The sequence below is a fragment of the Hydractinia symbiolongicarpus genome, chromosome 2 (assembly GCF_029227915.1).
Source record: "Hydractinia symbiolongicarpus strain clone_291-10 chromosome 2, HSymV2.1, whole genome shotgun sequence".
Classification (NCBI taxonomy): domain Eukaryota; kingdom Metazoa; phylum Cnidaria; class Hydrozoa; order Anthoathecata; family Hydractiniidae; genus Hydractinia; species Hydractinia symbiolongicarpus.
In genome coordinates this window covers 30,720,927-31,009,284 of record NC_079876.1, presented here as the reverse complement: position 1 = coordinate 31,009,284, position 288,358 = coordinate 30,720,927, and the positions used below count along the sequence as shown (strand labels likewise).

The following is a 288,358-nucleotide window of genomic DNA, read 5'->3' as shown; positions in this document are numbered from 1 at the left end:
CTGTTATCAACGAGTGACCTGTTAAAACAAAAATAAACAAAGTAAACAAAGAGCCAAAAATTGTTTTTTGTTTTAAATAATATATATAAAATTATGAGAATGTTAGAAAAAAAGAAAGAAAAGAAAATAAGAATCAAATAGCAGACTATGAACAGAAAAATTAGCAAAAATGGGAATTAGAAAAAACTTGAGTTTAGGATTCAGACTTCACAACATTAGAAATCAGAGAAACAATAGCGTATCTCCGAGACACCCTGTAACGTATAGGATCAAGCTAAGGTAAGTTGCCAAAATCGAATTTGAAAAATAGGATTCTAAATTCACAAAGCCTTGGGTTACAGGGTATCTCAGCAAAAAATTAATCAAGCTAAGGTAATAGACCTAGAACTCACTTTGTTTCAAAAACTTTTTAAAATTTATCATACTCTTTTCTTCCCTGATATTAGAGGGGAGACTATTAAAAACTAAAGTTCCTTGATAATACGTAAGCTTCCGACCAGCTTCCGTCTTGATGATAGGTAAGACTAATTTAGATCTATTTCCTCTGGTGTTAATCGAATGGCTAACCAATTTGTAATTGCTGTCAACAGTAATATCGTTAACGGCTTTGAACACATCAATTGCTACTTTCCGTTTTCTTTGAGTGACGAATGTTGACCAATTCTTGCGGGTTTTGATGATGTGCTTAGCTCTTCTCAGCAAGGACTCAAATTTTCCAATCCATGTTTTATTCATTCCACCAAATATGTCGTAGCAGTAAGAGAACAGTGGATGGATCATTGAGTTAAAGATTGTTTCAGCAACATTTGGAGAAATTTTGTAACGTATTTTATATAAAAGTTTGATGCGTGAGATTATACGCTTGTATGTTTTTTTTAAGGTGATGGTTCATGTTAAGGTAAGTATCCAGTTGAATCCCAAGGTATTCGTAATAATCTCGTTGGTTTATATCATTTTGATCGATCACAATATTGACAGAGGCTTGTGTTTTTCGGGACGCAAAGACGACAAATTCTGTTTTGCCCTTTTTTGGATTAAGAATTAGGCAATTTTCCTTCATCCAATCGTGAATGATATTTGCATCCAAATTTATCTAGTTATGTTTAGTTGACGTTGTGCAGTTCGGCAAGCAACAACCGCTGAACAGTGTCAGTCGATATTGCATTTCTCAAAATGAAAGTCGGATTATTTCAGTTGCCTCCTACTTATTAAGCGTTGACTTAAGTAAACGGGATTTACGGTATATGTTGTATTTTGATGATTCTCTGCATCCCTAAGTGTTATTAAAGACTTTTATGCAACTGGCCTTTCCACCGGTCATCTGGTCTGACTAGGCTTGCGTGGGAATAAGTGCTTGTTTGTTTGCGCAGTGAACTTCGTCCCCTAAAAATGCCCAAATTTTAAAAGTTTTGGTCGAACAGTTTTTAGACACAAAATTTACCCAAGCATATGGTGGCAATTAGTTCTTGTAACACATTTCGAATTGGGTGGTGTAATCCACGTCTTTTCACAAGTAAACACGGAAGTGACTCAGACTGTCAGTAGTACGATCGTAGTTGTTCTGTACAGTAAACCATGTGTACACCGTACATCTTTCACATATCAAAGTACTCTAAATGTTTAAGCTCGTCTAACTGAAACAACGCCAAATGGTACTTCATTTTTGCCTTTAAGGTATTCTACTCAGAAACTGCCTTGTATTTGTACGGCAATCCATTTCCTGGAAGATTATCCAGTTGTTTTGTTTAACCCACACACGCGACCTTTTAATGGCTGCTTAAATTCGCACACGTTAGTTAGCTGGTTGGGAATTGAACCGCAAATGGTAATTTTACCTATATAATGATCGGTTGACAATGGGAACGGGTGCAACTATAGCATCTTTGCCCAACATTTGTATACCTCATCAAGCGACGAGATTTTTTTTTTTCAGGGAACTACCTTATGGCCTAATTCTTTGTTTATATTAAATATTTAAAACAAATACCATGCTTCATTTTAATCAATATGGTAAAATTACCATATTCCTTAGCATTTCGTTTTATTTAGTTGGTTTTACTAGACAATTTACCTACATTATCTTGAAAAGTAATATAATTTCTTTTCAGTGTAGAACAGGCCTTACAGTATTAACCCCGGTGTCATGTTGTCACGTTTTTTAAGCAAAAGGGCGGATTTTTCAGAAATTCAATCACACGTCGATTAGCATTCAAGTATTCAAGCACCCTGTTAGTGTCGATAATTCGAAATTGTCCTTAAGTGGAAATATCTTTTCTTCAATAAATTATTAATTAACTAACTTGAAACCGGTGTCACCGTAAAAACATACTCCCCTGAAATTTTACTCCCCAGTAATAATTTATTAGGAAATAAGTAGTCCCCAGTACTTATTTCCCGGGATATTGTTACTCCCGGGAGTATCTATTTACCATAAAGTTATTACTCCCTGCAGGAAGTTTTTACTCTCCTATTTTAATAAATAAAAGATGACCATTATTATGGTGTTTAGAAAAAGAATTTATTAAGAAAACTTACACCGGACTACCGAAAGAGTTAAAAATCCGGTGGGGTGGGTCTGGCTTCACTTTTTCAGTGGGGCCGTTAAAATCTCTATAAAAGCATTTATAAAAAGCAAGAGTTGTTTAAAGAAATGACAATACAAAAAGCTTTCAGAATCAAATGATTTTAATTGTTTCTTATAAATGGTTGGTATATATACAGCTGAACTTGACTTTAGAATAATCTTCTCAAGATCATTTGATAATCTATTTTTCTCACGATAGCCACAACCTTACAACGAAAAACTGTAATAAGATGAATAGGAAATAAATTAAACAAATACAACAAATCAAGAGAGAAAATATTTTTCGGAGCTTGAAATCTCATAAAATCTGGAAAACATGAACTGCTTGAGCTTCAAAACTTATAAATGAAATAAATAATAGAAAAATTGAAAAACAAACTTTTGACCTTGAGCTTAAGAACTTACTGGATAGAGTAAATAATAATATTTTGTTGTATATAATATCAACGTTTGAGTTTAAAAAATGTATCAAACAAAGTAAAAATAACTGGAGCTTGACACTCTAGAAAAACATAGAAAAGGAACTGCTTGAGATTAGAGAATCGATAAAACAAAGTATAAAAATTATGAATAAAAAGAAATTTAGTTTTTACTGGAAAGAAACTACTTCTTCATTCATAAAAGAGTGATTTCAAGGGAGTAATAATTTCCGTGTGGGAGCAATAATTTCCTGGAAAATTACCACTCCAGGAAATTATTGCTGGGGGAGTAATTTTTTTGGGGGGAGTAATTATTTACGGTTACACTGGTTTCTATATTGTTAAAACATCGCAATGCTGAAAATTAGCCAGAGAAACAAGAGATGACATTAAGTCAAGCGCCAATGTAGACTAGTTTCATAATGTAAAATTTTATTATAATGATGAAGATATTTTTGATATTTGTTGCGCGGAACGATTACCAGACCTTTACCGAAAGAGGATTACAATCTTTTCTTAAAATGCTTGAAAGATAAGAAAAAAATGACGATGAAAATCGGCAACGATGCGAGAGTAAGCGTGTTTATCGCCTTCTCAAATCTTACTGACGTCCACTGCAAAAGAGAAAGGATTCAATCTCAGGACAAGAAGAAACCAAAGTGTGTTATACACTGTTAATAAAATTTTTTATCTTGCCAAGTACGATTCCTTTTTTTCAGGTGTCCTTAATTAGAAATTCCATGTCGCTAATTGGAAACGAGATACCTTTTTAAATACCTTCAATTAAGTTAATGTCATTATTTGGAGATTTCATGTTGGAAATGTTTTTCCCATTTAGGTATTTTGCGGTTATCGGACCTAAACAATCTGAGGTTTCTGTCATCATCAAACATTACCACAGCAAGTTCAAAGGTGAAAACAGAGTAAAAAATTTCGAAAGATTACGAGCTGTATATACTGAAATATCATGTCATCGCATTCAAGCATGGATATAACAACGAGTGACAATTCAAACTTAAGCCGAAATTTACGCACAAAGACGAGATGGTCCCTGTCAATGCAGAAGCACCAATGAAGAGATTGCAAGTTGAACTAGTAGGAATTGCTGCATCGAAATCCCGTTTCAATGGTAGAACCTTTTCAAATGTTCTAGCACTATGGATGTCTTTTCCCGATTTTTCTTCCAATCACATTTAACATATCTTTCGTTTGTTTGGCATGCAAATCATGTACAAACAGAGGTCCTCTTGTTTTCTTTTGTGATTTATTTTAAAAATTTGTGTTCTAACTTAATATTTAAGAATCTGACCGTCATTTCGAATCTTAATTTACGTGAGGTTGACAAATCATTTGCAGCTGAAGACTAGTATATTAATTTTGCAACGCACATAAAATCAACAGTTTTCTGAATTTTCATGCAGAATTGATGTAGTTTTGAATAATCTCTGCATCAGTATGTTTTTGGATTCCTCTATATTTTTAGAAATATATAGTTGTTATACTCACTTGTTGTTTACATGAAACAACATTTTATTTTGTTTATTTTTTAGTAGGTGTATTTTGATGTAAATATTTCTCATCTGACACAATAATAATAAAATAAATCAACACAGGTATGGAAACCAGGTCAAACCTTTTTAAACATTTGAGCACACTGAAAACAATACTGCGAACTGACATGCCTACCGAGATCTTGGGTAAGCATGATCGAGATCTCGGTAAGCGAGTAATGCATTTTCCCATATGAACAGAAGTTTCCTTGGTAGGCGAGATAAATTTATGTTGATTCGGCAAAAAAATTTTAAAATAAACAATAGGAACTTAATATTTGGTATTTTCTCACCCAAGGAAAAGTTCTTTCGCCCATGCCATATGAACAGCCCATTAACTAGTTTCTACCATCTGTATGAAGCAAAATATGCTCAAAGATTTACTAAAATTTAGCATGATAAATTTATGAGTCATGAGTGAGTCAAAAATAGAAGAAGGTCGAAGAATTACAGGGATGTTCTGCCAATAAGTGCCTATATTACTGCATGAAGGTTGGATGTTATCCAAAGAACCTGCAGGCTATCTCACTTACAGCGCCCCCCCCCTCCTTGACCCCAAAGTATAGCCGTTCTTCGTGTTTTAGGACTGTAAAAATGTGTTGGATGCCACCAGGGGGCTTACAGTGTCCCCTAGACCCCTAACTGTTTTGGCAACTACCTTTGTTCCTTGATTGTCACTAAAATCTTAAAATCTCAAAATCTCCCACTAAGCCTAAACCACTCCCACTTTGGAAATTGTAGCGCCGCCCTGTGTTATGCTCCACTTTATAATACCTGCCCCACTTTGTAATAAATTTTGCCCCACTTTGTAATTTTGGAACTGCTCCACTTAGAAGGGGATCGTGCACTATGAATTCAGAACTAAGCACACTGAAAGGTGACTCAAATTGGAAGTTATTAAAAGTTATAAAGTGAAAATATGCTTGCGGGTACATTATACTTGCGTAATACTCAACCAAACTTAAATTTAGCTCGTAAGCTGCGCTCATTAAAAAACACCCAACGCTAAGGTCCTTCCAAGATGCATCATGTCCCTCACTGACCGTCAAGTCTGCCAATCGCTTTCGCTACTTCTGTTTTCAAACAAAATGTTTCTAGAAACTTTATTTTTTTAAAAGTAAAGACAACACTAATCCCAAGTCTCGATACCAAATTTAGGTGCATCTCGTGTACTTTAATGTGTGAAATGTTTTCGAGAAGAAATTGCTAATAATCGACATCTCATTCACGAAATTAACTTCCTCCAAAAATAATATATTTTTGTGTGTTTTTTATCATATTCTTGAGTTTTTTCGTGATAAGCGGTTTTTTTAAAAAATTTACAGAATCCTAATTTGGCAAAACTAAGTTCTGCAAAAAAAACTTTTCGCATAAAATTCGTTCGCAACAAAATTGTTCTCGTTAATCCAGGTATTTGGTGCTGTTTGGTAGCGAAAAAATTTATCACTTTCTTTTAAAATAACAAAACCCTTCAGATCAAGAAGTTTAAAAAGCCCTTATTGATTTCCGTCGGCGCTACGCGGGGCGGAATCTTTAAAATCACCTAATGGAAGATAGATAGATATCTAGAGACAGCACAGAGCCTGGACGCTCTTAAGTTTTGTCCAGGCTAAAATCTCAAAAAAATTACAAATTTTTAAAAGGCAATGAAGATGCTGTATTTTAATCTATGTCAATTTAATGACCAATATGAACAGAGATTGTGTACTCTTCGTGTGGCCAGAACATTTTGTGTACTGTCATGACTAAAAGTGCTTACATTTTGTTGGTCGCCCTCTTGCCACTTGTTGGTCTCTGATTTGGTTTTATTGATGTAGCTGGGAACCTATGCACATTTTTTAAAATCGTGTATTTTGTCAGGTTAGAATTATTTTAGATGTAAGTAAAAAAGGTGTGCTAGATAGCTATCCCATTTTTTGGTGCTGACATACCCCTTTTTATAGTCGTGAAATTACTTATATACTCACTATCGTATAATAACTTCGTATAGAGCCAGATAGCTAGCTAGCTACATAAAATATTTCTTTGATTAGAGTTTCTATTTTCCTAAAGAGCAGCAACGAAAAACATTTGTCCTGCTTTGTGTATTTTTTTTTATTACTGGACACCTGACTCACCTGACGCCTGTTCTTATGGGGGAAAAAGGGCGCTAAAAAAAATTCTAAACAACACTTTGTGGGACCACTTCTGTCAGATAAAAAGGCATATTCGCACAGGATTTTTTTTAGATTTTTTGCAGAAAAGTTGCGGAAACATGACAAAAGTTTATTGTTGCAGCACCGAACAGTCAGGGTGAACTGATGATTAACCTGTAACAATATTTATATTTAGCTGATGCAAGATAATTAGACGCTACGCATATTATAATTAGCCGTTAAAGGCTTCTTTGTGTTCTTACCAGCTAACTGCGTCTTTTCCATGCTTTTTCTTGAAATCAGAATAGTTTTGTTCTTTAATAATGCTCATTTTGAGCTACGCAGACTCAATTGTGCTCCGCGCTCTACCAGACAACTCCCTGCAACATTCAACAGCCCACATAGTGTGCCATCTCCCCTATTTCCTTCACATGGTGGGTTAAGCTAGGGCTATGGTACTATTAACTCGCCCATTTTAAATTGCTGCCAAGGGGAATCGAACCCCATTCTTTCGCACAGAGTACCAAAGTTATAACCACTAAGCCACTATGCCATTGAAAACAGCTAACTATTCTGTGACTGGCTAATTATTAGTTCTCCTTGAGTGCCTAATTTTCTTGAAAATTTTTCTTGAAATAAGCGTAAGTATCACAAATATTTTTCTAGGATTTCTAAGAAAAGACTTGATTTTTAAAAATCTCACGAAAAGGACCATCAATTTATCAAATTCGCAAGTTTATTGTGTGTTTACCCTTTTTTGTTTCAACTTGTTAAATTCAATTCATCAATTTAAAATTTCAGAAGTAATTTTAAAAAAATTCAACTAATCAGACTCTCTGAAAAGAAACTCAAACCTGAGAATTCGAATCAAAAAAGGATAACAAACAATTAAATTTGTAGAATTCAAAAAATCAATTTCGATAAAATAAATTCTGTATTGTCCACAGGTTTCAAAATCATGGATCGCCTGCTTAATACGTTACTTGTTTAACAAAAATATCACAAACCAACTTGATTAAATTTATATACATATATTTATATATAAATATACCTTGTGCATCACATGGCATTGATTTGTATCTTTTTAATAAATTTCCTTTTTCAAATTAAAGAGGCAAAGTGAGATAAAAGAGGCAATAATTAAACAACCTGGTGATAATTCAGTTTATGGCAAAATTGTATTCTTGTTTCTCATTTTTAAAACTTTTTCAGATCAGCTCTTATCAAACCATGCACCATTAGCGTTTAAATTCTGAAGGCCCAAATACTGAAATATCTAAATGCTAATAGATATTTATTGCTGAATTAATTAACAATAAACTACTCCCTTCATTCAAATGGAGTTCGTTCAAAAGTTATTATATTCGAATCGTCAAGTTTATACATAACAAGATTTGTATTCTGAAATTTTCAGAATTTCCTGATCAGTGTTAAAAGTATCCAGGTAAAATATTAACTGTTATTTTACCAGTCCATAAGACCCGTGGAAGAATCCGCTCAGGCAGAATATTAGGTTGTTTTGTAGATTTTGCTAACGTCAGCAGTCCATACATAAAAAAGTTGGCGAAATGTAGTTTATCTGTTGCCTTTAATGCGTGCAGATTGAAACAGTGATAAAATAAGTGTTCGCAAACGCATAAGGAGATAAAGTGTTTTAAAATTTTAAAATTTTGGTGACGTCAGTAAAGTCCTCTAAAGTACAAATAAAAAATTTCTATAGAAGTTTCACAAAATCCACTTAGGCAGGATTACATTGGAAAAGATAATCGTAACTTGTATTTTGATGACGTCTGCCAGGACCCGTCAATACACATTTTTTTCCTAAAATTTGTTTACACGTTGCTTCCAATGTGTAGAACTTGAAACGCTTATCAAAATAATATAAAGTATCACGTACAACACCAACAATGATAATGTAGTCAGAAATGACACATCTCAAATATTTACATCCTATATAGTGATTACGTTTGATTACGTTGAAAACCTTTAATATTTTAATCAAAAGTGTCAAAAACATCAAATTTATATCTGGAAAATCCTTTATTCGGTTACACACTATCCTGTTCCCAAAAAATATACACAAAATGTAAAAATTATAAAACCGGTTAAGAACACAAAATGTTTTTCTTAGTATGATGAACTGTAGTGCCCTTTACCAACCATTTTAAACGTGAATGTCAAAAAGAATAAGGAGTAAATTTTGAATGAACAAAGATATTATTTTTGGAATATATACGGTCCGTTCTCACAAAAGGTTACACAAAATGCAAAACAGATTGGTTTTTAAAGAGCATATCCAAATCAAAGAAAATCAGTTCATTTAGCATATCCTATATTGCCATTGCCCATAAATACTCCACATAAAGGTTATGAAACACATCAAATTATAGAAAAGTCAGGCATTTCATACAATATAAAAAACAAAAAAGTTTTAGTCAGAACAATTAGTAATTTTTTCAGTATCAACAAACACAGTTATTACTACAATTTTAAAATTCTTAGCAAAAACGTGAATTTGTTCTTTCAGTATATATATTTCCCACAAAAGTATACACAATTTTAAAAAACAACAGTTTGCAACATAAACAAAAGCACGAACATCCATACCATCACACTTAAATTGCCAATAATGTCTACAACCCCCTGTAAAAATAACCTGGCATTTTACATGTAGGTTGACAAAAAGATACGTCAGAAACAAAACAATAAAAAATAACTTAACACACACGCTTTAAATTCTGAAGAAAATTATTCCACTTATCATATTGGTTGGGTCCCCTTGTTAAGTTTACAGGAAATGTGAAAAAAATTATACTCTTAAAAGAATACATCCTACTTTACTATCCTGCAAAAGTTCAAGTCTTTGAAATATTATATAGGTAGCTATAGCTAACTTATTACATCATAATTCGTGCTCATAAAGGTAGCTAGCTATAGATAATGAAAAAAGACGAAAAACGACGTAAGTCATAGGTTAGAGCTAACCATGGGGATGAAAAGTAGGACTTAAAGGCTAATATCAGTCAGCTATCAGTAGTTAAGACAACCAGTTAAATATACTAAAACTGGGAACACTTAGCTAAAACTAAAACTATTTATGCTTAGTAATAAAAGTTTTCCGTATGTTAGTCAGCCAACAGCTTTATGTAGCATTTTGAATTTTAGGACAAATACATTAGTTACGCGCCAGGGCACACATTAATTATGCAACAAAATGTCAACAAATATGGCTACTTTAAGAATTTGAGGCTTTCGGGCGGGTTACTTTTGCTGAAAAAAGGGAGCCTGCTTGCTCCAGCGACATAAAAACCAAACGTCTAAAAATATCAAAGTTCTTACTATCTGTAAATTCAAATCAACTCCAAACTCTAGCCTTTATTTTCTTCTTCTAACTTTCTTTACTTCTAGCTTCACTTCTCACTTCCAACTTAACATTTCTACTTCTTCACTAGAACTTTTTCCCTTTTGAATATGCTTTTTTAATATGCTCTTTTCACTTATGTCAAGACGAAAGGACGTTTTTTTTTGTTGTTTTTTTTCGGTGTCGAGTGACACCATTTTTGTAAAGAAAGCCGTTAAATTTACTTCAGCAATTTATTTTGCTTTTCTGTTAGATACATTACTGGACAAGTATTAACATAGTAACACAAAGATTATTCAGTTTGCTTAATCTAGGCCGGAGAGACGCTTCGTCCTATAGATGACGGCCTAGCGATCCAACGTGTCAACCCCAGAAAGGTTATCACTTGAAACAGGGACATATAAAGTGCGTGGGTTCGAATTCTACTATGTTTAAGAATTTAATTAACGTTTCGTGGTAGCATAACCAATCATCCTTCTTTTTGTATTATTTTGTCAACACCTTAACAATACTAGTAACGATAAGAACAACAGAAGTTTGAGGTTAACGGGGATTAAAACAACTAAACTCTATTGAAAATACTATTCCTTACACCAAAATAATCAATCCATATTATACAAGACAAGTGTAAATTATCTTTTGCTTTTCAACCCGAAAAGCAATCAGTATATGTTATATGTTCATTCATCAGTTTCATCTCCATATGGTCCATATCCTCTGGAAATTCCTTTTCCAGTTGCAACATTTCCACGTATGCCAAGACCAGATCGGAACCCGACTACACCGTGTCTTCTAGCATTTTTGCCAACAAAACCTCGTCTTCCAAGACCTGATCCAATAATTCCTCGGCCTCCAGCCAATCCGTATCCTCCGTATCCTTTTCCTCCGACTAAACCACGTCCACCGAGTCCTATACCTGCGAGGCCTGATCCAATAAGAACATTGCGTCCTCCTAATCGCCGTCCTCCAATAATTCCAACCCTTCCTAATTTACCAATACCGGAACCAACAACGACTCTGTTGCCACCTCGGATAACAACCTTACCTAATCCGCCTAATCCTCCCAAGACGCGTCCTCCAATGATTCCACTGCCCCGTCTAATTCCAGAACGAACACGTCGGTGACCAGAATATCCATAACCACTGCGGCCATATGATCCGTATACGCTTGGATCACTTTCTTCATCTTCTTTGTCTTCTGTCATGTCGTCGCTCTCATCCCAATATGGGCCGTATTTAATAGAAAATCCTTTTCCAGTTCCAATAGATCCCCTAATTCCAAGACCGGATCGGCCTCTAACTAAACCACGCCCTCCAACAATGCCCCCAATGCGAGACCTTCCTCCAACTAAACCTCGTCCTCCAAGAACTGATCCAATGTTTCCTCGGCCTCCAGCCAATCCATATCCTCCGTATCCTTTTCCTCCGACTAAACCACGTCTACCGAGTCCTATACCTGCGAGGCCTGATCCAATAAGAACATTGCGTCCTCCTAATCGCCTTCCTCCAATGATTCCAACCCTTCCTAATTTACCAATACCGGAACCAACAACAACTCTGTTGCCACCTCGGATACCAACCTTACCTAATCCGCCTAATCCTCCCAAGAGCCGTCCTCCAATGATTTCACTGCCTCGTCTAATTCCATAAAGGACACGTCGGTGACCAGAATATCCATAATTACTGCGGCCATATGATCCGTATACGCTTGGATCACTTTCCTCATCTTCATCTTCCTCGTCTTCATCATTTGTCATTTCGTCGCTTTCATCAATTTGTGACTCCTCGTCTTGATCCATAAAATCGTCCACTAAAAGTGAAATCCCTTTGTGTAAATGTTGTGTCCTGACATTTTATTTCTACCATGGCTCTCACGTTATTACACTTCTATGTAAGCTGAAAACCATACCTGAATCAGCAAAATCTTCTGTTTCTTCCACTTCATTTGCTAATGTTAAAAAAGGTAAATAATTAAACATAATAAAAGTAGGTTCTTGAAAAAAATCTTTTGCAAAATTGTGACTTGAGTATTTTTATGACTTATAATTTTAAATTTTGCAACAGGAATTTGGTTTCATTTCCGAGTTTCGTTTCAAACTTGCAAAGAATTCTCGGGTTAAAAGAGTGGTAAAATAAGCTATAAAAAACATACCAAATGTCGTTCCCAGCACAAAACACAACAGTAAAATGACAATCTTCATTTTGGGTTACCTGAAATGTAATGGTGTATTTATGTTAAATTTTACAGGCACTTTTTTACCTTTAATTCATTTCTTATAAATCTACGCTGACTGCAAGTGTTTGCGTGTCTATAATGGGTAAGTTTGGTTGATTAATTTTCATTATTCTGTTGTTGTTGTTAACATTCAAAGCTATTCTCGCGTTAATGAAATTACTCAGAATGACTTTTTTCCCAGTAAGCGATGTTTCTTGGTTCATTAAGATGCCTTTCTTTTGTTTTCTAGTATCTACAAGTGGATTTTTCCACAGGATATAAGCTAGTTTAGCTATGAGTACTATTGTTTTGGCAATAGTAGAAGTTATTTTAAATTAAATGTATAGAGATATATGGAATACTCTCTGCCTACCTTTTTTAAACAATATCTGAATCAGCTTTTCTTTCCTTCTTCGCACTTAAATCAAAATTGATTTGTGCAAAATGTTGTAACTTTGCATTTTTTATACTTTTTTCGACCAACCACAAAGCATGTTCAACGCTTGAAGTGATGCAACAAAGTATGGTGATGACAGGAACTGTTATTATGTGTCTGGTGAGTACAGCGTGGTTGGTCAGCTAAAGTAACCATGACTTTTAAGAAATATTGGTCGTGATGGAGTTTAAAATGTTTTTTTTTAAAAATGAGGCCTTGCATTTGGTCATTATTGTGTTGTTTATTATTGTTGCTTTTCTCTTTTGTTCTTCTTTTTATTTTATTTGTTAAAATCGTTTAACCTAGTTTATCAGAAAGCCCTAAAATCCCTATAAAAATATTTTGTGGCAACTATCTAAATTTTAGCCTCGTCTTCTTGGTCCCATTTATAGCACTTTCGACTTCCTTTTTTCTTTTCTTAATGTTTCTTTCCACTTCGAACATATTCTTAAATTTTAATTAAACATTTTACGTTTTTTTCTACATACATGTTTAGTGTATTGATAATTTGGAAACGCTAGGTGCAAAAGACAATGGAAATAAAATTCATATTCTTCTCTTTTTGAGTTTGATAATTTTAGGTGGAACCATACTAGGAATTCAAATAAATTATACCTGCGTTTTCTTTAATACTGAATAAGTATATTTTTTAATAAAAAAAAATCAAGTTACATCAAGACACTCAAGACACATGTACTTTGTTATGATATATAGCTGCAGAATATTGGACGGTTTCGTAATTGTGATGCTTAACTGATGGGAGCCAAATGCAAATAATAATACTAGGAGGGGGAGGGATAGTCTTAAAGGGGTGTTTTATTTATTTGTCATGCTGAAGTCAGCACAACAATATTTTAAACAATTCAAACAAAACATGATATTCTTAAAGCAAGTGCGCTCTTTACATTACATTAACTTTTTTATATCAGACAAAATATTTAACGATAAGTTAATAATTTTCAATATTGAAGACTCAAGTAAGTAATTATTTAGTGGTTTTGATTTTGACAAGAAAATGATTAAAAAACCCGTCAACATGCTACACATACGGTATCACAATCTCGGTTAAACAATAAGTTCCATTATAAATTCCTTTGCAAAATATGGGAGCTAAACTGCATATTTTTTTATACATATGTTAAATAAATTCTGTTCATTCCCTTGTGCTAAAACTGGATATTATCGATTAAGGTAATTCCTTCATATTTCTATGCATTTCAGAGAAAATGACTAGGTTCATTATATCACAACTGTTCAACTGTTAACATAAAAAAAACTCAGAAATAACAAGCCTAGTTATGTTTTAGCTTGAATGATAAACACAGTTGACGCTTGAAATTTTGAGCCGTGAGGGGACCGTCAAAAAGGTTGATGTATGAAAATTTTGAGATACAGAATATTTAAGAGAATATTTGAGATATCGGCTTTTAAAGTTTGAGATAGCAAAATACCCGTACTTGTTTACGAAAGTTTACGTTTTTGATTATATTGTTTAGCCGAAAACGAGTAACAGCCAACGTTGTTACCACGAGCTTTCGCCTGGTAGCCATTTTTAAAATCAAGAGGATTTCAAAATCCCCAATTGTAATAATTTGAAAGTCTCTTTTATGTATCAATGAATGATTGTTTGAAAAATAAATCAAAAGTTTGAGATAACGTGATAAAATAAGCTAAAGGGACCGGCAAAATAGTTCGACAAAGCGAAAGTTCGACATAACAGAGTTGGAGACATATCTTGTAATTTTGCCTACAGGAGATTACAATGACTAAAGGGACCGAAAAAAAGGTTTTTTAGCGAAAGTTTCAGATAACTGTTATTCGAGATATCGAGCGTTGACAGTGTATGTACTGTCTTTCCTTCAATGTCTTTTATGTTGCATCAGTTCTTAGTAATTAATCACTTTAACGGCATGTTTCTAAACAACAATAGTTAGCACAATATTATTACCAAATGATTACTAGAGTAACATGCTGGATTTTTTTTACTAAGGAAAACTGAAAGCCCATGTTTACTGTTTTTTTATTATAATGTTGTTTAAAACTCTGCAAAGGGTAAACATATAGCTATTTTCTGGCATAAAGGAAAATATCAAACATCATACATTGCCTTTTCTATTTTCTTGCTTTTTCGTTCCCAAATTTAATGTTGCATGTTCTCTATAATTCTTTAAACAAGTAACACAAATTATTTTTTTTCAATCCTGGATCTTTTCTAACGAATCATGTTGTCAACTCCAGCTAAACACTAAGGTGTGTATGTATCAATCCCATGCATGTACATTTCATCTTTATTATCCCGGTCTTTCCATATTCTTATTGTTTATGCTACGTTTGTGTTTTATTTTGCTGTCCATGGCTGGTACGATATTTGATTCATCTAGTCATGCTGATGAAGCCTGATATTGGCAGAAACAGCAAGAGTTTATAAACCTTGAAATGTATTCACAATTGTCTTTTTTGTAGTTAATCCCTGTTAATCTCTGTTGTTGTTTTTGATTGATAAACAATTTAAGTTCTACATGTTAGCACAGTTTTTGTGACATTAGTGCTATTATCTATCCGAAATATGAGGTATAACACTATAAGACAGAGAGTTGTTTCGTAGAAAAAGTATTCTTAGGAGATATTCTTATAGCTTAGTATTTCTTTTCGTTAATTTTAATGATAACTAGATGAATCGGAAGACAATTTCGACAACGATTTTTGTACCCACAAAGCTTGAAATAGCGAAAGTTTACAACTTCGAATAATATATAGAATTTTTTAAACGTTTTTTTAAACTAAAGTATATTCTGCTTTAAAAGAAGGGTCTATCACACAAATTCGACGAAGTGATGCGAGGTTTCGGATTTACCGTAGGGTGATATTTGAGTCTGTATGTAGCTAGCTATGTTACTCTATATTCTCTGGGGATTTGTCTGTTTACATTTATTGCAAATATTTATGCTGCTATAAGGGTTAAAGTTATACTGTGCTGTTTAAAGCCCGTAGTGAAGGCTTTTTGACCAAAACAGTTTATATTGTATTAGAAGTACAAGATTCTATCGATGAGGGCCTATATGGAATGACAAAAAAAAAGGTCTGCGTTTAATTGGTCCTAAGCCCACTTTCTTTTGTTTGCAACTATAGAATGGTTGTTTTTGAGAATCTGGTATATATTCTCGTCAGTTGTAATAATCGAAAAGATTTCGAATTATAAAGTTGCTAATAAGTTAGCTGACAAAAACCAAAATAACTCCAAATATTATACCTATCCCAATTTTAAAGGCATCGCTCAATATTTCTTTTTGTATAATACTTTTATGAGCTCACGTTATTTATCTGCGGGAAGTTTGTGGTAAGAGACAAACATTGTTGTTCATACTTTCTCGTTTCTTTCTTAATGCGTTTACACAAGATAATGCTGTATGTTGTTAAATAAGCCACACGTCCGGTCACTTATTAATGAAGTAGTTCTCACCATGACTGTGCAAAAATTTGTTTTAATGTTTAATCTAAATGCTTTTTTCTTAGGCTACGTGACAGGGTAATTGACGGAGTAATTGACAGGGTAATTGACAGTGTATTTTAACAGGGTAATTGACCATTTGACAGTTATTGAATTGATTGCCAAAAGAGGAAAAGCAAGAAAACCGATTCTACATTCGTGAACAATTCATATTGTTACAATCTCGCGATTGGAAAAATTAGAATATACCCATATCGCTCATAAGGAACTCTACTGTGGACCTAGTGTTCCAAGCTGTTTAAAAAATCACCTCTATATTAATAGAAAAGTTGCGTAAAGGTTGTCAAAGTCACATGCTTTTAAAGATTACGAAAAACCTTCTTACCTAAAATTCTTACCTAAAACTTGGATCAATTTTCATTTGGTTCAAAACTGGCATAAATTGAAATTTTTTATAAATAAATATAAAAAACACATGTCAAGAAATAATTTGCTGCTCATATCTAATATTTCAAGTATTAAAGTTGCTCAGTAATCTTTCAAATTTTAGTACAGTTAATATAAAATAGTTGCTAGTTTGTTTTTTGAAAAGTACTGCAACTATTCAAAACATTTTGATCGTTATGAAACGCAGAGCACACCAAAAAAAACTGACATTAAAAAGGGGGTGTTACCAATAACTATCATTACCGAAAGTTTAGTCATATCAAATGACAAGTTGCGTATGATTTCCGTACGTATATTGCAAGGAGATGGCGAAACAACTTGATACACACTGCTTTCATAGGTCGTAGTTATGTTAAAGGTCGACTTTTATGAAACGAAAACCTAACAAGAAAACGTTTTATACTTAGTTTTTGTATTTTCCACTGCTGACGAAATGATTTCTTGTTCATAGTAAAAAATTAATTACACATGTTTTTTGGTGCTGTCTTATACTATGTTGAGGATTTAAATACCCGACTGTTTCACTCTTTGTTATCAGTAGTGCAATTGTGCGAAACCGCTTTATACCTATAAATAAACATATTAGTAATTTAGTTGCAACCATACCTTTACCGCAAACTACATGATGTAAGAGCTCCACAAGTTTTTATCAGCTTTCTTATAATTTGTTGTCTGACTGAGAGAAAATAAACATATGAAAATTTCTTGCTTCATACAACACTGTGACTAACGCTATTGCCTTATATTTCAAACAAATGAGAACAAAAACAAACAAAAAATTCGTTCTTCAAAGGGCTTTAAATCAATCGTGACAGAAAGAGAGAAATACTGGGTAAGTTGTCTAGAAATCTGTATATCTTTTCAAAAAAACCTGGGATATTCGAATGTTTTGTTTTCTTTTTGTACATGTATTTATAAAATGGATACAATGAAAGTTAAATCAAACGTTTTCTTTCTTTATCACAACCTGGTTTTTACAACCTTATAACAATTAAATCCTCAGAAAATAATCCTGCTTTCTTCAAACCCAAACAAATAGCTATCATTTGTTTCCTCTATACGGTCAGCGTATCGACCTTGCAAGCTTGGTATATACTTGGGCAACCTTTCTCGGTACAGACGTATTAACATGGCATTCTGAAAAAAACTTAAATTGCATATGTTGAAAAATAATCTAGAAAATTTTGCAAATTCCTCAATGCAAATCCTGTTATGTAAAAGTCAATGAACATTTCAATTAATAACTTCCGAACAAGTTTAATCAACAACGCAGTGAGAATATATTAGTGTTTAGAATCCGTCAAAATACAATTAAACCATTATCACTCAGCATGTAGGGTTTTAAATCTTACTCTCTTGGTCAAGATTTTTTGGAAATGCTGATGGTGGCTGCTTTGATCACAGCTGATCTGAAAAAGAAAAAATCCTCATAAAATAAGAAATATGAATATAGTTTTAGCACAAGCGTTAAACTGGTGATTAAACTATTTGAAGTGGGTGTCAATTTAAAAAAGGCATTCGTTACCACACAGACAAATCAATATGACATTTGATGCACAAAGGCATATAAAAGGTAAATTCCCTTCATTATTTTCATCAACTCATATATACATAATTATTTTATCACTAAGAGCAAAGGAAAGCAAGTTAGTGGAGGCAGAGCCTTCTTCGTACTGGGAGAATTACTATACTTGCTAGCTATAATGCCCTTATCCAGGTTTGATCACTTATATCTCATTTAACAGCTAACATATTAAATAATGACATAATAACAGTGCGTTGACTTAAACCATAGCATCAATTTAGCCAGACTACACTTTCTCAGGCCCATTTCGTTAAAGTAAAAAAGTGAAAGAGCACTGCTAAACAGAAAGACATTGATTTAAAATTACTTTGGTGTGTTTTTAGACCTGTCTGATGGAATTAGCATAACAAGTAATTTTGCATTAACTATACTTTTCAAGTTTCAGAATTTATGTATTTTAAAACAGAAAACGTTTTTTTAAGAATATGAATAATTGCCACAAAGTAATAGGTAAACAATTCGTTTACAAAAAGAGTGATTTAAAAAAGAAAGTGATCTAAGAAGTTAAGTAGGGTAGCTATCTTGTTAGTTCCTAAGGGTACAAAATATACATTTCATGAATGCTTCCGAGGCGAGAAAGTGTCTTGAATTTTATTCAAAATGTTGTCCAAACTTACAGGCTGTTTGCAGCTAATCAAAACCCTTTGAAAACTTTTAAACCAAGCTGAAGGGTGCTCCTATTCTCCAAGAACTGACTTAAGTTGGCTAATCACAACCCAAAATTTTTTGCTTTTCTTATTTTTTAGTAAATAACCGGCTAGCCACCCAGCAGTGCAAGCTAAATGTGGCACACATTTTTCAGTTTGTGGCAGCAAAAATAGTTCTCACCTGAGAAATCACAGTGATCAAACTACACTATAAACAGACACGTGCCTCCTGTTGTTTTTTATAGCTAAAACCATAATGAAAGGAAATAAATAAACGTAAGCTTTTTCTATACCAGTGATACGAAAGCTTCGGAATATCGAATGCTCCTGAGGTGTGAAGTCAACGTCTTTCTGAGCATCGTCATACAGACGTCGGATATCGCTGATGTAGTCCTTCTCTGACTTCAACTTTGTCATGTAGTGTAGACCGTGTCAGGGCTTTGCTTAGTCCGTCATACAAGACCATGAATTATCTCATAAAGCCATCGTAGACACGTTTCATGACCCTTTGTCATCTCTTGTCTTTCAAACACATCCATGGCTACGGGTGTAGGCAGTATCGTCCCAGGCTTGACTGTCTTTCTTGACCCTGCTTCGTCTTGGTATCCTTTCATGCCACGGCTTTTAGCTATCTCACGTAATTTTCGAACGATTCTCGTGTTCATTTTTATTATAGATTTATGCATTGGACTTTTTATCCCTATAAACAAATCTAAAACATCCCTGTAGTCTTATCACACAAATTCGACGTCGTTTTGCTTGTTGCTAATTGTTGCGATGACTGTTGATATTAAAAATGCAGTGGATTTAAAATTATTAACATTTCTTGCTGTTTTTCTGGTGGATTTGGATTTCCTGTAAGTTCAGTTTTGATTCTTTATATATCTAGCTACCTCATCAATTCTCTAGCGAAGTTGTTTGTTTAAATCAATAGCAGTCATTGTGGTTGCTATGAGGTTAAAAGTTAAACCGTGTTGCATAAAGCTCGTAGTGAAGGCTTTTTAGCCAATAAGCGCAGCGAATTTTCCGTATAAACCGCTTGAAAATAGCTATCAGTTAATAAAAATGTATATAAATCTGTAGTTTTTATTGATTCAATTATATTGTATGTAATTTACCTATGGTTTAAAGCTACAGGTTATTCGCAATGATAATTTTAAAATGTCTGGTTATTTAAAGGTATACAGATCATATGGCCGCATTGGTTATGGATAATCTGGTCACCGACGTGTTTGTTCTGGAATAAGACAAGGCAGTGAAACCATTGCTGGAGATGCCTTGGGAGGATTAGGCGGATTAGGTAAGGTTGGTACTCGGGGTGCAGCACAGTCGCTGCTGGTTCCGGTATTGGTAAATTAGGTAGGGTTGGAATCATTGGAGGACAACGATTAGGAGAGGGCAATGTTCTCATTGGATCAGGTCTCGCGGGTATGAGACTCGGTAGATGTGGCTTAGTCGGAGGAAAAGGATACGGAGGATATAAATTGATTGGAGGCCAAGGAATTATTGTATCAGGTCTTGGAGGACGAGGTTTAGTTGGCAAAAATGTTCTTGTTGTTGGTGGTCTTGGAAGACACGGTATAGTCAGAGTCAGATCTGGTCTTGGTATACGTGGATCTATTACAACTGGAAAGGGAATTTCTAGAGGAAATGGACCATATGGAGATGAAGTTGATGAATGAACATATAACATATACTGAATGCTTTTCGGGTTGAAAAGTAATAGATAATTTACACTTGTCTTGTATAATATGGATTGATTATTTTGATGTAAGGAATAGTATTTTCAATAGAGTTTAGTTGTTTTAATCTCCGTTGACCTCGAACTTCCGTTATTCTTATCGTTACTAGTATTGTTAAGGTGTTGACAAAATAATACAAAAAGAAGGATGATTGGTTATGCTACCACGAAACGTTAATTAAATTCTTAGACATAGTGGAATTCAACACCACGCACTTCATATGTCCCTGTTTCAAGTGATAACCTTTGAAAAAACTGAAAAAAGCATATTAAAAAAGCATATTTAAAATGAAAAAAGTTCAAATCAAGTAAAAATGTTAAGTTGGAAGTGAGAAATGAAGCTAGAAGTAAAGAAAGTTTGAAGTACAAAGTAAAGGCTAGAGTTTGAAGTCGATTTGAAATCAGAAATAGTAAGAACTTTGATATTTTTAGACGTTTGTTTTTTATGTCGCTGGAGCAAGCAGGCTCCCTTTTTTTAACAAAAGCCACCCGCCCAAAAGCCTCAAATTCTTAAAGTAGCCATATTTGTTGACATTTTGTTGCATAATTAATGTGTGCCCTGACGCGTAACTAATGTATTTGTCCTAAAATTGAAAATTTACATTGCTATTGTTTCTCTTTATATGTGTTTTACTAAGCATAAATAGCTAGCTTTAGTTTTAGCTAAATGCTTTAAGTTTAAGTATATTTAACTGGCTGTCTTAGCTACTGTTTGCTAGCAATGGTAGCCTCAAGATCCTACTTTTCCCATCCCCCATCATGGCTAGCTCTAACCTATGATGACTCTTTTTTTAATTATCTATAGCTAGCTACCTTACTTTCCAAACTTTTCTTCAAACAAAATCTTTCAAAGACTTGAACTTTTGCAGGATAGTAAAGTAGGATGTATTCTTTTAAGAGTATAATTATTTTCTCATTTCCTGTAAACTTAACAAGGGAACCCAACCAATATGACAAGTGGAATAATTTTTTTCAGAATTTAAAGCGTGTGTTAAGTTATTTTTTTATTGTTTTGTTTCTGACGTATCCTGTTAAACTTTTGTCAGCCTACATGTAAAATGCCAGGTTATTTTTACAGGGGGTGGTAGACATTATTGCCAATTTAAGTGTGTTTATGACTTTGTTTTAATTCATGAGAGGATGGGATGGTTGTTCGTGTTTTTGTTTATGTTGCAAACTGCTGTTTTTTTTTAAATTTTGTGTAAAAAAAAGTCCACATTCAATATATATACTGAAAGAACAAATTCACGTTTCTGTTAAGAATTTTAAAATTGTAGTAATTACTGCGTTTGTTGATACTGAAAAAATTACTAATTGTTCTGACTAAAACTTTTTTGTTTTTTATATTGTATGAAATGCCTGATTTTTCTATATTTTGATGTGTTTCATAACCTTTATGTGGAAGATTTATAGGCAATGGCAATATAGGATATGCTAAATGAACTGATTTTCTTTGATTTGGATATGCTCCTTAAAAACCAATATGTTTTACATTTTGTGTAAACTTTTGTGAGGGCGGACCGTATATATTCTAAAAATAATATATTTGTTCATTCAAAATTTACTCCTTATTCTTTTTTGACATTCACGTTTAAAATGGTTGGTAAAGGTCACTACAGATCATCATACTAAGAAAAACATTTTGTGATCTTAACCAGTTACATAATTTTTACATTTTGTGTATATTTTTGGGGAACAGGATAGTATGTAACCGAATAAATGATTTTCCAGATAAAAATTTGATGTTTTTGACACTTTTGATTAAAATATTAAAGGTTTTCAACGTAATCAAACGTAATCACTTTATAAGATGTAAATATTTGAGATGTGTCATTTCTGACTTTATTATATGATTCTATACATTATTTTGGTCAGCGTTTCAAGCTCTACACATTATAAGCAACGTGTAAACAAATTTTAGAAAAAAAAATGTGTATTGACGGGTCCTGGCAGACGTCATCAAAATACAAGTTACGATTCTCTTTGCCAATGTACTCCTGCCTAAGTAGATTTTACGGTGGAAATTTCTAAAGAAATTTTTATTTGTACTTTAGAGGACTTTTTTGACGTCAGCAAAATTTTAAAATTTTAAAACACTTTATCTCCTTATGCGTTTGCGAACACTTATTTTATCACCGTTTCAATCTGCACGCATTACAGGCAACAGATAAACTACATTTCGCCAATTTTTTTAAGTATGGACTGCTGACGTTAGCAAAATCTACAAAACAACCTAATCTTCTGCCTGAGCGGGTTTTTCCACGGGTCTTATCGACTAGTAAAATAACAGTTAAAAATTTAACTGGATATTTTTAAAACTGATCAGGAAATTCTGGAAATTTCAGAATACAAATCTTGTTATGTATAAACTTGACGATTCTCTGTTATCCTGCCTAAGTTAATTTTTCCACGGGCCTTATCGACTAGTCTTTATATATATTTATATATCTTCATATATATAAAAAAGTATATATGTAATAGTGCATGGGGCATTTCACTGTATATTTCCATAAATTCGATATGATCCACAAAGTTGCTAAAAGGATAGATAATACCCAATTTTTATACCTAGTGAATCGTGTATCTGATACCTTATAAAAGCAGAAATTACGATGAGAGAATGCATTGCCCTAGAGGAAATAATAGGCTTAACACATTCAGATTGCAGGAATTTAAATTTCGTATCTTTAGGATTTATTTTTTTTCAAAAATAATCATAAAAGTGTTCAATGCAATTGTTGGGAAAATACAAAGGGGATTCTTATTTTCATAAAGAACAGAAAATAAATAGTCGGAAATATCTCAAATATTTAATGACTGTTTGAACTTTTTATATAGTTTTAGGGGTCCCCCAAGAATTCTGATTCCCATCACCAAAATTACTGATAGCATAGTCTTGGTGGTTCTTGTTGGTCCGGATTACGAGTTTTTTGTGTTGAAGTTAGAAAAAATGGACGAAACCCTGAGGGTGGAGTATGGTACAAATCTGAATTGAGACAAAAACTTTAAAAAAAAACACCCTTAATGTACCTGGGAAGTAGAAACTCCCTAATCGTAAGCATTGTGTTCCAACGCATTTCCTTTGAAGTCGTACTTGATGAAACCGGTATCGAAGCAAAGTCCGACTGTGGAGTAACGCATATTCAACTACTGTCTTTCGGAAACATTTTGCCATTGAACCCGATAATGTAGTTAACATCTCCCTCGCTGCCTTTACACAATACAATTGGCAAAGGAACAGGAACTCTGTAGGAAAGATAGAATTACCTTTCGCCTTTCTTGCCGGGAAGATGAAACCGGATACGTGTAGGCTCTTGGAGGGATAATCCTCTGAAAGTTGGCCGCTGTTAAATATTTCGCCGGCATGTAACAGAGCAAGAACTTATCATACTCCAATACGACAAGAGTTCACAGATTGTTTTATAAACGTATGCTAGCCGTGGTGAAGTGTGAGGTTAGATATATAGAAAACTGGGAGGAACATTTAAGGACAAATAAATTGCTATTTTTATGATAACGAATGTAACAACTTTACCTGTACCCAAGCGGTAATAAATATGAAGCCGAAAGAAGAAGAAATTTTTCTCTTTTGTTTTCTTTTGAGTTTGCCTACGGATTTGATCATATCTCATAAGTTAAACCGAGTCATTTGAGAAAAGGCTATCCGCTGGTGAAAAGTGATGCCTAGAATAACTGGGTTCGGTGACTGCAGCAAATTCACATGATATTCGAAAAAAGGTCTATCACCTTCTTTTTTAGTAAATGCGTAACTCTTTTTCGCACTCAAGAAGGCTATCGACCTCCATATTACCAAATAACTAAGCTCTTTTTTCAGAGCCGACGATTTTTGTAAAATTGATGGTATTGACTGAACATTGCCTTGCTAAGTAATCACTGCAGAAGGAAATGCCCGAGACACGATGGGACTTTCACATGCTTGTACAATGCAACATGGTCTATTGTATGAGCGTGAAAAAAGCCCCTTGTGTCGCCCTAGCTTAAAGTTTTTAGAATCTTACAGCAGTAAAGTAGAAACATCAAATAACGCTGGAGAGCACAATGAAGAATTTAAAAAACGCTGTTGAATGACAGTCGGTGGGTTCGCCTACACCCTTACAGCATTAAGTGCGGAAATCTCCATGTGTTCGGGTATAAAAAGATTAAAAGGCATCTGGATTTTATATTCTATGAGGTGACTAGCCTGACTAACTTGGAGGTAAATTGTTTCTAGAAGAGACGACAAAGGTGGATCTAGAGTGTTTAAAGCTCTTTTGTAAGCCAAAGAGACCTGGAAATTTCTGCTGAAATAGACAAAGGCTAATAGATAATGTGTGGACCGATCATTTGACCTCTGGCAAATGGGTTGACCGACTGAGCTACCAATTGCCATCATAAGCATAATATAGGCATTGCACCACAGAAACTTCAGTAAATAATTTTTAGAATAAAGTATGTTACCTAAAGTCGTTCTTAGAAGTAATTTAAAACGGCAAAGCGGTAAATAAGAATTCATCAGTTTATAAATAAACATTAAACGCTTCTGTGCAATCATATATAGTACGACCTGGCTATAGCGGACCCAAACGGGTCCTACAACGTTTCCGCTATAAGCAGGTGTCAATTATATGAATGTTCAGACTTTGTGAAGAAAATAAATAGATGTAATCCGAGTATTCTATATCCGAACCTTTTCTCCTTTATCCGGTATGTTAGTTTCCAGCTCTTTAACAATCCATTCGGGGCTGTGAAGCCAGCAAACCTTTCTTTGTTAAGCCTCCTTTTAATCTCTATAGCTTCTTCTTGAAAAAGGACAAGGCAAGATACACATTTTCACTCGTTCACTTTAACCATTTGTACAAAACTTCATTGATGACGTGGCACGCCAATGACGACGCTTTGTAAAAAGGCCTTCGAAAAACTGAAAGTCCTGTCGCAAGTTAGTACCATTCTTCAAAATTTTGCATTTCCATTTAAGTCTTTTTAGCTGATGCTTTGAAAGAAGCATGGCTAATCAAACGTTTATTGCCAACAAATGTATGTTAAAAACAAAGTCACAAAGCAAAACCTGATTTCAAAGTTAAAAGCTATAAATTCAAAAATCAAATAAGCCTTTGATAGAAATTAAATGCTGCGGACGATGCTTGCTGTGATAGGAGAGGTTTAAATCAAAACAAATTAGATTTGTACATGCACTGACAGCTAGTAAAAAGATAAATATCTCTTTCGACATTCTATTACTACTCGAGAAACATTTCACAGTTTTCAATACAGTTCTTACAGCAGGGGCTATTATGCATTTGAAAGACATATGGAATACACTTGTCGGGTGATTTGTCGATCTGTTAACAGGATGAAATCAATGATTTCATCCTATTAAAATTTAGTCTTTGGTGATTGCCTTTCGAAAGAGGTGGTTGCACATGTCCTGCTTTATTGGAGTTAATTATCATTTAAATTTCTTAAATTTCAAAATCATTGTATTAGTGTTGGTGTCACAGGTAAGAGGGTTAACGGAGTAGCTGGTGTCGGTCTTGAGATACCTGTAAATTACTTGTTTCAAGGAGACAGTAAAGTCATAGAAAAAAAATTGATAAATTTGATTGATTTATTGATGTGAAAGTAGGCCAATGTGTCATATAAATTCAAGTAATTTATTTTTCATGTTTTATAATTTTCTCGAAAACATGATGTATCCTGTATAGAGAAGTGATTTTCAAAGGAAATTTTCACATGGTTCCGAACATTTGTGTCAGTTAAAAGAAGTAGCCGTTGTCCGCTATGTAGATGTTCTTTATGGGAGTTTGAGCATGATTCAACCGGTTCTAAAAAACGTGGTGGCTATAACAAGGTGTCCGCTACAGCCAGGTTGCACTTTATTATACATCATGCGTTTAACCCTATTTTTACCGGAATAAGTTGGAATATTGGCCTAGCACATGTTTTTTAGACCTTAATTGACTCATTTCAATCAAGGCAATCATTTAAGATACTATATGCTGCATATTTTATCCATTCATAAACAAACCGCATAGCGATAATTGACTCGAAACTTCTCATTACTTCCCTAGTCAACTAAGAACATATTTCTGAATACTGAAAAACTTACCAAAAATGTTTAAAGATAATTAACTCCTAATATATACGGAGGTGTGGCACTGGAGGGCTAAAATATGCTGATATCAGCAGCAAAAATCTGAAAATCACAAGGCAGAGCCACATTTTTTAAAAATTACCCAGAGTTCCTCGACGTTGTCCATCATATCGGCTAGCGCTGTGACTTGTGATCGAGACGAGGTTGAAAGCTAAGGAATCGTGGCTTGGAATTGAAGACATGCAAATAAATGCCATGAGTAGTGCAAGGGGAAGAAGCGGCAGTCTTAAGTATTTTTTTTCATTGGATTTACAAGAATTTGAGGTACCCCACAATGAGAAGTAAAGAACAGAAACGCCTTTCTGATGTCTGATGATGAGGGATGGTCACATCTTGAAAATATTTACTTTGTGATTTAGGCTACCTAGCTAGTACCATGCCAGCACGCCAGGGGCACATTTGTTATTAAATAATTAAGTGATAAAGTACAAGAGCTAAATTTATTATTTTTATGTAGCTAGCTAATTAAAAGATTTTTCAGGTTCAGGTTCCAGGTTGGTTTGCCGTCTGATAGAAAAAATGTGTTTACATAAAAGAAAGTGAAAAAAAAAATGTCAACAACTTTCGCGTACAATTCATCAAACCAAAACATATCACACGAAGGTGTTTGCATTACAGCCTTTAGAACGTTTTACAGTAACAAATATATCGCGAAGATAATATTTTACGCCGTTATTATGGCCTTAATATTATCTGTAAATTCTATTTTAATCCGAGCATTGTTAAAGAAGAAACGCACGAGGATTGATGTTTATTATTTAATTCTTAGTGTATAAGATCTTTTTGTTGGCTTGTTAAGCGTGCCAGCCGATATTATTATTCATATTGGATTAAGTGTGGAGACTCTATGTCTAATATCGTCGTATTTAATTATTTTTTTGGTCTTTCCTTATTCGTTTTCAGCTCTAATGACAATGATTATATCCACGGATAGATGTGTCCTGGTTACAAATCCAAATTTTCATTCTAAATTTGGTCAACGTTTTGTGACGTACTTTATTCCATTTGCATTCGTTTTGTCTGCAACAATTAGTTTTCTTAATGGTCCCTATGACGACAAGAATAAAAACAAGCTTGTAAAAAGCGCTGAAGAAAATGATTTTAAAAATAATTGGACAATCGTTCCTTTAGTGGTAATTGCATGTGAATTAGTAATAACTATTTTAGTGACTGCGTCTCAAATTTATCTGTTTTTTTACATTACAAAACGGCTATCAAAAATAAAAACAATCGCCAGTCTGAGGTTGACTACGATAAAAGAATGTCTTTAGCTGTTGCAATCATGTTTGCTTGTAGTATTGCATGCAACTTACCACACACGATAATATATTGTCTGTTCATCATCACAAAACACGATTTTAAAACTCATTTATACACGACCAGTTTATTGCAGTGGGCTAATATGACAATATTTTAATTTGTTTCTTAAACACTCTGATTATATTAGGAAGAAGCACGAAATTGAGGAAAACATGTTTGAGATAATCATTCACGAAAAGCGTATAACAAATGAAGATGGCTTTGCCATGGTGTGGTTTCATCTTTACCACTTCACCATGATTTTATCAAAGCACACAACAATTCAACATCTGCTGCTGTACTTTAAGAGCGTTTTTCATCTTGTGGTAAAGAATTCCACCTCATTTTGGCAAAAAAATATTGAATTTTGTCTTGATAAATAAATAATGGGTGTTTAGTTCGTGTATTGTATGTTTTGTAAACGTCAATAAAAACTGGTGTAAATAGAGACGGTAACTCCACTGGCAGTAGGTGTTATATGTCAATAATCCAAACTCTATTTCACTAGCAAGATGGCGAGCCCTGGCTAATAGCTAAGAGGATGCAAGATCCTTGGTTTATCTATCTACAATCATGTTCATAATACTTTTGGAAAAACTACTCAACCCCTCCCGCCTCCTCCCCCCACTCTTCAGTGTTGGTTTGAGGTCTTTCCCAGAGTCACTGGTAGTATTTTTGGGCACAAATCAACACAAAATCAACACTAACTGTATGGGGAGAGGGGGCAAACTCTGAAAAAAGCCTCAAAAGCCGTTTTTCCAATAATTTATGAACATGATTGTAGTTCGGTAAAGTGCATATACGACAAATGTTTCTCGATGGTATCGTGTATATCGGATTAAAAAATTGACAATAAAATACGTATCCATGTATTACCATGGACTTAGGGGTGGCCTCGCGTTGCGGCGTAGGAAAGACGTTAAATAGAATTCCAACCCTACTGCGAACGCCAGCCTAACTTTAGATCCAGGACCGGTCCATCCTTAGGTGGGACGGCTCGTATGTAAAGGTAGTTCTCCAACTCCATGATATCGATGGCATAGGTTCCATAAACTAAATAAACTAAATTCTTTGCGTAGAAAATATACATTTCATTCAATACTAAATTTCTTTGTGGAAATAAAACTTTGTAGTAGCAATCTAATATACCCCTAGTTTCTCTCTAAAATGAATAGACCACAAACATGAGTAGGCAGCTATATTTCAAAGCAGCTAACCATGTTATCCTAGGGTAAAATATTGACCTGTCGAAATGTAGAAGAAGGAAGTTTGCTGACATGACCTTTAATGCATTTTTGCTAGAAACAATAATGGAATGTTTGCTGTGTAGCGGCAAAAACAGTAAAGAAGCATCGACTTGCTGGCCCAGAATAAGCATGGAATTTCGCTCTCAATAATAAGGCAGGTAAGGTTTTTGACTTCTACAAAATCGCAAAGTCACAATCACATTTAATCGAAAAATATCAGACAATACATGTTCTTCAGTCACCACTACCTAGCTGCATCTAAGTATGATGGATTTAAAATGAACTATATCCTGACAAAACAACAGTTCAATCTTGCTTGTGCTGCATTTCCTTCTTTGTCGGATTTAACACAGTCCCTGAAGACTTTCGAACAAAATAACCTTGACCTCAAAGCAATGCACTGCTAGTTAAAAAATAAAAATATAATTTTATAACGTGATTCCACGGGAACAAACACAGAGCAAGACTCAACTTCAACATAAAAATAAATAACAACATACCAAACCGAAAAAAAACTTTAAAAGAATAGGAATAAAAATAAAGATAGCTATAGCTGGTTGCGTTAAAATCTGCGTTTTTAACTAGCTTTTAACTAACACTTATAATTGTTTTGTTTAAGATTTATACATGGCTAGAAAGCGTCATGTTATACTCACCTTAACATGTGCAAACACACAGGAACTAAATAATCCTATAGGAGACAAAGTACTCAGAAGAAAAAAGGATCAAAAGGAGACGTACAAATTTTAAACCTTCACTTCCAAACCTAGATGACCTTCGTAGGGGTAGCATGTTTCCTACTTTGGCATTTTCAGGCCGTGAAGCACTTGGATTGGTCACTAGTGAAAATGGAACCTCGCAATTGGTCTTTTATGCGTAAGCGATCCAAACAAAGCCGGTAAAAACGGGGTCTGCCGTAGATCTGAATTTTCCGTATGCTACTTGCGACGTCATGTTGCACGGAGACAGACAGACGACGGCTATTATTATAGAGACTAGCCGGGTAAAACCGGCGTCGAACCGGCGGATTAAGCCATAAGTCAAGGTGTGATCCTGCATTGGACACTCTGTGGAGCGCTTAATAATAACCGCAAACTGTGCCACATGATCAGGTGAACCGCTTCAGTACAGGTATACAGTGTGTTGTAAATTAAGTGAAGAGCATGCACCGTTTTACTTTCGCAACTGTAACATATTTTTTATAAAACAACTTTCCGCAACAATAGCTGAAATAAAAGCAGAGCTTACAAACCGTTGTTACTCCATAATTGGTCAATGTTATCTTATTTTGCTGGATAAGTTTTTGTAAAAGTTAAAAAATTTATCGTGACACCGGGCTGAGCGCTTACTACATTTAAACGGTGTTGTACAGGCGTATAGGGATAATACACTTTTGAAAAAAACTTTCTTGCAGGCTCTTTATGAATAAAAACACAAGAAACAGTCCATTGCAAACACAGAGCTGAGCGGTTAGACCAGGTAAACTGTCGTGCACATTCGTACAGGCGTGATTCCAAAAAAATTCAAATTAATTGTCACAGTGGACTGCCCATTTATTACAGGTAAACCATGTTGCACATGCGCATAGGCGTTGCAGCTTTTTCAAAAAACAGTCCATTGTTAACAGTGGGAAAAGCGCTTAGCACAATTAAATAAAGTTGAACAGGCGTATAAGCGTAATATATACCCTTTTCCAAAAAAACTTCACTGCAACTTCGGTTCAAATAAAAACACAAGGAAAAGCCCGTCAGTTACCCGGCCAGCTACAACTATCGCTCAGCCATTTTATTTCAAAAAAAAGTTTTCAGGAAAATAATAAAAGATGTAACTACCTAGCTAACTGCATTTAGCATAAGAATTATTGCTTGAGAGTCTTGTTGTAACCAAACTGCATCTTATACTTTCACTTTTTAAGGAGCTAGCTAAATAGCCACAGCCTCAACATAAAAATAAATGTTGGCTACGATAAAAAGCTCTTATGCCAAACAGAATAACAATAAGTTAGGTTCTAGCTAAGCTAGCTAACCTTCAAAATCTTCGTTCCTACCCAAACATCCTAAAACTGGTGCGTTCAAGATCTTTATGTGGCTAAGAAACGTGACAATGTATATATCCTAACATTGAAAACAAACAGAAAACAAAATATTACAAAAATATAAAGCTTTCAGAGGATGAAAAAGTCAAACGAACCTTATAACTTGACCATACACGACCATTTTTAAAATCAAAATGGCCTTCGTTCATTCAGCCGCGAAAATCTTGGATTGTTTTTTTAAGAATCAAAATGGCCTTTGTTCATTCAGCTGCGAAAATATATTGAATTGTTTTTTAAGAGAAAGTATTGGATTCTTTCTGGTCGCGAAAATCTTGGATTGTAGTATACTACGCGCGAGCAAACAAAGTCGGCAAAAATATATCGCATTTGGTATTGGTGCGCATTATAAAAATTTCATGTTTCCGCCACGGGACACGGCTTTCGCGAATACATAGACAAAATACGGCTATTATGAAAGAGATTATTTTCAAAATTTGAATATTTTCTAAGCATTTGTTGTTTTTCTCTTACTATCCAGTTTCCCGAAAAATTTTGGGCGTGGAATATTTAGATGTAAAGTATAAGATATGCTTAGCTAATCACGTTGAAAATATTTTTGTGCTAATGATAAGATAATATTTATAGTATTTAATAAAAATGAATAAACAGAAGTGGTATCATTTATTGTTTTCATATCTTCTCAAATAACAATATAACGTTTTTTAATGCTCTTATTAAACAACATTTTTAACAGTTGTTAAAACCAAGAACTTCTAAAGCTAAATAAGAATAAAAAAGTGTTTTTTTATTCATAAAGTTGTTCATGCAATCTGTGATCTTAATAACTGTTATATGACTATCATTTTAATGGTGCAAAATTTTCTCCATTTTGACGTAACATAATGGAGATAACAATTAGGAACTCCGATATCTTGAAGTTAAATAATTACGATCAACATGGCACTGTTGTGGAACTTAATGTTATTGATATGTTCCAGCCACCACGCTACACTGGGTACCGATATTAGTTTATATGTGACGGCAACAAGCATATGGTGACATCTGATGAATTAAAAGAATCGTTACTTGAAACATTAAAGGTGTTTCCTGATTTAACACGAAGTCTGATTTATGCAGATGAAGGTTGCTTCCTGAAGTATACTAACAAAGGTATCAAATTTGAGACCGCTGTGGCTACTTTTCAGCACCATAACGCCATTGATAAGATAGATTTAAAATGCTAGATGTTACTTCCCAGCCGCTTTTTCACGACGAAATGACTGTTCTTGACTCTGAGGACGATTTTCTATTATGGGTAACAGTAATAGAATTAATTGACGAGTCGATTATGTTATCAGTTTGCTATCATCATGCTTTATGCGATGTTCATGGTGGATGTTGGTTCATGCTTGCGTGGGCATCGTTATTCAAATATGGTAACATTGGTAAATACACGAATAACACAGACAGTTCTTTGCTACATGGGGATGGAAGAAAAAGTATATACGCACATCGAGCTCTTAATTTAACCCCTGACACCAGTTTTCCTGAAATGGTCAAAATAGCGGTTGTGAAAAATGATCTGGTCATAAAACGGAACACATTGAATTTGTTGAAAGAAAATCTTTTTGCAAATATTGCCAATCAAAAGATTGACTAACTCACCAGTACTTGTGTTATGATTGCGATATTTTGGAGAGCTTTTGTGAGAGTAAAGCAGTTGAAAGTTGAAGAAGAGACTGGTTTCGGCATGGACATAGAATGTCGTGATATGCTTGGCTTTACCCAAAGTTATTTCGACAACTGCGTGTTCCCTCTTGGAATCTCCCTTACAGTGGAGAAACTAATGACAATTCCTTTGGCTGATGTTCCTGGCAAAATTCGAGTTATGACAAAATCGGTAGATAAAAAATATTTAAATTCAATTTTGAATAAAATGGAAAGTACTGGCAATAATCGAAATGTGTCAAGTGGTATCAATACCGTGGGGAATGATTTCTCTTTATTATCCTGGTCTAAGTTTCGGCTTCCAGATATTGATTTTGGATGTGGTAAACCTACCAATTTTAAAAAATTGTTCGGCGCTTATTCACGCTTTCACGTTTGGAAAAGTGTAGATAAGAAGGGGTTCGTTGTCCGTGTCTCTTTAAAAGATGACCAACTGAAATCGTTCTTAGCTGATGAAGAAGTCCAATTGTTGTTGTAGTACTTGCTGCTAACAAGTGAAAGTAATACTTAGACTTGATTATACAAATAATAACTGAATCATGTGATAATTTACCACTAACTATATCTTTTTTATACTACATCGTCCCATAAAGAAGACATCAGTAAACACAATATGTAAAATATAACTTTAACGGTTACCACTGATGTGTTCGTTTTTGAATGCCTTTTGAATGTACCAGAAAACGTGATCATCAAAAACACAAATTACACTATATATTATTGATAAAATTGAGTAAAACGTATGTCACAAACAAGGACGGGCCAATTTATAATCATGTTTCAAGTGTACGTTTAACTTCGATCTGACCTGAAATTAGCTCTTGTAGAACCTGTACACGACAAATTAATTAGTAATTTCTGCTTCACGACATCCGTCGAATTGACGTTTATTGCACGCTTTTCCATTTGTTTTTCACCCCCAAATTCTATGATGATAACAAAATGAACACATCTCGAACATTTTACTAGTGATTCTACAGACAGGGGTAATTCGCAAATGGTTTCAGTGCCGTAGTGCGCTGGGTGGCTAACAACCCCGTTTTGAAGTACTACAATACAAATTCGCCGTTAAATAACGTTAAATTGATGTATCAGGATATGTTTCAATCTGCTATTAGTTATATCAAAAACTTTATTAGCTGCTGTACATCTTTAATATGGGAGCATCGATTTTGTCCTTTTTATTGATCTATGTAGGGTAAAAATTCATAATGAAGAAATACTGTGCCTTTTTTATTACGATCCGTGGGCTTTTATTAGCAAACGCTGCTCTATCTTGTGTTTTTTAAATGCGTTTTTATGGATGCTATGGAAAACCAAGCTACTATTTGCAACAATGATCTGAAAATATAAAAGACTAAGGCATATAAGAGACGTAAAACATGGAGAGGCAATATTGTTCCACTCTCCTTGATGATTCTCTCTGATCCAGCTTTTTTATAAACAAAAGTATACACAAACGTATATACTTATAACTAAGTATGAACAATAAAAAAATGCTGTTGGAATGTCACAAGAGACTTAAAAAAGTTGTGGCTATAAACTTCACATTTTTTAATGACAGTAAAGATTAAAATACAAACTATACATCAACAACCGTATCAGAAAGTTATCCGATTTTTCTAAAAGGGCTTTCCTAAAACGCAAGTTCAAAGCTAGGGCGACACGAGATACGTCTTCACGCGCGTGTAATGGAACATGGTGCATTGCATGCGCCCGGAAATGTTGCACGTATAGCCACCGCAAAAACTAACGAAAAATCTCTGCAAAGAAGAACAAGGAACTTTTGCAGTAAATAGCGAAAGCTATGGCACAGAAGGAAGTTGTGCTTGCAGAAAAAGAAGAAGAAGAAAGTGGTTGAGTAACAGAGAAATGTATGGAACATTTCACTGTATGTTTCAAGAAGTTCGACATGATCCACATAAAAGGATGGACAATACTCAATTTGTATACCTAGTAAAACGTTTATCGGATGCCTTGTAAAACAAGAAACTGCGATGAGAAAATGCATTGCTCTAGAGGAAATGATAAGTTTAACACTGCGTTATTTAGCCACTGGAGAGACATTTAGACCGCTGTAACTTCAATGTCGTATTCTCAGAAAAGCAATTTCAGAAATAATCATGAGAATGTGCAATGCAATTGTTAAGAAAATGCAAAGGGAATTGTTATCTACAATAAGAGCTGAAACGAAATGGAAAAAAATATCTCAAAAGTTTTATTAGTGTTTGAACATTTTAAATAGTTCTGGGGCTCTTAATGATAAATGTAAGGTTATGCAGCTTCCAAGAATTCTGGGTCCCATTACTGAAAGTACAGAGGTACTCATACCATAGTCTTGATGGGTCTTGTTGATCCGTAATACGAGTTTCTTTACGTTGAAGCTAGGGATAATGGACGAAACGCTGGCGGTGGAGTATGGTACGAATCTAAACTGAGAGAAGCCCTTAATTTGCCTGGAAAGCAGAAACTCCCTAATCGTAAGTATTGTGATCGATTTGTTATTACTGGTGACAATGCATTTCTTTTGAAGCCTTTTCTTTTAGAAAATTCTCATGTGTGCGGGTGCAAAAAGATTAAATGGCAAATGGATTTTATATTTTATGAGGTTAGCCTTACGAAAATTAAGGTAAATTGTTTCCATAAAGGACAACAAAGGTGGATCTAGAGTTTTTAAGCTCTCCTGTGAGCAATAGAGACCTGGAAAGTTCTGTCAAACTAGACAACTGAATTGATTTGTTCTCTTGCAAATGGGTCGAGCGCTTGACCGACTGAGCTACCAATCACCATCATAACCATAGAGACATTATACATAAGTCCGGAACACAGAAGATTCAGTAAATGATCTTTAGAATAAAATATGTTACGTCGTTCTTAGATATAATTTGAAACAGCAAAGTGGTAAATAAAAATTCATCAGTTTATAGATAAACATTAAATGTTCTGTGCCATCATCCACAGTCCAATCTGGTTATAGCGGACCCAAGCGGGTCCTAAAAGGTGTTTGTTATAACCAGGTGTCCGTTATGTAAAGATTTAGACTTTTTTGCAGAAAAGACATAGATGTTATCCGAATATTCTATAACCGAAACATTTTCGAACAACCTTTTCTACCTCTCCCGTATGTTCGTTATCAGCTCACTAACCATTTATTTGGGGCTGTAAAACCAGCAAACTCTTCTTTGTCCAGCCTTTCTTTTTACCTTAGCAGCTTCTTCTTGAAGAAGAGGCTCAGCAAGATACACGTGCACTTTCACCATTTGCACAAAACTTCATTGATGCCGTTGTACTTTCCATGACGACGCTTTTTTTAAATGCCTTTGGAAAACTCAATGTCCTGTTGCTAGTTAGTACCGTTCTTCAAAATGTCAGAAATTACCGTTTTTCTTATTGAAAAGCTAACTACCGGCGACTCATCTCAGGATACACCTTCGTGTTAGAATGGCGACATTTTCGTCAAGATTCAGCATTTCCTTTTATGTGCGGCATACTGGTGGTGGTTTGAGAGTAGCATGGATAACCAAACGTTTATTGTGAACAAATGCATGGGGTTAACAATTTCAAAGTTGAAAGTTTTAAAAACGTTTGAAATTAAAATTCTAAAATCAAATACCCGTTCGATAGAAGTTAGATGCTGCGGACGATCCTTGCTGTGATAGAAGAGATTTAAATCAAAAGAAATTAGATATTTTTACTTGCAATGACTGGTGGAAGAATATGATAAATATCGCTTTCGACATTCCATTACAAATTGTACTTGAGAAACGTTTAACAGTTTTCAAGTACAGTTCTTACAGCAGGGGAAGCATATAGAGACATATGGAATGCACTTGTAGGCGATAATTCGTTTATCTGTGAACAGGATAAAAGCACTGACAACGATAAATTTGCTATTACAGTAGTCTTCGATGATTGCCTTTTGAAAAAGATGGTTGCACAATTCCTGCTATATTGGAGTTAATTACCAATTAAATTTCTGAAAATTCCAAATCATTATATTAATGTTGCTGTAAGAGGCAAGAGGGTGAACGGAGGACCTGTTTTATGGACACATTAAAGTCATGGAATGATTTAAAAAAACCATTGATAAACTTGATCGATGCATTGATGTTAAAGAAGGAAAATGTGTTACATAAATACAAGTCATTTGTTTTTTATGTTTTATAATTTCCCTGAAAATTTAATGTGTCCACTATAGAGAGGTGATTTTCAAAGGAAATGTTCACATGGTGCCGAAAATTTGTCTCCGCTATACCAAGAAGTCGTTATAAACTGTCCGCAATGAAAAGAAGTTTTTCTATGAGACTTTGAGAATAACCCAAAGTTCTAATTTGGCTGGTTCTTAATCTCCGTAAATCACCGGTGCGGCTTAGAGTTTCGGAAACATGTGCGGGGTCAAGTCAATGTTACTTTCGTTGCTACAGTGCCATCTAAACCACTGCAGTCATCCAATATCAGCATTATTAAGACGATAGATACTCAAAGATATAACGAAGTTGGTGCTCTTAAGAAAAAACATCATTATAAGAAAAGACATCATGTAAAAAGGTACAGAACAAATAACTACACTAAATGTTAAGGTCTGAGTCCTTTTTATCTTGAAATATCTAAGACTAGTAGGATATTACATAATGTTTTTTTGTACACAATAGAAAACATAAAAGACTAGCTTCAAGGGAGATTTGAGTCGCATCGCACGTGACTGCATGTAACCGAATCATGTTAACTACTAGATCTTTAATAATTAAAATTTTAATAAAAGCTTCCTCCAAAATAAAAGTAAGTTGACATCTGCAAAAATTATTGCTGACAATATTTGAGGCATGACTGTAATTGTTATGAGACTATATCATTTCACTAAGTTTTTTTGCTTTAGACGCCAGCAAAATGGTAGTTATTTTTGTAGGGCATTTTTTCACTTCCCCAACACGACCTACCCTACCCAACCCCTCCTGCGCTTGTCTACTCGCCCATCTTACTCCATGTATATTGGGGTTAATGCTGTTACGTTTTATGTGCAACTTTTTTAAAAAATTGTTTTTTCGTCACATGATGTTTACTAGCTATTCTAAGGAAGAAGCGTGTATAATATACAATTCACTTCGCAATATCAATTTCTTGTCCCAGAGAAGATTTGTGATCGATTTGTCACATGTTTTTAGAATTAAACCCATATACATATATTAAAGAGGTCATACGCAAAACATTTGATCCAGGTGCATTGAAAATATTCCTTTGTAACATTCAGTTTCATCAACTACGTGCGTTAAATTCCTTATTTATTGCCCGGGTGTTATTTTCTGATAGATAGGTTTGGTAACTTAGATTAAATTAATTCAATGTCCCGTTGCTAGTTGCATAAAAAACTTTTTAGATTTGTCCGTCCTATTGACAAATTATAATATTTTGATTTATAAATTGCCAAAAGAATTCATAACAAATATTTTAAACGTGCCAATAACAGAATGCAAATAAAAAATGGTTATGATTTAAAATCTTAACACATTACAAAAAAGTTCTGGTTGGATTGTCGTCTGGTAGAAGAAAGGTATTTACATGAGTGAAAAAAAAATGTCAAATACTTTTGCGTACAATTTATCAAACCAAAACATATCACACGAAGATGCTTGCGTCTCAGCCATTGGTGCGTTTTACAGTAATAAATATATCGCGAAAGTAGTATCCTATGCCGTTGTTATGATGTTAATATTATCTTTAAATTCTATTTTAATCCGAGCTTTGCTAAAAGAGAAATGCACGAGGATTGATATTTATTTTTTAATTCTTAGTGTATCAGATCTTTTTGTTGGCTTGTTAAGTGTGCCAGCCGAGATTATTATTTATATTGGATTAAGTGTGGAGACTCTATGTCTAATATCGCCGTATTTAATTACTTTTATGGTCTTTCCTTATTCGTTTTCAGCTCTAATGACAATGATTATATCCACGGATAGATGTGTCCTGGTTACAAATCCAAATTTTCATTCTAAATTTGGTCAACGTTTTTTGACGTACTTTATTCCATTTGCATTCGTTTTGTCGGCAACAATTAGTTTTCTTAGTGGTTTCTTTGACGATAAGAATAAAAACAAGCTTGTAAAAAGCTCCGACGAAATTAATTTTAGAAATAATTAAACAATCCTCCCTTTAGTGCTAATTGCATTTGAATCAGTAATAACTATTTTAGTGACTACATCTCAAATTTATCTGGTTTGGTACGTTACAAAACGGTTAACAAAAATGAAAACCAATCGCCACTCTCAGGTTGACTACAATAAAGGAATGTCTTTAACTGTTGCAATCATGTTTGCCTGTATCATCACATGCAACGTACCTCACGCGGTATTATATTCTCTGTTCATTATCAGAAAACACGATTTTAAAGCTCATTTATACACGACCAGTTTAGTCCATTGGGCTGACATGATAGTATATTCAAATTGTTTCTTGAACGCTCTGATTATATTAGGAAGAAGCACGAAATTGAGGAAAAGATGTTTGAGATAATCGATCACGAGAAGCGTATAACAAATGAAGATGGCTATGCGATGGTTTGGTTGCATCTTTAAGTAAACTCCCTTTTCCACATCACCATAGTGATATCAAAGTACACAAAAAAATTCATCATCTGCTGCCGTACTTTAAAAAAGTGTTTCGTCTTGTAGTAATGGATTCTACTTTATTACACATTATAAATAAATAATGGTGTTTAGTTCGTGTATTGTATGTTTTGTAAACATCAATAAAAACGGGGGTTAATGGTGACGTTAACTTCACCAGCAGTAAGTGCTTTCAATAATCCAAACCCTATTTTACTAGCAAGATGCCGAGCCCTGGATAATAACTAATATGATGCAAAATCCTTGGTTTATTTATCTAGCTCGGTAAAGTACATAAACGGCAAGTTTTTCTTGATAGTAGTGAGTTTAAGCAATGAAGCTTTATCGAGAGGTGGTGATAAGAAAACAATTGATTTCTTAATACATAATTAATTAGGCACGGACGAAACCCCATCTTATATCGTCTAAATATAAATTGGCGTTAGAAATGTCGTTTCTTACTGCCACTTGTAAATATGAATAATTTGAAGCATGAAATAACATGAAACTTCCAAATAAGTGGTTTCATTTTAAGAAAAACCCTGGCGAACAGAAAAATAAATAAAGTAATGTCTAAAAAGTCATGGCAAAACTGGAACATTGAGCAGGATGTTATGCTTTACAGAGAAGTTTTGGTGATTCATCCTTACCAGTTTTCGAAAGGTTCGAAAAGAAATTGCGAGTAGTTGGGCAAAAATTACGGTGACTCTTAATACAAGAGAAGGTTTTGTGGTTACTGTGAAAGCAGTACGATACCACTTCAACTACTTGATAATTAAACAAAAACTCAAAAGAGCGCAGAAGAGAAGGCCGCTGGAATAGATGTCGGGGAAAAGGAAATAGATGTTCTTCTTAATGAAATTTTAAACGATTTGGAAATTTGTAAAGAACTATCAAACTCTCAAAGCGAAGCAAAAAGTTTAGCAAATTTGGAGGAAAAAGAAAAGGCAGAAGATATACGAAAATTTGCAATGGAGACGTGCAGTGTCTCCAAAAAAAAGAAAGGACGAAAATGACGATGGTATGACATCACCACGCAAAAAAAGACGTTCAGGAACGGATACAATGAAATTTCTCACTGAAAAAATTGAACTAGCGAGGGAGCAGCATGCAGAAGAACTGAAATTTGGAAAGAAAGAAGTGCTAATTAAACAGCAAGAAGTGAAGAATTCTAAAAACACAACAAACTCATTCTTACAAGATATGCAGATGCAAGTGCAAATGCAATTGCAACAGCAGGAAAATGAATCAGCAGTTTTAAATGCAACGACAACAAAAAGTAACAACAAACACAAATGTTTGCAGCTTTGATTGAAAATATAAATAAATAACTTTATATTATTTAGAAATATTATGTTATTTGGAAATAACTTTTCGTCACTTTATATACCATTTGTATCAATCAGCAAAAAATGCAACTTTAAAATTTACATAAAGGAGTCTTCTAATAATGGTGGTTCACAATTCAAAAAGTAGATGTCGTATTCCCATGCAAGCAGGTTTAAGCACTTTTCAGCAAAGCACATATGAGGTACATCTTTCCTATAGCACTTAAATTAATTTTAAAGGTTTTTCTTAAATTCCATGAACGCCCACCATCTCGTTATATCACTAAAAAGGCATTCAACGGCCAATCTTACTTGACTCATAGATTTATTAATTGCTGTTTGTGGAGGTGTTATTCTATCTCCTTTGTATGCCGGATCTCCAGAGTTAGTTATCATTTCACATTCTAAGTAAGCTGTAGTCATGACGTTTCCCCTAAAGAAACCATATATAGTTCCAATCATCCCATTAGGTAAAATACGCTTTGAAACTCAAGTGCATGCACTTGTGACCATTACATACAATCCTTTGGTTTACCTTAGATCTCTATATTTGGCAAACAGTACCGCCAAAAAAGCCGACCCAATTATCCAAAGCGGTCCCTTTTATTTCCAGGCAATATTCCTCTGGTTTATTGGGAGATAGAAATGGAAGATTAAAATCTTCAAATAGCTAAAGCGGGTATACTATATTCATAATCTCGTTCGAAGAAAATGCTATAATCGGGAACTGCTCAACCAAATCGAGTAATAAAATCAGAATATCTGCATGGGTAAGCGCTTTAAAAAAATGCACAATGCTTCTATCCTACTTACTGACAGACGGTTGTATGTCTGTAATATGTCGGGTAATTGTATCATTTTTTTAAAAACCTGAATTCTGTTTTAGCATCTGTCAAATCTTCGAACCTTGCATAAGTCCAATAGGTACAGTTATTTCGGGAGTAATTGATGAAATATAAAATTTGGAATTCCACGTCGTCGATTAAATTGTCATCGTAAGCTAACAAAAGATGATCTCTGGTATCTCTTAACCCAACCATTTTGTTTTTTCTTCCTTTATTATCGAGTAATTTTGTAGAAATAAAGCTTCTATAAATAATTAATCAGCAAAACGTCTCTTTTGATTCAGCGAAATTCTAATGTTTTTAAAATTGAAGGCGGTAAGGATCATGCGATCACTTTGTATTACAGCCACCTCATATAACGCACCATTGCTTAAACTCGCTTATCGTGTATGCCGGGGTAAATTACGAATCCGAGTATTACAATAGTCCGTCTTTAGGTAAGACGACTTGTATATAAAGGTAACTTGATGAAATTTCCTTTGCATTTCAGTTTTCCGATTGCAAGATATCAATTGCATACGTTCCATAAACGTCATTCTTTGCAGAGTTGCGAAGTTCGTCGAAAGGGTTGAGATATCTTCTGATTTTGGGTATACTTCACTCCATTTGGAAACAAGAGATACCACTCTTATTGGTACAATAAATGTATGAAAGAGATAAAACATTGCACTCTAACATACTAGCAAAACGATGACTCGCTATCGTTGTCATCATATATCATCACAACATCGACTGGGAAGAAATATGTGCTCCTTGCCGCAACGCATACATTGCAGGCATAATTGAAGATGGCCAAAAGGAAAACTAGGACTGTACAAATTATATGATTTTACAAAACGTGGCACAAACATAATTGAATAAATACATGGGCCGCTTTACAACTTTAACCAAATCAAGACACAGTGCGTGTTTAGCTACATTTTGTATGTCAAGAGTACATTCTGCCACAATTTTTGTCTTAAACAAGGGTCTAGATTCACTTCATTTAAGCTTGGTGTGGACTTCTCATATCAACTTATAAAGCCCTACATGGCGCGTCGGTATACATTCAAGCTTACCAACCAAGTGAATAGAACAATTAAGCGCGTTATTGGTGATCCAACACTACCCCCAAAAAAGCTTCAATGAGAATATTGGACCATTGCTCTGTTCTTTATGCATCGAACGAATCAATTGTGATGCTTTTACACAACGATCATGTCATATTTCAAGCTATTTTTTGTTTTACCAAAAAGGAACGCGGCTTACGTGTAAAGCACTGTAAGTTCAGCACTGTGTATTCTGTATATGACACTGCATATGTTTGCACAGATCATTACATCTACATATGTCACCTTTGAACACTTTTGGTAAGTTTTTCAATATTGGGAAATATGTTTTTAGTTTACTAGAGGAATTAATAAGACGTTTCAAAGTAATTATATGCGGTTTGTTTTAAAATGGATAGAATGCAGCAAACATTATTTTAAATAATTTAATTTAAAAAGCATGTGCTAAGTTTAGAGACAATATTCCAATTGATAGCAGTGAAAATACAGCTAAGGGCATGATTTAAATAAAGTCGAACCTGGCTGTAACGGACACCTTGTTATTGCGATCAATTTTTCCAGGTGCAGTCCGAATCATGGTCAAAGTCTCATAGAAAAACCTCTAAATGGCGAACACATCATTTTTTGAGGAGATTATAAATCATAAAAAGTAAATTATTGTAATTATGTGACACATTTTCTTGCTTTCACATCAATGCATCGGTCATCTTTATTAATGGCTTTTTGAAGCCATTCTTCAACTTTACTGTCTCCATGAAACGGGTTATTCACAGGTATCTCAAGGCCAAGACCAGCTCCTCCGGTAACCTCCTGCCTGTGACAGCAACTCTAATACAACGATTTGGAAATTGAGGAAATTTAAATGATAATTATCTCCAATAAAGCAGGATATGTTCAACCACCTTCGAAAGGCAATCATCAAAGACTGTTGCAACTGCAAATTTATCGTGCTCATTGCTTTCATCCTAATCACAGATGAACGAATCATCATTGACAGGTGGATTTTATATGTCTTTATATGCGTGATAACCCCTGTTGTAAGAACTATACTTGAAAACTGTGAAACTTTTCTTGAGTGGAGTTGGTAACGGAATTTTGTAAGAGATATTTATCGTCTTTTAGTAGTTGTCATTGCATGCAAAAATCGAATTTGTTTTTTTTTTAAACTCTCGTATCACAGCAAGCATCCTCCGCAACATTTAATTTCTATCAAACGTTTATTTGATTTTAAATTATAATTTCGAACGCTTTTATAGCTTTGAAATTGTTTACAGTAGGTTTTGCTCTGTGACTTTGTTTTTCACATACATTTGTTGACAATAAACGTTTGGCTAGTCAAGCTACTGTTAAAGCACCAGTTATATACTGAACTTAAAAGGAAATGCTGAATCTTGAAGAAAATGTCGCCATTCTAACACAAAGGAGTATCCTAAGATGTGTTGCCGGCAGTTTAGCTTTTCTTAGTGGTTTTTTTAATGGTGAAATTGCACGAGTGCAAATGTTTATCTTGCCGGATCCCTTCTTAAAAAAGAAGTATGGAGATATGAAAAGTATAAGAAAAGTTTGCTGGCTTCACATCCCTGAAAGGCTGGCTAAAAACCTAGAATCGAACATACAGCGTAAGGAAGAATAAGATCAGATGTAGAATACTCAGATTACATCTATGTCTTTTCTCTGAAAATGGCTGGACCTTCATATAACGAACACTTGGTTATAGTGGACACTTTTTCGGGGACCTGTTTGTGTCCTCTATAGTTATGTTAGAATGTACGTGATTGCACAGAAACAATTAATGTTTATTTATAAACTGATGAATTCTTATTTACAGCTTTGCTGTTTCAAATTATTTCTAAGAACGACTTTAGGTAACATATTTTGTTCTAAAAATTGTTTACTGAAGTTTCTGTGTTCCAGACTTGTGTACAATGCCCCTATTATGCTTATGATGGGGATTGGTAGCTTAGTTGGTAAAGCCCTTGACCTATTTTCAAGAGGTCAAATGGTCGATCCACAAATTAGGCCGTTTTCTAGTTGGCCAGAAATTTCCAGGTATCTTTGGCTCACAGAAGAGTGAGGCTAACCTCATAAGATATAAAACCAATCTGCATTTTAATCTTTTTTTACCCAAACACATGGGGATTTCCGCACTTAATGCTGAAAAAGTGTAGGCGAACTCTCCGACTGTCAGTCTACAGCATCTTTTAGATTCTTCATAGTGCTCTGTTATTTAATGTTTTTATTTTACGGCTGTATGAGTCTAAAAACAAAACGCTTGGGCGACACGAGGAACGTTTTTACGTGCATGCAGTAAGACATGTTGCATTGTACGAGCATGTGAAAGTCACATGTTCTCCCAGGCATTGTTTCTTCATTGACTAGTTTGCAATGCAATGTTCAGTCAACGCCATCAAGTTCCCAAAACACATTGCCTCTGGAAAAAAGAGATCAGTTATTTAGTAGTATGGTGGCTGATAGTCTTCTTGAGTGCGACCCATAGTTTGGCCGTTACTAAAAAAGGTGATGGACCTTTTTTAAATATCAACAACGGCAGGTTCTCTCCCCTTCCTCTCATCTTAACTACAAAGTTCCAACTCATCGCATACCTCATGGAGGCTCATGTGTGAATTTGTTGCAGTCAACCAAAGCAGTTGTTCAATGAAGTACTTTCCACTAGCGGATAGCCCTTTTTCGACTGACTCGATGTAAACTACAAGAGGTGATCAATGCGCAGGCAATCTCAAAAGGAAAAAAAACTAGGAAAAATTATTATTCTTACAGTGTCATATTTATTATCGTTTGGTTACATGTAAAGTAGTTACATTAGTATATAAATTATCATAAAAAAGTAACAATTTACTTTTCCTTAAATGTTCCTCCCAGTTTTCTATATACCTACCCCTGCACACCACTGCTAGCTTACGTTTATAAAACAATCTGTGACCTATTCTCGTATTGCAGTAGCATAATTGGATGGTCTGTTACCTGCCGGCGAAATACTTAACGGCACCCAATTTTCTTATATCAGGTTTCCAGATTCATCTTCTTGGTCATGATTAAAGTGTATTTTTCCTCTACAGAGAATTTCATTAATGGAACCGATGCAATTGATATCTTGGACTTGGAAAACTGAAATGCAAAGGCATTATCATCACGGTACTTTTACATGCGAGCCGTCCTACCTAAAGACGGAATAGCCACGTGTCTAAAGTTAGGCTGGCGTTCAATGTTGGGTTAATACGCCCAATTTAATACCCGACTTCGTGTTTGTAGCCGCCATGTTTCACGCTATTTTTTAATCCGACATACACAATACTATTGAGGAACATTGTTGTATATGTATTTTACGGAACTAGATAGCCAAGGACTTTGCATCCTATTAGTTATTAGCCAGGGCTCGGCATCTTGCTAGTAAAATAGGGTTTGGATTATTAAAAATACTTACTGCTGGTGGAGTTAACGTTACCACTAACCCCCGTTTTTATTGATGTTTACAAAACATACAATACACGAACTAAACACCATTATTTATTTATCATGTCTAAATTTTATTATATTTTTTACAAAAATAATGTGCAATCCTTTACTACAAGATGAAACACATTCTTAAAGTACGGCAGCAGATGTTGAATTGTTTTGTGTTTTAATATCACCATGGTGGTTTGGTAAGCGGTATTTACTTAAAGATGCAAACGCTTCACGTGATTGGCAAATTGGATGTTGATTTGACTTGTTTATACTATACTTGCTTCTTTTGCAATATGTTAAAAAATATTGGTGCACTTTTCATTGGACTGGATTATGTGAAACATCGTTTCCTCAATTTCGTACTTCTTCCTAATATAATCAGAGCGTTTAAGAAACAACTTGAATATATTGTCATATTAGCCCAGTGCAATAAACTGGTCGTGTATAAATGTGTTTTCAAATCGTGTTTTCTGATAATGAACAAACAATATGTTATCGTGTGAGGTACGTTGCATGCAATACTACAAGCAAACATGATTGCAACAGTTAAAGACATTCTTTTATTGTAGTCAACTTCAGACTGGCGATTGTTTTTCATTTTTGATAGCCGGTTTGTAACGTAACAAACTAGATAAATTTGAGACGCAGTCACTAAAATAGTTATTACTAATTCACATGCAATTACCACTAAAGGAACGATTGTCCAATTATTTTTAAAATCATTTTCTTCAGCGCTTTTTACAAGCTTGTTTTTATTCTTGTCGTCAAAAGGACCATTAAGAAAACTAATTGTTGCAGAAAAAACGAATGCAAATGGAATAAAGTACGTCAGAAAACGTTGACCAAATTTAGAATGAAAATTTGGATTTGTAACCAGGACACATCTATCCGTGGATATAATCATTGTCATTGCAGATGAAAACGAATAAGGAAAGACCATAAAAGTATTAAAATACGGCGATATTAGACATAGAGTCTCCACACTTAATCCAATATGAATAATAATCTCGGCTGGTACACTTAACAAGCCAACAAAAAGATCTGATACACTAAGAATTAAAAAATAAACATCAATCCTCGTGCGTTTCTTCTTTAACAAAGCTCGGATTAAAATAGAATTTACAGATAATATTAAGGCCATAATAACGGCGTAAAATATTATCTTCGCGATATCTTTGTTACTGTAAAACGCCCCAAAGGCTGTAATGCAAACATCTTCGTGTGATATGTTTTGGTTTGATGAATTGTACGCGAAAGTTGTTGACATTTTTTTTTTCACTTTCTTTTATGTAAACACATTTTTCTATCAGACGGCAAACCAACCCGGAATTTTCATGTAATGTCTAAAAATTTTAAATCATAAAAATCTTTTAAATTTTCAATGGCATTCTTTTATTAACATATTTGAAACGTTTGTTATGGATTTTTTTTAAAATTTATAAATCAAAATATTATAATTTGTGAATAGATTTGTTGTCAGTCAACCTCGTCCCCAGGGCATCTTGTATCTTTTCTGACCCCGGGACGGCGATACGAACATGGCCCTGGAGGAGGCTGGTCCGATATGAAACCTGATTGGCGCGGATATGTCAAATAATTATTGCGTCATACAAAACATTTTGGCGAGGCGGCGAGTCTGTGACCAACAGGAGGAAGCTGTTCGTTTTAAAATGGCGGAGGTGTATCAGCAGTATCAAGTTTTTTTTAAAGTGAAAAATTTAATAAAAAGCATTACTAAGCAATGAGAGTATAAAATAAGACATCATAAAGTAATACTGCTTACATGACAATATTTCAATAGCTGGGAATGTTTAATAAAGCTAGAAAAGTTGTTAGCTAGCACACTATACCTAACACACTATCAAGGTAAGAACAAAAGAAAGAAACTCAATTTGTTTCCAAGTGGCCAGGTTTGATTTGCAGCTTTTTGCAAAGACTGACGTTGCATAAAATTGCCGCCCATGTCCTTTATAGACAAAATAATTTTGCACAAAATATCGAAAATGTTTTTTTTTTACAAAATATATATACATTACGTTTTAAATTATATCAGGTTGTTATTAGTGGGCATGTTTTATTACCTTATATGCTTTGGTTACTATAAAAGATATAAAAAGCCAATAGGTTAACCGTCGGAGCCATTTTATCATTGAATGCACATTTATCCGGCCTAATTTAAGAAAATTCAAATTGCAAAAGCTTCAGTAAAAAAATAAAGTTATTGACTTGAAACTTGTTAAGGAGTACCTTTAAACCTATCTGATAAAATATAAAATTACACCAGGCATGAAAAATTTAAAAAGCCATTTTGAGGAAGAGAAAAAGGTAGGAAGATTTTCTTAAACTGATTCTTGCTAGGCCTTTTTTAACACGCTATGAAGAAATTTCAGAAAATCGAACTCAATCAAATTTTATTGAGCGCTCAATTAGGCATATGGTTAAATCCAGGATGTATTGAAGATGGTGGTAGATATTTAACAGCTAACCTCAGAAATGTCAGATAAGATTCAACCTAAAATTATGCTAGTAAACAAAAAATTTAGTTGCAAGGAATGTCTCTTTGCTGACATCTTTTTGTGATAGGATGCTCTTATGAGAATACTGAATTAATCTTCACGGTTAGCTAGTTTGGCATTTTAAATATTTTCCAAGCAGAATGATAACAATAAATAGATGTATATATCAATAAAAATCGATTTTTGAACAGCAGCAGAATTTTGATGAGCTCTAAAAAGTGCGAATTTATGAAACTAATTTTGGTCCAAAATCCCCAAAATAATTTCCTCAAAAAATTATTCCCGAAACATTTTTTTCTCAAGGTAGCAATACTTTGCTGTTCGTAAAGTCGTATATCAATTCTTTCTAAACTATTAAGGCAGTGATACATTAAATCGAGAAAACAGATCACACGCAGACTTGTCGTTCTCGATTTTCAAACCAGCATAATGCTTTTGATAAAATTTTTGAATTATTTATGTTTTAAACAGAAAAAAACCTTGTTTTTGTATAAATTAGATGCAAATTAAGTGTATATACAAAATAAATGTGAGCTTGCTGAGTAAAAAATAAAAAAGCTGCAAGGCGTTTTAAAACATGTCATTAAGAAAAGAAAAAGCAGAATTTATCAGTAATGGGTGGCTTTTTGGAAATGTTAAGGCCACAAATGTAAAAGAAAAAAATACTTCTAAAGTAAATACTCTTCTGAAGCCTTTTTCACCCAATATAACTGCAAGCAGTGAGTCCACCATAGTTGAATTCAGTTTCAGCTAAGTATTGTTTAAATACAGCAAAATCTTTGTCATCATATAAAAGCAGTAATGCAGACACAGATATGAACTCACGGTAAATGAGAATTCTAAAGTTCAGCCAAAATGAATAAAAAATGTAAATGTTAATATGAGGTTAAATTTCTCCCTAGCTACTTTCAGTCAGGCACCTAGAATGATACGAACATTTGAAAATTATGTAGCCATATTTGCACCTTAGAGAACCAACGAAGTGCTATGTTCAGATGGGCAAATCATTTACTAATTTCCAAGTTTCCCCTAGCTACAAGTTTTGCAACCCAGTGCTTGCTAGTCAACCAATTCAGTGAAATACACATAACTAAATTGCTTGAATTTCTTCAAGTAAACAGCAGCCTAAATAACATTATTGTATATTTATACATTTACACAAAACAATCAAGGGCAATATGCGAGAAGTTTGTGTGTTGCGATGAGAGGAATCAAAACAAACTCGCCGCACGCATCTGTGACGTAAAAGGCCGATCTCGCTTAGCTCTGCAAGGTTATATTAAAACTTTGGTACATTGAGACAAATCTCATTAAATATTACACACAGAAATACTGTGTATTGGAGGGTCACGTGACGAGGCCTCCTCCAGGGCCATGTTCGTATCGCCGTCCCGGGGTCAGAAAAGATACAAGATGCCCTGGGGACGAGGTTGGTTGTCAGTGTTACAGCTGACAAATCTGAAAAAGTTTTTTTATGCAACTAGCAACGGGAGATTAAATTAAGCTTATAGGAAATAAATGGAAATTATCGCACGTATTTGATGAAATTAAATGATACAAAGGAGTGTTTTCAATGCATCTGGATCAAATGTTTTGTGTCTGATCTCTTTGATAAATATATAAATTTAATTCTAAAAACAAGTGACAAATCTTTTCCGAAAAAAAGTTAAGAGTGCGAATTAAATTGTATATGTTACACGTTTCTTACTTGGAATTGCCAGTAAACATCATTTGACGAAAAAACAATTTTTAAAGAAAGCAGCACATAAAACGCAACGCCAATAACCCCAATCTTGTTGGAGTAAGAGGGGCGGGGGGGGGGGGGGCAGGCGCAAAAATGGTTGGGTCGGGTTGTTGAGGAACTTGGCAAAATACCCTACGAAGATAACTAGTATTGTGTGGTGTCTGAAACAGAAAATTTGGTACAACTGATATAGTCACATAACACATAACAATTAAAATATTTTTTAAAGCCTTAGAATGCACAACCGTTCCCTTTGAGGTTTTTGCGCACTAGCTACAGGCAAAAGGACTATCCAAATCGGAAAACTAAGCCCGGACTATCCTATTATTCTCTCTAATACTCTGACTTGTTTGTTGTTTGGAATTAGTGATGTGTTCTAATGTGTTACATTGTCATAAAGCACTGTAATGTTGATGATGGTGATATTATTAGTTAATGATACAATAAAAAAGCGGCTTCACATGTTTCGACTCATCGGTATATTTCGCATGGCTGTCTACTAGACTGTTTAAATAATAGTCAGAAGAATAATGTCTCCAAACAGAAAGCAAAGAATATTTGCAGCTGTGTAATTGCAAACATTTTCACCTTCATCGAAAATGAAGAAGCTGATGAACAAGCTGTTGTATGACAAATCAGATATTGATGAGTTGTACTGACATGGTATTTAAATACTTTCTTACTTAACAATATGCTAATAATACATATATAACATAAAAAACTACTTCTTTTGGTTATTCAGTTACTGCAGATGTTTCAGATGTTCCAGATAAATTTGACGAACTAGAAAGGCTGGTAATGAAAATGACACACAGATGGAAAGGGACAGTATTGATCTAACAGCAACATTGGCAAAACCAATTCAGCTGTGACGATTAACAAGAAATTGTTTGGTCTCAAGGATTGATAGGACTCTTGATCTTTAAATTACAAGGGCATCATCATTCCTAAAAGTTAATTGACATTATCGTCAATTGTGAAAGATGAAATTTACTATGAAATTTCCTAATCAGCCGCCAACTAAAAACAGCGGCCGCCGTAATAGAGATGATGTTTTTACTGACTCGCAGGGTGTTAAAAGCAATAAATCTGAGGAAATTACAGATGCTCTTAAGCTGTTCATTGCTAACAGTATTGTTCTTAGTGACACTAATCGCAAGATAAATAAACTTTTTGTAAATTTTAACGAGTAATTTGATCGAAGAAAATATCCTTATTTCAAAGCAAGCAATGTTATTGAAATAAAAGCTTTCACGGGTTTGTTTACACGCAGGACAATGTACAAATTAAAAACCCGTAGCAGTTTTTGAATTACAAGGTCATAATCATTTCTGAAAGTGAATAGACTACCAGCAACAATGTCACAAAACTGGTTTTATTTCCACTTGAGGTATATGTAATTTGACAATGACAGTACAGAAGAAAGATGAAATCTGGAACGCTTTGCAGCCATTCAAGAATTCTATGAAGAAATTCAACTAGAAATTGTTGTTTTGTCCTTAAGATTATCCTTTATCACAACCAGAAAATTATGGACCGCTATTCAAATCCATGAATGTTACGAGGTATCCACTTACATTTATTTCTTCTCTTTATGTGGTAAATTGTTACTGGAACGAGAACATGGTAAAGCATTGGTTAAGCGAGTACAGTTGCGATGTTCGTTGAAAGACATAGTGCGTTTTTAGCTACATTTTGGATATGTTAAGAGTACATTCCTCCACAATCTTTGTCTTCAGCAAGGTTCTAGATTCATTTCATTTAAGCTCGGTGTAAACTTCTCATATCAACTTTTATTTAATGTCATATCAACTTATAAAGCTATATATGGCACTTCAGCATACATCCAAGCTCACCAACCAAGTGAATGGAAAAATTGAGCTCGTTATTGGTGACCCACCACTAACCCAAAAAAAGCAACAATAAGAATGTTGGACCAGCAATAGAGAACATAACAGGCTGCTGTTTTTTATGCATCAAATGAATCAAGTGTGATGATTTTACACAACCGTCATGCCATATTTCAAGCAATCGTTTGTTATACAAAAAAATAAGGGCAGTTTACGTGAAAAGAACATTTAGTTCAGCACTGTGTATACTGTATATGACACTCTTTATGTTTGCACGGATTATTACATCTATATTATGTCAGTTTCAAGCATGTTTTGTAACTTTTTTAGTATTGGGAAATATGTTCTTAGTTTAGTAGAGAAAATAATGAGAATTTTCAAGGCAATTATCGCTATGCGGTTTGTTTTCAAATGGATAGAATGTGCAGCAAACATTATTTTAAATAATTTATTTGGTTGAAATGAGTCAATTAAGGTCTAAAATGATTTTCCAAGTTTAGAGTCAATATTCCAATTTATGCTGGTAAAAATATGGTTAAGCATGATGTAAAGTAAAGTCCAGCCTAGCTGTAACGGACACCTTGTTGTAGCGGCCAATTTTTCGGGGAGATTATAAAGCATAAAAAATAAATTGCTTGTATTTATGTGACACATAACATTTGCGTACTTTCACATCAATTGCTTTTTTAAACCATTCTGTGACTTTACTGTCTCCATGAAACGGGTAATCCACAAGTATTTTAAGACCGAGACCAGCTCCTCAGTTTACCGTCTTGCCTGTGACACCCACGCCAATGCAATGATTTGGAAATTTTAGAAATTTAAATGATAATTAACTCCAATAAAGCAGGACATGTGCAACCACCTCTTTCGAAAGGCAATCACCAAAGACTAAATTTTAATAGGATGACAGGTGGATTCTGTATGTCTTTTATATGCGTGATAGCCCCTGCTGTAAGAGTTGTATTGAAAACTGTGAAATGTTTCTCGAGTAGTAATAGAATGTCGAAAGAGATATTTATCTTTTTACTAGTTGTCAGTGCATGTACAAATCTAATTTGTTCTGATTTAAACCTCTCCTATCAAAGCAAGCATCGTCCGAAACATTTAATTTCTATCGAACACTTATTTGATTTTTAAATTCATAGCTTTTAACTTTGAAATCAGGTTTTGCTCTGTGACTTTGTTTTTAACATACATTTGTTGGCAATAAACGTTTGATTAGCCATGCTTCTTTCAAAGCACCAGTTAAATAGACTTAAATGGAAATGCTGAATTATGAAGAATGGTACTAACTTGCGAAAGGACTTTGAGTTTTTCAAAGCACTTTTCACAAAGCGCTGTCATTGGCGTACCATGTCATCAATGAGGTTTTGTACAAATGGCTAAAGTGAACGAGTGAAATATGGTTATAGCGGACACGTTTTAGGACCCGTTTGGGTCCGCTATAGTCAGGTCGTACTGTATATGATTGCACAGAAGCGTTTAATGTTTATTTATAAACTGATGAATTCTTATTTACCGCTTTGCCGTTCCAAATTAATTCTAAGAACATATTTTATTCTAAAAAACATTTACTGAACTTTCTGTGGTACAGCCTTGTGTACCATGCCTATATTATGCTTATGATGGCAATTGGTAGCTCAATCGGTAAAGCGCTCGACCCATTTGCCAGAGGTCAAATGATCGGTCTATACATTAGGCCATTGTCTATTTCAGTAGAAATTTCCAGGTCTCTTTGGCTCACTGAAGTGCTTTAAACACACTAGATCCACCTTTGTCGTCCCTTCTAGAAACAATTTACCTCGAAGAGTTAGTGAGGCTAACCTCATAAAGTATAAAATTCATCTGCCTTTTAATCTTTTTATACCCAAACACATGGAAATTTCCGCACTTAATGCTGTAAGGGTGTAGGCGAACCAACTGTCATTCAACAGTAATTTTTAAGTTCTTCATTCTGATCTCCAGCGTTTTTTGATGTTTCTACTTTACTGCTGTACGATTCTAAAAAATTGAACATGTTGCATTGTACGAGCATGTGAAAGTCCCATTGTGTCCCAGGCATAGGTTTCTTCACTGACTAGTTGGCAAGGCTATGTTTAGTCAAAGTCATCAAGTTCACAAAACCCGTCGTCTCTGGAGAGAATAGATTAGTTATTTAGTAATATGGTGGCCGATGGTCTTTGTAAGTGCGTCCTAAAAGTTTGGCCGTTACTAGAAAGGTGGTAAACCTTTTTTAAATATTAACAACGGCAGATTCTTCCTCCTTTTTCTCATCTTAACTACAAAGTTCCAACTCAACGCATACCTCATGAAGGCTCATATGTGAAATTGTTGCAGTCAATCAGAGCAATTTCCACCAGCGGATAGCCCTTTCTCGAATGACTCGGTTTAAACTACGGGCTGTGTTCAATGCAGTAGGCAATCTCAAAAGAAAAAAACTAAGAAAAGCTATTATTCTTACAATTCTTACAGTTTAATATTTATTATTGTTTGGATACATGTAAAATTGTTACATTAGTATAACAATCAATTTGTCCTTAAATTTTCCTCCCAGTTTTCTATATATCCGCCCCTGCACACCACTGCTAGCTTACGTTGCTTTTGTTTATAAAACAATCTGTGAACTCTTGCTGTATCGCAGTAGCATAATTGGATGGTCTGTTACCTGCAAACGAACGGCAGCCAACTTTCCGAAGGTCATCCATCCAAGAGCCTTATCACGTTCCCAGATTCATCTTTTTGGTCATTATTGAAGTCTACATTTCTTTTAAAAAGAATTTCGTTTATGGTACCTATACGATTGATATCTTGTAATTGGAAAACTGAAATGCAAAGGTAATTTCATCAAGTTACCCTTATGTACAGGTCGTCCTACCTAAAGACGGACTAGTCCCGTGTCTAAAGTTAGGTCGGAGTTCGCTGTTGGGTTAGAACTTTTATTTAATGCCATTCCTGCGCCGTAACACCCGACCACCCATTAGCTCATTTTAATACCCGGCTTCGTGTTTTGGCGCCATGTTTCACACTATCCGACTTACTCGATACTATCGAGAAACATTTTTCGTATATGTATTTTGCCAAACTAGATGACCCAAGGATTTTATTCTATTAGTTATTAGCCAGGGCTCGGCATCTTGCTAGTAAGATAGGGTTTGGATTATTAAAAACACATACTTCTGGTGGAGGTAAGGCCACTATTAACACCAGTTTTTATTGATGTTTACAAAACATGCAATACACGAACTAAACGGCATTATTTATTTATAATGTCCAAGTTTTAATATTTTTTTTGCCAAAATAAAGTGGACTCCTTTAACACAAGATGAAACACGTTATTAAAGTTAAGCAGTTGATGTTGAATTGATTCGTGCTTTGATATCAACATGGTGATTTGGTCACTAGTAGCTAGCTGCGTCTAAGTATGAAGAATCTAAAATGGAGCATATTCTCCGCTAACAACAATTCAATCTTGCTTGAACTGTCTTTTCCTTCTTTGCCAGGAATTAACAATGTTCCTTTCGGACAAAATAACCTTAACCTGAAAGCAAGCAATGCATCAATAGTCAATAAATAAAATAAAAGTTTCAACAACGTAAATCCACGAGAACAAAAACAGAGCAAGCTTCGTGTTATAAATGCAGGAATAAGCTAATATTTCTTGCGACGACGAAAAGTTGAAGCAAACTCACAGTTCTTTGCTTTGAATGAATAACTTAATATTGCTTATACCGTAATTCCTCTTTTTAGCCTCCCCCCCCTCCCCCCGGGGGGAGGGGTATTGCATTTTGGAGGTTTTAAACGGGTGGGCTTAATAGAAGGGGGGCTAAATTAAGGGAGGGGGCTAAATAATAATGGAATTTTAAACACAATCTCTATTTTTCAAATTAATACATAATGTTAACTTCATCTGTTTCATAATCATATGGCAAAATTGGAAGATGGGCTTGTAGTGGCTGGAACATACACAGCCTGTTGTGAAAAAAAAGATATTTTGCAAAACGAAACTTAGGGAGAAAAAATTAAAACTGCAGCATATTCATATCGTTGTATATGACGTTAAATCAACGAATAATATCGAATTTCTTTGACTACTTTTACTTTTTTATTTTATTTTTAATTTTTAATTTTTTCATTTTTTGGGGGGATGGGCTTAATAAAGGGAGGGGATAAATAACTTTTTTAGTCCCTGGAGGGGGAGCGCTTATTAGAAGGGGGGCTAAATAAAAGGAGGGGGCTAAAAAGAGGAATTAGGGTAACTTCTTTTTTGTTCACATCTCCATATTAATAATAGGTTCATACTGACCTCTTTGTTCACTTTTGAATTCACAGTCTAACACTTTTGACAATACAGGAAATCTTTGGAGCATATTTTCGAAGAGTTCATGACATAGCAAAGTTGTATTGAAATTTGAAGTTTTCAATCGAAATAATTTTTAAGAAACACCCTGATTTTGTTTATCCACTCTCCAAAATCCGCCTCTGTCCCGTATATCGTTCAGTGTCTGCGATTTGTCACAGTCAACTTTGCACGCATGTAAGATTAAAAAAGCCTTCTTGTTGCAATTGGCACACTGTCTACCATAAGTTCAGTTATGTATTGTAAACTTTTTAGTTCGTTTCAGTAAATCGGTAAACATTTTCAGAAAGAGATGCCACATTTTTTTAGTTCCTGAAAGATGAAGTAAAATAGGATTATCAACTGTGGAAATAAAATGTTTCTTAAAGTTTCATCTTCAGATTTAAGTTGTAGATTAAAGTATTGGTAGATATCTCCTAGTAAGACTTTAAAAGCAATAAACATCCTCAAAATTACCATAATAATTTCTATCAGTGGCTTTATTGTGTTCCAAAGTTTAAAGGGGCTACGGAACGGCTGTTGGTTTTTGACTTTAGTGACTTACACAAAAGTTGAGCTGGAGGCGGCGAAAATCTAAAATGGCTATTTTTCCAGCATGTATGTAATTTACAGACTCCAACATATAGAATTTTTATCTTCTCCAGCCTTGGTCATGTTTTCATCCAGAATGAGTCTTGCTGAAATATTTCTTTGTAATATACTTTTCGGAAAAAAATATTGAACCAGCGAGCAAAGTTCACTGGTTTGTTTGCCGGATTTTTAATACGTGCTCGGGATGTACGGAATGTGAGCATCTTAACTGGTTCGTAGCCCCTTTAAATTTATCAGTTGAAAGTTTAAACCGTTCCTCTGAAAATATACACCTAGCTAATTCAGTCAAAGATCTGTATCCGAAAAACACATCTCAGAATTTTTTTGGTACGGACATGGAAGAGCTAGAACTTAACATTCCAATCTCTACTTAGATGAAGTTGTGATTTAAAAACCTTCTGGTCCTGTGTTAAATTCCAAATTTTTTTCCAATAAATCACCATCAATCAACTCAAATAAATAATCTAGGTCATCTCCAGCAAAGTAATGTTTTCCTATTTCCCGCCATTATTAAATCCCGCGTAGTATGGATGGGTGGTCTCATAAAAGCTAAGAGTAGATTGCGTAAACAATGTCGGTGGTCGCTGCCTTTTTCTTTTCTTACTTATGACTATGGTTTGACAATGAAATTATTGTCTGAAAGAGGGTAAACTGGCAGCAGAGGCGAAAGGTAGGCCGGCGACAAAATTTTGAAGTAAAAGACCACAAATAATTTTTGGATTTCAGACCTTCTAAAATGGTCTTATATTTCTATATTTTAGGGGCTTTTCCATATTAAATTATAGAAATGGCACAGAAATACTTTAATATTTGCAAATAACCGTGACTTTTTGAATTCAACAAAAAATTTGCAATCGCCGGCTTTGTGCAGTGCTATGGAAGGTACCAAACAGTTTGTACCAATATTGATATGATATGATGAGGTATGTACGTATAAGTCTTATGAGTGTTCATGTTAGAAATTATTTGTTATATGAATTTTTCACAATAGCCGATCTTTGTATCAGCTATCTTTTTTTTTTGCCGATACTTTCCTTAAAATAAAATTTTTTTATTTAAAAATTTTTTGTTGAACTAAAAACCTCTTCACTTCAAAGTGACGCCATGTCTCCTGTACATGAATTGATTTTTTTTAAATAACTCATATTTTTATACTTTGAACTGTTATTTTTTCTATACACTTTAAAAAGAATGAAAAACTAATTTTCTTCTCTGTTTAGCGTTTGTGAATTTTTACGTTATTTTACTTTCGCCGCAGATTTAATGATTCACCAACTTACTCAATGCATCTTTTTTTAATATTTAAAATTTGAAACGTTAAGGCAGTAACTTTTTATAGAAATTTTATAAATAATGCATCCTAAAGTGTCGTAGCAAATTATTCTGTGTCTTTAAATCATTTATGTCAAATAAAAAGTTGCAGATAAATTTGTTAGATTTGACGAGGTAAAATTAAAGAAAAAAAATTAAATTTTGCTTCCATATTCCGAACAAAGGAGGAAAACATACAGATATATCGCATATGATTAAGAATGTTCGGCAGAGTGTTTAATTTCAAACTTTAAAAAGTAAGTTATGTTATTAAATTACTTAAAAAGTTTTGTACAGAGTAAGACACTGTACGTTTAAGATTAAACGGGATAAAGTTTTGTCAACGAATCTATCGATGAGACACGTTTCAAAGTGACTTTGTTTCGTTTGATATGTATTATCAATGGACTAAAAAATCTCCTATGACGTCATAATTCAGGAGCAACAAATTCTGTTAGTTGAATTCGTCTTAAAGAATAATAAAAGGGATTGACAAAAATAAAAGCTTAGTTTAAAATTAACGAAATGTTTAAAACTATCCGTGATACTAGACCCTACGGTCTATTTCCTAAAACAAAATTTCCTGGGAAAGAAGTTGATTTGCTTCCTGCCACTTTTCAAAAGCGCGTTCTAAACGGCTAGAGGTTAGAAAACCAGAGTGTATATTGATTTGGTAGTGTGAAGTAGGCGGCCAAGAGACGTACCTATCAATAGTCCTAATTATACCACTTCAATATATGATAAAAATAATATGTAGACCGTAAATGAAATTACATTTGCACGTAAGAACTGAATTTACAAAGCATAATCCTAAGGCCAAGGTATGATTCAATGGCCAGGATATAGTCTGGAAATTTCATGGATGATTCTCATCCAGAATTTTCCTGAACAGCAGGTTTTTATGTTTTTCTACCCATCCGAAATTGTATTTGTTAGCTTCTCATTAATGTACTATTCTCACATTATCTGAAGAATGGTCTGTAAATAAACAGACCACCAAATAACACAAGATGCAAGAAATTTACACTTTACAACCAAACACTCCAACCATATAGACGTCTAGGTAACTTGTTTATGGATAATTATTTCTGTATGATAAATTTACTATTACTGTGGGAAGTTTATCATTTCTTGAACATGATAGTTTAGTAGGCGACGTTTCGGGAGATCCTTCTCCCATCATCGGGCAAAGTAAAATGATGTTGAACATGTATTTATATAATTGTAGAGGATCGAAATTCATAAAAATTAACCAATCAGAAACGACCTGATAATTACAGTTAATTACGGTAATTAACATTTTCGGACCAAGATGTAGGTACCTACTTCTTCTGTAGGGCTGGTAACCAAATCTCAGGAAGTTGATACGAGATGCTGTTTATGTGTTTGTTACATTCTACACTGTTGATGGTTTCTTTAATCTTCCTGGCCGTTGTTCTGGATTCTCTGTCAATGATTTTCTTCTCATCCCAATTAAACTGATGACTTCTGCTCCAGTTGTGGTCCGCAATTTCGTTTTTCTTCACATCTCCATTTCTCACTGCGCGCATATGTTCTTAAACTTGTTGCTTAAACTTTCTTTTTGCTTCGCCTATATACACTGCATCACAATCTTTACACAAGATTTCGTAAACAACATTGCTTTGTTCTTCCAGGATTATTTTGTCTTTTGGTTTAGACAAAGTGCTTCTTAGGGTGTCTTTAGAGTTAAGAATGCATTTGATCTTGTGTTGATTTAAAACTCGGCGAAGGATCTCGCTGGTACCTGGTACGAAGGGTAGGAATGCTGATGCGATAAATTCCTCTGATGTTTCCTTGTTGTCTCCGTTGCATCTTCTCTTCATTTTATTTTCTACTTGCGTGATGACTTCATGACTGTATCCATTTGCGATTAATGCATTTCTTACACGTCGAATTTCTTCTTTCCTCTCCTGTTTGTCACTGACTACGCTGTTGGCACGATTCATTAATGAAGATATGACACTTTCTTTGCAAGATTTCTGATCGTTTGATTCGAAGTTAAGGTACTGGTCAGTGTGTGTTGGTTTACAATACACTGAAACTGAAATCCATTTCAGTTTGCCATGCTAATTTCACAGATTTTACATGTTGCAAAAATTCTGATAGTGTTACTTCTAAGAAAGTAAAATAAAAACGTAAAGCTATATTTTATACACACATAAAAGCTAGCTATATTATAACACAAATTTATGTTCATAAAAAGTATTTAGCAATATTGGAAGAAAGAAAAACATTGAGAATAAAACTAGACAAACATGTTGGTTAAAGACAACAGAACTGGATCCTCTTCCAACTGTTATATGTCAGTCTTGTATCACATTTATCGAGAATTTAGTTTCTGAAAATAGAATAAAATTCAGCTACGACAAAATGTGTTTGTCAAACGTGGCATACACAAGGAAAATCAACATATTTAAAAGGAGAATAATAAAATCTAGAAAGCAATTATTATTAGTTGAAGTTCTAAGAGATACAAAAATTATTGCTATCAATGTGTTCTCTTTAAGTGTATATGCCTGCATGAAAACAAAAATTAGACACAAAGACAAAAGTTGAAAAAGTTGCAGAAAAACTAAAAAGAACTAAATGGACAGCACAGAAAATTGAAACTATAAAACTGAAAATGTATAATAACCTTGATAGGAACATCATTATAAAAACAAGATTATCCAATGCATTCATTGTGTGACTCCTGGAAATAACTGTTGTATTTGCAAAGTAACCTAACGTCCAAGCGGAGCAGATTTGTAACGCTGGAGAGGACGCGTCTCACAACAACCATGTTTCAACAAACGTCACCATCTAAGCACTTTCGTACCAAAATGATTGTTTTCTTCTAGATGATGTTTTCGGTAGATGGAGGTGATAATCTGCTCTATTCTTGTGGTCGGATTCACGTCATAATACTGGTTAAACCAATCACGGGCCAGTATTCACATTACACAGCCATTATGAAATGGTGTACAAATGCCGTAATCGTAATGTTTTTGTGATAAAACCTTCATAAATACAATACTGGATTTTTCAAGGAATTCTTTTTTTTTTAGTCAAATCTTTAATATGTTTTAGATATACACTGCTTAATTTTTGTCATTTTCCAACATTTAAACGCCGTTTTAATTGTAAATTCTGTCTAATTAAGGTTGCTACTGTGAAGGTTTGACCGTGAAAAGTCCACTTTGTACCCCAATCGGAGAGCAACGCATTCTGACCGCAAGAATATACACATTGTTCCAATGATCTCATTTTGGACAACTGTGTTCTTGTGAGGTGCAGCTTTACCATGTTTGTATATATACGTCAATATTGGAAGGATTGGAAATACGTAGATTTCGAATAGCTGCAACCTGGGAGAAATAAGAACAAGTTTTACCATTATATAAATGCATTTTTTTTTGTATGATGCATCAAATTCATTATTTAGAGTCCAAGTTTTGTTGAGCATGTATCCAATGTAATAGGTGTGTCCATGTAAAATATGCTATCTATCTAAGTGTTATTAACGATTTCTGTAGCTACCATTCTCCGGGGAGAACACGCGGATGAGCTGCAATTCTCTATGAAGTTCCCGAACGCATCACCTCTATTTTCAACTTAACGTTAACGGAGTTAACTGGAATAGATAAAGAGGATTCTGGATGGTCAAATAAAATCTTAACTTTTCCTTTGCTTTCCTTCCACTGAATCACTACTTCCAAGCAAGCTCTCATCTGATTCAACTTTCCCATGTTCCAAGTTTAATACAGCAGCGGAAAAAACAACAACGATCATTTACAAAGGAAGCTTAGAAGTGATGGCCAAAACAATATTCTTTTTATTTTTAACTGGGAAGAGATCAGCAAGTAAATAAAACATTGATAATTTTCCAAATACATAGGCAAAACTGCCTTTAACAAAGCGACAAAATATATGATTTGCGTTGTTTTCAGGCAATATTAAAAACCATGTACTTGCTTTAAAACAACAATATGTACTTTAGAGCCACCTCCACAACTACTTAGTCTTCACAGTGCAGTCTTCACTAAAAAGTTCCATTTTTAAGGATAACGATAAAATCCAGACCGTGATAATTAAATTGAATCTCGCTTACCAAGGACTAGGAAGTAAAAAATTCTGGATAAACAAGACACGAGTGCATTAATTAAAAATCTGCGAAAATTAAAGATTTTTGACCAGCCTCCACCAGGGCCATGCTTGTCTCGCCGTCCGATATGCAAAAAGAGACAACATGTCCTGGGATCGAGGTTGTCTGAGATATTGTCTATCAGTTGGTAACCACGCAGTTGGTACCAAATTTCTATGGCAATGCAACATACAAAACGATGAAAGTTAGCCGGTGTTTTGTTAAATGTCTGACTGATCTGTAAAGTGTTGATTTACTGCGAGGATGTTTGTGCCGTCTTTTCTGTAGCCAGGAGACAGACAGACATAAAGCCACTCAAAAAACGAATTTTCTGTGGTCCTCATGATCATTGTCAGTGAAAGCATTTTCACTCACCGGAGCAAACATAATTTAATCTGCTACCATTTAGGAAGTAAGATGTGGTCACTCTGCCTTTGTGCTCATTGAGTTATTTTAATTCGGGTTTGCTCTGAGAAATTGTTTATGATTATTGGTTGAATTATGCAAAAAGGAAATCTGAATTGTGTGGAGCTTGAAACGCTGATAAAAATAATGTATAGGATCGCGCGGTATTGATCAGCTGTTGAAGAGGTGTATAAGTTTTAAAAAATTTTCACACCAATGTACAAAAAAAATTTTTAGCAATCATTGTATAGAGCTTAATACGCTGATGAAGAAAGTGTATGGGATCATGCCTTTTTAACAAACAGTTACAGAGATATTTTTATGGTAACGTTTTCCCCTTTTTTTGAAACAGGCGGGTTGAGGTTTAGGAAATTGATCCTATTTTGGTCTCAGGAGGCCCCTAGTTACGAACGCAGTTATTGAAGCCTTAAACTTGAAAACGCAATGCAATGGCTTTACTATTCTTATTTAATAATTTGACGTTAGTCTAAATGCGTGCCGTAACGTTTAGGCATTTTACAAATAGGACATACTTTTTGGGCAACTTCAAAATGAACGCATACACTATTCCTGTCACACACATTTCGTATTATTACATAAGACTAGTCGATACAGGCCGTTAAAAATCCACTTAGGCAGAATATCAATGAAAAAGAACCGTCATTTGAATTTGATGATCATGAGGATCATGTGCTTTTAAAGAAGGTTAAGGAAATATAAAGGTTCAAACATTTTGCTGATTTCAGCCAAGTGCCCCTGATCTACAAAAAAATTTTATATTCATTTCCTTAGTCGTAAACGCTGATTAAAAAACGTTATATATGTAGATGAGACAGACACACTCTTCGTATATTTAAAAGAAATAATGGTATAGCTGACTAACTCGCCATGTATGAATAGATCAATAAGTTATAATTTTGCAGAACTTTACTTAATGTTAAATTAACGGCATGCCATACATAAGTAGCAAGCTAATCAGATAGTCAGAAAATACATTTTGTTGGAAAAACATGTCGCTAGTTAGCCACTTTTAAATTTATTTATAAATTTGGTTCTAGAAAATCCACAAAGGTAGATAAATATTAGACAATGAATTTGTATTTTTTTTAAAAAAATTAGACTTTAACAGCGGCCCATAAATTAACCCCGACAACATTTCACATCTGAATAATAATATAAAATATTTCTTTATTCAAAAGTGATATGTTTATTAAAAAAGGTGAGGGAAACGCCGACTTGCTCTTCATTTCTGTGAGTTAACTGAGCTGCGGTAGAGTCTTTGCTCTTTTTCCTTGATATGACGGCTTCAGGTAAGACGAGAACAACACTGGGCATGGGAATGAGGATCGTTAATCACGTCTCAAGTACAAGAATATAACTAATGTAAGCAATAAATTTAGCGCCTAATTTATTTTATAGTTCAATTCGCCGTCGAATTTGCCGTTCAATTCGCTTCGTGAACCCCCCCCCCCCCCCCCCTTAAGGAGTTTCAATCCATTATTTTAGAACATTTATTTTCGAGCTTGATTTACTACTTATCAGTGACCTCAAGTCTCTTCAAATTTGTTTTTTTTAAACAGCAACACTTTTTTAAAAGACCTAGCTACACTAACCACAAGGTAACCATAGAAAACATGGCAGCTTAGCTATGGCTTTGATTACATGGGAGTGAGAAAAAAATTGGTTATTCTTTATGGTAACGAAATTGATTCTGAAATACTCAATAAATTTTTAATCTCACTTTCCTTCGTTATCCCTCAGTTGTTAGGTTGTTCATCAAAATGATGATTTTAAGTTCCGCCTTTATGAAAAGAATTTTGTATGTAAATAATGCAGTTGCTTTGTGAAGAACTGTAATATTTTTATTTTCATGAATTTTTCATAAAAAGGTTAGAATCCGTGTTACTGTGCATATCACTGGATTTAAATTTCCTCTCCCGCGGTTAAAATCTTATGCCAAAAATGTTTTTTCAGCAGAAGTGTACACCGTGTCGGTCATATTTTGTCTTTAAACAATTATTTTTCTAGTAATTTTTCTTCTGAAAAAAAACCAACAAAATCAAAAAACGAAGAATGTTAAAGTTTTTAAAATTGGTGAAAGTTTTATTTCCATAAAAATCATGAGTTCTAAAATTTAATTTTAGAAAACATTTTAGATAAAATTGAAATTTCAAAAATTTTGATAGGCCAATTTCCCGATTTTTTTAAGGATTGTGTTAAAATGTAACGAGAAGAATTCTATTCTTCTCGCATCTTGATCGAAATGTTATATTTGTATAATCTTCTTAATAAAAACCTTTCTTTAAAATCAATTACAATTCTTATTCCTCTTTTTACTTAGATAATGGGTGAAAAAAGATTGGGCAACTTAACATTTTCCTTTCGCAACGCAATGCGCAACTCATCTGTAACTTCTCCAAAAGAAGACATCATCACGGTTAGTCCTGAAAATCCAAATAAAAAAATTATCGCAGACGAAAATAATTTGCAAAATTTGTTCACTCGCGCTAGAAGTACTGAACACATAGAACGACTTGGCAACGAAACAGAAAACCAAATCAAGTATAGCACGGAGCCGATGCAAGATGACGTCAGCGAACACTTGTTCGTTAACCACATAGGTTTATATTGGGATGAACAGAGAATCAATTCTTCACAAGAGACACTTCTGCTTGACACTATCAGCAATAAAAGTCACGAAGAAGTAAATACATTTAATTCAAGACATAGGAATGACGAGACACGCCCAGCTAACCTGAATGCGAAATCCCTTGCTGGTTTAACTTTTAATGAATCTCAGAACGGAGGAGAGCGTACGGCATGGATGCCAAAACACCACTCCGTAGAAGAGTTTCAGAATGAGCCAAGAAGACGTAAAAGTGAGGGCTGGATCCCAAAAAGCGCTGCAGCCAAAGCATATTTGTCTAAAAATAGTTTTGATATTCGAAGCATGTCGAATATAAGCAAAGAACAACAAAGGGAAGATCAGTTCTTAGGTCAGTATGGTTCTGAAAGATTTCCCAAAAATCAAACGAACGTTGACAAAGGTGATATCATGGTTATTGATGATTGGATGAATACAAAGATTGAAAATAATAATTTCAACAAAAATCCTATTCAAGATGAATCAATTGAGAATGACAAAATGGAGGTTTTACCTTGGGATCCATTGGAAGGAAAAAGTCATCAAATTTTAACTAACTCGAGCTATGATGCTTTAATATTTAATGAGAAAGATATTGTAGAAGAACATTCGGAGAGAGTTATAAATATTTCTAACTCTGAGGTAGATGATATATTATCGTTTGATGTCCGTAGTGAAAAAGAATTTAAATTAAAGAATAAACACCCAAAGCACTTTCAAAAAAAATCGCAGTCGGAGTATTTTAATATGAGTCAAAATTGTGAAAATGGTTTGGCCAATGAAAGAGAAAATCGAACGAATTCATGGCTTGAATACAATCACCAGTTAGCTGTTTCATCTCCAATTGAAACGAAAATAAAAAAATTAAATATGAACGAAAATAGGCTTATTCATACAACACAACTATATGGCAACAACATAAAGAAGCAAAAACACGAGAAAGAAACATTACAGAAAAAGATTTTAATCAAAAACAACAAAGTTTTAGCTGATATGAATTCAATTGAAACTGATCCTATATTTGAGCATAATATTAAGAAAATCAGCTCGATGGATTATAGTGCGTATGATGATGGCTACGGTAGTGGTAGTAATCGTACCAATCACAGCAGTGCTAGCGAGACACCAACCACAAATAGATCCAACAATGATCTTATCATATCTTTGACAGATCAAGTTAACTTTACCAGTCAAGATAGCGGTGATAATAACGGCTACGCTAAAATTACACGATCGTTATCAAACTTACATGAATTACTAAACGAAGAAGATGAAAGAGAAACCCAAAGAAGAAGTAGTCGTGAGGAAGAAAATGAAAAACGAAACGGTATACATAATAAACTAGAGAATATATTGAAAGCCAAAGCAAAGACACTGGAACGCTCAAAAAATCCTCACCAGGCTACAACTCAATATAAGTTTCCTGATCCGTTATTAGCTGAACGAACAAAATCGTTACCAAATGGTTTAAATACCCAAAATTATAACTACACTTCATCAAATACTTACGACAATGTGGATGAAGAGTCATTCCGTGCTCATTCTAAACAAGCTGATGCTTCTTACCATCAAGGAAGGAGCTCTTCTATAGAACAATCAGAGACACCTTCATCACGCTATGGACAACGTCATTTGTCACTGATTAAAGGAGACTCCATCCATGTTGAGAAAAAAGAAACACTTTTAAACGAGCTCAGAAGCACAATAAAAAGTAGATCTCCTCGTCCAGATGATCGGATGGAAATGGAAAGTTTTAATTTGACAAATTACGATAAGGGAACTCAGGGTTCAGATTATGCATTCCGAAATCAATCTCTCTTAGGAGAATCTAATGAATCTAACTCGTGGGACCAAGCACCGGATACAGAAAATTTATTTGAAATGTTTCCGTTACAACCCTCGCCTACCCGGCACATAACTTTAGGAGATGATCCCTTTAGCACTTTAAATAATATGTCAGCGGATAGTCAGGCACAGTCGCCAGAGATTTATACCGACCAGCGCCCGATCAATAAATCTGAAGTGATGGCAATGCTAAAATCGCATCTTAAAGACAAGACTGGCTTAGATAGTCTAAAACGAGAAGAAAAATCATACAGAATGATACGTCCAAAAATGAAATCCTTTTCCTTTACTTCACTTGATGCAGATGTGGAGAATAAGCCGTCCGTTTCTGAATTACCAACAACCAATTTAGAGTCAAATCAGCGCAGATTGAGTTTGGAGAGTGTGAACACAGAATATGGTTTATCTACTTCAATTGGAAGCGATAACCCTTCAAATCGGATTGGAGCATCACACGCGCATCGACTAAGTTTGACAGAGTCGGAATTGGAAGGTGTCAGGACCTACCCACACAAGGTAGCTAACCCAACAAACAAGGATTTACCATCATTTCATGACGACAAAAATGGCAGAAATGAATTTAAATCAAAGGAGCCAATCATAGCAAAACAGAACGCCTCGACATCCAATCAGCAGGTAACTAAGGATGTTGCATCAGTGGAAACAATAGTACTGTCACGTACTCCTGCAAATCCTGTTCAAATATTTTCAGATCATGAGACACTGGAACAGGTCCCAAAACAATCGCCGATAAACACTCAATCAGTAAAAAGCAGACATTTTAATGGTAGTTATGAAGAAATGAAGAGGAGCAATTCATTTAATGAGGCCAATGTGAATGTTGATGTATCAAACAGAAGACAGCAGCAGCAGCAACAGCCACAAAAAGAAGAAGACACAAGAACGTTCTATACAAGGAAAGAGGTACCTGCAACTCAAGTCAACGATAATAAGAACAATGCAATAACACATTATTATTTACCAGAACATAACCAAGAGAGAGTGATAAAACCAAGTGAATATCAAGTCCATAAGTTTTCTGACAGAACAAAATACCAAAGTCCTCAATCCCAGCAAACACAAAGAAACCACATGTCCGTGACCTTGGACACGTCAAATATCAAGGACTTTAAAACGTCAAATTTACATAACAAAAGGCAGTCACCAAGGAAGCAAAAAGCAAAACAAATCAAGAACCACATAGAAGTTGCACCTGTTGAACAAAATGTCGTCAGTAACGAACTTAATGGTGAGCAACTTGAAGCAATGGATGTTGAAGTGAAAGATTACACGTTGGAGGGTACAAATGCCATACCAGAATATTTGCCTAAAACGCCAAACGAAAAATGGGCTGACCAGACTTACACACATACCAACGTTGGCAAGATAAACATTCCATCTAGCTTCTTACCCAACGATAGTGTTATTTTCTCGACCTCAAGTACCACTCCAAGCATATCTCCCAGACCAAGTACTCCAAAAAAATCAAGAAAGGTTAGCTCTTCAAGCAACAAACAAGAATTGTCCAGACCAAGCACACCATCCAAGATAGGAAGTAAGTTAAGGATGTTATTCTCACCAAGCTCTAAAAGAAAACTACAAAAACGTGATTCAAACGAGACTTTATCCACGCAACTTTTTGCTTCACCAAGAAGCGACGAAGACATTACGCGACGCAAAAACATTAACGTGACGTCATGGAGTTATGATGACGTCATCTCGATAAATGGTAGCAATCATTTTGATGAAGATGACGATAGCATAGATGTTGATTTCATAACGAATGATGAATGGCTAACTAGTCAGACTAAGAATATAAACAATGAATACAACCACTCAGCCAATCCAAATTCTGCAACTCGAAATGGCTCGGCGCCTAAAATTAAAGCACCCCTGTTACCAAACTCCCACAACACAAAACATTCGTTAAAAAACAATACCAAATATGGTATCGGTAAAATTGTTGTTCCGGATGTGTTTTCCAGTAATGAAGGTAATAATATGACGCCTTTAACATTCAACACAAGATATGTCCGGGCGCCGCCTAAACAAAAACAGGAGGAAGAAAAAGAGACGGTGATTGATTTGGAAAAGAATGAAATTGCTTTTAACAGTTTGGATATACGAAGCATTGGATACAAAGCTGGTCGCAGACTAAAACACCAATATCAACCAGCTGTTTCAAATCATATATCCAAATAAGGTTTATTTGTTTCCTTATAAGGTTTAATAGCTTTTAAATAACGCTTAATTTCCAATCAGGAACAATACAATGACTGGCCATAATTTTTTGTCCGACCATCGTGAACTCCGCCATTTTGGATGTCACCAACCTGGGTTGTAGTGTCTAGAATTCAGTAAAACATTGTGAGAAAAATTACAATCGATTTGTTAGAAAACCAGAATTTAAATAAACAAACATTAACATATAATTACTAAACATTTTCAAAAATAATTTTTATATTTTTCTCAATAATCATCATAATCAGGGTATGATGCGGAGAAAATTCCTGAAAGGAACTGTATTATAACACATGTATATTATATATAAGTGGCTGTTGATATATTTTATAGTTAGCAAGTAGACGAATTGTTTTTATTCAAGGACAACATTTTTTTGTGCCATAATAAACGAATTTTTTTTGCTTGGAAAGTTCCAATTTTAACTAACTCTAAATTTTATCAATCTTCTCACAACAACCACCGGACATGCTAATAGTTGTTATACAAAAGTTTAATTTAGTTTGCGGTTTGACATAATAACTTTGACCTCCAGGGTTGTGTTTAGTGGTTAAAATAGGACTTTTTATCAGAGTGGTATGATTTGTAAATTTTTGTAGTTTTTATTTCACTGTCAGTATAAGAGAAAATGCACATACATATTCTGTTCTTCTATATAACGGTACCTTTGGAAAAAGTCTGGGAAGCCAGAAAAATTCCATTGATAAACTCAGTAAGGTCAAATGTGATAGGCTTTTTTTGGCAAGTCTCTTTTGACGTTATAAACTGATAGCCATTTTCAACTGGTTTATACGTGAAATTCGCTGCGCTGATTGGCTAAAAAGACTTCACATTACGGGCTTTATACAGCACCGTAAAACGTTTAACATCATAGCAACTTCAGCAGAGGATTGGTAACATAGCCAGCTAAATACAGACTCAAATATCTACTTACAGTAATCCACAACCTCGCATAAGTCCGCCAGAAAAACATCAAGGAATGTATATAACTTTAAATTCACTGCGTCTTTAATCTCGACATTTATCGCAACATAGTTAATCAATGACCAGGGGCGGCGCCACTAGGGGGCCAGGGGGCTTCAGTCCCCCCACTTTTTTGCTAAGTAATAATATTTTATTTTCTGTCAATAAGTGTTTCTATCACTGCATGATAATTGATGTTATCCAACCAGAGAACCTGCAGGCTATTTCACTAAATAATGCGATCTACATGTTTTAGGACTCTAAAAATGCTTTGGATTCCAGACCCCACCAGGGGGGGGGGGGCTTACACCACACCCCAGAGCCTCGCTGTATCAGCATCTCGCTTCGCTCGCTCGTTGATTGTCACTAAAATCTCAAAATCTCCATCTATGGCTAAGCCCACCCCTCCCCCCCCCTTAAACACACACACACACACACATTTTGAAAATTGTGGCGCCGCCCCTGATAACAAGCAAAAAAGCATCAAATTTGTGTAATAGACTTCTGACGAAGAATAAATTTTAGTCCAAAAAACGTATAAAAAAAATCCATATATAGATATGCGGATGTTGTTTTTTCTTTGTATGTGAAAAATTAATGCAATAAAATTAAAAACCAAACGTTTTCTTTCTTTATCAAAGCCTGATTTTTACGACCTTGTCATAAGTAAATCTTTAGAGATTCTGTTTTTACAAACCCAAACAAAAGCTATAGCTATCAGTTAATAAAGACAATATAAACTGTTTTATCCATCTTTTCCGAGATATACTACCCCCACTTTTGACCTGGAGTAATATTTCTTGGTGTAGATAGTCAAAACTGTTTACATTGTATTATTGTTAACCGTCTGGATTTCATAAGTGGGTAATACGGGTTTTTGGCCATTCTAATTGGCTAGGTGCTCTTGACGACGGGCCGATATGAATTGGGTCTCAGAGGCTTTCACAAAAGTACTGGTAATAGCGCTTAAAGAAGATTATGATCACTGAGAAGAAAAACAACATCTAAAATCACCCTAATTTTCACATTGGACTTCTAATTATATCTGAAGGTGACAGGAAAGCTTTCTATGTGTATTTGGTATCCATAATTTATTTGATATAAGCACTTACCTTGCTATGAAATCAAACTTTCCTTTTTTGAACTACATTTTTCTAAGTTTTGCACAAAAACAAACAAGATTATTCAACATAAAGTTAGTAAAAAACAACAACAACTTTGAATCTTTTTAAATTACCTTTTTAAAGCTAGTAATCACTATTTGTGTTGTCTTCGTTTACTTGTCAAAATAATTTCAATTTTACTGATATGTAATATATAACCTTAACTTATTGTACCGTGAAAAAGAATACTAAAAATATTAAAAGATGTTGTTATTTTGAGAAGATAACAACAAAATAGTAGCATATTTATCATAAAAAAGTATGAATCCGTAGACAGGTTGTCTATATAGTGGTAAAGTCTGTATTTAACCTTTCGTGTGGTCTGTTTATTACACACTGTTTTTCAGCATCTAATAAGCTGGAGAGCATCATCAATGACGGTGTAACGATTTCAAACAATCTGTTTAATAATAGCCGTCGTCTGTCTGTCTGTGTGTCCGCGAAAGCCGTGTCCCGTAACGGAAACACGAAATTTTTAAAATGCGCACCAATACAAAATGCGATATATTTTTATCCACTTTGTTGCGACGGGTAAATTTAAAGGACGCGACGAGCGACCCCGTGGATTTTTCCCGTATATATATTTCCGTATTTGGATAATACCCGTATACGTCTGTCCTCACGCAAAATGGTACCGCCAGTAGCAAGACGCACGCAATGCGGTATAAAAAGGACGGGCGAACCCGTGGATTTTCCACGGGCTAACGACTAGTAAAATTCCAATTTAACGTCAGCCGATTATGTTGAACTTTGAACTGTCATACCATAAGACGAATTCCCAGATGTAGTTACCTGTGCATTGCACGAAGACGTTTATTCACGATTTTTTTTCACGAGTTATATTTTATATAAATTTAGACTTTTTTTTATCATCTTCTTATATCAGTCGGAAGTCAAATTCAAGTTTTCAAGTTTCCACCTCATTCAAATTGTGCCTCATTTTTTTAACTCCATTTCTTAACTCAAATTCTTCACTTTTTTAACCCAATTTCTCAACTTCGCGCATACTTGTAGCAAACTTCGCGCATACTTGTAGCAAGCTAGTAATTATTTATGCTCTCTATTCAACTTGTGATAATTTATGCAGTTCGTGCTCAGGATCTTTTTTAATCAACTAAATTATGTAATGTATCTTTTTTAGTTCGAATATATTTAACTGCTGCAAGCACAAAGCAAATTGGTGCATTTTCTCTTCCCTCGACTGATCTGGATCTGCCATAATCTTTCAGACAGAGATCTTACTTTACCCGTTTTGTTGCAGATTTTTTCCTTTGAAAAAGTAGGTCCCAAAGTTAGATTCGACAAAAATGTAATTCAAAATGTAATTCTTTCTTTAATCTTGTGCTCGAATTTAAGGACTTTAGAAACAACTTATGTTCGTGATATTGTTTGTAAGAAGGTGAAAAAAAAAGTACTCGGTTTGAGGGGGGACAAAAATGTTCCTTTTTGCAGTTTAGTTCTGATGAGGTAATGTGCTTTCGCATGTTCTTTTATCTCCAGTAATCTGAAATTAATTTCATCTAAACTCAATATCTCATTTTGACATAATAATAAAGAATTTTTTTTTTTTTTTAATTAAACCTTTTGTTTCGCAGATTAGAACTGGAGAACGCTGAAGACCGAAGACTGAAGGAATGTAGTTTCAATGATAAAAACATTCAGGACTATTTTTTTACTCTTTGAGTATCAAAAAAGATATTTTAATGCAGACTTGTGAACTTAAAATGTTGCTTTTCAAAACACTCTGTTTTAACATAAAATTTCGGCATCCATTTTATTTGGTGCTTCACCTTTTTCAAATTTTTCTTTAACTTTTTATCCACTTTAAGCAAGTCACGGTGACCAAGGATTGTTACATATCTATAATACTTTATTGCTGAAAACTTTGTTCAAGCAAAGTTGGCTAAAACTGCCAAGCCCCTCACTGGCATAAAAATTGTTGATAAAAAAAGACGAAAAAAATGTTAGTTATAAACCCTAATTTTACTCGCCTAATACCAATCACGGGCAACAGCTTGCAAAGAAGCACCGTTTTTAGCACATAAAAGCGACTCATTTGTAACGATTTGAAGACACCTAGATACATTGTAATTTAATGTGACTTTCAGTTTAACGCAAAGTTTGTCGGCCATACATAATGGTTGGTATACTATACCAGAAATGCATTTTAAAAACATTTAAATTGAAACCACTTAAAAGAGGAACATTTTTTTGCATAAATTACAATCTTAACCTGACCTAAATGTAAAGCATGTTTCTTAATTAGGCAGGTAATTACCTTTACAAATAGAGCCTTTGAGAATAGGTTTGATATCACTTTGATAATCAGAGGAGCATTTGAAATCTTATCTACGTGGTTAGGATTTAATTACCGACTTTTGAACTCTCGCTTGATATGTTTCCTAATTAATTAACTCCTTGGTTTGGTCTAAATGTTTTGCTGAGACAAATCTGGTTTTAAATACAAGGCCGGCAATAACAAACCGTGAAAAGTTGGAGCATAAAAATGTTGTTATTAACACTTTCCAACAATTAAGCTTAAAATTTTTATTCAGCAAGAAATGGGAGGAGAGTAACTGACCCGCTTATTAAATTACCAAAGTATTTTTATTCCACTATTTGTTAAATATTAATTTTAATATTTTTTGTGTCCTGATGGTTGAGTCCCGAAATTAAACTTGCAATATTTTTAAAATTTCAGGAAAATGAAAAAATTCTTACAAAAAGGTTTAATAATATAATAAAAATTTATTCCGATTATAAAAATTTTGGTCATGTTACCAAATTATAATTAAAAAAAAGATTCTGTAATTCAGAGATCCGCGTTACATCAACAGAGTGAAAGCTTAAAGTTTAACAGTAAATATTGGCCCTCCCACACGAAAGAGGAACATTTTTTGTAATCATCATTTCGTAATTTTTGTTCTAATCACTCAAGCAATACTTTATAATTGTTAATTTACGTCATTTGAATAGCCTTCGTAATCATCTCACTTATTTAAGCACCTTTAAGCTTATTATTTTTCTCAACCGCTGTCTTAATTACCGAAAAGCTGCTACGATAATCAGTTTCGGTATACAGTATAAAAGCAATAAAATTGTTTGAAACATATCTCAACACACGGCTTACTTGTTACGTAAGTTATTTTTCATTAATTCTTTCTATGACACTGAAGTTAAGGAATGGTTTATGTGGATGTATACTTCAAAACAAAGTATTTTTATGCGATTTTCTAAAATATTAACTCTTTGTGTTTTAATATTTCTTTTCAAAATTTTTTACAGAATGAAGATACGGGCCATTATCGTGTTGGGTGCATGTCTAATTCTCACTGGTATGTATTCCAATTATTAAAAGCAAATCTTTAATACGTTTCTAGGAGTTGAAATTTGTGTGTAAGATTTCTAGAATTTTAATGTTTAGTGCTCAAAACGTTTTCTTGACATTTCCATTGATTTTCGATTAAATTTAGAGTGGCACCATTCTGGGGTCAATCTGTAAGAGATTCCAATAGCAGTCGAACGTATATCTAGTCAAACACTCTAAAAATAGATATTTATAAAAACCATGAACAAGTTTCCGCAGGATCGGGCAAGAATCTGTATGTAAAAGGATAGGAAGAATAAAAAGTGTCTTTTGATGGAAAATTAACCACTCGTTTTAGTTCACTACTGGATAATTCCACCCTTTTAAAGCTTCATGTAAAAATAGGACGACGCAAAAAGAAGAAAGAAGCTAAATAGTGCAATGATATTGCAGATTCCGTATTGCGTGTGACTAGTGATCATGATAAAATATATAACTAACTAGTTCTTAACCCGTGAAAAATATATAACTAATTAGCTGTTGACCTATAAAAAATGTATTATTAACCAGTTGTTGGACTGTAAAAAATATATAACTAAAAAATATATGACTAATTAGTTGTTGGACCGTGAAAAATATATGACTAATTAGTTGTTGGACCGTGAAAAATATATGACTAATTAGTTGTTGGACCGTGAAAAATATATGACTAATTAGTTGTTGGACCGTGAAAAATATATAACTAACTAGTTGTTGAACCGTGGAAAATTCACGGGAGATATTGCGTGTATTATCGGTATGATTTTTTCGAAATACAGCTGCATTTATCCACACACAAACACACACACGACACGGTCATTACGATAAAGATCTTTTTTGTTTAGCAACATGTTTGGAAAGAACAGAAGATAAGAATGATGTGAAAAGTACATCAGGTAGGAAGTCACGTGAGTCTTGTGATAATGTTTATAGACTTCTGTTAAGTTACTTTTCGCATGCCAGTGTCTTAGTTGTATGGTTATATAAATATATACTTATATGGGTCTGTAAAAAATAGTTTTAAATTTTTCAACAAAATATGGTCATTTTAAAGTACTTTGTTTCAAAACTAAAGTCAAATTCTTAATAATTTCTAAAATTTATAGATTTGAACGAAATTGATGAAGATGAAGATGTCATGGAACAAAACAAAGATACCACAGACGATGAAAACGCGATAGAAGAAGATGAGAACACTGACAGCATGGATAATGAAGATGGTAATGATGAAGTTGATAATGATGTTGATGTTGATGTTGATGAAGTTAGCATGAACGATCCTATACGAAAAAGAAGAAGATCGCCTAGACGCTTGGACGGAAGAAAAGTTTTTGCATATTACAAAAAACGATACTATCGACCAAAAAATGCAGGTTTGTAAATTGTTCTTGCAGATCTGTGATAATAATACAAGGTAAAGCTCGAGGGCTACCCTGGTTGGCCAAAACAAAGGACTTCTAGAAACGTAGCTTTTTTGCTGTTTGCGATGATATAAGATAAATGCTTTTTTCATTCCGCTGATTTCACCTGGGCTTCAAGCTCTATGATAAAGTGGGCCTTATTACACTCCATTTACACTGGGATTTGCAGTATTAAGTATGTTCGTTTTGAGAGGTGACATATAAGTGGGGGTGGGGAAATGGGGTGAATTGACCGCTTGTCAAAACACCTTTAAATGGCTCAGAAAAATCGGAATTGAAAGGAGGTTCCTTTCTTTGAGAAAGCTTATGTTTTTGTTAATAGAAATGAACGATCCTATACGAAAAAGGAGAAGATCGCCTAGACGCTTGGACGGAAGAAAAGTTTTTGCATATTACAAAAAACGATACTATCGACCAAAAAATGCAGGTTTGTAAATTGTTCTTGCAGATCTGTGATAATAATACAAGGTAAACCTCGAGGGCTACCCTGGTTGGCCAAAACAAAGGACTTCTAGAAACGTAGCTTTTTTGCTGTTTGCGATGATATAAGATAAATGCTTTTTTCATTCCGCTGATTTCACCTGGGCTTCAAGCTCTATGATAAAGTGGGCCTCATTACACTCCATTTACACTGGGATTTGCAGTATCAAGTATGTTCGTTTTGAGAGGTGACATATAAGTGGGGATGGGGAAATGGGGTGAATTGACCGCTTGTCAAAACACCTTTAAATGGCTCAGAAAAATCGGAATTGAAAGGAGGTTCCTTTCTTTGAGAAAACTTATGTTTTTGTTAATAGAAATGAACGATCCTATACGAAAAAGGAGAAGATCGCCTAGACGCTTGAACGGAAGAAAAGTTTTTGCATATTACAAAAAACGATACTATCGACCAAAAAATGCAGGTTTGTAAATTGTTCTTGCAGATCTGTGATAATAATACAAGGTAAAGCTCGAGGGCTACCCTGGTTGGCCAAAACAAAGGACTTCTAGAAACGTTGCATTCTATGTATTATAAAGCTTTTTTGTTGTTTGCGATGATATAAGATAAATGCTTTTTTCATTCCACTGATTTCACCTGGGCTTCAAGCTCTATGATCATAGCTGGAAGAACGCCTCATCACACTCCATTTATACTGTACTTGCAGTACTAAGTATACTGGTGTTAAGAGGTGACATATAAGTGGGGATGGGGATATGGGGGGAATTGATCGCTTGGCAAATAACCTTTGAATGGCCCCGAAAAATCGGAATTGAAAGGAGGTTCCTTTATTTGAGAAAACTTATGTTTTTGTTAACAGAAATAAACGATCCTATACGAAAAAGAAGAAGATCACCTAGACGTTTGGATAGGAGAAAGGTTTGGAGATATTACAAGAAACGGTATTATCGACCACAAAATGCAGGTTTGTAAATTTAGTCTTTTTTTATATCAGTATATTGTGTTCTCGTTGTGTTAAATTTTCCTTTCTTACGTAGAAACAACGGAGTAATACTGCAAAATCGATACGATACATCAAGCACAAACGATAAAATTAATATCGAGTACGATTGTTATTTAATTTGACCCAATTTATTACTTAACCTTCGCACAGTTTTCATAATTTTAACACCATACACATTTTTTAGCATACCATGTCTGAGAATGACAAAACATAATTTGATGCTCAGTTTCATTGCTGGATTTTCGAAATTTTTAAACAGAATCGTGTAATTTTTCCAAAAATAATTATTCTTCTTTTCATTCTTTTCCATATTTTTTCAAAATATTAAATTGTTTTTTTGTAGCTATAATTTTTAAGCATTTTTCATTCATAGAATATTTACATTAAAAGGGCTGTTTTGATTCGTCCATCCCGTGTGAACACTTTTCCGTCCTTCGCAAACAAAAAAGAAGGAACCTCGCCCCCTTACTCAGGAGACAGATTGATGTAAAAAAATAACAAGTCCTGGGGACAAAGTTGCAAACTCGTCCGTGTAGCACGTTTATAACGTATTAAGTCTCTTCTGCTTCACGGCAATATCGTCCCCGGTGTCTCTTGTCTTAGCGACCTCATTCCCAATGACTCTCTTCAAAAATGAGAAATGGGGTTTGAAGTCCAGTGAAGATTCATGAAGCAGCACAATTTTTTCTAAATACTCCCGTGTTACAAAACAGAACACTTTTCACTACCAGGAGGTTTATAAATCCCTTTAGAAACTTTCTATCCGACGTTTAACTTGTTTTTTATCTATGTAATGGCGGTAAAATTCGGAACAAAAATTTCTTACGGACTTTTTCACCGGCTTGTTCTAACTAATCAAGCACTGCATCAAAAAATAAAAGGATGCAAAGTTTAGATATTTTCAATTCACATTTTTGATGGAATTGCTTCGCAAAGAAAACAAGAAGCCCTGGGGGCTCTAAGAATTTCCACTCGCTACCAAAACATTAGATGACAACTTGCTAATTCGTTGTGTTATCGTGCCAAACATTCGAAGAGTTTTGGTACATGAAGCTCTGAAGATAAAGCACACAAGTGACAATATATCTTACAACAAACGCAAACAAAACGAAACGTGTCATAATAAACTCACATTTTAAAAGAAATTGCTAACAAAAAATACAGCCTAAAAATCAAAAATTTTGATGTGACCATCATGTTCAGCATACTTTTTTGTTAACTGTGCCAAATTTTGTCGAAAATAAAGTAGTTTTAATTTTTGGACCAATTTTGACGGAAATAGACATTCAGGTGACAAAAATCAAAATTATAATGTCACCATTATGTTCAGCATACTTTTTTGTTAACTGTGCCAAATTTTTTCGAAAACAAATACCAATTTGGCCTGAAACGTCACTAAAATGACTTCCCAGTACTTAGGGAGCTTGGGTACGAAGTTTAAATCTGTGACGTTGCAATTGACCATTTGGCACAGGGTTAGTCAGTCAGTTATACCAATACTATCCTCCTCTCAGAGGAACGTGAAATCCCAGGGTCGATTTTTTCACAAAAAATGCTCCGAAAGAAAAAAACGACGGTTTTAAAGAATTTCCTACGCCTTCGGACGCGGAAATTCAATAAAGTTAAAGGAAAAAAAATTAGTCCATTGCAATAGCACTTGTTTTAGAAAACAGAAATACTTTTCTATATTAATAGTAACTGTGTTCTTTCTGTTTGTCGACGAGAAGCGGGTCGTACAAACCAAGCACGAAATCTTTAAAGGTACTGTCCGATTAAAAAACAATATCTTTTCTTTTGTTTTATTAAGTATCAAAAATAACGAAGATTGCACTCTTAAACAACAAAAATTTATCCAATACTTAGCACCATCGTTTGTTTGTTTTAATCTTGCTGCACTCTAGCCTACCATCTTCACGAACTTTCGAACGCGGCAAAAGGACTGGGTCAATTCATTTTTCAGCACATTTTTGCTTGTGACGTAGTTACCTGGCTTCTTATTAGGCGAACCCCCCCGACTTGCGCATCGAACGACTAAATGTTTATTTATAATTTTTTTCCTTTGTTTAAAAAAGTTCTTCATGAAGATAGCAATGAATGAAAATAATTCGCAGGTTCTAGGATTTCAATTCGAGCCGGAAAGAACAGCGAATGATGAGCTAGTTCCGACTTTTCAAGACGTAGACGAACATAATATTGGAAACCTTGTTGCTTCTACTCCTAAATGTGAGAGGATGCCCTCTGAAGTGTAGAATGTTTTTGCTGTCACGAGACAGACTCTCAGTCTTTTTCAGGAATATTTGAGTAGGTGTGCGATGATTCGCACGTGTAAATCAAGTAACGCGTGCGATGTAAAACGCACGTGCAAAGAATGTTACGCCTGCGATACGGGCTCCGAGGTTATTTTTGTTGCGCATTCATTTTGCGGTAGAAAAGTGGGGGACGTTTTAAATCGTGAACCCCAAACACGATGATCAAGCGTCTACTGGTATAGCGACTCTCTCAATCTTAACTTCCTTTTCTACATGTCCTAAATAGTATGCATGACTATACTGTCATTTTTATATTTATTGTTTATTTTTCACAAGCAAATAGGCAAAAATATGCTTTGTTTTCAAATTAAAAAAAATCTTTATCCACGTGGCTTAAATAAAACTTCAAAATTCATTCAAAAAGTTCAGCTACACTTTAACAAAATTTTTACAGAAAAAAATTTATACCGCCCATGGGTTTCGGTTTTACAGGCATAAAGAAAAAATCCATTAAATTCGGACCTGCTATGGTTTCCAATTATTTTGTCAAATGAAGAAATTATCTACAATTAAATCCATGATAAAATGTCTATTCCGCCTGTAAGTGCAGTTTTGCAGACTTGCTTCATCCGTGCTCCGTCGGCGTTCACCTCCGCATTAGTTAAGAACCGCATGGCTGGATTTCTTGTGTAAGACCTGGTTACCAACGACGAAGGGGCCAGGCAAAAGAGATTTATGTCTACGTAGTTCTTTTAACTAAGTCAGGAGTCGGTGAATTAGCTAGGATGGTCAGGGTGGCTATGAATAGGCTTGCTCGTGGATTAAAAGGACCAGGACTATTCAATAATTTCTGAGATCTATGGATTTTATAGGTTGATTTTGAAAACTCAATATTTATTTTTCAGGCGTGCGATTAATCACACGCCTGAAACGATTTAGGCGTGTGCCAAGGCGTGCGTGTGCGATCGCACGCCTCTCCTGAAAAAGACTGGACTCTATTAAATATTTTCAATTACATGGTATAAAAGTTTCTACTCCTTCATGAGTAATTCTTAGATGCGAGTGTGATTGAGTAATATTGTAATATTTTTCAGATAAGAAATGTATTACGGAACACGAAGAATTCCGAGCGGTGGTTTTATTGAAGAGTACGCTGTGAACATCTTTGGTGGTACTCCATGACAGAGAGTTTCGAACGACCACCTAGTTACCAGCCCCCACTCACCTCCTTAACATCCTTTTCTTTCCTCCGTTCAGATATTTCTCTGACTTTTGGTTTTTCCTTATACGGAAGATTTTTTTTTGGATCCTTGAGCAGCGAAAAAAAAATTTTATCCTGTTTTTTTCGACTGTTGTTAGTGCAATTCACAACAGCGCACCACGACATTATTCTGCCTCTCAACCTTACTGAATGTGCGATCTGAGTCTAATCTCTCTGTGGCGGGACATCTAGTGAAGAGGAAACTAATTTTTAATTATTGATTGGTTGTCTTTAGAGTAGCTGAAACAACTATGCAACCCTAAGGCTAAAGTCATATTGAACTTCAAGTTTTATTAGCGAAAGCTTCTTACTTAGGTTCGTACAGAATTAGCACAGTGTGTGTTTACCTTAAGGTCTAGACACATCTCTCGCCTTCGATTTTTTAATTCCATATGAATAATTCATAAAAAGCGGTCTTTCACAATTCAGGGGGTAAAATTACCAAAATTTTTAAACATATAATAAAATATCAGCCCTGGCCCACGTTTTATCTATTTTGGTCAGTTCGGCGCGCTCCAGGTAAATACGTCACACGCGACATATTATTTCAGCCTCGCTTTAGTGCCTATCATCCGCCATCCATATAAACAATCGAAGTGAGAGAGCGCATGCTTTTTTGTAAACAAGAATGAGATGTTGTTCAGTTGGTGTTAGGAAAGAAAACAAATAATTATTTAATTATTTTATAGAAATTAGTTCCAAATAAGAATTTTTTGTCAAAATTTTAGTTGATTTTTAATCGGACAGTACCTTTAAGCTACAAATAACAAATGCGATATATTTTGTACAGACTTTGTTGTGATCGCTCGCGTGTAATAAACCAATCACGAAGCCGATTTTCATGGACAACCAATTAGGAAGTTTTTCGCGGCTTCAACATGCTGATGAATTCCTTTTGTTGACGTTTTTTGTCTTCTGAAAGCTTATTATTTTTGTATTTTCTGTTTTTATATGTTTTCACATGTTAAGATAAATATATCAACACGTTTTCTAACCATTTATAAATCTTAAGCAAACCAATTTTGAGATTTTGACTACAAACGTAGAAAGTCAGCCAGCTAGCCTTATTATTCCGGTGGGTATAAAAGCTCTTTATCCTAGCCAACATCATTTATTTTCTTTTTATCTTCACTAATCTGATTTTTTACTCAGCTGCAGCGGTGGATTGTTGTGGCTATTTAGCTAGCTCCTTAGCTGCTTCTGGCTAAAAATTGAAAGTAGCCGAATACAGTTCGCTGCAGAAAAATTTTCTAATACTGTAATGATCCGAAAGCGCCCAGCATATTTTAAGCGCCCCTCTTGAATAAGCGCCCAGGTAATTTTCTTAAAGTTCAATAAGCGCCCACCTGATAAAAGGGGCGCTTAATCGAAAACTACCTTGAGAAACTGGGCGGTCATTAAAAAAATTTACTTTCTTATATTGAGAATAAAAAAACATATTTAAACTAAACTTCATTTTGTAACGTCTTTTGTACAACATTTTTAAGCGCCCCCGCCCTCGATTAAGCGCCCATGCAAAAAATCCAAAAATTTAATAAGCGCAATAACAGTGCGCTTGTTCGGATTATTACGGTAAACTTTTTAATGAAACACCTCTAACTGTAATATAAACTTTTGGCAAAAGTCCAAAGTTTTTTTATGAGAGAACAGTATCGATTAACCTGTGATACTTGAGGCTGCTTTGTTTACTGCAATTAATTTTGTAACAACAGATTGTTGCCGGTGTTTTTATTTTAATGAAAGTTGCAATGAAGTTGTTTAAAAAGGGTATTGCGCCTAACAGAGAACATATAAGCACATCAAATACTGTCTATGGTTGTGCGCCATGGGTTACCTATAAAGAGTGCTCAACTTGGGTCTCTCTTGATTTAAGTTTAAACTTTTATGGAAACGCAATATAACAAAAAGAGGGTTGACAAAAAGAGGGCTGACTGTTTTAGTATGAAAGGTTAACAACGTACACTGTGTTCTTATTTCATCTAAAGTTGTTGGGAGGTTTGTTTGTTTGTTTTTATAAACAATAACACTTAGCAGGCGAAAACACGTTGTGCGCTTTACTATTTTGCGACATAGCATATATAGGTACTACAACAATCCATCTGAATGTGCACAGCTTTTTATTTGCGCCTAGGCACCTGACGTTCGATGTCGGGAGGCTTTATCTCCTAGAGCGGGTTACCGACTGGTTCATATTATAACTTCAAACTTTCCGCCTGTGAGCCAAGGATGATAGCTAGTATCGACGGCAAATTGATGTGGATTTACTATAGGCTAACACACTACACACTTTTTCTTTTATAAGATGTTACTTTAGAAGAACATCAGGCTAAGATTCCAGGTTAAAAAAATAGCTTTATTGCTCAGACTTTTACGGAATACGGAACACAGAGAACTGAAGAGTACTGTAATAAGATGTTTTTACAAAACAACACAACATTTTTACTGGAGCTCAATGTTGTTTAAATTTCTGTTTTTGATAGGCTCAAGTGTTGTTTACATGTTGTGTGTTGATTATCTACTTGAGACCACCAAATTCACGTGTTTACTTTCTCTGTTAGGATATTGTTCCAATCAAAATCAAATATACGCTTTACTCAATTTTCTCCTGTGAAAACTCATAATTTTAATAACTAATTTCAAGCTAAGCACTTCCTAAGTGACTTTTTAATTCCGTCAACATTTTGCGTCAACAGACACGATCCCAAGTAGGAGAAAAAGATGTTCCATCAATTTTTCAAGAAACAATCTAAAAATTTATGCTTCAGGTATCTTGACAAAAAACCGGACAAGACAGCCCCAAGATATGGCGTATTATTATGAATAAAATCTTTTGATAAAAAAATAAAAATAAAAAATAACAGTATTTATATTTCGACATTATAAATTACATATTCGCGACGGAGAGTTTACTCGCCACCTTTGATGATGATAAAAATCAGATTCAAAACTAGTGTCGTTGTTAGTTTACAATTTTGATTTTAAGAGAGTTTTCTGCAGTTGTTGGATTTTCATAGCTAGGCCCATGTTTCCAGAGATTTTGATTTTGCCTTGCAAAAACGCCTACAAAAAGAAAAGAATGCATAAGGAAGTTTTAGTTGAGACAAGAAAACTTATACTTTTTTATGAAGGATCAATCATAGTGAGGTCTAGTATAAACGAGGAAAACATTTGTGGTCTTGCTTGCCCAGATTCTACTGAAAAGACTTGATGATTTTGTGGGAGATATAGTACATGACGTAGTAAATGGCGTTACTTTGTTCCAAAGTGACCTTAAAAGGCGCGTTAAATGTTGTTTATCTGAGTTTGCCCACGAATATTCTTAAATAACGCCAATATGGGCGAAGGTAGAAAAAAAATCGCATTTAATGTTTTTATGAGAGTTTGCCACGAACATTTTTAAATAACGCCAATATGGACGGAGGCAGAATAAAATCGCATTTAATGTTTTTTATAGTTTGACCACGAACATTTTTTAATAACATCAATATGGGCGGAGGTAGAAAAAAGGCGCGTTAAATATTTTTAATGAGAGTTTGACCACGAACATTTTTAAATAACGCCAATATGGGCGGATGTAGAGAAAAATCGCATTTAATGCTTTTTATGAGAGTTTGCCCACGAAAATATTTATAGAACGCCAATATGGGCGGAGGTAGAAAAAAGGCGCGGTAAATACTTTTTATAAGAATTTGCCCACAGATATTTTTTAATAACGCCAATAATGGCGGAGCTGGTTTAACCAACCATAATGATAAATTATAAGAACGCACTAGTTAAACGCATACATAAAGTTTTTCAGCTAAAATATGTTTGAAATGTTTTAGCAGAAGTGCAAAGAAAAATTTCAAATAGACCTCACCAATTTGAAAATATATAATTTGATTTTTGCACGATAAAAGATCTCACCAAAATCATAAAAACCGCCAAACCTAGAAAAGCTACATAGCAAAAAGGTGGTTTAGGACGATTTCCAAAAGATATCTCACCGTTTGTGGGTTGAGCTTTCCACTCATCATGTCGAAGCAATCAACGTCTTTCATCTTGATCGTACAATCTGCTTTCAAGTCTAAAAAATGAAGCTGCAAAATTGCATATATGATCGTTGACAGATGAGAGAATCAAATAACAAAAGATAATAAGGTAGAAAGAAACATGCTATTGCAAAGGCTAGTCTTTTAGACAAATATGTTGATAAGAACTGCAGCTGAGATCTGGCTTAAAAATTGAATAACTGGGCACCTGGCTAAACATAAGGTGTAAAGGTTTGAGTAGCCAAGCAAGCCTTATCTAAACAATCTAACAAGCAACCTACACAACAGTCCTTCAGAAAATAAAAAGTTTTACTTTCCTGCCTAAAATTTCGGCGGGACTACCATCCGATCACCTGGTATGATGATTTTCCTTACAATTGCTACCACAATCAAGTGATCGGTCCTTTTGAACTTATTGATTTATTTATCGAATAAAAAAGAAAAAGTTGATAAGACAAAATCCAACGTAACAGAGAAGTGTATTAAACTTGACCAATGAAAACACTTCGCAATTAGTGTCAAATTGTTATTACTTTTGTGAATAAAAACTTCTGTGAAACCACTATAACGGTTGGAAAGGCAAATAAAAAATTTGAAATGTTTCCCAACAAACGGGTGGTAACATTTTATACAGAAGTGGTGGGTGCTTAAAAGATGGCGATACAGAAGAGGTCAGTGCTTAAAAGATGGCGATACAGAAGTGGTGGGTGCTTAAAAGATGGCGATACAGAAGAGGTGAGTGCTTAAAGGATGGCGATACAAAAGTGGTGGGTGCTCAAAAGATGGCGATAAAGAAGTGGTGGGTGCTTAAAAGATGGCGATACAGAAGTGGTGGGAGCTCAAAAGATGGCGATACAGAAGTGGTGGGTGCTTACAAAATGGCCATACCGAAGTGATGGGTGGTTCAAAAATGGGGAATTTAGACCTTATGTACTTTGATACCGCGGCGCCGTTAAAAACTGATATAGACGTCATTTAGCTTATAGGGAGAAGGTGCGGTCATAACAGATATTCTTTCCATCCACATCTTAGCAACCAAACATATATTATCACCCCACCTAACCGCTCCCCCTACCCCAACTAAATATATAATTTGAAGACATACCCTAAAGTTTCATACTTACTTTCTTGCGCCCCTCTGAATAACTTTCCCTCTCTCTTCGCATCCACAAACCACACCCCATTTTTTCCGTCGCGGGTAAGTTCAAAACTAAACACAGCATTCACTTTCTTCATCAGGTTTTCTTTATCCTAAATCGCAAGTTCAAGTTAGTTTAAGCGATTCATAGTAAGTGTGAACATGTTATAAAACGCCACAAGTTTTCTCACAATCACAACAATTTTCTTTAGTTAGAAAACACAGTGATTATTACGTCAGATCTAAATGCTGCAGAAACACTAAACGAAATATAGACCTGCGTTCAGTCGTTTTATTTTCCACACAAGCTAAATGACCTCTTTAATATTTATACTATATAAGATTCCATGTGTGTATGACCATTTTAGTCAGTTTAAGCTTGGTTCACATCTATAGAGTCGACGTAGAAGAAAATAAATTACGCATGCGCATTAGTTCTAGAGTGAAGTGTGACGCAGAATGTAAAACAAGCTGTTTACACTTGCGCAATTGAAGCAAGTGATTTTAAGGACAGTTTGGAAATAAACAAAGAAAAAAACATGCTACATTTCTAGTTTTATTCTATAAAAATGCAAAACTTCTCGACAAAAAGAAAAAATAAACACTAACGATTTTAAAATTTGAGGAATTTTTGTACAAAGAGAAAATCCTGATATTTTTTACGCGTTAGTATAAATTTTTCAATCGATTTATTAATATCAAATCTACTCTTCTTTGATTTACTTTTCAAAGTACATGTCCGTGTTCCTCTCTGACCCAATCCAATATGTAAGAAGGAAATGGAAGACTATATGTGCATCCAAAAGCGTCCAACTTTCCAATAAACTATGTGTCAATCAACAATCATAAAGTTATACGTAATGAAATATGTTTGACCTTTACAAATACACGTTTTCAAAGTTTTTTTTAGCAACAACAAGCAAATACTTTTTCCATAAACGCTTACAAAAAATATTGTAATTATCATTTATTTCGCTCGCCTTATGCATTTTACACTGGCGTCTTCGAAAAATATTTCTCGCGTCCGTTTTGTTTTAAGTTTACACTACGAAATTCATGAAGCAAGTACGCAGCAAGAACAAAGCTGAAGCAATAGTTGAATAAGAATATATAGTTTTTTAATGTTTTAACGCATGCTTCACATCTACTTCACTTCGTTCATGAGTTCACACAGTGCTTGCGTCTGCTTCTGCGTCAAATTTTACTTCTGCGTCTGCTTTATAGATGTAAACCAGGCATTACCAACCAAAGTAAAATTTAAAGACAGTATGACAGTAAAGCATCGAAATGTTTGCATGGCTATATGGCCAACACAAGTCACGTGGTTTTAGGCTTTTTAAAGAACGCGCAAGGTATGCAAGCGCTCACATGTCAATTAGTCGAACCGTACACGTTAAAACCGTTAGTCTTTCTTTAAAATAAACGATTTTATTTTCACTAGTTTGTGTTGTTATAATCAGTGTTTATTTAAAACAGTGTTTATATAGACCAATGTCAAAATCTATAAACTAGGGTTAGAAATTGGGAGTGTAAATTCACAAAGACAAAGCATAAAAGCCAAACTCCACTGCTATGCTTCTTATAAAAACTCAGATGCAGTGTGATTGTTAGCACCGAGGGCGAAGTGAGCAAACCTCTTGCTGTTATTTATTATGTAGATGTGTTATAATGTGTTCTCGAAACGAAGATAATAGACTTTACAACTAGTCAAAGTTCTTGAGTCTTTCCTGTCTCAGAAATTAGAAAATAAAAGAGATTACCGGTTAAGCGCAGCGAATAAGTTGTTGTCAAGGAAATTCGAATTAACCTTTAATTGTTTAAAGGTGAATTTGTACTTTTGGGCGGCCTAGAGGCTAAACATTTCGCAATACTTAGCTGCCTTGTTTTGCTGTTTGGAAAGCCACAAAAATTCACTTTAAGATTCTTGATCGTGTGAGATTAAGATAGGCTTTTACTTTTTTACCACTTTGTTAGCATCCCTTACCTGCCCAATTTCATCGGCCCAAGTTTTATCTGCCCAAGTTTTATCGGCCCAAGTTATACCGGTCCAAGTTTTATCGGCCCAAGCTTTATCGGCCCAAGTTATACCGGTCCAAGTTTCATCGGCCCAAGTTTTATCTGCCCAAGTTTTATCGGCCCAAGTTATACCGGTCCAAGTTTTATCGGCCCAAGTTTTATCGGCTCAAGTTATACAGGTCCAAGTTTTATCGGCCTAAGTTTTATCTGCCCAAGTTTTATCGGCCCAAGTTATACCGGTCCAAGTTTTATCTGCCCAAGTTTTATCGGCCCAAGTTATACCGGTCCAAGTTTTATCAGCCCAAGTTTTATCGGCCCAAGTTATACTGGTCCAAGTTTTATCGACCTAAGTTCAGTCCACATTTCATTGATCCTAATTATTTCCTGGCCCATATTATCGCCACTTATGGAATATTGAAATTCTTGACATCTGTTGAAACTCGCTCATCAACTTACTAACTACACGGTTTTCTGCGAATCAATATTAAAAAATACAAAATAAACGCATTTTTGTTGGCTTTTTTCTCCGTCCTAATTTTCGTCACCTCAAAATGTCATCACTTCGGACCTATATAGTTTGGACGGAGACGTCATTTCTAAAAGTCGTTTGACTTCCACAATCATGCATAATATTGATAAAACAAACAAACACAGTTTTTAAACACGGGGGTAAAATGTTCAATGCTACTTTTTTCGCTACGTTACGCACACCTAGGTCAGGTAAAAAGCGTTTAAAATTTGCAAGTGTCATTTTCTACTGTGTTTTATAAAACCAAAATAAAAAATAAGCTTGTAGGTCTATCATTATTTTGTGAATAAGGTTTCTTTAAAAGGGTTTGCAGACAAAATTAATTTCAATTATTTTACATTTTTATTTCTTTTTTTTTCTTAATTAAACGTGTTGAAAAAAGTGGATTGGAGACGAGGAGTTGAGCTAAACTGATATCATCTGCGAGAGTATCGATAGCTATGAGATTTAAAGGATCTCTTCCACAAAAACTAAAAAAGTCGAAATCATACAAAAAAAAAACTCTTTCAACATTATGAAAGTTGTTTTCTACGAACTTGTATTCTTTCAGAAGCTTGGTTTTATCAAAGATCATCCGGTCATGATCCGATTCGATCCGATCCGATCTGATCCGATCGGATGAACTCAGTACATAATGTATACACAAATGTTCCATGCCTAACCTTATTTTTTACACCATCCCACACGTGGTTTAGTGGGTTCGAGTTTTAGGGACTGCAGATTGACGGTAGGTTAAATGGGGACCTCGGATCGTCTTTAGGTTAGAGTTTGAGGGGCCGCGGATGGTCTGTAGGTTTGAATTTAGGGGAATGCAGATCGTGTGTAGGTTTGAATTTAGGAGTCTGCGGATCGAACCCCTCTAACTTTCAGGCGTTGTTACCGATGCACAAAGTGGCTGTAGCTCAAATGCTTTATATAGAGAAAGATTAGTAACTACAATTGCTTAGATTACTTTTTAAATTTTCAGAAGTTGCTTTTTGCAGTGACTACACTTGGACGTTTTACGGTAGTATTATTAAACGCAAACAGTGGAAAATGATGCATTACACGCGCCTGAAAGAGTTCCTCGTGGCTCCCTAGCTTTGTGAATGATGTGAACTGCCACATACATCTTCTATTCTCGTGTGTTTTTTAAAAACAAAAAACATTCAATACCTTCTGTAACTGCTCTTCTAGCTGTGTGAATAATATATCCGATTTGAATGTTGATTCCAATGACGTCGTCAAAACTGTAGATGACGTATCGCTAATTCTGTCGTAAAAAATACAGGTTATTAGACAAAAATATAAATTTGCACAAATACTGGTGTAAGAGGACTGACATTGGTATCTCTCAAGTAACGTAAAGTAATTTTGGTTTTACAGATAAACAGAAGTTTTTCTCCTGACAAGAAACAGAAAAAGCAAACTTTTTGATTTTTAGGGGTGGGAATAAAAAATTAGCACTTCTGGATTGCCGGCAAACAGATTGGAGTTCAATAAAATTGGTGCAACAGATTGGTTTTAAAGGGTCGAGGAAACGATAGAAAATTTTGTATTTTCAAAAAGTAATGATAAAAAAAACAATTTGCATAGAGAGGGAGATCATTCCATACGAATTACTCAAACAAGAATAGTATACTCTGTTTGTTCTTTTGTATTGTTAGTATTAAAATGTCGGATGTCATGTGGAATAACGTCCTGTTGAATAACGTCGTATCGCTTTACATTACGTTGGAAACGTCGTATGGAAAGACAGTTTTAATTAAGTTAGGTCGAGCAAACTGTACGTGAGTTGAATCCATAAGCGACGACAAAATCAAGGTAATTGACAGATGTTATCAATCAGAATCGACGTCAAGATTCATCCACAAATTTAAAAATTTCCATACGAATATAAACACTTCATATGTTACAACTGATAACATCAATCGTACGTGACTTCTTATACAGACTAAATCACTGCACATTGGTAGCTCGCTGGTCGAAATTATCATACTGTGACATCTTGTGAATGTAATAAAAAATATCCCGGCCAGCATGAGATGCATCAGAAGCACAGCATGCTCTATTCCAGCAAAAATTATAAAACAAATATCCATGGTCACGCCATCAAAAAAATATGTGCACAGACAAATATACTCACTTGGTAACGGTCAGCGGAATCATTTTCCTATACAAGCCTACTACGCATGCGCCACCAAGTCCAAGATTATGCTGCAGACCAACTTGAGCGTTCGGCACTTGTCTAGGGCCACATTCACCACGTAACTGACGACAAAGCTCATAACATTGAGCTAATCCTGAAATTAGGTGCCAATGTTACTCAGATAGTGTAAATATTGAAATGTTTATCAAAACATTACAGGCCTTTCTCGAGTACAAATGAAGAAACACAGAAACACAGATATGGCATATTTAAAAAATTTAATTTACAACACAAAATTAATTCTTTAATTTATTGTCAATCAAATTAAGTGTATATAACCATGGCAGTCGCATTTATCCTCCATTTAAAAAATAACAGCTATTACATTAAAGGAGAGTTCTAAAAATGATTGCGGAAAACGATAGGTCGGAAAATGAAGAGATAAAAAACTTCGGCAGCTGTTTATCCTCCTACCTACCAGACTCGTTCAAGCCTAACTACTAGGCTTGAAAAAAAGAAAGAAACCAAAAAAAAACGAAGTTATAGAAAATAATTCTAAAAATATCAACTTTTAAAGTTGTGTCCGTTAATTAGACAGAATACTGCACATGCTTTTTTCATAAGAACATCAAAATTCTAACCAGGCTATTCTAATTACTGTATTGTTTTAAACAATAGATCTATTGTTAAAAACAATAGATCCATTGTTTTAAACAATTGACCTATTGTTTTTAACCTGAAATCTCCGCCTGATATTCTTATAGAGCATATTTTGAAATAAGAAAAAGCGTGTAATATAAAAGTCCCCACTGAACTAGGAGTCCCAGCGTTAATCCTTTTAATAGAGATTTCTGAGATCAGATTAAAAGTTAATCTTTGGAGTGGAAAAAGAGAGTTTGGCCTGCTCTTTGTCTCCACCCGCATCTACATATACCCTTCCCTTATTTCGAAAAGTAAAAAGCTAAAAGCATTAGTCGAAAAAAAATTTTTGGAAAAAAGTAAATTTTACAAAAACTGGGTGAGTGAAGATTTTATTTTTCGCGCTTTTTTATTTATAAAGAAATTACAATTACAATTGGAAAGTAAACTTCGAGTGCAACAGACATTCAGAATATTAGAGTTATCAGACATTCGAGTGTATTACATATCAGAAACATGAGTAAAAAATAACAAAAATTCCTGTGAAAAGTACCCAAAATTCGAGTGAAAAACACAAGAAATTCTAGTGAAAAGTACCCAAAATTCGAGTGAAAAACACAAGAAATTTGAGTTTAAAAGCAGACATATGAGAAAGAATTTATAGACATTTTCTTTGTTGCAGTAATTGTTCAATTTGAATGACAGGTAGCAATTAGTGAGAAGAGCTAAAAATAAAAAAAATGGTTTTAAGATGGCGACGAAAATTTGATTGTAATGATACCTCCATGCCCATAACATCTTAATTTTAATATCAATAGCATATCACGTCATGACGTCATATAATATCATATCACGTTATGACGTCATACACTATTAAAACTTTTATTTAACTAATTTTAAATGTCACAGATCCTAAAACTGTCACAAATGCTACAACCATCACAGAGATTACAATTGCCATGGAGATTGCAACTGCCACACACTGATAATTAAGTGAGATCACAAGAGATTTTCATTTATAATTTTCTTTTTGGTTAGTTATGAAAAAGCAAATTTGTTACAAACTATAATAAAGCTACTAAATGCGTATATTTCATCCTTTGTTGCATAGATAGATAAAAAATACTCTAATCAAATGTTAAGTCCTATACAATTTTAAAAATTTGAATATACATCACAATTTTTTTTAAGAAAAATAAGAAAAATCCCTATTTTTTGGTCTTTTTAATAAGAACTAAGATTTTTCAATTTGCAAGAGACTTGATTATTATGATGCTCAGTTTTAAGCAGGCGTTGAAATCCTAACACAACCATAGAGAATACATCTGTCAACAAATCATAGATTATTTAAATCTTGTTACATCCTTTCATAATAATTTCTTTATGATACCGACTTTGATAAACTAAACTGGCAAAATAAGCAAAACGCACACCTACGTCACAAGTATTTGTTAAGTAGAAGTTATTTGTAAAATAAAAGAAATGCTATTATTTATTTAACCATTTGCAATTAAGAACACATCCAGTTGTAATTAATCAAATCATTTAAATCATAACTGAATCTTACAATGTGTACAGACACACGATGTTGTCTAAATGATGTTATCAAAAAAGCAAGGTAAGGAAATAATACGAATAAGGGAAAGTTTTTTAGAACAAAGTCAACATGACAACAATACTCACTTCAGATTCGACAACTGTTAAGAATTTGTTTTTTAGTGCTACCCATTGTCTGTTTGTCACATGGCTTGATTTGATGCTAACATTGCACAAAATAGTTAAGCCTGGAATATCCAGGATGGGATTTTTTGTGAACTAACTACACACTGATCCCAACAGTTAAACAATAGAACTTTTAAAGAAATGTCAAGTGCTGTACAAAAAAAATGAGATGCTACATTTTTTTAAACTTTCACAATCAACACAAAGCGAGAATAGACAACATTTAAATGAGTTGTCTACTGTGAATTTAAATTATGTTTTAATTGTCTTTTAGCAAAAATGAAGACGGCTATCCTGGTTTTGCTCTTCATGAGTTGCACGGTACCTTCAGCATCACTGAAGCAAGATTGGCAATGTGGTTTTAGTAATGACCATAAACATATTTTTCTTGATATCCAAATAAACACAAGTCAAAGGTTACCTGGATCAGATTTATTTCTGCAACATCAAAGCAAATTTAAAAATTACACAAATAAATGCAAAGTCAGCAGGAGGAAATTAAAATATAACCTTCACTGTTTATTTCACAGCACTTCAAATATACAAGAATTATATAGTGAGAATTATACATTTCGTATTACTACGCCAAATAATTCGCAGATTTGGGAAAGATATCATAAATTTGATGTCTGCAAAGATTGCAGTAACTGTCATGTTATTCGGAATTTCCATGTGACCGGTATAGAAAGGACACGAATTACCCTAAAATGGAATGTTTCTAAGTGGGAAATCTTAAAGAATAACTACAAGTTGATTAAAACATCAGGCAAGAAAACTATAACTGAAAACTTTCAAACAGGCTGGGGTTGCGGGACGTGTAGTAAAATTGTTACATATTTAAAGCCATGTACTCAATACACATTTTGTCTCAAGGCTCGCGACAACATCCGAAATATACAGAGTTGTGTCCCCGCCAAAACGCTATGCCCACACACAATTCAAAAATATCAAAGAAAAATGACGACAGAGGTTAAATTAACATTAGGAACACTAGCTGGAATATCTGCTATCACTTTAAGCATGATTGCTGTTATACTGAAAATCCGAAGAAAATCAAAACTTAAATTAGATTTAGTGCCAGCACAAGAAAGAGAAGAAATTGTTAATCACAAGAGTGTTTTTCTTAAAAAAGACTTAAAACAAGCTAATGAGCCTATTTATGAAGAGATTCAAAATATATATGAAGAAATATATCAAAGCAAAGAACTTGTAATTGATGATGACATAGATGAAGTTTTTGTTGATACAAACGATGATTATGTGTATGCTCCAAATGTAAGTGAAGTGGACTGGTATTCCGATACATACACAGATGACTACACCATGGATGAAACATACAGTGTCGAAAGAATCAAAAGTTTGTCGTGATATGTCTGCCTGACTACTTATAATTTTTATTTTGTAACATATTGTATATATTGTATACAGCTTTGTGAGTCTGCAAATGTACACTCGTTTTAATGTGTATTTGGGACGAGTGTATGTTAATTTCAGTTAACCCTATTTTACCAAGTGCAAATCTTTAGGATTGCTTAAGAATCTTCCAAATAAATTAAAAATAAAATTTCCATAGTTATAAATTAAATAATAATTCCTGCCATTCTAATGACATGCAAACAACAAAAATCAAGTACAAAAAGTCATCTATGAGAGCCACAAAATTTTAATTATTACATAAAAAACATCGAATTATAAAAAATATAAAAAGACCCTAAAATTTTCAACTGTTTCATTGACTTTTTACAGACAAAAAGAGATCTCGTAGGTTTTTCATAATTTCTAGAATATCCATGACTTGCATTTCAACTGATTTGAGTCTTTTTAATTTCAATAGCAGAGGAGTGGCTACAGATTTCCAGTTGGGAAGGCAAGGTTGTAAATTTATAGAATTTATTTCTATTGAGTGACCCACTGCATCATAGTTGGGGTTACTGAGGGGAGAAGAAATTTTTTGAAATACTGTAAAATGTACTCCAAATTTAGAGCTACTGCATAAAAATTGCATCAAAAAAGATGAATATATAATTGCGTATAAAAATGAAACAACCATGTCTAGTTTACAGTGGTCACATTTTGTATTTGAACCAATTGACTATGCAGATGAACCTGTGAATTTATCAACGGGCCACCGACTAATTTACATAGTATGAAATTAAGAAATTAAGAAAAACATTTTTGCGCTACGCCTTAATGTGAAGTTTTAGCCATATGACATTATTATATGCAGTTACAGAGTAGCTAGTTCTCTGTTTCATTTCCATTAATAATACTGCATAGATAGATCTGTACCAAGATTTGGCTAGGATCAATTCTTAAACAGATTTCTAACAGTTAGATAACTTCGAAATCACTTAGGTAAAATATTTCTGTTATAAATTATTCAACACAAAAATAATTTATCTTAGGGACATACATTGGTCGATGTGATAAACCTCTTCTGAAATTGACAAAATAGACATAGTGCAAATGTTTATTAGCACATTGGAGGAAGATTGGAATAAAAAATAGACGACGTCATTTTATATTTCTAAACCTGAAAAAAGATTAGAAAGGTGGACTAAAACTTTAGACGGTTACAAACGTTTTGATGTGTAAAAAAAGGCATACACATGGTTGATAAGAATATTTAAGGAAGAAAAAAAAATTTTTTTAACTTTTTTGTGAGCACCTGGTAAACATCACCATAACAACAGATTGTTTTTTTGACTACCCACAAGCTAACTGAAAATGATAAAAAGTCACTAAATTTGAACTCCTAAGACAACTTATTACAAAAGGATTGAAAGGGAGAGGGGACTTCATTAGCACCCTCTCCCCCGACCTGTGTAGTGTTCAACATCTGAACTATTTCAAATTATTCTAAAAAATAAATTCTATACAGTAGACACACTCAAAAAAGTCTTTGGACAGATTTTTTGTTCTTAGATTTAATTTATTCTGTAGCGTTTTAGAAGATTAAACTAAACGATACAATAATACAAAAACTGTGTCTGTTTGTCTGTAACAGGCGAAGTTGATTAAACTTTAAAAACTATATTCTGTATTTTACAAAACCTTGTCCACATTTTTGATTGGTTAGAAAAAAATCATGTGATAAAATTAAGTGATTTGATTAGATGGAGATTATTAATAATAAGGAAAAGTAACAGATGTTTTTTCCTCAATTTAATCCATGCAAATTGTTGCCTTTTAAGGTGGGTCTTATATGTTTTGCCTACTCACTATGTCAACTTCCTCCTAAATGGATTACTCAGAGTGGAAATAACAAAACAGTTTGATTGGCTAGCTTGACTAGTGAAATAAACCACTTTGATTGGTGGAAAATTTAGACATCCAATTAAAATGATGCATTGAACTAAAACTTTTTATATATAAATCAAAACAAAACAGGTTTGTAAATAATGGAATGTGCACACAAAAACAACAGTACAACTTTATTAAAAAGTAAATTAACTTTGATAGAAAGAAATGTTAATATATAGATGCTATTAAATTTACAATTGTTATTTATAATTGTCAATTAGACTCACTTGGAAACCCAAAGACGCGCAATTACTGTAGGTAATTACAACAAAAACCCAAGGCGAGATAAAGAGGTTTTAACATCACGTTTCATTTATTAAAAGCCTTCCGCCAGTATTCAGGTAACGCATATTTTTATCAAAACAATACTCCATTCTGATCTGTTCCGTCTTTGAAGTATTATTGCTTGTAAAATGTACATCCACTGAGCTAATAACTTCCTTTCTAGACCAACAACAATTATAAAATGTCATTGAATATTGTATTCTTGCTGTTTGTAAAATAATAACAGAAGAAAATCATCATAACAGACATAATTTATCTATAACAAACTTTACCTTATTGCTTTGTTGTACTAAAGATCAAAACACAGTTTATGTTTTTATTTATTATTTCATTATATATTTATATGTACTGTTCTTTGAGCTATCAAGACTGTAGCTTTGATAAATATTACAGATATTATTTATTTATTTATTTATCTTTTTTTGTTTAGGTTGTAAATGACAAAAATAATGTGGTTACCAATTTGTCTCGTTTGTTTCCTACAAGTTACTTTTACAAAGACAACACATCCAGATTGGAAATGTTATTTCGCTGACGATTGGAAATATATTAACCTTGTGGTTGAAATTGATAAAATAAAAAGTAACGTGTCAGACACAGATGACCTCACACTTCAATTCAGGGATTATGCTAGTGTTCCATACATAAATGGCACAAGGTGCAGTTCTCAAATTACAAATACACACTACCAACTTGACTGTTCAATCCAAGAAACTGCCAATTTAGCAAGAGAATTTGAGTCACCACTCTTTCGTGTCATAAACAAACAGAATATTGAGGTATGGCACAGTGACAATCGACTGAATTTAAATAGTGAGTTGTGTAAATGCAAAAACTGTCACAGGATAAAGGATTTTCGCATTGTAGAATTGGATGAGACAATAATCAAAATCGCATGGAGAAAATCTACGTGGGATGAAGATTTTGTATATAACGTAACTGTGACAAACTTAAAAAACGAAAGTCAAATCATTCGTGTACCTGTTAAGGGGTCTTCCAATAAATACAAGAAGACAATTTTTAATTTGTTACCATGTACAGCATACAAAATATGTCTTGAACCAGATGACGATAACACAAAAAACGCACGTCAATGTGTTCAAAACAGCACCCTGTGTGGCACGGTGATATTGGATAATATAAATAACATGACTATAGAGGTGAAAATGACCTTAGCAACATTGGCAGGATTGATTGTTGCATCTCTTAGTATTATTATCTTCTTAAAATGCAAAGTCCAACATAAAACAAACATGAAAGTTGTTTTACCCAGAAAGGAACTTGAAAATACAAATGATTGTATTGTGTCGCAAAGCGAATTGCTAGAACATACGTTTGATCATGATTATGAAGAAGTTTCAAAGCACTATCAAGAAATACATAAAAGCAAAGAACTTGTAATTGATGATGACATAGATGAAGTTTTTGTTGATACAAACGATGATTATGTGTATGCTTCAAATGTAAGTGAAGTGGACTGGTATTCCGATACGTACACAGATGACTACACCATGGATGAAACATACAGTGCAGAAAGAATCAAAAGTTTCCCGTGAAAAGTTTAAAACAATACTATTATTTATTCCGCAGTAGAAAATGGGGCTCGTATTGCATAGTTTTACGTAAACAAGACAAGTTGCTACTGTTGTCAAAAATAAGGCTTCTTTAGTGGCACATGCCAGACGTTGAAATACTTTGTTTTCTTTCTTAAACATATATTTATGTATATATTTTAACTTTCTAATTAGTTGTCTAGTTTTAATGCATACTTTTGATAAAAAGTTAACCTCCAATTAGCCTTTTGACCTTTGATTTTATTTTATTTCTTGAACACAACAGATTATCAGACATATGCTAGCAACAGTGTGAAACAAGACGTTTGGTTACGTAAATAGCTAAAATTAAATCTCTCTATATCGGGTGTCAACTTCCTTTGTAAAATAGTTGAATAAAAAGTAGCCCGCATATTTCCTTCATAACTAATGCATGTGAATGCTATGTCATGTGATAGTAATTTTACTTCACTCAGCAAATTAAAAAATAACATTCCTATAATTAATTTTCCTGCTTTTTTTTTCGTTGTCTCTACTACTTCAAGATATACATAAACAAGTTCCTATTGGTTTGATGATTAGGTAAATTTGTATATTTTGTTGACATGCATCTACAGATCAAAGGTTTTGTGCCAACAAATATTGATATTTTAAGGACAGACTTGCTACAGAGGAGTTAAGAGCTAATACACTTTAGATCAGCTTAGAAAAAGGCCATTAATAAATTCAAAACATGCTATAACACAAAAAAGGGTTTAAGCGAGGAATGATAATGAAGATAATTATTTTCCTAGCAAATTTCCATGAGGCTGATTTTCACAATATTTTTAGTAAATGTTTGCGCAATTTAAATGATGAAGATAAAACCATTGAAATTAATGTACTTACTACTTTAGACAACATTTATAAACCATTTAATTAAATTAACAACAAGTATTAAAAATATTACGAAGGCAAACAAAAGATAGCTATTCAGCTATAACATTTAATTATCATTCATTTCATGGAGCTACTAACACTGTTTATGAGAAATGTTATTTTAAAATGGGTTAGCTTTTCTGATACTGAGACAAATAAACAGATTGATATAAAAAAAAATTGACTAAGAACTTTTGCTGATTTTATTTATTCATTCAGTCATTTTATTTTTTTTCAACATTTACCATCCAGATCCAAATAAAGCCAGCTCTTACAGCTTAATTAAAAATGGTTAAATGAATTTAAATTAGAAAGTCTCCTCCTGACCACATGCTAATGTCATAACTATTAATTCTGTTTTTCTTAGTGACTGAGTAATTTTACCATCCCTAATTGGTTTATTTTCGAAATTAACTTTTTTATTTTTTTTTAAAGGGATGCAAAAGTTTTAGTTCCAGTAATAAAACAATACAAAAATTTCAGTCGAAACTGGTCGATTTTTTTTCATTTTTTCTTTGTAAAATAATTTTTTGTAAAAAAACTGTTTTTTAAATTTAATTATAATAGCCTTTAACGAATACAAATTTATACCTTGAAAACCCAATAATAATGCGGAATTTGTTCTTTTAAATTACTTCGTTACGGTGTAAATTCTTATACCCATAACAATTTTGTTTCCCTAAATGTATGTACTGTGTATGTATGTTAATTTCTTACAACTGTTTTTAAAAAAACTGTTTTGGAAAGAAAAAGAATTAATTTCACATCACAATCAATCTTAACTTAAATAATTTCTTATTATTAAATTGCAGTACTGTACATTGTAATTACAATAACAACTTAACAAAATGTGATCACTCCAAAAGCAATTAATGACAAAAATTACAACATTAAAATTAATGACAGACATTATGGAAAGCAAAATATTTTTTGCGGAAAACTAATGTAATGAGTTTTGTAATATAAATTTATTAACCACAAACAAGATCTTAAGCACAAAAATCATTCTGTACGAATTAATTAGCAAAATAATTTGAATTTACAACCAATTTATAACGTTCAGAAAAGTTTTATAGAGACCTTAAAGTGTCTTTATTTACAATATCTTGCATCCGATAAACCAAAATGGTAGCCTAAGGCTAGATTATTTGTAAACAATGCGAGAAAACTAAGGCAACACCATAGAGTTGAGACCAGAAGGCATGTAATTGTTTTGTTAGGTCTTGAATAACAGCAATCCAGTAAAAAAAAGTGAAGTACTTTAATTAACCAAAAAATGTTACAGGGATTATTGTTCTTCTTATTACTATAATCCTGCAAATAATTATTAATAAAAAGATATTCTGAATAATAGTAATGATATTTTCCTAATGTTAGGTTTGAGTAACCACAGTATTCATTGCTAGAGAAATAGCACAGGAGAACTGATTGAATATAGCCAATGCATCATAAGACAAAGTAAAATTTAGTTGGATGCTTTGGTTACTGTCATAGTCAAATAGTATGCCATTTGTATAATCATTACGACAAACTGCAATCCTGTATCAGAATAAAAAATAGAGTAGGGAAACTACCTGTAGCTCCTAATGGATGACCTTTAGATATGAGTCCACCACTGGGATTTATAACATATTTTCCACCATAGGTGTTATCACCTCGATCAACCATCTCTCCAGCCTTTCCTATGAATAAGTGTCACAAAGATGATTCCCCTCTCCTAACATCACCCATTAGGAGTATTAAATGCATACATTAGATCAGCAGTGAACATGTTAAAACTTTTACGATATTTCTAAAACAACAATTATTATTAAGCTTTTATAATAATATGTGTGTGTCTGTCTGTAACAGGCAATGTTTTTGGTACAATGTAGATGCATTGTACCAAAGTGAAGTTAAAAACATATGACAATTTTTTTTTCTAAATAAAATATGGCTAAATTCAGGCTATATACATTTTCCATGGACAGTCCTCCATCCTTCTTTTGTTAATAAGAAAATAAGGTTGTTACTTCGAATCTTATGATCTTAGATTTAGCAATACAAAATGTTTGAATAAATTTTAAGAAAGGCGTTGCTAAAAATAGACATTAACTATTTTTTTACTTTTATTTTTTTACATCAAAAAGTTAAAGTGAAATAAAGAATTAAGAGAATTAATTTCAAATACAAAATACCTTTTTCGCATAGGCCTAACCCTTCATAGCTGATGAGTTCGTTTGTAGAAAAACAGTCGTGTAACTCCACAACTTGAACATCGTTAGGTGTAAGACCTGAAAAGATTGTTAAGCAAATTATGGATCAAAATAAAGACTAAGAGAAATAGGATATTCTACCAAATGAATTCATATTTCCAGTATACAGCAAACCATTCACTAAGCTTTTTTTAAGACTTCTAATACTATAATTTAGTTGTGCTCGTCTTACCAGCTTTCTTAAAAGCTTTTTCAGCAGCCTTCTTTGTCATATCTTGTCCAGCCTATTAGAAGGTTACAACACATTGATATTTTTGCAGAATACGTAGAACACAATGCCACAAAAAAACTTCCATGCACTATTACCTTTCGATTAAAACAAATAACAAAAAAATACATACAATTTTGATCAAACTCTTTTCACTGAACACACCAGGCATGTCTGTGGCCATTTCCATGGCAACTATTTCTACAGCTTTGTTTTGTAAGCCATTCGCAATGACAAATTGTTCGCTACATAAGATGGCCGCCGCTCCTCCATCTGATGTCGGACTACAATAAAAGAAACAAAAAATGTTATGTGTTGAAAATCTCAGTGTAATTTTAGTAATGGGATGTTCTTCTTGAAGAACAAAAAAAATAAAAAATTGGGTTTATTGTATAGACCATATATGTTGATGTTGGTGAATTGCATACATTCCTTTAGCATTAAAGTTTTTTCCACCAGAAGAACGACCTACCAACACTGCAACTTTGTTAGAGGTGAATGAACTTCCCTGGAGTTTAAGATTTGATCCAGTGTATAATCATCACGAAATTGTGACAATCTAAAAACATACACACATAGAATGCGATCATCACTAGATCTGTGTGTAGTAGGTCACCATTACATCAAATTTTAGATATCAAAGAATATTAAAGCAACAATTTGAATTGTGATTAGTCCGGATACTTTATCTTCCGTCTGTGACGTTTGCAAAGTGAATTATGTTTTTTACAAAGTCTATAAAACATCACCTATAAAACTGTTCTGTAATTTACAAAACTTTGGCATCGAAATAGTATTGAAGTTCACAGGAAATTTTTATTAAAGATTAGTAAAGCCATTGCATTGCACTTGTAAGTTTAAACTGGTTATAAAATAACTGAGGTCAACCCTGCAAGGGTAACTAGTGTCTACCTAGGACCAAAAAAAGACCAATTAGTAAACCTAGGTCAAAAACCTCTGCAACTCTTTATCAAAAGGACATTATCCTATACATTTTCTTAACCAACTTTTAAAACTCTATACAATAAAAGTAACTGCAAAAAATGGGTTATTGCTAACGTCATCAAAATTTAAATAATGGATCTTCTTCATTGTTTCTCTGCCTAAGTGGATTTTTCTATGGGCTTTATTGACTACTTTAGTATGTAATTTTTTTTGAAAAAGGATTTTACTGTGTATGCACAGCATATAATTATCTGTGTGTTTATACTTTTACTCTTCAAAATATTGCAAAGCATAATAAAGATTTCTAATCCTCATCTACATGTAAGATTTTATCAGAGAAATTGCTACACTTTGTCTCGTTGAAAAATACATTGAAAAAAGTAAGTAAAGTAAGAAAGACTTATTTTTTTGGAAATGCACCTCAGCCCACATCAACATTCAAGTATACACAAACTAATTACAGGCTTTAAAATGTTGACATATTTAAATAGTTTTAAGGTTGAGTAATCTGAATATTAAAAAATAGTATAGTGATTAAAAAAGTTCTTACGGATTGTTAACAGAATGATGGTGATTTTTTTGTGCAATTTTGGCAAAGTGCTCACGTTTGGTGCCTAAAAATAACAAAAAAAAAATAACAAAAATAACAAAAAAATGACAACATTAAAGCACTGAATTATATACAAGAGCCATTCTGTAAATGAATAATATAACTATTCTATACACTTTAATTTATATTATATGTTTTTCTAAATCATACACATACGCACAAATAAAATCAGACAAAATGATTTTATCACAAATCTGTGGATTATTTAGAAATGGTGATATTTTGTTTCCCAATTTTACAGTCAAGCCAGTCTATTACAATATACTCATATCTGTAAAAAGTACTGTACTGATGATCGAATTTCCAAAAATTTTAATTTTGTTGTTTGTTCAACATTTTTATCATCATAAATGTTTTTTTTTGCGTTCTGTTTACTTTACTCACCATACTTTTCCATATGTTCTCTTCCAGCATTACCAAATATTTGTAGCGTCATTGGAGAAGCTTCAATTCCATATGTAGCATCAATCACATCAACATGTTTATCGATCGGCATCGTTCGATCTGACCACTATGAATGTAAAGAGTTTGACAATTTAGAAAGTGATTATTGCATGTAATAGACAGATACGTTTTGGGAAAAGAATATACAAAATAATTTTTGGATACAAAAATTTTATAAAATAAAAACAACAACTTTATATAGATGAAATGAAAAAAAACTGAAACACCAAGTACAGTTAGCTCACTGTTGAAGTTAAAGTTTTATCATCCACTATATGCAACAACATTAAAAATCACTATCACATTGGTTTGTACTCCACTATCGACTTACTTACTTTGAGTCCCAGCGAACCTTGTTCCATTTTTTCGAATCCAACAGCCAGTACGCAGTCTGAATGACCTAACAAAAAAAAGTTATGCATACAAGTTTTTTAGAAGAAGCTGGTTGATATTCAACTTAATGGTCTATTAAGTTATTCATACACAAAGTGTATGAAATGTTGAGGGAGAATTTTTTGATATAAGAAGGAGATGCACAGATATGAAAAAGAGAGTTTTTGTAATATTAGCATCTCTCTAGCACAGTTTTAACCCACACTTTATATACTTGCATATTTTGGAATATTTAAAAACTATGCAAGTGTGCATGATGTTACTTTCAAAATAAAAGTGTATCGATGCAAAAATCAATTGTAAAGTCCAATCTGTCCTTAGCTTTTGCATACCTGAGATACGTAAGTGTGACACAAAGCAACCAATGAGGTAGACAAAAAAAGAAATGATTCCCAATGCTTAAGGTCGCAGGCATTCATTATTTTAAAAAAAAAATTTAAAAAGCCCATTAACTTTTGAAAGTGCACCTCCCTTTAGATTTTTTAACAAAAACATTTTAACAAAAATTTATTTTCAATGTTACAATAAATTAGTCACTTTTTCATGTGCATTAGCTAGAACAAGTTGGATTCATGTGGCACAGAAATAATTAGTAATTTGTTGTCAAGATAAACAAATCATTTTCTAAATCACTTGAATTTCTCTTACCTCCCTCAATGAACTGCTTTGCCATCAACAAAGCAGTGGACCCAGTGGCACAGTTATTATTTACCTAAACATAATAGACGCAATATACTCCTTTCACTAAGTACATGGTGTTTTTCACCAGCCTCGTGCTCACAACATTTTTGATAATGTTGGACAACCTTCTTTTTGTTTGTGTTGTATGGCAACTATCAGAATGTATAAGAACATTTTATATCAATTTGGGGCATTGATATTGGGTTGCTGTGCGAATGACATCAACAAATTGAATGTTTTTTATTTCAAAATACCATTCTGTTCTATATGAAGATTTTTTTTGCACAACAGATCCTGTTGTTGAGGCTAGATTCATGCTTTAATTTTTATCTCCCTTCCTTAGTAAGCCTATTATAGCTATGCTAAAAAAAATTCTGGAAACTGAAGAAACGATTGTAGCACACATTTGTATGCAGAATGCAGAGCATTTGGTGATAATGTTGAAAGTACTTAAGTAATTATTGAAAACCCAGTGTTAAAATGATGAGGTAGATTAGTAAATGAACCTAAAGAGGAAACTTTGAAAAGACTAAAAGTCACAAGTTAGTAAAATATATCTACCGAGAAGATATATAAGAGAAGTGTTGTGCTTGCACATCATTGTATAGGGCAGATTTTGAAGCAGATTTGCAAATGTGTTGAGAAGGGTATATCAATCCAATAAGTTGCTCAAAATAGAAAAGTGAATAATAAAAAAGAGGCCAATAAAAAAACAAAAATTGAAAAGGCTGCAGGAATATCAGGTTTTGTTGCAGAATGGCAAAAGTATGTGTATATACTGCAAATAGGCTGGTCTTTCTATAAAGGTGCACAGTTGTAGTTAACTCAAATATTGTGAATTGATTTTATGTTTATGAAATGACAATTTTCAAAAAATGAAATAAAAGGAGAAAATAAACTTTTATTCCTCAGAATTCTTCTAAATTTAGAGCAACGTATTTAAAATATTATCATATTTATTTATTTGAAGAAGTGCAGATCTAATTAATAACACTAAAGTGCAATACACAAAATAAGGCTTTAAACTCAAACTTGATATTTTTGGAAAGAAGTTTAGGTGAAATTACTTTATTTAATTTTTTTTTTTTTAATTGTTAAAGGTTTTGGCTATTAATGGTTTATTGCTGTCAACTCTAAATTTCATTTGATTAAGGAATTGTTTAAAGATGGTGCTGAAGAGACGAAGAGACGGATTTTTAATGGCAAAGGCTTCAATTATATTGAAGGTTTCATTGATGGTTAGGTTTAATTAGATACGTTCATTATTTAAATTAATTTGCATATATATATAGGATGTACTACTTGCACAAATGCATCAAGAAATTTTGAGAAATCGTCAAATACTAAACATGCCAGCACTACTTACGTTATATACAGGAATGCCAGTCAATCCGAATTCGTACAAGGCTCGCTGTCCGCAAGTCGATTCTCCTACATACAAAGGACTCATATCAGAATAAATTAAGGTATTATTAAAAAAATCAATCACATACATAGAAACACAAGGTTCTAAATAATTATCAATACATACCATAACAGTACCCCACTGCTGCCTGTTGCACAGCTGTGTATGAAAGTCCACAATCTTTTAGAGCTTGACCCACTAAAAAAGAAGCAGAAGGATTTCTTGGTATATACTATTTTTATTTTTAAGTATGGACTCACATTATTACTATAATCTTGTTTTTATGGCTTCATGGATGTTTGCCTATTTTATAGGTTAGATGCTAAAACAATTTAAAGTTTTATTAGGAATTCATTACAGTATATAACAACTATTCAATTGTGGCACCAAGCAAGGTAACTAAGGTCATTATCATGAAATTTCAAGGTCTGTAGGAAGCTTGATTGGGATTTAATGACACTAGCATAATTTTGTTAAACTCAGTCTACGTCTGGGGACTTACTTTTCATTGATTTGCTTATTTATTAATTTGTATATTCATTTATTAACTTATTAAATCTAATTTTTTAGCAAAGTATCTGGCACACTCAGCTTAAACTTACCACATTCCTTTACCATTTCAGGATAATCAAAATCATCTCTTTTTCCTGGTTTTTCAAACTATAAATAATATTTGATACAAAGTTAGAAGTTGATGCCATCAAAGTTCAAACACAATGTATATGTATTAGTAAAATAATAACAAAGATAATGAGTTTGGAACGGAAGGATTTTCTGGAAACTCCAGTGTGTAATCCATCCTTCACAGCAGCTGCAACACTATTTTCAATTTTTTATTTTTAAGCCAAATCTTAATGAGTTGAGCATCTTTTTATAAAAAACGATCTGATAATATGCATTGATGCTACCTTGGTTTTCAAAAAGTATATGGACTATTGGGGAGAGTCGTTAGAGAATCATAAATGTGCACTGAAAAAAAATGTCTTTATGAAAAAATATTATCCTTTCTGAATATTTTATTCCCTTTTCACTTAAACTAATTACATGTTATGATAATAATAAGTGAATTATAGCACCGCATTGAACTTCTCCAGTTCCAATTTGATAAAAGCACCAAGATAGTTGGGTCATAAATTTTTCAAAATACCCTCCTCTTTTTAGCACTTTTTGTATGCTTTGCTACAGCAAATTGAAGTTTAAAAGTACAACTTGTGCCACCATGAATATATAGGAATTCCGAACTGTATATGTTCTGCCCAGTCTGACAGATAGATCGATATATATAAGAAGTGCAGTAGTATTGGTGGAAGGTTAAGAGCTGACATTCAGTTTGTATGGAAGCGTTGCAAAGGTGAGATTATAGGAAATGAAGTATTTCCAGCTTTAACAATGTACAACAGTGGCTTGATAAAGATAGGTGAGAACTTCTGTTACGTAGGTGATATGTTGGACAGTGAAGGGGGTGCTGGAAGAAGTGCTATTTGCAGGATAGGTTCTGCTTGGAAAAAGTTCAGAGAGTTACTTCCTTTGTTGACTAGCAGAATCTTGTCGATTAAGGTAAAAGGTAGGTTGTATGAGGCATGTGTAAGAAGTGTCATGTTATACCGTAGTGAGACATGGACAGTGAAGCAGAAAGATCTTGACCGTTTAGAAAGGAATGGTGGTGTAATGCCAGTCTGAGAGACAGAAAGAGGTCAGATGAGCTAAGAAGCACGCTTGGTATCTGTAGAATTAATCTGTAGAATGAATCTGTAGAATGTTATCCAGATAAGAAGATTGAATTGACTGGGGCACTTGGAAAGAATGGAGGGGGATAATTGGGTAAGAAAGTGTAGAGACTTAACAGTTCCTGAGGCAAAGCCCACAGGCAGACTGAGAAAGACTTGGCAGGAGGTTATAAGGACAGACTAGATACAGAGGAAGTTGAGTTTAGATCTAACACAATCTAGATCAGATTGGAAGAGGGTCATTAATATACCCCATCCAACCCATGCTAGCATGGAAAACGGACGTTACACTGAGAATGATGTTGATGATTTTACATGGCTAACCTTACAAATATCAAAGGATATACCATGTCTATTATTTTCAGAAGGGGCCATGGCTCATATCGGGAGTCCTAGAGTATTTAATGCCCAATTAGGGCTATGCAGACCCAATTAGGGTCTGTGCTCTACCATATAACTCCCTGCTACATGCAACGGCCCACATAGTGTGTCATCTCCCCAATTTCCCTTACATGGTCTGGGTTAACCCGAGGATACATGGCATCATTCATTTGCCCATACTGAATCGCTGCTAAGGGGAATCGCACCCTGTTCTTCTGCACAAAGTGAAAGAATTATAATCACTAAACTACCGTGCCACATGCAGGTTGAAAAGTCAATGCTTCAGCATAGGTATTGACCAGATGAGACGATATTTAAAATTTTACATACTTTAGCAGGATATATGGATTCAGGTGTTTACATTTTCACATTAGGCTTTTTTGGCTCTTGCCTTTTGCGTGGCAGAAAAAAAAGAAGGTGAAGAAAGTAATTATTAATCCATTTTGTTGCACAAAAGCATTCTTTGGACTTTAAATGAATTCAAACAAGGCATTAATCAAAACTCGATAATAGCTTAAAACCTCAACAATGTTTCTGTGAGAAGACATCCACAGGAAAAGACCTCTCTTCACTAAATCTCAGCATTTTTCTTCTTGCCATCCAAATACAAAATTAAATAACGTCTGGATGTCATCTATAAAATAATCTACTTCAGGGTCAACAAGACAAAGGCCATGAAATTAATGAAAAATGGTCATCCTACAAATATTGACAAGTTCAAAATGGTGACTCAAATGCAGAAATAGCCTATGCAATTATTGTGGCAATGTACTTCAAAATTAGCTGTCTTTTCTCAATATATTTTATGAAGGTTGTAGAACACGTGTCGTTCAGTTACACATTATTTCAGCTTTTTTAAACCTACTAGGCTTCCTAAGATATATATTATTTTATTTATTCAATTAAACATTTTCATTAGTTAAATTTGTTAGGAAAAAAAACTAGAGATAACTTCGCACCTTGGTCATTCCAATTCCACAAACGAAAGTGCGACGTCCCGCCATCTTGAATAGAAGAAATGCGTGAAGAATGTTTTGATGGACCTTGGACTGTGCACAGGATTGTTCCTTAATCCCGTTTTCACCCTTGTCCCCTGTGGACGAGGGTGGTCTCGTTTCATTTGTTCTCACATACCTACTATCAATCGGAACGGACCTAACCGACTTGCTCAGGTTACTACGACCAAATATACAAATAACAAGCCCTGGGAACGAGATTGACCTGTCAACTGATCTCAAGTTATCTTATAGAACAAAAAATGTCGGAAAAATGGTACGAGATTTTATGAGAATGTGGTAAAAATTATCTGTTGCTAAAACTTTCAGAGTTGTCAAACTAAGTTAATAAATAGGGTTTGCTTAATCACCAAAAAATAGGATTCTCAGTTAAATTTGATCAGCATCACTTTTGACATGATGTAGTTTTCTCAAACACTGGCTTAAAAACATTAGAATAAAAAATAGAGCTTGGTGTTGATATGTTATTTCAATTTGGCACTAATTCCAACTTTTAGTAATGTTTTTAAAGTACCTCTTTTATTGATTTTTTCTCGACGTTCGACATTGTCAGAAAAAGAAAAAGAGCCCTGGGAACTAGGTTGACGGAACTAGGGCATGTCATTTTTTATTGTGAGTAAAATCTCCTTATCAATCCGTCAAATTTATTATAAAATCAGCCAAAAATCCATACGTATTTAAAAAAAAACACTTTATTTAGAAAATATAAAAATGCACGAAGTCAAACATCTCTCAGAAAGTGGGAGTAGTAATCTAGACGCTATTTACCTGACTTATGTTGCTAAAAAAGTAGCACTCGCGAAGTGATAACGTTTGCCAACTTTGTAGAAATGACAAAAAAGAACCGTCATTGTCTCAAATGAATTAGGGATTGTATAACGTTTTTTGCAGCCCTCTTATAGGTGTATTAAACTTTAGTGGTGGTTTTGTTTTGCTTTCTGATATGTGGTCAGCGCTAAAATATTTTGCGCCCATATCAGAAAGCAAACAATCTTTGTAGTTGGAAAAAGAGGCAAAATAAATAGTATCTATATTTGATATGAAAATATAGAAATAACTTCTTCGTCTGCCTCTGTTTTTTCATCTTCACCTAATATTTGACGTCTTCCATGAATCGCCGTGACGTGAATAGGTGGTGCTGTCATCTACATCGATACTCTGCAGCCTAACCTTACATCATCATCTGTTATTGAGAGTGGGGGAAATTTCGATTTAATTCAATTCGATTTCCGATAAAAATGAAATTTTTTTAATTCGTTTGTCATTTAAATTTTTTATCCTAACATTAAACTTTTTTTAAATCGTAGGGAATTAAAGATACACTCAAAAAGGTAACTTGATCGATAAGCCAAAAAAAGATCAAAAGATTATCAACAGAAAAATTCTAATCAAATTTTCCTTAGGCAAATCCTCCGTAGGCCAAAAAATATTGTTTTTTCCATAGGCTTAACTGGATTTACTATTAACAGGCCGTGCTATTTGCTAAGCTATTTTGTCTCTTTTCTGGCCCTTATACTAAACTTTCTCTAGCTTTCACTATAGGGTTAAAAAGTTATGTGCCAGATGATGTACCACATCGCAATTACATTTAAGAGTGACTTAAAGAAATTATTTATCTGTTATTTTCATTTCAGTGTATGCGCGAACATACACATCAACCTTTTTTTTTCAGTATATTTTTTTTCACTTTGATTGAAATTAATCGCTGCTTTAAACTTGTGTCTTGCAAATATAACCTCGTTCCCAGGGTCTTTGAGCCCCTAAGCCGTTAATACGGAGTGACTTTTTGGGCCATTAACTTCCATGCCCTGGAAACGAGGTTGCTACAAATAGTGTTCATATGAATCTCATACAATGCTATTTATAATGGACAGTTAAAGGGACAAAAATAATTTCCTGCTTCAGTGTTGGATTTGGAGGTGTTTGATCTAAAAAAGTTCCAACAGTAATTGGTCGAGAATCGAGTGTTGAGGATAACCTTGATTGGTTGTTTAGTGTTATGTGTTACCATAGAAAAATATAAAGTTTTTGCGGGAAAAGTTTAAAGAAAGAAATTGCAGTTTGGTTAGTTGATTTATTTTAGAATAATATTTACATGTGTGTTATATCTAAAAATCTATGAATGTGCTCTATTTTATCGAAGTAAATCTGAGTTTCATGCCAACTAAGTTTTTATCAGACTTTGTATTGTACAACTTAAAGTTCTTATTTCATTCTTGACTACACCGGGGTTATGGTAATGCAAAATATGCTGGGATACACTGGGATTTCTTTGGTTACTATGAATAAATGCCCCAGTTAGGATGAACACTTCTAAATAAGATGCAGAAATGTTTCAACAAGGAAAATGATTAGAAACAATCTTATAATGCAAAACAATACAAACTCGTACCCAGCGCCTGTTGTCTCTGTGTCCGGACGGCGAGGGTCGTCGTGATATAAAAAACAGTCAAAAGGCACTGGAAACGAGGTTGAATATAATGCAACATATAATACAATTAAAACAGTTAAAACTAATTATTTACAGTTTTCTAAATACACAACTTTTACTGATAACGTAGCTGAAAGGATTGGAATCAAGGTTGCTTGGTTAACGCTCCACTTAACATTGTAAATTTAGGAATCGGTATTTTTTCTGAGAATTCCTGCCTTATCAAATCCAAACCACGATAAGTGCAAGAACACAAACCAGCAAAGGATCTAAAAAATATTGTTCATAAATAGTCAGAGGCGTAGAGATTGTAAATTTAAAAATTGACAAAGGAGGTCTCGCGAGGGTTTAAGGCTCTATGCAGAAAATATGTTCTAAAATGTGCTAGACCTGCTGTATGAAATTTTGCATCTAAAATGATGACAATATATCATGAGTATGAACCATGCTTAATCTAAATTGGACCGTGCATAAATTATTTTGGGGGAATGGTAAAGAGCGTCCTCTAAATCCCTTCTGTGACTACACCCCTCATATAATGATTGCAAAACATAGTCACCATGGTCAGATGTACCCCAATGATTTTCCTGATGAGTGAACTTTGGTAAAAAAAGTGTTGTTAAAGTGTTGAGTTAAAAGAAAATTTTAAATTAAAAATTTGTTTCTATAGTCAGAAAAAGTGGCGATTTGAACACTTACATGAGTGTTCCAACTTTACAGCATACGATTTTTGTGCAATTTGTCTTGTTGTTTTACATGTATCCCAGAAGCAATCGCTGTCTTTTGAGATTGATGATAATGGCAGCACCGTGGTGAACATTGTTGTGGAGGGCTCTATTTCACTTGAAGATGAAGGAAGGTTGTAACTCGAACTACTACGGAGAACTCGAGTTACCTGAGTCTCGGTGAGATGTTGAGTTGGATGAATGCTTTTTGTCATTGTACTTGATGAAGAAACTAAAACATAGAAATTCATTACTAGTGGAGCGAAGTGACCTTTTTCTTTCCTATTCCAAAATGATTGCAAAAGCAATTACAGTCGCAAACTCTTCTGACACCACTTAAAGACGGCCAGTTTAACTTTTCTCGCAGAAATACTTTCAGAAACTCACCAAAGCTGACACCTCTACAGTGCAACCACTTAAGAATGCGGGCACATTTTCTGCCCAAAACATTTCGGCTAAAATTAACCCCTATAAAACGGACACTGGGCATCTCGTCTTTATTGTCGCAAAAATTGTAGATGTTTAGGCCACTGTGCTTCTTTTGTCCTGTATATTGAACAGGGATACAAGATGACAATAAAATTATAGAAACCCTTCTTTTTTAAATTGTCCTGTCATTAAAACCCTTTATGTAGATTACCTTAAGTGCAGAAATTTTAGAAATTGTAGATTACTTTAAGTGCAGAAAAGAAAGTTAATGTCGCAAAATCTTCCTAAAGTAGTAATTTGAAGAAATCTTTCCTTCAATTTACAAAAATTAATGTTTGCTCTATTTTAGTCTAAATTTTATACTTTTATGAGAAAGAATACGGTTCAATTAATAATATTTTAAGGTTAACTTTCGTCATTCGAGAAAGTTATTGCTCGCGAAGTTTTCCAAGAGCATCGATCTGCGACAATAACCTTCGTACATATATCTGCAAAATAAACTGGCCATTTGGCGCTTTAGACCATATTTAAAAAACAGGCCCCGTAATTATTTTTTCGCTAAGATCGTAGGTCGGCAGCTACTAGACGAAGGAAAAAATTTTCTCGCCATAGCGCATAAAACATAGACCATACCATAAAGACTTTGTGTGATTGAAGTTTTTTGCGCAGCTAATGTTGTTGTTGGTGATATTGAAGTCGAAGCTGGCGATGACGTCATTTTTATTGGTGGGAGTGGTCTGCTTGTCGAATATGTACATTTATAAACATTGGAGGAAAGTACTGTCGAAAAAACTATTTCGCTGCTCTCCCTCTTTTGTACTTTATTTGCTTCCGATGCCACTATACAAAGAAAATATGTAAACAAACGAACAAACAAACAATCAAACAAAAAACAAACAAACGAAAAACAAACAAGCAAACAAACCTATAGTTAATGACAATAACACGAACGTTGTTGGATACCATACGGGCTCCACATACATACATCTATGGACTTCTGTTGCAACCTCCAATACGCAGTACTGCAGGTCGTTTTGTGATAAACACAGTGGAGGAGTGCTTGTAACGTAGGGAGATATTTCAACTTGGGTGTTTGTAAATCGATAGTCTCCATAGTTATGTTGTACTACTTCAACTAAATACACAAACGCTTATTTACATTAAGCTGTTGGTATATCGTCCAATATTTTGTGCGTACTTTAGCACTATATTGTAGACGCAGTACAGGCGCATAACAGACGCATTATAGATGCATTACAGACGCGTTACTGATGCGTTACAGACACCTTACAAACGCGCTATAGACGCGGTACAGGCGAATTACAGACGCATTACAGACGCATTACAGACTCCTTGCAGACGCGGTACAGGCGCATTACAGATAGATAAATCACGTGCTGTATTATTGTATTTGAATTTTAAAAGTTAGACTTGCTGGAACATTGAAAACAAAAAAAAAGAATTTAAAAAGAATTTATCTGGTGATAAAAAAGAAGCAAAAAGCACGCGCGCAATTCAACGTCATAAAATACGTACAATTATTTTGCAATTGTTGACCGAAAGCGTTGACAAGGTAAAAGGACTGATTCAAGTCTTTCATGTATTCGCTTGTTGATATGATCCGTCGAGAGTATCTGAAGAAAAACTTCAAAGTTTATAAACGTACCCTTACTAAAACAACAGCAGTTGATTTTTTTTAAATAAAATATTGTGCGGGATAATTATTATTTGTTCTTCCAGGGCATGTAGCTAGTAGGGCTTCGTCCCTAGGGCTACTAGGGACGAAGTTGTGGTATCCGGTGTATAAGTGTGTTACAATCAAAATTCTTAACTCCTTTAAAAGCTTTTTGTAATTGTGATGGATAATTATCACCGTTGCCTTTTCGATGTAAGAGATGACCGAGAAAAACATTTCGCCGTAACCTGTTCATTCATTTCACGTGGATTTAATTCCACGGTTGAATCTGCGTGAGTTTATTTTCGCGGTAAAAAGGAGCAGTTCTGAAATGTGTTTCTGCAAAATCTTCTATCACTTCCATTAATATCTGTTTAACTAGGTACTGGGTACGATTTGCGCGGAAAATTAAAATGTCTGTCGCCAAAAGTGTAAGCGAGAATTAGAAAAGAGTATTAGAGGAGAGAAAAGGCATATATTGCTTTCTAAAATTACATTTCGTGCAGCAATCTTGCGGTTTGTTATAAGAACGTCGGGGAAAACGTCGTCGGGGAAAAAATACAAGGGAACAGCCTACCTACACAACCTCGATCCCAGGGCCTGTAGCGTTTTTTGATATGAGGATGAAAAAACGCTACAGGCCCTGTAATCGAGGTTGCCTACCTACACACCAACGTGTCATCTGTAAGTTCAACCTCATGCAAAACAACATCCTTTACCTGGAAAAAGGAAATAACACTGTTTTTAAACGCATGCGTACATATGTAACATACCCTGGGTATACATATGTAACATACCCTGGGTGTACATATGTAACATACCCTGGGTACAGATATGTAACATACCCTGGGTATACATATGTAACATACCCTGGGTATACATATGTAGCATACCCTGGGTATACATATGTAACATATGTGTGGGTATACATATGTAACATACACTGGGTATACACATGTAACATACCCTGGGTATACATATGTATCATACCTTGGGTATACATATATAACATACCTTGGGTATACACATGTAACATACCCTGGGTATACATATGTAACATACCCTGGATATACACATGTAACATACCCTGGGTATACATATGTAACATACCTTGGGCAAACTATGATAAATTTATTATTTTTTGATTGTGTGTTCCCGTGTAAAAAAACCTATTTCCTTAAGCACTCCTTCTACCGCCAAACGATTATTATGTAATAATTTAGGACTGTGCAGTAAATATAATTAAATTTGTTTGTGGAATAACTTCATCTCCGTTCTTTATTTTTTTTCTGACGTTGAAACCGCTGCGCTCCGTAGAGGTAATATATCTCGGAAACGAGGTTGTCTATAAGAAATTTATTTCATAGTGATCTAGGTTTTTGAAGTTGTTTTAACATTTATAGTTTGATGACGTTTGCAGCTCTTTTAGATAGGTGTTTAACACACAAAAGTACTATTAAGTAAACAGACTGCCAAAAACCCTGTCAAAAAATTTGCAGAGTCACATTTTTTGTTTGAATAAATAATTTGTTGCTTGTCTCTATATTCATAATACCCTTGATACTTTTAATGTCTCTCTGCGCAAAGTGGTACTGTAGCAGCGGCAGCTGACAACTTGAGAAGTGTAATATACATAACGGGAGAATTCAAGATTTTTCTGCAAGAAAATGACTAGTATATTCAATATTGTTTATACAAAAATTTTTGATTATAAAAAACGCGTGTGCACAGAGCTTGTGTGTCGCAGCCATTGATGTACATCCCACTGAACAACAGTCATATCAACCCCAGAATTGGAGATAAGGAGAATTAGTCACAGAATTTTTTGGGGGTGTGTAGAATATAAGTACAGTTATAAGCATAACATAACTTACGCCATCATAGTACACTGGTGGAATTCCACGTGCTGTAGCTTCGAATCCACGCAATCCTCCTGACATGCCGTCGAACATACACACCTCGCCCGCAGAATTGGCCTGCGTTAAGAATAAAGCCGGGCTTCTTATTCAGGAACAGTGATAATATTGTTCATCAAAGAAAACATAGTTTTATTTACTTTGTCAAAAAAATGAGTTATGTGTTTATAAAACATTTTTTAATCAAGTTGGGACTTAATTTGCTCGCGTCTACTGCGTTTCTTTTTTTTTTGTATTTCGTGATGGAAAAAGGCGCTAGTGACAAGGTTCTACTGGAGCAAAGTAGACAATTGATTTATTTAATGAATGACACTATGTTTATGAAAATGTCGAAGAGGATAAGTGTGACCGTGATAGTAAATATAATTTAGACAAAAAAAAGTGCGGAGGAGTGCAATGTAAGTCACCCTCGTCCCCAGGGTTTTTTGTCCTTTTGATCTTTCATACCAACAAGTCAAAAAACCCTGGGAGGGTGCAATGTAAGTCACTCACCATCCTCCCAGCTTGAATGTTTAACGCATTTGCTATCCAGCGATGACCAGACGCTTTCTTTGTTGACATTTCAAACAATACGGCGTCCGATGGATTTGTTTTATTTTGTTGCCAAGTAACAATGAGGTCGCAATCTTTATTTGATTTACAGTTAGAAGGATGCTTTTGACAATATTTAGTGTACCCACATTCAGACAATGAAATCTAATTTTAACACATGTATTTATAGATTCAGTGTTTTTAGATTTTAGTTCATGTGTTTTCTGGTAGTTAACAGTTAGTTAGACCAAGGTGGTTTAAACCTCTTTGGTTAGACGACCAGAAATGTCGGGCTGGGGACGAGATTGTTAAAACAAAGATAGGACTGGGGACGAAATTGTTACAACAAAGAAAACTTACTAAATTAGATTCAGTCTCTTTATAAAATAAGATGAAGATCTAAATATAATTATTTTAATATATATCATAACCACACTCTACTTTAAAAATTTCCCCTACTTAGGCCCTACAAATGGGGCAATTGCTCCCATTAACTAAAAAATATAATTTCTACTTGTTATTTTTTCTTGCACTATTTTTTTCACGTAGTGTTGCTGAGGCCTTTTACATTGTTCCAGTATTTTGCGATAACTTCAAGCATCTTGTTATTCTTCGGAATTATAGGTGGCGTAACGTGAAAAACCACACAAACAAGCCGCCTCGACATCTGTTTGTATGAAATATAAGTCCAACATCACCAATAAAAAATGCTATATTTTATATCGCCAATGCATAATATTTTGCTTAAAACCTAGATAACTTCTCATGTCTGAGTTTGAAAATAGAACTACCCAGTCAATAGTTTCTGACATGCTTTTAAAGTTTGGAATAAATTACGGTCAACTCACAAATGAAAAGACGGTAGCTTTTGCTGCGATAGAAGACATAATTCTTCTCCGACTGTTTATTTTTTTCTAAGAAATAAGTAAGATAGATATAAAACAGCTTGATTAGTCTTTTATGTTTTTGACACAGAAGCTATAAACACTAAAAACACGATATAAAATCTTTAATATGATCATTATCATTATTGTTATCGAAATTATCGATGGTCTTGCGAAGGTGGTCCTAGTGCATTTAGTGGTCCTAGTGCATTTAAATATTGACAAGTCGGCCACAAAAGACGAGCAAACACAGCAAGCACTAACGTAGACAACCGCCTTTGATATCAACCCTATTCTCGTGCTGAAGGCTAACCAGAAATTATCGATTCACACTTTTATGACAAGACCGGGGTTTGAACACAAGACCTTCCGCAATGTAAATGAACGCTCTACCACAAGGCTACCATTCTGTGACTTGAATTAAATTGGTGAAGCACATACGGTCTGACACACGAATGTACATGTTTAAAGTAGAATAGAACTATCCATAAAGATATAATAACTTTTGTCATATAATAACTTATTTTTATTATATCTTTATTTTAAATTCTAATAAAGAATGAAGAACAAAGCTTGTACCATGTACTCACATTGACGGCATAAAAGTCAGTAAAAAAGTTAGTAGCGTAAAATTTCAGGCATTTTTGTATGAAGATAAATTTTCTAATAAAGTTGGCATGTAACCTTTCTTAAAAAGAAAAAAGTTAATGCTGGCAATTTTTAATTTTTTTTTTTTAATATTTTTCAAGGCTTCCAGAGTTTTTTACGTTTTTTGTTCCTGTCTATGGAAGGAAACCTAAAAAGCCCTGGGAACAAGGGTTTCCGAATTTTATTTTTTGAAAAATATAACTAGATCTCCACAGTTTTTCTAAGACATAAAATCATCGGCTTCAATTCCACTTTTTAACATAAAATCTTTAACCAAAAATAACTAAAATTTCATAGCTATTGATTTGCAAAAATTCATCCTGAGTGAAGATTGCTTCATATGTTAAAACAACAAGTATAAAGAACTGCATAATAAATATATAAATATAATGAATAAAAAGAAAAATATTAAAAAAATAGTTTGTAAAAATTACCTATTGCCCACAATGGTTGAAAAACTCTTAAAAATAAATTAAGAAATTGAACTTTAAATATCTATAAAAACCTAAATAATTAAATAATATTTAACAGATAAAAATTTCGGCATTGATAGAGTGACCCAAATAATTAATATTTGATCAGTTTCTGCATTCAAAACCATGTGTAAAGTTCGTAGATAAACCTAGGCTGATAGAATGAACCAATCAGAAGGCGGACCGTTTTGCCTTCAATCAATAAGAAAATCAACAAGGAAAATATTTGAATGGATTTGAAACTTAAACAAAGAGAATTGTATATTATAACCAAAACTTTAATGGATGCTGTATTTCATTTCACTGGATATGTTATTGATGATTGGATGACATATAATAGCCTTCTTGTTGCATACATGTTGTTGAAATTCGCAATGCTTAAATTACGCTCATTTAAAGTTGTACGACCCTATGAAGTCCTCATAAAAAAGTGACATCGTCATTGCAGCCTTAGATCTTTATGTGTTTGGGCTGTATCATCTTCCGCCAACCTTGTTCCCGGGGCATCTTGTATTTTGGGCCCTGAGGACGAGGTTTATCTTCCGCATTTCGCAAATAAATACAGTTGTCAATTTAAAAAGCCCTGAATGGACACAAAAACGTTTGCTACGTTTTATGAGTTTCTTAAGGAGGGACAGAACAGCCTTGATCCCAAGTCTGTTGAATGTGTGACAGCGAGGCGAACATGGACTCGGTATATGATTTTTACACCCTCGTCTCCAGGGTTTTTTGTCTTTTTGATATTTGATTTGGTTTTTACAGACTCTTAATTATTGCACTCTTGTTTCATTTATTGTCAGATTCTAGGTTTTATTATGGTAAAAGAAAAAGAAACTTTTGAATGATCACCAAAATAGTTTGCATTAAATATGTTATGTTTACGATATTTTCTTGAAGCTAAAACAAATCTTGTGCTTCATTTATTGAAGATAGGGTAATGATCTGGTGACTGTTGAATTTGGACTAAAAATCAATCAATGAAAATCAATCAAAAAAACTTTATAAGCATCAAAGCTTTTTTTATTTGCACAAGGGTGTTGTGTGCCATTACAAAAGACACGCTTGTATAGCATGTGCCGTATGTCGACTAGATCCCGCATATTCAACATCACAGAGTTTTTTGCCGGATGTTAAAGCCACTTTGGCTAACTTGACGCAAACCCTCAATAAACCCTAGAAAAAAATTTCCACATACTCTGGCAAATTTTGGTATTTTGGGACTAAAAGATCCGTAATACCAAAAAAGCACGTAATCTCATCACGTGGTAAATTTTTGAGAGCAAAAATTACGTGTTTTATCTTTTCAAGTAAATGACTGCATTATTATTTACGCAAATGACAAAAATGTACCGGAATAATAAACATTTTATCCACGGCCACACATTAACAGAACCAGGAGCCAAGAAAGTTTATTGACTCACTAAAACGTACAAGACCAAAACAAATATACTTGTTGTCAACCTCGTCCTCAGGGCTCTTTGTCTCTGCGCCTATTGATAGGTCTGATGTTTGTCTTGCCTTTGGGAATGCAGAGACAACAGGGTCTGGAATCGAAGTTGACTTGTTATCATGTCCGCTTTAAGGAGGTTTCAACTCAGGAATGAGAAAGAAATTTCATACTAATATGACTTGAATTTTCAAACGTTATCTAAAAACTTTTCCGAAAGTGTTTATATATTGCTGAAGTATTGAAGTCAGTTAAAACTTACCCGGATACAAACTTTACAAACTTGTGCATATGCAAATCTGATTGCAGGTATTTTGATATAAAAATATGACCACTCCACTGACATTTTTGCACAACGGCCACGGTCTAAATATCATAATTCTTTTACATGCAGAAACATTAGACAGTGGATGGCTTAAGGTGAAATGGCTTAACTGAATCTGCTCAAATAAGCGTTTTTTTAATGAGCAGTTTTAATACGCGCCAGCCAGCTTGTAAATGTTCAGGGAGATTTTAAATGACGCATAAAACCCGATTTTTTAAGAAAAAGAGGAAATAAGTAAGGGGTAAAAATAATATAGACATTTTAATTTGAAGATTGTTTTTACCTGGCCACATTAAGTCATAAATTTAAGTTAAATAAACAAACAGACAATTTACAAACATTTGAAAATAACAAAAATAAAAGTTTTTAATAATTTTTAGGCAGTTTATTTGAAAAGATTCGACTTAAAATTCCAACCACATGAACTCTTACAGAACCACGTTTGGGGAAAGCTAACCCAACATTTCTGAAGATAGTCATACTAAGACTTGCTGGTCCAACCAAGATCACGATAACACCCACAGTGACGAGCTGAGCGGATATGGAGAAGCTATCCCCAGATACTGAGAAAAGCTTTAACCCACCACTGTTCATATAAAAACGTAAATTTCTGAAAGATTGGTAAGAGGTAAGCAGGATAAATTTACGGCGGACGATAAGCGTGATTTTTGTTTGTAAACAAATATTTCTCACGTGAGAAAAAAGCTTCGCTTTTTAGCTTGTTGTTCAACTGTAAATTAAACATCTTTTGGAACCTCAAAACCATGAAAGTTATAAGATGCACTTAAGTCAGGAGATATATCTCTCCCCTCCAACAATCTACCATGTCACAGCATTGTCGCTCCAAATAAATTTCTCTCACAATTAATATGACTACCTAGGTGTTTCATCATCTACACTACATCTCATGTCAGCGGCATTTTTGTCACTTGTATCGCCCAGTTCATATTCACTGGTTGCATTATTAGATGTATCACTGGATATGTTATTGATACTAAGTTCTGATGACGTTTCATCGTTACATACACCTAAACACAGTTCATCTGTTTTCAATGGATTCAAATTAGATTTATTGATATCACTCCCAACAAGTTCTTCGTGTTGTGGAGAATCTATTGGTAGTTCGCAGCAAGAAGCTGTCAAGTTGTTTGTTTCACGCTCAGCAGAGGAATTTATCGTCTCGTTTATTATTACATTATCTACACAAAGACTAACAACTTCTTGAACATTACTGTTGATGTTCTCAACTAACGTGTTTTCGGTCGCCGGTTCATTGGCCACGGCGGTAGCAGCCTGGTTTTCAACTGACCTATCAGGGTTTATTTCGCCCTCCTCCACAGGTGGTGTTTCAGTTCGCTCTGCATTCATGCGATCCTGAATATGATGTATAAAATCCCGTACCATTTGAATGAAAGGTCGATCCGCCGCGAAGATAAATATACGGTTGGCGCCGTTGGAGATTTCCCGCACACGTGTGCTTCCTTCTGGTTGGTCCTGTGGTTGATCAGCATTCTCTGGCGGTTGGTTGGGTTGTTCTGGAGCGGTAGGTGCGTGCTGCTGTCCAGATACCATCTCGATACCTTCCACGATCATCTGCACAGCTTCGTCTAGATAGGCTTCTTCATCACGACGTGCGTTGTGTGGATTGTTTTCAATAGCGGGAAGCTCGTAGTTATGAAAAAAATACAACATCGAATGCTAAAAGAAAAACATATGTAAAGTATATTAAAAAGTAGAAATGGAAAGTGCGCATACTGCTAAGCTCGTTTTTAGGGAAAAATAATTCCCAAATTCACATGTTGGGCAAAAACAATGGTAGCTCATTGCCTTTTAAAATGTGTTTAAAAATATCAAATAAGAAAAAGATTAACTTGCGAGTGAAATTATCGAACGTTACACACTCTCCTACAGTCACGCTAAAATCTAATAAGAATAGCATTTCAAAAAAGAGAGGATAGTACGTGAAATACAAAAAAATGCAGTGTATTGTTTATGTAATCAGTAGTTTTCTGACCTGGATAAGGAACCACGTTGCAGCCAACGCAAGCGAACTGTACTGTCCATTGAAACGATAATGATACGCATAAAACAAGAAGTGGTATAGATAGAAGAATCTAAAGAAAGTTGAAATTTTTAGTTGAAAGAAATACACCGAACTGATAAACACATTGGACCGGACACAACTGGGGACTTTGGTGCAAAAATAAGGTAAACAAACAAACAAAAAAAAAAACAATTCTACTTGAAATTTTTGCAGGGAACAGAAAATTAGGGTAACTCACCTAAGCCAATATTTTTGCGACATGACGGTATGACAACATATAGTATCAAATTGATCCACCGCCCAAACAATAAGAATGATGTAAAAACTTGTCGTCGTGTCGTTAAAATATTCCGACATAATCGTCTCCATGCCTACAGAAAAAGATGTAGACGTAAAACCATCGTGGATTGCAAATATATTTATACTTTTTTTACATATTTGTTTATGTGTCCTCTAAATATTTAAATTTTAGTCCAACATAGTCTTCAACCTCAACTTCAGTGAATTCACAATATGATGCAGAACTAAAGGTCTTTTTAACATAGCGCAATTTTTGTAGCGCAATCGATTTAGTGCTAAAATTCTGATAGCGAAATCATACTACTGTTTTAAAGTAGCATTTTTTCAAAACATCAATGCAGAATAGTTATGAGAAGTATTATCAATTTTGACAGTAGAGTATTTTGGTAGCCGATATAGTAGAACGTTTCAAAGTTAAGCTCAATTTCCACTCGTAAACAATACGGGTCAAAACGGAAAGAAACAAAACTAAAAATCTACTTTAATTCGATCGACTACTCGACTAAAAAAATTATAATAATTTAACTTTCAGTCTAAATCTGAAGGAATAATTCTATCAACCAATCAGATTTTAGAAATCACAATTTTTCGAATCATACCGTTTCATTTGTAAGGGGAAAATTCAAATTTACGGCGCATTTTGCTTTCAAAAATTTCTTCCCAGACCAGTTAAAAGACGACAGTAAATTACCAAGAAGTGACAAAAACGTCGTATCGTGCCGACAAGCGACAAAAAACAACTTATCTTGTTTATTGGGCCTACACCTTTTGTTCTTATGTGCCCATCTTTCTAATATCCTTTTGTGCATTAATGCGACACAATTTTACCTCGTGATTTAAAGTTTTATGGTATTTTTAGCATTGTATTATTGTATTATATATTAATAAATTTTCATTTGTATTTTTAATTTATAGGGAGAAGAACCATATTTTTATATGGAACCCAAATTTGAAAATAAATAAATCTTACTGACAAGCGACAAAAAACGACTTATCTTACCGACAAGTCACAAAAAACGACTTATCTTACCGACAAGTCACAAAAAACGACTTATCTTACCGACAAGTCACAAAAAACAACTTATCTTACCGACAAGCCACAAAGAAGGAATTAACTTACCGACAAGCGACAACACGACAGTAAACAATGGAGCAATAGGAAACGCTAACACAATATTCATATCCAACATTTGCAACACGTTAACTGAAATCAGAAAATAATTTATCAGGTGACCACAAAATTGTTTTAAAATGAGTAAAGTGAAAGCAGAAACACAGATTTAATTTTAATAAACTACTGAGATTAAGAACAAGTTGTGGAAGCAACGATCCATTCCGAGTTCTTATTTTTAATTCAAAAACGTTTGTTGATCCAGTATTTTTCATAACGATATGATTGCTTGTCATGTCGTATAGCTGAGGATTTACGTTTCGTTCTAGTCTACACCAACGTTCAACAATTTTGATATTTCCCGCCAAATTCCGTACGGAAAACATCATACGTTTGCGTCCCATTCTTAGTTGCGTGAAGGTACAAAGTTTTTTTAAAAACGTTTGGACCATTTCGATCCGAAATAATACTATAAAACGAATGTTTTATCTCATTCGCATCGCTCGATGATGAGAGAAGGATCTCTTGAAACATCGCTAAACGTAAATCCTCAGCTCCACGACATGACAAGCAATCATATTTTTATTTGTACTTTAAGCGCAACTTTGTGTTCCTTGGAATCCATGACACTTTTATTAGAAGAACATAGATAAATCACTAGAGTTTATAAGTATGATTTCATAACCTATTGTCAGCTGTGAAATGCAGCAACTTACTTATGAAGAAGAAAACTTGTTGATGACAATATCTCAGAAGAGTGGAAATAGAGATCGTCTAAAAACAAACAAACAAAAACAAACTATTATAATAACACAAAAATTATTTCACAAAAATAGTCATTGGGGTTATTTTTACTGATCTGCGGTCCTATGTTATAGGTTTGTGTATAGGGAACAGTTTTGAATTCCCTCATTGACTGAAATGAAGTCAAAATTGTTATTATGCTTCCGTCAAATTTACGTAAAAGGTTACGTAACTATTTTACATTCTACAGAAATAAAGCAATGCAATGAAATGATAAACAAGGTTAAAAAAAAGATGCATTTTAATGTCTCAAAAAAAGTGTATTCTATAGAATCATATCTTTTTGCTGTGACATTGTTTCATGTTGTGAAAAAAAAGTTTTACATTGGTTTACTATCTATACACCCCTGTCTTAACGACCACCCCTCTCACTGACACACGGTAGACGGGGGCAAAGAAAAAGGGTTCCTGAATCTAGTGTTAATTTGATATTCAAGACACTTCTCGAATTTTGTGAGTCAGTTCTAAAATACAAAAAGTTAGGTTTCACTTACGAATAAAAACATCAACAACAACGAAATGACATAGGAACCTCGTCCTATTCCCCAGGGTACAAATTTGTAATGATCACCCGTGACTACGTTGAGCATGTACCCTACGAAATAAAATCATAATAAAAATTAAATAATTAATGATAGATAAATATTAAAATATTTAAGCCCTACTTATGTTAAGCTAACACAAGCAAAATTCCAAAAAATATTACTATCTCAACATTACCAAATTTATGAAGTCTGGACCATTGTTTGGATTTAAAATAAATGAAAATTTAAAACATTTTCTGGGTTTTACATTATTTACTATAAAACTATACATTACGAATCCCAAATTCCCGAAATGATATAAAATTTAAGAGTGCAGGATTTGTGAATTGAAAAAATATGTGCATATTCTGGTAGATCATTAGGTCATAGTATTTAATCCTAGAATTCTCCATCAAAGAAGTTATAGAAAGTTGTTCTTCACCTGTGTTGTTTTCAGCGTCTGCAACTTTTTTGATGCTGTTCATCAATACATCATCATATCCAAGAAAGTATTTGAGAAGAAACCGGCTAAACTTATCGCCTAAACAAGCTTCTTTTGTTGGATCTTAACAAAAAATAAAATCTTTACAAAATAAATTGACATTGGAACTCATAATGGCATGATGATAACACTATTATCAAAACAAAATCCAAGATAAAAAGTTTTTCGAATATCAATTAGTACTCCAGTAGTTATTTGAAAAATGTTACACCAGTGCAGTTTGTCATTTCGTAACTTAACAAACAGTCTACTATCAACCCTGTCTGATTTTGCTCAAACTTTATAAATATATATCAGCAAGGTGAGATAATCATGAAAATTTCAGCTGATTAACTAACTAATAATATCATTAATAATAATAATTATTATTAATATTGTTATTCAAACTTACCCTAGCTGAAGGTGAGTTATCACGAAAATAAAAAAAAATTATTCATAATAGGCAAATACCAAAATGGACTTTGGATTTTTTTTAAATGAGAGGTTGACAAATAAAAAATATTAACACAAAGTTTCTGTCTACTTCCAACAATATTTTATAAAAATAATAAAAAGTTGGGTTGGCGATGGAATTCGCCCAGTATAAATCGGATGAAAATTTAACAAGTGAAAATTTTCCAACACTGACAATTTAGGAAAACTTCTACCTCCAATAAACAATAAATTTTTTTTTACAATTTAGAAGATAGTGAACAAGGTAAACAAAAAAATAATATTACCTAACGTGATGACACGAACTGGTATCTTTAATCTTTTCCTTGTTTCCTGTGAAAGTCGAAGAAATCCAAATTCTTGTGAATATTCAAAGATGTAATGTCTCTCCGCTTCTAAGAAGGTGGAATTTGATAAGTTTGATATTAAATTCAAACAAATAAGAGCTGTCTAATATTAAATGACTCTTTACATAGTTATTCCATTTTAAGACTGTATTTCGAGGATTATTTCAACAAATAACAGTTTCAAAACTCCCACTCCGATTTTTTATGCACAGAATGAGCATCACTTAACTCTTAAAATATATATTATTATCCTTTGTGTTAACTAAAAGAAAGTGTGTTGATTATCACCAGTCCTCTAAAATTCACAAACACTTTCATGTGTTGTATCACGCATCCCAAATGCCAAGTGCCGTCTCAAATTACAAAGGTTGTAATCCTATTCGTGCTGGAGAGGGGGGGGGGGGGGCTGATGCAGCCCCCTCTCCCTTCCCTCTTTAAGTTTTTCCATAATTTTTATGGGCTTATAATAACACCTTTATATTTAGTTTTATTTGCCTTCCAAAATTTGTGATTTTGAAATAAAAACCATATACAAATGTGTGGCATGTTGAATAATCAGTATCTTTCAAACCTGCGTCTCAAATAAATCATTCGTAGAGAACTATCATTTCACTGTGCCAATTTGTTCTAGTTATATAACAGTCAGTAATAATTAAAGTGCTACTGGAATATTACGTAACAGGGTAACGAAGAAGAAGGTTGAAGATAACCAAGATGGCGGTTGAGCGACGAGAAAAAAAATATTTAAAAAGCTATAGCTGTAGTTACATGAAGTTTTAACAAAAAGTGAATATATCATTTAGCAATTCTTATGCAAACCTTTCAGATGAGTTTAACTTGTAAAAGTAACTCGGGATCCCTTTAATAATAATATCAGTTCACAAAAAATTGCTTTTATAAAAGAAAAAACTCTATGCAACTACAGAATGGGAGCACTGAAGGCCACTTGCCATTGATCCCTTCTTAACAGATATTTTCTTGGGATTTGGATTCACAATTTTAGCATGTTCTTTGTAGGATGATTTGCAAAGACCGTATTTTGATTTGTAAATTGTAACCTGCTATTTGAAATGTACCTTGGAAATTATGCCTTAACGGAAAATAAATAATAAATGTGTATATATAAAAACATACCAACAGACTCTGCAAGATATTTCTCGTAAAATGCCAATAGACTTCCTTCATTAATAATTTCTCCTGGTATAAATCCTTTAAAAAGAGCACCGCTACGGTCCGCCACAACGTACTCATAGTCCTGGTATTTCTTCCAATTAACATCATTTCTTTGAAATAAGAAATCTGACAAGTTCATACGATAACATTGGTCACGATAACTAAATTGATTATCTTTGTGTCGGTAATATTCTTTCATGTCTGCGGACATAGAATGACAAGCTTCTTCTGAATACAATTTGTTATTATGACATGGATGAAATAAAACCATGTTTTCTTTAGGAGAGAAAAATCGTGGAAGCTGCTTCTTTAAACCAAATCCAGGTTGTATTTGAACACGCAGTATACCATCTCGTGGCCAATTATCAAGAGTTGCATTCAAGCAATGCATGGGTGCACGACCAAATGAGAAATGGAGATATGATAAAAATGTGAACAGTAACAAACCCTAAAAATGTAATATTATTATTACATACAGCTATGCTGATGTTAGCAAGAAATTTATTTATTTAGCCAACATGGTATTTTTTACTTTATATTTATACCCAATTCAAGAACTAGATACAAGGAATATTGTTTAAAAATAAATCAATACTTTTTCTTTCAGGGGCCTAAAAAAATCAGTTTATAAAGTTTGAATGCATTACGCAATTCTAAGCTTTAAATTTTTTTAAATTTACCCATTGTTATTAGTCTTTAAATCTAAAATGTCTTTATTCTAACCTAGAATTCCTAATACATAAGTCATGACTAACATACAAAAAAAACTTAATTCCATGAGAACTGTCAAAATTGAATTTCTTTTTAAAATTAAAATCTAATTTTCTATAATCTGCAGAATATCTCATGAATTTCTTTGTTTACCTGTTAGGGTACCTAGTGGACTCGCTAAATCAATTTGCTTTCCTTTTTCAAATTCAAGTCGCAATCCAGTAAAGCAAGGCAAAATTTGCAATTTTTTATTTTTTCCTGTTCTTTAAAACAAACTAATGTTTTTCATTATTTCTAAGTTTGTATTATCACCAATTCGGGTCATCGAAATCACTTCCCCTTCAAATAAAAGGTCATCAGCAGCGCATAGTTGGCCGCATTATGGCCACATAGATTTCTCCTTTAAATTCAATAGTACACCATATACTAACCAAAATTAAAAAAGAAACTTGCGTGATCATTAAGGCACATTCACCTATAGACAAACAAAACTGCCAAAAAATCCATCTGACACCAAATTTTAAATTTTATTAAATTAATTATTATTAAATTATTGTTTAAATTTAAACCTTAAAAGTTCAACATTTTCTATTTTTTGGCTATAAAATACAACATGTCCTAAAATAAAAGGAAAATAATTACTATCAGCACCTGCCCCACTCTTACAAAAAATGGCTCTTATAAATCATTAAGTTATTTCATTACCAGACATGTATAGTTTTCTTGAGGTCTTTTTTGAGGCCCAAAGGGATTTCATGTAAGGGTTTGTTCCCCTCAGGGTGTCAGCTAAATAATCGCAACAGTAACTGTTACTATGAAGTTCTGTGAGAGTCTTCCAGAGGACGGTTTATGCTTCCAAATCTGTTGTCTTAGATGCCCAAAAACAGCTCTGCCAATGTTAATTCTTTATAACATTGATCAAATATGTTAAGTCATTGTTGTGTTTTCTAACTTACTTGCTACCATTTTAAAATCTGTGTGCATAAACATACCTGATCTCACTGATAGCAAAGAAAAGCAAAAACAAATAATCTGACCATATGTGCAATAATTAGCTATAAACACACTTTACATACCTTTAACAAAACTATAGCTTCCAAGATTATGCGAAATCTTTTTGGGACAATTCTGGAATACATATTTCCAATTTTAATGAATAACGCATGAAATAACCGATCTCTTGGGTTGACATTGTTTCCTGCTTGTTCTAGCCTCCGTCTTCGTTGGATATCAAGATCTCGTTCCATGTTAGCTACGACTGGTGGCACAGGTCTGTCATTTGAAGTGTTGCTCATTTTTCAATGTCCAGCTGAAATGTTTTAAAACACTTGTTATAACAAAATTTAGAGATTTTGTTTTCATAATAGAAGGGTTGAGAAGAGTGAACCTAAGTAGAGTAAACCTGAGCAGATTGAGCATACTTATTTTGGATGGCTGATAATATAAAAAAAAACCTTCAGTCCGAAAAATCCTCTTCACTATTAACCTAGGGTCATTGATCATTTCTTTAAGGTTAGCTGTTAAATTGTTATCCTATTTCCTAAGGCAAGAAAACAGGAGAAACATTACAAAACAATTTATGTAATAAATTTAATATTCCATTGTTTCGAAGAATTGCTGTTCTAAGGATCATAAGTAATCTATATATTAATTTAAAATGTCTACATTTCATAAAAAAGTCCCATCTAAAATAAATTAATCCTACTTATATTGTCAATCTATGCCCCTGCAAAGTAGACTGCCTTAAAAATGGGTGTGATTAAGCCGGCCAACCCACACAGGGTTGCTGCAAATTATAACAAAACTCTAAATACAACAGAGACTGTCAGATTGAGTTTAGAGATTGGCTGATACTCCTATACAAATGCTATATTTGATATAACGCAAACATAACATTTAGCAGGAAATAAGAGAGGACTTAAAAAATTGGTAAAAAGGAAAAGAAACACATTAGTGGGGAAATATTTAAAAATCAGGCAAATATTCCCTAAGTTTATAAGTTCTGCCCTTTCTTGGTAAACTCTCTTTGCAAACAAGAATCAAATTGCAAAAGTTAGTGAAAAAAAAATTAATTTCAGTTAACTGTCTGTTATTTTTAAGACACACAATTACTTGTCAAACTTTTTCAGATTTGAAGATTGTGTTCCAAACTTTTATTGGGTGTAATATACAAATTTAAGTACGGTGGTTGCACAGCCACCTACATCGGAGAAACTTTACAACAGCTCAAAGTTTGTGGAAGTAAACACATGGGCGTGACTCCCCTAACAGGTAAGACATCTACGTCATCAAGCCAATCAGCAATTAAGGAACATCAACAGATATGTGATCACGTACCATCTTTTAATGATTTCGACACACACACACTTATCAAAATACTTATTTCTCTCTTGAAATAAAGGAGAGTTTATTCATACTAAGAAATAGTTACTTGCTGAAAAACAATATCACATCAGTGCCATTTAACTTAATAGCTAATTATCTGTCCTAATTTTTTTCCATATGTGCAGCATGTTTAACATTCAGTAAATTTCTTTTAATATATAACTCATGCACATTTAATTATTTGTTTAACTGGTTAGCTGTGTGGCAAGATATGCAGAATTATTTTTATTTTGTTTTAAAAAAAAGTTTGTAGAAAAATACAATAAAATAAAACCAGCGGAACTGATGTAAATAGTGAAGCCAGTACCAAAGCGGAAAATCAAATATTTTGCAGGATGAAAGAGCGCAACTTGTATTTTTTGACAGAAACAAGACCACAGAACCAAAGTGTAAAGACGGGGACTCCAAACAGTTTTATATGCCGAGGGTGTGTAGTTGAGTATTATGCTGAATTGTTCAAACTTTGAGCGTAAAATTCAGAAAAAACAGCACAAAAAAGATACAACTCACAGTAACTTTTTGGAGACAAATTTTTACTGGTGTACTTACACCAACACAACATAGCTAGATAGATAGATGTGCATATTTTACATGGCTGGCCTCACACATATCGAGGGATATACCCTGCCTATTATTTTCAGAAGGGGCCATAGCTTAGATGGAGAGTCCTAGAGTATTTAATGTTCATTTTGATCTACGCAGACCCAATAAGGGCCCGCGCTCTATGGCCCACACAGTGTGCTATCTCTCCAATTTCCCTTACATGGCTTGGGTTAACCTGGGGCTATGGTACCATTCACTCTCCCATGTTGAATCGCCGTCAAGAGGAATCAAACCTCTCCCGCACATAGTACGATAGCTATAACCACTAATCTACGACACCACCAAAAAACCTAGGTAAACCTCCCCCCAAATGTATACCATGCCGGCAATCCAAATCAAGTATATAACTATTCACATTCACGAACAGCCAGCCAAATTTTTATTTGATTGGTGAATCTAAGGAAATTTGAACTATAAACTGCAGTACCATCATTAAAAGCACCGATTGACAAAGAGCTAAGAAGTGGAGTAGTTTACAAAATTCAATGTTCATGCTGTAACACATGCTATGTTGGACAAACAGTCAGGCATTTAATTACTTGCTTCAAAGAACACCTGTCAGCCTTGGCACAAGTCAGAAAACACGCCAAGCATTGCTGTAACATAGAAATTACAATCAACACCGTCTTGTGCAGAACATTTGATGACTTTGGAAGCTTTGTGGGTCAGGGCAATCAAACCCACTTTAAACACCAAGGATGAGTACAGAAGCAGGGTGTTAACAATACAAGTTTAGCTGTTGTTTTTAATGTAATGTAAACCACTAACCACTTTTTCTTTTAAACTAACTATATAAATGTTATTCCCTTGTGTGATTTTAACATTTTATTTTATTACTTACTTGACATGTTGATAGATTTTACTGTATCTAAATGTTGTTTTAAAAAAATTGTTTTTGTTTTTTCCTTTAAAGTATGAATATCATCATTATCATTATCATTCTTGGCTTAACGTGTATGTTCCATGCTAGCATTGGTTGGACGGGGTATATTAATGACCTTCTTTCAATCTGATCTAGACTGTGTTAGATCTAAATTCAACTTACTCTGTATCAAGTCTGTCCTTATAACCTTCTGCCAAGTTTTTCTCGGTTTGCCTCTGGGCTTTGCGTCAGGAACTATCAAGTCTCTACACTTTCTTACCCAATTATCCCCCTCCATTCTTTCCAAGTGCCCCAGCCAATTCAATCTTCTTATCTGAATAATATCTTTAATTCTACAGATACTTAGCCTGCTTCTTAGCTCATCTGAACTCTTTCTGTCTCTCAGACTGGCGTTACACATCCACCTAACCATTCTCACATCATTCCTTTCTAAACGGTCAAGATCTTCCTGCTTCACTGCCCATGTCTCACAACGTACAACGTAACACTTCTTACAAAGGCCTCATACAACCGACCTTTTAACTCATTTGACAAGACTCTGCTAGTCAACAAAGGAAGTAACTCTCTGAACTTTTTCCAAGCAGAACCTATCCTGCAAGTAACACTTCTTCCAACACCCCCTTCACTGCCCAACATATCAACTAAGTAACAGTTCTCAACTATCTCTAACGAGCCACTGTTGTACATCATTGAAGCTGGAAATACTTCATTCTCTATAATCTCACCTTTGCAACGCTTATATAAAAACTGAATGTCACCTCTTAACCTTCCACCAATACAACTGCACTTCTATGTACCCAATGCTAGTCTGACAAAAAATTGAGTTACTACTAACCCCTTTCCTGCAAACTCCACAGGGCCACTTTCCAACTACAAGGTCACACTTGGCTGCAATGCTACTAATCATGACTTTAGACTTTGCTGTGTTCACCCTTCGCCCTTTCTCTTCTAGTCCTTTCTTCCACTTCTCAAAATTTTCAACTAATTCTTCCATCGACTCTGCTATGAGAACCAAATCATCTGTATACAATAACTCCCATGGACAACCTGTTCTGAACTCCATCAACAGTGTTTCTAAGACTAGAACAAACAACAAAGGACTAAGTACAGAACCCTGGTGTACACCAGCATTTACACTAAATTCATCACTAGTGAATCGTTAATCCTGACACAACTTCTAGCATTGCTGTACATAGACTGTACCATCGTAACTAGCCACTCATTCACACCTAATTTTCTCATAGCGCACCAAATAGCTTTGCTCTATCAAAAGCTTTCTCTAAAAATTTTATTTATTGCTTTTATTTTAGTTATCCTGATGATGGAAGAAAATTCTGAAATGTATTGATAAAAAAGAAACTTAATATCATAAATAATAATGTCAATACGGGAGTTTACGTTTTACGGGATTCACACGCATGCATGGAAAAAATCGACAGGCTAAAAAATGCACATCTTAGGTGAAGAAGGTCAAATTATGGTTAAAAACCTTTTTATTTATATATGTTCTAATACTAAATTACATGCAAGCTACATTTAAAATTTAAGATGCCTCTATTTGGAAATAAAGTTTGAAATAGACTGGTCTTCGGCTTACTGCCTGCATTATTGTGCTTCTTGATTTTTATAAGAGGAAGGAAGAAAGGAAAAATTTATCAACAGTTTAGGATACAGCTCATGTTGTGTAATAAACAAATAAATAAAAACAATATATCACAAGTACTTTTGAAGGGAAACAACCACTTAGCAAATGCTATTAAGGTGTGGGGGCCACCAAGTAGACGGAACAAGGAATAAGCACAAGCACACAAACGTTAACTGAGACATGACACTATCGACAAATCAGTCAAACCAGATCTAAGATTTATTAGTGTTAATGAAAAAATTCCAGATATATTTTTGGGGGTTATTAACTGAGTAATATTGGTTGGGAGTTGGGATTGGATCCAAAGTCTTGGAATATAAATAACACGTCGCAATGAAACTGATCAGGTAATTTTACCTGATCAGGTAAAAATTACCTGAATGGGCTAAAATTGCCACATTCACTAAAATGGATGTAATTTTTTTTCTAAAGGACACTCTGGCACACAATAAACTACCAATCCAAAGACTTATCCCTGAAATCATACAATAAGGTACACAGGTAGGCACTATGTTCACACATTCCCATCTAATCGAAATATGCTGATAAAAAACCCGAATCTTTTGTCGATAACACCCCTATAAGAAGCTATATGGATAGCTAGATGTCCGACATTATTTTACATTGCTAATGATGGAAAAATGATTGTCTACTAAACTATCATGTTGAAGAAATGATAAACTTTTAATTCAATAAATAATTTCTTTCTTCTTTCTATTGTTTTCTGAAGGTGACCTTCGTAAACAGAAGTTTTCCGTGTTTCGTGTATCTTCCTAACACATCAAGGCAATATGTAGAACTGGGCAAACGAGACAAAACAACACTAGCCTGGAAAGAGTCGTTGTTAATTCAACAAATTTATTTGCTAGGTATAAGTTAAATTATTACTTACTAACTATATGCCACGAGAATGAGCCAGGATCGTTGTTTGCTCAAGTTTAGAAAGAAATTAATGTTCATAAAGGTTAAATTCACTGAATGTTAGATTTCAAACATAGTTTGTCAAGCCTAAAATGGATATTGTCTTTAATCCTTATTTACTTATTTATCTGTCTCGATAGTCTTTCTCTTTCTATGAACAACCATTTAGAATATCCATAATAATCGAGAAATGAAAGCGAAACTTCCTCCCAGGGCCCAGCCCTTTCGCTTTTCTTTTCATTCACAACGACGTGTCGAGCAAAGCGCTGGCAAAGGAGTTTGTGAAAGTTGAAAGTGGTGTTTTTCTCAGAAGAAATTGGAGATGACTGCCAACTCCAGTCCAAATCTATTTCGTCTAAGTCTTCCTGAATGGCTTAGAGAACAAGTGGATAGTAAGAAGCACAAAGGAGTCTATTGGATTAACGAAAAGGAAAGAATTTTTCACGTACCTTGGAAACACGCATCAAGAAACGGTTGGGAAGACGGAGATGTGTCTCTGTTTAAAGCTTGGGCCATCTATACAAATCGATACAGAGAAGGTATTGACAGACCAAGGCCTGCTCTGTGGAAAACAAACTTTCGTTGTGCCATCAATTCACACAACTCCATATGCTTTCTTAAAGACCAAGGTCAGAGAAAAGGAGATAAGGCGCATCGAATAATGAAACTTATTGACCCACCAAAAAAAGGTAGGAGACTATTAAATTCACCAGAAGACGATTCAACTGAAGTTCCACGTAAGTTAGTAAGACTGACATATCCCAACTTTGGTCCTCCCCCAGACTCGAAGTCGCATAAAGCACAGCAATCATCAAAATCTCAAAATGTTAACAGAGATAAAATGAAAAATACTAGCCTTCTTTGTGATCAATGCATCGAATTAAAGCGACGTATGCATTTCATACTTGAATCTGCCATAAAGTGTCCACAAAACATTGAAAACAACCCAGACTATCTAAATATTAAAGCTAAATGCATAAATTGGTTAACTTCAAAAGCTCATATATGTAACGATAAAGATATTAATGATATGATTGAAAATATTTTGCCAACATTGCCATTTGTACCTAACAATGAAGCCAAATCCAAGCCAAATCTACAAGATTTATATGTAATTGGAAAGGCCCTACAATCTGCCGATGGTAGTGTGAACGTGATTGTGAAATCAGAGGACGATATTCATAAAATTGATGTTGTTACACAGGAAGAGGTTGGCAATGATAAAACTGTGGTAGAAAAAATAAAAAAGGAATGCCATTCAGATGAAGATCAAAGTGATGTAGAGTATGACGATTCATTTTTTCGGCATAAAGAAGTTGAATGTCTCGCCATAAGCGAAGGTGAAGATGAACTTATAACGCCGCGTAATGTTTAAATTTATTTCATGATATGTGTGTTAAATTATGTAGTGTGTGTGTTCGTGGAATGATTATAATTATATGTGTGTGTTCGTGGTCATATAAAACGATATATATCTTTGAAACTTTGAAATTGATTTTTTTTCAATTGTAAATAAATGCAAAGACAAAATGTTATGTCATTGAATTCTCAGTGCAAGGCTTTATGTTTTTATGCAATTTAATTTATTTAACATTGGTAAAGAAAAAAGTCAAGCCACAAAGTTTTTATATAATTATATATACATGTAATTAATATGTACAACATGAAAACACAAGTTGTTTTGGAATAATTAGCTTTTTTCTCTAGTTTATCCATAACTTTATATGATTATTGTTTTTTGCTGCAGGTGATGGTTGTAACAATCCTTATAAAAATATGGCAGCCAATGTATCTAGAGGTTTCACAGTTATTTCAGTACTCTCCTTCGCAGATGTTAAAATCATTCTCTATTTAATTACAATGAGAGAAACCCAAGAGGTCATTTCAGTAATTATGGAATGTATAGATGTTTAAACTGTTTCAATACCCCAGCTGCTTCATTATTTATAAATAGTTTATCAATTGCTCCAAAACAATATTCCTTTTTTATGCTTTTTGGAGGGATATGAAAAATGTTTAAATTAATTTTTCAAGCTTTTATTAGGCTGAAATAAGATATGATATCTCAAGAAACAGACTGATAATATTGAAAGTACTTGGTTAAATAACTTTCATTTTAACATGAATAAAAAGTGAAAGTAACCAATAAACAATACGAAGGAGATCTAATTAACTTATGCATGAGAAGTATGAGAGCAGCTTTAGGGTGGCTGATTTTAAATGACGACCCAAGGAAACAACATTTTAATCAACTCTTATTGCCAACAAAGCCAGGCCAAGCTTTTCGTCATGTAGAGGACTAAAATCTTTTCGCATATTTCGCAAATATTTGGTCTCAAAATACCGTTATCATACAAGCGGCTCCGTTAACGAATTTTTTTTTCAAAATCTACTTTAGTACTTGGTAGAGTTTGAGGATATAAAATGGTATTCATGTCCAATTTTCCTCTTGAAATTATTGTCGTCATTTGTAGAAGAGACAGACAGTTTTTGTGGACGTGTCGACAGGAAATTTCGCAACCTAGGGAATTGTAAAGAGTATTACAGTTTCTGAGACAACAAAATTCCTTCTTCGTTCTTCATAAAAAATATGGGAATGAAACTAAAGTTTGGTTTCGATTGGTGCAGAAGCCTAACTAAACAAACAGTGGAATCGCCGTCTCAAAGTAGATATTCGACAAGTCACAAACCATATCGTTCCCACGGCTTTTTATTAAATCTCGTCAACAGATCTTTTTTCTTTCTTTCAGGGGGATTTTCACGAAGCGAATTGAACGGCGAATTCGTTGGCGAATTCGCTTTTTAATTTTCACGACAAAATAAATAAGGCGCCAAATTCATTGTTTACATTAGTTAACCGCGTTCTGATTGGTCAAAAACTAGCAGCGAAACCTTTAGCCGCTAAAAAGTAGGAACTGTTTCTACTTTTCAGCGGAGCGAATATTTCGATGCAAAATCAAAACAAACAAAACTGCGCATGCTCAGATACAATTCGCCGTCGAATTCGCCGTTCAATTCGCTTCGTGAAAATCCCCCTTTCTATGTACACTCGCGGCGGCCACATTCAGCAAGCTTAAATAAGCACTGGAAACGAGGTTAAAGAATTTTTATTTCTTTCTGGCGCTGCGCTTATTGAACGACATTGCAGGCGGTAAGGAAATTCTTGGGCACGAGGTTACAAGTAAGCAACAGTTGCGCCTGTAAAAAAAAGAGAGAGTCTCTTTTAAAACATTGCTCATATAAAGCGTGTATTTCCAAGTCAATCGTTTAGTTAGGCACAAATATTTAAAATCAGCTAAAGCAGTGGTGTAAAATTTATAAAGTTAACGTTTATGTGAATAATAACAGCAGTTGGTATAAATTCTGACCAATTAGATTATTTTAGAAAACATTTTGCGCGCCATGTTAGTTATAATCACAGAGGTAGATAAATATTTGCTTATTTGTTTTTAATAGTGTAACACGAGAAGGGGTAATAAAGGTCCTGTTTCGATTGTCAATTATTTCGCAAAGTGCATTGCGTATATTCCACTTTTAAAAAGAAGGTTAATCAAAGAATTTATTTTTAAAAAAGTTAATTATATTTTCACATAAGCGTCATAACAAATCGCCGCGAATAGTTTACGATGGGTAATCTATCGCCTCGTTATGTTGTTTACAAGACTCTTGGGCAGTGATAAGCTGCGTTTAAATGCTCGATTTTCTTAGGATCGGATCAACCTCGTCCAGGTTTTTTTGCTTTTTCTGCTTTATCTCAGACGGCGATATTGTCAGAAAGGGAAAAAAAGCCCTGGGGATGAGATTAGGGCCGAATAAAAGTCACTAATCTCATTTCCGGACTCGGTATGGACTTAAAAGCCTGGAAACGAGGACTGTTTAAAATTTTGCAGTACAAGCCTTGCAAACGCGAGTATTGGAGACAAATGTTATCCAATAAAATGTAGACAAAAACTTTCCCTGTTTTAACAAGATTTCTTCAACCTCGTTTCCAATGCTTATGCTATTTTTCTCTTTCACCACGATTCTCTAGATCTTCATTCCGTGACGCTTTCGATCGCATATTACAAACCTAAAATAAAATTTTTGTTGCCAAGAGTTTTTCATCAATTTTTTATATGTTAATTATTATAAAAACTTTTCGTTATTTTAGGCATTATTTATAAGGTGAAGTCGAATTATTTGAACTTTCTGACAGGGGTGGAAGTTATAAAAACACCCTACTACCTACCCTAGTTCCCAGGGCTTTTTGTCTTTTGGATATAAGAAGACGGCCAAAAATTTGTCCTTCTTTAATTTCTCTTATAACAAAAAGGCAAAATACCTTAGGAAAGACGGTGGGAATACACCCTTGACATCCTAGTGCTTGTAAACTACATTGGACACTTTAACCTGATTTCCCAAGCGCCTGTTTTTTTTTTATTTCTGCGAACGGTAAGAGTCAGGCACTCCCAATACAAGAGACAGGCGCTGGCAAGGTTGTGGACATTTATTCGAGTAAGAAAAAATTTGTGCTTTCTTCATATGTATACATAGTCCTGGGAATCATGTTATTTTAATGGAAATAAACAAAACAACGCGCTGGATATGAGGTTGGAAAAATTACGAATGACTTACGTGATGATATGCACTACTGAATTATATTTGTTACAGTTTATTCCCTTTTCCTTCTCCTGTCCTTGTGGCATCCTCATCTCTAGCGTTTGTTGCCTGATGTAAAGGCCGCCAGCATTTCCTTAAAAGGCAAGAAACCCTGGGAACGAGGTTGCGTGATAATATGCAGCACTCAACTCTTTAATACTAACCTCTTCCTTCTCTATTTTTATTCTATATATAATAATTTATTTCAAATCAAGATGCTGCTTCATTTTTTTGTGAAATGTTAAATTGTACAGCCGTGATTGTAAAAAATACTATATTATTCAGGGTACGCTGACGAAATTTTGTGACCTACGGGAAAAAGCATTCATTTCGTTCTTACGAGAACATCAGTTAAAGTCGGAGGATTAATAAGAAACTTGTAAACTTATCGCTTATGGGAATTTTAAAAATTCTTCTTTCTATTAAAATTCCTTAAAAGCTTTCTTGTAGCATGAATGTTATGTTTTAATTTTGGGCGTCACGTCTGGGGCGTCCTTCTTAAATACAGGTATTCACTTAAAGAAACCAGCGAAAGGCTCTAGTGCTGGAAGTTTCTTAATTTTTTGAGCAATTTAAGTACTGGAAGTTTTTTTATTTAGTTTCATAAACTTAGATTCGATCCTGGTAACCTAAAAGATTTTCTGACATGTATTTATTTTTACTCTATTGGATAGAAACTCGGATTGGAAAAACATGCGATTATACAGTTTAAAAACGTAATTTCTTTTATATATAACGTGATATATCGATTGAAATTAATATAGACTTTTTCTGTGTGTTAATCAATCACACAAGCGAAGATTACATAAAAAATAATTCATGAAAAAATACTTTTAATAGTTTCCTAATTTTTTAAAGACAAAAAAACAATACTGAAAGGTTCTTAATTTTTTAGAAGCTTTTAGCCTGTATATAAAATTCATGCTGAAATGATTTTTGTTAAACATTCAAGAGTTTAAAAACAAATCAGTACCAGGTGTCATGTTGTACCTCGATCAACTGTTATTTCAATCCATCAACCACTTTGTCACCTCGGATAACAAAAATTTGGAACCTTATTTTGGTTTGCCAAAACTTCCACCAATCGGCTCACCGTATTTAAAAAATAATATCTATCCATTTAAAGTCGTCTGTATTCACGCAAAAAAATGTGCATAGAAAAATTATATTTAATATATATAATAAAATAATTGCGATATGTGAATTTACAAAATAAAACGACTTCGTGGATGAACCACTACAAAAATAAAACTGATACACCTACAATTTTTACAATATTTTTGATATAAGAAACACTACAGTTTTTAACCATTTATCATATAAAAACATGGGATCTAGACAGTTCGAATGGTTTTTCTTATTACCAACGAAAATTTTGAAAACTAGATTTATTTTTCGGCCAATACTTTAATCACTACAAAAGATCTCGACTGTATTCCATTAGCGTTAAGCTTTTTACTTTTAATTCATTATGTAGACTTACAGAAACACTCACCCCTAAAACACGAAGCCAAACTAAAATGCAAATAATACGTCCAGTTACACAACCTGCCCCGACACAACCCCGCCACGAATGACACACACGAATGCGTATGTGTCACTAACACCATGCATTATTTCAAATGTCACTATGACCATATATGCTCCAATTCCTCCTCAGAATCCATTACATGTTTTACCCACGCTCTTAAATCGGTTTCCCGATTTGTACCGCCATAATCTGACGGGATCAAGTCTTTATTGATATACTCACATAAGCCACTTATTTCTACGCCATGCAACACGACCCGTTTTTTTACTTTTTCTTTCATAAATTGAGAAATGATAGCAAAAATCACAGTAAACACAGCCGGTTGATGCAGGATGTGAATCCCTTTAATTCGAACCGGATAACAATTAAAAACAATGGAACCATATTTCCGAAACACAAGAGGATTTAACGCTTTGGCTTGTGTCATTCCAAAATTACGAAAGTCCACAACAAACACGACTCCGTTTATTTGAGTTTCTTCGTCTTGAATCAAAACCTCCATCGCCATAATATTTGCACGTAGATTGTTCATTAAACTCCGCTCGCTTGGATCCCATGTACCAGGGCGGAAGGCCAAAACTTTTCTTCCCTGAAAATTAAAACAAATTAAAGTATCGGTAATAAAAAATAAATCTTTTGACTACAATCTAAACGCCTAGCCAGACCGACTCACAGAAGAAAAAATTTTAGAAAAATTTTAAGTTCTTAAATGTTTAGAAAAAATACGAAAAGGCAGTTCTCAATCAAATGCGAATTTTTTTCTTTCTTCTTGCTAGATTGAAAGCTGAATTTCAAAGAGACAAATATTCTCCTCCTTCTTCATTTCTGGTCTCGGTAATGTTCTTTTTTGAGTCAAACCCAATCAAAAAGGGCGCATTGCCATACATACTATGACTGAATTATTTAAGTATAGCGAACAAATTAACAGAAACGTTCCACCACCTCGCCTCACCAAGAACTCCTACCCTCCCTTGAATGACATCCACAAATCAACAATAATACTTCTCCGAACCATCAGTGTTTGCTACGTACCTCTTGATCTCTCTCAGGAAACGTCACGTTCCATCCACTCTCGAATGTTCTTTTTTCAGTTGACGGGCTAAAGTTACCAAAAACCTCGCCATTGTCTCTTTTACATTCGTAATGAGCAACCACTAATTCAAACGCACGTCCAACATCGAACTTTCGTGCACGTAAAAAACGAATTAGGTCTTTATTTGTCGTATCGAAGCGTAAATCCGGTCTTTCTTTTAATTTTTCACGAAGTTCTGCGATTTTTTGTAGTCGCGTCTCAGGGTATTCGTTCAATTCTCTTCTTGCTTTCTCCACTAGGTGTGGGGAGAGTACGTCTAGACTCATCTTGTATACATCAACTTGTAGGAAGGCGTCTCCTTTTTCTTATATTTTTTCTTCTTCTTCTCCTCTCCTTCTTGATAGTAAAATATTAAAAGTACGTTTAACAAAACATCATAGATAGGACCTAGCTGTGCTCATTTAAACATAAAAAAACTTGTTCTAATCGAGTTTTTTAAGAAATCGAAAATAATCTAGCTGAGTAACTAAGAAAAAAACTACTTTAGAGAAACGTGTCCATCCTACGAAATAAACACAGGTATATAACAAAAATTAAAATTAATAATTCAAGCATATTAATCAATTAAAATGAAGTGAAAATTTTACTTTAGCGAGGTCATTTTTTTAAATGTTCAACAACTTTTTACGACACACCAAAAATTACAGGCGAAATATTTGCTAATGACATTCTTATTGCATAAAAAATCTACTTTAGAAAAAAATTAAACATTTCTTTATAAATTATTTGCTTATTTTATTACGTGCTGATTTTTATTTTTTTATTCCCATTCTGTTTAAAAACCTTTAGTCTTTAGGCGTTAACAAATACTTTTAGTGACGAAAATTAAAAATACCCTTTACACGTAGAAATGTTTTCAAGTTGTTGTATGTCTGTTCAAGGAAGCTTAAACCTTTTCTCTTTGAATAAGAACATTTGCAAAAATATGAAATTTTGGTTGGTCCTACAATACTATCTCTTGAAACTAAAATGCCTGCTGTTGTTGTTGTTGTTGTTGAGATGCAATTTTTCTGTTGAAAGATTCAGTCAACAAAATTAAAAATTGACGTCAATACTATTTAAAAAAAAAATTTTCCTCGTTCTACAAAGGTTGTACTTTTGTTGGCTTTAGTTTTAAAAAAAATTAAACAGTGAAATAAAGAAATATGAGAAAATAGAGCGACAAAGTGTGAAACATGTAGTAGATTTAATTAAAAAAAAAATGTTTGTGGTTACGGAAGATATAATACATCAATTTTTTATTTGCCAATCTTCATCCATATAAGTTCACATGTAAACAAAATGACATGAACATCTTACACATGTAAACAAACTAGCCACACTAAAGAATAAATTTTATACGCATAGAATATTCTGTAATAAGATCTAAAAGATCCAAATTGACTGCCTTTCCTACTCACTTTACAGCATCAATCTACAGTCATAGAGTAAATACACACACAAGTAAAATTAACCAGCCTTTGAGAGAATATACCTTACCGGCTCAAATCGTCGATCTAAATGCTTGTCGATTGTCGCCACCTCGGGAAATTTTCGTCACTTAGAACAGACGAATGATTTTAGCCTATCTGAATTTTCACCTTTCTCAGATTTTAGAATTTTTAAAAGATTCATTGATTTAAAACATAGAAAAAGAAGAAAAGAAATCTCACTAAAGACCATAAATTTTCGTCGGCCTAAATTTCGTCCCACCGAAAATATAGCCTTTTTAGACCACCTTGGCTGAATAAAAACATGAAATGAAATTGGGGGACTCTATTTTTTAGATTTTAGGTGTACCACCCTGGTAATAGCACCCTAGTATAGGATAAACAAACAAACAAACAAACAAACAAACAAACAAACAAACAAACAAACAAACAAACAAACAAACAAACAAACGACTTTCTGATCATTTTTCCAAACACACTGAGGCTATGGAAACATTAGTATACGATAAACAAAAAAAAGACAAGGATTATAGTTGAACATGTATATTTTCATTATCTAAGGTGCATTCTCCTTCATCTTGTCACAAAATATTATTGATGATGTTCGGTAAAAAGTAATGATAATTCCTTTACATCACCTGTGAAGGAGAGCTCCAACATTATGGAGTGTTTTCACTGAACACTACCTATGTAATACTTCCAATAGTTTGAAACGTAAACATGTCAGCTATTGATCTACTGCGAAATCGTACTCTGGGGGTTGGGAATGAAGTTAAAAAATAGAACAAAAAAGCGCAACTCATTCTTCTTCACAAATTTTACACGCTCGAAAAGAGACTAAGATGGAGAAATAATTACAAAAATTATGCGAAAAAATTACGTAAGAAAATAGGTCGAAAGTTCAGCAATTGTGACAGGTTAATCAAGGCATATACTTACTTAAAAATTAGGTTATCGAGAACATTAACTGCATATATATATATAAATTAATATCATTTCCCTCGATATGGCGAGTTACAGTGCAACTCTGTCGTTTAAAAAAACCTTACGAAAAAAGCAACAATTTTTTTACAATTTTTTGAACCTATAAACAAAGTGTGAAAAAAGGAGTGCTAATACAGTGAGGTGGAGTGCTATACAAACGGTAGACGGCGAACATTTTTGCTGGCTTTTTCTTCTTCAAATAGTTGTTCTTTAAAAAGAGTAACTTTTTCTAAAGTAAATGAGAAAAAGAATTGTTAGTAAGATATTAAAAGACATGTTTTCTCCCCACAAACTGCTGTGCACCCTCCTCAGCCGGGGAGTTACTGGTAGATTGGTTAGCATGGGGGAAGCATTGTAAATTTAAAAAAATACAGCTCTCTTAAATCAGTGAATTAAAAATTCTCCTTCAGTTCCAGTAAAAAGGCTTTCTTAAATGAGTGGGTCAATTTATCATTTAGTATCAATTTTGAGACCTCAATTGTCAGGACAAAACTTTGCCTGGGGATGACTAGGGGCTTGAGGAAAACTATGAAAAAATCAGAAATGTTTGAACAAAAAACTCTTGCCTAGATGTTCCTAACCTTTCTCTTAAGATTAAGATGAAGAAAATTGTAGTTACAGGTTTAAATGTGCCTACTAAAAATTACTAGCCGCCCCAGATAAACTATGGAAGGTACAACCAAAATATTTAGAAGCACAGAGGAAAAAGAATGCTAAGCTTTCCCTCGTTGAAAATACAGTTAAGTTCAAAAATGTTACAAACCTCTGAGGGTGGAGAACTTCTCAATCTTCTCCATTAAAATCATATCTAGCCGATGAACATATTCTTAAAAACAAAAACATTAGTCAGTTATGTAAATTAAAAGGTGAATTAGAGAGAAAAAGAGTGAGAGAAAGAAGAGAGGGTAGTTGTAGAGAGTATATTTAACATTTGCATTAGTACGGGAAGTAAAAACACAACATACCTTCCAAATCACAATCGACATCATTTTCAATTCTTTCGAGAAGTTTTTTCTCTTCTTCAAGCAAACTGTAATTTTCCTAAATTTACAACTTAGTGTCTAAAAATTGTCTTAAGTGAACAATAACTGTCAATGTTGGCAATTATTAGCTATTGTATCATTGTCATCATGCCTTTCCTTTTCAATCTATCTATCAATCACTCAAAAAATCAATCAACTACATACCTCTACACTAGAACGATGTTCATCAATCACCTGTTCTTCTGTTTCAATCAACAATGACACAGCTTCATGGAAATTATATAAATCATCAGAACCTTGCTGTAGTTGGTTCTAATAAAAAAAACCCATCTCAATGTCAGTAAAGATTGAAATCATTTAAACATTTTTGCAATATTTGAATGATAATATGTGACTATGAAAGGAAATCTTTCCTAAACAATGTGCTTAACCCACAATAGCAATTCTCCTTTCCAAAAAACAAAATGGCAGAACAAGCGATCAAATCACAAAGCAGGCTATCTCTATGTCATTAACCTAAGTCACTCAGAATTAATTACTTAATCCAGTTTTATTAATTAATGTGTTTAATCAATTAATCTGTGGTATGATCACAACAGTTTTCAATTATTAAATTTTTAACTGATGAATCTATGTAATGAACCAAAAAGATGAAAATAATTCAGTTTTTTTATTGATTTGCATATGGCCAAATAACATATTTAGCATATATTAAAATATTTAAAAATACACAGTTCATGAAGAGTGTGTAAAGCTGATCAAGAAAAAACAATCAAAAGTTTAGAACTTTTTTGTTCGATTCTCCATCCATCCATTCTCCACCCATCCATCAATTTTATGGTCACTTTTTAGAGAAGACTAAAAAAAGGCATCCACAACTTTTCGAAATTAACCTGACCGAATTTGACAAAACACTTAAAAAATAAGTCTATAATGCGAGCAATACAGACTACTGGCCGGTTGCGACGACCCCAAGCAGTTCAAAATTCTCAACCATAACATAGTTAATGTTTCTTTCTTATTTAAACCTGAAGTAGATTAGTTTACTTACACTCTGCGTACACAGCATAGCTAATTCAGCATTTCTGTATTGTGATTGCGAACTTGATAGGGGATGTTCTGCTGGTTCATCATTATCATCATAATCATCATTATAATCGAGATCGATCACTTTCTTCTCTTTGTTGGATTCTGGGCCAAGTTCTTTCGCCCTAAATAAAACAACAATATATTTTTTATTTCCATTATTTACCCAGGGTGGCCTCTAAGATGTACTTTATCAATGAGAAAGGGTAGCCCTATAAAATTATAATATTTTGAACTTAGTTTTGAGGCTCCTTGCAATTACTTGTGATGAGACTAGTGAGTCCTAAGCTGTACCAGTCTAGTGTAGCAAAATGGAAAGTGATCAGGTCAAGATGAAAAAAAATCTGTTATTTTGAAATGCCAGTTTTTAGATATTCTTTATTTAGTTTTTTTTTAAGCTAATAGTGACAGTTAAACAGATGCTAAGATGTTAAACAGAAGTAAAGAAATAATATAAAAAACAACATAATTAAAAAAAAATGCAAGTTTTGGTATTGCATTCCACAATTAAGGCCCGGTAACATTCAGTTTGTGAATTTATGTTAATATGTCAATAACAATGCTTTACATCTTGATGTAAACAGTTGTTGGGATTTTATGAATTCCGCTAATTTCATGCTTATCGTGAAATATGGATGTGACACTCCAAATTTTATATAGTTGCATTGCATATTTTTTCCGTGAAACATATATGGGGTAATAAATAAAGATAGCTTCTCCATGTTATCAGTATTTTTCTTTTCAATTCGTCAGTACAGAAACCGGCCTCAGAACCCAATCTCATAAAGGATGATTGAATTGCATAATTAACATGCATTTTCAAGAGCAAGATCTTGAAAAAGAGGGGCGTCAATTTTACTTAGAAGTTTTTTTCTGCATAGGACTGTATATAATTTGAATAACTCATAGAGTAACCGAAGTGTTAGTACCTGTCAGCATAACGCAATGTATTTAAAGTATTTTCAGTACACGACATTCCCGGAGATATCATAGCAATCTAAATACAAAAGCAGAAATTCAATTACACTGGCTATAAAGAAAGTAAAAGCTAATTTACACTAACCACAGAAAAAATATAAAATGCAATGTAAACCAGTTACAAAGACTAAATAAAAATTAATTTATACAGAAATAAAACTCCATTTACACTGGCAATAAATAAACAATAAAACTAAACATTCTCAAACTATCCACTTAAAGATGAAACTGACACCTACCATACATGTCTTAGCCTTTTCACCAATAAACGAATCCCTTAACACCTAAAATGGTAACCAAAATGTAACCATGAAGATATCAAAACCGAAACATGTTCAACATAATAGGATGCAAAACAGCTTGACAAGTGATACCTCGTTGTGGTAGAAGGTAGTATCCTTATTTCGCCTATTGCATGTGCTTGCGAGATAGCATTACATCCATTAAACAGTCACTAGCATTAGATTCGATAAAAAACGTTGGTACACTGTAGCAAGTGAAAGATTGTGGGTTTACTTGGGAGAAACTTGGAAGCTGGTGTGTTGTTTACTTAATTGTGAAAATTTACATTTTTTGTGCAATTGCTTAAACATACTCATGTTTTAATTTTTTTTTCTTAATCCATGATATTTTATAGATACTATTTTATTTACACTAGTATAATAATACTGCTAGATTTTGAATCGATGGCTATTTCTTGTGAAGACGTTTACATGAAAGTAACAAAATAATAAATTATCTTACTTGAGTTAATTTACTTGCTCTAAATGGAAGATGAGCACCCTTTCTTCCCAGGGCTCGGATGCATTCCTAAGATAATAAAAAATATATTTGCATAATTAAGTTTATTTCATATGTTAACTTAACATCGACTTGTGATAATAACCTAAAAGTTACTGTCGTTAGATTTCGTAAAAATGGCAGAGATAACACAAGGGCCAACAACATAACATAATTTCTATCAACTTTCAGCTTAATAATTCAGTAACTCAAAACTCCAACTTGGTAAAAAAACCAAGCTATGTTGCTGGCATTGTGTGTTTGTTTATATTATTCCACCGATTAGTACTGAGGAAATCTTATAAACACACATTTTCTACTTTAAACTCAAAACAAGACGTATGATATACGTAAACAACCTCGCGAATAAAGTTTACAAAAAGCTGTCTATCAAATTGTGATTTCTGTTACGAAGTTAGACACGACATACTTTGCTATTCGGAATAATAATAATATTTCGGAATAATAATATTTGTTACGCGCTATGCAGTTATTTTATTAAAATTGATTTGTGAGATCTTCTTGAACACGGAAAATTCCTCGAAATTTTAATTTTTGTTGGGTCACTCTGGTGTAAACTGAGTGACAAGAAGAAGAAAGACCACAAGCCCCACCTAAAATTTGCGAAATTCAGTAATTTAGTCACCCCCCCCCCCCCCCCTTCCACAAAAACAAAAAAAAAACGAAAAAAAAAAAGGGGTATAAGAAAGTCACTCAGTGAGAAAAAGCAAAATAAAAAAAATATATATATATACAATCATAATTGATCGAAAAAAGAAATAGCTGCATTAAAATCGATAAAAAGTTTTTTCGGAGTGCTTCCGAAATCATATTTCTCTATGTTGCGTGTCATTAGCGTAGCGAAAAGAATTTCGTTCTCGTCATTATTTATATGTGGTGGAGCGTCGTCGTTTTTCTCTTACGTATTGTTGTGGAAATTTTATATTTCGCAGACTACTTTCCAGACATTTGGGGAGACCTTAATACTGCCTACATTCACTTTTGAAAACTTTGGTGGACACGCCTTTACTTTACCAGTTAGTTAAATAAAGCTTTTGAACACTTATCTTATCTTTTAAAAAATAAACAGACTCGCTATGCAAAAATCCATAACTATGAAACATCCAAAATGCAATCAAATTCTACAATTTGTGCTAAGAAAAAATACAGGCTATCATTCATGGTTGAAAGTCGCGCGATTAAAACGTTTCTGGTCTTAAATGACATTTAGGTGACAACAAATCAAAATTTCGATGCCAACATCATGTTCAGCATACTTTTTTTGTTAACTTTGCCAAATTTTGTCTAAAACAAAGTAGTTTTAATTTTTGGACCAATTTTAGCCTAAAATGACATTTAGGTGACAAAAATTAAAATTATGATGTCACTATTATGTTCAGCATATTTTTTTGTTAACTGTGCCAAATTTTGTCAAAAACAAATACCAATTTGGGACATTAGTTACGAGTTGGAAATCTATCCTCGCAGGCGAGATAGTAAAAAGAAAAAGAAAAAAGTAAAAATAGTTACCAAGATGAGATTCGAACACACTACTCCTGTGTCCTGTGTCGGTGCACAGAGAGGCAAAAATTTCCATTCTTGTAGGACACATTTGCATTTTAATACAAGCTCACGAGCTTGTAATAATGAAAACAAAAGCTACAAAGAAAACTCACTTTTAAAGCAAGTAAACTTTTGTTGATTTCTGCGCCTTCCAATCTTGTTTGTCTGTCAGAACTAATTGTGTCAGCCCCTCTTTCATTTCCTGACAAAGTATGCAAAAAATGTAACTGTAACTGACTTTTTTCTTTCAAAACTTATCAAGTACCAAACAGACTACATACCTGCCAAATCAATCAGAGAGAATTTCCCATGCAATGATCCCATACTACCATCTTTCCCTTTCCCCCTGAAAATATACATAAACATATAATACACATTAAAGCAAAAAACTTAAATGCAGGGTGTTAGATGAAATTGAAAATTTCTTAGAACGTCTTCTAGAAGACTCAAGGAAATCTCCAATTTGGATCAATGGTGGCTTTACAGAAATATTTCAAAACTCTGTAACATTCATTGAAGATTTCAAATCATTAAATTCAAATTATATTATTGTTGCATGCTTTCGACAAATAAAAATATGCATAGACATTAAATGCATATTTGGCCGACTTTGCCAGGACGGTTTCAGCAAACGAATACATCAGCTAGATAACCGGGAAAAGTTAGAAATAAATAAATGTTTGAATGGGAAAGTCAAAATTATTTTCAATTAGAAATTGTCTGTCTAACAGATAAAGGCTAGCTAAAACCCTGAACTGATATGTAAAAGCATAAATTGAATGTGGCTGAGTAATGCATATTGAAAATCAGTCAAACATTTTAGTCATGCATTTCAAACACAGATAATATTAATTATATAATGTACCAATTACATGTGCATTTTCACCTTTTTCGTAGTATCATTTGAAAGATAGCATGTGACCTTGATGAGTTTTGATTAGCTGAAGTTGTACCAGACGTTCTAGATAAATATTCCAAAAATGCAAAAATGAACGCAATAATAATGATAAAACGTTAACTTGTGAAATAATCCTCAGGTTCACCTGTCAGCACAATAAATTATTCTGTTCAGGGCCTGAAATTAAGCTGTGCAATCATTTTGAAAAGACAAATTACATATTAATATATGAGACAAAGAAAAAGACAAAATTCTATGAATTTCAACCTTGTTTTCATTCCTTGATCCAATAGCTTGAGTACATCTTGTACATTGTAAACAATGACTTCTTGAAGATTTGGAATCTAAAACAGACAGGTAGCCTGGACGTCAATTTGCTTCCTGAGCACTATTTTTTAGGAAACACAATGCAAAAACGCAGTAACTTAACATTTGAGCAAACCAAGGAAAAGAATTATTACTTTTAGCACAAAGGGAAAAAATAGGCCCTGTTACAAGCAAATGCACAAGCCCCGTTGTAAAGCCTGGAAGCTGAAGGAAGAAAGTATAACAAGAGAATTTAGTGCAAAAGTTTAGCAGTTGATCCACAATGGTCAATGTGATTGTGAGAATGTTAAAAGTACTTGGACTTCTTGGAAGAATTGTCTTCTGATAACACCTGTGAGTGGACGAAAGGACCAGCTAGACATAGACAGACCTGGTGGTGGAATAATTAGGTGACCAGCGTATAAAGGAAAAGAAAAAACTTTGGAAAGAGTGGAATTCAGGTGGTAGTTAATAATATTTACTTAGAAGCTAAGCCTCACGGTACAGCAGTGTATAAGGCAAAATCAGAAGCAGAGAGAAACAAATTTACAGATATGTTAAGAAGGGAAGACCAGCGCAATGAGGTGGATAGCAAAGCAAATGCAGAATACTAATGAAGATGTTGTAGGTAAGAAGTGTATATGTAATGATGGGTACATTTATTATCAGAGGAGGTTGCTTAAAACTGAGTTTGATAAGGACAAGGAGAATTTGCCTGATGATGATGTTGTAAACAGGCTACCTATGCAGATCAAGACGAAATGGGTAGTGGGAGCCATTAGGGATAAAACTGCAGAAGTATCAGGTGTTGTTGCAGAGATGGTAAAAGCGTTTGGACATACTGGAGTTGAGCTTAAAACAAGCCAACTTTTATAATCAGATTATGAAGCTTGGTGTTATCCCTGAGTGACTGTCAGTCGGGTGTAATAGTGAATTGTTTTAAGCGTAAGGGTGATGCATTAGAAAGAGGTAACTATAGAGGGTCAAGTAATGAAAGTTATTAAAAGAGTGACTGATAAGTTACTTAGAGAAGGAATCGATATAGATAAGGTGCAATTTGGTTTTGTTCCAAGGCATGGCAATACAGATAATATTTTTACTCAGACAGCTTTAGGAAAAGTATTTAGGAAAGAAAAAGAAACTCTATTTTGCCTCTGTATATTTAGAGTGCCACATAAGTTATTTGGTGGGCTATGAGAAAATTAGGTGTGGGTGAGTGGCTAATTAGGATGACACAGTCTATGTACAGCAATGCTAGAGGTTGTGTCAGAATTAACAATTCACTTAGTGATAAATTTAGTGTAAATGTTGGTGTACATCAGGGTTCTGTATTTAGTCCTTTGTTGTATGTTTTAGTCCTAGAAACGCTGTCAACAAAGTTCAGAACAGGTTGTCCATGGAAGATATTGTATGCTGATGATTTGGTTCTCATTACTCAATGGAAGAACTAGTTGAAATGCTTGAGAAGTGAAAAAAGGGACTAGAGAAGAAAAGGTTAATTGTGAATGCAGCAAAATCTTAAGTCATGATTAATAGCATTTAAGCTAAGTGCGACCTTATAGTTGGAAAGTGGCCTTGAAGTTTGCAGAAAAGGGGTTGGTAGTAATTTTTTCTAGACTTGTAAGGATTGGGTACATAAATAGTACAGTGACATTGGAGAATAGTTAAGAGCTCACATTCAGTTTTTATACAAGCATTGCAAAGGTGAGATTACAAACAATGAAGTATTTTCAGCTTTAATGATGTACAAAAGTGACTTGTTAGAGAACTTCTGTTACTTAGGTAGAAAAAGGTGTTACTTGCAGGATAGGTTCTCCTTAGAAAAAGTTCACAAAGTTACTTCCTTTGTTGACTAGCAGAGTCTTGTCAATTGAGGTAAAAGGTAGGTTGTATGAGGGCTGTGTAACAAGTCTTATGTTGTACAGCACTGAGACATGGGCAGTGAAGCAGGAAGATCTTGACCGTTTAGAAAGAAATGGTATGAGAATGGTTAGGTGGATGTGTAACCTCAGTTTGAGAGACAGAAAGAGTACAGATGAGCTAAGAATCAGTCTAGGTGTCTGTTACATTAAAGATGTTATCCAGATAAGACGATTGAGTTGGCTGGGACAATAATGAAGGAAGATAATTGGGTACAAACGTGTAAAAACTTGATAGTTCCTGGGGCAAAGCCCAGAGGTAGACCGAGAAAAACTTGGCAGGATGTAACAAGGACAGACTTGATGCAGAAGAATTAAGTTAAGATCTAACAAAGTTTAGATCAGATTGGAAGAGAGTTATTTATATACCTTGTCCAATCCATGCTAGCATAGAAAACAGATGTTCAGCCGGAAATGACTATGATGGCAATAAAAAGAAAGGACACTTACTTGAACTTGAGCTTTTCCATCTTCAAGCACTCTCAATTTTTTTCTCTTATTCATTAAATCAAACACCTACAATACAGAAAAAGGCATTAGCTATGCATCCAATAAATGGCCCACTATTAGAAAAATTGTTGTGCAGTTGTTAAAAAAAAACAGTTACAGACCTTGCCACTGTATATTTCAAAGAAACTAGCTGAGACGACCAAATCTTTTGCTTTGTATTTCGACTTTTGTAGTTTGAAAACATCAGCAGCTGTGAAAAAGAAGCATTGCTATTATTTGTTCAACTCATGTGAAGTTTGTCATTCATCAAACACATTCCAGTTTAAATCAATGTTATATGCTGGGTAACACATTTCAGTTAGTATCAATACAATGTGTATAAAGCAGACACATCGTACATTAGAGAAACATAACAGAAGAATACAGCTTTAACATTGCATGTTATTCTGTGTCTAGGCTTTGCTAGCAGATTATAATAAGTAGGTGGAGCGTGGATAATTCCTCTGACAAAGCTTTTAGATGTTCTGATAAGATACTTTAAATTTTAATTAATCACTTAAAACATTAGACTTTAGTAAATTGTTAAGGTTATTGGTTCTGTAAAAAAATGTATGCAATAGAGTAAAAAGAGTGCAATATGAATTTAATTAATTCTACCTGCAAGTGCATATATTCCCTTGCTGCAATCTTGTGATTTTCCTTGTGTAAAATCGCCTCCCATGGTCTAACAAAAGAAATATAAACTAAAGTAACCCTACCATAGCCTTAAAGATGAGAAGCAAATTTGCCTCTTTCACTAACTCAGGTAACAATATTTGTTTCGAACTGTTGTTAGTTTTTATTGTTTCTATGTTCCTGCTTATATATACACACATGTTACTGAACATTCAAACCAAATTTAAAAAGTGATCATACATGTGTCTTTCCACTGCCAGTCTGCCCATATGCAAAACACGTAGCCATACCTTGTTGAAATATAGTTTCAACAAGTGGTTTGGCTGTGTACCGATACACAAGTTCATTGGTGGAGTCTTCATCAAATGAATAATCAAATCTAGGACAAAAAAAGTATTTGAAAAGGTAGACATAGGTTCTCAATTTGGTTATTAAAAGTTTCTAACACACACAAGCCATGCAAAAATTTGTATCTTTAAATATCTTACCTGAATTTATGATTGTCTAAGTACTTTGTGAGATCTACTTTCAGTTTACATTCATGTACCTGCAAGTGGAAAATATGTTCATATGATTAATGATATCTAACATGGTTTCTACATGAAATAAGTGAATTGATTTGTCTGCATGGAAACAAATGTAGGTTTAAAAAAATTCATGGCTTTTATAAAAAACAGATTATAAATTGATAAGATTTCATGTCTATGTGAAACTAAATTTGGATTGATAGCACTTTGCATGGTTTTTACATGGAATCAAATGATAATTGACAGCATTCCATATACTGTTTACATGAAATTTAACATGAGGTAATAGCATTTAATGGTTGTTCTGAGAAACAGAATGTTTATTTACTTACAATGGTGAGTTCTTTATCAGGACTCGTTATAATATCAATATCTTTTTTTGCTATTTCTGAAAAACAAGATGCTGTGTAAATTACTAGTAAAAACACAAAGCAACTCGTAACAAAAGTCAAAATGTTACCTTTTTTATTAAGTGGTCTTTTACGAACACAAACACAAATTCTGTGATCAACGATCTATTAAAAACAAAATAGTTTCAAATATACAAAAAAATAGCTCAATGGTTTTACCAAGTTCAAAAATAGGTACATCTTAGAATACCACTCAAAAAAGAGATTGGTTATATTTTAGTCCAATTATACTGCCATGGTGGATTAAATTGTTTTTGTGAATACTGTTCATTTATTCTCCTTGGCCTTTCATATAATTAATATTTCTCAAGGAAAACAAAATAAGCAATTAAATCGAAATCATTTACATACAGGATCGTTCATATCCATGTGTCTCTGTTCACCCAATGTTTCTTGAAAGTCCCTAAGACAGGAAAATTCAAATCAAATATTTAAATTCTGTTTTTTAAAACACTAATGCTAAATTCACACTGAAAAAAGTTATGCATCGTGGCACATTTTCACCATATATAGTAGCCGCTAAATGACGTATACTCCTTTTGAATCCTTGCCGTATGCTTAAATAAGCATTTTTCATTGTTAATCTGGAATCACCTGATTTTCTATTGTATACAAAACTAAAACTAAGTATTTTAAAATTTACACTAAACAAAAAAAAAAGGGTTTTCAGTCTGAATTTAGCTTAAGATAAATGTATTTGAAGACTTACTGAATCATTTTGAGAAATTGCCAGTTAGGATTTCCAGGATCTAACGTCATTTGCACCTTTTCATTTTCCTTCTTTATTTCAGTTTGTCGTGCTCTATACATAAATACAAAACCGTTGTTTTCACAAATGTAATGTAATGTAAATATTCAGATTAATATTTGAAATATCCTAATAATCTATCTGAAAACTTTTTTCTTTATGGTAAATAATTTTTTCAGGAAACATGCCTCATAGGGTTTAAACCAATAAAATTCCATCACCACCATTAATAAGTCAGAGACAAGCCCCCGCTTACTCAAATAAGTAAGGTAGAAAACATGTAACTACACAACACCATGTTAATAGGTCAATGTTTCACCTAAATTAATAGTAATGTGACAGTTTTGATACAACTTTGATCCATTAGGAAAGCGATACAAATATGAAATCTTTTTTATACTGTATGACTATCTAGACAGCCATTTCAAAAACAATACAACATTTGCTGGAAAGATACCGTAATGATGATTTTGGTGAACAGAAAGAGTAAAAGCATAAACTTAATGCCAAAGACATTAGGAATAAAACAAAATGTTATAGCAAAATTATTTGCATATTTTTTTTACCTTCTATCTTCTCTGTTTTTTTTCAGCTTTTCAACTTCTTTAACACAATTTGATCTTCGACCACGAGCTAAAGTGTTATTAAACTTCATACAGAAATTAGTACTCATGAGGGAAAACACATTTCACAACAATTAATACCAGCAAAATTTTAAAATAAAAGGAATATAAACTTCTACATTTTGATATTCTGAATGATAGAGCAAGTCTATTTTCTTATATTCTTTGTCATAAGTACTATATATTTCATTTAACATGGGACAGGAATAAATTGATTTGTTTTTGCTTGCCCTTGTTGCAAAATTTAATGTGCAAGGGAATTTCCACTTGCAGAAATTGATGCCTGTTAAATGCAAATTCTTTTAAATTTAAAATTACTCCTTACAAAAATTACTGCTACCCAAACTTGTAAAAAATTGATCTTTAAGCATTGTTTACCTGGTTCTGGCTTTTTATTTTCCTTTTCAATTGGTTTCGGCTGAATCATGGTATCGTCACTTTCATCAGTTGGATCATGTTTTCGGCTGTTTGACTGTTTGTTTTGTTTCACAGACGAATGTTGTGGTGCCAGGGACTTAGAACGTAAACCTATCATAAAGCAAACAAAAAGGTAAAATTACTTTTCTGTCTTTTTTGTTAGTGTAAGATTTATACTGTAAAAAGAAAAAAACACAACAAAATTAAAAACAAAATTAAAACTTACTTCTTGATGGGCGGCTTGAAGGTGAGTTCCTTTCTTTATGAACAGCCTAAAAATTTGGGTTAAAAAAATGAAACGAGATATACCTATGCAAGATAGATATACTTCTTCTTAGAAAGTCATACGTTATACATATTGTTCGCGTTGTAGATAGTGTATAATCTCACTTACAGGCGTTGGGTTATGTGGCATTGACTGACGTTTATTCTTTGATTGCATGTTTATTTTTGGTTGAAATTGTGGATTTAATGCATACACTTGATCCAAGTTGATCTAAAGGAGAAAAATATTAAACACAGTAATAAAATTTAACATAAAGCTAACATTCTTTGCCACATTTATTGCTATAAAAAATACTTTCAACAATTTCAAGGTTACAAAACAAAACAACAGAATTTTTCATTATTACGATCATTGGGCTTTTATAAAGAAAATGCTCCCTGCTAAAAAATATATAAAAAACACTATACTTCTACTTTTAATAAAATCACTACAACAAAACCTTCTTCCAATTCGCTTGCTTCTTATTTCTATTACACATTGTACTCTGTTTTAGTTTGATCTTTTTAAACAAAATTGGTTATCACCAAGGCCTTTGTTAGTGATTGAAATCTGCTGACGTTTCATACAAGTCTAATTTAAAAAACTCGATAAGACATATGGCTCCAAAAGTTTAAACCAAAATGGACAAAACTACAGACCTCCTTTCCTTTCGTTTCACCATACTCAAACCATTCAACTGTAACATTTTGTCCAACAATGTCCACACCACTGACACTGGCTGAATGGATACGACCTAAAATAAAAAATTTTAATGCAATATGTTACTAAAACACGAGTTAGATGTGATTTCATTCAAGTAACCTAAATACCACAGACTCTCTGTTTGATTCTTAACTTCTCTCTGTATTCATGAAAGACTGTTTTGGAAACAAAAAGTTCACTGTACACAAAAACTAGAATTTAGAAGCAATGTCAAAGGGTTTGTTATGAAAATAAAAAGGTGCACAATTTGTGACTGAGTCATCCATGTAGTATGACAGAAAAAATTAATTAGCATAACTATTTTCTTGCAGATGTCACAAGTTCTTGTGTGATTGTGGAAATTACCATTCCCTATCAAAATGACCCCTGGCAATATGTTGGTATTGCATTTTGATTTTCTGTTAGGTATCTATAATACAATACATGTATATGCTTGTCTGTCATGCAAAATGGTAACTGCAGTAGCAAAACACGAAATGCAGTATATAAAGGACAAGTGAACCCATAGATTTGTCCACGGGCCATTGGGGGTTAAAAACACATCTAGTTTTTTGCACATAAAAATGGATAAGTGAGCGTTGCCTATTAAGGCGTGGCATCATCACAGGTAGACTTATTTCCCTTTTTATAAAGATTTACAAAACTGTCGGCTTGAAAATCAAAATTTATAATACTAAACCCAAACCGACTTTTTTGTAAGATATTTTGGGGCCCATTTATGTACTCTAAGAAAGAGACATGTCACATGGAGACTCTTATGGACAATCCTAAAGGCTACAAAACTAGTTATTGCGCTTGTCTATTTAAAGAGATGTTTTTCCGTTGTGGAATAGAAAAAGCAAAGTATTTCCTATATTTATTTGATCAGCCTCACTAATGTTAAGGAACGTATTGCCCCTTTGTTGGTTCAAGAGTATTTAAAAATTCTATTTGTGCTACATAAATCATTTAAATTCCTGCTCAACTGGACGGTGACCTCTTGTTTTTTTTTAAACCAACAAAGTGTTGAAAAGCAAATTCAACAGCAACATTAACAAAATGACAAGCTTAGTGGCGTTGAGTTAGGTTGTAGTCTTTACTTCTAATTGTAATGGTGAATAGAGTTTTAATCAATAATTCAATCTTTCAAGTTGATGAAATAAATAATGTATTTGCCATGACCACATTTTACTGCTATGAATTATTCACAACTCATGCAACTTAACAACTTAAAAAGATTAAAGCTTCTTCTGGTATATATTTTCATACAATCAAACGAATAGACATTTAAAATTCTTATCGAATAAATGAATGAACGAATAGATAAATTAAAATATCCAAAAAAAAAGATAAACAAATAAACAAACAAACAATACAGAAACCAGGGTCCAAAATAAAAAATCATAATTGATTTGTGAATACTTTTTCACTTATACAAACAAATATTTGATAGTAGACAAGCAGGAGTTATGCAAATGGGTACCTAGCAATTAATATTCACATATTTCAAGGCCTGCACTTTTTTAATAAAATTATAATAAGAAAAAGTTATAATAAGAACAGGTCGATTGTGAGATATATACAACATGATTAAGGCAGCTCAAATCAACAAAGGGACACAAAATGACAAAAAGCCAAAGTTATTGTTATTAAATTCTTTATTTATGATATTTTTAAGTAAATGTTAACATAAAAATCAAATCATTCTTCTTCACATGCAGAACCACATTTTTTATTTTGCAATGATTGATTTTTGCGACTTTGCTTCGTAAAAAACCCTGTGTTGTGCATGTTATTTGAGCAAAAAATATTGTGAAGTTTTATCTTGGATATTGCAAGCCAAAGTGCTATGTTTATTTGCATACAATTCTTAATTTATACTTGAAACAGTAAACCAAATAAAACCCAAATAAGACCCAAATAAGACCATTGTGGCGCCATAGATTAGTGGTTATAGCTCTCGTACTCTGTGCGAGAGACCAGGGTTCGATTCCTCTTGACGGCGATTCAACAGGGGCGAGTGAATGTTACCATAGCCCCGGGTTAGCCCAAGCCATGTGAGGAAAATTGGGGAGATGGCTCCATGTGTGGACCATTGGATGTTGCCGGGAATTGTCTAGTAGAGCGCGGGCCCTAATTGGGTGTGCGTAGCTCAAAACGAGCATTAAATACTCTAGGACTCTCCATCTAAGCCATGGCCCCTCCTGGAAATAGACAGGGTATATCCCTCGATATCAGTGAGGCTAGCCATGTAAAATATGCACATCTATCTATCTATCTACCTAAGAGATTGCAAAGTAAACAAACAATAATGGCAGCATTTCACATGATAAGCAATAATGAATATAAAAATCAAACTACTTGTGTCGGCTTTGTCACACTGAACAAGCAATCTTAATAAATTCTTGTACAACATACATACCATCAGAGCGCTGGATATCAACTTGGGCACCAATTTCTAATTTCATGATTATGTCAACATTGGTAGTGTTTATTTAATTCCTTGTTTATGTACCTATAACAAGAAATTAGGTTAGGCTGCATCTATCAAGTGGATAAAATGATTCTTACATTTCAGATTCTTATGCTGCTAACAATAAAGGAACTGGTGAACAGAATACATTTGGGGTAAATGTTGAACACAAAATTAGTGCCTTTGCTAGCTACTAAATATCAATCAACTTAAACCCAATTTTTTTTAAACAAACTAAAAATGTTTCCTCAAATAATTATTTTTTGAATGGTAACATTTTTTGCAATGATAGGCAAATAAGAGACTCCATGTGTGCTTAAAGTGATCACATTTTTACATAGTTTAAGCACAGAATCTTCTTCAAACCAGTTTAAGCACCTTCAAACAAGAATTAGATGAGGTATCATTTTGAACAGACAGACAGAGACATATACGGGTATAATTTAAAATATATATTGATAAATGAGTCATTTCCCCCAATTTCTTAACATATGTACACAATTATTTTTAAACTTTCATAGAAACTTATTCCACAGAGTAAAATAATATTGACTGATTATTTTCACTATCACAGGATAATCATGGGTTGTAAACAGTGTTTTTATTTCAGCTAAAGTTGCAGTAAAGTTATTAAGTTAAAGTTATATTTAAAATATGTTACACCCAAAACACAAACATACATACCGACCATGTGGCACAGTTTTCGGCTCTTATTAAGCGCTACACTGAGTGTTCAACGTTTGGTGACATAGTAACTTGTAGCTAACCTGGCGTTGAAAGAATGGGTCCTCCGGCTAGTTTTAAATAAAACCTTAATATGTCTGCTTGTTCAAAATAGTACTGCAAATAGCGAGACACACAATTGCTGAACATTTACTATTACTCATTTCTCCCCAAATGCAAATGCAAGAATGTTTATGTATATATTTTTAATGATAGATGTAACAACCCATTTTTGTCATTCATGTAAGTACACCTGTACACTAAGGCATTCAAAGAGAACCCAGGTAAAGAAATTAATAAATCAATAAAGTCATTGTCATTGGGATCAGAAATGATGTCAATTTAGTGGAGCTCTATATCCTCAAAATTTACTCTGTATATTAAATTTATTACTAGTCGATAAAGCCCGTGGAAAAATTCATTGAGGCTGGATTAATATGAAAAAGAAGCGTCATTTGAATTTTGATGATGTCAGCAACCCATCCACAAAAAAAAAAAGAACCTTGTTTTCACGTTGCCTCTATTGTATAGAACTGCTGATCAAGAAAATTTATATGATCATGTGCTTTTGATGAACGGGTTGTGAGATAAAATGCGGGCCTATCAATAAGGGGAGAGCAATTGCTCTTGCTCACACAATGGCGAGCTCAATTCTGAGAAATGAGAAACTAGCTGAGCCATTAATTGCTCCCCCCATCCCAAAAAAAGTTTTTCTGGCTGAGCAATATCGATTTATCTCGCATGGAAATCAATATTTTTTCTTATTATTTACTGTAAAAAAAGAACCAAAATATATACAAAAAAATCAATAAAATAAATAAAAAAAGACTGTGATAAAATGTGTGTTCATAATCTTATTCTATTTATTCAGATTACTCACCCAGTTTAAATTATTGTAACCTTGGGGGAGCGATTTATTGCTCTGGTGTTATTTTTTGTTGATAGGCCTGAAAAGGGTTTAAAAACTTTGCTGACATCACCAATGGACCGTCAAAACACAAAAAAATTATTTTAGAAATTTGCATACCTGTTGCTTTTATCGCATACATCATGAAACGCTGATCAAGAAAATGTATAAGATCCTGTACTTGAACAGTTGCGGAGATATATATTAGGATTTAAAGGTTTTTTGATGACCTAATCAACCCGTCCATTCCGAAGAGGATTCGGGGACCCAGGTTTGGAAACATTACCCAAATTGGTCCTAGGTGGTCCCTAGTTACCCACAGGGTAAAAAATCATTGATGTCACCACCTAGTTTCCAAGTTATTTAGCCTCAAAAGTTTTAAGTGCACTGTAATGGCTTCATTAATTTAATAAAGGATATTGACGTTAAAGTAGTGTTATTGCATCGTGCTGTCACATCATAAAATTTAGCATTTCGGACATACATTTTTCGGCGACTTTAAAAGATAATGAACACATCCACTATGACCATCACATACACTTCGTATTATTATATAAGATATTTGTAGATAACCATCTAGGTAGCAACATGGGTTGACACATTTTCTGTGGTAATGTTCTGCCCGGATAACGAACAATGGACTGATTAAGTACGGCAGCTTGCCCCAGTTAAGAACAGGGCAGAAAATACATAATCAGGGATAAATAATCAGGACAGGCCGGCTTATTACTCAAAAAATATTATTTGGCACTTATAAAAGGAACATAATCATGACAGACCAGTTTATAAACGGCAGACTAATGTTATTTCTCACTTATTATAGAGCGCAAATAATTGGGGAAGGCCGGCTTATGTATGACAGTCAAATATTATTTGAGACTTATAGAACAAATATAATCAGGGCCCATCACTTTTATATCATTTGTCATCACTTCTGACAAGCAAATAGCACTGGTAGCAAAGTTGTTGTTGTTCTCAAATGAACCGAAATTTTGTGGCAAATACTGATAAATTTTGGGATTGGCAAGTTTAACAACTTTTCACCAAACCTAATTTCCGCAAAAAGAAAAATTTAGGTTCTGTGAAATTTAGTTACTTCAAAGTATATTATGTTGAAATGTATTTACTACAAGAGTAGTTTATACAGGCCGCTTTTGCAATCCGGGCAGAACAGTAAGCCCTTCTAGTTCTAACAACTGAGTGGCAAGCAGAAAGACGAAGGAGTTGCTGAAGAAAGTTTTTTTTCAGCCCATTTCTTTCTACAGAAACATTGTTGAGGCTTTAGACTAAATCATTGATTGTAGATGTTTAACTTCTGATTGAGATCGTAGCTATACCTTTGTGTTATAAAACAGACTGAAAGGGACCTCACTTCACTTAGCGCTGGTATCTCTTTTACCTGCTACACAATTGTTAAAGCCAAAAGTGCTGACAAAGATGCAAATATTTTAAAAGGTCTATTGAGCACAAAGCCAGAATTTTATTTAGTAGAAAAAAAGTTTATTTTAAAGTCTAATATAGCTGATTTTCTATAACAATCTAACTCGAAAATTTTATCTTTTGCATAGCTAGAACTGTACCTACATTCTACATAAACAATGTAGGTATATACATGCTGTACCTACATTGTTTATGTAGAAATTTGATTGTTACATACAAAACAATAAAATTGTTTATTTTTTAGCATCCGTTCAACAAAGCTATATATAACATGGTATTTCCAGACATTCCTTTCCATCCCCTCCGTTTTCCTGCAGAGCCCTTTCCTCCTGTTTCATGAGGAAATATATAAATTGCCCAGGTATAACTAGATAATGCAAAATTAAGGAGACATAAGGGAAAAAATAAAGGGAAGCATATAGCAAGAAAGAAAAACAAATAAATATTCTCTTCGCCCAGCTTTTATTCCTTGTAACTTGCAGAAAAACTCTTTGCCGCGAATTTTTTTGAAGTAACAAACAGACTGGTAACGAGCCGCCATTATGAAACAAACCGAACTATTCACAGAAGATATGTATATCTTCACTGGATTCAATGTAACATTTAGTGTCCAGCCATTGATGTGTAAATTTATGAAGTTTACAACTTGTTAAAAAACCTTTGTTTTCTATGGATATATGAAAATAAAATTTTCCGCTAAGGCTGCTTTCAGAAGTTATTAGCCACAGAATATTTTGTGGTGGGGCACCACTTGACGTGAGACGCTATTCCAGAAGTGCGTTTGTGTAGAAAGTATATGTACAGGCCATTTGACGTACAAAACTCCCCAGTATCGGTTTGCTGATTGGTTCACCGCGCAACTTATACTTCTCACCATCCGTCAAATATGCCAGGGTGAAATAGCTGCATTTTATCACGCGCTCCTTGCGACCTGGTGAAAGTGGAAAGACAGGCGTCCTGGTTGCCTAAAATGTGCTAACTTTTTATTAATGCTGCATATAAAATCCATGATATAATTTTATACTGGTTGTAAATCGTATACTGCAATGCAGGGTGTTGATTCTTATGCAAGCTCTTATTCTGAGCGCCAAGAGTCGGACGAAAAATTGTCTCACAAGAAATCTAAGAAAAAGAAAAAGAAGCACGAGAAAGACGGTGAACATCACAAGTAACTTGAGAAATGTTTTATTTTCATTTTTTTCCCGTTTTATAAAGGGTTTTTCTATTAATTTTTTTTTTTAATTTGTATTTGTTTTTTCTACAAAATCCACTTAAAAATAGGACGACGTTGTTTGCCGCCAAGGCGTGACACAAAAAAATGTTTGGTTAGTGTGTTTTTGAGGGTTCATAAGAGGTTCGCTTGCCTTCTCGGCCATAAAAAAAGATGCATTTTTTAAAAAAGGTTTCATTATTTTGCTTAAACATCTTGCATATAGTCGAAGTCAGCTGCTGTGTCATGTTTGATATTCAGGGATAACTGCAAATTAGGCTATCACGCCAAATTAGGATAGTAGCTTAGTAGAAGATTTCCCATAGGCTAGATAGGAGATCATCTCCTATTTAGGAGATGTGTTTTCTTCTTTTACGATTATCTCGACAACCACGTCTGGTCGCGGTATCTTCATTCAGAGTTTTGTTGCTCATTACATCACCTTCGTTCAAGCAAAATTTTTTATAGTTTGCTTCACGGGACTTAAAATTATACTTCAAAAGTCTTTGGATCGGCTAATTAGACAAGAAATAGTCTATTTAGGCTATGTGCCACCATGCGCGCGGGAAATTTAGCCTTTTTTAGAAGCAACCGTGGCCGTAAAACAAAGAAGCCGTAACACAGCGCATGCGTTCTTAATAAAAACAAACTAAACGATATATCGTCTGACAGCGCAAATAATAAAGAAAAATATATTTGGACCATCAAAAGGAGGTTCTATAGAATGTTTTTAGCTAATAAAATCATTGCGATTATGCAATAGGCAGCAAAAGCCATGTTGTTAGACTATTAGAAGAGATAAATCGCCTAAATAGGCTATCGTAGACTAATTAGACTATCATAGCCTAATTTGCGGTTATCCCTGACTGTTTGATAGAGATAGATAGATAGATAGATGTGCATATTTTACATGGCTAGCCTCACAAATATCGAGGGATATACCCTGTCTATTATTTCCAGGAGGGGCCATGGCTTAGATGGAGAGTCCTAGAGTATTTAATGCTCATTTTGAGCGACGCAGACCCAATTAGGGCCCGCGCTCTACTAGACATGATTCCTTTGAAGCCATAATGCACACAAACCAGCTTTGGGCGGAATTTAGCTAGATAGTAACAATGCTCCACAATGCTTCGACATTTGATTCTTGATGAGGTGTACAGGGTTTTGGATGGTAAGCTTGGCCGAAATCATCTAGCAGCTACTAACCATTGGTGCTGAGGTTTGAGGTAAGGAAATATATGTACTGTGGTTTGTGTGGTTCAAGGAAAAGATAATGTTGGTAGATTTTCCTTTGCTTGTTTCATCATTCTCTTAAAAATTCGGACACTGGAATAAAAAAGTGCTTTTTTTTCTCAATGGACGTTCGGTTGGAGGATACTAACTAAACTTTTTTTGTGTCATGCCCAAGTATAGCTAGCATGACATTATTTGTTTTTCAGTGGCCCTCGGTGCAAGCAATCCACTATGGCTTTTTGTGATTTTTTGGCTATCAGTTTAAATATTTATTATTATTATTATTGTCATTATTAATTTTCGGTAGTAAGCTATTTGGCTATGGCATTTGCGTGGAAGGAAAAAATATGTTTTACTGTGAATTTCTTCTCATGGAAACATCATTTAAGGTTTTAAAATATTATCGAGTCTATAGATTGCTGCCTTCTGATTTATTTTAATTCGTTTAACGTCCTAAGAATCAAAGTCATAAAAATTCTTCACATAGCATCCTTGTTTTTTCCTGCCACGCAGATGTCAGAGCTGAAAGTGTAAACACTGAAGTGTAAACAACAAATTCATCTATAGCTACCACTATACACTTGTCTACATATATTAGCATTAGGTCAAGTTGTATAAGTTCAATGGAAAGGTAAGTCTATTACATTAAATTGCATTTCAGGAATGCTCAATGCAAGTTTGCGATTTCAGCGGACAACCGCCAATTTATTTCAAAAAGTCACCCAAATTTGCCCTTATATATGCTAGTGTTTGCGGCTTAGGCTCCAGATTACTAGTTTAAAATGACGTGGAAGCTCCAAATAAAGGAGGTGCGCAAGTTATGTGTAATGGCACTAGTTGGGTCATTCTAAAAGCAGCAAAGAGAATCCGAATAATTAACAGAATATTTAATTTTGTGTTTTTCACAAAGAAATCAAGTAATTTTTTAAAGATTTTCAGGTTTTAAGTTGGGCTAAGTGGATGAATTAAACCAAATATATTTCCCATCACTGCCTTGGCAAACTTACACATAGCATAATGAAAAAAATGTATTATAAGCATATGGCGTTATAGGTGAGTGTTACAAAAAATGTTGGCAAACTTGTACTACTTGACACTAGGCTTTTTTAATGTTTTGGGCATGGCAGACAAATAGATGGGTGAATCTTTTTCAGTCCATTTATTCGTATGCACAAACAATTTGGAAATCTAGGTCTTTCTAAGTAAGGCAATTATTTTTGTAAAAAGTAATGAAGAGTATAGCAAAGTTTTGTTTGCATTAATAAAATTACTGTGTAACCAATAATGCAAGTCTTGTGTCATGTTAGATTATACATCAGACTGTACTGTACACTTTGCTTTCCAGATTTTATTTAGGAAGTTATTCTATTTAAGCTTATAAGTTGATTTTTAGGGGGCTATCACTCTACTAGTAATATTATTGTATTTAATTTCCTAGATTTAATAACAAATACATTAATAAGCTTGGATGAAAGCATATTTGGGATGAAAATCATGGTTATACCTTGAGACATAAATACATAATTTGAAACAATATTTAATAATAAAATTCTACAGTTTAGCAGACTTTTTATTGTTTTGTTTGTTTCAATGTCTGAATTTTGTGTGTTTACATTTTGTAGTATAAATAAACTAACCAGGATATTATTTATCTGTTCCCAGTCAAATGGATGTCTTGTGAAGTAGCTCTGTTTGTGTTAAAAATATTTAAAATATATTTTTCTAGTTTTAGCAGAATAATAGCATATTGATTATGGTAGGTCCTATTTTCTCATTTATATTCATCCTGTGGAAATTCTTTTATGTAAAAACTTGACATAATGTAATGAAAATGTATCCAGTCTTGCATAGTCCACTTTCGTTTTGACTTTTGTGTTCGGAACAATTAACATTATACTCATTCCTGTAGATAGAAAGTATAAAAAAAGACCACAGAAGTCGAGTAATAAATCGCTTCAAAAAGATTAAATATGAGAATTATTGGAATCTTTTCCTTTAAAAATATCTGCATGAATTCCAACAGCCATTTATATGGTCTGACTTTTAGGCATGTCATCTATGAATGTTGTTTTAGATTGGTAAATGAATTTGACACAATGGCATAATCTGAAATTTTAAAATGCCTTACTCCTTGTACGATTTTATTCTCCTTAGTATTTTTCATTTTGTTAATAATGAAGTGCATGGTGTATCAGTGTGCTCTTAAGGCACAGAGTTTTTCTTATATTTTTTTCTGCCTTAACCTATTTTACTTTTTTTTCACTTCTTATAAGTGTACTTGTGTTCTAATGACAAAGGAATGTTCTTAAGAAATCAGATTATTAATGCAAAAAGTTCTTTGCTACCTGACTATTTTTAATTGGTTTCTTGAAAAATATGTGTTTTTAATATTATCAATTTTTGCTTTTAGGATGATGCATTGGTGTTCGGTTTGAGTAAATATCCAGCAATAGCTAATAGAATATGTACATTAATATACACAATAAATAATTTTCAAGTTTTTTTTGTTGGAACTTGGCTTTAATAGTTTGTTGGTTATTTTATCATTGGTTGGTGTGTCAAAAGATTACTTAAAAGACTATAAAGACATATTTTAAAGTGGAAAAGCTTAGCATTTTCCTAATGAAGAAAAGGACAAACAACATAGAGTTGTTTGTTGTTACTGAATGGAAATGTTTATTTCAGAGATGATTTCCTTTTTTTAGTATTTTTTAAACTGGTTGTTTATAAATCTGCATATAAAGATATTTGCTTGACAATCTTGACTTGAATTATTATTCTTTTTTTATTTAATTCTTGTATGTCTTTATTATTATTTTCAAGACAGTATACCAGCATTCCCAGTTTATGCATTGTGTGTTAACTTTTTTGCCCTGCCTGGTTTTTAGACATGTATAGAGTTACTTCACAAGTATGAAAAACAACCCATCCATTTGGCTGAGTTGTGATTAATGAAGATAATTGATACCAAGTAATTACCAGCAATGTTTTTTTGTGGCCTGGTATGTTTAAAATGTGATATATACTTAATTGTTAAGGATTGCTCCTAAAACATATGAGCAGCAGTCAAAATAATTCCTTGTCATATTTTTAACATGTTGGCCATATTAAAACACTGGAAATTACTTTTTTATACCAGTTCTTTGATGCATAACATACTTATTTATCCTATTTAAAGGCACAAGAAGTCGAAACACAAGAAGGAAAAACGGCATGGATCTAGGGAAAGACGTGGGTCAAATGACAACAGACATGATTCAAGTAGACATGGCTCAAGAAAGAACAGTCTTTCAGATCAGATGCAAACACTGTATAGGCAAGGAGGTGTGTATGTTACCTATGTAACATCACTCGTAGTTGGATTGCACCTGTGTAACTACACTATAAAATGCTGCTTTTCCTTAGAGTCCCTATTACTTGTTTGATGTACCATTTTTACTTCTTTTGCTCAAAAACAAAATCTGCTGAAATCAAGGCAAATGATATTGTGTCTTATTTTAGTTCGGGCTATTTCGTAAGAACAAATTTCACAAGCTAGTGCCCAGGACTAAATTGATAAATGCTGTTAAAACCAGTAAAACATGTTACAATTCAGTTTGAATGATATTCATTCTTTCTTTTCCTTTTTTATATTCGCTACTTTCAAACAACAGGTGGCCACAAAAAATGGGAAAGTAAATAAAAATTAAAAAATACAATTAATTAGAGACATGAACCTTTGTCCTCCCCATTACTGCCACTCATTTTATTATGCACACTGTGGTTGGTAAGATGAAAATAGATAATAAAATTATGAAAAACACGAGAAAATAATGTTCCATACATCATTGTTACAGACGATCTGTAATAATTTATTATTTTATTTCTGTTCATGCCAAGAAAACTTTACGTATAAAAAATGTAAAAATAAATTCAGATCAATTATTTATTTTTCTATTTTAACTAATAATCTTCCATACATCATTGTTACAGACGATCTGTAATAATTTATTATTTTATTTCTTTTAATGCCAAGAAAACTTTATGTATAAAAGATGTAAAAATAAATTCAGATCAATTATTTATTCTTCTATTTTAACTAATAATCTTCCATACATCATTGTTACACACGATCTGTAATAATTTATTTTTTTATTTCTGTTCATGCCAAGAAAACTTTACGTATAAAAGATGTAAAAATAAATTTAGGTCAATTATTTATTTTTCTATTTTAACTTTGTTAGATCTCTTTAAATTAAAAGAATTAGCAAATTTATAAAAATATGCATTTTATTTACGCGGTTCTACATGAAAAAGAAAGCTTTCTTAAGTTATTCTCTTGACTTTATATTTCGCTTTTTTCCTAATTTTGATAATTTCAGAAACCTATCACAGACATAAAGAAAACAAAGAATTGCATGTACGATTAATCGCATGCCTGAACAAATCTGCGCGTGTGTGGATGCGTGCGCATGCGATCACACGCCTCTCACAAAATGGTCTGTTAGTTCCATTATTTTATTTTGTGATTTTTTTTTGTATTAGGCTTGAACAACCAGCACGCAACATATACTTCATTGCATGGCAGTCACTTCAAGGAACAGATTACGGTGATTAACAGTCCTACAACATTGTGGCCTGTAACTGCTGGAAACACCTACAACAGTCTAGGTGCATTGGTTCATGGCAACACACCATCTCCTATTAGTTACTCACCTATTGGAACTCCACTGGGAGTAGCTCCTAATGTACATGGTTCAGTGCTTATTGGCAACCACATTACCACACCTCCGTTGTCACCAGGAAATTTTTTACAACTGAGAACTGTAGGAACAGTAGTTCCAGCTACTTTAAATAATGCAACTGCTCAATCCCATCATGCCATACGTTTACAGAGCACTCAAGCTAATCATTCCAATAATATATCTCTTTCACGTTGTGATAGTGCGACTCGTGGAGTGTCAACAGTTTCATTAGTAAATAAGCAGCCATTGCCAGCCTTTTCAAAGCCACGTCCTGATAGGTTTTTGCCCACGTCAATGCTAAGCAATATTTCACAAGCTATTACAAGTACCTCCAGTAGCAATATCGTCAAAACTGAACAATCAAATAGTAACACACAAGTACAGCAACCATCTAGGGGTTATAATGAACTTGGTGATTCAACTGAGAAAACAAGTCAAACAAGCACTTATACTGCAAACAGCTTACCTACACCGTCACAACCCACTAGTATCGCACCAGACTTAGCAGCGAAACATATCCCACCAAATCACATCAGATTTCCACCAAATCAGGTGAGATATCCTCCGCCAAATCATATGAGACATACAACACCAGACCAAATCCGACATCAATCTTTGGACCAAACGAGACATGCCCCATCAGATCAAATCAGGCTCTCTTCTACAGAACAAATGAGACTTCCACCTCCAGATCAACTAAGACTCCCCCCTCCTGGCCAAATGCATTATCCTCCTCCTGGTCCTATTAGGCAGCCTCCACCAGGTATGCGTCTCCCACCACCAGATTTTAGACTTCCTCCACCTAACTTGCACCAACGTCTACCTAATAATCAACAGCCATCTGATATTCATCGGCCACCTAATATTCAACAACTACCACCTGATATGAGCCAACCACCAAACTTCAATTTTCCTCCAGAAGGCTTTAGGCAACCTCCTCCAGGTCATTTTCAAACAGGACCACCTGGTAGATTTAGACCTCCACCACCAAATATGGGATATCCACCTCCACCTTTTAACCCTCAGCAGCCTGGTGTTTTTCAGCAACCACCGGCATCATTGCCTGAAAGATTTCACCATTCTCATCCTAACTTTCAGCAGCCACCACCTGATAACTTTAGACCACCTCAAGGTAATATGGCACCATCAGTGTCTACTGCATACAGACCTGGCCAAGGGAACTTTCCACCTTCTAACAATAATAGTTTTCATCAAGTACGACCTGCAAATTCACCAAATGATTACCATATGCAGCAACAGCCTAGTTTTCCACCACCAGGGAAGTTTCCTCCACATATAACCCCAGATTTTTCTGTACCTCCACCTAATTTTAATCAGACTCCTAACCAAGCACCACATCAGAGTTTCAACCAAACTTGGCCTAAAACAGAAGAGCATAGTATCGACTCTCAAGTACATCCAAACCAATCTGGTCTTCCATCAAATCAAAATTATGATCAAATACAAAATCAACATAACTCACTAAGTGCAAAAGCAAACACCCTTGGAAGTGCTGACTATACAAAAATTGTACAAGCATTAGAGACGTTAAAGTCAGGCAATGTAATTGACAACAAGGCTGGTAGTAACAGTCCCCACATACAAGCTATTTCTCCTGAACCACTGTCTCCTCTTCGTGAAGATAAAAGACCAAAGAAACATAAGAAGCACAAAAAAGAGCGGAAAAAAGATATAAAGAAGAGATTGGAAGCAAGATTAGCAGAACTTGCTACTTTAAATGAAGCAGATGACGTTACAGATTCTCAACCACCAACATCTTTATCAATTCAAATCAACCCGAAACAGTCAAAATTCAACCTAAAGATTGAGTCACCTGTTCTTAAAGGAAATGTTTTTCAAAAATACAAAGCAACACAGCTGTCTAGGATGGACTCACCTTTGTTTCCAACAAAAAATATAGAACATGGTGATCGAAAATATCGAAAAGTAACAGAAAGTGGAAAGGATGATGAGCAGGAAGAGGAGGAGAGCAAAAATGATGAAGATGATGATGGCTTGAAGACTAAAGAAGATTTTTTAAAGATGTTGGGGATTGCGCAAGCAGTGGGTAAAGAAGATTTATCTAACATTCATAGTGGATCTGAAGAAGGAGAGGTATTAAGTGATGAAGAGTTGGAAGAACGACAAAGAATACGGGAAATCATACAGAAAGCTAAAGAAGAGGCTATTAAAAGCAATTCACCACCCTTGTGTAATTCCTTAAACCAGTCAACGCTTTCTAACAAACAACAGCTAGCTATGAATGATGAAGGCAAACATGTTGACAATATGAAGAGTGACGATGGCGAACTTAGTAGTGATGGAGAAATTAGTTCAGATGGTGAAATTAGTGAGGATAGCCTTGATGCTTTTGGAAGGTCTAAAAAATTAAGAGAAGGAGGCTTTAGTGACAATGAGGAGAAATATCGTCAACAGGGGTATAGTTCTGGTTCTGACAGTTCTTCAAATGAAGATGAAGAAAAGAATCGGTGGGGATATAGTCCAAGAAGATCACCTGAAAGGTTTGTTTTTATTATATGCAAACATTTGATTACATACTTTTTCTGCAGCGATTTCTTTCATGAGGCTTTAACACAAGACACATTTATATATTTTATAAACCAACACACAAATATTTCTATTTACTAGGGGTAGTAAATCACCAAAAGAGGGAAGCAGTCGATCAGCGAGTGCAAGTCCAGAACGACCTTCCATTCAACAAGAACCAGATAGCGTAGCAGAAGAAATACCTCCAAAATCGGAAGAACAGTTAGCTGAAGAAGCAAAAGAGCAAGAGCGCATGCGTGCTGAAATTGAGAAAGAAGCTGCTGAGAGAGAGCGACTGCGTTTAGAAGTTGAAAAACTTGAAAGTGCTATTGACACTGAAGTTATTATTAAACAAGACCCATCGAAAATAGGTGCTGGTGAGTCAAGTGGTAGTGAAATCAGTGAAGACGAAGATGACACAGTTGATGATGTCACTGTCAATGACTCTAATTTAGCAAAAGGCAAACCACCTGAGGAGGATGAGAAGGAAGTGATAAAACGACAACTAATAGAAAAACTTCAGCAAAAAGAAAAGATTAGTCAATCCTCAGCAGATGTTGATAAGAAAGAAATATGTAATGAAATTTCTGAAAGTGCAAAAGTTGATACTAGTGATTATGTTGATATTTTCGCGGATTCAGGGGACGATGAGAAACAAAATAGTGATGTGGAAGACGTTGAAAAGATGGAGACAAACGAAGTACAAGGTTTGGACGTTAAGAAAGAGGAGGACGTAGAAGTGGTGCCAGCACAAGAGAAAGATGAAGTTGATGTTTCCATGAGCAATGAGCCTGCTGAAGAATTTGAAAAAACATTAAAGACTTTATCTAACATTAAAAACAAAATGGAAGATATGACTAAGGAAGAGCTGGAAGAAGCCTTAAAAGCCATTCCTTCTCTAACTGATAATACGACGTCGAATGATGGGAGATCAACTCCAGTGCATTTACGAGACATTCAAATTCCACTCAAGTCACTTACTGAGTATGTCCATGACAAAAGAGCATTGTATAAACAGGTGTTTAAAAATATTAACAAAAAAGAATTTAAATTCATGCTGCCCAAATACTTGCGTGTAAGTTGACTTACTCTTATTTGTTGACAAAGTTAGGAGAAGCTTTTACAAATTATTCTAATGTATACACATGAGTTTTTTTTCAAAAATAACCTGGAAATTTTAAGTTTAAAATATTAATTCTCTATGCTTAATTTAGTTGAAATACATAAATTTTTTGCTGTTTGTTAATTTTTATATTCTCTCTTTAGAAATTTGATGTGAAAACTGTTCGGAATTGGTGTCTCGATGAAATTGAAATTATTTCAAAGAAACGATTAAAAGCTTTGATTCTCAACCAATGCCTAGCTTCATCTTCTAGTGAATCTGATGATGACAGTGATGATGCAGAAAATAAGGTGTGCATTATGTTTTCCTGTATACTCAAACTATATTAACTGTATATAAAGTGTAACAAAAGGGTCATTTTTGGCTGATTTTATCCAAATAAGTGTAAAATCTTTAAGGTCTACTCTTATTTGAGAGGTCCTTATTAAAATCACTAAAATATTTCGACTATTTCCTACACTTCTGGGCTACGTGTGTGTATCTAGGGAATTGTGTTCCTGCTTCTTTATCAAAATTGTGGTCATATTTAGTTGGTTTATTTGTACAAACAATCTAAAAGTTTGTCCTAATTATATTTTGTTCTGCGATAATTAGCTAGACTCCTGTTTTCTTCACATCTATTTACCATTTTACTTGATACTTTTTTTCTTTTTTTTATAAAAGCCTATTTTACAAACATATTTTGAACTATATTTTGGTTCCAAATATTACGGCCAGTACTAATCGATTCTTTACATTGTTTTATTTCCGTCCTTAAGTAAAATAAATTTCTATGCTATCACTTTAGTCTCTGACTTTCAGAGTTTTTGTTGATTCGCTATACAATAATGTTTTAAATTAACCTTTTTACAAAATGATTTATAACAAATTCACAACATAATAATTGCAGTTAAAAAGTGACCAAAAAAATACAGATTACAGAGAGCTGATTTGCAAATATCTTGCAATCCCCTACTGTTCGAAGATTTTAATATTTCTTCTACATAGGCTGGTCCTGTTGTTGCTGTAGAACTACCTGTATCAACAGAAGTCAAGATGAACGGTGAACAAAACGATTTAGCTGAGAAAAAAGAATCCAAAAAGACTAAGAAGAAAGAAAAGAAAAACAAAAAAACCAAGAAGAAGAAAGAAAAGAAAAAAGAAGACACTTCTACTATATTTCAAGTGGATACTAATAAGCAAGTAGTTGATTCAAACCATGATGGAAACTTAAACAAAGAAGCTGAAAACAAAGTTGTCAATGCGAAGACGGAAATAGATGTACCTAATAAACTTCAAGAAAAAAGTATACCTCCAGAAGAAAGCGTTACTGATGAAATTAAAGTGGAGACAGAAAATGAGACTACTTCGTTGGAAGAAAAACAACCAGAGAAAGAGGTTAAAATTGAGAATGTGAATATACAGAATAATGGTGATGGTGATGATGTGAAAGCTAGCATACAGAGTGAGAACGTTGATGAAGAGATTCAAAAAGAAAGCGACAAGACGGAACAAATAAGTAAGCAAGATGACATGATTGTTAAAGGTCAATCTGAAGACCAGAATAAGAAATTAGATCAAAATGAAAGCAAAGATGAAAGCATGAAAGAAAATACATATGAAGAAAAAGGTGTATTTGAAGAAAATATGGAAGAGAAAGATGCATCCCCTAAAGAAGAGAACATGAAAGAAAAAGTAACAGTAATTGATACTAATAAAAATGAAGGGGAAGAGGGATCTGGATCAGACTCTGCATCTGAAGGTTCTGATAGTGATTCTGATAGTGATTCTTCTGATTCCAGCTCGAAATCGAAATCTTCAGCGTCAGGTAACTTTTTGATTTTTTTTCTACATTATAATTATTTTTCTTGTCAGAAAATTTCTATTTTGCTGAATTAATTTCGCAGGGTGGCCTCACCTGAAACCTAGATAACCTAAAAATGGGTACCCTCCCAAAATCTCCTAAATAACCTAAAATTAGGCCTCAAAATAATAATTCCTCCTAAAATGTTGATAATCACATTATTTTTTTCAAACAATTTTCATCCTAAAATTTTAGTAAAATCTTTTTAGTAAAATGGCTTATCAACGTCTTATTAGTGTTTCTCCAAAAAAACTTGACCCATTAATGTTTAAGGTTTGTATTGGCGTCTCTTGTAATCAACTGTAGTGGTTTGCAATTGAAGTTGCTTGTAACTCATAGAAATCTTGATGATTCTGGGATTTTAGTTCCACGAAAAACATGAAGAAATAAAAGATAACTTGACTTGACTAACTTTGCTGACAGTAAAAACATATCCAGACTATGTTTGTCTTACATTGGTAGACAAGCCTTGCTTTTGTTATTTTAGAATCCGATGGTCTTGAAAATATTAGTAGTGTGGATGAGGACGATCTGCGTAAAAGTTCCGATGACGATGAGGATGACGACGACGAAAACAATGAGAAGGAAGACGACGATGAAGAATCAGTTGACTCAGATGATGAATCTAGTGATACAGAAGAACAGCCAACACGAAAAAGAAGGGAAAGTGAAAGAAAACATGACAAAAAATCAGGTGGGTATTATATAAAACAATCAAATGTAACAGGCTAGCAGAAAAGTGAACACAAACAAGTAATGAACTAATTCCATAGTCATTGTACCTGTATAACATAAATCAGGATGGTTTTTGAGACGAGAATATTTAAAACATGTATGTCATGTATGAAGATTGGTTGTGAGAGAGTTAATAATGATTATTCAGGCCTATCAATAAAGGGAGAGTAATTACTCTTGCTCACGCAAAGGCTCGCCCAATTATGAAAAATGAGAAACTTGCTCAATTCCAACTCCAAAAAAAGTTCTTTCTGGCTGAACAATATCGATTCATCTCACATGGAAATCAATGTTCTCTTTCTTATTATTTACCATAAAAAAACCACCCAAAATATATAAAAAAAGGAAAAATAACATAAATAAAAAGACTTATTGATAAAATATGCGTTTATAATCTTATTCTATTTATTCACATTGCTTGCCCAGTTAAAAAAGTTGGGGGAGCGATTTAGTGCTTGGGTATTATTTTTTATTGATAGACCTGATTATTATGCACGTATAAAAATAATATATTGTGATTTTTTTAACTTTGCTGCATTATCTGTGTTGTGTATAACTGCATAACTTCTTTCCCCTCTTTATAGCACAAAAGTCTTCTAGCGAATCTGACGATACATCTTCTGATGCCGATAGTGACGCCGACAAACCTACTGTTTCTAAAGATCGACGACATGTTGATCGAAGGCGACGTCATGAGGATCACATGAAGGTGAGCATAAGTGGTTGTGTACAAATCAAAAAATGCGATGCATATTCAGTAAAAATTTGGATTAAATTTGTTGCATCGAAAATTTGTGCACTTGGTGAATGATAAAAAACAGTGTTGTTAAAAATCAGTCCTAACAAACGCAATCTATCATTTCTTTATCGATTATTTTGTTATGGAAGTGATTTTTTAAAAAATCGATGCTTTTGTGCTTAATTTGCCGAATGCTCGCCCGATTTTTTCTGCGCCTAAACTTCTCTGCTTACGATTAAAAAATAAAACAAATTGTCTTCTTTGTCAGGGTAAAGTAGACGAAAGAACGAAACGTCATCGCCATGGCGATATGAGCGCAGAAGAGAAAAAAGCGCGCGCGAAATATCTTCACGAGAAAGAGAAAAGACGCCGTCACAAGGAGATGAAAATGCGAGAGCTAGCAAAGAAAAGAAAGAAGCATAAAAAAGAAGAATCTGACAGCGATGAGAGTGATGGCAATGCTGATGACGATGATGATCAAAAACGACGGAAGAGGATTCAAAGGTATGAAAATTTCATTGGAAAATCTAACTTTTCCCAGATTATTGACTTCAGAAGGCTTCCATATAAAACCTAACGTATAGTTAAAAATAGTAGATACGGTGTAACGCATGTTTCTTAACATTTTTGTTAGGTGAGTGTGAACCTTGCATTAGGGAGGCGCTTGCCGACCCAGCTATTTTATTTAGCGATAATTTGACGAAAACATTGCACTGAGATCCACATGATCAAAAGTATCTTCTCGATTTTCCAAGCAATTGATCAATTTTGCTTTTAAATTTGCAAATAATCTATTATTTTAAATTTTGCTCAGAAAAAAGCTCTGCGTGCAATAGACGCCAACATTTGAAATATAATTGTGTTATATATTGTGGATGTTTTCCAGATATTACTTGGAAAAGGAGCGTCGAAAGCGTGAACAAGAAAAAAAGGAGCGCGAAGTAAAGAAAATGCAGCATAAACGCTCTAAGGAGGAGAGCTCCGACAACGATGGAGATAGTTCCGACAGTTCGAGTCAAGATGACGGCGATGACGACGACACTTCATATAGAAATCAGATGAGGGATATGAGTAGGGTACGTTTTACTCTTATTATTCTTTTGATTTTCTTAAAAATTTTAGTTCTTATATTTCTAAAAAAATTTAGTTCTTATATTTCTTAAAAATTTTAATTCTTATATTTCTTAAAAATTTTAATTCTTATATTTCTTAAAAATTTTAGTTCTTATATTTCTTAAAAATTTTAGTTCTTATATTTCTTAAAAATTTTAGTTCTTATATTTCTTGTTTTTGTATTGAACGTGATTACGATGAATTAATTTAGTTTAAGTGTTTCGTTCGGTCAATCGTGTTGTTACAGACTCGTTTGAAGTCAAGCTGTTATGATATTATTTTTGTTTCAAAACAGGGAGATTCTCGTGAAAACGAGAATCGAGATTTTATGAAGTACTTAGCAAGAAAACGCGAACAAGAAAAAATGGACCTGAGAAGGAAACTGCAAAACAACAACCAGCCATCTAGAGAACAGTACGGCCATGATGCTCAAGTTCGTCGGCCCCAACAAATCGATCATGCGAAACAGAAACCGGCAGGTTATGAGGAGAGGCGTCGTATAAGAGAAATGGAGAAACGTCGCGCCATGATGCAACAAGGAGAGGAAAGAAGAGATGCTGATGTCCGAGTTGTGCGATCGAGACAAAACGTGAATGAACATTTTGATTATAATAATCGAGGTAGACCGAGGTCGCGCTCTGGAAGCGGTCAGAGAACTGATAGAAAACATTCCAGAGAATCGAGTGAGTCAAGGCGACGTTCCAGAGATTCGAGTGAAACACGAAGATCTCGCGATGTGTCAAAGCGAAAATCAGAACGCACCCGTTCGAATTCAAGAGACTCGAAATATCACGATAATAAACGTCGAAAACAGCGTGGAAGTTCTGACGAAGGAAATAATACGAAACCACCTTCGTCAAATTTGAGAGAATTAGAATTTCGCGCACGTGCGTTGCAGTCTTTGATAAACAAAAAGGAAGCTTCAAATAAAGCCATAGAATCTGGGAAATCTCATCGGCGTGGAGATCGATAAAACTTAATCTTATATGGTTTTGCGTTAAAAGTAATCCTCTGAAAGAACACTTATATATAGAGTTAGTTTTATATTTTCTTTTGTAAATATTTCTCTGCGATACATTATTTGTTTCATTTCTGACACGTCTACATTGTGTCCATCTTATATATATATGATCACGAAGATGAGTAGTTCACCTTACCGCCTTCTGTTGTTTTTGCATCTAGCACACGCTTTTCTAAAACCACATACCACAGGATACATACGTCGCAATGATTTACGTTAAAATAATGTACTTTTTTTTATAAGAAACCTGAAAAAGGCATTCCTTATTTGCAACCTGGTACCGCCCCAATGTGTCAGAAAGAAAAAAGGATCCTGGTGACAAGGTTAACACTCAATCGTACGCCGTGCTTAATTCTTGTGCGCCTCAAAAAATCAAACCGAATTCATTTACTAATTTAGATAAATTACTGAAAATAAACATTTTGAAGGCAGAGGGTAGTTCGACAAGCCAAGCTATTGTTATTCCGAATATTTATCCAGGATAGCCACTTCAGTGTTGGAAGACTTATCATGTGGGTCCTGTGTTCTACATACATACATTGGGTGTTCTGCACCTGAATTGCCTACCCAGTTTTCTTTCATGGCATGGATTAAGTCGGGGTTGTGGGCCGAACCACGGACCCTGTAATTGTTTCTTTTACACGAACAAAAAGGGATTGGGTGTGTTAGGAAGGTAAATATTTCAAGGAAAAGTTTATTCGGTTTTGAGTAATCCTCCTACTATGCCAAGATGTAAGCAATTGTATCGAGGTTTAGATATGTAAAATGATTTCGCTCTGACACAGTAAAGTCCTTTTAGCACGCACGAAGTCAAAATCCTTTCGACTTTTTTTTTTAATTGCCACTGTAAGTGCTGCAATGTTCAATGACGTAATTTCATGATTTTGAACAATGAATTTGCTCGAATCAGAACCATTTTTAATTTGTCCGCGCATTTTTATTATTATTGGACATTGTGCTGCTTTAGGGACGACCGCGGCGATCACAGTTGTCGGGCGTGCCCCATCTTAGACCTGAAGAATTGGAACATGGACTCTGACGTCATTAATTTATTTCTACATATTATACAATTTATTGCTTAAAAAAATTAGAAAAATAATGTACGATTGTAAAAAGTTTCACATGATGTTACATTCACTACTTTCTTCTTCCTCGTTGATATTTTTCTCTTCTTCTTCACCCTCAGATGTTATCTTTTCCGAATCTGAGGTCAGTTCGCTCTCTTGTGACGGCTTACGTGGCGAACTAACAATTTCGTCGTCTGGAGTATTTGAAGATTGTATTGTTTCGGCTGCTGTAGAGTTATACAACGTTTCGCAATTTGCTATGATGGTATTTAAAATGGGTTGGTAGGCGGGGCTAAAGATTAGAGACAAATCATTACATATTTTAATTGTCACGCGCATGCGCAAAAAAATACAATTCGATATGCGCAGTAGATTAAAACCTTTACCACATTCTGTGCCAAGTTAACAAAACTAAAACATGAATATTGATGCCAACCAAAAAAATGTTTATCGTTATTTTTAAATTTCCCGTAAACCAAATACAAGCCACAAGTAGAAACAAACCACTCTGCCATATAACGTTTAGATGAACGATTAAAACACAACGTCCTTATCGAGGGCAGTTTTGATGGGACAATGAACGTTTAGTGAGGCCCGTCTTGCTGACACCCCGAATACAACAAGTAAACCCTACCTGAAAAGGTTTGGGTAATTTTTGGAACCTCTTTTTAAGAGGACAAACATAAAGACGGAAGTGAGCTGACCGTAAAGTGCAATATCCTGTAAGGCAGAGAATTGTTTTATATGATTGTTCCAAAAAACATGAAAACATCGTTCACGGTTCCTTTGCTTAAGAAATTTCAACCTGACAACTCACAGACGGGGCGAATTGTCAGGTTTAAGAACAAAAAACTAACCACTTCTGTTCAAGCCATTCATACAGTTCGTGTAGCAAAACAAGTAAGTTATCCAGCCTCGATTTCGTGAGATCTTTGAAAGATGCAACTTTTTCAACGACTTCGTTAAATCGAGGCAAATCAAACAACATTAACGCTATCACGATAACCCAGTCCAAACATCGCGCTTCCATAAATAACTTCAACATGTACCTGTGGAGATATACAAAGAAGAAATACTATGATCATTATTAAAAAACAGTAAAATGTAGCAGTTTTCACGAGTTAATTGTCCGGTGCAGCGAGACTAAACATTGTAAACATTACTTAAGTTTGGCTTGCGATTTTGGCGGTCCAGCTTTTTTTGATTGAAGTAAGGCTTTTTTCATCTCGTTTAAATTTTGAAACGGCGTTTCTATGGCTTCATTACCGACTTCATCCAACGTCATAAAGGAACATGTGTCCGATATTTGTTCGGTGCCAGTAGCAACACTGACGTCATCTAAACAAAAGCGAAAACATTTGTCGTGTACACACGGGAAAGCTGTGTTACTTTTATAGAGGCCTTCACATGAGATGAGATTTCAAACCGCGATGAAGTTTAGTCATGTTTACATAGGTATATCAAAGTTACTCAATCTACACATGCGTCATTATACGCATTAAACAGATGCCAGCACATCAACAATACTTTTAAACTTTTATGACGCCCAACCGTATTTTTTTAAAATATCTTCATCCAAAAAAAATAATATAAAATTAGTATCAAGTAAAAAACAAAAAACGTTTAAAAAACATACCAGAACTGAATAATGCGGTATGCAAAGCAATACAAAGTAGTACACAGTAGTACAAAGTAGTAAAAACTAGTATAAAGCAGTACAAAGTAGTACAAAGTAACACAAAGCAGTATAAAGCAACGCAAAGCAGTAGAAGGTAACACAAAGCAGTATAAAGCAACACAAAACAGTATAAAGCAACACAAAGTAGTACAAAGCAGTACAAATAGTACAAAGCAGTAAAAAGCAACACAAAGCAGTGCAGAGTAGTACAAAGCAGTGCAAAGTAGTACAAATCAGTAAAAAGCAACACAAAGCAGTATAAAGCAGCACAAAAGCGGCTCACAAATTAAACAACTACAGCCGGCTAAAGCAGGCAGAAAAAGGAAGTTTTCCTTCAAACACAAAAACATACAAACCTCTTTCAGTATGCAAGTGAGCTTCTATGTAGTCACCTGTTGTGTTTGGGTAACTGAGGTCACTTCCCAATGGACTCGTAGGGGTAGCAATACCATGTGGTATGCTTAATCGGTTGTTGTCTTTTTGAGCTAAACACATACAAAATACTACACATATTTACAGGAAATTCAAGGTGAGAAATGATGTTATGTGGTAGAGTTTTTCTAAATTTTGTTTCAAGATGTTTGAGACCAAATATCATGGATTAATTATTAACTTACGATGTCATATCGTTTCTACAAAAAATTGATAACATTATGCGTCTGTTATCAATAAAACTACAAAATATTGGGCACAGTTGTCTGCATGGTGCTTATTTTGCGAGTGTACTCATTAGAGCACTGCTTTAAGGGGACAGGAACTTACCTAGCAGACTTTGACTTCGCAAGTACAGAGCGTGTTCATTCACAGATTCCAAAGTTGGATAAGGCCAATCAAACTGTTCATGTAAAGACGACAATGAATCTATAAAACTATCGATATTGACTGCACGAAACCTATCAACGAAATAAAGGATACGTTGAGAAATGATTTTAGAATCTACAAAACAATAGGCAATTTTGCTTTCTGCATCGACGCAAGAGAAAATTAACACAATTTTTTTAGCTAAAGGTACAAGAGGTTAGCAATCACACGTGATATGCGATCCTCTTTCACGAGGGCCCCACTTGTTAAAGCCGGTCCTTTTCGCACAGGTTCTAAAGGGCGGTAGTATTTGTAGCGCACTAAAAATAAAGTTTTTGGTTCAAATAACGCCCATACCCGTTTGTGTGCGTGCACGAGAAAAAGCCGTGCTACCAATACACGAAATAGCGAATTCGACATATTTTTATTCACTCTGTTGTGACGAGCAAATTCCCATGAGCGAAAGAAGTAGCTGCAAGCAGGTACGGGCGAATTCACTTAAAGAACGTCCTCACCTTTCTTTGGTTAACCAAGGTACAATATCAAATTCTAAGTGACTTGTAAATAAGCCTAAATCTTTTATAGAATAACTGCATAATAACTTTCTTGCATGGCGACTTAGTATCATCTCTGTGTAGAAGTGCTCACAAGACTCCACTGTAACCGGTCTAAATATAGAACAGTGACGTCATAGTCGATGACGTAGAGGCTAAAGATCATGCAAAGCAACAGATGTTTACATACTTAGATGGAGATGAGAATTTCTCGTTACTTTCACGTTTTCCCAACTTCAAATTGACTGGTCGTTGTTTTTCTTTCACTGAGCTACCTCTCTCTTTTGTGTTGATGCTGAAACATACACACAAGCATCTTGAAACTTATTCGGGGTGTTACTTGTTTGGGGTGAGCGTCAAGGGAATTTCAAGTTTCAAGTTCTCAAGTTTTTAACTTCATATTTTTTAAACAATAACTTCGCACTCATTTTATGATGCCATCACATTCACAACAATCAGACCTGGTGTTCCGTGTTCCGTCTATTTTTTATTTTTTAGGTGTTACCATCTCTAATTTATAATATAACTGTATTAGTAGGATTGTCAAGTTCAAGCTCAATATATTTTATTCTACTCTTTTACCCAGGCGAAATATCAAATGCAGGTTTTTTGAAGTTATAAATAGGCTAAAAATAAGTAATAAAAATAATCGTACGATATTTTATCTTAAACAAAATTTTCCTTCGCGTTTGAAATTGGCGCATGCGCATTGGACATACCTGGATGTTCTTGAATGAGAATTAGCAGGTGGTATACTTGATCTCGATGATTGTCTTTGTACTGGTAGCCTCACTGGAGCTGACATTGAATCATCAAGATTAACAGATGATAAGTTTAAACTCGTGGACATGTTTTGATGAAAAGATGTTTTGTGACCGAAGTATAAGGGCGTTCGCGGTGGAGATTCGTTGTCGCCTTGTCCTGAATGAATAAAATAAACGACGCTATCACATTGAATAATCCGTACGAATAGTAGAGTTCTTACAAATATGATTTTATCTCTACGTGAATCTTTATCATGGCACATGGCACCGTATTATTCATTCTCAACAGAGAATTCGTCTGCGGTTCCCAGTTCTGGGGACCGCGGATCGAATCTCGGTCACGGCCAGGCAGTATGCTAGTGATGAGCAAAGAAGTTCTTACAAATTTTATTATATCTGTTTGTTTCTCAATGTTCAATAGGACAACGAAAAATTTGCTCGCTCAACCGAAGAACTCGTTTTGTAGTTAATTGTCTGTTTTAATATTAACGAATTATTTTAGACCCCTTTTTGAACTAAGGCGAATACAACCAAATATTTTCAATAAATAAATCAACTACAACGCTTACCGATTGCTCGTAGGAACCGAACAAGGTCTTTTGCCAGCTGCCATTTATGCTGTTCCAACGCTGTTTCTAATAGCAACGTTGCATGCTAGATAAAAAGATAGAATTTTTTTTATGCCATGAACCTTGTTTTCTTGACAACGTAAATGTATGTAAAACATATGAAGAGGCTATAAGCAAAATTTTAGAGATATTTATATATCAAGGCTTCATGAAGAGAATAACGGATAGACAAATTCTCTAAGGTCACCTGGTCTGATGCTGGAAGACACCCTGATAACTGTTTTTTATAACCTTTTAATAAAAACATGCTACCTGTCTACTAGTTGCTGGAGTTTCCAAATTTTGAATCACTAGAAGATACGAGGCTGCCGTCTCAAGTTTTCCCGTTGAATGACAACTCTAAAAAAACAAAATGTTACAGTTTTATAATCTGGATAAAAATGCAGCAGTGGATTACTTTAAGGTTGGCAAAAACAACAATGATGGTGAGTTAAAAGATAAAAATAGGCCTATCTTTGTTTCGTTGCAAAACAATACTAAAAAATCTAACACAACATAGGATTTATATCATCTAATGGATATTTATATACAGTCAAAATAAATATTAAAAAAAAATAAAAAAAATGACGAATTCGAGATAAGAAACTTACTTTGAACAAGTCAATTGGATTTCCAACAACTGAAAATAAATGGTTCCAAAGGGCAACTTCAGTCTTTCTTGCGCAATGGCAAACTGTTTCAAGAAACTGTGGAAATTCTTGAATGAATGCAACAATGCGTGGCAACAAGGGATCTATGGTGCAAATACGTTAGCAACAGTATAAAGAAGTGACAGCAGCAAACATATTCTCAATAGTGTTATTTTTAAATCTTTGACTTTTAAATTTGATACTTCAAAGACAGTCCTGTTTCGGGACGAAAATGGATGGTTCTGATTGATTCTCTTTATACAGACAAATATAGTGGCATAGGACAATCAATGAATCAATCAATGAATCAAAAAAATAACCAACCAAGCTCTTACCTGGTATAGGGTTAGAAGCAGTGGCCTCTTTCTCCAACACTTCGTGTAGCATGAGTTCAAGTACATGAGTGAAATATGGAAGATTGGTGCAACTTCTAGCTATGTCCAAAGCATGCACACCAAGGCTGAAATAAAAATGCAAAAAATAGAACAAAAAAACGTACCTACTAATTAAGTTGCGACACACTTATAAAAAGCTAAAAACCTAAAAGGTTTTCGAATCTCTTTTAGACGGATCCATGACAGCAGGATCAATACAACCTGAAGTTTCCGAATTACAAATGTTTTAAAAGTTTTTTAAAACAAGGCAAAAACACTTACTTTCTTCTTAAAAGTTGCTTCAAAATTTGTGGTAAATAAACTTGTGTCTAAACAGAAAAAACACTTGATTAGTCTAGCGTGATCACGATATAAGACAGAAAAAGGAGTGGTCAAACTTACTGTTCTTTCTAACGTAAAGTAAGGGAAAGGCATTGAAGCACCAAAAAGAGGTGACGGTGTTAAACAATCGTCTATATCTTCGTTTCCAATTCCAATGATGACTGCATCTTCAAATAACACAGCTAAGGAGAGCAAAAACACATCAACGAGAGAAATTGTGCAGGTACTAGTTTGCAGAACAGATAGAACAAAATAACAAAAAGTTGTGCTGTCCAACAAAGGCGCAAAATAAATTTTGTGCAAGTCCCTAGTAACTTATTTGTTATTGACTCCCCACGTCAAGTGCGGTTGAGTGAGAAATCCAACACGCAAGCTTATGTAAAAGAAGAATATGTTCCGACTATACTTTCCTGGATTTTTTTTCCTTATCACATCTTTACATTGTAAATAATTTCACACAACCACACATTTAGTGAATACTCACGACAAAATTAACTGATTTCACACAACCACACATTTAGTGAATACTCACAACAAAATTAACTGATTTCACACAACATCTCATTTAGTGAATACTCACGACAAAATTAACTGATTTCACACAACCACACATTTAGTGAATACCCACGACAAAATTAACTGATTTCACACAACCACACATTTAGTGAATACTCACAACAAAATTAACTGATTTCACACAACATCTCATTTAGTGAATACTCACGACAAAATTAACTGATTTCACACAACCACACATTTAGTGAATACCCACGACAAAATTAACTGATTTCACACAACCACACATTTAGTGAATACTCACAACAAAATTAACTGATTTCACACAACATCTCATTTAGTGAATACTCACGACAAAATTAACTGATTTCACACAACCACACATTTAGTGAATACTCACAACAAAATTAACTGATTTCACACAACCACACATTTAGTGAATACCCACAACAAAATTAACTGATTTCACACAACCACACATTTAGTGAATACTCACGACAAAATTAGCTGATTTCACACAACCACACATTTAGTGAATACTCACAACAAAATTAACTGATTTCACACAACCACACATTTAGTGAATACTCACAACAAAATTAACTGATTTCACACAACATCTTATTTAGTGAATACTCACGACAAAATTAACTGATTTCACACAACCACACATTTAGTGAATACCCACGACAAAATTAACTGATTTCACACAACCACACATTTAGTGAATACTCACAACAAAATTAACTGATTTCACACAACCACACATTTAGTGAATACTCACAACAAAATTAACTGATTTCACACAACATCTTATTTAGTGAATACTCACGACAAAACTAACTGATTTCACACAACCACACATTTAGTGAATACCCACAACAAAATTAACTGATTTCACACAACCACACATTTAGTGAATACTCACAACAAAATTAACTGATTTCACACAACATCTCATTTAGTGAATACTCACGACAAAATTAACTGATTTCACACAACATCTGATTTAGTGAATACTCACGACAAAATTAACTGATTTCACACAACCACACATTTAGTGAATACCCACGACAAAATTAACTGATTTCACACAACCACACATTTAGTGAATACTCACAACAAAATTAACTGATTTCACACAACCACACATTTAGTGAATACTCACAACAAAATTAACTGATTTCACACAACCACACATTTAGTGAATACCCACGACAAAATTAACTCATTTTACACAACATCTCATTTAGTGAATACTCACGACAAAATTAACTGATTTCACACAACCACACATTTAGTGAATACCCACGACAAAATTAACTGATTTCACACAACCACACATTTAGTGAATACCCACGACAAAATTAACTGATTTCACACAACCACACATTTAGTGAATACTCACAACAAAATTAACTGATTTCACACAACATCTCATTTAGTGAATACTCACGACAAAATTAACTGATTTCACACAACCACACATTTAGTGAATACCCACGACAAAATTAACTGATTTCACACAACCACACATTTAGTGAATACTCACGACAAAATTAGCTGATTTCACACAACATCTCATTAAGTGAATACTCACAACAAAATTAAATGATTTCACACAACCACACATTTAGTGAATACCCACGACAAAATTAACTGATTTCACACAACCACACATTTAGTGAATACTCACGACAAAATTAGCTGATTTCACACAACATCTCATTAAGTGAATACTCACAACAAAATTAACTGATTTCACACAACCACACATTTAGTGAATACTCACGACAAATTACCTAATGGATATAACTGCAAATTAAAATGTAACATTATTCTCTTTGAAAGAAAACCAAGAGGGCGTCTTGTTGGAAATAAAGGCAGCCAAGCCTAAAAGAAGAAATACAAAATATTTTAAAGTTTACAAATAGCAGAAGTATTTATTGTTTCCCAAAATGAATAGGTGAATAGGATTTTACCCGTTTATTTCAATGCACACAAAAAGACGTAATTTTGGCTGTAAAGTAGTGTCACCAAATTTTTTTGTCATTTTTATTAAAATTTGGCTTAAACGTGAAAACTATTTTGTTTTTTCCAAAAGCTACAATAAAAGATAAAAGTTTTTGACAAATAAAAATGTCAGAAAAAGACGTTCCATTCATAACGAACCAAACAAAAAAAAAGGTTTTTGATTTTTAATTGTTGATGCAAGCAGGGGCTTATTACTGATACACGTTTCTATTATTTTTGTCAAACACAGCAATTGCTCAACGAGAGAACTGCTAAGCAGAAAGGGAAGATTCACACATTTATAGTTTCTGGCATGACTCGGCTGGGGGTTTGAACCCTCTACCACAGTCGGTAACATTATACCTGCATCCCTTGTGCTCCACAGGCCAACCAAAGCGATTCTGCTAGATGCTGTTTCGAGCTCATCGGGTTGACCATATACCAAATACTTTCAACCCAAGAAGCCAACACTACTGGTGTGAGAAACTGAATCTGAAAAATATCAGGGAACATCACACTTCAAAGTTATGTCTTTACATTTGTTGCCAATATGAAGCCTGTAAAGCTGGAATGAATCTGGTTGTATAAAAAAGTTTATTCTCTTTTTCCATATAGGTTTAGGTTACAAACCATCACAAACAAAGGAAACGATATAACCATGATTTTTATTTTTACGGTAGAAAGAAATTTTTTTTTTTATATAATATTATGTGAAATTAAAGTACTTTTTTTGAAGTTCTTTCCTCAGCTGGTTTATCCTTTTGCAGCATCAATACTCTGCCTGCAACATTTGCGATAAGTGAATGCGCTTCTTTGGTATCATTAGAATGCTCAGTGGATGCTAAAGAATATTAGAATTACTATCATTAAAGTGGACAAATCTATAATATATAATAATATAATTACAATATAAAAAGGAGTAATAACTGATAAATAACCATCAACAGTCAATTTTGCTTTTAGTCAACTCAACATCCTGAGTAGTTTGTTGTTGTTGCTGTTGTTGGCAGATAGAGATTGCATGTGTAATACAAAAGACAATGTTGTCTGAAAGCACTTACATTGTTCACTTTTCAGGCCTGTTAAACTCAGCGAAGTGACAGTGATTGGATGAATGATATAATCTATCAAAGTCGTTTCTGACAGCTTCGTAACAGATACACCTGAACCTACGAAGTGGAAAGAATAAGTAAGAGAAAATATTTTGCAGTTATAACGGAAGAGTATAAATTTTAAACCAACTAGTCATTAGCCAGCAGAAGAATCCACAGGTCCACCAGTGCTCAGATATTTGCATGTCATAATTTGTGCATCAATATTTCGTGCATTTTTGCCCCCTTGTTAGCGCAAAGTAATAAAATTACTCTGTGGAGCGTCCTAAACTGTGGCGCAACCATTTTGAACAGAATACACCTATTTTATATAAACTTCTTAAACTGAATATAAATTCTTTAAAACAGATATGGCCTATACTTTCTGGCACCTCATTTTGAGTGATTTACGCGCTATTTAAAGAAGGTATCTGATGGACTTTACATTACTTGTTTACTAAAACGAATAATCTATTATTATAATCCAAGTAATCTACTGCAAACATAATAAATATAAAGTGATTTCATTCGTACCATGAATTTTCTCATCTACCATTGCCATTCTGTAAAACGTGACGGAACAGTCAGAGCAATAAACAAGAAGTATATCATTGAATGTGTTGATCAAGAAGATTGGTGACGAGGTTTGTACACGACATGCCAGTGTCACATCAAGATTTGATGTACGGCTGTGTAATCGAACCTACAAAAAGTTAAACCAAATCTTTTTTGATCTTCATTGATCTAATAAACTACTGTTAGTTTTTAGGATCTTCAAATTACTTCTGTCTACAAAAGACCCTATCACCTCATCCAGTTCGTCTTGAATGCTATAACAACCAACAACAAGAAAATTTTGCCACCAAGTTAAACCACCACGACAAATAACATTCCGTTCCTAAAGTAAAACAAATTTCTTCAACACTTTAAATAAAAAATAATAAAGCATACAATGTATTTAGCCATACCTGTGTTTCGTTCCCAAATAGTTTCCATTTTCTTCTGGCCAATGAGAAATGAGCATAACCATGCATCCCAGCTACTGCTAGATATTTTGATGAGTCATTTATGGCTGCATACTAAATATACAAGAAATCAATGTCAAGCAGTGACTTGCTCTCCCTTTGTAGTTATAGGAATGTAATGAATGTAACAAAAATTAAAATTTTTTAAAATTCTATTGATAGTTAAAAGAACTCTACAACCTGTTTTATCTGGCCAAAACTATACTGTATAGGGATCAATGTTAAAAACACATTTCTTCTTATTTCAAAAGCAAAAAAAAAAGATAAATATTTTCTTCTTACTCTTATTGGCCAGTTCGATGTTACGTAATGTGGTGGCAATTGAAAGGTCTGCCAATGTTTATTACTGAAATGCATGCTGGGTGAATTCATTCCATTACCATTACCATCAAGCATTGCACCTTGAGTTGTTTGGAGCATAACATCCCCTGTGTTAAGATAGACGCTGTCCGCACCTTGCAGAAATAACTGCTGTCGATTGGACTAAAATAAAAACATGGAGAAAAATAATACTCAATAATAATAGACGTTTATTTTATATTTATTTCAATATAATTACATTACACTCATAATGTGAGGTATGCTTTAATAAACAAGACTTTGGTTAAAACAAACAATGAACAAATCTATACCATGCATGGGTTTACAGATAAAGCACTTTTAACAAAATTCAACTGTAAAATATCTCCTTGTGATACATCGTGATTTTCAGCATTTTTTGGAAGAAGTAGCAACTCATAGCCTTCTAAGCCCCAATCCTAAAAAAGGTAAAGCCCTGAGTTAAAATTATTTAACATCATCTATCAAAGCTTTTAAGTAAAGCTGAAATGTTGAAAAAATTTTAATACAATTTTGATAAGACATTTGGACAATAATTTATTGAAAAACGTTTCTGACATGCAAGGTGTGTCGAGAAGCACCTTTGTATACAGACTTAGTTATATACTGTACTAAGTTAGTGACATCCACAAAACAAACAGATCACCTACCATACACGCAATTGGTATTGCATCATGACGGAACACATCTCCACTGTATATACAACAAGAAAATTATTAGGATTTTGAATTTTATAGATAATAATAACACTTTTGTGATAGATTAAGCCTCATAATAAAATTTAATCAAATTATTTTATCATCAATAGTGTACAAGCAACAATCAAAATGTAAACCTTCTAATGTAATGTTAAAACACGTTTTTTACATGTAATAGAACTATGAAAGATCTGCTGCTACAAGAAACATGATAAAATTTATATACCAATGATCGGAGCTTCTCACACACATCAAGAGTGCACCAAAGATGCTCCAAATTGCTATACCACTACTTGACCAAAGTGTAGCCAGTGCACAACCATCTGGAGTCCAAGAAACCATAAATACAGAACCAGAATTTGCACCTTGGTCTACGAAGAGAAGGAACAGATAATCCTTTTATGTTTATGTTAGTTTCCTCAAAAAATTATTTTTTATGCAAAAGTAGTTTTCTCACATAATTATTATTTTTTGATGCAAGCTAAACACTATAATCTATCATCATAACGTATAATTTAACATTAAAAAATTTTTGGAACCTGGTAAAATCAAGACATATTGACGTCAAACAGCAAGACAAATCTCCTTATATAGGATTGTTTCCTACCTGGATAATCTTTTTTAGGCAGCACATATTTATGTGAAACAATCAATCCTCCAGTGATATCATCAAAGGTATACGCTGTAGCTTGTCCACTGTGAAAGTTTAAACAAAATAAACATGAGTTACAGCTTTTATATTCAAATTCTTCATATCATATTTTATTGAATCCAGCTATTCATGCGAATTGAGAATGAAAAAAATTCATTAAAACTTCTACCAACACTTACTTTGTTTGACCATAGACGATGATTTGATATTTAATATTGACACTCAAACTAACAGCATTTGTCAAATCTTTTGCAAAAATACCAACAATTTCCTGGAAAACAATAAAAGCTATATAAAAACAATATTTATCAAGAAACATTGTAAGTCTCTATGATTTGCAAACACACCTGTGGTTTAGAGTCTGCAGTGGATGAAGATAGAAAGCCGCCACGTCCGTCAGAAAGAATAATTGCAAAACCACCAAGGACTGGACTACATTCTATTTTAGTGATATAAACATTCTCCTCTTTTGAAAGTGGTGAACCAACTACAATAAAAATTAAAATCATAACAAAATATTTCATTTTGTTTGTTTGTATTGACCTACTTTCTTCAAAGGACTTGTAATTTGTTTTCGTATTATTTTCGCCTTGTTGTAAAACATGTGCTTCCCATAAAGTTGAACAGTTTAAACAATAACAGAGAGACTGTTGAAAACGTTTGAAAAATTTCTATGATTTAAACGTATAAAAATATGTCCCAACATACCAGACTCTAAACATTACTATTTTAATAAATTATTTTTATTACATTGAAATTATTTACCCGTTGGTGTTTCAAGGTCAACACAAAACAACAGATCACTAATGTGACATGATAGTTCAGAATTAATTGCTCCTGCCCATGATAAACGGTAAATCCAACCTTCTGTCGTTGTTATAAATAACTCATCAATGCGTGGTGTAATGCTGAAAACATCAATTTTAATCAGAATAATTGTATACGACTAGTTTAAAAAAATTCAATTTTAATTTTTGATTAAGAAAGTTTTAAATACATAAATAACAAGTTAGCTACCAGGTTATCTTCCCTTTTAGAGTGACATTTAACCGATGCGTAAGGTTAACTTTGAGGATACCATTATGTTTCAATTGCTCGGGTGGATATCGTGAACTGTGAAAAAAATGTTAATATCATAAGGACGTTAAGATGATTTTGTATTTTTTGAAACTGCAATATGACTAAAGTAGAAGTTCAAGATAAAAAGAAGTTAAGGTTTAATATGGCCATTTATTTGGGGATTCTTTATATAAAAAAAGTGTAGCAGGCAATTTTTGTTCTATACACTAGTTAACCCTTATACTTCAAAACATTTTTACATAAAAATTTAACCAAATAGGATCGCACTTTAGAATGAGTTTTTTTGACAAGAGATATACATCTAATTAAAATGATTAGCATGTTGATATTTACTCGATTACAACCTACTACACCATTAGACTGCAGACAGTAAAAAGTAGTTACACTGTGAATAAGGAGATTAAGGCTTTTTAAAGACCACCAAAAATTCTATATAAATGTAAGCTTAACCGTCAGCTTTTTTAAAATGACCTTATTATTGTTATTTACTGATAAATCAAAGTACAGTCTCCTGCTATTAGTCAACAATTAGTTTTATCACATAACACTGAACTTTTAAAGGTTCGATAAAGTATGTTTGGTTGGACTACCAGTGTAATGGCAATTAGTAGATTGAAATAACAAACATTTAATCTTACCTCACTGGTTCAAGATAGTATACATGTTCTTTTTCTACTTCAAATATATCAAGCAAAATAACAAACCCATCCTCAGTCTAAAAAACAACAACAAACATTTATGATATTTTGGGACAGTTAAACAACGATAGAAAGCAATTATAAGTAAGCTTACAACAATGGCCAACATGGAAGAATCTGGATTCCAGTATACATCTTTGTTTATCCCTTGTTCGTGAATTGATTTCTCATCTCGATGCCATATAGAAAGTATTATGCGTGGCTAAATAAATGTTTAAATCACTGACTTTTTTAATGTTTCTTTGTTTTTATAAAATATAAATTGTTTGTTTTTCTAAAAACATTTTAAACTAAAATTGAGCTAGATAAGTAAAAAAAAATGCCAATTAGCTTAAATAATTTCTGAAAGATCCAATGCAGTATTTACAAACAGTTAGAAAAACAATCTCCCTCACAAAAAAAATAAAATGGCATAAGGTATGCTTACTCTTGTCTTCCACAAATATATGCATGCGTCAGAGACGGTGACGAACAGTGACCTTGACCTATTGAATTTAATGATCTTCAAAACGTCTTCAACACCTGTTTGTATCTTGCTGTTAAAGAACTTTGGCCAACCAATTGCAAAATACATTCTTTAAAGAGCAAGTCAATCACATTTTTTTCATATTTTTTTTTACATTTCTGTGTAAAAACATAATACATTATTTTATCTTAGATTGTAATCTTAACTGACCCAACGAAGCATTTTTTACTTCTTTTTTTTTTTCAAATTGTCAGGTTTATTAATGAATATATCAAGTTATTGGTTGATTAGAATAAGTGAATGTTACAGACATGAGTAATCTTAGTTTTAGCTGTTAAGACAAAGTCTTCCTGTGGCTTTTACTTCAAAATAATTGAAGTTTAACAAGATGTTGAAAAAAAAACATTCGTTAAAAATTTTGCATAAATTACAGTAAAAAAAAACAATGTAAAAGAAGAATTACATACATAACACTAAAATTATTTAATCAAAATTGTTTCGTTAATGCCACAAAAGTTTAAAAACTTTGAAAAACAATATTTCAACAATAACATATAGATATATATTACAAGTAAAGGTTTAATAACCCTTCATCGAAAACAGCATTTCAGAAACAAATAATATAGAAAAGTGTTATATCAAAGTTTTGCAGAATACAAAGGTTATCATAATAAATTTACTACGAAAAGAGTCTGACAACAGCGCAGTACACATTTGGCTATTATTTGGGGAATGTGATGCAATGAGAGCAACATTTATCCGTTAAATTGGACAGATAGCCTTTCTAATTCACGTAGACACAGCAATTGGTGACAAAAACAAAAACATGCAAAACGTGAAAAAAGTTTGAATTAGAAAGGGGGATTAGGTGTATTTATTTAAGTAGGTGGTTGTTATCTGTAATAGCTTTATTAAATTCCAAGCAAGAAAAATATATATATATACAATATATAATAAACAAATGTCTCTTTTTTTAATAAATCTAATTTACTAAAGACTTAAGCTTCAACAAAGTTAATGAGTAAAGAGTAAAATCATAGGTAAGAATAAATTTAAAAAAATAAATTGTTTATTTAACTATGCATGTTTCTAATATAATGTTTGCAGAAATGTTATATGAAAAAACGCAAAATAAATGTATATTAAAAAACGATATTGTATTGTGTACTAGATAACAAATTCAAATTAGCTACAGTAAAAGTATTGTGTACTTTCAAATATTTAAGAAACCTCAAAGCTCCCATTTCAGTAGGTAATATTTTTTTTTAATTACTAGACAACTTTGGTATACTGCTAGACAACTTTGGTATACTGAAAAGGTTGAATCAAGATAAAAAAAATGTTTACAGTTTAAAAGTAGAAAAAAAATAAAATAATAATTATAAATAACATCTAATGCATTGTGATACCTACCTCCCCATAAATACAATTTCCTAGTCCCACAAACCACAGACCTTCGTGAATTAAGATTTTATGCAAACAAAGTTTCATGCATGCTGCATTAGTTGATGTGTACGATTGCACACAACAATTTTAGTGCAAACAAACTTGTCAGGGTGCAAATGTGGTCCAGCCATGCTTACAATAAACGAAAGCTTTTATCATTCGCATGGTAAGCAAAGTGGTGCAATATTTGCAATTTATGGTATGCCGAAATTGTTGTGACAAAATGATATCATTGTGATTGTGGCACGCTAAGAATTTTTGTTATTATTTAATGAATTTAAAATTTAAAATTGTTATAATTGTCTAAAATTCAATAGATGGACATGAAGTTATTGTTGCGACAACATGCCACTGTGGCATGGATGAGCAAACAAGGAATTCTTTGGCATTATTAAATGAATTTAAGATTGTGATAACAGTCTAAAATTCGATATTGGGGAACATGAAACACGGACCACCGGAACACTGAAACTCTGAAACAAGTGACCCTCGGAACACCGGAACAAGTAACCCTGGAACTCCGGAACAAGTCATCTCTGGAACTCCGAACAATAGAAACCAGGAAATTGAGAACTGTAAAAATTCGAAACGCATGTTTCAAAAAGCAGTTGGACTCTGAAGACAAGTAGAGAGTGGTTAATTAAATTAAATTTTTTTAATGTGAGTCTAATGCTACCAAGAAACAATTATTTTTAAATAGTTTTTCTTACTCTTTACCAGTATACGTTGTTTACCAGTATATCTGTTTTTTACAATATCAACATCTATCTCCCCAATCCTACAAATTTTCCTCATTATTTGTGACTGTAGCCATGTTTTAACCTATTTTTTCGGAAGAACATAAAAAAGAACATTTGATGCTGAAGAAGTGTTAAGAAATAAGTGATAGTTGTATCTTCTCATTAATAGTTATCTAACTAATACAGCTGCATGGGACGCTGAGTTTATATCAACTGAAGTATCACCAAAGTATCAATCTAGTTGGACAGGATCAAACTAACTGTAAGTGTTATATTTCAATTTAACAGTGGTAGCAGCTGGAACAATATCCCCGACTCTGGATGTTACATGGTTTTTGGATGCAAAATGTTGTCAAACAAAAATCCTCCCTTGTTGTCTACAAGTTCATTATACACTGATTGGAAAAAGAAAGTGAATATCTGGTCCTCATTCACCACACTCTAGAAAAAGAAGCACGGAGCAGCCGTATTATTGACATTAGATGGGTCGGCTGAAGAAGCCGTACTTGAACTTGAATTAGAAATCAGTAATAGCGATGATGGATTGGAAAAGGTTTTAGAAAAGTTAGATAAACTTTATTTGAAAGACACAATATTAGAAAAGTTTGAAGCTCTGGTCTGTAAGTTTGACACTTACAAGCGGACATCTGAAACTTCCATTCAAGAACACATTCACCAGTTTGAAAAGTTGTATTTCAAACTGCAGAGCCATGGTACCACTATATCCGAAGATCTCCTTGCTTACAAGCTCCTAAAATCACCAAATCTCTCAAAGCAAGATGAAAAGTTGGCCAAAGGTACCGTTACAGAGCTTACATTGATCAACATGAAAGCCCAACTTAAGAAAATTTTTCCAGATAAAGAAAGCTTATCACAAGCTTCCAATTCATTACAAGTCCATGAAATTAATGAAGTCACTTATAAAAACATTGACAATGACGAATGTTATCCAACATACTTGCTGGCAGACATAGCAATCAAGATTATCAACGCTATCCTCACAGACGAACACAAACCAACCAACAACCGATTAAAAGATACTCTTCTGTGGCAAGTTCCAAAACTCCACCATCACGCACTGGGCAAATCAGTTGTTGCGGAATTTGCGAATCAATTTATCATTGGGCTGCAGATTGCCCCGATAAAAAACACCAAAACGATAATCAGCGTTTCATGCGTCCACGAAATCAACCTCTTCCTCACAGATATGTTTACTTCCAGGAGCAAGAAAATGATCCGAGCCTATATCAAGTTGAGGAACATGACACTTGTCATAAGATTATATTATTTCAAAGTGATTATGACCACCCAAAACATCTTCCTGGACTGGTGGCAGAATCTTGGAATGCTGCTGTTCTTGACAGTGGTGCTATGAAAACAGTTTGTGGCCGTAGTTGGTATAACACTTTCATCGAAGCCTTTCCGAAACTGACCTTAAAAAGGTTAAAACATCACCTGTTTCCAACGTCTATCGCTTTGGAGATGGAAATGAGGTCACATCTACCCAGACAGCCACCATACCTGCCTTTCTTGGTCTCTGTGAAATAGGTATTTCCACTGACATTGCTGAAAAAGACATTCCACTACTCCTTTCTCGAGAAGCTATGAAAAAAGCAAACATGTCCATTGATTTCAAAGATGATACTGCGTCAGTATTTAACACTGTTGTGAAACTCAATGTGACGAAGAGTGGTCATTATACAGTTCCACTCACCAGACAAACACAACTCTTGTCCATGGTTGTTACAAAATGCAAACCAAACATTGTCTTACCTGTTCAGGAAGCAACATCAAAGCATAACCAAGTACTGAAGATACACCGTCAGTTTGCGCATGCACCAGTTCACACTCATCAAGTTGGTAAAATCTGCTGGCGACCCCTGGGCACATGATAAAGAGCTGGAGCAAGAGCTGCATGCTGTTGTGAAAAATTGCCAAACATGTCAACAGCATGGCAGAGCTGCACTCAGACCCGTTGTTGGTTTACCATCAGCCAACAAATTTCTAGACACTGTTGCCATGGATCTGAAAAATTATCAAAAGATACTGCTACATATGATCGACCATGCTACAGGTCTTTCGGCCTGTGTAAGAATCCCTTCCAAATGTCCTGAGCACATCATAAAAGGGATATCTCCAACTGGATCAGTGTTTATGGCACTACAAATAAGTTCCTATCTGATAATGGTGGTGAATTTATCAATGAATCCTTTCTGGAAATGTGTGAACAAATGAACATCAAAGTGAAAACAACTGGAGCTGAATCTCCTTGGTCCAATGGTCTTGTTGAGCGTCACAACCAAATTATATCCGCAATGCTGGACAAAGTTCTGGAAGATACCGACTGTGATTTCGATATCGTCCTATCTTGGTGTGTCAATGCCAAGAATTCCCTCACCAATTGCCATGGTTTCAGTCCATATCAACTGGCAATTGGAGGCAACCCACGCCTCCCTAGTGCTATGAATAATGAATTGCCAGCATTGACTGCAGATATACCAACAAGTGATATACTTCGCCAGAATTTAAATGCTCTACATGCCGCTAGAGAGGCCTTTATGCACCATGAAAGATCAGAACGACTTCGCCGTGCCCTTTCAAGAAATGGGCTTGCCTCAGATCCTTCAAACATAGTTTTGGAAGAGCACATAACCGTAGAATGACTCTCTACGACTTAAAAATAACTGTACTCAGGTAGGAAACCCCACATTTACGCTAAAACTGATTTTTGTGTTTGTTGTATTTTTGAGCAATACAAAACCTTTGTTCAAAAGTAGCTCACCCAACAACAACGAAATGAGTCGACTAGATAGGAGTTTCTTTTCTATCTCTTCACTTGATGCTTGCAATAGAGTTTCTGAAAGCCAGCTCACTCTCCAGTTAAAATTAATGGCTTTATCAAAACTTAAGCCAAGCAGGCACAAGTATTTCTATTTTTTAATCCTCTTGTCAGGGGACATCTGCCTCAACCCAGGTCCTGTTAAGTATCCCTGTTCTTCATGCTGAAAACCTGTGGCAAAAACACACAAAGCACTTTCTTGTGACAAGTGTGGATTATGGGCTCATAAAAAATGTGAGCGTATTTCTGATAAAAAATATCAACAATTTATAAGAGACTCTTGAAGATAAACTGTTTTTCGTTTGCAGTCCCTGTCTTTCTTGTAATTTGCCCTTTGCTAATGAGGAGTCATTTGGTGACGAAATTCCGGACAACATCAATATTACTATTGATGAAAACTTTGATTTTGAAGCAATCAGAAATGGGAAGGGCTTAAAAATGGCCCATCTCAACATTAATGGTCTGTCATCCAAACTAGACTATGTTAAACTTCTGCTACATCAAACAAAACTTGATGTATTCTCTATCTGTGAAACCAAAATTGATGACACCATCACTGACAATGACGTTAAAATTGATGGCTATGTTTGTTATAGGAATGATCGGAATAGACGAGGTGGGGGTGTTCTAATTTTTGTTAATGAAAACTTGGATAGCCACCTTTTGAAACACCTTTACTTCGAAAATGTTGAATCACTATGGGTGAAAGTGTGCCTGAAAAAAACTAAACCTATTTACGTGTGTGGGGTTTACAGGCCACCTGGAGGTAGTGATTTGCAGAGTACCGAAAACCTGTGTACTCATTTTAAACAGTGTTTTAACAAGCTCCCAAAAGAAAAAGAAGTTTTTATCTTGGGAGATTTTAACTGTAACATGCTTTCAAAATATGCTCTTTCCTCCAAAATAAAGGAATTATGCTCCACTCTTTTCCTAAAACAACATATTACGGAGCCAACTCGTGTTACTGAAAATAGTAACACTCTTATAGACTTGATACTTTCTAACAGTTCTTGTATTTCTAAAACTGGTGTCATGGATTTAGGCATCAGTGATCACAATTTAGTTTATGTGATCAGAAAATTCAAAAGGCCAAAATTTGAACCTAAAACATGCAAGGTTCGTAGCTACAAGAACTTCAGTGAAGAGGCTTTTCTGAAGGACCTCAGGAATTTAGACTGGTCATATTTTAATAATTATGATGACCTTGATGAAGCATGTGAGAAACTGAATAAAAATGTTAAAACAGTGGCTGACAAACATGCCCCTTTCAAAACACATAGATTTTCTGGCCGTGTTGAGGCATGGGTCACTGATGAATTAATAATAGCCATCAAAGAAAGAGACTTCTTGAAACGGAAAGCATCAAAAACAAAATCCATCATAGACTGGGAAGCTTTCAAACAAAAAAGGAACCAGGTAATAGGCCTCAAAAATCGACTTAAAAACGAGTACTATAATGACGTTTTGCAGGACTTTCAAAAACGGCCAAAACAACTTTGGAAAACCCTAAAAAAACTGGTTCCTGATAAGTCAGGCAATACTACCTCGATAAAACGAGTAGTCCAAAACGATGGTACGGAAACTTCTCACCCAAAAGAAATTTCCAACACATTCAATTCATTTTTTGTCAGTGTTGGTGCCAAACTAGCCTCTAAATTTTCTTCTGACACTACTAATAAATGTTAATCCACCTGTTAACGGACACGATTTTCGGTGGGCTCGTATTGAGACCAAAAGTGTTGAAAAAATAATTAGTTCACTAAAACTTAATAAAGCTACAGGCTTGGACGGAATTGGTTCACGACTGCTAAAAGCAGGTTCGTCAGTTTTAAGTATTTATTTATAAAGTCTTTTCAACAAATATTTATTTACTGGTTATGTACCTAAATGTTGGAACACTAAAAGGGTCTCGCCTATTTTTAAAAGTGGCAATAAAACAGATCCTACTAATTATCAGCCTATCTCCATTTTGCCAATTCCTATGAAAATTTTTGAAAAGTTAGTGCATGAGCAAATGTCTCATTTTATTTCTGAGCACAACTTCTTGAATGACAGACAGTCCGGATTTCGAAAACTCTTTTCCACAGAAACTGCAGTAGTCGATGTCTCTGATTTTATTCTTACTGAGCTCGACCAACATACCTTTGTTTGTGCTGTGCTCATTGACCTTAAAAAAGCTTTTGACACTGTTGATCATAAAATTTTGTTAAAAAACTATGGTGTTTTGGCATCAGAGATGCTGCCTTTGACTGGTTCGAGTCCTACTTAACGGGCCCAATGCAGCTGACTCTTGTAAACGACACAGGATCAGATCTGCTTCATGAAGACGCTTTTGGGGTGCTGCAGGGATCTGTGTTGGGGCCCCTGCTCTTTCTTTTGTATATTGATGACTTAAAATCTGTCATCAATTCAAACTACCACCATCTATATGCAGATGATACAATAATTATTTCGTCTCATAAAAACTTGGATACCCTTGTCTCCCAGGTCAAGTTAGAACTTTCGCAAGTCGACCTCTGGCTGAATAATAACAAAATGACTATTAATACGGACAAAACTGAAACAATCTTTTTCGGCAACCACAGCCACTTAAAAAAAGTTGAGAACTAAACTATCAACTATATGGGTATTCCTTTGAAGAGGAGCAAAAAAAGTTAAATATCTTGGGGTAACATTTGATCAAAAAATGCAATGGGAAAAGCACATTAATGACATAAATAGAAAAATATTAATTAAATATTCTAAAATTAGAACCATTGCATCCTGTTTAACACCTCACACAAAAAACCTTTTAATTAATGCACTTGTCATGCCATATTTCAACTACTGCTCCTCGGCATGGGCTTGTGCCACCCAAGGTAGATTGGGAAAACTAGAAAAACGATTAAAATGTGTCCGTACCTTTCTTGGGAAAGAGAGGGAATATTCAATGAATAATTTACTCATCAAAAACGATGCCATATTAGTTTTCAAAGCCATGAATCACATTGCTCCTGATTACATGCGCTCAAAATTCCTTTTGACAAAAAACTGTCATAATCATCAAACAAGAGGAGCTTCAAAAAACAGGTTCACACTTCCCTTGGTCAACACGGAATTTGGCAAAAAAGCCTTCCCATTTAGAGCTGCAAAAGTGTGGAATAATCTTCCAGACCAAGTGACCTGTGATGGAAGACTTTCATCTCTAATGTATTTAGCAAATTCTAATGGAGATCACTTTTTAACTTTTTAATTTTTGTTTTTTATTCTTTTTCTTTTCAATTTTCACAGATTATAAATGTTACTATGTTTGATTGAGCTGAGGCAGTCTAAGGTTTATCATTTTTTGTTTCTTTTTTGTTCTAGTGGCCCCCAGTGGAAACAATCCAATAACTATAGGTTTTTGTGATTTTCTGGGCTAGCCACTTTAAATATTTATTATTATTATTATTATTATTATTATTATTATTATTATTATTATTATTATTATTATTATTATTATTATTATTATTATTATTATTATTATTATTATTATTATTATTATTATTATTATTATTATTATTATTATTATTATTATTATTATTATTATTATTATTATTACTCGTACCTACAGTGATGTTGTTATTCTCACTGGAGATATTGTTTACTACAAGAGGAACAACGAAACAAAATGAAGAGGATCAGCTACAGTTTTAGGGAAAGATGGACAGCAAACATTGCTCAATTATGGTGGCTATTACATCAGAGTACACCCTTGCCGCATACGACCAGCTGGAAATTCCCCTGTGCGAAACAATGATTCTACTATCTGTGATCAAGATGATTCAAATCATATATCATCAGAAAAAGATGCTGTCACATCTGGTTCACGAAGTACTCCAGAAAAACAGAGTCAAGCACCCAAAGACGACAGTGATTCTGATGAACAACCACATCATGTTTCCATTACTCCACCAACGATTGCACCAACACCCCCTCCTACACCACATGCAACTGCTCCAAGATCCAGAAACACATATAGACCGCAACGCTACATGTCTTCAGCAGCGACAAACACAAGAACATTAGACACAGATTTTAAACAACAACAATCTCTTGATGTCCAACAAGTATCATCTGACAACCAGAAGTGTCCTAATCTAAATTCTTTGCGTAAAAACGACACCGTGGAGTATCAACTCAAAAATGACGATACATGCAAAAAGAGAACCCTACATAGCAGATCAGGAAAATCGACAGGAAAATGGAAGTATTCATGGAATGTTAAGTCACCCGAAGCTGAATTTCAATCAGTTGATTTCAGTAGTGACGTAACAACGTGGCATCATACTAACAAAAGCAACAACAATCAAGAGGTATTACAATCAGAAATCCTCATTGCCCAAGTTGACACTGACAGAACTTGCCAAACAACGGGAGCTTCAGTCGTGGAAGTCTCAGAAAGTCTATGAAGAATTCATAGATGAAGGTCAAAATTTTATGAATGTACGTTGGGTAAGGGATCGTCTCCAAGATCGTTTCAGTTTTGATACGAATTGAAACGATTTCCATACGATGGAAATCGTTTCAATAATTTTTTTACATCGTTTCATAATCCTATCATGAAACGAATTAAATGTTTCATATTTTATTTGCAAAAAAATTTTGTTAAAAATGAAACGATTGTGAAACGATTGTGAAACGATTTTGAAACTATTTTGAAACGATTAGAAAAAATTCTGAAACGATTTGATACGATTGTCAAAATATTATTTGTGATACGATGTAAAAGTCTTCGAAGTTATTGAAACGAATTTTGAAACGATGTCGAACTAATTAAAAACCAATTAAACTTATAAATGTAAAATTATTGTTTCTCTTTCTTTTATTCAACAGAACATCGACATCATCAACAACATCTTTTATCGTAAAAATCGTAAAACAGTTTTTCAAAACTAAAAATAAACAGTTTTTCTTAAAACTAACAATTTCCTTTAAAATGGAAAATATTTCAGAAACTTATGAAACTGACGATAGTGACTGGATGTTCGACAGTGATTCGGAAACGGAACATAGTGACGAAGAGAAAGTTGAACAACTTTATCGAGGTTTGAATTTATTTTAAATTCAGTATGCAGCACCGTTGTTTTGTTCTAGTTTTTTTATTCAGACTTTCTTTTAGAAATCTTGATAACGCAAAGAGAAATAGTGTGCCTTTTTTTAATTTTTTATGCAGCTTTTTCTTTTGTTTTTAGAAATGACAAGGAAATATAAAAATCGTTCCACGCATATAAAACACCACGATCTTGTTCCATGCATAAGAAATTATGTCGAACAAAGCTCAGCTGGAGCACATCTTCGACGTCGAAGCAATACGATGTATACAAATGGCGTAACTTTACAGGACATTGTTCGTCATGTAAAAAGTACACTGGGTATCACCGTAAGTAGAAATACCATCCATAGACTGATGGTACCGCCACGTCGAAAAACAACTTCGAGCAGGAGATTTAAAAACTTGGTAAATGCTCGTGTTCCGTCAAAACGGAAAAAAGGCTTCATCCAAGTGAGCATAGTGAACCAGATGGCAACTCTTTGCGATGTTGACACACTTTGTTTGTCAGTAGACAACAAAAACAAGGTGGAGGTTGGGATCCCGGCAACCAGCCGTCGTAGCAGACATCGAACTTTTTATTTAAAAAAGGACGCCCCAAATTTTGATGATCATAATTTCCCACATGCGAATTGCAAACTGGTACCTGCTGGTTATCAAGTACTCTGGACAAAGTTGAAGAGGAGTCGATCATTTTCCATTCCTAAACCTTTGTTTCGAAAAACAAGAAAACGGTCATTGTCTGAAGGAGACACAGTGACAAATTTTATCAACAGCAAAGCGGAAATATGTGAAGACAAACTCAAAAGAAAAAAAAATTAAATGGCTAAGAAATGGAAATTTAACTGTAAAACTTTTCCCGTCGCGGTTAGTAGAAAGTACAAACGTAATGCACGTAAATCATTTAATGGACCTTATCAAACTTGAGAAACGTTTAAAAATGTTTTAATGTCGTATTAATAATACATGAAAATCCTCCTATCCCTATTGAAAGGCAAACTTCAACACCATGTCTAAAGGAAAAAAGAGCTCCGGTTAATCGCTGCTCTGGATTTATTAAAGCGGAATTAGAGCGGCAATATTCCGAAATCGAATTGGCGCATGGCAGCGTGGAGGGAGGGAAAAGAACTTATGATGGAGAAGTCATAAAGAAAACAGCCCTCTCTCCAAATCGACTAAAAACAATACTTCCACTGGCTAAAAAAAATTTTAAAGACGATTTTGAAACCATTACAAATATGAACGAACTTGTTAATTCAAAATGTAGACAAATAAAAAGAAGGGTTGTTGTCAAAAAAATGTTGGAAGAAAAAGAAAACAACGTAATGAACGAATAAAATCATTAACATACCGTTATTTTTGTATATGTTTTTATAAAAAGTGTGTAAATAGTGTTTGTTATGATATTTCAGCAAAAATTTATTCTCTTTCTTTTCTCCCACGTCGTTATATTAGCGATAGTTAAAAAAGTTTGTCATAAGCAAGTGCCCCCGAAAAACGTAAACACGCTCTCGACGTTCAACATTCTTAAATCATATTAAACAATTTCATGTTTTGAAACAGGTACAATTTTACTCACAATCGGTATGACGTCAATGAACAGCTGGTGTTTACAGAGAAAAAAAATCTATTTTTAGTAAGTTAAGCCATTATCACTAACTAAAATCACTCAGGCTACTGAAATACTGTGGTACCATTCGATTCGTAATAATAATCGAAAAAATTGTATATCGTATTAAAAAGAAGTCCAGAAGTTCTTTCTCCCACACGACACAGCAGGCAATAAGTCAGCCCTGCCCTCGGTTTTGTGAGAAGAGATGTTCTGCGAAGACTCTTGACAATTGAGTCTCCTGTACAGTTTTGCTTCATGTTAAACTGTGCCGGTGACAAGCATTTTCGAAGCATGTCACCGGCGACTTCTGCGATATACAACCTAATGATGCCCTAACGTAATGAGTTCTATTAATAATTATTGCTTTTATTCTTCTTATGTAAATGTATCTTATGTAAAAAATTTAAATCAAACATCCTGAAACGATCTCAAATAAATATGCTGAAACAATTTCCGAAAGCAAATCTTTATAAATAATGTTTTTATATACGCGATTTTTTACGATGTAGAAATTTACCTATGTGATAGCGCGTAGGTTTTATGGAGAGACCTTTTTTAGATTAATAATTTCTTTTATGTTAAAAGAATGTAAAACAAACACCTTGAAACGATTTTGAAACGATCTAAAATAAATATACTGAAACGATCATAATGATACGATTTTGAAACGAATTATGGTTATGTGAAACGATTTCAAGAATATAATAAAACAATCTTGAAACGATTATGAAACGATTTTATTTTTTAATGAAACGATTTACGAAATAGTGAAACGATTTCCATACGATCTGAAACGATTTCAAAAAATTAAACATTACTTTAAAATCGTTTCAAATTCGTATCACATGCTATGCTAATTAAAAAATGAAACGATTTGAAACGATTTTTTTTGAAACGATCTCGGAGACGATCCCTAATCACTCCTAAAGTTATTGACAACAAATCATAAACAAAAGCCAGACTAGTTGCAAAAGGCTTTTAAGAATCCCAAGACTATCGGACAGATAGTCTCACCTGCTCAAAAGAGTGTTCGACTTTGTCTTTCCATCACAGCGTCAATGAAATGGTCACTCCATTCTCTAGACATAAAACAGCCTTTCTTCAAGGATATGCCATAGAACGTACAGCATAAAACTACCTAAAGAAGCCAATACTGAAAAATTATGGAAACTCGTGAAGTGTGTTTATGGTCTTGCTTGATCAAATTAGGTGTTACCCCTAGTCCATTTGACAATGGATTGTTCTATTGGCGTGTTCGTGATGTGTTGCATGGAACATGTAACTACTGTTTATTATTGGGAAGTTTTTGTGATTTTTTCTTGGAAACTTTTTGCGCAGATAAATGGAAAATATTGTCGTTTAATTTGTTTTTTGTTACTTACTATTCACCCTAAAATGTTCAATTAAATTAAAACATTTTCTAAGCAACGACCCCAGAGTTGGCAAGTTTATTGGAAATTAATAATTGGGGGTATAGAAAAGATGGATACTTTTATGCTTGCATCATATTGAAATAAGTAAATTGCCAAATGGGGGGGCAACCTCGACCCCCGGGCTCTTTGTCTCTTTTTATAACGGGACTGCAGGACGATATCAAAAAGAGAAAAAAGCCCTGGGGCCAAGGTGGTAAATAAGTGTATACAAAAATTTATTGTTCCGGTGTTTCGGGGATTGTTCCGGAGTTTCCATGTTCCTTGGGTTGTTCTGGAGTTCCGGGTTAACTTGTTCCAGAGTTCCAGTGTTCTGGCAGACACTTGTTCCGGAGCTTCGGTGTTCCACTGTTCAGCATTTTACAGCAACCTGACATGGACATTATTTAGTGTATACTATTAGATTGCCACACACTAGCTACTATGAATGCAATTCACGAAGGCCTAGATCAAATAACAAACAAACTAACAGTTACTCTTGGTTCATTCTATCTATCATAACTGATACATTTGCACTATCATTAACAGAACGTTGAGACAAAATTCTCTCTTGTCTTTTTTGAGACAAGACAACATGAAAACAGTAGGCCACTGCTACACCAAGAAACAATCCCGCAGCAACATCTGTTGGATGATGTTTATTATCTGCAATTCTTGAACAGCCACAGTAAAATGCCAAACATACCAACAAAACTTGCACACATACTTTTGGAACAAAACCAAACTTATTTGTAACTGCTAGCTGCGACTGAATGTAAAATACCAAGTGGAAAGCAGAGAATGCTAAAAATAATTTAATCCCTATATGACAAAATTATTGAGGAAATGGCAGTATTTTGGACATTTTAAAAATTGGGAAAAAAAACCCCACATACTCTCCTGAGTTCGTAGGCTGCAGAAGTGCTATACTTTTTAGGTAAACAGTATTTAAATTGTGTCAGCTGCACTTTTTTTCCCCTTTATGGAAAAATCAACATCTGGGCCCACAAAGCACTGACCTCAGCAACAATTAGCACATTTTGAAAGTTGGGATCTAACTAAATAACGTGAGATCCTAAGTCTGAAGTGAACTTTGAATTTGAATTGTCTGGATCTAGTATAGAAATGACTCACTGGTGGCAATTATCATTAAAATTGGCTCAAATTATTTATGGCTGTAAAATATTTTTGTGCTGTTTATAATTAGTAACCATTTACTGTGAGGTAAAAATATATCAGCAAAAGAGATATCACTGTATGCAGTTTATTGAAACAGATAATACAGAAAAATATGCAAACATACCTGAAAATGAAGAATGCCCTGATGGGAAGGACAGCCTTGCTTCTTTCATTTTTTCTTGTGATGCTCGACAAAAATGATCTCCAACAAAATAGTTGTTGACACCAGAGCTATCAGTGCAATTAAGTTTTTTCCAGTCAGGCTTACAAACAGCATAAAAATGTGGTCGCAACCGTCCAACTGTATATTTCCCAACATCTGTTATGAACATAGTAACTCCAGCTCCAAACAAGTAAATACAAAATAATGCAATAACAGTATAGCTAAGACTTTTAGCATTCTGTCTAGCATATTGGCCAAGACTGCTGCCAGAAAGTTTGTTCAAAAAAACATTGTATGATTCAACAACGATGAAGCAAAATAAGCATAGAACCATTGCCACAATTGTAACTTCCTTAGAAGGTAAGGTACTGTTTTTGAACGGTTTGTTTATGCTGTCGTCATTACAATAAAATCCTTGTACAGTGGGCTTGCCGATTTTGTAGAACAACAATACACCAAAGCCAAATGACAAGCACACAATTATGTTGCATATTAATGCAGAAATTTTTTGCCAACCCATACTGTTTTTCTCTAAGAAATAAAAGCCAGGTCATCACCAAAACACAATATAAATTACCTGTTAACATATATCTGTGGCGCCGTAGATTAGTGGTTATAGCTCTCGTACTCTGTGCGGTAGACCGGGGTTCGATTCCTCTTGACGGCGATTCAACACGGGCAAGTGAATGTTACCATAGCCCCGGGTTAACCCAAGCCATGTGAGGGAAATTGGGAAGATGGCACACTGTGTGGGCCGTTGGATGTTGCAGGGAGTTGTCTAGTAGAGCGCGGGCTCTAATTGGGTCTGCGTAGCTCAAAATGAGCTTTAAATACTCTAGGACTCTCCATCTAAGCCATGGCCCCTCCTGGAAATAATAGACAGGGTATATCCCTCGATATTTGTGAGGCTAGCCATGTAAAATATGCACATCTATCTATCTATCTATCTATCTATATATCTATCTATATATTGTTGTAATAAAAAAACAGGTTAATAACAAACACAGCATTAGATTATCTAAAAGTTGAAAAATTTAGCAGGAAAATAATCCTGCAGGTTTTATTATTAAAATAGAAAACCAGGAAAGTTTATTTATTATAAATTTTCAAATTTCTTTCTGCATGGGGCAGGGTTTTAAAAACTGTATGCAACTGTCTACAGTTAACGTTCTATGGGAAAAGTCAAACAGTCAGGGATCTGCAAATTAGGATATAGTACATAGCCAATTTTTGATTTTTTATAAAAAAGATTTTGCTTGCAACTTGTGAAATGCTTCGCAACCTTTTTTCATAGCCTAGTTAAACAAATTAGCTAGGTGGACTTTTTTGCTGTCGAACCCATAACCTGGGACCTGCATGTCAGTTTGCAATCACGTTTTGTCAGTAAACATAAAGGGCCTATACAAGCTTGCACAGAAATTATTTATTGCAAAACAAGTTGCAGATCCTAAGTTATTGGGTCATTAGAGAAAAATTAAGAAGCCTGGGACGAGCAAACAAGTATCATTTTGGCAAAAACATTTATGTTAATCAATTCAACCTGATAATATCTATGCATTAATAAAGTTTGAATGAACATCCTTAAAAAGGTCTAAAATTACTGATGACAGAAATGTCAATATTTGCTATTACTTAAATATGACATCATAATTAAATTCGAAATTCTTTGAATGTGAATATTTTGAGAATAAAAAACACATTTTTTAAAAATTTAAAAAGAGGGTTTCAGGGTTTGAATTAGCAGTTCGCAATTCGCAATTTGCAAATCGAAATGCCATTTTTGCGAATCACTTTCAGTGTTCCCAGGCCACATCTAGATAGTGGTTTACTTCGTTACAAAGTGCAAAAATTTTTCTGAACCGACTTGACTTTTCTATTTCGAACCCTGGACTTGTTAACCAACTTTATAAGCTCTATAATATAAGCCCACCACGATTTTATACCCCAGGTGGTTCCCTTTAATGCTTTGTTTTTAGAAATCTTTTAAGATTTGATTGGTTAGTATCACTAGACCGACTTATCATGAACGGCAAAATTTATCATATAGAGTCAGTATTTTGTTTAAACAATAAACCAAATAAATGGTAACATTCACATACTGCCTCTTTCTTCTACCACAAGCAGAATGAACAAACACATTTGCAATATTACAGAAGAACTACTTTGGTCATCACTAACACTATTGTTAGTGAGGAGCAGGGTTGTTCTTCTTCACTATGACTTACACGATTATACTAGCCCGCCATAATCAGAGGTCCGATGGGGTGAAACATTCTCTTTTGAGGATAAAAAATACAGATGTGCCATGATAAAGATTCACCTATATATATATATAAACATTTGTATTTCACATTTATACATCAGCATCTTTGTTCACAAATTATAGAACAAAACAAATTGATAGACCATTTACACTTTTAATCAAATTTTGCATGTTAACGACTATAAAGGCCCAATGTTTACTAACTCAACTTATGTAAAAATCCATAATAGCTACCACAAAATGGAAAATGGTCTATTGCTTATGTACTTTATTACCAACCCTTCTTCATATTTTGTGCAAGACAAGTTCATTGAAGTTTATGCATTACTTTTTGCTTTTGTGAATATATTGTATTGGTTGCCCTCAGAAGATGCTTTATGCAGATGATATTGTCATTATGAGTGATAGTTAAGAAGACCTAAGGTCCAGTTACAGGCTTGGAGAACATCCGTAGAGACTCTGGTTTTAGAATAAGTGTGCACAAAACTAAGATACTTGGCTCATCAGGTGAAGCTAAAAAGCCCACAACAAGAGTTAAATAGCTGTACAGCATGTGTCCCAAAGGAGTTGGTGCAAACTTAATATTATATATGTCAGAACTGTGATCTCTGGGTTCATAAAAACCTGGTTACTAGGTTGGTAACCAGGTGCACAAATCCTCTGGAAAAAAGGAATGATGCTACAGTATATACTTTGAAAATATTTGTTAACATCATGTTCATGCAACAAGCGTTGTGCACAGGAAGCATGATAAAATCGTAACAAACATTCAAACATTGCATCGAATTATACGAATGCTACAAACTACTTTGTTTTGTTACACAAAAAACATATGAAGTATTTTGTTTTTAAAAAAACTATACAAACTTGAATTATTATTTGGTTTACAATAAAATTTTCTTGGTAAGCTTGTATAGGCGCTATATGTTTACTCACAAAATTTTATTACAAACCGACATGCAGATCCCAAGTTATGGGTCATTAGCAAAAAATTAAGAGGCCTGCACATGAGCGTCATTTTTGCAAAAAACATTTTATGCTAAACAATTCACCTTTATAATATCAATACATTGAGTTTGAATGCAGATCCCTTAACAGGTCTTAAATTACTATATAATGACAGAAAATGTCATTTGCTATTACTTAAATATGACATCATAATTTATGCAGTATAATTAAATCTAAAATTCTTTAAATATCAAATCTTGAGTATCACAAACAATCTGTTGGAGTGGAGTTCTTAAAAAGGCTTTATTTGATATAATTTGCTTAATAAATACATAGTAAATAGATTCACACAATTCTGTAATACTTAGAATACTAATCCATGACCCATTGATAAATCCACCGTTCCGACCATCCTCTGTTAATGGCATTTCATATTGTGTGACGACAGACGTGGATGGATATTATAATATAAATTGACCCTTTTTTTTGGTCGAGTCAACGAAATTAGAAGCACTGTTTTGCATTTCAGAAGCAATTTCGGCGATTCTGGAATAATTTGGGCAATTTGAAGAGCTATCAAACAATAAGCACACATTTTATTGAAAAAGTCACAAGCTTGCCCTATGGAGGTTTCTAGCAAGTCAACATCCCTCCCATGACCTTGCAATGAAAGGGCTACAGGCAGCAAAAACCATATTCTTTTCTTGCCTGAATAAATTATTGTACCTCATTAGCTATATCACTCCTTAGCAGATATTGCGGAATCCTGGACTGGCCAAAAGGAGGCCCCTAAGAAGGAGGGCAATAAGAAATTTGATTTGAAAGTGAGAAAGACGGAAAAGGAACAGTACATGTGTACATAACATCAAAACACAAGCAGGTTTTTCGCAGTTATATGAAACGGCACAAAAGTAATGATAGAATACACCGTTATGATATTTGAATATACCTCCAGTCAAGCATAAACTGAAACTGCAAATCAACTCGATGCACCTCGCCGCACATTCGACACTAGGCATATGTAGATGCCATGTTTACATGAACACTTCACATGAATTCCAACAAAGTACTTGCGACGTGTGAAGTAAAATGTTTTTGTTTATGTAACTACGGATGAGGTAGGGTATTATGGCATGTGAATTTTTAAACTGGAGGATTACCAATATTTGTACCAACTAAACAGAAAATGAGGCTGGAATCCTTTTTATTGTGCCTGGCCTGCAAACAGAACACAGAAGGAAGACTTTTTATATAGCCACCTGTATAAAGAAGTTCGTTTTTTCCTCTTTGCTGTGAATGTTTAACTACAAAGGTCGATATATTCCCACACATTCTCATAAATGACACAAAAAGAAGTCCACCACGTGATAACGTCACATCTTCAAACGTTCACGGAAAAAGAGAACACTAGCTAGCTAACATATTTAAGTACTTTTTGAATTGTCTGATCGCATTTCTCCCCCCCCCCCCCAAAAAAAAAAAAAAAAAAAAACACCAATCCTATCAACATCTCATTCCATCCCATTAAGCAGTCACATGACAGTGAGGGAATAATCTTAATCAGGGCAAAATATATTTTGAACAACAAAAAGAGTAGCTAGCTATGATATTTAAGATCCCCATGTAAGTAGTATATAAGTAAGTAAGTAGGTGAATATATTTCTAATGTTAGCGTTATACAATGCCATATTTTAGCTACATGTTTATGGAGGGCTAAACTTTAGAATTTAGAATTGACTCTTAATAATTAAAAACAAAAAATTAAGTTTTTTGGTATCAAATCTTACCATATGGCATACCCTGCACATGCGCAATAAATTATTAAAACCTTCACCTAAACTCGCTAGCTGCAGGGTCATTCAACACTAAAGCATTGGTTAGGGTTGAGGTTTGCAGCCATAAACCCATGCAGTCATTTAAATCATTTCATTTCTGTACCGTTGGCATTTTATATTCCCCAGGCTTCTGATTTTAGTTGCTAGTATCTATTATTTTTATTTTCAAGAATTATGTATATGCATCAGTTTATGATTGTCAAAATAGCAGCCCTCAAAATTAGCCCAAAAACCCATCGACGCTATTAATATTTGCAGTGGCAATTCCTCGGCAATAATTTGCCAACGCGAGAGAGTGAACAGTGAAGCATCTGCAATTTTAAAAATATTATTTTTTTAAGTTTCCTTAGTCTTACTTACCCTTTAAATATCAGTCCTTTTCAGAGAGTTTTCAAAATCAACCTATACAATCCATTTTGTTTCGCGTGCGCACCCCTCGAAATAATTTTTGGAGACTTGTCAAACAAAATTTCCGCCACATTTTGTAGGACAAAACGTCTGATAGATTTCCGTCTTGGTTGAAGACTTTAAGTCTCAGAATTATTGAATAGTCCTGATCCTTTTAATCCACAAACAAGCCTATTCATAGCCAACCTGACCATCCTAGCTAATTCACTGACTCCTGACTTAGTTGAAAGAACTACGTAGACATAAATCTCTTTTGCCTGGCCCTTTGTCGTTAGTAACTAGATCTTACACAAGAAATCCAGCCATGTGGTTCTTAACTAATGCCGACGAAGCACGGATGAATCAAGTCTGCAAAACTGCACTTAAGGCCGAACAGACATTTTATCATGGATTTAATTGTAGATAATTTCTTCATTTTACAAAACAATTGGCAGGTCCGAATTTAATGTATTTTTTTATGCCATTATTGTTATTCAAAAAATTTTAAAAACAATTTTCTGTATATATAAATTTTGTTAAAATGTAGCTGAACTTTTTGAATGAATTTGAAGTTTTATTTAAGCCACGTAGATAAAGATTTTTTGTAATTTGAAAATGAATCATATTTTTGCCAATTTGCTAGTGATGACTTGAAAAATAAAGATAAATTTATAAAAGTGACAGTATAGTCATGCATACTGTTTCGGAAATGTAGAAAAGGAAGTTAAGATTGAGAGAGTCGCTATACGTAGACGCTCGATCATCGTGTTTGTGTTTCACAATTCAAAGCATCCTCCATTTTTCTACTGCAATATGAATGCGCAACAAAAATTAGCCTTGGCAGTTTTTTGCTGTCGCGAAATGAAACTGCGCCCGATTGCCAACGCTAATTTTGAGAGCTGAAATAGTTTATTCCTTCAAATCAAACAAAGAAGGCAAATATGTATGCCTTACTTACCCAAATTTTTTGTTATTTTTTTATACTGGAGACAACAACCTCCACTCATACTGGAGTGGAGGTTATTTGAACCCGGGAATCCTAAACACAAAAACTAAGCATCTGAACTAGTAACTCTCTCAATCTTAACTTGTCTTAACAGCCGAAATAATGTTTAATTAAAAATAAATTTAATATTTTATTCACTTTACTTGGAACTATTTTGAACTTCATTCAAGATGTGTTTATATTTTTATCTTGCTAAAGGAAAAAATGAGTTCCAGTTTGTTACTGGCTTTTTATGTTTCAAGATGAATTCATTAGGTTGGGCATCATTAGGTTGTATATCGCAGAAGTCGTCGGTGGCATGCTTTAAAAATGCTTGTCACCGGCACATCTTAGCATGAAGCAAAACTGTACAGGAGACTCAATTGTTAGAGTCCTTGCAGAACATCTTTTCTTACAAAACTGAGGGCAGGGCTGACTTATTGCCTGTGTCGTGTGGGAGACAGAACTTCTGGACTTCTTTTTAATACGATAATTACTAAAGATATTTGATTTCTCTTTCCCACTTTAAAAAGATTTTTAAACTTCATTCAACATGGTTTTTCTTTGGTATTACATCACAAGAACAATCTTCCGAAAGCTGTATTAAGGTACAGGACACCTAAGTCTTCACGATCAATTTAAAAATAATCGTTTCAATTCATATAATTTTTTTTGAAACGATCTCTATACGAATTTGAAACGAATTTATAATATTTTTTTGTCAAAAAAATCATTTCAAATATGTTTCAATTTTATTGAAGATATTATATCAGTTTTTCTGTTCAGTATTCATATTACTGTGGAAAGTTTAATCATTTCTTGAACATAATATTGTTCATTCACGGTTGAGCTTGAACACGATGGAAGTATCGCTTTCCTGGACACTTGGGTCAAACGCAAGAATGGTTCCATTTCAGTTTCAGTGTATCGTAAACCAACACACACTGACCAGTACCTTAACTTCAAATCAAACCATCAGAAATCTTGCAAAGAAAGTGTCATATCTTCATTACTGAATCGTGCCAACAGTGTAGTCAGTGACAAACAGGAGAGGAAAATAGAAATTCGACGTGTAAGAAATGCATTAATCGCAAATGGATACAGTCATAAAGTCATCACGCAAGTAGAAAATAAAATGAAGAGAAGATGCAACGGAGACAACAAGGAAACATCAGAGGAATTTATCGCATCAGCATTCCTACCCTTCGTACCAGGTACCAGCGAGATCCTTCGTCGAGTTTTAAGGCAACACAAGATCAAATGCATTCTTACCTCTAAAGACACCCCAAGAAGCACTTTGTCTAAACCAAAAGACAAAATAAACCTGGAAGAACAAAACAATGTTGTTTACGAAATCCCATGTAAAGATTGTGATGCAGTGTATATAGGCGAAACAAAAAGAAAGTTTAAGCAACGAGTACAAGAACATATGCGCGCAGTGAGAAACGGAGATGTGAAGAAAAACGAAATTGCGGACCACAGCTGGAGCAGAAGTCATCAGTTTAATTGGGATGAGAAGAAAATCATTGACAGAGAATCCAGAACAACGGCCAGGAAGATTAAAGAAACCATCAACAGTGTAGAACGTAACAAACACATAAACAGCATCTCGTATCAACTTCCTGAGATTTGGTTACCAGCCCTACAGAAGAAGTAGTTACCTACATCCAGGTCCGAAAATGTTAATTACCGTAATTAACTGTAATTATCAGCTTGTTTCTGATTGGTTAAACTTTATGAATTTCGATCCTCTGCAATTACATAAATACATGCGCAACATCATTTTACTTTGCCCGATGATGGGAGAAGGATCTCCCGAAACGTCGCCACTATCATGTTCAAGAAATGATAAACTTTCCACAGTAATATGTTTCAATTTGTTTCAAAATAGTTTAAAATAATCATTTCGTTGTAACAAAAATCGTTTTGCAATCGTTTCGTATTGGTTTCCTAATTGTCTCACAATATCAAAATCAATTCGTTTTAACAGTTTGTTAAAATCGTTTCAAAATCACTTCAAATTTAACACTATTATCATTATTATGTTTATCACACGCACCGATTTCTAAAGAAATTATATGATCAAATTATTTAAAATATCTATATCTTTCGATCTACAGCGATGATTTCCCTTCTTACAATCGTGTTTTGATAGTTTTTAAACAATCTACGCCGATGTTATAGCTTCTTACGATTGCGTATAGATAATTCTTAAACGATGTACAGCGATGTTTTAGCTTCCTACGATTGCATATTGATAATTTTTTAACAATCTACAGCAATGTTTTTGCTGGGGCCAACTTAAATTCTCTATACCTTACATTCTTCATAATAACACTGACCGTTTTTTATTGTGGATTTCTTTCTAATTTTACAACAAAATTATGTTGGCAATTTTTTTGCCAACGCAACTTTGTATTTTATGTGGGCAATTACGTCGGCAGTGCCGAATGGCACCACAAATTTTAAGGGCCGATCATTGATACGAAGTTTTGATACAAATTATACGAATTATGTACGGAAATTTTGAGACGGTCCTTTAATAAAGATGCCAATAATCCGTTACTCAGTAAGCCTACCAGACGTCCACACTTTTCATATGTGTTATCATGCACCTCAAATTATGACAACTGAATAATCACTCTCCTCAATTAAGGCAAGACGCGTGAAATTCATCACGCATCTGCAACAATCGAGGCAAGTAAATTATCACTCAGCTGCTAAAATTCAGGACTGTCGTCAGCATATTGAATCAATTTGGGAATTCGATTGTATGAATAAAATAAAATGGGTCCCAGTAGAAAGAATCCACTAACTATAGTTTTCTTTGATTTTCTGGGCCATCCATTATTATTATTACTATTATTATTATTATTATTATTATTATTATTATTATTATTATTATTATTATTATTATTATTATTATTATTATTATTATTATTATTATTATTATATATTTATTACTTTATTTCCCTGTCGTACCATGAAGTATATATACCTGGGAGATGCTTTGTAAATCTGAATTAGTAACAGTATTTAAGACAGCTCATTATTAGTTGTAAGTTAGGTAACGTGGCCCTTTATTCGTAGTGTATATTGATTGTTCTAGGCACAAAATAAAAACATATCATGCCACAATTTATCTATAGCGTGAATCTTCTCTTGACTCCCAGTTTTTTACTAATTAAAACCTCTTTTAATTTGTTTTCATCTTTTCACTACCATTTAACCACTAGCAGGGTACCCAAGCTATAAAACAATTGCCCACTCACTGAAATAAAAATTAACTGTGTGTCAATTATACCCTAGTCAGTGCACATTATAATATAAAAGTTCTTTCGCACTTTTCTATCTTAAATTTTTTGAAAATAGAAGGATTTCTCAGAAGTCAAAATAAAAACTGAAGCAAGTGTGTACAGAAAAAGTTGGTGTTATGACTGGAACTGTGCTTGTACTCCTTCTGTAACTCAAATGGAAGCTTTAGATGCACTAGGACCCTCAACGGTTCTATTAGGAACTGACAAAGCTATCCGGGGTAAATAATAGTAATGGTAATTACAGTAATAAGACGACTGAATATTTTTAAGTTGTTTAAAAAATTTTTTTTTGCTGAAACAGACAAAAAGGTTGGTGCTGATCACGATCTAGTCTTAAAAAAAGAAGATGTTCTATTACCTGGTGTCAAATCAAATAAATAAATGGATAATTAAACAGATTTTTTAAAAGAATAGATTCTACCAGAAGGGTGTATTTTTGTGAAAAATGAGATTTCTCTTTCTACCTCTTAAAAAATGGGAATCTAAACCTTAGCAAGATTTCCAATGTGAAATCTAAGGTGAATTTTGTGCGTTTTACAGCAATTTGCTACAAAAAATATGATATTTTTAATAAAAGATTGTCAACATTGTTACACCCTACAATTTTAAGCACAAAAACCAAATTGTGCAATTTTGGTCAATTTGTGGTCATGGTTTTTGTACCGATCAATTAAGTACTTTTATATATACATATATTAAATTACAATCCTGTACGTTTTGAACAAAACCGAATTAATTTCAATAATCTTTAACCTTCTCTTCAGCAAAAATATTCAGTTAAAATATCATTTTACGATCCTTCTGCTTGTTTTAGAGAAACTATTAGGATTTTTTTTATTTATTTAGATAAGTATAAATTGAACAAACATAATGGAGACAATGTCATGTGACCACCTGATAACTTGGGTAAGTCTGTGTGATGCCATCACGAAAACCTGCCATTGTAAATATAAAGATTTTAAATGCAGCCAAGGTGTTTCACCTAAAATAGTGTCAGCAAATCTTTTGTTATATTAACTATATAAATTTCTCACTGGCAATTCTAAGTACTATTTCTGTGCTATCGTTTCTTTTTTCTTGTTTTATTTTATAGCTATGTTACGGGAGAAAATCATTAATTTTGCCCTGTTTTATTTTATTTTTATGCAATTTAGGTACAATTCATTGTGTAGATACAATTAACCAAACCAAGCTAAAAGAAAAAAATATTTATTTTGCTCAAAACTTGCAACTTTACCATATACAAGTCCCCTAAACTTGCGAAAATGAGCAGCCTAAACTGACCACATTATTTTCTTGCAAAATATGAATGATGTAGCAGACTATTTTGTAGCGCCTTCATTTTTTAGCAACTAGCAGAGCCGACCAGTCAGCAACAAAATTTATTAAATGCTGACAAAAATTTTAAGAAAATATGTATTTTTCTCTTGCAGAGTGATTGTGTCTACAACAATTATCTTGTAAAAATGATTAGTGGATCTTTGACATCATGTCTTACCTATTGATTATTTTTAGATCTTTCTTTATGAATATACATGAATATTTATTTATTTATTTATTTATTTTATTTTCAACATAGTTGAACACTTTTGAAGGACTACTTGGTAATCATCATACGGCAGAAGATTTATCTGATGGTGTTGCCATGGCAGAGGCACTTACCCAAATGTAGGTTTACACTAAATAACATTTTTTATAATTGGTTCATGATCTAGCAGTTCCACTCCATTAACACAATGTTCACATTCAATTTTAAGAAATAATTTTTATGATAGGAAAACAACATTTAAAACTTTAAAAACACACATTATCAGAAAAAGAAAGACTAAATAAAATTTTCCTTTTCTGTGTGTTTCGTAAATAGAAGTAGATAATTAAAGTCATTGTCAGGCCTTGCCACACACATGCAAAACATCTAAGGCGTGCAATTGGGCACACGCGCAAAATCGCATAAAATATAAACATAAAATTATTTACCTTGCATTTTTATTTCTTAATCTTAGTTTTAACTGCACCACAAAAAGATAATTTACATACGAGAAATTAATTTAGAACAGGGTACAGTACTGTTTAAATGTAACTTTACATGTACGCGAGTTTTACGACGTCGTGTAACGATCTCATGTCTACATAAAGAACCTTCGCTCTCTTCTGTTTTAACTTAATTTTAACGTACTTTTTTTTTGTTATTGACATGCGCAAGTCATAACAATAAGATTAAATGAATTCTTTTGTTCTTACATGTAACATGCATGCTATTGTTTAAAAGTCTTAACGATCATGAAAGCTATTAAAAGATATATAATTTAAAAAAAGTGAGTTAACATGGGTAAAGCGTTAAAGATTTTGTGTTTAATGTAAAACCATGTTTATGCGAAGAATGTAAAATCAAAGTGGTCATACTAAAACTTTTTATAATAGATTTGTATCTTGCGCATTGCTATCTGTTTTTTTTATTTCTATTTTGAAAATTTTATTCTATTTTAAGCCTTGATTTTTGTTCTTGCTGCTAAAAATAGTAGTTTCAAATACTAGTTTCGGTCGATCAAATTTAACTTACTTGACGAAGATTATGATAAATAAAGTAATTTGCCATTTTCGTAGATTGTTTAAAAAGGATGAAAACGGGATTGTAGAAATGATTGTTTCAATTTGTATAAAATTTATCTGCTCAATATTGCATATGAACATGGTTTGCTTTGGTCAAAAAATTAATGAATTGCACAGAACTGAATTCCCAAGTTTAATTTAAAGTTGGTGGCATGGTGCGGATGCTAGGGTGACGGTGTGCTCTAGTATAGTGACTTTCTTTCAGCATCTGATATAAAGTTAATGTTTATTTTGATAATAAGTAACATATTTTAAAGAACTAGAGAAAGCCTGGTGGAAGAAAAATATTACGTTCAGAGACTTTAAAACAATTTTGAAAAATCCCACATGACATTGCACGCCCAGAGCCTTCATTTGTCACACTCACAACTTAAACTCATGGCAAGGCCTGAATGTAGTTTAGTTTCCTGCTAAGCCTGTGAATGAAGTCAATGATATACACATATCCTACATTTTATCATTTTAGTGCTCCTGAATGGTTTGATGCTGATTGGATATCAAAAATTAAACAAGATATTTCTTCAGATAATCACCGGTTAAAAGTATGTAGGTTTTTTTAATACTAAAAGATGTTACTACGAACCCTGATTAGATTAAAAAATACCTTTTGCTGTATAGCATACATTTTTGCTTCAAACAGTGTCCAGTTAACGTTTGATTTGTTATTTTTTCAGTTGAGTAACCTGAAAAAGGTTTTGAAGGGAATGGTAGATTATTATAGTGAGGTATGTTGTTAATCTTATTAGGCACGTTCTAAAAAAAAATTTTTTTTAATCGTTGATCATACTGCAGAAAACTTGACTGATTGTTCCATATGTTTTACTAATCATTGATTATCAATCTTCACTTATTTCATGTACTGACACGTGCAATACAAGCTCTTTGCATTAAATCTTTATTTATGTTACAGTACCATAAATTGAGACTTGATTTTATTAAGGTTTTGGTTCAAGATTTGAATAGTTTTTCCCTTCCCGATGTAGCAGAGATTGGTAAGTTGCTCGTCAAATTAGTAAGTAATTTTTCAAGAAACCAACCTGAGAGATATTGTGGTTTTAATGCGTTTTTGCATTGCTATTAAATTCGTTATTTCAAATAGAAGAATTCTAAGGTGGTTAATTAAGGCATTTAATAATAAATGCTGGTTCAAGAATATTTATTAAAATTTAAATATCTGATTGAAAGTTTTTTGAATTAGCATGCTCTTTTATTGTTAGTTTTTGTGAATGCGGAAAATTAAGGTTTGTGAAGTTTCTCTTAGCTTGTTAGGTTTTAGAAAAAAATTCAATTTATTTTTGTACAAAATAGTATAGACAAAAAAGAAACATACTATTTTTAAGTATGTGACTGAAATAATTTTTTGCAGCGGAATTTAATACGAAGCATGAGTTAAGTCGAATGATTCAGCTTGTCCTTGGATGTGCGATAAACTGTGAAGACAAAGAACGTAGGTGTTGTTTTTATCATCAAAACTTGTGAAATTATTTAGCGACTTGAACAACTTTCCCTTGTATGATTTACTACAAAAGTTTTACCTTGTGTTAAATATATTTTCTTATGGTGTTTTAAATTCTTTTTTTATAGAATATATTCAAGTTATTATGGCTTTAGAAGAGGATGTTCAACTATCTGTCATGAATGCTATCGAAGAGGTATACCTTAATTTCCTAATTTTTGCAGCCCTTAAGTTTTCGCCCTGAATTACACACAAATGATTTAGTTATTCTGCATTATTTCATAACTTTTAACCGAAATGCAGGATTTAAAATTTTGATGTTTTTAAAAATTTTGTATCTTTGGTTCTTGTATGTTTTGCATACATACCATATTTCACTTTGTTGGGAATGTTCGCTCATTGTCAAGAAATGTAAAAATGATTTCAAAAAGATTGGTTAGGTTGCGATTGTTATAAAAATTATGTACTTTTAATTATATCTTACCAATACAGATAAAAAAAATTATTAGAAATAAATAAAATTCCTAAAACATGTTTTTATAGCTCTTACAAGTTAAAGAAGGTTCAAGACTTTCAGAGTCTGGAGCAAAAGATGAAGCTGATTATGGCCGAGTAAGTTAAAACAAGTTTCTGTGATAAAATTTTAGCTTGTGAAGTTATTTTTAAATTTTAGTTTCACTTTAAGTGAAGAAAAACATAAAAATTATGTGTTGGTTATTGTTGTAGCAAAATTCGTTAAAAAGCGCATCTTTTGTGGCGGAGAAGGAACAAACTGCACAAAAAATCCATGACTTGGAAGAACAGGTAATTTTTTGCATAATCACTTAACTTAAATGGAAGTGAACAACAAATTGAATTTTATATTTGTTATTCAGCTGCGTTTCCTAAAGGAAGAGAAATCTACATTGCTTCTTGAAAATGAAAGATTGTTGCTAGCTGGTGGTTCAAGTGACAAAACAGAGGGAAGGTAGGAATATGAACTATATTTTCAAAACGTTGTCAACATTCCTTCACCTCACATTTTGATTTTGATACATTAACGTCTCACAATCTTAAACCAACAAAAGACCTGGCAATTTGCTTATGTTTGGAAAAGTTTGAGATGGAAAGAATATAGTATAAGAAAGAGACCGATATTTTGGTTTGAGGTAGAAAGTATTGATATGAGAAAAGCTCATTGTATTTTTTGTTTTTATAGTTTATCTGACAAACGTGTTGCACAATTGCAATTTCAAATTGACAAACTGAAAGAGGAAAACTACACACTTGAATCAGGTAAATATCTTCTTTTCTAGGAATAAATTTAAACCTCCATTAAGGTAAAGATAGATAGGACGTAAACACTTACAAAAAATGTCAGTAATAGGAAATAAGATATGTTGAATTATTTGTGTATAGTTCTTTAATGTTTTAAGAAATCCTCATTTTTTTCCTTTCCATTTACTTCTATCATTTTCATGTTATTTTTATAGCAAAGGAAGACTATAAAATCAGACACGATGAAAAAGAAAAAGAGCTACGAGAGAAAATAGAAAAGGTAATCCTCTGTATATTACTCTTTATACAGGATAGCCACTTTAATGTTCGAAACACTGTTATCAATGTGGGGTGTTCTGAATGTATACATTAGGTATACAGAGGGATGGGTTGACCTGTAGATGTGGTTTACTCTTGCTAAGCATGCCAACACTGGAGTAAACCACAGAGCTTGTAATTGCAAAATGAACATTGTGATCACTTAAGGACAAATTTAGGCAATCTGTCATAAATTATTATCACTTGTATTGTTCTATCTGTAGATTGAACAACTATCCAGTTTAGCTGAAGAAGCTCGATCATTAAAAGATGAAATGGATATCTTACGACACACACAAGATAAAGTTGCTCGCTATGAAGCCACTATTGAAGCATACAAGAAGAAACTAGGTGTGGTTAAACATTTTTTCTCCTTGTGATTACAGCTACAGCTTTTTGATTATGGGTAGTCCAACTGCTAAGTTAAAGAAACCATTATAAAGTATTTAAAAAAGATTGCTTAAATTTAAGAAGCATCCAGGCGGAGTTGTTTAAGTTCGTTTTTGATGTAAAAAATAATGTGCAAGGTGTGCATATACTTTTTAATTTTTTCAAGCAACAGAAAGTATCATCGTTCTTGGGGATCTCATCCTCACCGCGTGCTGTGTTTCTCCTGCTAGAGATTCGTATAGGATTCATACAAGCTAGTTAATAGTCAGCTGATGGCTCCAAATGGGGACACAACATTACATATAAAGTGGATCAGAGTGGGCACTCGAACCTGCAACCTTGTGATTACAAGTTAAATGCACTACCTCTACACTGTCTCCACCTTTGTAGTGTTTTTTTTTTTTTTGTCAACTATACAGTATTTTTTTATATTCTGCTAATATGTCTATAGGTGAACTTGGTGACATGCGACAACAAATGAAAACATTGGAAGAGAAGAATGAAATCTACATGCAACAAACTATCAGCTTGGAAGAGGATTCAAAGAAAGCCAACACATTGAAGGCACAGGTGGATCTCTACAAAACACAGATACACGATCTACATAATAAATTACTTGATACAGAAAAAAGATGCGATAAAGCAGAATTTGATGCAACCAGAGCAAAAGATAAGTTGCAAACTATGGAAGCTGAAAATCAGGTAATCAGTTGTTCTTTTCGTTATCTTTGTTTATTAACTATTTAAAATTAAATTGCTTTGAGTTTCTATCCTGATCTTCTTTGCTTTTAACTAATTGTTCCACATCGTTTTGCAACTATTCCATTCGAGTAAACTTTTGCAAATGGACCTTTATGTAGAATTATGGAAATAAACCTTTATTAAGATTAAACACAAACCTATTTGTTAATAAATGCATCTTTTAAGTACATGTTGCACTATAAATTTTGGGAGAATAACTTTTAAACAAAAATTTTTTTTCAATTTAACTTTACCAAAGAGTGCTATAGCCCTCTCAAGAAAGTTTCCCCTGTTAACCCTTAGATTTATTAAAAAAGAGGAAAAATTGACCCTCAAATGTGACGAAGTCAGTTTTTGGAGAATTTTTTGAACTTTTCTAAGGATTGGATTATTATTTTTTTTCTAATGTTTTAAATCCAGGCAGTTCCATTGAAATTTCGCTTGTTAATTTAAAAAAGTAGGTAAAATTCATTGCTACCTCCATGTCGTACCCTTAAACTAATATTTATTTAGACATAACTTGTTAAAAATATTTCAAGGCCATTTTCTTCAAAACTTCAACCTTTCTCGAATCAGCACCCTTATTGATATACTACAAACCGTTCCCCTGTTAACCCTTAAAATGCGCATCTATTTATGAAAAGAGAGGAAAAATAATTAGCTTTGCAAAACTTCGACTTGCAATTGATGCTCAGAGTAAAGACCTAGATGCTTCATGTTTGGTACTTTTGACACCTAGTAAAGATGCTTCATGTTTGGTACTATTGAGTAGCCCAATTATATCCTCTTTCTAAAACACGGATACACTTCTCGTGACAACCCAATTCTTAGGAGTTATAGTGTTCCAACTTTAGGGCTGTCGTTCCTCAATTTCGACTGTCACTGTAGCTCAAATTTAAACTTTTATTTTTTTTATGATTTAGAGATTAAAACAAGAACGTGATATGCTTAAAGAAACAAATGAAGAACTTACTCTTAACCAAACAAACAGTGCAAGTAAGCTTCATTTGTTTTATATTTGTTGTTCATACATACATGGTGTGCCAGTAAGATATGTAAGAGTGTTAAGCATTGAGTGAATGCTTTAGTTCAGACTATTATGCGCTCAGGCTACACCTCGAACTCTGGTATAAAATGATGTACACTTTTGTTGCAGTTTGTCAAGTCTTGTTTCAAACTTATAAATGTTATTTCTTAAGATGTATCCATTGGTGGTGGTGTGTCTGCTCCAACTGGAATGAATTTCGATGATATGGCTTTGCAAGGTTCACCCTTTGAATTGAAGTAAGTCACTAAAAGCCTGTCCTAAATATTACGTAACTCTCCTGTTGGAAAATGTTGATTGCGATATTAATGACACAAACATAATTATTTCTGATGACAAAAGAGTGTCCAATAAGTGACATAACCTCTATTTTTCGTTGTATAATATTATACCTCTTCCAAATTTCGTTTTAAGTTTTCGTTGTATGAACTTGTCATTTCTTACAAAAATATTTTAGAGAAAAACTGATCAGACTTGAACATCAGAACAAATTATATGCATTGCAACTTCAAGAAGCAGAGAATGAGAAGACACATGTTCTTCAAGCAGAACTGGATGTTTCTAATGAGAGAGTGAACAGACTGGAAACTGAGAACAGGTGCATATTATTTTTTAAATGCAGCAACCTGCTTAAATTGCAGGCTGATCATTTCATAATATTATTCATACCCTGTTTCTCTCGATGTATAGAATTGACAGAATTGTCACTTCTTGTCATTCTTCGCCGTTTTACTAAGGTCGTTTGTTTGTAAAAGATTGGGTTTGAGAATGATGCAGTTAACCTACAACCTACTTTGTTTTTTTGTACCTACCTGGTACATGTAAGGTCCTATAAAATTACCCGTGTCCGTTTGTACTTCTGTCAATTACAAGCTTTTCTCAGGATTGCACCGTTAGTTTTTTGTGATATTATGCACAATGCTAAGGAAGAAAAGACCCTCGAATGTGACGAAGTCAGTGTTCTGAGAAAAATTTTATTGGCTTTAAATATGGTGGAAAAATAGAAAACAATTGTCCCTCAAATGTGACGTAGATATTTTTAGTGACTCTGTGATTGCGAATTCGTGGTTAAAATAAGTCAAAACAGTTTTAAAGTAGGGATTTTTCTTCAGTACCCCTTCTTGATATACTACCAAACCGTTCAAATACTTGTATTTTTATTTCTAGACAACTGAGTCAGGAAATTCTTGAATTAAAAGGACGTTTAGAAGATACTGAAGCAACGAAGAGTGCAAAAGAAGAGAAATTATCTGTAGAAGAGAAAGAAACACAGAAGAAACTACAACAGCATCTGTATGTTAAATACTTTTATGCAGCGTATACTGGACCGCGGTGCCGACTACTCTTTAAAATCCTTTTATTAAAACTCCCTAGTAAAAGAAAATCTTGAATATATATTTTCGCCTTGAATCTGTAAAGACTGTAAAATACTATACTCCTTGTTGCCTTTAAACCCTAGACATTTACTTTAGTCAATATTCACAAGTAGTTTTAGAATTTTATAACAAAAATCAGAATTCTCCGCATTTAACATAATTTTTGCAGCCGCAACAAAAAGTGACAAATCTCTCCTTAATTCGGTAAATACTCGATTAAGCCCCATCTTTCCAACAAGCCAATCCTCTCTCTTTCTTTAAATAAGCCTCCCATCCTAAAAATAACTGCTGATATAGAAGTCCCCAATTTCGATGAAAACCCTAATTTTATTTTGATTTTACACATCCTGTTATATTGATGATGTATGTGAAATGATAGTCTGACAACTTATCAATTTATTACAACCTCCCTCCCCCTTTCTCTTCCAAAAGTGTCCACCCTGAATATCATTTCTGACAATAAACCGTACTTAATCGTATATTTACGGTGTTGCAGGTAAATTTGTTTGAAATCATCTTCCACTTTTGTACCCATGCAATGAAAACTTTACATAACAATGATATAAGTTATAAAAGCTTCTTTGATACAATGCAATGATTCTGTATATAATGCAAGAAATTTTTTTATCAACTGATTTATTTTTATTTTTGCGCTTTCAACACCACCTTGTTTGTCTTCTACAACACGAGCTACATTTCTAACTTGCTTGGTTGCTATCTCGTTTTGATGATATGTCTACGTAATATTATTTATTTTGCAGAGATGCTTTAAAGCAATCTAATGTTGAGCTGTCAAAGAAGAAACAACACATAGATGAGTTGGAAAATCAAACATCAGCTAACTGTATGTGCTTACTTTAAACTCTGTTATATAAACATGTTAAAATATTTGAAAGTCATTTCATCGATCAATCTAAAAATGTTTGAAAATAAAGTACACATCCGCTAAATCGAACGCAGTAGAGAACAAATACTATGTTTCAATATCAAAATAATGTTTGAATTAAGTAGAAAAAAACAAAAGACTTTTATAAAGTAAGTGACCAAAAAAAATTTTTTTGAGTTTGTATTAACCGCTTTAGAATTAACGGAAGTATAATACACTGCAATAGAAAGATAAAGATATTTCCTATAAAAATATTTAAGAAGGTCAAAGTTTAAAATGACTTTAAGAGAGACAAACTCCTTTAAAGCCCAGTATTTTTTTTACTAAGTTTAATATAAACCGAACTCTTTTCTTATAAACAATCCCAAATGTAATCAATCGCCGAATAAGTGATAAATAATAGCACAAAATACTTTGAAGGTTTACCTGGGTAAGTTTTTACTAAACAATTTTTCCGGGCGTTTTTTCCCTAAGTGGCGATTCAATATGGGCAAGTAAATGTTACCATAGTCCCGGGTTAACTCGAGGCCTTTGAGGGAAATTGGGGAGATGGCACAATGTGTGGGCCGTTGGATGTTGCAGGGAGTTGTCTGGTAGAGTGCGGACCCTAATCTATCTATCATCTATCTGAACAAAGTGCAAATAATAATTCTTTTATAAAAAAGGTCAAAATTAAATTTTTTTCTCATAGTGCGCATGTGCTAACAAAACAATTTTTGCTATAGCGGAAAATGCAGTCAAATGAAAACTCTTATCTTTAGCCAATGAAATTTCACTTCTTCGTGATCAACTCATGAAGAAGGACGAACAGATGAAGGAAATGGAAGACAGATACAAGAAATATTTAGATAAAGCTAAAACTGTAATAACTGTATTAATTTTCGTTCGTTCGTTCGATTATTTATCTGTTCTCGTTGTTTTTTAATCTATTTATTTTCCAGGTGATCAAGACAATAAATCCTACCCTAGATAGCGCAGTAAACGACCATCAGGTAAGCAAACAAAACTCCGTTTGACTATATGTATATCAACCAACATTTTGTAGTTGAAATTATGATTAGAATAGTGGATGGTTACCTTTTTTGTACTGATTTTAGCGCATTCGCAGAAAAAAATTTTTAGCGAATAAATTTAGTACAAAAATTAGGCGCAAACAGTCATAAGCGCTAAAATATTCCCTTTTTCTAAGAAACAAAACTGCATTCTACAGGCTACGCGAAAGAATTTTACTATTTTGTCCTTTGTAATTGTGGAATTTGAACATACGCGAAAATAAGAACGTGAAATGCGTGTGTAATGCTATATCGGGAAATTAATATATATCATATTTTGTTTTAAGGTGAAAGATTTGAAGAGCAGATTGCAAGAAAAAGAAAAGCTGATAGAACATTTGGAGGTATTGACGACTATTGCTAGTTATTCGTTGTTTTGATAAAGTTTTTACCCCGACACCAGCCAGACTTCGAGTACAGAAAGAGAAAAAATGCAATCCAACAGAAATCTATCTGTTTGTGAATGTAGCATGAACCGAAAAATTTGACCTTCCTATATAAACTGCTTGCAACATTTTAAGTGTTAAAAAGTTGAAGAAGGAGTACACACCAGCGTAACATGGAACGGTTCCACCTTGATTAAGAATTGTGTTTTTTCTTAGCGGGATCACGAGCGTATGAAACAAACTAAAGAGAGGGAAGAAAAATTAATAATCAGTGCTTGGTACGAGCTGGTAAGTGTTGTTCTTATGGATTTGCTGTGGAAAAAAAGTGTAAACGGAGAAAAATTAGATCTTACTTTTGATGGCGCACTGAATAATGTATGGACTTTTAAAATGGCAGGGGTTTTACAAGCCGAAGGGTGCCCACTACTTGTGAAAATCCTTAAAGGTTTTGTTGAACCTGATGACGCCGAAAACTGGAAAGCATCTTATTTAAGTGTTAAAAAATGAGGCGGTTTTTTTGTTTATTACCTGACATACAAAAAACCGGCTAGTACGAAAAAATCCGATGATTAAATTGGTTTACGGCTTATTTTACCAGAGCTTCGTATGAAGCCATACTAACAGGTTTTGGAAGCCATAATTAAAATGGTAACATAACGTAAACAAATAAAAAACATTTTCATAGCACATAAAAAATATAAAAGTTGCTCACTTAAAACCATCTTTTCGTTTCAATTCACATAAACAATGATTCGAGTTTGTTTTGGCGTCTTGTTTTGTTTGTATTGATCGGCGCACTGACCTTGTGTTTAGAGCATGCAACTGCACCGAAAAGCAGCTGATGAAAGACAAGCGGGTGGTGCTGGACTATCTTTTTTAGCTAAACAACGACAAGCTGCATCAATACGAAGAAGTTCTCTCTCAGGATCACCACGTGGGAAGATTTCTTCATGATGTTATCGAGTAAGTACTATTGTCGACCGTTTCTTTTTCTGTGTTGACGCGACTATAATTGTTTGCACCAATTGACGAAATCAAATGTTGTTGTTTCTTTCTTCCAGCCAGATTAGAAATCCAACCACATTGATCGTTGGCTGTTAGTCATTTGATAACATGAAAATAAATAGTGTTACCCAACAAGAGACCAACCACTTTGAAGTAATATATTGACGCAACGTTGAAGATGTTGGGAAAGAAGATTAAATAATGAACTACTATGGATTTTATTCTTCCATTCCTGTTTTAATAAAACGTCTTTATGAAATATCTTACGCATTGTTATTTTTTCATGGATAAACTTTTTTATATTTATTTCTAGATTTTTTTTTTATTATTGGAAGAAATTTTAATTCGAATACCAATGCTTTATGTTTTTTTTAAAACTCTACTGTCAGTTTCACGCTTCGGCGATCGTCAGATGTGCTGAAATTATTCTCCGGAGCTTCTATTTTTTGTGTGGGCGTTTACTTGAGGTAGGGGTGGATGGGGCGTTTATTTTAAAATCAGAAATCATTTTTAGCAAAAATAAATTCACCTCTTTTTCTTTTAGTAAGAATTGGCCAAAACACTAATTGTCACACTGGGCGCTCTTTTAAGGTAAGGCGCATTTTTGAGGGGCTGGACGGGAGTCTAATAAAATATTGTCGAGATTAGAAGAGGCGCTTAAATGAGAGTTAAAGCTTATCGGTCTGTTATTTAAAATATCTAGTCGATAAAGCCTGTGAAAAAATCCACTAAGGGAAAATAAGAATGAAAAAGAAGGATCATTTGAATTTTGATGACATCAGCAACCCATCAACAAAAAAAATTAGAGGCTTGTTTTCACGTTGCCTTTATTGTGTAGAACTTAAACTGCTGGTCAAGAAAATGTGTATGATCATGTGGTTTTGATGAGCGGTTAATGAGATATAAGGGGCCCTAGTTACATACGCGGTAAAAAATCATTTGACGTCACCACCTCGTTTCCAAATTATTAGCAAGATCCATTTTTTGTCAATTTCTTGCCTACATTTTATTTGAACATTAAAGCCCCCTCTTTGCGTATTTGAAAGCGTGATTTACACGGACTGTCATGTTAACAGCAACCTAAAATCAGCAAAATTTCCAGCGCTTCTTTGATTTCTCGCCGTCTCTGACGTTAGAATCAGCAAAATTTATACTCCTTGGAGAAAAACACCGTAAAATGGTGTGTGGCTAAGAAAGCAAAGAAGACATAATTCGTTAAAATTTTAATATACGCTACAGAATGTTATCTTCAGGTTGATCATTTTTGAACTGAAAGAAGTACGCCGTAAAAAAAGATTTGAAGTAAGTTTAAAAAGTTTTTGTACTTTATATTCAATAAGGAGTAGATTGGTGGCACCTAAACTTATCGACTTTCACTTTTTGATGTCATTATTTAAAAGTTAGCCTCTGGTTTTTCAGACGTATATTTCGTCTGAAAAAGTCTGAAACTTTAACCAACCTAATAACAACCCCTGGGGACGAGGTTGACTATAAATTTTTCTGGGATGGTGGTTACATTATCAACCTCCTCCACATGGCCATTCTAGGCCTGTGATATCTGTGGAGCCGTCTCGTCAAAATATTAGCCGTACAAAAGCCCTGGGAAAGATCCAGGGTTTATTTAAAAATCTATCGTGGTCGTGTTTATGCACGTGGCCTTTGAGCCAAATTTCACTAGCAACATTTCTAACTTTAATTCTTAAAAACAGATGTCTATTTACATGTCTGTGTAGTTAACACGGCGGCATTCGCGTCGGCCGACGTCAGTTTAGAAAAGGTTGACTCTGCGAGAAGATGAGTTTAACACTTGAATATCTAATGAAAATGAAAAACGAGACGAAAAAATATTAAGCCTTTTTTTGATTTCAAGATATTGGAAAAACGCGAAGATTTTTATAAAATATGAACAAGACAAAACGCATAAATTTTATGCTGTTGCGACGACTTTCCGACTCGTTGCTTTTTTATATAAGAAACTCAATTGGCATTCCAGCCTAGTTTATAATAACAATCTACAAAGTCTATCTATCTTCAAAGGCGCTTCTTGCAGGTGCAGATTGAAAAGTGACAGGTGGAGTGGAAGAATAGTATTTTTGAACCATAGTCATATCAGAAAAAGACCCGTTCCGCGCATTCTGTTCTCTTCTGCATCCGGCCGAGTGAGAGAACAAAGAACGAAACCAGTTTCGTTTCTCGGAATTCCAGCGTGGTCGCACGCTCCGTATTCTAGAAGCATACTATTTATCATTTAAAAGAGGTTTCGCAAGAATGACCGTGTATGTCTGGGGTATCAAAACACTTCCATATCAACGTTGACGTTTTGGATCGTGCATGGTTGTTTACGAGGCTTCATATAATAATGACATTTTTTTATTCTAGATTTAGCAGAATTAGTGCACGTTTTATGCCTTCAACAAAAAATGTATAACACTGGTTTTTCTCTACATTTTTCCAACTGGAACCTCCCTTCTTAAACATTATTTTCTTGTAAGTTTGAGTTAGTTAGCTAGCTAGCTATAGCTAGCTAGCTAGTAGGCGAACTAGCTAACTAGGGAAGCCCAGCCTTTCTAATTCATTTTGTTTTAAATTACTTAGGTGAGTCTTCTTGCCGTTTCACATCTGCAATTACCAAATTTGAGTTGTTTCTAGTTGAAATTTCAAATAATTACAGAAATTAGAGCTAGGTATATAAATAGAACATTACAGGCAATTTATAATTGCAAATAAAAAATGGAACTGGAATACAGATACTTACTGTATCTTTGCATATGAGTTGCAAATTTCATATTATGCTTGAAAATTCTCTATTTAAAATTGCATATTTGCGTATCTGCCGTGCAGCTTTATATATATAATGCATAAAAATTCTTCTTGTATATAATTCCATACTGGAGTATCTGTGTGTTTTATATTTTATTAAATCATAAGTTTTTCTGTATATATATATATATAAAGTTGCTCCTTTTTTCCAGTCAAGATGGAATGATATAAATTTTAAGTCATTGTTGTTGAAATAAGCATCCCATTTAGCGGAAACTATTAAAATACTTTGCTAAAAGGGGAAAGGTTGTTTATTAAAATCACATTCATTAATCCATATTTCGAAACAGTTGATAAATTTTTCTATGTATATGTATCTATGTAATTGCTACTTTAGGTGGCAGTAACCTTCTTTACCTGTCTAAACAGCTGCATTATTTACTCAATTTTTTATGTATAAAACCTTCTTTACTTTATAAAGATGTATATATAAGAATGATTTTTTAGCAAAGATTTCCAGATTTCCAATGTAGAATAAATAAGAAAAAATATTACTTTTACGAGCACCAAATTTTTACTACCATATTATTTTTCATCTGCTTTTGTGTTAAAATGAGCTATGGTTAAATTATGCTGTAAAGGTGTGCAGGTTGTTTTGTTGATATATTTTTTCTGACAATAGGCTTGTTTTTTCAGAAAAGTCTTGTATAGCATCTTCTGCTGCATCCCATGCTGCAAAAGAAAAATAGCCAGAATAAAAATATTTACACACACCTTTTCTGCATGATTTACCAGAACTTTTTTTAAAATTTTTAAGAAAATCAGAAATACTATCGCATGTTGGAACTCTTTCGGTGCAGTACTGTGCGCCATCTTTGTTGTTATTAACATTTCTCTTTAATAAGTACGCAATCTTTTCTGTATAATTTTACAAGCACATAGCACCGAAGCTATATTCTGCAGAAATAATTTATGTGTGACATTTTGAGTTTGAAGAGAAATCATTGGAACTGAATATTTTCAATGAAAGATAATATACCTATAAAATCAATTGTTGTAATAGAAAAAGTATGTATATATATACAGTCTGAAAATTTACCTGCAATACTAAAAATTAAACAATTATGCAAAAAAGTGTAAAGGGTAACTGCCACTTTAATTGCCAATACAGGTCTCAGCTGTTTTTCAAGGAAAAACGATGGGTGGGTGGTGTGATTTCACTACGATAAACATGGGGTGAAAAGTAGCCCTTTTCTTTGTGATAGCCTGGTCATTGTGGTGTAAATTCATAATGCAGTGCCTTGAGATGGGCAAATGATTCTCTTATTAAAAGTTTCCTATTTCAGCTATTGTCCTCTAGCAAGGTATTGAGCCTGTATGAAACAATGTGGAATTCTTTCATCAGAACAAAAATCAATTATTATCTAACCTGGTAAATACACTGTCTATTTTGTGGTTCTTTGTAATTACACTCATATATGTTTCATATATGTCACCACACTCAATGTTCACGAGTTCAAACAAATCTAAAATATATTGACCTGTTTTACCATGAATTTTTTTTATATGTTATAGAGGATAAAAAGTTGTTTATAGTAACAAATCTTTTTGAATTTTTTTAAAATCTTATTTATTTTTTTCTAAATTTAAATATTTAGGAATGCAACATCAGCATATTTTTTAAAGCCATCACAACTCCTCGGATTTTAAATATTTAAATTTAAAAAAAAAATTATTTCAAAATCTGTCTTCCATAACATAACAGCTGTCTATCTATTAAGGCTGGCTTCCTTGTATATGTTTTCAGAAGTTGATTTGAACTTTTACGAAGAATGGACTTTAAACAGTAATCAAGTAAAAAGGAAAGAAAAAAAAAGTTTTTTCTACTCAAGTTCCTGTCAATTTGACTACTAAACTTTGTGTTAGACAAAAGATGACTCTCGAATCAATTAAGAATTACAAGCTATATATAAATTTTCCTATGTGTTTGTTACTGTTTGTCAAAAGAGCATTCTTCTACAGATACTTTAACATATAAACATTATGATGTTGTTGATATTGTATTTAGAAGAGCTAGTTATATGACCTTGAAAAACAATGGGACTGGCGTAGGTAAGGAAAGAAGTTTAGAGGATGTTGGAGCACTACAATGTTCATATAATTTATTCCTCAATACCCACCGCAGAAAAGAGCAAAGTATTAACGAAGCATTTCGTCGATCCTGTAATATGTTGGCTAAACTTGAAGGCTCTATTGAGGTTAATAGTAGCTGCCTTTCCAGCTTTAATGGTGCCATCTTTAATAAGAATAGAGTTTCTGATAGAAGTGATACCTTTAAAGGTTGTGTGACCAGTACTGATAACGAAGAAAGCGATAAAGAGTCACTACTTACTATAGGTTTTTTTCGTGAAAGAAATTTGTACACAAAACAAGTAATCAGAGCAAAAATGCGCGAACGTTTAAGCAAAAAATCAAGCATTAAACCTAAAACTGCATCATCTAACTTAAATTTTAAACTAGACAACAATGTAAAATTCAAGCTACATCGTTAAAATTCGAGTTCAAACTTAAATCGACTCCAAAAAAAGTGAAATCTGATGCTGCATCATCAAAATTCGATTTTGGACCTATATCGACACCAAAAAGATAAGACTCCAACAAGACTATTTTGGAGATTTCGAGACTACGACTGCTTAGTTTGACTTCTAGCCTTCAAGTGCGCACAAACGCAGGAAAAAAGTGAACAAAATATTATGTCATATAAAGCATTAAATATAAACACAACAGTGGTACATGCATGTTGTGTCAGTAAGATATGACTGTAATTGTTAAGCATTAATTGAAATTTCTTTTACAGAAACGTTTTTACTATCAATATATTTTGTTTGGTTAACATTTTCGAAATTATTTTGAAACATAATAAGTTTGTAAAATTTAAAAAAAGTTGTTGAACTAGCTGACACGACCAAAATTTTGTAACTATGAACAGTTCTTCTTTTTACCACACCCTACTATACACACTCAAGCTACACCCCTAACTCATGAAGCACCTTTAAACTAACATCCATTGCTACCTCATGAAGTACCTTTAAACTAACATCCATTGCTACCTCATGTAGTACCTTTAAACTAAAATCCATTGCTACCTCATGAAGTACCTTTAAACTAAAATCCATTGCTACCTCATGTAGTACCTTTAAACTAACATCCATTGCTACCTCATGTAGTACCTTTAAACTAAAATCCATTGCTACCTCATGTAGTACCTTTAAACTAAAATTCATTGCTACCTCATGTAGTACCTTTAAACTAAAATTCATTGCTAAATATACTAGCAGCTGACACAAAGTTTTTGGATCTAATGTTGTTTTGATATTTTCAATATATTACACATTGTGTGAGATTATATGTAAAATTAATATTATGACACGTTTTTTCAATCTACAACACGAGTTGCACCTTTCATCTTGTTCTGTTACTCATTTTGACGATATGTCTACGTATAATCTTTTTATGCAGAGATGCTTTAAAGCAATCCAATGTTGAGCTTTCTAAGAAGAAGCAACACATAGATGAATTGGAAAATCAAACTTCGCTTACTTAAGAGACCCAATCAAATTCCTTAAAAGACCCTTTATTTGTTCTTTTATCCAGATTTAATATTTAATATGGACCAAACTTTTTTTTAAAAGATCTCTTGAAGTCCTTGCGTTATAGCGGAAAATGCAGTCAAATGGAAACGAGCCTTCATTTTTTTACAATTTTGTACTAATGTACTCATTTTTTATGCTCCCATTATAAAAAAGATGGAAAAGATGTTTTTCTTATCTTTAGCCAATGAAATTTCACTTCTTCGTGATCAACTCATGAAGAAGGACGAACAGATGAAGGAAATGGAAGACAGATACAAGAAATATTTAGATAAAGCTAAAACTGTAATAACTGTATTAATTTTCGTTCGTTCGTTCGTTCGATTATTTATCTTCTTTCGTCTGTTCTCGTTGTTTTTTTAATCTATTTATTTTCCAGGTGATCAAGACAATAAATCCTACCCTAGATAGCGCAGTAAACGACCATCAGGTAAGCAAACAAAACTCGTTTAATTTTATTTATATGATTGAAATTTTTTTGTTTGGTGCAGTGTATTTCTTGACTCTGCCACAAGATTTGTTGCAACAGACGATGGTTACCTTTTTGTACTAATTTTCGCGCATTCGCTTAAAAAAATTTGCAAAACGTTTTTTCCTTTTCTGCTTATTTTCATAACTTATAACAACTAATTCTACAGCCCACGTAAAAGAAAAAGAAATTTTACTATTTTGTCCTTTGTGATTGTGAAATTCAGACATACGCGAAAATGAGTACGTGTGAAATGCGTTTGTGATGCTATATCGGAAAATTAATACGAACGGAGTGATTTTTTTCCAACCTTAAATGAGGTACTTTTATGTGAATAAGTACTATAATAAGTTGCTCGAGGATAAACATAATGACATATTTTTTTTCAGGTGAAAGATTTGAAGAACAGATTGCAAGAAAAAGTAAAGTTGGAAGAGTATGAGGTATTGACGACCATTGCCTGTTATTCGTTGTTTTGATAAAGTCTCTACCTCGATACCATCACTTCCAGTACAGACAGAGAGAAAATTCAATCCAACAGCAATCTGTCTGTTTGTGAACGTAGCATGGACAGAAAAATTTAACCTTTTTATATAAACTGCTTGCAACATTATAAGTGTTAAAAAGTATCGCCTTGAAAAAGAAGTACAAACGTAAAAAAAGTTATCGAATAATACACGAATTACGTGCAAAAGTTTTGCGCAAAAATAATAAGCGCTAAAATATACTTTTTTTTCAAGAAATAAAACTACATTTTAAGCATTAATTTGTCTTTTCTTTTTTGTTTATTTTGTAACAACTAATTCTACAGCCCACGAAAAAGAAACACATCTTTATTCAAATATTTATGTAAAACCCGGAATTTTACTGTTTTGTCTTTTATGATTGTGGAATTTAAACATAAGCAAAGAAGTGTTTCTTCTAAACAACATGAAACGGTTGTAGCTTCACTAAGTTTTATGTTTCTTCTTACCAACATGGAACGGTTGTAGCTTCACTAAGTTTTAGGTTTCTTCTCAACAACATGGAACGGTTGTAGCTTCACTAAGTTATATGTTTCTTCTTAACAACATGGAACGGTTGTAGCTTCACTAAGTTTTATGTTTCTTCTCAACAACATGGAACGGTTGTAACTTCACTAAGTTATATGTTTCTTCTTAACAACATGAAACGGTTGTAGCTTCACTAAGTTATATGTTTCTTCTTAACAACATGGAACGGTTGTAGCTTCACTAAGTTTTATGTTTCTTCTCAACAACATGGAACGGTTGTAGCTTCACTAAGTTATATGTTTCTTCTTAACAACATGAAACGGTTGTAGCTTCACTAAGTTATATGTTTTATGTTTTTTCTTAGCGGGATCACGAGGGCATGAAACAAACTAAAGAGCTGGTAAATGTTGTCCTCATGGTTTTGCTGTGGTAAAATGCAAACCTGTAGGATGAAGTGCTCGCGCACCTCCGTTGTTGTCTTAAAAATGACATAGTACAAGTACTTGGCTAAGACTATAGATGGTTTTTGATTTGAAACAAGAAGCAGCCATTATGAGCCTGTTATGAATTTTGTTTTGGATGTTTACAAAGGGATGTATTTGATTTATCTTTTAAAAAATAAGGATTTTTCTTTTGTGTACATATCTACACGAAGTACTGTTTTTGTGTTTGTATGTACGACGCACTCACCTTAAGTTTAGAGCATGCATCTGCACAGAAAAGCAGCTGGCGAAGAGAGAGAATCTGGTGGTGCTGGAGTATCATTTTTAGCTAAACAACGACAAGCTGCATCAATACGAAAAAGTTCTCTCTCAGGATCACCACGTGGAAGGATTTCTTTATGATGTTATCGAGTGAGTACTATTGTCGACCGTTTTTGTTTTTGTTTTTGAGTTGACGCCGACTATTTTAGTGTCGGATTTTTGCACGTTATGTTTGCTTACGCATTAGAAAGGCTGACTTTGCAGCGCAGAGTTAAACTCACCCCTTCAACTTCACCAAAACACTCTTTTCCGCTGTCCAATGAAAATGCACAAAGTTGTCCAAGTGATATAAAGACGACACGAATAAATTTTGCCATTTTTTGATTCAAGATATTGGAAAAAACGCAAAGATTGTTATAAAAGATGACCCAAGGAGAACGCACAAATTTTATTTTGTTGCCGCGAATTTCATTTAGAATTGCTGCTACATGGGTTTTAGCATTAGTTTGTAATAACACTTCACAAAGTCCATCTATCTTCAAAGGCTCTTCTTGCAAGTGGAAATTGAAAAGTGGCAGGTGGAGCGCGCATTCTATCCTTCTGGCTGAGAGAACTAAGAAAGGAACCAGTTTTGTTTCACGGAATTCCGGTGTGGTCGCACGTTCTGTATTCTGGATACACCCTATTTACCATGTAAAAGAGGTTTCGCAACAATGACCGTGCATGTCTGGCTTATCAACGCTTCCACACAAACAGTGAAGTTTTGGATCGTGGATGGTTCTTACATACGAAGCTTTATATATAATGAAATAATGCATATTTTATGAAATTTTAAATGTTTCTGTATATATTCTAAATTTGCTCTTTGTTTCTTAACAACGATCCCAGTAAAAATGGTATGATATAGATTTTAAGTCAATGTTGTTAAAATAAGCATCCCACTTAGCTCTAGTTTTGCTGTTGAATAACCCCCTGATACTGAAGGCGGAAGTTATCAAAATATTTTGCTAAAAGGGTGAAAGTGTGTTTATTTAAAAGGATTGAATCGTAATCTAAAGGATTAGACATCATTACACCACACTACCACATTTCAATAAATACCAGCAATGATTGATTGTTACTCCAAATTTCGACAAGTCGATTTTCAGTTGAGAATTTTTTTTTATATGTATATGTATCTATGTATATGCTACTTTGGGTTGCAGTAACCCTTTTTAGCTATCCAAACCGCTGCATTATTTACTCAGTGTTTTATGTATATACGTTTTCTTTACTCTTTCTTGAAAATACGGATTTTATTAAGATCTATATATAAGAATGATTTTTCAGCAGAGATTTCCAGTGAAGAATGTAGAAGAAAAAATATTGCTTTTACGAGCATCAACTTTTTATTACCGCATAATTTTTTATTTGCTTTTCTTTTCAAATGAACTTTGTTTAATTATGTTGAAAGGGTGTGCAGGGTTTTTTTGTTCATATATATTTTTCTGTCATTAGGTTTTTTTTTGGAATTTTCCTGGAAAGCATTTTCTGCTGTGTCAAAAGAGAAATAGCCAGGATAAAAATATTTATGCACACCTTTTCATAGCTGGATGATTTACCAGAAAGTTTTTAAAATTTTAAAGAAAATCAGAAATGCTATCAGAAGTTGGAGCTCTTTCAGTGCAGTACTATACACCAATTTGTTGTTATTAATATTTCTTTTTAATAATTATGTTTTCTTTTCTGTTTTTCCAGTAATGAGGTAAAAAGAAAAAGAAAAGTTTTTCTACTCAAATTCCTGTCAATTTGACTACTGAATTTTGTGTTAGACAAAAGAGGACTCTCGAATCCATTAAGAATTATAAGCCATATGAAATTTCCTATGTGTGTGTTACTGTTTATCAAAAGAACATGTGTTATGATCTATATGTGTTTGAACTATTTTTAAATTTGTTTTTGTATTGTCTATAAAACTTTAATTTATTTTTCTTAGTTTCAAATACATAGACATGAATTATGAACCAAGATATCAATTTTAAGTGACATAAATCCTTACGACAGAGACGTTAATGGACATATCTTATTAACCAGAAATTCTCAACATTGAAGATGAATGGTATGTCTCACCCATCCTTAGAAGCAACCTTAAACAGAGCTTTATCCTTACTGGACTACACTTCCCAAAATAATTTGGTTAATAACAATTTGCAAATTTCTACAAATACTTTAACATATAAACATTATGATGTTGTTGATATTGTATTTAGAAGATCTAGTTATATGCTTGGCAAAATTTTAAATAACAATGGAACCAGTACAAGTGGGGAAAGAAATAGCGCTCGAATTAATAGCACCCAGTTAGAAAATGCATACCACGAACTAAAATGTTCACTCAATTTATTTCTCAATACCTACCGCAAAAAAGAACAAAGTATTGAACAAGCATTTCATCGGTCCTGTGATATGCTGGCTATATTTGAAGACTCTGTTGAAGTTAATAGTAGCTGCCTTTCCAGCTTTAATGGTACCGTCTTTAATAAAGACAGAGTTCCTAAGGGAAGTGATACGTTTAAAGGTTGCGTTACCAATACTGATAACGAAGAAAGCGATAAAGCGTCACTCTTTACTATAGATCCTTTCCCTGTAAGAAATTTGTACACAAAACAAGTTATCAGATCAAAAAGACGCCTGCTAATCAAGCTACGACGCGAACGTTTAGGTAAAAATTTAAGCCTTAAACCTAAAACTGCATTATTTAACTTAAATTTTAAACTAGACAACAATGTCAAATCCAATGGTGTATCATCAAAATTGAATCTTGGAACTAAATTGACATCACAGGATGTCAAATCTAATGCTGCATCATCACAATTGAATTTTGGAACTAAATTGACACCACAAGATGTCAAATGTAATGCTGCGTCATCACAAATTAATTTTGGAACTAAATTGACACCACAAGATGTCAAATATAATGCTGCGTCATCAGAAATGATTTTTGGAACTAAATTGACACCACAAGATGTCAAATGTAATGCTGCGTCATCACAAATGAATTTTGGAACTAAATTGACACCACAAGATGTCAAAAGTAATGCTGCGTCATCACAAATGAATTTTGGAACTAAATTGACACCACAGGATGTCAAACTTAAAGTTGCGTCATCACAATTGAATTACGAACCTATATTGACACCACAGGATGTCAAACTTAAAGTTGCGTCATCACAATTGAATTACGAACCTATATTGACACCACAGGATGTCAAATCCAAAGTTGCGTCATCACAATTGAATAGCGAACTTATATTGACACCACAGGATGTCAAACCCAAAGTTGCGTCATCACAATTGAATTACGAACCTATATTGACACCACAAGATGTCAAATGTAATGCTGCGTCATCACAAATGAATTTTGGAACTAAATTGACACCACAAGATGTCAAATGTAATGCTGCGTCATCACAAATGAATTTTGGAACTAAATTGACACCACAGGATGTCAAACTTAAAGTTGCGTCATCACAATTGAATTACGAACCTATATTGACACCACAGGATGTCAAACTTAAAGTTGCGTCATCACAATTGAATTACGAACCTATATTGACACCACAGGATGTCAAATCCAAAGTTGCGTCATCACAATTGAATAACGAACTTATATTGACACCACAGGATGTCAAACCCAAAGTTGCGTCATCACAATTGAATTACGAACCTATATTGACACCACAAGATGTCAAATGTAATGCTGCGTCATCACAAATGAATTTTGGAACTAAATTGACACCACAAGATGTCAAATGTAATGCTGCGTCATCACAAATGAATTTTGGAACTAAATTGACACCACAGGATGTCAAACTTAAAGTTGCGTCATCACAATTGAATTACGAACCTATATTGACACCACAGGATGTCAAACCCAAAGTTGCGTCATCACAATTGAATTACGAACCTATATTGACACCACAGGATGTCAAACCCAAAGTTGCGTCATCACATTTGAATTTTGGAACTAAATGGACACCACAGGATGTCAAACCCAAAGTTGCGTCATCACAATTGAATTACGAACCTATATTGACACCACAGGATGTCAAACCCAAAGTTGCGTCATCACAATTGAATAGCGAAGCTATATTGACACCACAGGATGTCAAAGCCAAAGTTGCGTCATCGCAATTGAATAACGAACCTATATTGACACCACAAGATGTTAAATGTAATGCTGCGTCATCACAAATGAATTTTGGAACTAAATTGACACCACAGGATGTCAAATGTAATGCTGCGTCATCACAATTGAATTTTGGAACTAAATTGACACCACAGGATGTCAAATGTAATGCTGCGTCATCACAATTGAATTTTGGAACTAAATTGACACCACAGGATGTCAAATGTAATGCTGCGTCATCACAATTGAATTTTGGATCTAAATTGATACCACAAGCTGTCAAATCTAATGCTGCGTCATCACAATTGAATTTTGGAAGTAAATTGACACCACAGGATGTCAAATGTAATGCTGCGTCATCACAATTGAATTTTGGAGCTAAATTGACACCACAAGATGTCAAATCTAATGCTGCGTCATCACAATTGAATTTTGGAAGTAAATTGACACCACAGGATGTCAAATCTAATGCTGCGTCATCACAATTGAATTTTGGAAGTAAATTGACACCACAGGATGTCAAATGTAATGCTGCGTCATCACAATTGAATTTTGGATCTAAATTGATACCACAAGCTGTCAAATCTAATGCTGCGTCATCACAATTGAATTTTGGAACTAAATTGACACCACAAGATGTCAAATCTAATGCTGCGTCATCACAATTGAATTTTGGAACTAAATTGACACCACAAGATGTCAAATGTAATGCTGCGTCATCACAAATGAATTTTGGAACTAAATTGACACCACAAGATGTCAAATATAATGCTGCGTCATCAGAAATGAATTTTGGAACTAAGTTGACACCACAAGATGTCAAATGTAATGCTGCGTCATCACAAATGAATTTTGGAACTAAATTGACACCACAGGATGTCAAACTTAAAGTTGCGTCATCACAATTGAATTACAAACCTATATTGACACCGCAGGATGTCAAACCCATAGTTGCGTCATCACAATTGAATTACGAACCTATATTGACACCACAGGATGTCAAACCCAAAGTTGCGTCATCACAATTGAATTACGAACCTATATTGACACCACAGGATGTCAAACCCAAAGTTGCGTCATCACATTTAAATTTTGGAACTAAATGGACACCACAGGATGTCAAACCCAAAGCTGCATCATCAAATTTCAATTTTGCATCTAAATCGACACCACAATATGTCAAATCTTCATCATCAAAATTAGATACATCGAAAGGGTTATATCTTGGCTACTCTGTCAATTCTCGAGCACTACGTGTGCCAATGACGACCTTTGAAACTGGTAAGATGGAGCTAAAACCAAAACGCCTTATGTCATCCGATGACCCATTAGATATTCGCTTCAGAGAAGCGGAGTCGCAATTCCATCGTTTGTGCACACAAGGTGGAGTATGGAGGAATGCAAAAATAGTGAGTGTGGATTTCTACGTAAATCCTAAACTGGAGAAGAGGTTTCAAAAAATGAAAGAAAAACTAAAAAAAAAATATGGTGCAGGTGGAAAGTCACAATATATATTTGGCTTTCATGGAACGAAAAACTACACAGATGTGACAGCAATTATGGATTATAATTTTATAAAAAGCAAATATGGTAAATTTGGAGCTGGTGTGTATTTTTCGGAATTGCCGGAATATACAAAAAATTACGGAGGTCGAAACAACCTTATCTTAGCAAAATTACTACCTGGAAAAATATTTGAGTGTGAGTATACTAGCATGAACTCGAGAGGACTTGCTAAAGGGTACGACTCTCATGGTGGATTTCCTTTAAAAGACGGAAGCGGTGGTTATAAGGAGGTTGTGATATTTAATACAGATCAAATTTTACCGTGCTATGTTATATATTTTGAATTAAACGAATAGAGGTCAAAAATTTGTTACCATTTTATGTTTTTACCTCCAGTTGTTAATGTTACATTTTGTTGAGTTAACGGTTAGCACTACATACTTTAAATTTTAAATTGATCACGTCAAGTTTTGTAGTTTTTTTTGGAGACGCCCTAATGTGTTACGGTTTTGTTTAGGCGCGGAAATTAATGCAAGAGAGATATTTTTATTGTTGTAGAGAACAGAGAAGGGGGGGAATGGAATGCTTTTATCTTTAACATTGTGCGTTTTCTTTAAGCTTGTATTTTTTTGCTTGTTTTTTTTACTTGTTTGTTTATTTTGTTTGTGTTTGTTTGTCCTTTTTGTAGTTCTTTGTGTTTGTTTGTTTGTATACAACAGATTTTAATTTAAATCAATGCCTTATCAGCAACCAGGAGTGCCTACGTGCATCATTGCTTTACGCCTCTGCGTGCTTCGTGTTTTGTGTGCCTTAGCACCTTGTATACCTTCGTTCCTTGCATGCCTTCGTGACAGTTCTTTGCGTGCTGTACCTGTATGCTTTACCAACAAGGATGAGCAAATAAATGGATTATTGGAACGGTGCAAATTTTTTTACAGTAATAATTGAAGGGGAAATTCAACGCAGGGTAATCACAAGGACACAAAAAATAAAATACATAGACACGTGGTCACTTGGTCACGGTAGGTCACTTACCTGTGCGTCTATAATATAAAATATTGGCATAGAAATTTACCCAATCCTTCTTTTTATACAACAATTTTCTTGCATTCTTGAGGCTTTTTTGGTCTTTGATTTAGTAAAGAAGCAACACAGAATAAAACTTTGTCGGCAAAAAGTAAATTGAATATTTTGTATATTAAAAGAATTCCAGTAAAAATGTTGGGTCATTCATAATATTAGTCACTGAGCCGAACTTTGGCCATTTTTTACTTACTTTCATATTGATGAGGTATTTGAACTCACATTTTGTTTGTCGTTGAAACTTTGTCGGCAAAAAGTAAACAATCAACAACAATCAACATCATTTAAAATTATATGGAAACTTCTGCTTTGAAGAAAATAAGAAGGGAAAAAAATTTAATGGTTTCGAAAAAAACGCGAAATGTTGACGTTTTTGCGAAATTGATTTTCGAAGAAATTTAAAAAAAATTTATCAATGTTTAATTTAAAACTGATATTAAAATAACTATGGATGTGGATTTCAATATGAAATTAAAAAATTCAAATTTTGCGGACGCACATTGTGCGGTTAACAAAATGGCCTAATATATCACGGAATTTCATGTCACAGCCATCGACGTCGAACTCTTTTCGTTAAAATTTTTGACAGTTTTTCGATTTAAACGATGATTTAGATTTAAATATTTTTTACAAATATTTTGTCAGAACGTTTTTGCGTCTAGCAAAATTTCGCGTGGATTTTCAAATTCAAAAAGTAACAAAAAGAACATTTTATCATTCTTTCTTGCTTTCTACTAGCTATAGCTTATCCTATCTTATTGTAAAAATCTTTAAATGTCTGTTACGGGAATTTTTTAAATTGTAAAGATAGAATTTTTGTTTTCCAAAGATAAATTAATTTATTTAATAATTTTTGTTTTCTTTGATTTCTTCTTCCAACAACAGCTTTTTAATGACGCTTCTCTTGTGTTCTGTTGTCATGGAAACTGGTTAACATGCACGTTTCGTTAAATCGGTTGACGAGCTTCAGAACAGTTGTTGTGATGTTAGCATTTTAACTCATAACATAATTTAAATTCTTTGACTTATTTTTTAAAGTTTATGTGATTTTCTTATCATAATATGGTGATATTATTTTTAGTAAAAGGAGTACCAGATTTTTTACTATTAATAATAAAATTAAAAAATTTGAATGATTCCGTTCTCAGTCATTACAACTCTCCTTAATGTTAGTGGCTATACTTTTCGAGCTTTTGGTCTCCTTTTATGACTATTTAAAAAAACAGGTAAACAGAATCTGTCAAAGTCAAACTTGCTCTCTACCTGTCCTAGCTTTAACTGCCTTTTGATACTACAAGTGACATCAGTAGTCAACCGAGTTAGGTCAGTTCTTCTAACAGAGGGAAAAATGATCTTTATTTAATTTTATGAAGAAAAATATCAAGAGAATAGATGTTTTGCAAATTTCCGAATCTAATCGATAAAGTGCAACATTTGCGTGAATAGGTATTTTAAACATTTATAATACGGATTCCATAATGTCAAATTGCTTTAAAGTATTTCAAGAAATTTTTATTACGGCACGAAACACATCTTCAAACAGGTGGACAGAATTCGAGTAAATCTCCGCTACTGTTACTCGACAATTGTTTATGACGAATTAACCGAACCAACGAACTATTCATGAATATAAATTTGGAAATCTACCGACAGGTGAAAATATATATTCATATGAAAAAGTTAGGTATAGTGGTAGATTGAATCATCTTCGACCAGACCAGCGGGAAATTGTTTAACCAAGCCATAAAAGAAGAGACTCGAAATAATTTGACGCCACTCTTTTGTCTCACTTTCTTTTTACTCACGCAAGACAATAGAAACCTTGTTCTAAGTAACCGTAACTTACTAAGAATTTGAAGAGTACGACAATTATAAATTTAAATGATACGGGATGATGACTTTGTGGTAGAGTGTTCGCTATCAGCGCGAATGGTCTTGCATTTAATCCCCAGCCAAGTTGAGGACCCTCATTGACAACAGTACCATTGAGACCTGAACAGGCTACCTTGACATTTTTATAGTTCCCAAGAACATCAAAAAAAATAGTCTTTAAATATGTTAAAATATTAAAACATCAAAAAAAATAGTTAGATTTCGAGGGTGAAAAAATTTATCAGTTTGAACACAAATCTCAACCTCAGCATTTAGAATCTCGATTTCTTATTTTTTACTAGAGAGGATTTTATCACTTCTTCAGTAAAATTTTTTTATTTATGTTCTTCCAACACATTGGGGAAAATATGACCAAATTTGTGGATGGTGATGATTAATATTTATAAGATTCGGGGAAGTAGATGATGTTGATAGTTTCTTTTGAAAAACTTAAACATATGCTAAGAAAAAAAAAACACCGGTAACTCCAGACACGCATTATTTTGTTTTTATTAATCTGTGAGTAAACTCAGGGTGTTTACGTTAATATACCGTTACTCTCTGAGTTCAGCGTGAATATTTCTTAAATTTAAGGACGATTTTTCGAAAAGTTATGGAGACAGACCGCAATTTCGTACCTTTAAAATGCTTTTTAGTAAGAGACCTGTCCTTTAATCAATCTTTATCAATCTTTACTTATACTTTAATCTTTATAATATTTTGCAGTTGGAATTACCCAAAATGTCAGACTTAATTAGGAATCATTGTGTTTCTTTTGAAAATTTACATGTTCGCAATTTTTGATAATCCTCTACCTCGCATTCTTATAAAATAGGTTCTTAAAAAGCCGTATCTAAAGATCTGGGAGGTACGGGAACCAACTGGGGGGACTACAGTACGTCAGTAAAATGAAAACGAGCCTTAAGTTATTGTAAGAGTTTTATATTTAATTGTAAACAAAATTTAACTTTTTATAACTACTGTGCGCCCGCTGTCATTGTATCAAAAAACTTTAGACTATTATTTAATTTTATAATACTGTCGGAGGTGTAGCAACCTAAACATCTTTAAATTCTGTTGCAGTGTGACTATTTCACTTTTAGCTAAATAGCTACAACCAAAAAACATCACATAAACTGTCAGATTCTCAATGTATGTTTGGAGCCACAATCGTAAAATTAATTAATATAAAGGTCAAGAAGAGTTTTCCAAACCTCAACACACCCACTTGCAGATCAAACTTATCATATCATGCTGCTTGTCGCCATTTCTAGGGTGAGAAAGATTTGGATTGAGAATTGACATTTCTTGGAATCGACTTTTGCGATTAATTTCTCACGCACGAAACGGTTAAAGCGAAGTCATTCTTAAGTAGGATTTCATTTTTTGCTAATTGAAAATCTGAAAGTTTTTTCAGATTTTTGAGCAGTCACTCAAAAGAGTTTGTCATTGCGCGAAATTAGTTCAGAGATTGCGCACAAAATTTTCTGTGCTAAAATATAATTTTATATTTTTTACAGTACCTAAAATTTCAATATTCTTTTAATATTATTTGTGGAGGAATTCGAATTTGGCCGAAAATTAATTCGGGCAAATACGTTTCTATCACTGCTGTGCCAACATTTATACGCCTAAAAATGAGTACGAATAAAATAAAAGGGACTAGCTTCTTGCCATTACACTTCAAAAGCCAACAGAATTTACATACATTATAAACCACTGTTAGTTCTGTGACAGCAAGGCACGGCCCTACTTATAAGCATTATTGGAATTATGAAAAGCATTAATTTTTACAAGCTATGGAAACAGAAAAATTCAGACATTGTCAAATTATTTTTTTATGGAGATTACATGTTTAATTTACAGACTTGCTTTCACTATTAAGTATCAGTGCTTGTGTACATATAATTCAAATTATTAGTTTTATAATTCAACAACAACAATAACAAATGTAAACGGACCATATGTCAAAACACAAAACTTGGATCACTTTAAACAGACCGTGTATTGTAAGTCTTTAAAAGTTCCAAAATGTGAAGATGCTCTAAAAATCTGGATTATAGAATTTCATCATTAAACGTAAAGTGTAATTCTTCTTTTGTTTAATATAGGAACTTAACGATTCATATTTGGGCAGGTAGACCATTTTGTGGTTGTAACTGAGCAAGCGTACTTAATATAGCTAAATACAGTTCCATATATAGTATTTTCTCCAATTAACGAATACTCTAAAAGGCGGACACCTCTGATTAGCGGACACTTTGGTCATACACCGGCCGTTTTCTAGTCAAAGTCTCAGAAAAAACTTTCCAAAAAGCGGACACTTAATTAGCGGACTCTCTAATTATTTTTTGCACCAAAGAACAAATATTTTTTTCTCCAAATAAAAGCGAGCAAAATAGACAAAAATGAATAGCTCAGATGAAGTAAATTGGAAAGTAAGCTCCCTAGAAACGTGTAGATAAATATATTCGAAAAGAGTCTGGAAATATAGAAGAGATTTCATCTGATGACGATGACGAAGATGCTGATAATTCTGTGATTAAAAAATAAGAATTTTCTATTGTCTCAACGCTAACAATGCTTGACGGGCTTAAACGATCTCAATAGAGAGGAAAGAGAAACTCTTTCCTCTAGTAAGGAGAGACTAAAAATCGTCAAGATAAATATCAGAAAACAACAATTAATTAATCATTATCCATCATTTGTTAAAAAATTAGAAGACTTTAAGGATCTGTAAAGATTGAAAGTTTGTTTAGGTATGTTAATATTATATTATCATTTGTTATTTTTCCTTTGTGATACAAAAATCGGCTTCATTTTTCAATTTGCGGCTTAAAAACTTTCCAAAAGGCGGACACTTCCAATTAGCGGACACTTTGGTTGATGGTGTCCGCTAATTGAAGAGTATACTGTACTGTTGTGTTTTGAATACTTCGTCTGACGAAAGTAGGACAATTTAACCAGTGTTCGAAATAGGGGGAGAGAATACTGCAAAATTACCAAGACAAAAAAGTCATAAAATTTGTTGGATGAGTGAAAGCAGTCTAATTGCCGGAAACAGTAAATGCGCGGATTCCCGTAAATCCAGACCTGGCCGACTGAAGTTTAATGTAAACAAAGAAAGTCCCGCTTATTAAACCATCTTCCCGTTCGTTTTCGAATTAGGAAGATGTTGGAATCAAAAGAGGTTGAATTTCAGAGGAATGTATTAGAATTATATATTAATAATTTTTTGTTCTTTATGAGAACATGACTTTTTATATTGATCTTTATTTATTCATCAAATTATTGGAATTCATGCAAACCTTTAACTTGTTTTTAATTTTCTCACAATCTTTTTCTTAATATTTTTTCCAGCAACATCATATGCAGTTTTTCCAGTTTTACTTTTTATGGTGATGTCAATACCATGTTGTCGCAACAAAACATCAACACATTCGATTTGACAATACCATGCAGCCAAATAAAAAGGTGTGTCATTGGTAAGCGTTAAATTATTGATGTTTGTTACGTCGTGGTCACACAACACTTGTAATATCTTCTGACGACCAAACGCTGCTGCGTAATGATAAACGTTCGACTTGTAAAAATCTTCCGCCCAAACATTACTTCCATGAGAGATCAAAAGTTCAATCATTGTTGTGCTGTCGGTGTACAATGCTGCCAACATCAATAGTGTGCGTTGATAATCAACATCCCGAATATGAACGATTTCTGAGTGAAATTGTAGAAGTTCCCTCACTTTATCGATGTTGTTATGTGCGATGAGATTTTTAATATCTAAATAATAAGTAAAGTAATAAAGAATTTAAAAACTCGTACAAGAAAAAAGAAGAAAAAATTTTTTTAGCAAACCTAAAATGTTGAAAACGGAAGCTGGTCCACCCAATGACCAATTGTAAAAAATATAAATATTAAACAGAAAAGTAATAAAAATTCAATCATAATTAAAACTTTCATAGTTATGCTGATGTCAGCAGTTTTAGGGATTCAGCGTTTTGGGATTATCCTCCAACTTTACATGCCTTTTTTCGTGAAAAAATGTTAAAAGTAAATGTTTTTAATAAATACATCTTCCATTAAAAGGATTAGATTTGCAGAAGACGATCTTTGCTAACTTTCCAACATATTCTACACACAGAAATATAACAGACAAGCCGGAAAAATGATTTGCAGACGTCATCTTTTTGTCATAACGAACAGTTTCAACCTCAAAATATAGATCGACTTCATTTTTATCGATGATTTAATAAAATTATTTCAGTAATTTTAACTAAGCTCTGCGAATTTTCGCCAGCAACTGAATAAAAATATTTATGATCTAAACTTTTACTTCGATAATCCTTACTTGTAAAATTTCGTGGTAATTTTCCGAAGCAAATATATCCCTTTATTTTATATACACACTGCATTAGGAAAGACATCTATCAAATAGACAAAAGAGGAATAAAAACAATATTCTTACTTAGAAATGTAATTTGTTTCGTTGCTCGAGATGAAGTGTTTCTTGGACTAATAAAAAAAGTTAATACACATGTACACTGTGAAGAACTTTAAGCTGGGTATTAAAGATAATAAGCAAGCAAACAATGACGCAGGCTCGCTCTATTTAAATATTTTCCCTAAACATTTATGGAATTCTCTTAACAACTTTGAAATTCACTACAGCGCTTTTTTATTAAATTTCCTTTCTTTATACATGATTTTCTTTTATTTATTTCGTTGAAGTTTCACATTAGCATTAACGTTTCACCCCAGTAATTTCGGGTCATCTTCAGCACGTTTTTAGTGTAAGGAAAAGTAACAATTTGTTTTTGAAAAAAAAAGATAGGAAATATCAAGAAGAAATATTAATTGATCTGAAGATTTTGGAAAAAAGGTCACCAAAATTCACGCGTTTAATTCTGAGGCTATGTTTTTTAGGATATTATTGCTCGGCTTTGTTGAATCAAAAGTTGTAAAGTTTTTCAGAAGGTCTGTAATTGGGTTCAAAAATCCTTCATAGCCGTTGATTTTTCATAAAAGAAAGGCATGGTTTATACCATGTCATGTTACCTTGGCTTTTTCTTTGTCATTGTTTTATCACCTTGACCTTTATTCTGTCCAGCCAAATCCTTGTATATTTGCTGCTCCATTGCATTTAGCCTGGGTATCAAACTTTTTTTCATAGCATGTATTACATCTCTGTTTTCCTTAATGTTCTTTTTATTCATTTTGATGTCATCTTTATTCACTTTGATGTCATCTTTATTCACTTTGATGTCATCTTTATTCACTTTGATGTCATCTTTATTCACTTTGATGTCATCTTTATTCACTTTGATGTCATCTTTATTCATTTTGATGTCATCTTTATTCACTTTGATGTCATCTTTATTCACTTTGATGTCATCTTTATTCACTTTGATGTCATCTTTATTCACTTTGATGTCATCTTTATTCACTATGATGTCATCTTTATTCACTTTGATGTCATCTTTATTCACTATGATGTCATCTTTATTTATTTTGATGTCATCTTTATTCACTATGATGTCATCTTTATTCATTTTGATGTCATCTTTATTCATTTTGATGTCATCTTTATTCACTTTGATGTCATCTTTATTCACTTTGATGTCATCTTTATTCACTTTGATGTCATCTTTACTCATTTTGATGTCATCTTTATTCACTTCAATGGCTTTTGCATTTTCTTTGATGTCATCTTTAGTCATTTTGATGTCATCTATATTCACTTCAATGTTATCTATATTCAGTGTAATGTCATCTATTGTCTGCATTTTTTTTAATATTTAGCTCTTGTATTTCTATTTTACTTTTATTTATTGAAACTTGAAATTGTTCCAAGTCATCCAGATTACCAGATTTCAAATCTTTAACAAAGTTGATTTTGTATCCAAGCCATGAAAGATGCTTTTCCATATTGTTCCATTGTTTTTGAAACTCATCATATGTTATGTTGGGATTATGCATTATAAAATTTCTGGCATGTTTTAATCCTCTGATGCTGTTTTCCTTTCTTTTGCTTAATTTTCCGGTAGCAACTAAAAAGTCTGATAATAGGGTGACATCAAATTTTCTTGAATCTGTTCTTTTATTGGCTGGTAGAATAATTTTTCGCTGGTCTTTGTCAAGATGAACTTGTTTGTTTTTAACAAAGATTTCCAATTCCATATACAAAGCAGATGGATCTGACGGAAAATTTCCATTTCTGGAGTCGTGAAATAAATATCGCAAATGCTTTTCCGCTTCGTGATTGAAAGTTACCAATCGAAGTTTATATTCGCTATCAGCTATCAGCTTTTGGTGGGATGAATCCATTGTGAATAAATCTACAGATGTACTGAAACTACTGTGGGTTAGTGAATGAACCAAGACATCAAAACATCTAAGTTTATATCTGAAAACAAAATTAAATTTGTATATAAATTGCTGTATGTATAACCCTTTATTTAAGCAAAACAATATTCAAACAATTTAAAAAATTGTACTTCTTGACTTAATTAAAGCAACTGACAGAAAAAATAATTTCCCATGAAACAAATAAAAAATCTGTTTAGATGACAAAATATATTGACAATTCAAGCACGAATATCTGTTTTGATTTCAAACTTTATTTTAAAGACTTTTAAAAATAGACAAAGATTATCAAATTCTTCATCAATTTAATACACATTTAATTTATAGACTGTAAAAATATATTAATCTGAACTCATAAATATTAATTATTACTCTATACCCAGCATTCTAAGAAATTAACTATTTTTTCATTTATAAATTATTTACTAATATATTTTGTCTTAGCAAATTGTTATTTTCGTCAAACTTTTACAATAGTTAGACACTAGTCAGTGAAAAAATCCACGACTTCGTTTGTTTCTTTTATACCACATTGCCTGCCTCTCGCTACCTGAGGTACCATTTTGCGTGACAGACAGACAGACGTATACGGGTATTATAATATAGATGAATTAAGAAATTAAACAAAAATGGAGAGACTCATCTCTCCATTTTTCGTGAAATTAAGACAGCTTCTAGATACAAATTTAGCTTTTTGTAATTTTGAAAAAGGGGATAGGCTTTTTAATAAATCTTTCTTGTTTTTCAAATTGTCTACGTTTGTCTGATAATCTTAAGAAAATTAAACAATCTAAAATAGGGTTCACCATAGTGCTTCATTTATTATTCTTGTTGTTGAAAACACATAATAAACCGTATCAGATATATCCTATGCAGCAATATAACTATGCCATATCCATTAAAGTTAAAAAACCTCTTACACAGAGAAATGTAACAATTCGGGCCACCCTGGGGGCTAAAAAAGCCACCCCTTTCAACTCTTTTATCATATCTTCGAAACATACCGTTTTAGGGATTGAAATTTGGTGACTTTCATCATTTTTATTTCAGGTGGGCACAAAATTTAGTCTAAATTTCTTTTCTTTAAATATCAATATCCACATTTCAAAAGTGATTTTAGTTTTTTTCTGCTTCTATCAAGTAATTTTACACATAGCGTTTGCAACCGTTTTTCAAAAGTTTCTGTTTCACCGTTTTCACCGTTATAATCGGAAATATAAGATAACGTCATCTTGGACTTGATGATGTCATCCAACTTTTTTTTTAACCTAATTTTCGTCAAATGTGCTAAGAAACATTTGTGGTAAGCTTGGTGTTTTTATGCCAGCCTGAAGTACGGCCAAATTATGCTGTCTTCTTGATATCTTTTGAACCCTTAAAGTGATGCAGTACACTGTATTTTCAGCATAACATTTAGAATAATATCGAGACTGGGTAGTCCCTAAAAATTAAGAGAAGTGTAATTGCAACCTAACCTTGAGGAGCCAAAAATTTATCCTACTTTATTCTGCATACAAATAACCTTTCCAAATACATTTGTTGTTCATGTGGGTGTCCCTACTGGAGAATTCTGAGTATCGTATGTGGTGTGGGTAGGGCAATGCCCAAAGAAAGATAGGCGTCATCAGACGCACCTTCCTTGTTTCTTATACCGCTTTCTGCTCTGGTAGTGAAATTAAAGCATGATAAAATCAATTCAAACATAGACGAAACATGAAAACAATACAAATGTAATGTGTCAAATGAATAAGCAAATCAATAAGAAACGTTGGGATGTGACACCATCACAAAAAGAATGAATCTTCGTTGTCCCACTTCAGTTCGTACGAACAGAAAAACATTTTGTATAGCTACAATCTGTTATTCATGTTTAATACCATGCAGTCAGAAAAAGAGATTTTTCTAAATTTTCCATACAAGTTTAGCCCATATTTTGTAAGTATGTTGCAAGGATATTGTGAGGCTTTAATAAGAACTGCTTACATTTATTGAGGCTGCTGAAACGACAAATTTAAGCTGAGTAAAACCTGAGCTGGAAGAACCACTGAAAAGCATTGTGAGTATTTTAAAGTGTACTCAAATAGCAAGAAGATAATACACCTTTCTCTAATTAGTTTTGTTAATACTACTAAAAACGCATTTTCACATGCCAGAATAAAAATAAAAATTGATACACACACCAATTCAATGATGTTAAATATGATCTTAAAGTCAAAACATCAAAATTCTTAAAGTTGAAGTTAACCAAAAATGTGCTTGTAAACAACAGCGACCAAAAATGTGCTTGTAAACAACAGCGGCGAATTTAGGATTTGTTTCCCCAGGTGTAAAAGCAACCCGGAAGAGGCTACATTGCCCGTAAGGGCGATCAAAAACAACATGGATTGTGAGCACCTTATGAAACGTCATGTGTCTTGTAGTAAATAATTTTTTATTTTATTTGTAAATACATCGAAAAATTTTAGTAATAACAGCATTAATTATTTTTCTTCGTTTTTAATTTCCGCCGACCGCTACGCGAGGCGGAATCTTTAAAATCGCCTTGAGGGAGAGACAGCGCAGCTAGGCTGGATGCACGGGGTTGTGATATTTAGGCGTTAGGCTAAAATATTTGCTCGGACTCTGTCATTGTGATTACCTGAGAAGCCAACAGGAAAACTTCGTTTTGTTTACAACTAATAAGAGTACAGATTGTAAATAATCTGATCTTCACGATTTTCCAGTATTCTACATTCCTTGGTCAAAGCTTTGGACTATGACCAAAAGCATTTTGAATTCTGGTTGTACAAATCTTGTCCTTTGGCTGTGCCTGTGGGGAATTTCTTTTAGGGTTGGCTTGCTGGTAGGAACTCCAGAGTAGTTTATATTATAGTATACTTGATATAAGGTAAGAATATTGTGTTTTGATTATAGCTAGCTGTTGCTTTTTAGCTGATTTCGAACTTTATATCAAAGATTTGTGTATTGCTCACTTATATACTATGTTTTAATCGTTTTTTACATCTATATTATAACCAGGACATGTATGTTTTTTTGTAAGCTGAAAATCCAGTCCAGATATACGTTTAACCTTTCTAATTCACGACATCGTCGACACTGCAATTGGCCGAGGCGAATACCCAGGTGTTAACAAAAATTACCGATTTAAGTTGGCATGTATTCACCATAGGTTTTATTGCATTTGGGTGTGACTTAATTTACATATATAAGTTTTATTCTCATTTTCTTATAAATTTCTCTCTAAATGTAACTGCAATTTGTGTTTGGGAGCATAAAATCACAATCGAATTATAAATTGCCCACATGAAACGGAGTTTGCTAACTTAGAGCAGACAAATGGTAGTTCATGTTAGGAATTTTTTGCCAACAAGAAATAAATTGAATTAGAAGGGCTGATGTTTAAATACCTTCATAGACTATAAGATCAAAATTATGAGTCTACAATTGCTATATAATACAATTAAAGAACACTTGAGGGTGAAAAAGCGGAAAATCTGCTGAAATTTAGAAGTTACTATAAAAAACCTGACCCTATTAAAATGAAAGCAGTTTTAAACTTGCAAGAGAGAATGTTTTTGTCTTTTTGGTGATATTTCACTGAAATTGTGGTTTACCGATGTTGCACAAATTTTTAAAGAAGTATAACTAAAAAAATCAAATATTTTCACAAGTAGTAATAATTTTTGTGTTAGTCTTTCTTACATGTGGAATATGTTGTGAACACTGTGAATAAAATCATGTAATATATCTGTCATGTATATACGTTATCTTCCTGATGGTTTTAAAATTAGATGGAGGGATAAAAATGAGTGATAAATATGTTGTGTATGGAAAAGTATCCAATTGTATTATTTTTCCTCATTTTTTGAATGTTTTTTCTTTTTCAGATCACCCTTTATCAAAACATCCACCGTCGGCATTTTCAAATTGAGCGAGAGAGTAAGAATAACGCTTAAATTCTGAAACATTCTGAAGTTCAATGTTACATAAAAGAATTTGTATATATTATAAAATGTCCAAAATTTTCTAGATTAATTTCAAAGACAACAAGTTAAAGCTTTTATTTTTTTAGAGAATACTATATGTAAAATATTTTATTTTTTTATTTATATATAGACATTCTTTTTTTATAAGAACATGAATATGGAAGAAAGCCCTTTCAATGTTTTTAACGTTTGAAATGCAGCCTATAAATATTCTTGAGATGTTCTTAATTTACCGTAAATGACGAATAAGCACGTGGAGAGGAAGCTTATTTAATTTCGCCCATTACAGGGGGCGCTTAATTGGCAGGGCAGTTAATTAAGTAGTAGTGCTTATTCAGCAGGGGGTGATTATTCTGTAATTTACGGTGTTACCGTAATTTGGTGATAATTTCTACAGATTGTAGCACTTGGAATTTTTATATTTTTTAATATCTTTATTAAAAAAATTTGTAGTCAAGCTTCTTAAAGCCTTAGAATAATCTTAACATGTTCTTAATTTTTGAGACTTATGTTCTTATATACTTTGTTTCGTCCTTAGAACAAAAGATATTTACGCTGGGCGTATTTTGTTTTTTTCTTTGTTTTTAAACTTGTTATACTTTAGTTGCAAATAATATGCATCGCGTTTTTGTTTTTTGAGAATATTCTCACACTATATGACATATTTTAATGCCATACTTATTATCTCTGCTGATGGCGGAAATCTTCAACCCATCGGGCTTCTTATTTCCCAACAATAAGCTTGTTTTAATACATGGTTTTTTTGTAAGCACACTGAGCTTGAATACGCTAATAAGCGTATTCAAGCTCAGATAGGAGACTTTCTTAGGCATGTGCTAAGCATATTGCCCAGCCTTGGAGAATTTTTGGTATTTTAATTCCACAGACTTCTCTAATGCCTTACACGATGAGCTTATTACTTGCCTTGTGTAATTGTACCATTTGTTGCTGTTTTTTATAGTTAAAAATGGTAACATTTTATTTTGTCCACATAGCTGATTACGCATCGTTCAAGTTTTTTCTAATAAGCATAACGCAAGCACATACTTATCTTAATTGTGTGTTTTTTGTGTAAGCATATCCCAGCCTAATTTCGAATTTTCACTTGCTTATTAAAAAAACAATGATGACGTAACTTTAAGCCAATAACATTGGCGTATTTTTTCAATATGGTAACCAATTACCTGTTATTTGCATGGGAAAATTCAAACGGAAAGGTAATATTCAGATTTTCTGCATTTTTAACATAATCTTATGCATTACAAAGTGTTATAAAGACACTTAATCTTAAAATTATTAGATTAAATGCCTTTTAAATATCATGTCAAAATCTTTTCAAAATTAATGCAAGCAATTTGTAAAAAATTGCAGTTTGTGGTATAATAGAGAAGAATGTCCTTTAGATTCCTTTTACAACTTATTCTTGTGTTTTTTATATTTCAAATATAGGATATAACCGCAGTTCTAAAAAAAAATTATTTCAAGTTCATTCTCAATATCCAATTTTTTTTAGACACAAGTTATATAAAAATTAAACAAGTACGGGTTGAATAACTGCTTTGGGTTAAGATTCAAAAAACAGACTATAGTTAATTAGCAAATTTTTGGGGGTTTAAGGCAATAAATAAAAAACTAAAGTTTGTTATTTATTGACTAGAGTACGTTTGTATTAATTAGTTAATTGATTCCATTATAAATAAAGAAAGGGTATTTAAATGTGTTTTATTTCAAACTATCAATTTTATCACTGCTCCTTATTTCTTTATAATAGTAGCTTGCTCAGTAGGCAAAAAAAAGGTGATGCTAAAAATTATATTTTGATGAAGATTATTTTTTGTCTTTTATAATATCTGCTTCGTTTGTTTGGAGTTGCTGTTAGAAGTTTTGTCTTCCTGCATTCCAATTTACAAGTAAGTGAATTTTTTGGATTACTTGAAGATATATATTTTCTTCTGATTCAAACAAAAACCGCTGGGCGCTGCAACAATCAAATGTTTTTGTAGCGTCACAATACTATGAAAACATTCGAAAAACTTTGATGTAATAAATATATGTCAGTCCTATTTATAGATTTGCTTTTAGAGTATAGCACAAGGTCAGGTCCCGAAGAGGACAAAAAGCCAACTAGTAGGGGACACCCGGGTTTGAACCAGGGGCCTCTCGATAAAAACTTTCTTCATAGCGTTGCCGAGAGACTACCTGGTGTCAAATCACATAGTGACGGTCATCTGAAAAATAGTTCTATCCAATATAACGTTGTTGACTTAAATTAAAAATAGAACGAACTTAACAGAGGATTCATGATTGTGATTTGCTCCACCTTATTTCACCCCTGATCTAACATATATAAATTTCTGTCTTAACTAGGTAATACACTACATAAATCAAAGTTGAGAAAAAGTCATAACGAAAAAGTAACCCAAAGACGAATATATAATGAGTTTAAAACGTTGTACAATTTTTAAGCAGGGCGTTAAAACTATGCAGGGCGCTAAAGGAAGAAGTGAGACTGTGTCTATTAAGCCGAATTGACTAGAAGTTATAATTACAGAGACACTCAATTTTTTTAATTATATTTTGTTTTAAATCAGAGATGTTTTCGATTGCTTTTAGCTATTAACTACAAGACACATGGCGCTTAACGTAAGTTCCTTAGTATTGTTTCAACAAACCTGTTTACCTTTAATCATTGAAAGCCTTCATACATAAGTCATCTAAAGTTTCAAGTTTTTTTATTTCTTACGTAAGCTTGTTTTCTTTAAGGTGGTCGGTCCTATACCTGAAAATCACAAAAAAATAATTTTTTTAATTTTATCGTTTTTATACATCTGCGTAGAAAACATTGTTCTTTTTTTTATTTCGTTATCAAAAATAAGTAGTAGTTTTCAAAAATCAGAAATTTTCCTTGGATACGGCCTTAGCAACGTTCCTCTTGTTATTTGCCCTAAAATTTAGTTTTTTTGCCAAACCCGGGGTTTCATTTTAATCTATGGGCCTTGGGTTTTCAGCAGGTGTTTCAAGGTATAGCTAATAATAGAATGAAAGCGTGTTTGAAGAGTGTGTTGTTGTAGAGAGATTTGGCTTGCCTTGTTCCTAGTATACTTATTTAAACAGTATCTTCTTGTTGCAATTAAAAATTAAGAAAAGGTTGCGTAGCATTCTCGCAAGTTGCAAGCAAAATTTGTTCATCAAGAACCAGAGGCGGCATTGTTCGCGGGGATATGGGCCTTAAAGCCGTTAGCACTCTCCCCCTCCCTGTCAGGATGGGACAAAACATAGGATCATTTGACACTCAGTTTTGCGAAAGCGGCGTACTGACTCTCTAGCGTACTTTTTATTTTGCGAAATACAATTTTGCTACACTAGACTTTAATTTCGAGGAGCCACCACATTCGGGAAAATTGCAAGAACTAATTGAGCAATTTAAATCACCTGCTCTGGTATATATTTTTAAGAATTTCTAGGAAATGTGACAGGACTACGCGCTTTTTTTGTAAGAACAACTGTATAAGGACATGACACAAATATTTTCCGATGAATAGGAACAACACTGTTTTTGCAACTAACAACCTGAGTCTGAATTTTGTTAGAAAATAAGAACAAACCAGAATATGAATTTTCTAGCACTTCTTTTTAAACTACTGTAAAGTTTCTTAAGTGAGAACAAGCAGGACTTAATTCGGAAGTTGTGTAGGCATTAAAACAACGCAAGAACAAATCAGAAGAAATCGGGTGCAAAAAGTAATTAAACAAAATCTATTTTCTGTAAATTTTAATTGCGTGGGTTTTGAACATTTCTGAAAGCATTCTAACAATACAAAACATTTGAAATTAACTTCCATTTTTTGTAAATAAAAACGTGATTTTGAATCCAATCTTTTAAATCTATAAATTTACAAAATAATAATGACAAAATCATATAGGGTTTAATTTGTTTGTTTAATCACGTCTCGCACGTAGTTAGATTACATTCTTGTCTATACATTAAACTTTCAGCTTTCTGAGGTGTAGTTAGATGACCTAAAAAAACAAAAAAAACTATTAGAAAAGGAAAAATACTGTTTCAAAGCATCATCCACGTTACAGGCATAATTACACAGAAATTTTACAAGTTACAACAATCGTTTTTATACATAGGAGTGCACACACAAGGCCTAGTTTCATTCTAATAAAAATCAATTTGACTGACATATTGTAAACAAGAACACATGTTTTTACAATAAGAAACACGATCATAGAAACAGCAGGCTGATATTACAAGAACTTTTAAGTGTAACTTAATAAAAAAAAATTAATAAATCGACTGGTTTTCGCTGAAAGGTATTTTAAGGTTTACAATCCCTGACGAAACTTTATTTCGTTTTCCAAATTTCTTTTAGAGGAGGAAAATTTGTCCATTAGTTTATTTACTGAGTAGTATGACACAAGTGTCATTCTTCTTATAAATTTATTAATAAGTCTAGTATGTTTATTATTGCAAAAAATAAGAAATGAACTCTTCCCAAAGGTATTTTTTTATTTTGTTCCAAAATTTCGAAATTTTAAAAATAACCCGTGCCACAATAGAAAAAAACTCAAGAAATTCTGCATTTGACATTAATAATAGTGCACCAACCTCGTCCCCAGGGCATCTTGTATCTTTTCTGACCCCGGGACGGCGATACGAACATCCGTCCCGGGGTCAGAAAAGATACAAGATGCCCTGGGGACGAGGTTGATAGTGCACCACAAAAGATTTCCTGAGATTAAAAAACTTACAAGCATACTAATCTACCATACTGAACACAAAAGCTGCGGAAAACACGAAATTTGATTAAGGTCTATTATGTCGATTTACATTCTCAAAGGGTCATTCAAGAGTAGTTTTTACGTATCATTAGCTATACCACATTATGGTAAGCTCATGAAACACAATGCAAAAACATAGGGTTAGATGTGTAAGGAAAATGATGAAGTCCAAAATATTTTTTATCTTTTATAAATACTTTTACATATGTCCAAACTTAATCTCACAAAAACAATAATTACATTAACAGTCGCCACCATTGTTTGATAAAATAGTTCAGATTAAGAACATATATCAGTTAAAAGACGCTAGTAGCATCAGTACAAAAGTTTTTAACCACAAATGAGCAAATACCTTAAAGAATGAAAGACGGGGGTAGGGGGTACAAAGCCAACTTATTGGCATTTTTAGCAAACTTTTATTAGAGCTGCTCGGTCCAAAATTATTTGTTCTAGTAGACGAAAATAATACCTACCTTGAAAAAACATCAGTCATATTTTTTACGCTTATTTTATAGGATTTTTTTTCTATCGAAAGTTTGAGAATCTCAATAATTCTCTTAGTATACTTCGAGTAGCAATTACCACAGTAAAGTACCACAGTTTTGCTTCGCAATAAATAAAGTGGGAAGCTTTTAGCTGGTACTAATGTGTATCAACTGAAGAAGGCAATCAGTGCAATATTGTACCATTGTTCTCGTGCATCTGATTTGGACTTCAAATATCGAATGTGTCCACGTACTCTGGTGATAGCCGATAGTCACTATCAAGCTGACCGATTGAACGGCACAAGAACGTATAAGGAAACACCAGGCTTACCAGTAGCAATTCGTGAAGCCATTAAACCAGTGTTTCTTTAACTTAGTGGCAACAAGCTACCGAGAAAATATTTGCACGGTCAGACTCGAAACAACAATGAGTCAATAAATGGTGTCATTTGGAAGCGTTGCCCTGACGATGTTTATGTTCGATGTTGTGCCATAGAAATGGGTGACAAAATGATAAAATTTAGCATTTGAATAGAGTTTTCATTGACAATAATATCTAGTCATCATAAATAAACAGGGTGTCTAGCAGACCCTGAAAAACCTTAAAAACCCTAAAAACCCTAAAAATCCTGAAAGGTCCTGAATTTATTTAGGTGGCCCTGAAAACCCTGAATATCATAAAAATTAGCCAAAAAACCGGTAAAACCCTGAAAAATATTTCTCTTTTAGTTTTCAATAATGTTTTATGTGACAGCGTTCAATAAAAGTAAAATAACGTCATGTAGAAACTATTTTTTATGAGTTACATTTATACTCATTAGAAATATTACATTCATAATACTCTATAACATCATATAATATAATATTATAACATCTTGGTGTAGCTCTGCTCTTGAAACCTAGAATTGAGGGTAAGGGAAACATATTTGTCTGTCACGCAAAATGGTAGCTTAGCTGCGCAAGTATAAAAAGGACGAGCGAACCCGTGGATTTTTCCACGGGCTAACAACTAGTTTTTTTAAATTTGGGCAAATTTTGAACGCTAAAACTTAAATGTGCATAAATAGACACCAATTAGTACTTTTAATTTGAATTTTACTCAGCACATGTGTTTTCATAATGTAAATGGCTATCAAAAATTTGAAGCAAATATCTTTTATTATTCTTAAGTTATTGACTGCAGCGCATATAGTACTTTTTCAGTCCCGATGGACCAAAAAAAAAACATCCAAATTAAATTTTGTATTTTTTACTTTCCCATTGTGTTTTATACAAGTAATGGTACCCTTAGTCCAAAAAATATTGGCACACAGGGCAGAAAATCATATTTTAGCATTTCAGGTATACGACCACCTTAAGCAGTGTTTGCAAGGAACTAAAAATTGTGTCGAGATTTTTTCAACTTTTTAGGATGAAGGAAAACAGAGCAAACAAGGTATTTTCGATTTGTTTCTTTACCATATGTGAATGTTTTTTAGGAAATTTTTGTATGTCAATGTTTCTAAGAACTTCCATTCCTCCTTAAAGTTGAACTCCATCCAACTACCCGCACATGACGGTCGGTTGTTTGATTTCGCAGTGTTTAAATTTAACCTTTTACTTTTCAGTTTGTGCTGTGTTTATAATCATTATGGCCATTGGTTTAGCAATTGCCATGATAATTATAGGTATGATTTATTCACCTGTCTATGTACAAAGATTTTTCGGAATTATTTCCATATTTTGTAGGAAGGAGTTCTCCCCAAAACTACTTCGCGACAAGTTTCCCAGAATAAATTCTACTTTTTGCCTTACTTGGTAACCAAAATTTTGTTTTATAGGCGCTAAGAATATCGACAATTGTCCTTCACAAGATCTTATTCCAACTTATTTGATTGTAAACGGCATTACATCTCTCATATTGATCTTTACTTCAATCGCCTGTAACGCATGTATCGTAGCCCTACCAGAGGAAAATGTTTTTCATATTTGGCTATCCGGCATAAAACCACTCTTCCTAGGATTATTGGGTTTATTCCACTTCGCTTGGTTTATTTGCGGCAATGTATGGGTGTTTCAATATTACGAGCCATCCTACGCACCATCCAACGTACCGGGAGTGAGGTATTGCGACGAAACAACGTATAAATTCGCCTTTTGGCTCATCATTATGGGGTACATCTTCACGGTGTTTGGTTATTGTTTCCACTGCTGTTCGAAACAATATTCAAATCAAAAACGTGAACAAGAAATTATGCGCGCAATGCACGTGCTGCGACAATCAGATCGCGTACAGGGGAAGCAAACAGTTAACAATGTTATACTCAATATGTATCAGCCATCTTTGTAGTTTTGTATTTAAAATGTAACACAAAAAATGCAAAAATTTACACTGTTCAGGTTAATAAAATCTTTTGTAATAGCATTGTCGATAGCATTGACGGTGATCTGAAAAATAAAACGTGGTTGACTAAAAAGCCTACCACGCTTTCAGGGTGGGCCATAAGTTGGAGATAAAACAGACTTAACAAAAGATTTATAATTGTGACAAGCTACACTTTTTTCTGGAGAATTATTCCAACTCCGATCTACGATGAAATGAATTCTTATCTTAGCTAAGGTCAAACACACACGTATTAAGCTTGAAAAAAGTCGTAACGAGAAAGTAGCCTAGAGGCGAATATGCAGAGAAAAAAGTTGTATAATTTTTAAACAGGACATTGGATCAGTGCAAGGGGTTAAATGGCATTTTCACTGAAGCGGTGAGCGAAGTAGAAACTGTCCAAAGTCTAATGAATACGTCAAACAACTACCGCGTTTTTATACACTTGCACCCGATCAGCAGTTGTGAGTATCAAAAAATATGAACTTCTGCTGTTTTTTTGTGAAACTTATGTTTTGAATGCATATGTTTCAGTTGACCATTTACTAAATGACTGTATAAATGATCAACTGCAGCTTGTGAAACATTATCCAGGACATTAAAAATTTGAAAATCGCCCCAGTTATGTCCAGCCTCTCTTCAAAGTCAATTTTCAAAATAATATTTATGGCTCTTTTAAGTTGATAATCAACCCTCTGATTTACTTGCAGCCAGAACTGCAACATTATTTTTTTGTTGAAGTGATCTGCTTGAACAATGCTCTTTTACCGCTTACACAAAAATGATATAATGCAGCTTGGTACAAACTCTTTTTCGTGGTCCGTACAGACATAAATCGTACTTGATCAACGCAGGTCGAAAAACACACTAATATATAAGAATTGTGTTGTTAACAGGCATTAAAGTGTATACTAGCTACATAAACGGGAATAACCATCTATCATAACATTTGTATTTTTGACCAAGCTTTTCGTTCTGGTTTATATGACACCTGTATCAAAAATATGGTGCATAGTAAAGTATTGGGTTTGTCCGCTCCAATAAATCTCTTGTACGTGCCTCGAACTTTTAAGGTGCAGCCATCTTTAATGCTCTAGCCTCTGACTGACCGCCCCAGAGGCGACATTTAAAACCATATATTGATACCTTGCATTAACTTCCTTTCGTAAGTCTGCCCATACTGTGTTACGAATTGGTTCACCAGCTCAACGACACTATACTTGTAGTGTAGTGAGAGTTGGGCATATGAGGCTTCTCTTTCTACAATATTTCTTTTTTGGTGTCTTCATCAGCAACTTTAGTAAACGTTGCCATGTTGCTTTTCAGTGACAATTGCGTAATTATATACTTATATACGTTACAAAATTAACAGAATATTAAAAAGATTTAGAGAAAGGTCATATTTAAATCACGCCGTGAAGGAGAGTGATTTATTGCGCTCAAGATCGTTTTTTACGTCTTGGTTCTAGTCTGTGCAGCATTTAAGAAAAGTAGAACCCAATACCTTATACTATGTTATTTCGGGCCCAAATATTCCTTAAAAGTTGACACCGGAGACCGTGATATATTCTTTTTAAGCAGAAAAAAAAACTATTTCATTGTGTTCACTCTTAAAACGTTAGTTAATACACGATTTACAATGCACTGTAGATACACGCCTCTGACTGACCGCCCCAGAGGCGACATTTAAAACCATATATTGCTACCTACTTTACAACGCGTAAATCGCAACATCACAAATTACTTATAATGATAATAAACATTACCGCGCATTCAAATTGATTGAGACTTACACTTTTGTGATTTTTGTAATTAAATCCCTTAACTCCATCTATCAAATTTCTCAGATGCTGTAAAGCTACGTTATTACGTATGGGACGAGGAAAGCACAGAAACATACTTATCACAGACCTTACGAATTGTGGTAGACCGTTTCTTTTAAATCTCCTTAACATCCATCTATCAAAGATTTGTAAAGCCGGCAGCATGTTCTGTTGCATGGGCCTGTGTCAAATATGCAGAAATGATCTTTTTAAACTATTTCGTTGGTCAACCGGCATGATTCTTTGGCATGATCTACTGCTGTTGTTTAAAGGACAACCAGTTTATTTATCAGTTTCCACAACCCACTAAAAAAAGGACATGTTAAGTCATCTGTATTAATTTATGCGACGTCTAGTGGCCAAATTCGTAGCATTAAACATAATTAATTATGAAAATTAATGCATAATTAATAGTGAAAAAATGCATCATTAATAGTGAAAACGAGATGATGCCAGTGTGGTGGAAAATATTAAACTTAACGGACAGACTTAAAAAAAGACCAAAAGGATTTACGACCTTGCGAAAGACGCTTTGCAAAATTAATTTTGCACCAGCTTCATTTTTGGAGCATCTGATTAATCAACATATGATTAACCAACAAAAGACGGATTCTATGGTTATCAACTGGTCTGAACAAAATCCTAAATTGCTTATAAAAGAAAAATTGTGCAGTTACTTTGCAACTAAGTTCGCAGTCGTCACAGTATTAAAATTTAGAAAATTTAAGGATACAAGAAACACATATTACACATATTACCCATGCTGTTCACCTTTTTTAAATTTATGAATGCGTAATGTAGTATGAGTAATCGTAGGTTGTTTTGGCAAGAGCTAATTACTGTAAACATTCGTAAGGAAATATCATTAATGTTATATTTACAGAAATAACTGAAGAAGTATTGAATTGTTTAGAACTTGAAGAGCTACATTAAAACTGGCTGAAATAATAAAAGTGCTTGTAGCCGAGTTTAGTAACTAAGCTGGTTAGGCTAGCTACTCATATCTAAATTGAGAGTTGCATTACCATAAGAATCTTGTAAATATTTTGCTGTCAGGAAGCGTTTTAACGTATGTGTAACTTGGCAAAAATGTTACATTACAGTGTGAAACACACTCTCACATTATTTTTCGTTCCCCCTCCCTCCCTTACCCACAGTTTAGGTATTCTTCCTATTAACTGAAACAGCCCATCTCTCAGTCGCACGCCAATTTTATATATCCAGTGTCACGGCAATTTTAATATAGAATGGAAAAAAGCTGTGTAGGATAAATGAAATGATAAACTGACGTTTTGTTTGTAAAACATATTAGAAGTTTAAAACACAGACGTTCTAAAAACCCCTTAATCATTGCCAAAAATCAGCAGCCTTGCATTTGCTAAGTGCAAATTGAAACAGTGGTTATAGGCATAATACCGATTTCTGTAATACTAAGAATAGCTGTTTTTCGTCTGCCAGATAAACAGGTTAAACCACAAACGAAATCTGTGCCAGTCGAATTTCTGTGGACTTTTCATAGACTAATGACTTGTTTCTTTAATAATAATTTGTGTGTTCAAAAAAGTTGGTCCGCAAAACCCGATTTCACAAACTTTGTTTTTATGAAACGCAGCTTAATTTTACAATCACGGCAGAACCCGGAAAATCATGCTACGTACGCCATTTTGGTTCGGAAGTGATGAGGTTTGTAGGTCTCCTTTTGACTTTGTTCTCTTCGAATTACTTCATATATAGGAATATTTATTTTCTGTATGTTTTCAGGAGTTTTAATGAATATGTTTTGTAGCTATGTTTAAATTTTAAATAACTAATTTTGAGATTTTGGCTACGAGGATACAAATTTCAAGGCATTATACCACTGACAACCCTAGCTTGCTCTAGCTGTCTTTATTTACTCCTATCTTAAAGATTTCATCTGGTTGTTTATATTATTTATATTTATGTTGGAGTTGTGGCTATCTCGCTAAAGAGTGAAAGTAGAAAATGCAGTTTGGCTAAACAAAATTTTTAATCGGTAATTTTATACTAATTGCAGTAAGCTAGTCACACTTTTTTACTGCCAAAAACACTTATGCCACAAAATAGAAACGACGAGTGATTATTTTAATTAGACGCGGTAATAGCAGGTTGTTTCCTGCTTTTTTGTTTAAAACAAGTTAACAGTTGCGATAATGTTTTTTGGAACAAATATTACGCCTATGCAGATGAGCGACACATTTTACCTGCATATACTGAGCGCTCACCCGGCTGTTTTAAACTTTCACGGGAACTAATTGTGCAAAACAAAAAATATTTGCCCACTATTTTTGCTATGATGAGGGTAACAACAGGTTGTATACTGTGTCTTTTTATCACCTAAAGTTGCAAAAAAGTTGTTTCATGCGTGACACAGTCTACGATTCTTATCAAACGCTCCACTGATTTAACTAGGCGTTGCGACGCCAGTCTTCATCTTTTTACCTGTTGGAAATAAATATTTTTTATATAAAATAAATATTCTTATGAGTCATAAGCTTTTCAATAATATCAAAATAGACAAGTAGGCCCAAGGCTTGTAGATGTCCGCCTTCTTTAATAATAAATGCGCCTAAGATTAAAATAACGATGTAATTGTAAGATCTAACCAAATTTCACAACTGTAAAAACATAAAAAACAATGAATACAGTCAGTTTAAGACGAGATGAACGTGATGAAAAAGCAAATGACTTAAACGCCTTTCTAAACAAAAAGCGAGAATTCACTCCGAGGATAAGTTTACCTGGCATGTCAATATTTAACGTCGACATGACTTTTGCTTCAAGTTATAAAAGAGTGTTTTGAGCATATTTTTTCGCACATTTTTAAGTATTTAATAAGTCAGAAAACGAATTTGTAAATTAGTGTGATCATGCCAAAATTTATGGATATATCAACTTGATTAGTCATTTTCTCAACATCAATATTTCGTTTTATTTGGAGTTTGAAAAGAGACCGATTCTGCCTTTTTCTTTAATATAGTTTAATATCAAATTCTTAAGTAGTGCCACTGTAAATTAAAATTTCGAGGTTTTTGTTTCTGACAAACTCCCCAAAGATGTAATTTATATTTTTGATAAAAACTAACCCATTTCTGACCACAACAAAATGCTAACCAGCATAGTATTGATTGAAATAAATATCCGAAACCATTTACAATATTCCAGAACATATTCATATGAAAAGAGGTTAAATTAATTAATTTAATTAATTAAAATTAATATTGATCCAGCAACAATTAACGATTTCTTTGTTAACACAACTGATAGGCTGGCAGGATTACAACCAGCATCTCTCGACTCTTACCAATAAAATAAACAATCTTCCAGAAAATGAAACAAAGCATAATCTTCGCACTGTAACATATGATGAAGTGTTAAACGAAATAAAGAATTAAGATCTGACTGTTCGGCAGGATATGACAATATTAACAGTAAATTTGTGAAGTACGCAGCAGACGCTATAACATCTTTAATGGTGCACATTTTAAACACTGCAATAGAAAGGTCATACTTCCATTCAAGATAAAAAATTGGTAAGGTTTAGCCAGTACCAAAGATCCCCAATTCTATTCAAAATTCTAATTTTAGACCTATTTTTTTTCTGCCAGTTTACTCTAAAATCTATGAGAAATTAGTATGTACACATATCGTTGACCTTATTGATAAAAGCATGTTGTATTGTGGAATTATTTGTGGATTCAGCAAAGACCATTCAACCACAACAGCCCTTTTAAGAAGTGATGATATCCTTAAGTATGTGCATAAAGGTGAAGTAACCCTAGCTGTTTTTGCAGATTTTTCAAAAGCCTTTGAAACTGTAGATATCTGCACCACACTGCTAAAAATTTATAACCTGAGCTTCAGTAAATCAAGTATATCTTCCTGTCATACCTATCTAATCGCAAACAGTGTGTACAAATTAACGAGAAGAAATCACCAATTTTAGATGTTCAATCTGGGGTGCCACAAAGGTCTGTGCTTGGCTCTGTTTTATTTAATCTTTATACTGTAGACTTATATAATCACATTGATTGTTCTACAATCCAATATGCTGATGACACAATGTACCTCAGTTGTAAGCCACAAAGACTTCACGAAACATATAGAATCAATGTATCAATGGGCGCAAAAGTTTTCAACCCCTCTTAAACAAAAGCTGTCATTTTCGCAGCCTCAAAGTTGCAGTCATTTTACAAATGGACCGGAAATAACATGATAGGTTTAACAGTAAAGGTCGTTCCGATTGATGTTACTAAAAACTGGAAAGTAATTTGATGCAAGCTAAACTAAACATTGTATATTTCTAGACTTATATCATCCTGTCACGGTAAACTCTCAAGGCTAAAAAAAATCTGTAGAATAACACCTTACAAGCTACGTAAAAAACTAGCAGAGACATTGGTTTTATCGAAATTATATTACTGTAATGTTTTATTACATAATGCAACTAAAGTTTTACTACAACGTCTTCGTTGCAAATTTGCACTGCCTCATATGTTCTTGAGAAGTACAGCCAAAAATAGACTGTGTTAATTTGGGTTGGCTACCTTACCAACAACAACTTAAATTTGACATTTGCAAGCTTGCATTCAAGGTTATTCACCATGACAGTTTTCCTGAATATCTTCGCCTCCCACTTTGATATTGAAGGATTATCAACCTGACAAAATCTTTCGTAATATACATCTGCAAATATTTTTAACAAAATACCAAGAAACATCAGGACGAGGAAATTTTTAATTATTTTAGGACACTATGTGCATGTTACCTTTTAGACTCTTCGTTTGCCACATGTATGGCTTGATTTTAACTATACTACTATGGTTTTAAACTATATGTTTTTATATAGTATATATATTTATATATATGTGTGTCTATTTTATTGTTTAAATAGAATTTTTAACATTTCTTTTTATGGGACGAAGAGCCATATGGATAAATCCTGAAGTATATTTATTATTATTATTATTATTATTATTATTATTATTATTATTATTATTATTATTATTATTATTATTATTATTATTATTATTATTATTATTATTATTATTATTATTATTATTATTATTATTATTATTATTATTATTATTATTATTATTATTATTATTATTATTATTATTATTATTATTATTATTATTATTATTATTATTATTATTATTATTATTATTATTATTATTATTATTATTATTATTATTATTATTATTATTATTATTATTATTATTATTATTATTATTATTATTATTATTATTATTATTATTATTATTATTATTTGCTGATCTTGATGGTTTCAGAAGGCCAGCTGAATTCTTTGATGGCCCTGACATCCTATTAAAGATTGGCAACGAACTGAATGCCATTGAACTGTCTTGTTGTTATGAAAGTAACTTTACAAAAGCTTATGAATACAAAGTTAGACGCTATCAAAATTTAAAAAACAATCTTTTAAACAAAAAATACCAGGTAAACAAGATGTTTGTGGAGGTTTCCTCTCTTGGATTCTTCCCTAGAAGAATCCGGGACTTTTCCAACTTCTACAGACAGTTTGGTTGCTTGAATGTAAAACGCATGATGAATAAAATTGAGGTAGCGATAGCAAGCTCGTATTTTATCTATGTTAGGAGGAATAGATGGTATGGGAAAATCCTTTCATACTAAAATTGTATTAATTTTTTTACTTTTTTTTTCTTTTTAGATAGTTTACGTACGGTGGCCACAATTATTTCCAATAATTTTGAGAGAAACGTACTTATGGTAAATATTGTAATTGTACATGATGTATAAATCATTAATTATCTTTAAATACAAATTGAAGTTTAAAAATTATGATTATTACTTACGCAGGAGACACTCTTCAGTTTTAATGGGACCATTATCAACAAGTCGTCCGTGGATGTTGCTCATTGTTTTCTGTAATATAATCATGCTACTACCATGTTCAATTATTCTTGTTTGACGCACTTACACTATTTTTGTGTTGAACGTTGTGCGGCCGAGCTCAATTATCTCAGTACCATATACACTATAAATTTCTCAAATTTATAAGCATTAGGGGTATTTTTCTTTGTTTGGTTTTTGTTTATTTTCTTGTTTATTTGTTTACTTGTTTGTTTTTTTGTTTTTATTCATTTCATTTATTTAAAGTTGATGTTACATAGTAAGTAATATACACTAATTTACACAAACTAATTCACTAAATCTTTGTTTTTTTTCTCTTTTATGTAAACAGCTTGTTAACGGTACTACTTTTTCCTTATCTTCTTCCTTTAGTGGGCACAAGGTTGTTTATTATTTCATTGCACCAGTCGATAAGGCCCGTGAGATACATGGTTTTAAAAATTAAAGATAATTTAAAATAAAAGACACTCTTCAGTTTTAATGGGACTATTATCAATGAAGATACTGCGAACAGGGGCCTAATGCCTCTATATGCTCCTTTTTGAGCTACAACTCACATCAATGTATAACAACTACCTTATCGGCCCTTATCAAGCCACCCTAAAAGGGCGTTATTTTGGCGACTGGCGGAAATAAGAGCCGGCTTTAAAAAAAAGTTCTATTTCTATTGTTTGTTTCTAATGAACAATTAATAGAATTTAAATGCTCGAGCTGGGCAGAAAATAATGAGTAAATACCGTCGATTGATTGGGGAAAATTGTCTAATTATATGTTTATCGATGCGAGAAAAACTGTGTTAGGGTTAATAATTTGTAATCAATTAAGAACATGTTAATTATAGATCTTTTCAACTGCTAACTCGCAAAATATTGAGAACATTGAAAAAGTACATCGATATATGAACTCAGAAAGTATGTGAAAGCGTATTAACAGCCTGGATTCATTTACAGATTTAGAGAAACAAAATTTCATGCGTGTCTGGAATTACTAAGAAACAATTATTTTCAAACATTTTTGCTTTCTTTTTTGCTAGCATACTTTAATGTTTGCGCAAAAGACAATTTTAACATCATCTAATTCTTCAAATCTTAAAAATGTTCATTATTAAAGAATAGAACGTTTGTGTTATTAATTGCCTTTCAATTTTAAAATCTGCACGTTTCCTTAATAAGAAATCGAGTTGCTGAATGCTGAGTTTGAGATTTGAACTGATTAGCAACTGACCAAGTGGAAAATTTGGAATGAATAAATCTCGATAATGTAACAAAAAAAAATGGAAAAGAGTTCCTTAACAGAATGAATGAAATAAACAAACAAAAAACAACCTAAACAAAATGAAGAAAACATGTAAGTAGCAAATATTAACATATTTAAAGACTATTTTTTTGATGTTCTTGTGAACTATAAAAATGACAATGTTCATTTAATTCATGTAATTTGGATAAGAAAATGTCTAAAAAGTTTACAGAACAACATTAAGTACAAATATCGCCAAGTGCTGCTCAAAATGATTTTCAATGGTTTCTCATTTGAATTTATTCTTGTCGTTATATTCTTTTATTTCTCTCTCACTTTTCCTTAACGAGTCTTCAATTCCGTCCAAGGCATCTAATTGATCGAAATCATAGGCCGCTTTTATATATTTAGCATGGCAGTCATACGGATATCCAAGCCTACGAAGAAATGTTTCCATATTGTTCCATCGTGTTTCAAATTCTTGATACGTTATGTCAGGGTTACTTAGAATAAGGTTCTTTTCCTCGCCTATTTTCTCCAGAGCTGCTCGAGCTGGTTTGGTTAATTTTGCGTGAGTAAGAAGAAAGTGAGACAACAGAATGGTGTCAAATTTCGCTGAGTTTGTCTTTTTATTGCCTGGTAAAACAATTTCTCGTTGTTCTGGTCGAAGATGACTCAATTTACCACTTCTATCTAACTTTTCCATATGACTATATAACTTTTTTTCATCTTTCGGTAGATTTCCATACTCAGAATCATGAAACAGTTCGCGCAAATAGATCTCTGCTTCATTTGCAAGAGTTAATAGTTGCAATTTATATATATTCTCGTCCATTTTGAATAAATCTACAAGAATATAAACATACTATAACCAATAATTGTGGCAACTTAGGGAAAAAGTTTAAAAAATTTATTAAAAATTATTGCGCAAATATAATAAAAAACTAAAACTATTTAGAAAAATTCTTTACTCTGCCGAATTTCTTCTTTCATTTATAAAGTTACATATTGTTTTGCTGAAATAAATTGGATTCCGCCTCCCCTGACGGCTTTTAATAACTCCTTAACGCTATGCTGCATGGCTTGATACTTACTGAGTTTCAATATTTATCTATTAGACACCTGCATGCCAATTTTTAGGTCCCATGCCTTTCAGAGACTTTGATATTGGCTATTACTCAAAACTACCCCTAAAAATCTCTAAAAAAGAAAAAGAAAATATAAGAAAAATATAATATCTGTTGTTAGGATTATCCCTAAAATTTGAAACTTACAACACAACTTTGTTTTATCAAGAAGAATTTTCCATGTTTTGGACAAGTGACTAATCCGATTTCACGATTTTTTAGGATTTCACCCGAAAATTAGAAAAAACTGCATTTTCGGGTAATTTTTGGCACCTTTTTATGCAATCTATGTAAAAACCGGAAAATATGTTAAATAAATTTTATGTAGGTGTTACAAACGTACTATAAGATTGCCAAGTTTGATTCAATTAGAATTTACAGAGTTACTAAATTTGAACTTTTGCACTTCTGCAATGCACTTTTGTTTGCCACACAATTGTTACAGTCAAAATAGTCAAGGTTAGGCTACGATAGTCTAATTAGCTACACTAGTGAAGTAAGTAGGCTATTTACATGATTTCTTATGTCTGTTGCTATTGCAGTCACAATTTTTTAAAAGATTTTAATTATTATTTGCACTGTCAGGATAGTTTTTAGTTTGTTTTGATTTACAAACACATGTGCTATATGTTACGGCTGCTTTGTTTTACGACAAAGGTTACATCTGCGAAAAGGCTAGATTTCATGTGATATATTTTTTTTAAATATGGTTGCACGTAGTCAAAATAGCACATTATTTGCTTAATTACAAAGCAAAGAGACCTTTATAAATTATATATATAGTTCTGCAAAGCAAAGTACACAGGACAAAGAAGTCTTAGCAAACAACTGATCTCCACAAAAAGATGAATCTTCTTACGCTAGTCTATCGATGTTGTACGTTATCCAAAAGGGCTTTTACAAAGGTATATACTTGCAGATGAAATTAATTTTGAGTTTTTTAGGCTTTTTTCTGTGTGGGTGGGTCAGTCAAGTCAGCAAGGGCAGGGCAAGGCAAACACTCAATTAGGCTACAATCGCCTGGTTAGGTGACATGTGGTAGCTAAATTAGGTATTTGCTAAAAATATATATCATGTTCGCATCTTAAAGTCCTTAAAAAAGTTAGTTGGTCGATCAGTCGGTCAATCAGTCGGTCGATCAGTCAGTCAGCTGAAATTTTCCCTGGGATTTTCTGTTCAACAGAAGCAAATTTGTTTTCAGTATCATTAAACAACTTAGCAGCACTTAATCCTGTCCTAGGGGCGTTTAATGTTTAAGATAGGATAATGAATTATCCACTGGCAGAAAAAAGCCCAAGGAATAGGTTTGGGAGTTACTGAGACAAAAACAAATAGATGAAATCCGATCTCTGTGATTGGCCAGACCGTTGCAAGTATGCTTAATTTAGTCGCAGAAGTACATTGATGAAATCTGTGTTAAAAATAGAAATGGCTGGCAAAGTATGGCAAACCCCTCCTGCCTGCAATTATACCTTGTTGATTCATAATGGTACAAGTACACAAAATAATATGTTGGATGATGCAACACTTAAATAAGCAACACTTAACCTAAATTTCTTGTTTCACAACATCTTAATACACCTTCATGATAATTCAATTGTACATGCATTCCTACGCCTTTTACAATATCGGAAGAAACGAGGTAAAAAATGTTTTTTTAAGATTTTTTAAGAGACCAAAGCGTGTTTTCTCCAATTTTTTAACTTCCTTCATACCAATTTCTTTCTAATTTTTAGGAAACGTTAATAATAGTAAGATACAACTCATGTGTACTTTTCATTAAAAACAAAAAGCGGCAAGAAAAGTTATCATGAAAGAACGTGTTTTCTCCTTAATAAACTCTTATAAAAGTGTGACGTTTACCTCTTCCTAACACAAAATAAGCTGCCATTGAGTGTTAATTTTCTCGAATTATAGTAGCTAAAGGTGTATTGTCTACCAAAACAGAAATTAAAAAGACATTTTTTCTAATATTTGGATGGCTAGCTAGCAATTAATTCATCTCCTAACTTGTGAAGAATTGCCTGGCTTACAACTGATTAGCCTATGGTAGCCTATCCTTATCTTTATGTACCAAAAAAGGAACCTTGCCTCCCAGCACATATAAACAAACTTTACACAAACCTTTGTTTCATACAGTAACAGATACTATATCGCATAACACAACGAACAGGCATAGACCCCATACCTCATATTCCCCGAGGCCGGAGACCCGCCGAGACCCTGTATCCATGTGCCGGCACCGGAGACCCAAGACCCATCTCTTATTTCTTCGAATTTCTAATTTTTGTTTTTTTATTTATCTGGTTGACATAATTTTTAATTTTTTTTAACCTAACTGTGATGGTGGAATTTTAAAGAACACTTCGTGGTGTTCGTCATTGAATTGAAAACAGATTAAGATCCAATAACTTAAGTGTACAAATTTTTCATTTCCGCTTTCGATTATTTTCCTTAAATTTCTATTTTTACAGAGAACTAAATGTCTGACTATTTTCTTAAAAGGACCCATAAAGACGGAGTTCTCTCTACGCTTGTGGAAAAATCAGCAGATTAGCAGCACAATATCCTGTTAAATCTGAAATCAGGTGGTGCTTTTCAGGTTGCTGCTAACATGCAGAAAATTGAAAAGAGAGACACGGGATTTGCTCTACAGCTTGGCAAATGCTTAGAAAGCTCGGCATCAGTAGAACTTATTGGTTCCTTCTTATCGAAGAATTTTCCTGATGAATTACTATTTGGTAGTAAAAGAATAACCATGTTACTGTATATCCAAGTGAAGCTTTTTACTCTTTTTTAATTTCAAAACGGTTTACGGTTGTGTGGTATTTTGTTATTTTTAACTTTTTTCTAATTTTTGTTCTTAGCTTCTTTCAAGCATTTTGTTCTTTACTTTTTTAAGTATTTTGTTTCAAGCATTTTGTTGTCAACTTTAGTCTTACCAAAATAATGCAGTTTGTACTACAGGTATTTTTTTACTTTCATGTACATATATTTCATATATATATATTCGTATTATATTTATATAGCTATAAGTAAGACACGTTTATATTTATTTTAAGTACCCACATAACTATATTATATTATGTATTATATCACAAAAATATACTTTTAGCAATTTTAAGAAGCAATTTTAAGAAGCAATTTTAAAAAGGTCAAATTTAGTCAGCCAGCATTGTACAAATTGTACAGTCTTACAGCCTACATTTTACAACCTACATTGCACAACCAGCTTTTTACCAACCTACAAAGTCGGTCAAAAATCGTCAATTTTATAATGCCCTACTTGTGTGCTTTATCTTCAGAGCTTCATGCACCAAACCTCTTCGAATTTTTGGCACGATAACACAACGAATTAGCAGGTTGTCATCAAATATTTTGGTAGCGAGCGGAAAATCTTAGAGCCCCAGGGCTTCTTGTTATTATTAAAAATGGCGCATTTAAATATTGCATTCATTTTAATCACTTAATTTATTTTTTTAATTAAGATTAGTAAATTAAAATAATTAAATTATTTAAGGAAATAAATTAATTTCCTGAATAAATTTTAATCAATAGTAAGATTTTTGATTAAACAACCACCTGGTTTGTAAAAATCGCGGAAAGATCAGAGGGATATCGGTAGCCTTTGCGCGTTATGGATGGGACAGGAAAGTATTACCAAAATTACGATTAGTTGGTGAGAAACAAGCTTGTAGTAGAGCAGCGCGAGAATACAGAAGAGAACTGTTTGGATCATAAAAAAGAAGTGCTTTTAAATTAGAAGAGGAAGTAAACCATTGAAGCCATCGTAAAATTAAATTTATATTTTAATTCTATTTTCATATTCATTTAGTCTCAAATACATGTGTCCCGAATTACATGTTCTTTACAATTTACTTTTGATATTTTGATTTTATTGAATTGGTGTGTGTATAAACTTTTAACTTTTCTGTTCTGATATAGAATGCTGTTTTGGTTGTATATTTATGTTATAAAGAAAGTCGTTCTTAATTTTCTAATCTTTAAAGCAGAGGAGGTCAATTAGCACCAAATTAAAAAAATGTTTTATAACAGGTTTTGTGCTGTATGAATCTGAAAATTTTATCACATTTTAACAAGTTTCAGGTGAGGATTTCAAAAATCACGTTCATTTTGTTTAAAAATAAAAAAGTTACGCAGCGGTACATCAAAGTAAACTAATTCGAGGAGGTGTATTCATTTAAAATTTAAGTTTTAATTTTTAGAATAATTCGCCGTTCAATTTGCTTCGTGAAAATCAATCAATCAAACAATCAATCAATTAATCAAAGAACGTATATTTCGATAGATACTCAAAAAAATAATGGAAAAAAAATTACATGGCCTATGGATAAATTATGTTGTACCTATCCTGGAATACCAACACTGTTAGCAAGCTATTGAGTCATACTGGTAACCAGGAACAATACAAACAGTAAACAACACATGACGTCACATGACATTGACAAGACAAACAAAAAGTAGCTGTTCGTAATAATAAAACGTCAATACACCTGCATGTTTAAATAACTGGTTAAGTTAGAGAAAAAAAAATAATAAAAATAATAAAAATAATAAAAAATAAATAAATAAATAAATAAATAAATAAATAAATAAATAAATAAATAAATAAATAAATAAATAAATAAATAAATAAATAAATAAATAAATAAATAAATAAATAAATAAATAAATAAATAAATAAATAAATAAATAAATAAATAAATAAATAAATAAATAAATAAATAAATAAATAAATAAATAAATAAATAAATAAATAAATAAATAAATAAATAAAATAATTAATATATAATGTACGAACCACGGAGACACACCTTAACTAATTAATCAGTGTTTTTAGATTTGAGCTTATTTACAGTCAAGTCAAGAAGTTTTATACTTGGACATTTATCATGACAAAATTGCCATGAGAGAACGGCTTAATGACGTATAGACTTCGTACCAAAACTACTAGTGCGAACAAGTTTAAAATTAATGAGTCCACGAGCATTAGCCCTGGTATTATGGGAGTGGGAGAAGTCAACTGCAAATGTTTTTAAAGAGGAGAAGGAACCTTCTGGTGATAAATACGATGAATTTAAAGAGCGTTTTGAAAATGAATAAGATCAGTAAATTTCATTAATCCTAGTTGAGTAACAGCACAGTTTAAATCATTAATGTAAATTAAAAAAAGTAGTGGACCTAAAACAGAACCTTGTGGAACACTGTGTCTGACAATTGTGGCGCCATAGATTAGTGGTTATTGTGGCGCCATAGATTAGTGGTTATAGCTCTCGTACACTGTTTGGGAGACCGGGGTTCGATTCCTCTTGACGGCGATTCAGCATGGGCGAGTGAATGTTACGATAGCCACGGGTTAACCCAAGCCATTTGAGGAAAATTGGGGGGATCTCCATGTGTGGGCCGTTCGATGTTGCCGGGAGTTGTCCAGTACAGCGCGGGCCCTAATTAGGTTTGCGTAGCTCAAAATAAGCATTAAATACTCTAGGACTCTCCATCTAAGGCATGGCCCCTCCTGGAAATAATAGACAGGGTATATCCCTCGATATTAGTGAGGCTAACTATGCAAAATATGCACATACATCTATTTACGTAGCCCATTAGGCCCATGAGGCGAAATCTGAAATGTTAACAAACTGATGGCGGTTGCTCAGGTAGGATTTGAAAAGAGCTTATAGTGAGACAATTTTTTCAGTAGAATTTTGTTGTGAACATCCATGTGGTCAACATTTTTCTTATAAAACATTCCGAGACGTAAATGTCTCATAGGGTATTTCCCGAAGCGAAAACCTGCTTCCGAGAGAGGTAAATTCAACATGGTTTTCAAGCCTCGGATGTTTTAAACCAGGAAGAACGTCACTGTTCTGTTCGTAGAATTATGATGTACAGCAAGGTAAACAAGCAGGGCAGCCTCAAAATGTGAGAATAGGAACCTTTTTTGTTTTATGGACTCCCTTGTTTTTGTTTGTCATGGTGAATTAACGACGCTGGTGGTGATAGCTAGCTACATACCCTAAAATGACTTGCTATAAGCTTTGTTTACATTTTTTTCGGCAGGCTAAAAAGAATTAGTCAATTAAATTGCTTTATTTTGCCTGCCAAAATAATAATATAAAAAAAAGTATCAAGATAGCAAGTCATCAAGTTTAGCTAAATGGTTAAATTTGACACCAACTACATTTCAACTATATTTCAACAAGTTTGATTTTGCAAATATGATGCAAGGATTTCAGTGGCGGATTTCATGTATGTCAAGCTAGTCGGGTGACTTTCGTAATACACCTTTACGATAATTAAATTGTACTTGCGTTTCTACGGCTCTCCATCGTTTTGCAATTTCAGAAAAAAGGAGGTAAAAAACGTGTTCTTATGAGAGTTTGTTAGAGTTAGAGTGTTTTCTTCAGTTTTTTAACTTCCGTCTTATCAATTTCTTTCAAATTGTCAGGAAACGTTCAAAATAATAGGATACAACTTACGTGTACTTTTCATTAAAAACAAAACGCGGCATGAAAAGTTATCACAAAAAAACGTGTTTTCTCCTTAATAAACTCTTATAAAAGTGTGATGTTTACCTCCTCCAATCGAAAAATAAGCTGCGATGGAGTGTTAGTTTTCCCGAATTATCGTGAAGGTGTATTCGGCGATTCATTTTGACGTCATAACAATTTTTTTGGAGGTGAAAAGTTTCCGTATTTTAGTTGAAGAGAGTGAAGAGCTAGACACATTTTGAAGTTTTAAGAGCAATGTTAGGAAGTTTGAGCAAAGATAATTTTTTGGAGCAAGATTAGTGACTTTGTGAAAAAATGGACTAACTTGTTTAAATTTCTGTATCCGCGCCTGGATTTTCTCACTTAATTCAAAATTTATGAAAAAATGACAAGCTGAAATTACTGGGCAACAGAGTGCAATAAAAATGAAGAAAATTTAAAATCTTGATGTATGTTAAGGGAATACGCCTTTTCTGAGTTCGGGCAACCATATTTAACTTTACCACTAGTGGTGAAAGTAGGACTTTAATCACTCCCTTCTTAGGAGCAAAGCATACAAGAGGTAACGGACGGGCTTTTTTGGAGATTTATCGCCCATATTTGCAAATTTTGTTTACATTTGGCTACCAGTATTAATTTCCTAAAACTTTTTCAATAATCTTTTTTTTTAATTAGGATCCCTCAAAAATTATTTGTTTTCAAATTCCAAAATGCTTTTTTATCTTTCTTTGTATCTATATCCTCACTTCAGGATTAGTTGTAGAGTATAACAAGAAACATATCTGTATATCAAAAAGTGTAGATATCTTTTTTTCTTTTGAAGTTCTAAGATTAAACTTATGCAGTATTAAGCACATCTGTATGAGGTCATGCTAAATAATCACAAAATCTTTAAGCTACCAATACTAATGTGTTACTGTTAAATTGAATTTGCTGTGACAGGTGTGTTCCAGTGAATTTTCCACAAGCTAATATTTAATAAAATTCTAGTTATTTGTAAGAGCAGTTGCATTCTTGTATTTGTAGTCTTTATGACTCCAATTGATAAAATCAATGTTTTAGACCCAGTTAATGATGTTTCACATATTGTATATCCAGGTTAAGATATTCTATTCACTGCAAAGATCTTGGGTCAAACAGATTTTTATAACATAAAACACTTGCTTAACACTGTGGAAGTGCACAGGAACTATTATGACTGCATCTAGTAGTGTCCTGAAGTGCACTTTCTAAAAACAGCAACCAATTGTTTTTTTAGTGTGCAACGATATAAAAATGGATATGAAATAATAAAAAATGTCATTATTAATTCGAAAAAAGATTCTTAATGCCTCTAGAAAGTTGACACAACGCAATGTAGATGATGTCAAGTACTTGTTAAAGGATGACATTGGTGAGGGTGTGTTGGAGAATATAAAGAATGCTACAGAGCTTTTAGAAGCTCTTGAAAAACACGGATATTACAGCCCGCGTGATTTAAAGGGTTTATTGGAGTTATTGGAGAGTATAGGTAGAAATGACATTGTTGTTGACTTAAATGGTGAGAGGAATGGTAAGTTTGAAGCCTGCCTGTAAATTTTGTTCTGTTTTATTACTATCTCGCTTGCAAGGATAGTATTGTTTTCCAAATGGAGCTAAATGAAAATTTAGCTTGTGTTTATTGTGGTTACTGCAGTAATGTCTCTGTTGCCTTGCACTTACTAATGTTCTCGGGATGACATATAAGGTCATTATTCTTATTTCTCTGTTGTTTAAAAAATAGACCACTTGTGTTTAATTAAAAATTCCAGCCTGGTATTTTTATAAAGCATGTTCTTATAAAAGAAAAAGCATGTAGATGTGCACTATTCTCACTTTCTTTACATTTTACCTACCTAACTGTTCTTCTTGCTTTGCTTTTCTTAGCAACCCTTAACATGTCCGGATAACCACCAGCGCCCTTTTGTTTGTTTTTTGTTATAACCACGATTTTATAATAATTTGGTTTGTTTGCTGATGTATCAGGTTAAAAAATTGGCTTACTGTTTAGAAAAAAAAGATAAATGAAAAACAACAGAGAAATAAAATAATGATCAGGCCCGGTGTGAATTTTGATATTCTTATAAAAAAGCGTGTTTACCGTTAACCATCACATTTGTTTCCTCAAAAAATTATTTTTTAAAAAATATCGCCCCATTTAGCCGTTTTAAATTTTTCCAAAGCTAGTGACTACATTTAGATGTCTTAAGTTTTTATTGTGTACAAAATGTTTTTTTTGCAACTTACCAGAGTCATTTAAGAGGCTTCAAAACATAGTAGCATGGTTTGTGGTCACAGGCCAAGTAGCGAACACAAATTTGGTTTTACCAACTTGGTTTTTCCACTTGCGGGAAAATTAAATATGGCTGCACTAATTCCGAAATGGCGTATTAAACAACAGAATTGGGTGTGAATCTAATGTAGTTGCCAAGATGGTTTTATAGCTTCTGCATCTTGGTGTTCTTTTAAACAATCTTATAGCATCTTACAAAAAAAAGGCGCAAAAGTATTTTTTATTTTTAATGTCTTAAAAATGCACATAGTGTTGATGTGATATACTTTGGGAGTAGAAAGATTAAGTATGTTACTTTCGGCCAGTCAAGAAAAAATTTATTTAAAAATTTACCTTGTTTTCTTATTATACTCATCTTTTGAATTCCCTTCTTAGAGTGGCTTCTTAGAGTGGCCCATTTTTTTCTTTTCTTTCTCAATAGACTATTATGTATTTTAAGAACTTTTTGAATTATAATTGTTCATACAGGAATGTTTTTGACCAAAAGTAAAAAGGCCTTCGTCTTGTAAGCAAAGTGGACTTAACTGATCATACTTACAAAAATATTTTTGGCTATATAGCATTGTAAATAAATTTATTTTATTTTATTAGATAAACTTGAAAAGGGTCCGGACGCTCTCAAAAAAAGTAAGTCTTGTTATCTCAAACTTAAATCCATCATCCTTATCGAAACTTCTGTTTTAAATTTATATTGAATTGATGGTTTAGCTCTCAAAGAACACAAAACTGCTGGTGGGTATGTTTCAATTGTGGTGATTGATATCATTGCTAATAGAATTGCTGGAGATTGGAAACGTGTAGCCCGATTTTGTGATACAGAAGAATCAACTATTGATCAGATTGATTTAGATTGTCGCACCATATATGAAAAAGCTACAAAAAGTTTACACACTTACTTTAAACAACACCAACGTGAAGTGACATGGTTAGAGCTAAAAGAAATCCTCAAAAAATTACCCAGAAACGATATCATTAGAGAAGTCGAGAAAAAATGTCCAGAGATTATCAGTATGCTTATTTTGCTCTGTTAACTTACTCATTTTAAACGAGTGAAGACATTTATGTAACACTGATGGCAATAGGGATTCCCATTAAATTTTAACCAGCTTGGAAATGAAGTTGTGAGTTGATACTTGTGAATTAATACTTGTTTTATTTTAGTGACAAAACAAACCAGCCCTGAACCACAAGAAGAATCTCTATCTGTAAACCTTCCACCAGAACAACCAGTTGGTACTAACCCGCAACAAAATTATTTTCAAGACGGTCAGAC

The 288,358-nt window shown here is 33.5% G+C and overlaps 21 protein-coding genes, 1 long non-coding RNA gene and 1 other non-coding gene across 31 annotated transcripts in view; 13 read left to right on the top strand and 10 right to left on the bottom strand.

The window, feature by feature from the left end:
* The first annotated feature begins 32,978 nt into the window (after positions 1-32,978).
* On the top strand, positions 32,979-33,506 carry LOC130630111 (uncharacterized). Its single transcript, XM_057443509.1, has one exon. It carries the CDS (start codon positions 32,979-32,981, stop codon positions 33,504-33,506), a length of 528 nt encoding a protein of 175 aa, XP_057299492.1.
* A 13,139-nt stretch (positions 33,507-46,645) lies between these two features.
* On the bottom strand, positions 46,646-47,581 carry LOC130630110 (mas-related G-protein coupled receptor member A-like). Its single transcript, XM_057443508.1, has one exon. The coding sequence runs from the start codon at positions 47,579-47,581 to the stop codon at positions 46,646-46,648; it is 936 nt and encodes a 311-aa protein (XP_057299491.1).
* Positions 47,582-58,788: 11,207 nt separating this feature from the next.
* Positions 58,789-70,604, top strand: LOC130630648 (uncharacterized). Its single transcript, XM_057444220.1, has 2 exons — positions 58,789-58,943; positions 65,577-70,604. The coding sequence occupies exon 2, from the start codon at positions 65,580-65,582 to the stop codon at positions 69,924-69,926; it is 4,347 nt and encodes a 1,448-aa protein (XP_057300203.1). The 5' UTR covers positions 58,789-58,943; positions 65,577-65,579; the 3' UTR covers positions 69,927-70,604.
* A 4,523-nt stretch (positions 70,605-75,127) lies between these two features.
* Positions 75,128-78,693, top strand: LOC130630647 (uncharacterized). 3 transcript variants are annotated; one of them, XM_057444218.1, is made up of 8 exons: positions 75,128-75,228; positions 75,377-75,426; positions 76,283-76,333; positions 76,544-76,810; positions 77,181-77,285; positions 77,656-77,760; positions 78,157-78,261; positions 78,335-78,693. In XM_057444218.1, exons 2-8 carry the CDS (start codon positions 75,378-75,380, stop codon positions 78,346-78,348), a joined length of 696 nt encoding a protein of 231 aa, XP_057300201.1. In that variant the 5' UTR covers positions 75,128-75,228; position 75,377; the 3' UTR covers positions 78,349-78,693. The 3 variants fall into 3 exon arrangements, with proteins under 3 accessions (XP_057300201.1, XP_057300200.1, XP_057300199.1); XM_057444217.1 differs by lacking the exon at positions 75,128-75,228 and adding an exon at positions 75,239-75,306; XM_057444216.1 differs by lacking the exon at positions 75,128-75,228 and having other exon boundaries at positions 75,292-75,426.
* A 5,965-nt stretch (positions 78,694-84,658) lies between these two features.
* Positions 84,659-156,273, bottom strand: LOC130630623 (sterol carrier protein 2-like). Of its 2 annotated transcripts, XM_057444189.1 has the most exons (19): positions 156,270-156,273; positions 110,081-110,126; positions 107,616-107,673; positions 107,140-107,211; positions 106,975-107,039; positions 105,576-105,639; positions 104,870-104,934; positions 104,475-104,601; positions 104,031-104,094; positions 103,008-103,094; positions 102,669-102,819; positions 102,500-102,551; positions 102,250-102,345; positions 101,647-101,754; positions 91,650-91,806; positions 90,680-90,776; positions 86,966-87,092; positions 85,797-85,876; positions 84,659-84,870 (listed from the first exon to the last, which is right to left on the bottom strand). In XM_057444189.1, the coding sequence occupies exons 2-19, from the start codon at positions 110,123-110,125 to the stop codon at positions 84,775-84,777; spliced, it is 1,611 nt and encodes a 536-aa protein (XP_057300172.1). In that variant the 5' UTR covers position 110,126; positions 156,270-156,273; the 3' UTR covers positions 84,659-84,774. The 2 variants fall into 2 exon arrangements, with proteins under 2 accessions (XP_057300172.1, XP_057300173.1); XM_057444190.1 differs by lacking the exons at positions 103,008-103,094; positions 156,270-156,273.
* Positions 93,786-95,487, top strand: LOC130630630 (uncharacterized). The gene is made up of 2 exons (XM_057444198.1): positions 93,786-93,909; positions 94,288-95,487. Exons 1-2 carry the CDS (start codon positions 93,888-93,890, stop codon positions 95,379-95,381), a joined length of 1,116 nt encoding a protein of 371 aa, XP_057300181.1. The 5' UTR covers positions 93,786-93,887; the 3' UTR covers positions 95,382-95,487.
* LOC130630629 (uncharacterized) lies at positions 95,707-99,397 on the top strand. Its single transcript, XM_057444196.1, has 2 exons — positions 95,707-97,657; positions 98,032-99,397. The coding sequence occupies exon 2, from the start codon at positions 98,039-98,041 to the stop codon at positions 99,155-99,157; it is 1,119 nt and encodes a 372-aa protein (XP_057300179.1). The 5' UTR covers positions 95,707-97,657; positions 98,032-98,038; the 3' UTR covers positions 99,158-99,397.
* LOC130630624 (uncharacterized) lies at positions 112,198-119,833 on the bottom strand. Of its 2 annotated transcripts, XM_057444191.1 has the most exons (11): positions 119,811-119,833; positions 118,693-118,758; positions 118,205-118,243; positions 117,806-118,009; positions 117,272-117,373; positions 116,061-116,116; positions 115,259-115,356; positions 114,648-114,857; positions 114,356-114,562; positions 113,268-113,525; positions 112,198-112,837 (listed from the first exon to the last, which is right to left on the bottom strand). In XM_057444191.1, exons 2-11 carry the CDS (start codon positions 118,729-118,731, stop codon positions 112,791-112,793), a joined length of 1,260 nt encoding a protein of 419 aa, XP_057300174.1. In that variant the 5' UTR covers positions 118,732-118,758; positions 119,811-119,833; the 3' UTR covers positions 112,198-112,790. The 2 variants fall into 2 exon arrangements, with proteins under 2 accessions (XP_057300174.1, XP_057300175.1); XM_057444192.1 differs by lacking the exon at positions 117,272-117,373.
* On the bottom strand, positions 121,881-131,129 carry LOC130630621 (membralin-like). 3 transcript variants are annotated; one of them, XM_057444185.1, is made up of 11 exons: positions 131,024-131,129; positions 130,646-130,878; positions 128,820-129,306; positions 127,626-127,733; positions 126,847-126,969; positions 126,375-126,475; positions 125,793-125,850; positions 125,086-125,169; positions 123,904-124,036; positions 123,636-123,735; positions 121,881-123,319 (listed from the first exon to the last, which is right to left on the bottom strand). In XM_057444185.1, exons 2-11 carry the CDS (start codon positions 130,862-130,864, stop codon positions 122,495-122,497), a joined length of 2,238 nt encoding a protein of 745 aa, XP_057300168.1. In that variant the 5' UTR covers positions 130,865-130,878; positions 131,024-131,129; the 3' UTR covers positions 121,881-122,494. The 3 variants fall into 3 exon arrangements, with proteins under 3 accessions (XP_057300168.1, XP_057300169.1, XP_057300170.1); XM_057444186.1 differs by having other exon boundaries at positions 131,056-131,116; XM_057444187.1 differs by lacking the exon at positions 131,024-131,129 and adding an exon at positions 130,991-131,015.
* LOC130630632 (uncharacterized) lies at positions 136,222-137,797 on the top strand. The gene has a single exon (XM_057444202.1). The coding sequence runs from the start codon at positions 136,329-136,331 to the stop codon at positions 137,379-137,381; it is 1,053 nt and encodes a 350-aa protein (XP_057300185.1). The 5' UTR covers positions 136,222-136,328; the 3' UTR covers positions 137,382-137,797.
* LOC130630637 (alpha-tocopherol transfer protein-like) lies at positions 141,760-143,633 on the bottom strand. The gene is made up of 2 exons (XM_057444207.1): positions 143,208-143,633; positions 141,760-142,764 (listed from the first exon to the last, which is right to left on the bottom strand). Exons 1-2 carry the CDS (start codon positions 143,532-143,534, stop codon positions 142,273-142,275), a joined length of 819 nt encoding a protein of 272 aa, XP_057300190.1. The 5' UTR covers positions 143,535-143,633; the 3' UTR covers positions 141,760-142,272.
* On the bottom strand, positions 145,226-161,504 carry LOC130630109 (kinesin-like protein KIF2A; the record flags this gene model as incomplete). The annotated part of the gene is made up of 27 exons (XM_057443507.1): positions 145,226-145,911; positions 146,446-146,508; positions 146,648-146,723; positions 146,870-146,977; positions 147,717-147,876; positions 148,681-148,748; positions 148,969-149,013; positions 149,474-149,539; positions 151,186-151,274; positions 151,354-151,418; positions 151,959-152,033; positions 152,238-152,314; positions 154,646-154,711; positions 154,807-154,895; positions 155,303-155,369; positions 155,561-155,699; positions 155,809-155,867; positions 156,180-156,235; positions 156,308-156,362; positions 156,609-156,660; positions 156,967-157,059; positions 157,572-157,638; positions 158,007-158,156; positions 158,272-158,317; positions 158,440-158,541; positions 158,970-159,064; positions 161,435-161,504. Coding segments are annotated over 27 exons (2,178 nt in total), but the record flags the coding sequence as incomplete, so codon positions are not given.
* Positions 161,505-165,398: 3,894 nt separating this feature from the next.
* LOC130630616 (MATH and LRR domain-containing protein PFE0570w-like) lies at positions 165,399-180,979 on the top strand. Its single transcript, XM_057444179.1, has 11 exons — positions 165,399-165,723; positions 170,177-170,322; positions 171,523-174,244; positions 174,372-175,344; positions 175,536-175,682; positions 176,380-177,199; positions 177,723-177,929; positions 178,555-178,679; positions 178,978-179,213; positions 179,596-179,785; positions 180,118-180,979. Exons 1-11 carry the CDS (start codon positions 165,602-165,604, stop codon positions 180,793-180,795), a joined length of 6,366 nt encoding a protein of 2,121 aa, XP_057300162.1. The 5' UTR covers positions 165,399-165,601; the 3' UTR covers positions 180,796-180,979.
* Positions 165,730-169,846, top strand: LOC130630646 (uncharacterized). The gene is made up of 2 exons (XR_008982093.1): positions 165,730-168,754; positions 169,409-169,846. It is a non-coding gene; the product is annotated as an uncharacterized LOC130630646 (long non-coding RNA).
* An 898-nt stretch (positions 180,980-181,877) lies between the features above and the next one.
* Positions 181,878-250,713, bottom strand: LOC130630617 (guanine nucleotide exchange factor subunit RIC1-like). Its single transcript, XM_057444180.1, has 34 exons — positions 250,704-250,713; positions 196,221-196,419; positions 195,888-195,995; positions 195,734-195,810; positions 195,033-195,128; positions 194,781-194,923; positions 194,363-194,502; positions 194,195-194,286; positions 193,971-194,059; positions 193,590-193,734; positions 193,316-193,358; positions 192,959-193,084; positions 192,609-192,809; positions 192,270-192,380; positions 192,110-192,199; positions 191,836-192,004; positions 191,272-191,379; positions 190,936-191,051; positions 190,574-190,702; positions 190,000-190,090; positions 187,742-187,863; positions 187,622-187,668; positions 187,301-187,425; positions 186,927-187,069; positions 186,589-186,675; positions 186,277-186,361; positions 185,663-185,864; positions 185,134-185,238; positions 184,905-185,057; positions 184,351-184,481; positions 183,945-184,073; positions 183,074-183,248; positions 182,768-182,959; positions 181,878-182,202 (listed from the first exon to the last, which is right to left on the bottom strand). The coding sequence occupies exons 2-34, from the start codon at positions 196,365-196,367 to the stop codon at positions 181,962-181,964; spliced, it is 4,158 nt and encodes a 1,385-aa protein (XP_057300163.1). The 5' UTR covers positions 196,368-196,419; positions 250,704-250,713; the 3' UTR covers positions 181,878-181,961.
* Positions 182,454-182,573, top strand: LOC130630751 (U4atac minor spliceosomal RNA). The gene has a single exon (XR_008982120.1). It is a non-coding gene; the product is annotated as a U4atac minor spliceosomal RNA (small nuclear RNA).
* LOC130630633 (phospholipid phosphatase 1-like) lies at positions 196,669-214,924 on the bottom strand. The gene is made up of 2 exons (XM_057444203.1): positions 210,680-214,924; positions 196,669-210,180 (listed from the first exon to the last, which is right to left on the bottom strand). Exons 1-2 carry the CDS (start codon positions 211,236-211,238, stop codon positions 209,870-209,872), a joined length of 870 nt encoding a protein of 289 aa, XP_057300186.1. The 5' UTR covers positions 211,239-214,924; the 3' UTR covers positions 196,669-209,869.
* On the top strand, positions 221,294-233,327 carry LOC130630622 (protein Hook homolog 3-like). The gene is made up of 25 exons (XM_057444188.1): positions 221,294-221,359; positions 222,033-222,121; positions 223,530-223,605; positions 223,738-223,788; positions 224,004-224,055; positions 224,430-224,510; positions 224,648-224,715; positions 225,063-225,131; positions 225,246-225,323; positions 225,395-225,486; positions 225,718-225,794; positions 225,992-226,056; positions 226,319-226,445; positions 226,936-227,186; positions 228,149-228,221; positions 228,425-228,509; positions 228,728-228,868; positions 229,438-229,563; positions 230,408-230,490; positions 231,294-231,394; positions 231,474-231,524; positions 231,872-231,928; positions 232,187-232,258; positions 232,784-232,933; positions 233,032-233,327. The coding sequence occupies exons 1-24, from the start codon at positions 221,324-221,326 to the stop codon at positions 232,922-232,924; spliced, it is 2,142 nt and encodes a 713-aa protein (XP_057300171.1). The 5' UTR covers positions 221,294-221,323; the 3' UTR covers positions 232,925-232,933; positions 233,032-233,327.
* Positions 241,279-247,956, top strand: LOC130630620 (uncharacterized). Of its 2 annotated transcripts, none has more exons than XM_057444182.1 (2): positions 241,279-241,700; positions 242,027-247,956. In XM_057444182.1, exon 2 carries the CDS (start codon positions 243,642-243,644, stop codon positions 247,578-247,580), a length of 3,939 nt encoding a protein of 1,312 aa, XP_057300165.1. In that variant the 5' UTR covers positions 241,279-241,700; positions 242,027-243,641; the 3' UTR covers positions 247,581-247,956. The 2 variants fall into 2 exon arrangements, with proteins under 2 accessions (XP_057300165.1, XP_057300166.1); XM_057444183.1 differs by having other exon boundaries at positions 241,798-247,956.
* Positions 250,714-252,974: 2,261 nt separating the features above from the next.
* Positions 252,975-255,972, bottom strand: LOC130630625 (uncharacterized protein PF3D7_0210200-like). Its single transcript, XM_057444193.1, has 3 exons — positions 255,238-255,972; positions 254,648-254,694; positions 252,975-253,962 (listed from the first exon to the last, which is right to left on the bottom strand). The coding sequence occupies exons 1-3, from the start codon at positions 255,963-255,965 to the stop codon at positions 253,490-253,492; spliced, it is 1,248 nt and encodes a 415-aa protein (XP_057300176.1). The 5' UTR covers positions 255,966-255,972; the 3' UTR covers positions 252,975-253,489.
* Positions 255,973-261,909: 5,937 nt separating this feature from the next.
* On the top strand, positions 261,910-268,350 carry LOC130630640 (transmembrane protein 272-like). The gene is made up of 5 exons (XM_057444210.1): positions 261,910-262,441; positions 263,145-263,174; positions 267,215-267,239; positions 267,412-267,471; positions 267,625-268,350. The coding sequence occupies exons 2-5, from the start codon at positions 263,163-263,165 to the stop codon at positions 268,131-268,133; spliced, it is 606 nt and encodes a 201-aa protein (XP_057300193.1). The 5' UTR covers positions 261,910-262,441; positions 263,145-263,162; the 3' UTR covers positions 268,134-268,350.
* Positions 268,351-275,949: 7,599 nt separating this feature from the next.
* LOC130630641 (uncharacterized) lies at positions 275,950-280,458 on the bottom strand. Of its 2 annotated transcripts, none has more exons than XM_057444212.1 (2): positions 280,390-280,458; positions 275,950-277,984 (listed from the first exon to the last, which is right to left on the bottom strand). In XM_057444212.1, the coding sequence occupies exon 2, from the start codon at positions 277,971-277,973 to the stop codon at positions 277,428-277,430; it is 546 nt and encodes a 181-aa protein (XP_057300195.1). In that variant the 5' UTR covers positions 277,974-277,984; positions 280,390-280,458; the 3' UTR covers positions 275,950-277,427. The 2 variants fall into 2 exon arrangements, with proteins under 2 accessions (XP_057300195.1, XP_057300194.1); XM_057444211.1 differs by lacking the exon at positions 280,390-280,458 and adding an exon at positions 278,233-278,358.
* A 5,521-nt stretch (positions 280,459-285,979) lies between these two features.
* The window catches only part of LOC130630638 (uncharacterized), a 4,613-nt gene continuing 2,234 nt past the window's right edge, over positions 285,980-288,358 (top strand). The window contains exons 1-4 of the mRNA XM_057444208.1: positions 285,980-286,326; positions 287,677-287,712; positions 287,794-288,093; positions 288,247-288,358. The exon at positions 288,247-288,358 is cut by the window's right edge and continues 53 nt beyond it. Coding sequence (XP_057300191.1) covers positions 286,071-286,326; positions 287,677-287,712; positions 287,794-288,093; positions 288,247-288,358 — 704 coding nt within the window. The 5' untranslated portion in view covers positions 285,980-286,070. The remainder of the gene's footprint in view (positions 286,327-287,676; positions 287,713-287,793; positions 288,094-288,246) is intronic.

Bases quoted from the DNA above. Each gene is read 5' to 3' on its own strand.
- LOC130630111 (XM_057443509.1), top strand. From the start codon at position 32,979: ATGATTGCGATATTTTGGAGAGCTTTTGTGAGAGTAAAGCAGTTGAAA.
- LOC130630110 (XM_057443508.1), bottom strand. From the start codon at position 47,581: ATGTCAACAACTTTCGCGTACAATTCATCAAACCAAAACATATCACAC.
- LOC130630648 (XM_057444220.1), top strand. From the start codon at position 65,580: ATGGGTGAAAAAAGATTGGGCAACTTAACATTTTCCTTTCGCAACGCA.
- LOC130630647 (XM_057444216.1), top strand. From the start codon at position 75,315: ATGCGATTTTCTAAAATATTAACTCTTTGTGTTTTAATATTTCTTTTC. The intron at 75,427-76,282 runs GTATGTATTCCA...TTTTTTGTTTAG, and splicing joins TGCATGTCTAATTCTCACTG to CAACATGTTTGGAAAGAACA. The intron at 77,286-77,655 runs GTTTGTAAATTG...TTTTGTTAATAG, and splicing joins CTATCGACCAAAAAATGCAG to AAATGAACGATCCTATACGA.
- LOC130630630 (XM_057444198.1), top strand. From the start codon at position 93,888: ATGATGTTATCAAAAAAGCAAG. The intron at 93,910-94,287 runs GTAAGGAAATAA...ATTGTCTTTTAG, and splicing joins GATGTTATCAAAAAAGCAAG to CAAAAATGAAGACGGCTATC.
- LOC130630629 (XM_057444196.1), top strand. From the start codon at position 98,039: ATGACAAAAATAATGTGGTTACCAATTTGTCTCGTTTGTTTCCTACAA.
- LOC130630623 (XM_057444189.1), bottom strand. From the start codon at position 110,125: ATGGCGGGACGTCGCACTTTCGTTTGTGGAATTGGAATGACCAAG. The intron at 107,040-107,139 runs GTATGTATTGAT...CTTTGTATGTAG, and splicing joins AGCAGTGGGGTACTGTTATG to GAGAATCGACTTGCGGACAG. The intron at 104,602-104,869 runs GTAAGTAAGTCG...TTACATTCATAG, and splicing joins AAGGTTCGCTGGGACTCAAA to TGGTCAGATCGAACGATGCC.
- LOC130630624 (XM_057444191.1), bottom strand. From the start codon at position 118,731: ATGTCTTCTATCGCAGCAAAAGCTACCGTCTTTTCATTT. The intron at 118,010-118,204 runs GTAAGTTTTCTT...TGTTAAAATTAG, and splicing joins AAGAGACTGAATCTAATTTA to ATTTCATTGTCTGAATGTGG. The intron at 112,838-113,267 runs GTAAGTGTTCAA...AATATTTTTTAG, and splicing joins TGTAAAGTTGGAACACTCAT to ATCCTTTGCTGGTTTGTGTT.
- LOC130630621 (XM_057444185.1), bottom strand. From the start codon at position 130,864: ATGAGCAACACTTCAAATGACAGACCTGTGCCACCAGTCGTAGCTAAC. The intron at 127,734-128,819 runs GTATGTTTTTAT...CCACCTTCTTAG, and splicing joins ATATCTTGCAGAGTCTGTTG to AAGCGGAGAGACATTACATC. The intron at 124,037-125,085 runs GTAAGTTAATTC...CTTTTTCTGTAG, and splicing joins TGTCGTGTTGTCGCTTGTCG to GCATGGAGACGATTATGTCG.
- LOC130630632 (XM_057444202.1), top strand. From the start codon at position 136,329: ATGACTGCCAACTCCAGTCCAAATCTATTTCGTCTAAGTCTTCCTGAA.
- LOC130630637 (XM_057444207.1), bottom strand. From the start codon at position 143,534: ATGAGTCTAGACGTACTCTCCCCACACCTAGTGGAGAAAGCAAGAAGA. The intron at 142,765-143,207 runs GTACGTAGCAAA...TTTAATTTTCAG, and splicing joins TTCCTGAGAGAGATCAAGAG to GGAAGAAAAGTTTTGGCCTT.
- LOC130630616 (XM_057444179.1), top strand. From the start codon at position 165,602: ATGCAGGGTGTTGATTCTTATGCAAGCTCTTATTCTGAGCGCCAAGAG. The intron at 174,245-174,371 runs GTTTGTTTTTAT...TCTATTTACTAG, and splicing joins CCAAGAAGATCACCTGAAAG to GGGTAGTAAATCACCAAAAG. The intron at 177,200-177,722 runs GTAACTTTTTGA...TTGTTATTTTAG, and splicing joins ATCGAAATCTTCAGCGTCAG to AATCCGATGGTCTTGAAAAT.
- LOC130630617 (XM_057444180.1), bottom strand. From the start codon at position 196,367: ATGTATTTTGCAATTGGTTGGCCAAAGTTCTTTAACAGCAAGATACAA. The intron at 185,865-186,276 runs GTAAGCGTTGTA...TTATTCATTCAG, and splicing joins TCGGTTCCTACGAGCAATCG to GACAAGGCGACAACGAATCT. The intron at 185,058-185,133 runs GTATGTAAACAT...TTCTATATTTAG, and splicing joins AAATTCTCATCTCCATCTAA to ACCGGTTACAGTGGAGTCTT.
- LOC130630633 (XM_057444203.1), bottom strand. From the start codon at position 211,238: ATGGGTTGGCAAAAAATTTCTGCATTAATATGCAACATAATTGTGTGC. The intron at 210,181-210,679 runs GTATGTTTGCAT...AATTATTTTTAG, and splicing joins AGGGCATTCTTCATTTTCAG to CATTCTCTGCTTTCCACTTG.
- LOC130630622 (XM_057444188.1), top strand. From the start codon at position 221,324: ATGGAGACAATGTCATGTGACCACCTGATAACTTGG. The intron at 223,606-223,737 runs GTATGTAGGTTT...TTATTTTTTCAG, and splicing joins CAGATAATCACCGGTTAAAA to TTGAGTAACCTGAAAAAGGT. The intron at 231,525-231,871 runs GTAAGCAAACAA...TTTTGTTTTAAG, and splicing joins GCGCAGTAAACGACCATCAG to GTGAAAGATTTGAAGAGCAG.
- LOC130630620 (XM_057444182.1), top strand. From the start codon at position 243,642: ATGAATGGTATGTCTCACCCATCCTTAGAAGCAACCTTAAACAGAGCT.
- LOC130630625 (XM_057444193.1), bottom strand. From the start codon at position 255,965: ATGCAGACAATAGATGACATTACACTGAATATAGATAACATTGAAGTG. The intron at 254,695-255,237 runs GTAACATGACAT...TTTTTTTATTAG, and splicing joins ATGACAAAGAAAAAGCCAAG to TCCAAGAAACACTTCATCTC. The intron at 253,963-254,647 runs GTAAGAATATTG...CTTATTATTTAG, and splicing joins GAAACAAATTACATTTCTAA to ATATTAAAAATCTCATCGCA.
- LOC130630640 (XM_057444210.1), top strand. The intron at 267,240-267,411 runs GTATTTTCGATT...TTTACTTTTCAG, and splicing joins AGGAAAACAGAGCAAACAAG to TTTGTGCTGTGTTTATAATC. The intron at 267,472-267,624 runs GTATGATTTATT...TTTGTTTTATAG, and splicing joins AATTGCCATGATAATTATAG to GCGCTAAGAATATCGACAAT.
- LOC130630641 (XM_057444212.1), bottom strand. From the start codon at position 277,973: ATGGACGAGAATATATATAAATTGCAACTATTAACTCTTGCAAATGAA.